Below are 288,358 nucleotides of genomic sequence, written 5' to 3'. Positions count from 1 at the left end.
TTTAGCAAGGTCAGGCTCTTGGGAAATACTTGGACAGGGAACTGAATGGGAATAAACTTTAGGGATAGTATTGCAGGCTGGTTAAGAACAGGAGTTTGCAGTCAGGTGGCATGCGTTTGAATCCAGACTCTGCTACTGCTAGTTATGTGACTTTGGCCAAATTAATTAACCTTCCCTAGCTTCTTCATCTGTGAAGTGGGAATAGTAGCATCTAACTTAAAGTTGTTGTAAAGATTAAATGGACCAATATACGTAAAGTGTTTGGCACGTCAAAAGAACTGTATAAATATCAGTTACTATTGTGTATAAGACCCACATAAATTTCTGGGTTTGTTTTTATTTATTTAAAAATTAACCTTAGACCACTTATATGTAACATTAAACTCAAGCCACCTATCCTGAATTAATTCAGTGCATAAAAGGGATACTTAATTATATGTTCCTAAGCATTTATTTGTTTAATTAAGCAATGTTATACATATTTTAATTGCATGACCTGGTACACAGAACCATTGGAGTCTCTATGCCTTTCAAGTTTTGCCAATTTCTACCATAATATCATGCCAGAGGAATGACAATGTTCCATGACAAAGATCCAGGGAAAGGTGAGAATTTTTAAAATTAGTTTAAACATAAATAGAGCAATCATAAGCGGTAACTGACTCCATGAAGTCTGGGTAAAGTTTACATTCAACAAGGCTGTCTTAAAAGGAGGAGTTATCTCCTGAAATTGCCAAAAAATCTGTGCTGACTATGATATCAATGTGGGATCAGAAAAAAGAAAATGTGAGACAATAAGTTCATGAACTTTTAATAAGGAAAGTGGACTAAAAATTTGCTGAGTAAGAAAACTCTAGACATTTTAGACAATGTCACAAGTCTAATTCAATATAATCATGTCATTAAATTTAAAAGTATGAGTATAATTTAGAGTCTATCCTTGGTCTATGTAAGAAAACTCATTCTACTCCATCTTTTAGTTTTTAATAAACCAGACATAGTGACTTTTTTCAGCTTCAATTGAAACAAATGAAAATGAAAATATAATTTCATTTACATATAAATTAAATTATATCCAGTTATTGCCACTTGAAATTAGGGAAAAATAAGACATCTGAAAGGCTTTGGAAAAGACAATTTTGAAGAGATCCTACTTGGAATTAAAGGTCGGATGACCACTGCTAACCGCATTTACAGCCTAGTCTGATGCCGGCATGATTGAGGCAGCTTTTCTGCCCTTAGCCCCTTGTGCTTTGTGGGTAAGAACTTCAGTTCTTGCACAGACATTTTCAGCAGCAGTGTTTGCAAAGGACCCCTCAGCATCACGTGAGGGACGTGTTCAAGTTCTGAGGTCCCTGGAGAGATCCCTAGTGAAGATGTTTCTGAGATGGAACTAAGTTTCCTGGTGTTACTGTAAGAGCTCTCAGGGAAATAGATAGAGAAAATGGAATAGTCCTTTATCACTTGCAGAAAACCCTTCAAATGCCAAGTCTGATGCTAATCAACACAGAGACAGAGTTGCTGGGACTGAGAAACTAACCACTTTTTAAGGTGGTAAGGTTGAGATCAATACATATGAAAACATACACATCACAAAGAAGGGCTCATTGAGTGTTGCCTGTTTTCATGGCTGGTCTTTTATCCTATGCCTCATGGCAGGATTATGCAGCTCTTTATTTTCCATTAGAATTAGTGTGAATGCTTTATCTAGAGGAACCTGATTTGCTCCAACCCAGATCTTAAAAAGAAAACAACAACAGTAAAAAAAAAACCCTAACATACATAAATAAAGTTTCTTTGGAAGCTTGAGTAAGAAATTTAACCTATTTTTAGGTGCCAAGAAAGGGAATGATGAATACTTAATGAATTCCATGGGTTTTTTTGTGAATTGTGCTATTTGGAATGGACTGAAACAAGTTTTTTTGGTGTGGAAGATTGGCCCTGAGCTAACATCTGTGCCAGTCTTCCTCTATTTTGTATGTGGGTTACCACCTCAGCATGGCTGATGATGAGTAGTGTAGGTCTGCACCCAGGATCTGAACCCACGAACCTGGGCAGCCAAAGTAGAGCACACCGAACTTAACTACTACGCCACAGGGCTGGCCCCTGAAAAAAGTTGTAAGCAAGCTATTATTGCTTATAGCTGGATAGATGCAGCAACCTAATTCTTCAGTTTTATCAAGGTTCATAGAAAATAAAGATGGTTCCCTAGCGGCTGATACTCTCTTGAAAATTTAGACGAGTTCATTGTTTAATTTCTTTTCCAAGAAATTAAATTCCAAGAAATTCAGGGAAACTATGTGTACATTTGCTTGTGATCCTGGACTTAAACTCGTACTTTTGTAAGCATGTATACAAAGAAGATGACTGAAGCAAGAGGCAAATGTTGCAGACCAGACGGCTAGGAACAAGAGCACTGTGGGACAAGTAGAAGATTCAGAAGGAACTAAGGCTCATGGAGATGTTCTTAGTGAAAAGCTCCAAGAGATGGCCATCTGAACCCAGTGCGTCTCTTATAGTTTATTATAAATAGGAATGGTAGGGAGCTTCTATTTTGTTCTGTTCTCTAGAACAATGCTGTATTGTACGAGGCTAGCCAACAAATCTTTCAGTAATCATAAAATATCTGAAATACCTTGCATTTGCAATAAAATATATCAAAATGCTTGAACTATTTTAATCAATAAAAAAGGAAAGGTTAAGTGGATTTTTATTTATCTTGATTTATAAACTTATATTCCTAATAAAATTTGGATTTGCAACTCAGTATTTTTTTTTTTAACTTCTAAGCAACTTTCTTTTTGTCCCACAACTCTCCTGGGTTATGATGCTGAGTTTGAAACAGATGACATGAATTGACAGATCTGTTTAGTGTGGTTCTGTAAGGTGGGGCATTCGGGTCAGGTAAATTAAGGGTTGTGGAGTAAAAGATAATTAGGAAGAATTGTTCAGTAACTGGGAATAGAGGTGAGTGAAATATTGTATATTGTAAACTGGATTTACAGTCTATAGGGAAATTATGGCAATTCCAATCAAAGTCTCCATGGGAGGTTTTTGTTCCTATGTTTGGTGTTTATAGTGAATTTATCCTGGGTCAGGAAAAAGAAGAGAGTGAAAATAGCCAAGAAATTAAAAAAAAAATTAAATACTAGAATTTGCACTGCAATATACTAAAACAAATAATGCTTTAATAATGAATACTGTGACATTGGCCTAAGAATAGACAGAACAAGGGAATGAAATAAAAGGCTTAGAAATAGACTTAGATGTTTATAAAATGTTAGTGTATCATAAATATGAGCTTCTAAACAAGAGAAAATGGCAGATCATTAATACATGGTACTGGGATAATTAATTATCATTTGGAAAATAATACGGCTCTAAAATCTCATTTGACATATCAAAATAAAATCCGAGTGGAAAAATTATATGAAAAGAGTGAAAACACAAGTGAATGAGAAGAACAATAGCTGGATATTTTTGGTGAGGAAGTTCTCACAGAGAATAAACTCCTTCCTTGCCCCACAAATAAAGAAAAATACAAATGATCTCCGCACAAAGTTCCATAAAACAAAACTTACCAGTACGAAATTAAAAAATTACAAATTAGTAAAAATCTTGGTGACACATGAGCTTTAATAGCCTTAATACATGAAGAGATTTTATAAATTTATGAGCAAAGAACACAATTTTCCATGAAGGCAGAAACCAACATACCATCTCCCCCTTGCCCCTTGACATTCTCTCAATCCAGCCCACTGTCTGGCACATTGCTAATACTCAATAAAAATTTGTTGAATGAACAAATGAATCATTGAAAAGATAAATATCCCAATAGAAAATATAGGTAATGATTTGAAGACAGCATTACAAAAGAAGTACGATTCATAAATATATGATGAGAATCTTTAACCTCATTAGTAATCAAAGAAATGCCAATTAAAATGCTATAACATTGTCTGTCTTTTAAGTTAGTCAAAGTTGACACAGTTAATAGTGTTTAAAGAGAATAAGGAAGCAACCAGATTGCGAATAAATTTTTTTAAGCTAGAGGTTTAGTTACGTGTATCAAAAACGTTAAAACGTTTTTGTCTTTTAATTAATAAATGCATTTTAATGTAATATCAGAGATATTTAAGAAGGTTTGTGAATAAAGTTATACATTGCTTTATTATTATTTTATTAAAATTGGGTTTAGTCTACATGTTCATAATGTAGAATATTTAAGTTAATTGCAATGCAAGTGTAACATGAAATCATAAGCAGCCATTAAAATTGTGTTTTAGAAATTATTTAGTGACTTGAGGAAATGATTAGGACAGATAATGTGAAAAAAATTCTAATTCTTGAGTGCTGTTTTCATTGGTGTTTGTTATATCATAAAATTAAATTTATGAGTTAATTTAATTCTGTGCATCAGAGATCTGAAGGAGTGGGGAAGCAATTTGTGTAATCTTGCCCTAATTCTATTTAAAAAGTGTATTATATATTTCATAGAGAAAGATTGTGGGGGAAGTCATCAAAACAGTAACAGTGGTCACCTCTACGGAGTGGGAACAATGATGATTTTTATCTTTTTTTTTTTTTTTTTGGTGAGGAAGATTAGCCCTGAGCTAACATCTGTTGCCAATCCTCCTCTTTTTGCTGAGGAAGATTGGCCCTGGGCTAATATCTGTGCCCATCTTCCTCCACTTTATATGTGAGACGCTGCCACATCATGGCTTGATAAGCGGTGCGTAGGTCAGCGCCTGGGATCTGAACCTGCAAACCCCGGGCCACTGAAGCAGAGAGCAGGAACTTAACCACTACGCCACCAGGCTGACCCCGGACTTTTATCTTTTTAATACTTTGATGTGTGTTTTTTGAAAATCATCTTGTAATGAAGTCACATTACCTTTATAGAGGAAAAAAAAAAGTGTATTTTAAATAAAAAGTTGAGTTCCTCTCGGTTGCCCGAGGGCTGAGTGGAAGGTTGCAGGGTCTTCCAGGGAGAAGAAGGGAACCTAAGAGACAGAGGCCTGTCTCCCAGAGAAGGTGGGAGATAGAGTGGAGCCAGCCCGCCTGAGTATTCCACTGGGAGAAAGCCTGGTTGATGTGGAGCAGGGTGAGAAAGACAGCCAGCAGGGTGGGGGTGCTATGTTCTGCATCAATCTAGCCCCAGGCTCCCTATACCTCCTGTAAGGACCAAGGGAATAGGGCAGCTGCAGGATAAGGGAGATTTGGGAGCCATGGGAATACAAATTCTTCTCATAGCAGCCTAATCCAGGCAGAGGAACCAGACCCTGTGAAAGGGACTGAATAGTGTTCACCCTACCAAAAAAAATTCATGACCACCTGGAACCTCAGAATGCAGCCTTATTTGGAAACAGAGTTTTTGCAGATGTAGTTAGTTAGGAATCTCGATGATGCAATCATCAGACTGGCGTCTTTATAAGAGAGAGGAGAGGGAGACTTGGATACAGAGGCACGCAGGGAAGAAGACCACATAAAGATGGAAGCAGAGAATGGAGTTATCCAGCCACGAGCCAAGGAATGCCTGGAGCCACCAGAAGCTGGCACAGGCAAGGAAGGAATCTTCCCTAGAGCTTTCAGGGCCCTGCCAACCCTTTGATTTTAGACTTCTGGCCTCCAGAACTGTGAGAGAATAAGTTTCTAATGTTTACAGTCACCCAGGTTGTGATCATTTGTTTTGGCAGTCTTGGGAAACCAATAGACTCTGGTGATGAGGCCACATAAAGTCCTAGAGAGGATGGGGGACTCCTGAGCCCTTTGGTGGTGAAGTCCTTCATCACCGCAGTTGACAAACCAGACAGTGCTGTCCCCGGGACTCTTGCTCTGCCTCCCTCTCTAGAGCTCGTGGCACTTTGTTTATATTGTCTTCATAAGTCATGAGTCTTAAATTGAGCGGTGCCTTTAGTGATCTCATAGAAGAGGTTGATACATCTTTCTGAATGCTTACTTCTTGCACGAATTCGAAAGATATTCATTAGAGACATTTAAACTAGGCACCAGGTACAGAGATTGTCCTCATGGTGTTTTAGCAAAAGGAGATTGGTTTTTCTATTAATTTTGGTAAAGTGTTTCTACATAGCCTTTGGGAAGAGACAAAGGGGAAATTTCTGAGGGATTTTTGTCTTTACCAAACTGGGCTGTGAAATGAGAATTTTGAGATCTGGTGGCTTCTTCTGAAGCTGTGTGACGAGGCATGTCAGTTGGCAGGAGAAAAAACCCAACCCTCCACTGAATGTTAGAAGATAAATTTCCTCGCAATTTTTAATAATTTAGAGAGAAAAGTAACTGTAGAAATTTCTGCTTCTCTGTGGTTATTCTTTCCATTTCTCACAGGTAAATTCCCAAACAAGAACTGATGTAGACTTTGGCATGATTAACAATTCAAGCCATATGAGATTTCAGAAAATTCTGATGTCCGCATTTAGGGTTTATCACTTTAAAAAGATCTTAGTAATGAACCTTGTTTATAGTGTAACAGGGAACAATATGAACTTGTAACTTTGCAGTGGAAGTCACTGATACCAAATGGACCCTGCCACCGCTAGTTTATTTATGGCTGTGCTATAATCTTAAGCAGAATACAGAGAGGCAGCTATTGCTGATTTAGTTATTAGGTGGAAGCACAAAGGGTTAGGAGCTTCTGGGGCATTATTCATTGACAATAATCTGGAGCCTGCTATGAACAATGCTGCATGCTGTGCAAATATAGCAAGACTGCCTTCATAAATAATGCCAGAAACAGTAGCTGTGCCAAGGCAGATAGAATATATGGATGGCAAGTTAATGTGTTAGGCCCCTGGGTTTGCTTAATTGTACAGACTGGCTTACCCCAGGCAATCGAGGACAATTGCCTTAGCTCAATGCAGGTTTTGGAGCCCATCATTCTGCCACTGCCCGCGCCCCCCCTCCCCCCGCCAACTCCCAGGCTTAAGATAGATCCTTCTAATAATGATGCAATTTGCTTGACTTTCACTGGATTTTATCTTCTTACAATATACAGTGGCGTTGTCCTTCTTATTTTGGTGATAGGAACAGAATGTGTTTTCTCTTCTTGTAATTATTTTCTACCAGCAACAGAAATGGAGTTTCAGCTTATGCAGAGACATCAACATTTGCTTATTTTTAGGCTGTTTACATGCATAGGAGGGAGTAGTCTAAACTCTTTGCTCAGTTTAGGCAAAGAAGCATTATTCACACCCTCAGGCCACAGCCCTGAGATGGGAAAATGAGAGACAAGATTACTTATGGGGAATTCCTCTCCAGAATGTGATCAGGTAGCACATGTTTGAAAGATAAGAGAAGAGGTTCCTATGGGATTACCCAAGACAAGGGTGATTTGTTCCCAGAATCACACCAAATGACAATGTGGCAGGCAGAATAATGGCCCCACAAAGATGTCCACATCCTAATCCCTGGAATCTGTGAATATATTATATTACATGGCAAAAGGGACTTTGCAGATGTGATTACATTAAGAATTCTTAGATGAGGAGATAGTTTTGGATTATCCAAGTAGACTCAATAGAATCACAGGGGTGTGTATAAGTGACAGAGGATGGAGAATCAGTGTCAGAGTGATACAGCATGGTAAAGACTCAACTGGCCATTGCTGGCTTTGAAGATGGAAGGGTGCTGCGAGCCAAGGAATGCAGGTGGCCTCTACAAGATGGAAAAGGCAAGGTAATAGATTCTCCCCTAGAATTTCCAGAATGAATGCAGCCCTGCCAATACTTTGATTTTAGCCCCTTGAGACTTGAGTTAGACTTCTGACCTCCAGAACTATAACATACTAACTGTATTGTTTTAAGCCATCAAGTTTGTGGTAATTTGTTACAGCAGTGATAGGAAACTAATACAGAATACATAATAAGTAATTCATACTGACACCTTTATAAAGGAGGTGATCAAGTTCACTCATTGTTACATTAAGAAAATATTTACTAAAAATTAAATATATATATTTACTGAATGCCTACTCCACACCAGGCATTGTGCTTCGGCATTGATGGTGCATCAGTGAATTTTATACGACCATTCATTTATTCTCAAAATAGTTATTTAGCGCCTACTGTTTGCCAGGCACTGTTCCGGAGGATATGCAGGAGAAGAAGACGGGTGAGATCCCTGTCCTCACATAGCTCACTCTCGTACGGAAGAAAGCAGACAGAGAGCAAGTAAATGAATAAGATCATTGCAAGTTGTGAGAGCTGTAGAGAAAATTAAAGCAGAGCGGGCGGTAGAAATCAACTGGGGAAAAGCTCACTAGGTCAACTGGACAAGGAAAGCCTTTTTGAGAAGGGGGAGGTGACATTTGAGCTGAGACCTGAAGGACGAGAAGGTGGCAGCCTTGGTAAGCTTGGATGTGGAACGGAAGGTGTTTAAAGAAAAGGCAGAGCAAAAGCCTCAAGACAGACATGAGCTTCGCAAGTGTGAATAATTGAACCAGACGTGTGAACAGAGGGGTGTGAATGGAGGGAAGGTGGTGGGGTGACAGATCAGTCAGGGCTTTCTAGACCATGGTAAAAAATTTGCATTATATTCTAAGAGAAATGGGAAGCCAATGGAGGCATTTCGGCATTGAGTGGCATGAGCTAACGAATGTTACAGTTACCGGCTGACCTTGAAATAATTAAAGTGCTTTTGTAGTATTATTCAAATTTTGAACCTGAAGTGAATTTAGAGATCATATAGCTCGATTTCTCTCTTCTTAATGGAAACTGTGCCTACATTGGTTAATTCACTTGTCTGGGACATAAATCTGTCTCTTGTCTCTGATTTATATGCTTTTTATGTGCTACTTACCAACTGTATACAATTTTACTAATTTTTCTTCAGTATTGATCCTCTCCTTTCTCCCTCCTTTTAAGTGAAATCACTCAGGAACCAATATCTATTGTACAGATAATAAAGAAATTCTCACTACTAGTGGAACTGGACTTGGAAATTGGAAAGAAAGACTCCATGAGAAATAGACCCTCTACTGTACTCTTCTTTGTGACCTTACATTTGCAAATGGCTTATTCTAGGTTATTCATATTATTTTATGAAATAAGTTATTTCTAGTAAAAATCCACATAACCTTTTGATTTTTTTCTTTTTATTTGCCAAAGGGAGAAAAGGATAGCACTGAAAAGTGGATGGTTGGCAGTTGCTAGGCACCAAGCAGACATCCAGGAAGTGGCAATGAAACACAAGAAGATTTAAAAATAAACACCATTTTAATCTTTAACCACAATTTCAATGAAGTCGATTAAGTTATCTGACTACTAGAATTCTCCAAACAGACATTTAACAAGAGAAATAGGATACTATTTTTGAACTTGCAGTGCTCTATCAGTTGCGTCTACTTAATATAATTATTTTTCCTCCTATTATGTTTGTCAGGTTCACTAAAATTTACTTTTATAATTTTCAGGTTTATTGGGTGGAGGAGTGGACAGTTGTCTGCAAAGCAAAGCAAAATTTATGTCATTTAAATTTCAGTAGACTTGGCTTGAATATTTCCCTAAAGAGACCCTTGTAATCTGGGTAGAAGTGGAGTAAGTAAGTTATTTATTCCATGACCCCTGATGTATTTTTCTACCTTTATGTAGAGCTTCCTGCTCAGACCATCAACCTTCTGATCGTCTGAACTAGTGGATTCAAACCCTGAGATGTCACCAGCTGCGTCCTCTTTCCTCCCAGCCCTTCCCTTTGCATTCACAGATCTTCTGATAGAAAGACACCACCTCTCCCCTAAGCTCTGTGGAGCCTTAGTAATCTCTGTTGTAAATAATGTCAGCTTTGTGTACTGCATTTTGAATCTACAGTCATAAACTACAACAATAAATGAGATAGACCTAACTCTACGAGGAAGAGCAATGACCTGATAATGTGTTACTTTGTAGAATTAGTGACATAGGCCAATGACACAGGCAGTCATGTGCAGAGGTTGAACGCACAGCCTCCAAAGCCAGGCTGCTTGGTGCTCTGTCGTGTACAAGCCGTGTAATCTTAGGCAAGTCACTTATCTTCTTTGTTCCAATTTTCTCATCTTTAAGAGGGGGAAAATAATAGCAACTACCTCATCATTGTTAAGATGATTAAAAGGGACAATGTTTGTAAAGCTTTTAGGAAAATGTCTGGCATAGTAAATATTATGTAAGTTATTTATAGATAAAGTAAAATGCAGAAATGTACATGGGAATGCTCTCTCATCAGATTCTAGTATTTTGTCTACTTTTTTCTCCTGTTTTCTTAAACTATACCTAGAAAAGGGAGGTATTTAATTGTTTCCAAAAGGCAGGCCTTACGAATTAAGAAATAAACACATCATTCCTATTTATAGCAAGTCAGTCTTTGCTTTGCACGGTTTCCATATGCATGAATCTCAGTTACTACAGGTTCGTTAACAGCAGTCCTCCAACAACACAGTTCAAATTTCAGTTACCACGGCATACTAACTGAATAAGTGTGCACAGTGCAAACTTCCTGCTAACTCTTCAGTCCACAATTGCTAGTCAATAACAGATGCCCATGATGATCAGTGACCAATCATGTCACTTCTTTCAAAATTTATCAGGGATTGGTCCCTGCACATTTGTATACAGACAGCAAATCGTGTAGTTGTGTTGCTTCCTTGTCTCCCAGGGATAGACCTACATGATATTTTACACAAATGGATAATCAACAGAGCAAATTGGCCAACACAGATGAAAGTGCAATAAAGAGACAAGTGACTGTGAATTGAATGCATGTAAATGGAGCTACTGAAGGCATAGCTCACTGTGGGCTAGTTGACACTGGCCCATTTAAGAGACTGTAGTTATGAAGCCAGAGGAACTTAGTGAAAACTTTAGTGAAGGTGAACTTATCAACATAAATCAGGAAAGTGGTTGTGACAAAAAAAGGATAAAGCTGTCCTAGAGAAAGTGACTTCTTCACATTCAAAGAACGCTCAGAAATATTTCACAATATTGGAAGAACAAAGGCTAAAATGTTTGAAGCTGATCAAAACTTAGAAAGAACTCTGACAATTCCCCAAAGTGGGAAAGATGCTCTTTGTGTATCTTAAGTTATACAATGACAAGGAGAAGGCAAGCGCTGTTCAGACTACTCTTGACGGAAGTACAAAGACATAATTTTAATTCTCAGCGGTTCTAGTATTTTAAATTACAGTGTACTAAATAAATATTATTTTTACTCCTTTTTACATTTCCCTGTACATTTATAAATATAGTAAAAGAGTTCTTTAAGTCTTGACAAACATTTTTAAAGGTCATGGAACAATCGTAACATTTTGCATCAATTGTTAATATCACTTTGTATGGTCTAGCTTGCATGGCCATTTCCACAGTCCTGCACTACCTTGCAAAGTCAAGGCAGCCTGTACTATTTTGGAGGCAGGGCTAATCCAATAAGATGGATGGAAAAGATTGTCTGAGCAAAATGATTATGCTAGTTGTGCAAGAATCTTGAAAACAATAAAGGTTTTATTCAAAGGTAGTAAATTATTCTTTCCTTGGGATGTTTTTTGATCCAACATTTAATCACCATTAAATAGTGTCACAAAACTTCATTTATTTGGATTATTCAGAACTGAGGATTCTCTAAATAGACCAAAATACCTGAAGTCTGCATTTTCATTTCCTGGCCCTACATTTTTCATGGGGAAGGAGTGAAAAGAGTCTTTTCTTCTTCCTTCAGTAGTTCAAGAGAGCATGTCATTGGACATAAATTATGTGCTCAATATAGAACTTGAATTGTGAGAGATTCCGCACTCAAGGGCACTGAATGTCAGCATTCATCTGACACAACACAGAGAGCATTATAGTCATTTTATCCAACTTGAGAAAGAACATAAGACTTTAGGTTTTGTAAGTAGGCATCAATATTATTTTGATATTTACAGACTCCTAATGTTTTTAGATTGAAATTAAGCCTAAATAGTTTGGTCATCTGTTTCCCATCCATTCCTAACATTTAAATAGAAGAAACTTGTGGTTAGAAATCTCTGCACATTCTAAGGATTGCTCATATACCAGCATTCTTAAGAATATTCCTTCTTAATTCAGGATTATGTAATATTAACTCTGCCCTTATCAAACTGAGCCCCAATCAAAGAGAGACTTCCTCTACATTTCTTGGAATGGAGCCTCTCCTTCTGTATCCTCCTCTAAGAGAGAAAGAGATAATACTAGAGTCATAAGAAGATTTTCCTGATTATCACTCTTCAAGCTGAAATGGTCAAAGCAAAATTTAGAAGAATCAGAAAATTTCAATAGAGTCTGGGGCTTCCTGGCTCTGGTTATCAACTCCTGTTGTCTCACATTCTCTTTTACTGATTCTTTCCCCTGGGAAGATTCTCAAAACTAGTTCTAGCCACACTTTGGCTTCATGCTTCTTGAATTCTAAGAAGTCAGTTAAAAATTACCAGAATATTCTGCATTCTAAAACATATGAAAACACATAGGAAACACCTATTATTGCAAATATCTCACATCCATAGCATGTCCATTTCTAATCAGAGGAGGAGAAATACCATAAAATATGTTTTATCATCAATTTAATAGGCAAAATTCAAAAGGTAGACATCATGTCTTGTTAGTGGTAGTGTAAGAAAACAGTTTCCCTCAATTTTTTGCTTCTAGGGGTGCAAAGTAGTGTATACCTGTATGTATAGGAGGACCTGTATATGTAGGAGTTTAAACCTGTATAAACATCAATTTAGTATTGATGAGCTTTAGCCATTAATTTCACTTAATTACCTAACATCTTGACCATTTCTGAAATGATGCATGTACAAGAACATTCACTGCAGAATCATTTATAATACCAAACAATCGAAGATACCATGTAACAGGAAAATGAAATTTCTTCTAAGGTGCCAATAAAGTGAATTTCAAATACTAAGACAGTCCTAAGATACATCTCCTTACGTAGGATTTACAAAGAAAATGTTATGGAAATGGTTTTGTGACTCTTGAACCCATCATCCCAGGTCAAAGATTGTAAGGAAGAGTCGGAGATTGAAGAGTGGATCTATAAGGGCATTATTTCTGAGAGGGCGAAGAAGAGATATAATAGCACTCCAAGTTGGGTGCCATGGAGAGGACCACTCAGAAATGTGTTCCTTGAAGTTGAATGTTGCAGAGAACTTGGTGCCTGGTCACGCCCAAGAAAGCTCGACTGCCCCGTGGTAGTACATCAAAGTGGCTGCATTGGGATCAGGCAGCACTCTGTTTGTCAGAGCAAGCAAGGCATAGGTATTTCCTATGGACAGTTGTGGCCTACTGGATAGTGGGTATAGCAGACAGGATAATGGCATCTTAAAAATGTCTATGTCCTAATCTTTGGTACCTGTGAATATGTTTAGTTACATGGGAAGGGAATTAAAGCTGCAGATAGAATTAAGGTTGGTAACCAGTTGACCTTGAGGTGGGAGATTATCTTGGATTATCCTGGGCCCCATGTAGTGGAGAGTCTAGGTTCAGGAATATGCTGAAATATAATGAGTCTCTGTCAAAAAAGAGGGAAAGTTTGGAGTATGCCTGGGTGTGTACTGCTCAGATTAACATCATGCTCATCTACCAGGATCTGTGTTAGAACCTTGGAAATAAAAGGAAGTAACAGCATATACCCATGCAGCTTGTTGTGAGGGAAAGGCATTCCTCCCTTCCTCAGGGTGACTTGTTTGTGTCAAGGAGACAAGGCAAGGAAGCAGCAAATGACATCAGAGTAGTCAGGAGCAGGAGAAAGCATGGTGACTTGAGCAGTGCACCTATGTGTGGCAGAAGGCTTTGGGGTGGCAAGTTGGGCCTGTGACACCATGGACAGGAGCAACAGAGGAGATGGAAGGACACGAAAGCAGGAACAGCCTTGATGAAGGAGCACCACTGCCCACTCAAAATCAAGGGATTCATCCATGCAAACTTTCCGAAGCACATGTGCAAAGTCCATAGTTCCTTCCTTAATGAGTTTGGGGGAATTGGGGGCTGATGAAAGACGGGGTATGGCCTTCTGAAATTCTGCTGGAGGGGACTGAGTTAGAAAAATAATGTTTTTTGAACAACAATTTTGAGCATTCTTCAGCTCTCATTTACTGTGATTTGGGAAAATATGGGTAAAATTGCATTATAATAAAATTATATAAAATAAAAATTATAAACTTTATAAAAATTATGTAAAATAAAATTATATAAAATTACATTAGTCTACAGTCCAGACTTTAGAAATCTAACTCCTGCTTTGTTTCTATCTTGTCTATCAAGAGGAATAATTTTCACATTAGTAAGAGTAGAGTCCCTATGGTTAAGAAAAATATCAAATAACAATACAGGTGAGGAGATGATTACAGCATATTTCTCTCATGATGAAGTTGCTGATATGATTGTGGAGCTGTTATGAACTGTCTTCAAAAAATTATGGAAAGTAGAGGAGGTTTCTTAGATTTTTTTCTTTCTTTCTTTTTCCTTTTTAAGTTTTCTAAGAGGAAAAACGTCTATTCTGGGGTTATATATGTGATTTCAATGCTTAATGCACTTTCAAAAAGGGTTATGAGAATGATTTCTGGATCACAAAGAGCTCATATGGATTCACTAAGAATATGTAATGTGATATGATACTCTTGAGTAGAGCGTATTTGTTAAAGTCTCTAAATTTCTTCACAAATGAGATGGTGAAATATGTCTTTAATCATAGTAATATAGCAGCTGCCCTCAACCTGAGTATTTGGCCCTGGGCTTTTCAACTTTTTTATCCATAACTTGAATGAAGACAAAGACAGCCAATTTATCCAATGTTTGAATGATACAAACATAGGATTCTGAAAGATGAACATTCTCAATAGGGTAAAGTGATGAATCAAAAATTAATGAGAAGCAATGCAACAGAAATGAACATAAATTACCATATCTATGTTTAAAACAGTAAATGCAACGAACAGATTTTGGAAACTTTCATATAATGAAAAGTGATGTAAGGTTTTAGTTGTTCAGTACAAACTGAGTGGATGAAGATGATGAAAAGGCTTACGAAATTTTGTTTCGCATAAATGAAAATTTAGTGCCCAGAACGAGGAAAGTAAAAGTTCACTGTTCTCTGAAGGGAGTAGACCGGACCAAAATACTGGATTCGGTTTTATCAGATTTTACCAAGACATGAACACATTAGGGCATAATTATTGAACTATGGCCAGAATCAGGGAAATTAACCTGGCAAATAGAAAACTTTGGTAATATACAATAGCTGCACTTAAATGTGGAAGAGATGGTCTTGAGTAGATTTGTTCTCTAGATTTTTAATTGCAAAAATTGCAACATGGTGGTGAGTTGATTGCTAGGACCTGAGGTGGTGAGAGATGAGGCTGGAGGGTAGAAAGAGCCCAAGGCATGAGGGGTAAGCCATGCTAAGGAGAGTGGATCATGAGAGAACACAGAGGACAGTAAGCAGTAGAGAAACAGGAACAAGTTTGTATTTTTGGAGAATCTCTTAGGCTGCACTGGGAAAGCAGAGGCTGCCATCCAAACAGGATCTCGAGAAGAGGTTGCTCCCAGTGAGCGGGGTAACCTCTAAGATGTGCGGATTTTAACTACAAATGTCCATCTTTGGAGAAAATCGAAACACTGCTTAATTACATTTCCAGAATTATCTGTGGTCACAGCTGCTCTTATAATAAACAGAAAGGCCAGGTTTATATTTTTTTGAGAAAATTTCAAAAGTCTAATCTAGAAATAGCTTACACAAAAAATACAGTGAATGAGAAAAAGGAACACTGTAATAAATTACAAACTGGACTCTAATAAGCAGGGGAAACTAATCAAAAAACAATTCAGAATTGGCTTGCTTGAGACAGGCTTTAGTTTCTGAAGCTCTAGAAAATAAGCTTACTCATATATAGAAAAAATTTGGAATTTATGTTTTGTCACCACCACCATCATTATCAACAACATCATCATCAACAACAAGAACATATACCCCAAAACCTCCATGAGCACTACCAATATGGTATATATATTTTTCCTTTCAAGTAGATAACAGAAAAAATTGAGGGAATGGTAGACTCAGAATACCCAAGTCATGTCTTGGCAAAGGATGGCTCTGTTTATTACCTGCTGTGGGGAAGACTAAATAGCAGAGACTAAAATACTAAATTGTTAAGTAGGGTCGACACTTCCTTTCTCAAGTGGAGTCACATCACTTGATGTGCCTCATCACTTGAACTAGCCTCATTTTCTTTATTAGATTTACTAGCAATATCAGTGAATGCCTACATGTGCGTGATTTTTCCAAGCCTTTCATTTTATAGCAAGAACCTGGGCCAGCCAATACTTTTATGCCTTATTGAGCTAGCAAATAGAGATAGGATGGCATAGTAGAAAGAGAACTAGATCAACAGAAGGTCCTGTTGAATGGAGTCATGGTTAAGCATGGGTACTCTGCAATCAGTCTGAATATGGTCAAATCTCTGTTTACAAAACTATGTGACATGACATGAATTACTCAATCTTTTCTGTGTGACTTCCTTTTTCTATCAAATGAGCTATTAACTACCTGGTAGGATTGTTAAAAGGTTAAAAAAGTTGAAATAAGTAAAGTCTTATAGCTATGCCTGGTACATAGTAGATATTCAAATGATGTTAGCTATTTTTCTTAGTCTTGGCTCTGGCTCAACTAGTTATTATACAGATTAAGATCGTTAACCTCCTTGGGATTCAGTTTTTTCATCTCTAAAATGAAGACATTGGACTAGATTCTGGCAAATGATCCTTCCAGATCTCCTTAGTTAATGTAGTCATTATTTCTTTTTAACATCTTCATTTATCAGGTATATATTGACTTCCTGCTATGTACAAGGAATTACGCCTTGGAATAATGGGTTATATGGACATTTTATTGGCCTTCAAGAGTTTACAAAATATAAAGGAGATAAGACACAGAGATGTAACCCCAATGCAAGTTCCACGGGGCAACTTTCACGCACTCCATACCATGTATAAGGTTCAGAGAGAGAAAGAGAGTGGGAAATAAGGGAGAGGAGCATTTAGGCAGAGGTAACACAGATAGCAAAAGCATGAGGTGGGGGAGGACAAAAAGTATTTAGGAATGGAGCATCCACAAATTTAATGTGGAGGTGAGTTCCTGTAGTAAGAGGAGGAGACCAGGTTGGAAAGGGAAGTTGTGCCAGATTGTAGAGCATATTGAATGCCTGCCTAAGCATGGACCATTCTGTAAGCAAAAAGAAGTTATCGAAGATTTCAGAGCAGAATCATGGTCCTGGTAAGAGAAGAGAGAGGAGAATGCTGGAAAAGAGGCATAAGAATTGAGAAGACTGGCTGAATGCATCTTTGCTGCTGCAGTTATCCATCCCTCTGATGATGTGTATGAGGGAACCCTCACGTCTACAAGACTTGTGCTTTATCCAGCCACCTACAATTGTGCTTAGGTGCTAATACAAGTAAATTCAGACTTTTTCCTACCTGGGAATTTTCCTTTGAAACCTTCTCTGCTCTTCTGCCCTGGAGAACTCAGTTGGGCAAAGTAGAAACCTCAAGATCTTTTCTCCTTTCCCTGAAAGCCTTATGCATAGCCAAGTCCTAGGTAGCCCTCTTTTCTTTGTCCTCCCTGGTCCTCTGTCCTATCATCCCAGTGATAGGTGACCACTGATTCATTTGTTAATAGAGACTCAGCAGTGGCTCCCAGGAGAGCAAGGAAGATGAAGATCTTCATGGTTGCTCACTGGATCTGGACTGGTATGTAGGATCAAGGGTTTTCATCCACAGCAATTTATACCTCCAGCTTTGTCATTGACACCCATGGCCACAGGTGCTAGAAAAGTAATTTCACTAGAAACTCACAAATATAACTTTAGAATTCAATTCTCTATCAGGTCTCCAGAGCTGAAAGCATGTAGCAATAAAAAGAACACCTTGCTCCAAATCTTACCAAGACTAAGAGAATGCAGGAGGAGGAAGGGAGATTTGCTAATCTCTGATTCTTTCCTCGCAAGGGTTCCACTTGCTAACCCTAAGCAAGGGTTTGCTGGGCCTTGCTGAAGGAGGCTCTTTTAGGTCCTTGATGGAACTTTCCTATCTGCATTTCCTGAGGAGGTTAGAATGAAAAAGTCAGGGTGAATGGATCAAATGATACCCTATAAAGAGCACGAACTTTGGAATCAGACCTGTCTAGATTCAGATTTTAGATTTATCACTTCTAATGGCAATTATATCTCTAGACCTCTGTTTTCTCATCTGTAAATGGGCATAGCACCTGAGTGTTGTTTTGAAAACTCAGTGAAGGGATATAAGCAAAAAAACTACCACGTAATAGGAGTTTATTAAATGCTACTCTCCCCCCAATTCTCGTGACACTTGGTGCCTTGTGCTTGGTTTGTTATCAATTCAAACTTGTGGCAGAACAGAATCTGTTCTCAGTTATTTTGATAATTTCTTGAAGTATATTGTCTTTAACAGTAAAATAAAATGTTTTATTACATATTTAAAATTCTTCAAACATTTTACCCATTTGAAGTACTTTTCAATGCTTTGGAAACAAACATTGCAGTACCCACCTACTATAACCCCTTTTCTGCCTGGTTGTCAACTCTCTTTTGCCTCTGACTAAGCTTTTAGTTCCCTCATGACACCCCCTTGGCTTCCAAGGGCTCCTCTACAACAGCCCCCATACAGCTGTAACCTTCCAGAAGTTTCTCTATGCTTTTGATCATTCTACATCCATCCTCCTTAAAATGTTTCTGTCCTGTGACCCAATCCTAATAGCCAAGCTATGTAACAGCAATCAGCTAACCCAATTTAACAATTTATGCTAAAATGTTATCAGGCAATGGTTTGAAATGTACATTAGAAATGATATAGCTACTGGAGTCTGTGTCTGATGTTGGACCCGGCTAATGAGACTCTTTCCTGCTTAAATATCACTATATATTATAGCGCTAGCTCTAAAGCCAAATTGCCTCAAATTAAACCTCTGTTACTTTTTAGTTGTATCATCTTGGGCAAGTTATTTAACTTCTCCGTGCTCCTTATATAAAGTGAGTTTCTTCATATATAAAATGAGGGTAATAAGAGAAGTTACTTTCTAGGGTTGTCTTATGTTTAATTGATTTAATACACACAATGTGGTAAGAAACGTTGCTGGCATGTAATAGGCCCCATATAACTGTAAAACTTATGCTACTCCTTGTACATGAGCCCCCTGACTTTAGAGTCATAATTTGATATTGTGAGAAACCACACTTAGGAAAATATTTTCTTAAACCCACCACTCCATAACCACGAATTATTTGGGACAGAGAACTTGAAAAAGAATGTATTTACATGAATCCCATTTCCTATGACACACACACACCACACACACACACACACACACACACGTACATACATACATAGTGGGTCTTGTGTTTGAAAGAATACTGAATTAAGTCAGATGATTGCTGTATATGTCTTGATTCCACCACTTATCAGCAGTACAAACACAAAGTCTTAGAGATCCAGTTTATCTCTAGAAAAACAGAACTGCCTGTCTGCACAACTCACAGGATGTTGTGGAGACCGAATGAGTTAAAAAAAAAATCCCTTAGTCAGTTGTAAAGTGCAGTGCAAATGGGAGGTGTCCTACCGTTGGTCTGAGAGTTTTTTCAGGGAAGAGGTGACTCTTCTCACAGTGTCTGTTAGACGATAAATATTCGCTAACTTTTTGCAATGTGGCTTCTTAACGGGAGGACGTTTACACCAGGCTAGGAAAATATTTAAAATTTACAAAACTTGATATGAATAGTAAAACAGAAAGTATAAGGTTTTATGCATTCTTTTGTTTCCATGATGTTTGAAAGGAATGGTTTTCAAGAACAGGGACATGTTTTAATGGGAGCTTTTGCTTACAATATCACCTATAGTAATTTCCTGGAGTCTATGTGAGTACATGTCCTTCTTCCCTTTATGGTAGCCTCTGAATCTCACTCACTTCCAATTTGTGCTGTGTCGAAGAGAGAGCAATGCTTAGCATATGCTTGCTGAATAAATGAATGAATGAGTGAGGGACTATTCTCTATATTCAGCCAAATGAATAAACTCAGAATATTCAAAATAATCCTGCATCCCTTAACTATTCATTTCTTAAAGATTTTTTGTTTGTTTGTTTTGATTTTTGTTTAGATAGACTAGCATGGAAAAAGCACGGCTTTCTTTAGACTGCTTGTCATGAAAATTCTTTTATATCAATTGTGGTGTTCACAAATTCACGATGTTAATTGCTGCTTTCTCAACTGTGGTTTATTTGCTGCTACAAAATCACAACACATTAAATTCTTGTCTGCCTTAGTATCCTGACAATGTTCACTAGAGAAACACAGAGGATTAGAAGCCACCTCAGAGATATGTGTAGATGAACCTTGGTTAATTGAGGAGAGAAAAATGCATTAGTCAAATTTCATATTGACAGCAAAAGAATAAAACAATGGATGACATCAAATATATTTGACTTAATCAGCATTGATCATTTTCAAATTCAGTAGATAAATCCACCTTCCTAAAATCAATTGAAAATCTAGTAAATGTACAATGTATACAAATCAATTGTTTCCCATTATAAATTTGCTTGAACCTAGCCTCATGTTTAAAAATTGTGGCAGAGAGTTTCATGGCTCTAAAATAATTTGTATGCACAGATACTTGGGACTAAATTTAAAAGTATCATTTCAAACCAAGAATATGGCATAAATTGAAATAATATTTATCTTCTCATACAGGTAAGGTCTTACTAGTAAAATTCCACTCCATATGAGGTTCTGTCTGAGCTTAGAACAGTCTGCACTAGCTTATATATTTTGAATTTTAATACTTAAAAATGTGATTAGGGGGCCGGCCCAGCTGCTTAGCAGTTGGGTGTGCGCACTCTGCTTCGGCAGCCCGGGGTTCTCAGGTTCGGATCCCAGGCACACACCAACGCGCTGCTTGTTAAGCCATGCTGTGGCAGTGTGCCATGTAAAGTGGAGGAGGAGGGGCACGGATGTTAGCCCAGGGCCAGTCTTCCTCAGCAAAAAGAGGAGGATTGGCATCAGAGGTTAGCTCAGAGCTAATCTTCCTCACGCACACAAAAATGTGATTAGGTTTGTGGTTCCTGCCCTTTGAATCTCCTCTAAGGCTTTCTCTGGGCACTGTGTCTTTCTTTCTGTGCCCAAAGAACCACACCAGGCCATTGCAAGAATTTTCCTGTCTTCTGTCACTAGACTCTCTTTCCTCCAGTCCAAAGAGCTTTATGAAATCAAGATTCCAAAATCTCTGTTTGGCTGTGCCACTCCCACGCTCAAAAGCTTTCATTAACTTTACAACTGCTTATGGAATAAAATCCAAACTCCCTCACTTGGAACTGAAGGTTCTCCATGGTTATGACGTCATCTATGTTTTAAGTCCAGCCCTGAAAGTCTCTGAAATGGACCTGATGACATTATCTAATTGTACTCACTGTTCCATGCACATATGCTTCCTTGCTTCATATCATTTTATGTCATTCTCTCAAATTAGAAAGACCCTTTCCCCTACTATTGAAGTCCTTTAAATATAAGTTTAACTCTCAGGTTCTCTGCAGCTCTACTCCTGATCGTAAAATCCAGAAGAGATCTCTCCTTCCTGAGAACTCCTATAAGTCCTTACTGAAACGATTCTCACTGTCTTTTAATTGTTGAGAAGTGTTCCCTATTTCTCTATTTTCCTAAAGAATGGTCGTATGATTGAGATTATTTTTTCTGTAAATATTTGATAAAATTTTGTGAAGCCATCAGGACCTAGAATTTTTGTTTTTGAAAGAAGATTTTGAATTGAAAATTCAGTTTCTTTAATAGGTATAGGGCTGTTTGGATTTCCTATTTTATTTCAGCTCTCGCAATTTATGTTTTTCAAGGAATTTGTCCATTTCTTCTCAAATATCAAATTTATTGGTATAAATCTGTTTTCTCAGTGTGTTTCCATTTGGAGTCTATTGTTCTGACTTTAAGGTCGCTGATCTTTTCTTCTGTACCATCTAATGGAACCGATGCTTTTAAACTCATCCAGTAAATTTTTAATTTCAGATATTGCATTTTTCAATTTTAGAAATTCTGTCTGTTTTTTTTTTAATAGGTTCAATTTCTCTTCTTATTTTTACATGATTTCCTTTAAATCTTTGAATATATTTATAATAGTCGTTAAAGACCTTGTCTACTGATTCCATCACCTCAGTAATTTCTGGGGCTATTTCTACTGATTGATTTTTCTTGTATTTGTGGGTCATATTTCCCTGATTCTTTGCATTCTAATAATTTTTTATTGGATGTTGGACATTTTCAACGTTTAATTGTTGACACTCTGGATTTTATTGTCTTCCTTTAAAGAGTATTGAGTTTGTTTTGGTTAGAAATCTACTTACTTGGGAATCAGTTTGGTCTTTTCAACGTTTCTTTTTAAGGTTGGTTAGGGCTTGTCTACAGCATCTTTTACTGCCCAGATAGATTAGGCCTTATCTTAAGTCAGGGCCTTTCTCTGATCTCTACTGAATATTCAGAGTATGCCTCAAGGTCTCTTCACTCTGACTGGGTTGGAACTTGAATGTAGTCCAGCTCTATGCAAGCTCCAAAAGTTGTTGAATTTATAGTTCCCTGGTGGTTATCTCAACCTCATGAAGTGTCCCTAGGCATGGCAACTTTGTATTGCACCAAAGTTTCCAGGATAGCTCTGTGTAGGTTTCCAGAGCTCTTGTTCTGTGTAGTTCCTTCTCTCCGTTACTCTGTCTTGTTATTCCAAACACCTCAACCTCTCCAAACTCTGATTAGTGAGATCTCTGCTTTGGATGGAGTCCTCTCCTGCTTCTGCCTCTGCCAGAAAGCCTGAGTTATTACAGGGCTCACCTTTTTCTTGTTTCCCTTCCCTTAGAGATACTGCCTTGTGCTGCCTATTGTCCAAATACATTATTTTATACCTTTTGTTTAGCTTTCTAGTTGTGGACAGCCGGAGAGTTAGTCCAGTATAAGTTGCTCCATGATGGCCAACAGTGGGGCTTCGTAATCCCCAAATACAATTATTTCAATCACAACTTTTTTTAGCTTGAAGGAATTTTCTTCTAGAAAATGTAATTTCTAAATCGATTTTTTATGTCGTGTATGCAAACACTTTTCATTTTTAAATGAACTTATTCTTTTGAATAAGTTATTTCTGTATAATTTTTAGAATTGATGACTGGACCCATTGATAAAATTGGTGCATATTAAATTTTACTGGTCATAGCCTCTGCAATCTACCATACTAATTTGCTCTGACAGAGTTTACCAATGACATAATTATGGGTAAAGACAATGTTATCATTCAGTCCTCATCTTATTTAATTTTGAAATTGTTTTTCCCTTCTCTTCTAAACCATGACTCTCTCCTGGTAATCCTCCTTCCTATTTAAAAATTCTCCTGTGCTAATTTTTCTTCTTCTAATGATGGCTCAAGTGTTTGTATTCTCCAGGGCTCCACTTTTGGGACTTTTCCCTCTAATTAGGCTCTCTCTGGGCAAGCACATTACTCTCTGGGTTTCAACAACCACCTGTGGTGATGACTCCCAAATCTGACAAACAAATCGTTTTATCTGTTTCAGGACTCTCCCTCCTCAGCTTGAGATTTATGTGTCTCAACTGTCTACCACTGAAATGTGTTTCATGTACTTCACAACGTGTCTGAAACTGACCTCATCATCTTCCACAAACCTACCTCTCCTTCTGCATTCCTCATTTTAGAAATTCAGCAGGCTGTTCAAGCCAAAGATCCAAGAGTCACTCTAGATTTGTGTCTTTCTTTCAACTCTGATGTTTAATCATCACCAAGTCCTGTAAGTTATATCATCTAGTCTTGATTCAGGCCTTTCTCATCTGTCACCGTGGCTATGGCAATGGTCTCCTAATACGTATTTGTCTGCAGTTTCATACACTCTCGTGATACCCTTCACACTGCTGCCATTGTGAATAGCTAAGGAAGTTCAATAATATGTGATACACACCTGCTCAAAATGTGTCAGTTTTCCCCTTTACCATGGGAAAAGGGACAAAATCCAAGTTCCTGATTATCGCATCTACATTCTGTCTCCCATCTACATCCACTCTGATTCTCTTCCTATGCCGCTGGGAAACGAAGATAATTACCATAAATGGCAGGTTGCTTCACCTCTCCATTGATTTGCTACACTCTGCCTGAAATATCCTCAACATTTCTTTAATTTTCTTCTTCTTGCCCTATTCCTGCCCCCAATACATATTTATAGTACCGACACATGGTAGGTATGTGAGGTGAATAAATAATTGAATAAACGGTATAGTAGAATTACCATGAACATTTGGAAGAGGCATTGAAAACTAAAGCTTTTAGGTTTCTTATATATGAACATAAACATCCTAACATTCTTAAATTCTGTTAGAATAATTTTAATTGTAGTTCCACTTCCCTAGTTCCAATTTGGCCCAATAAAAACATTTTGAAAATTCAAATAAACTTAGAATATTTTCACCTACTATAAAAATATTATTCTGTTACATTTAGTTGGTTTTAGACCAGAGAAAGCAATGGGACGAGAACCCTTTATATATATGCATTACCTTTTCTAATGAGCACTTTGCCATCTCTGGTTTATTTACAGTTCTTAGGATCATTCTGGAGCACTTGCCTTCCATTATTTTGGAATTAAAGAAATGCAGAATCGGCACTCATGGTAAGCATACTTGATGACTAAATTGGTATCATATAACTCCACTTTAAACAATTTGGCAGAGAATTTGATCAGAGGAAATGGAAGAACATGTAAAACATAATACCTTTCTCTTCCCCATCTTCCTTTTCTCTTTATTTATTTATAGCTATACTTTTCACTCTCTCAGAAACGCTTTTAGAATAAATACCTGGCACTCCTTGACATGAAGTTTAAGACCTTCATTTCAGAAGCTGTAACACAGACTGGAAGGAAAAGCTGGTTTAAATAATCAAATATATATATTATTTTAATGAAAGGATTCCCTTCTACTGATTCACAGATTAAGCATAAAGGAAAATCTAAATGGAGAATATATAGAGAGATGCGTAGGAGACTGATAATATCAAGGAATATTTGTATTCATTATCAGAAAGCAGCTAAATGGAAACTAACTGCAAATAAACAGGTCAACTGCTTAGTCAGTTCTTGCTAGGAACATATTGGCTATTCTAAGATCAAATGTGAAAAGAAATGTACTCTCACAGGTCAGTTTGAGCCCTCTAGAGAATCAATGATGTGCCCTCAGCACACTGATAAATTATAATTAAGGCTGGTTCTATAAATACGGAGGGAGACAGAGAATAAGGATGAGAGGGAAAGAGAAACAGGAAAATACTCATCTTTCGTTAGTTATATAAGAAAGATATTTGACTGAGCAGTTCGTTCCAGTCTGCAGTTGTGTAACGGAAAAGAAAAGAAACGAAGAGATTCTGGCATGAGGATCATTCCGTCACATCAGCTGAACTATACATTTAATATGAAATGATGATTGTTGCTAAGCTATGACACTCATTAATACTAGCTGCAGGAAGGGACTGATAAAACTGTGAGAGGGACTTTTAGGGCAAACATAGTGAATTTGGAAAGGAGGAGGGGAAAGACAGCAGAGTACCAGTTTCCTTCCTTTTAAACGGTGTTGATTTTTCAAAAGCACACACACCATAACAGCAGGGAAACTTCTCACATCAACAAAAAGACCACATTTTATGATAGATTGGCTTATCCTTTGATGAGCCATGAAATTCTATATTAAAAATGAATAAAAGTCATGATACTAAATCAGATTCTTTGCAGCAGTGTTTTGTTTCTCAGACAGGCCTTCATTTTACCAATTACCAAATTCCTCCAGGTGGGATAATATTTTCAAAACACTGACTTCAAGAAAAAGAAAATATAAAATGCAGCAATACAAAAGTGAGGCTATAACCTTGACAAGAACACATCTCCAACTGCGCATGACTCTCCCTTTGCTTTATCTTTCAAACCAGACTCACTGTGCAGATATCTCAGTGGGATATAACCTTTAGCATAAAGAATCACTGTAACACTAACTTGTCAATTGCACATCCAATAAATTTTCATAGTAATTATGGCAGTTGCAAATCCTTTGCTTTTGGAAGGGAATGAGAAAAGAAAAATAAAGAGGCGACTGCAAAAATAGCAGAATATGATACAATCCTTGAGTCATATGGACATTTGTGACTATGGTTAGTGGGGAGAACAAAGACTGTTATCACTTTGCAATAATAGAAGTCATTCTCATAAAGTGAATCTATGGACTAAGAAACTGAACTACATTCTTTGCAAACATTATACCCTTTAATCAGGTAATTGTTGTTATGCATGCTTTACAGATCAAGTAACAAGCTCAGAGAAGCAACATAGGCAAGAATCTTGGCCAACTAATTGTGTAACTGGGATTCAAGTTCAGCCCATTCCAGCCTTGAGTTCTTGAGTTTATACTCATTGCCTCTTCTCTGAATCTTGTAGATTATTTACAATGAACAAGGATATTATATTACATAAACCTAAATAGGATTATAAAATCAAAGATAAAATTTTGAGTCGAATAGCAAAACTAATACTTTATGTTAACATATCATTTTACAATTTCAGAGACATTTTCACAAACCTAGATCATTTGATCTTGCTAATATCCCAGTGGTATGGGCAAAGTCATTCTTTTCTCTACTCCACAGATGAAGTAACTGGAACTCAGAGAGATTATGCAATTTATCTGTGGTTCCCAAACTTGCACACTGAGATTTGGATATGGGCCTTCAGATTCCCAGTCCCAGGTGCCTTCCCATTCTTCTGGTGTGAAGGGTGGTACAGTGCACGTAACTGGTACAGATTGATTTACAGATGAGAGTTTTACTATGAATTCTTTAAAATAGCACCACTAAGGAATTTAGAGTCTGAACAGCCCATTTCAGTATGTCTGGTTCATGTTTTTGTTAGGGTTTAGCCAACCCAAAATACTTCAAAGCCAAATTTCAGCCTACACAATAAGATGAGTGGTAGTGACTTCCATTATTACTAATAATTATTACTAATTGCTGACATCTGGGACATGTCAGCTGAAAAGCATGAATGATTTATTTGCAATAAACATAGAGTCACTCAGGAACAAACCAACAGCTACCGTGATATTTCTGAATATCTTCAGTATCATGTCCATCTTTAGTCGGAAAGAAGTTTCTCCAACATTAGCAAATGACTATCTCAAAGAGGGGGTAAATTCTACTTTAACTGGTAAAACCCAACTACTTGGCATACTGTAGGTGCTTGGTAGTAAATATGTGTCGAGTAAATTAGTGAATAGATGATAAAGTAGCCAGATCCACTGAAATCACTCCTAGAGCATCCTTAAAAGTTTTGCTATTTTCTAATGTAAAATTTACTCTACTTTTAATCTGATCAGAAGTCAGTCCATTAGTGAAGCTGTGTGCATGTGTATGTGCAGAATATGTCAGCAAAGCAAACGAAAGACGTAAATCATTCCTATGATTGTGACAATATTGGTTACATGTAAAATTGTGTGTGAGATAAATGAACTACCAAAATATATGACAACCTAAACAACTTGAGTACAGATGATCTAGAAGTTCCTTTACTTGAAGCAGATAGGATAATGAAGCACAGAAACATTCACTCTTGTGGAAATTTACAAAGTGATGTCACAATATTGTGTTTTGTTCTGACCCAGTACTTCTAAGGAATGAGACACAGTTTACCAATAACAGTGACCAACAGAAGTGAAGTGATTTGGGGAGGGGACAGGAATGGGAGGTGTGCTTGAACAGATTGGCAAGTGATCCTGATGTGTTCCTCTTCCCCTGCCCCCTCTCACTGAGAACTACTTGTCTATATTTCACTGTACTCTGAATTATAGATGTACTAACGGAAAATTTTTCCTCATTAAGTTCTGGCCTCTGATGCTGTAATTTTATAACAAAGGTGTTAGTTAATCATCACACATTTTGAAATATTTGCTTACATGTTGTGCATGCATACTATACGTGCAGAAATTCCACTTGTATCTTTATTAGTTGGAAATTAAAACCCACCTGAAATGAATCCCCATCCTTTCCCTTATAACTGTATGATCCTGAGGAAGTAACTGAATCTCCTTGAGTCTCAGTTTCTTACAAAATGGGGGTGGTTCCACATCTCATATGGTTCTTAAGAACGTTCAATGAGAAGACAGATAGGCTTTCTGGTATGAAAACTGACATATAGTACTTGCTCAATAAAAAGTGCTTGCTCTTTCTGTCATTTCAGTCAGTTGCTCATAGTTAAATTTTAGTAACCCTTGGGGCCGGCCCCGCAGTCTAGTGGTTGAGTTTGGCGTGCTCTGCTTCTGTGGCCTGGGGTTTGTGTAGTTCACAGACCTAAACCACTCATCAACCATGCTGTGATGGCGACCCATATACAAAATAGAGGAAGATTGGGGCAGATGTTAGCTCAGGGCCAATCTTCCTCAAGCAAAAAAAGAGGAGGGTTGGCAACAGATGTTAGCTCAGGGTGAAACTTCCTTAGCAAAAAAAAAAAAAATTTTTTTAGTAACCCTTCTTTAGGGGGTAGTTTCAGTTTCTGCAGTTTATTTTCATTTTAAAAGCTGGACTGGGGCTGGCAGTTCCTGAACAGAGCTGGACCACAGCTCCAATACTCTATGGGAACAAGAGACTTCCAGGGAACAATGCATTCACTGGGGCTGGGCACAGAGGTCACAAGGTGGCCATTGTCGAGGGCAAGATCAGAGAAGTCAGTGCTCCCAGGTAAGGGCTAGGTCTGCCCTGTCCTCTCTTATTACCATGTTTTCCTAATCTATGTCTCTATTATTTCTCTTCTCACACATTCTGTCTGAAAACAAGTAGGCTCTCAACCCAAGATTTTTCTCTTCCATTAGTCATTTTTTGCATAGGAGAGACATGCTGTTTTGACCATTTCCATGTTAATCGTTTGTTGCTGCTCAGTCCCTTGGGATATAGGTACATACTCTTAAGGAATTGAATTAGCCCTTCTTTTAGTGGGAAGAATAGAGAATTTAATTCCTTCGCTAACCCAGCCATCTATTACAAGGAAACATACGTGAGGATCAACTTTTCAGAATTTGGTTCAACATCCTCGCTGTGAGTCAAATATTACTTTTTAAATGAAATTTGTGTCTTGCTTCTTCCCTGGAACTCATGTCTACTCCTCAATCTTCAAAGAACAGGTCATTGGAAAATCACTCCTACTGTGTCGACTTAGATTTCTCCTTAACCTCTGAATTCAGGTTTTGTGCTTGTTTATCCAATTTTCTGTTTCTTCTTTTCCCTTCCCAAAAAGAAGTAGCATGGTCTGATGGATGTCCAACTGAAGGTACAAGGGCAGAGAAAATCGATTCTAGTGCATTCCCTGGTTGTTGGGATGTGGAGGGGTACAGACTTGCTCTATGCCTCGTTTTCCTCGTTTGGATAATAGGGATAGGAATTGTAATATAATTTCCTCCTTTTAAGCTTCCAGCCTGGACAACTTTCACTACAGTCTAAACATAAGGACCATTCTGTCTGGGACTGTGTGGCTCTGGACCCTCATCCTGGGTGGTGTTTGGAACCCTCCAGGTTCATGGTGATCAGCCTTCAGATACTGCCTGCGGTGCCCCTTGGTGACAGCCCTGAGGACCCGAAGGGGTTGCGGCAGCTACTTTCTCCTGGCTCATCATCCAATGGGAGCCCCAGGGCTAATCTGATGACCACGATTATAAACAGTAAGGGTCTATGCTACATTGTTGGCTCTGGATCTCTTCAAGAGAGAAAGTAGAAATGTAGCTGTTTGGACAATATTAAGATTTGGCATTCCAGAGTACAGAAGAGAAACTCTCAATTCTGGTATTTTTATTATAAAATCTCAAAATCGTTCTATGCGCTGAACTGGTTAAGGAAATAACCAGTTATAAGCAGCTTATAAAAACTTAAACCTATTATAGCCAATCTTTAATTCTCTGTATCTCCAAATGACCTCTTTATCAGGACTGATTTGAATCTTACTCCTTTGTGATGAAAAAAAAAAAATTCCTCATCTTTATTCTGCTTTGTAAGGAATTTCCTCACCCTTTTCTGTGCTTATCACCATATCACTTTTAAAATCAGCTTAGCGGAGGGACTGTGACCTTTCCAATTGAAACCAAACATCTTCCTTCTCATCAACAGGAGGTTGCGGCTTTTGGCATGAAATTACCCGAGATGATCTATTTATTAATTTTAACATCTTAAAAAAGACTCACTCAGACCCACCTAACGGACAAGTTCCCAGCCAATGAAGAAAAAGCTTATTTCAGAATAGAAACAACAACTTCAAATCTGAGCTGAATTTGCTTGGAGCGTTTTGATTGGTTCCTATCAGATCACTCCCTTGACAGTAAATTTCAAGTCCGTGGTCAGAAAATATGTCTCCGTCAGACAGAAGAGAACCTTAATAGAACAGGAGCCAACAGCCCTGGCTTTCCACTCGTCAGTGCAATGAAAACACAGGCACTAATAAGCTGGTTTCGGAATTGTCTTTCTGGGAATATCTGTCTGTGGCAGAAGGCTCGTTCTTCCTGCAGAATCTTCTCTGCTTTCCTGTGAGAAGGGTATGGAGGCAGGGCTTGCTGTGAGCTTGTCCTTTCATCACTTGTGTAGCAACGGAGGGTAATATTATTTTATCATCCAGCCAGCTGATGAGGAGAGATTAAACATTATTTCAACAGCAATACATTAAAGCTCCAAATTAGTCCATGGGACGGGGTGACCTCCAATGAACCTTTGCAATATAACTCCGAAGCAAGATGCCACCAGGTTGGGGCCAAGACGGATTCTGGAAAAAGGCAAATTTTGACTTTTCTGCCTCACTGGATTCAGTATACACTGCTCACCCGGAGCTATTCGACACAAAGAGAGAAACTAGCAGAAAGTCTCTTAAAGCAGGGGTTACAAAAGGGCTCAAAGGAAATTTATTTTATATGAAAGGAATTACTGCTCATAGTGATTTAAAATCCTAATAGTCACCACAGGTCTCCCCTAAATACCAGCTCCCTTTGTTGAGCACTTACTGTGTACCATTGCAACAGAAATAGAAACCCAAGGCAAAGGGCAGCCTTGAAGTCTCTTTTGTTCTTGGTTCATATTTTTATAGTTTCAGTTCAAGTCTGCCAATTTGCATTAGCATATCATCCGCCTGATTACCAAGAAAATGTGCCTGAAGAAAAAAATCAGAGCATGTTCATGGTCATTAGGCTTGTATCAGGAGCATGAATCAGCAGTTTTGAACTGCACAGCTGGGGAAGAAACAGGCCTGGGAGCCAGCAGAGCGGGCAGGAAAACTCTCTCCTGCCTGGGCGCTAGCTTCGCCACATCCATGGTGCATTGCATCCATCCCTGGCTACCGAAGGGGATGGGGAGACCCACGATACAGAAGCTCCTCGTTCCCTCACATCTGCTTCTTCCTGACTCCTTTACCAAATGTTGCCCAACTGTAACGGCAAAAAATACATTTGACGATAGTTACGTACGAATAGTTGTATTTGAAAGAAACAGAGATTAAGGCCAAAAAAGGTGAAAATTCATCTACTCTGATTTGCTTTGGACATTTTATATCATTGGCATTTGAAAGCAATGCTAGTAGTACAGCTGATTTGTGTCATGCACCATAAATGTACAAGAGACGTAAAAGGATTTTAAATCTCCTGTAATGCTAGCAGTAATATAGGTAATTGGCAGACTGTTTTGTGCCCTGGAAAAACACCCTTTAAGTGTTCATTTATTACAGAGGGAAACTAAGACACAGGCAACTCAAGTGACTTATCCAGAGAGAGGGGAGTCATTTGTTGGTGAGCCAGGCCTTGAACCCAGATCTGGTTTTTCAGAGCTTTCTCATTCTACCACAATTAACAAGGCTATCAGTCAAAAACTCTCTCTCCTACTTGTCAGCACGTTGGGCTATGGCTTTAGGCCAAAGCGTTACATCTCATGGAGAGTCTGTGATCAGCGGCACATGGTCAGTTGACCCCCTAATCAGTCGTGAGCCCCTTAGAGAGCTTCATTGCATCAGACTGTTTTCTAATGAGTCAGAATGTTGAGAGCAGTTGCCACTAAAGGAGATGGGCAGGGCTAGAGCAGAAATGGGATGGTGTTTAGGAGGTGGGCAGGGGAGGCATATAGATGCAGGACCCCTGAGTGTTCACAAGAGGGGCAGCAGGGGAGCAAGATGGACAATGCTTAGGCCAGACCCTACTTTCTTCGCAGTGCTGCTCACGCCTCCTTCTCTCCCCAGTCTGTGTGGGGTGTCATCTTTCTGTGGCTCTCCCACTTGGTTCTATAATGCCCACAACTTCATGCCAATGGGATTATTTTGATGGGTCTCTGTAAAGTCAGAATGTTCCTATTAATGATATACTGCTTATTTTCTGAACGAATTGTATACAAACATTTTTTCTGCATTGGGGCCCCTTCAAGCAGTGGGAGTTTTTATTTATTTTCAAATCAAGTGGTCTTTTTTTAGGCCTCTCTTCAGGATGAGCACAAACCACTAATGTGCACCACGCTCTACCTGCATATTGAAAACTGCCTTCGTTACATTTCTTTTTCATTTTAGAAACGGTACTAATATTTTTTGTATACTTCTAGAGTTATTAGAATACCCCCTCGTGATAGCACAGCCCTCTTGGGAAACCAGACCTCTTAAGGGTGACGAGATAAATAAAACATAGTGAAGCTAAATACATGTATCTTATCTTGGCTCTAGCAGAAAAGCCACTTTATAAAATGTGATTATAAATTATTGAAAATTTTCTTGAAGACAAAAAAGCATAAATAAAAGTCACCCAGAGGAAAAAAACTTTTTCATGATTTGTGTACATTTCTTGAATAATTCATAAATTAGAAATTAAAACAAATATTTGTTTAGATGTTATTTGTTTGTAAGATGTTTTTGTCAAAAATAGTTTAATGGGAACTGTAACTGCTTTTACTCAAACCTAATTTAAAACTGAAAACTGGGGTACCACAATGTAGGATTCATCATCGTAAATGTTAGAGACTTGGGGACCAATCTTTATAGCACTGTGTCATTAAAACTTACTTGTAAGCACACATGTATGCTTGGCCAGATGTGCTGGGTAGGGCAAAAATGTGAAGTCAGATGGTGCTGTTGCTGCGTTTCATCCATTAGAGCTTTTCTCTCTCAGGGCATGCCAGCTGAGGAAGTATGGACACATCCACTAGTTTTAAATGGGCTGCAAATGGATCCCAAGTTAGAGAAAGGTCTCCCTGAGTGTGGAATCGTGCGACTTGAGCAATAGAAAGGTTTCTACTTGAGAATGTTTGGTGTCCTCATCTATGAAGTAGACCTATTAACAATATCAACCTCTTAGGGTTAGAGTGAGAGTAGAATGCTGGCATGTGTGTGAAAATTCTTTATAAATGTAGACGCTGTGCAAGTGTCAGCTCTTTTTTCTAACTAGAGGATAGAGAGGTCATCATGGCACTGATGGGCTCCTCCACTCTGATGGAAGTACCACATTGGTCCAAATGTGAAAGAATTCTCAACATGAAGATTCACTTAAACGTATTCAATGGGTGTGCGTGGTCTTCACATATCTATCTGTGAACTATAGCAAAATTCTTTCATTTATGTAATGGTGAATGAAAAAAAATCAGAAAATCTGGGATAGGGTCCACTTTCCTCCCCAAATTAGCTGTGTCATAGTAAGTCACTTAACCTTCCTCAGCCTTGTTTTTCTTATTTATAAAACATAAGATTCGGATTGGGACACATTACAGGTTTTAAAACCATCTAACGAAGAGAAATGTGATGAGTTCACCTTCTAAATCTCAAAAAATAGCTCATTTAGTACAGTTTAGGGCCTGATAATAATCAGAAGAAAATAGTTCGATCAGCTTTAATTTCTTGAAAATAGTGGTTTCCAAATACGGAATATGATCCCTCCAGGGGAGAGGAAAAGGCAGAAGAGGGACACAGCACCCTGCTATGCAATCCATAGGGAGGACATACGCTTCGCCTGAAGAGACGAATGTTTTATTCAAACAGCACCTTGCCCATCTGAGGAATACTTAACCTTGGTGAGGATGATGAGAACAAGGTGCTCTAGAGTTTATCTTTGAGAAACAACTTAGCACTTGGAAAGGAATGGAACTCCCAGTCGGGAAACACTGGGTAGAGTTTAAACGTTAAAAGGAAAGTGTGACTAAGTGTCAATCATGATATGGGCCTTGTTTCTCGCAATTCTGTTGGCCGAATTCAGCATTTCTCCTTGGAAGTGCGTCTTGTCTCCTGTCTCTCAGCTGTAGCTGAGCATGTGAGAAGCATCAGGGGTGGGAAGTAATAGGAACAGGCGTGTCAACCCACAGTGACACGGAGTGGTAGGAAGAACGGTTATTAACAATCCAGTTATACAGCAGACTTGGAGACAAAGTCTTCAAGACAAAGACTTACAGTTGAAAAGAGCTCTGGTAGTCCCCATCTCATACAGCTGAGGAATCCATCCACACAGAACACCACACCCAACTTTGTCTTCATTCCCCGGGTTATTGGGAGAATACAATATTTTAGTCTGTGTGGGTCAAATTTTTGTTTTTGGTTTTGATTTTTCAGTGCGGGGAAGAATAATAAAGGGTAGGAAAGAAAAGGTAGTAAACCGTTTAGAAAGAAGGTAGAGGTGCTAGAAATAGTCTTTGTGGAGATAATATCATATGATATGTTTACAAGAAGGTAAATTTTGTTACAAGGGAAATGAGGAACAAATCAACACGAGGTAAAGGAGGTGCCAAATTATAGGAAAGAGGAGAGACAGAAACATTTCTTGGACCCATCAAAACAACACATTATTGTACTCTTTGTGCCAAGGTCTTAAGAGTTAGTGCATTTATCTATATTTGCTCCTCAGACTGCTATAACTATTCAGTTTGAGCATTCACTTCTCCCGACAGACAGGTATTGCTTCATTTCTAAAATACTTATGGTACATAGTGCATAGATTATATTATAATTGGGCATACTTTCCTATAAGTAACTGACTTCAGGGTTTCTCCCACCCTGGTTAAAACATTTCTTTTTCTAGCATTGACTCATATTTTCCCAAATACTTGGCAACACCACGTGCAAAGACACAGTGTGTGGTGCACTTAATGTCAGATGTACTTGCTGCCAGAAGGATCAAGAGTTAAAAGTGAAATTGCACACAAGGGCCAACAGAGGAACAAATCTCCAACTTGCTTTACTTGAGAAGTACACTGCAGATAAGTGGATGGTATTTTTCTATACAAGTGTAAATGGGTACAGTACTTCATCATCAGACTGCCTCGTGCTTTAACAGGTCTGCATCCAAAGATAGCTCTAAATGCACATAAATGACTCAGGCTCTGTAAGCCAGAGAGAATGACAAGACAAAGAGAGATTAGTCAATATCTCAGAGAGGTGGTGCCAAGAGGATGGAAGAAAAAAGAGAGAATAATCTATAAGCAAGACTGGATTTAGAAGAACACTAATAAGGAAATAAACACTGAAAATTTAGAGTACACGTGTCCAAGAGGAAGAAATCTTGGCAGAAATGGGGTGGTAAAGGGTAAATGAGAAAAATTACTATTTATTTATTTTTTTTTTAAGATTTTATTTATTTATTTTTCCCCCCAAAGCCCCAGTAGATAGTTGTGTGTCATAGCTGCACATCCTTCTAGTTGCTGTATGTGGGACGCGGCCTCAGCATGGCCGGAGAAGCAGCGCGTCGGTGCGAGCCCAGGATCCGAACCCGGGTCGCCAGCAGTGGAGCACGCTCACTTAACCACTAAGCCACGGGGCCGGCCCGAGAAAAATTATTTTTATTGGTGTTACTACATTTTTGCAGGTTGTCCTGAAGGAGATAAACCATGTATCTTAACATCAAACAATAACCAGTTAATACTCATGTCCTCTTGTGCATAGACTGAAGTTACTTGTGCTCAGTTAACTACTCTACAAGAAACAGTATCTTCCAAATATCTTCAGTTTCCTAAAAGAACTTGCTGTAAAAAACAATGAATTTAATGCTCAGAATCACAATTTGATAAATTTCATTTCATTTCCTCTTGTTTATTGAAAGGGTTTCCAGTCCCTGGGACCTAGAACCCTCTAAAAAAATACCAAATTTTAAAAGACTTTTTGTTTTGCCAATGGATTATGCCCTACAGACCCTAGACATATAACTGTCTGAAGTCATTTATTTATTTGTTTATTACAATACACAGTCAATGCTATATTTGTAATATAAGTGTGATTGGTTTTTAGCTATAGTTTAAAGATGATCATTGAGTAACATTTTCCCTAGGGAACCTCAGCAACTGAATACCCCTTTACTATTGATGTTTTTCATCAAACTGACGCAGATATCCAATGATCCTCCAAATGACTGGGTTGATTGTTCTCTAATTGCCTGGTTACACCTAATACAGTCAGAATACACCTCACTGGCCCCAAAAGAAAGGGAACCTAGTGTCCTAATTCCAGGACTGCCTCAGACAGCAGAGCACAATCTCAATGTCTTACTGCTGTTAGCACTACCAAGTTCCATCAACTGAAGTGCTATCAGTTCTCCAGCCAGATAAGAGTGGACTCTGATTTCTTGAGGACCCATGAGTGTCCCAAAAATTACACTCTCCCTTCTCAAATGTAAACCTCAGAATTTTCCTGGGAGAGGTGAGAAACTTTAACACTTCTCTTTAGCTGGGGAATCTTCTCTTTCAGAGGTGGCATTAATACTTCCTAGTGTTTTTTCCATTCCTTTTGAGTCTGAGTCTCTGTGTGAAGGGTCAACTGTCTAGAGAGAAAAAAAGAACCCATTCTAGCTCTATTTATCAAACCAAATCATTAATCCATAATCAAACCAATATATAAGGAAATATTACTGATTTCTACCAGGAAAATAGATCTGCATCTTGAACAGAAATTCGAATACTCCATCCACTTCGTGGTACCCAAAATGTTCTATTTCACTTTCACAATCCCAAAGCCCTCCTGTTTATACTCCAAAGTATATTTTGATGGAAGGAAAGGTAAACTTAAAGAAAAAATCTTCTTTTCTCACCAGCTTTATTATCTGATTGAGGACAATGACCTCATGTTTGACTCAGTCATTTCATCTATCAATATAGGATTCCACCCATAATGGTTGTGATGAAATCTCCCAAGGTTATCAATAGAGCCTGGTTCTAGAAGATACTTCCTTGGCTTAACAAAAAGGAGGAAAGAAAATTTGTGCTTAGGTATTTCATTCTATTTTCACAGTGTATATCTTTTAAAGATTTTTAAGTGGAAATAGAGTCTTTGTAAAATAACTTAAAAAAATATTTTTTTAGCTCTTCTTGGCTATGGGAGATAAAATTTCAGGAGAAGTATGGAAAACCCAGGGGTAGAATACAAGGGGTGCAATGTGATGACACTGAAGGAGGGCATTCTTGAGTCTGCATCAGTGCCTGTATTTACCGAACCGCCTTAAATAATCACACAGTCTGAGGAAAATGTGTGGGCTTGGTATGCAAATGAAACTTCAAGACAATCCCCTCTCTCCTCTTCCAAGTATATTGCTGCCCTAAAGTCCTTACTCTGTAGAAATTCTTGTAACTTGTATCTTCCTCATCTCTTTTTCTGTGTTATTATCGAGTCATGATAAATCTTGAATTCAAGCAGTTTATAAGTGAATAATATTAAGAATGATCATGTTAACAATAACACTGGTTAAGCACTTACTTATTCACTTACTATATTCAGTGCATTGTTTTTTTGTTTTGTTTTGAGGAAGATTGGCCCTGTGCTAAGATCTGTTGCCAATCTTCCTCTTTTTCTTTTTTCTCCCCAAAGCTCCAGTACATAGTTGTATATCCTAGTTGTAGGTCCTTCTAGTTCTTCTATGTGGGACACTGCTGCAGCGTGGCCTGATGAGCGGTGTGTAGGTCCACATCCAGGATCCGAACCAGCGAACCCTGGGCCGCTGAAGCAGAAGGCGCAAATTGAACTGCTATGCCACCGGGCAGGCCTCTAAGTGCATTGTTAAGCGCTTACTATAAGCCAGACTCTGTTAAGAACTTTTTGTGAATGATCTCACTTGTTTCTCACACCAGCACTGTGTGATGTAGATACAATTATTTTTCCCATCTTAATAGTTGGGAAAATGGGATGTCAGCAAGTAGAAATAACCTGCTGAAAGTCACACCGTGAGGGGCAGAGCTGAGAGGCTAGCACAGGCTGGCCAATGGGAAAACCAGGCTTGTACCCACCATTCAATATTGCCAAAATAGTAAGGAGCTATTTGAGTTTTAAGGGTCTGTGCACCCATGTAGGTTGATGGCTGCTGGGAAATAAAATACGAAAATAGTTTGGCTTGTGCAGGGCAGAAAAATGTTTATTGTCTTTCCTAGGATGTAGGCTGGTGACAGAAAGTAGACCCTGGAGAACAGAGGCACTTGGTTTCAAATAAAATACCTGCATTAAATATTCAGCCTTCCTGCAGTTTTATGGGAGTACACTACCAGAGGAATGGGCAAGCTGGCGAAGGCTGAGGCTTGGCGTGGGCAAATCTCTTCACTGGCTCTATTGAAGGCCCAATATGTTATCAACTGGTGGGATCCAGAAGGGAGGCCAGGAGGTTAGAGCATGATGCCAATCAGACCTGGGCTCTGGGTTGGTGTGAACTGATGTGGGTTGGTTTCATACAGCTAATTCTCTGTAGCGTCAGTCAATGCAAGGAAAATGCGAGCTCTCCAGGTGAGCTGAATGCCAGCACTGGGAGTTCAACACCTTTGCTGTTGCTTGGATAGTAGATGTGTTTATTTCCCCAATGCTATCTGGGCAGGAGCCAAGGTTCAGGCCCCTGGGGAAGGAAACAGAGGGAGTCAAAGGGAAATTGCCAAAGAACTGGCTCCTGTTGATGGTTTCTGCCAGAAGACATTTGATCGTTCCAAACGTGAAGAGGAGGGGAAAGAGCCAAATTCATTTTGCAACTGGAGTTCTTTGGGTGTTCAGTCCCTTTGTAATATACTGTTAATGTGATTAAAATGGAGGCATTTAGACTTAAAGGGTTGTTGGAATAAATTAGAGACATCAAAATTGGCAGAGTTTAGGTTTTGAAGAACTGCATTCTGTCAGCTCGCTCTGAAATTTAATCACTCCAATACCAAGCTATGTTTTTCATGATGTGAAATTTGGCAGTGAGCAAAATCAACAGAGTCACAGCTTTGAAGAGAAACTGCTGTGTTTTGGCAGAGGAAGGGTGGAGATTCTAATGCCTAAGGATGCTTCTTTCAAAGGACCTAAGAGAAAGCAGCTATTAATGATTTAAATCACTGCAGAGGGGGTGAAAGAGGTGTGTGTGTGTGTTTGTGTGTGTGTGTGCAGGCATATAAGTCAATGTACCCAGAATCTGAAGCCAATTTGGTGAAACAGATTTTTTTATGCAATCTGATATCTTTAAACCATTTTCCAGTGGTCTTTCAAAAACAAGAAGCAACAAAAATTCAAATAGGAAAATCACCTTCAATGTACATACGGCACACACACGTGTACACACATCCACACACACACAGACAGAAAGCACTCAAAGAATGAGGATGTGCGAGATACATCTGTATGTCCACACACACACGTGTGCACAATGACATTTTGGTTGCCTGGGCAGCAAGCAGAAAGCAACTTAATAGAGTGGGATTAGCCACATCTTGAGGGTCTGACATGTCTCAGGCAGTCCTGAGTAGCTCAGAAGAAAATCTTTGAAGAAGACAAATTTGAATGTTTCTTTGATAGTATTTATCCCTCAGAATTTTGGTTTTTATTTTTCTTGGTTTGCCTCTATATCCTCAGATTCCTTAAATCTAGTGTGAAAGGGCTGGAAAATAGAGGATTGACTTGTTGGCCTGTGAAGTAATAAGAGTTTCTGGACCAGCTATTTCCAACACTTCTCTTCCTCCAAACACGCACACACACATAGACACACACACACACACACAAACACTCACTCAGAATTATCCACTATTCTATATATGCGTGTCGACCAGATAGGAAATGGCATTCATTTTCAGGGTGTTTTAGAGATTTCCCTGCAGGTTATCCAAACAGTAGCTTTGGAAAGAAATATATAGATGGCCACATTCAAATTGTCATTTGAATGATGCCCTCGTTAGCCATGAAAATAAGCTCTTTGCCATGTGCCTGGGGCAGTACTGAAAAAGAATCAGGCAGTGGCTTTAATGAAAATCCAGTTTGGGGACTAGGAGACATTTAATACACCATGTCTTTTCTCTGAGGTCATGACTCTATCCTCAAGAAGGTTACAGCAAAAAATTTTTAGGGGTGGACAGTGCTACATGTAAAATATCCCCTGGGAAGAGAGCTTTAACCCACATTACTCCTGCACATGTTACAGAAGAAAATGGAAACTTTAGTTCCTATGATATACCAATATCGTGGTTTTTACATGACCAGGCAAAAGGCAGAGGGGGCTACTGGTCTGGGGATCAGGTTCTTGTCATTTTAGGCCTTGATTCGGTCCAGTTTGTGACCTCAGATAAGTCACTTTCCCTATTCAGGAATCTTAACTGTAAAAATAGGATGAACATTTCAACCTCCATACCATTGTGGGTAAGAAGAACAAAGAAGATTCTTAGACGTTAAAGCATTTTGAAATTAACAAATAAATATAAGCTGTGATGTGAGGGGTTTTCACAGGGGAAAACTCATGCATGCAAGGAGAAAGTGTGGAGCTTTCTCCTAGTGAGGAAAAGGCTGTATGAGGAAGAGCCTCCTGAAAAGGCAGGGGGGGACTGGCTGCCATTATTTAAGGCGTGCGACATGAGAGAGTGCTGTAAGCGCCTTTTCTGTCTCTGTCTCCTAAGTGCCCACTTGGTTTGAATGCCTACAAAGGCAATGTGAGTTGGCTATCCAGTCTGCTATGTGTTGATGTCATTATTGTTGAGAAACTTGTATTTCCCCCACAGACTGTTTGATATGCTTTTCTGTAGAGTCTGAATCCCTGATTTTTTCCCCCTTTTAGTGCTAATATAATAAAAACAAAATTATTTCATGATGGTCCAAAGCCCTAGTTGATTCTCCTGCTGACTGTAATTGAGTCTCTAACCGGAGAGACTCTGTATGAAGTCTGTCACTGGCGGCGCATTCTAACGAGACCACAGGACTGCAGTGGATAGTGGGAGAACTTCAAGAAAGGGAGCTCTTAGCTCAGTTCATGTTAGACCTTACTAACAAAGGAAAAGAGAGTTACTCTCAGGCCTCAGATGCTAACAGGAGCAAGATGCTTCCTGGGGGAAGTGAACTTCAATGCTTTTTCTAAAAAGTTACCAGCTTTTCAAATCATTGGCCTGCTCAGTCCCCTAACAACCTCCTATAAATAGCTTATCTCATTACATTTCTGTTATTCTGCCTCTGTGGTTTTGTGCTTCATCCTTGCCTACTGTGCCTAGATTCCTAGGATCAAAGGCAGCTTTGTGCTTTTGTTCTTTGGCATAAGCAGAGCATCAGGTGGGAGGGAAGAGGATGAAGGTAATTATTCCCTCTCTACACCCACCAATAGAGCACCCTACTTACTACCTGTCCCAATGGCCCTGAGGGACCCAAATAAAGGACAATTTTGTGAAAAATGGGAGTGAACTATTAAAAGAATATGAATGATCTAGGTAAATTATAAACACACAGTATATATATGTATGTGTATATGCATACGTATGTATATGCATATATGTACATACATACTCTGTCACTATGAATACATTAGGAACTTTAAATAAAAGGTAAGGAAAACAATGGATGCCATCTCGTGGAGAAACCTACCACCACATTTTCTAAATTGTCTCTACTTCACACTTTTTTAAGGCCAAACCAATATTCCTTGGAGTAGACATTGTCTTCCTACCTTTCCAAGTTGTCGATCCAAATTATAATGTGTCCACTACACAAACAATGTAATGGCCAGTATGCTGGGGTACACCTTAGGGGATGAACTATGTTCTTGGAAATGGGTGTTGGGCAAGTCAGTAGAAAAGGCATTCACTATGACCCCAGCCCAGGCAAAAGTCTCAACAGTTGTGACGATTAATGATAATTATGATAATAGACTCTAGGACACCTGATGACACTGCCTTGTGACCCACTGATGTTGCTGCAGCCACCAGTCTCCACAATGTAATCCTCTCACATTGTCCACACGCTGTGCATGCACAAAAGCTCAGTCGATGGATCCTAAGACAAACATTTTTACTTTCTCTCGATAAACTGGCATCACAACCTGGTAGCCTATCCATATGTATCGTCCTACAAGCAGTAGTAATGCACTATTGGATAGTCACCTTAGATACGTCCACGGGCAAATGCCTGTTCACACTCTGTTGTATCTAGATACACATCAGAAGGTGAGCTTACTTATTCCTAGTGCGAACAGGACCAGGGATACTTGTTCTCCTTCTGGGGGTGCGAGAGTCTATAGAGAAACGATTTCCACTAAATGTTAGGTGAACACAATGAACTAATAGGAGCTCATCACTCAACATAGGGGAGGGAGGTATTCTCGTAGCTATCACACAAATGAGGAATGGAAAAGGGTAGCCACGTCAGTGTTTGACAGTGAGGCAGAAAAGGGCACCATTCGTCAGAGAAGCTTATGTGTATCCTTTCATTCACTCACTCAACAAATATTATGGCATGATTACGGTGTGCAATCTACACTATGGATAATGCAAGAGTTCAAATAGGCAAGAATCGACAAAACTCCCCGCCCTCAAGGGGCTTGCATTCTAGAGAGAATACAGACAATAGATAAGTAAAATATTCTGTTTGTTAGAGGAAAATTAGAGCAGAGGAGAAAAATTAAGCAGGAAAGGAGAAGAGGGAACACTGTAGGGAGACTGTTGCAATTTTACATAAGGTGGCGAGGGAAGACCTCATTGAGAACATGACATTTGAGTTGAAACTTGAAGGAGGAAAGAAAGCATGCTTTGCAGAGATGTGGGGCAGAGGAACATTGGAGCAAAGACCCTGAGGCAGGTCGCCTTATGTCAAGGAACAGAATTCAAGCCCTGCCCTGTGGCCAAGTGGTTAAAGATCTGCGCGTTCTGCTCCAGTGGTCCCGGGTTTGCGGGTTCGGATCCCAGGCGCAGACATGCTGCACTCACCAACCATGCTGTGGTGGTGTCCCACACATAAAAAAAATAGTGGAGGATTGGCATAGATGTTAGCTCAGGGAGAATCTTCCTCAGCAAACAAACAAACAAACAAAAAACTAGATTACCAGACAACTGGGTTAGGTTCTTTTTCACACTTTATCTCATTATATCCTCTCCACAAGACTGTGAGGTAGAATCTGGTATAAATATCATTTTACAGACGAGAAAGACAGCACACCAGCAGGCTGTCCGATGCACTGAAGCTGGTGATTGGTGGATTTAGGTCGGTACCCAGCCTGAACTTGATGTTTCTACACACTAAGCCCAGTAGCTGATAGAATGGGTCTCTTTTGGGGGTTAGGGAGGAAGAGTTGTGCCAGGCTCAGAAAGAAAGAGTGTTGTTAGGGCAGAGCCTGGAAACACTTAAGGATTTGTTTTTTTTTAATTTTGTAAAAAACAATTGGTACTTTCCCCACAGACGATGCTCTTTTCATAAGTCCAGATATAGAATTTCAGTGTGTGACCGCATCTGATTTTCCACATTTTCATATTTAAATTAGATGGTATAAATAAAATTGAATATAATAACAGTAAATGGACACACGGCTTCAGTTTCCAACCCAGTGATGCTCCACCTGGGGTCATGTAGAGTTCTTGAAGGGGAGGAATAATGAAAATAAAGTAACTGTGTGCCCACCATACTACAGAGGAGTTGACCCTTGTCTTGCCATATCAGGTGGCTTGGGTATTAGATTTATGTTCAACGTAGAGAAGAAACAAATGCCAGCCAACAGCACATGCTCAGAGCAGAGACATACAGAGAAGCACATTCTATTCACCCGCACCCTGGATACAGCCCTACACACAGCTCACACCACCAGCCATTTGGCATTGGGTACAGGCAGCACAGCCAGCACCAAGCACCGCCTGCAGCCTGTCCTGTGTCCTAGGAGGGATTTCTTTTGCCCAGGCCTGGGAACAATCTGAGTGAGGTGGTGGTTGGAGCAGACTATTTACCTGGTGTGGGTGCTGCCCCCTAATGACTCTGCATATGACACAACTCTTGTTGTTCAGGCCAGGCAGCGCCAAGATCAGCATTCCCATGGTGAGTGGGACAACACTGCTTAGCCACGGACGAGGTCATTTTGTCACATTGTATTCCCCATTATTCTTTAGAAAGCGCTTTACAGTCACTGGTTTTACTGCCGTAGAATAATGTTCTCATTCCCTGAGAGAGTCACCAGGCCGGTCATCAAGGGTATCTGGAAACTTGCTGCTGACAAAGTTACAAACAAAAGGTCACAGGTAAGAATCAAATCTAGGCTAAAGCCTTTCTGAGAAGATTTGATCCCCCTTTTGATACCCCTTTTCAATATCTAACAACAGCAATAGAAAGGTTTCTGGAACCTAATTAATATTCCTCTTCCTTCTTTAAAGTTTCTTTTTTCTCCTATTTTTGAAAGAATAGTTACAATTTCTAAAGTTAATTCATTCACTGCTTGAAAACCATTAAATTGTCCTAAACAATCTGGTTTTACCTCACAGTGAGGTTTAGAAATCCCATTTTTTGTTCTTTGCTTTAGAAAGTGATATAGGTTAGATATATTCTGTTCTTTCCTGGCTTCTTTCTCTCTCTTTTTTTGGTTCTTATCTCATTGGCTTCCTTCTGTCTCTTGAAGAAGAATCCTCATTATTTAAAGAATCCGGCCTATCCATAATTTTAGCATGGAAGATTCTGCCATAAGCATAACTATAGGCAAATGGTTTGTGTGGAGATTGAAGGGAAGGAGTTTTGACAGAGGAGAGTCACGGCCATAAGGGAAAATGATAGAGTAACAAGGCAGAGAAGGGGACGTGAGCTGCCTCAGCGATGGGACCTCCAAAAAGACTATTGTTGGCCCAGCCCCAAATTGAAGTAGCTTCCTTTGCCACCCCTTCTGGATAGAATGCCTTCCTGACCCACCTCCTGGGTCCTGCTGTCCTCAGGTTCTTTCTTCATTTCTCCACATTTGCAGATAAGAAATAGGACTAATGACAGCTACCATTACTTGAGCATATGTGACATTTAAACATTCCCATTGTTAGTCCTTATAAAAATCTTGCATTTAGCGTAGAAGGAAAGAAATGCAGAGAGACTAAGAGATTTGTCCAATTTACACAACTACGAAAGGGCAGAGCTGAAAATTAAACCCAAATTGGGCAGACTCTGGAGGCTGTCTTTCTTCTATACTGTGTGACTGCTCTGTGCCTGGGTGACAACCTGTTCTAGAACCATTTGCATTTTGATCGTGAACACACTCAAAAGGTGAAGGAACGGATTTCAAAGTCGAACCTCCAGACACGGGAGAGGAAACCGCACTGGATTTTAGGGTCTTCTCAGCATCTGTCCTGGATGCAGTGTATTGCCCTAGTTCATGTCAGTTCAACCAACACTTATGGAGCACATGCAACTGCCAAGCCCTGTGCTGGGCTCTGGAAATGCTAACATGATTGCTGTAAACCACACTTCCCTTCTGTCTCCCTTAATAACCTACCCTTCTTTTCTGGAAAGTTCTAGTTGTGGAGCAATGTTCTCAGGACCCAGATCTTTTTTATTAAAAATAATTCTCATCCCACCTTAGCAGACTCCTATGATATCAGTTACTAAGGATGTTTAAATTTTTCATTTCTATACTCAATATTGACTGCATTTTTGAGACCTAAATTTGATCTGTTCATCCTTTACAACCAACAGTAGCATCTGAAAGATAGTTTTTAGTATGCCTGGTATTTAGCTTATACTGAAATAAAGGACATTAAAGAGTCTAAAATTTATCACCAAATTAAACCACTAGAAGCCTGAAAAGGGTCACAAAAAAAACAGTATCTTTAATTTGGCAAAACCAGTCCCTTTTCTGTGGACACCGACTGGTTCAGTTACTGAAGGCAGTTTTCTTGTTTCTCAACTTTGTAATTATCTTTTTTTTTTTGTGAGGAAGATCAGCCCTGAGCTAACATCCATGCTAATCCTCCTCTTTTTGCTGAGGAACACCGGCTCTTAGCTAACATCTATTGCCAATCCTCCTCCTTTTTTTTCCCCAAAGCCCCAGTAGATAGTTGTATGTCCTAGTTGCACATCCTTCTAGCTGCTGTATGTGGGACGCGGCCTCAGCATGGCCGGACAAGCAGTGCGTCCGTGCGCGCCCGGGATCCGAACCCGGGCCACCAGTAGCGGAGTGCGCGCACTTAACCGCTAAGCCATGGGGCCGGCCCAACTTTGTAATTATCTTTAGTCCAAATGAAACATGCCCAATTTCTTATCTACTCCTTGTATGATTTTTAGAATTTTCACCTTTTCTGTGGTTCTCCCAGGGTATAGTTGAGTTGTACGTTATCCTTCTTAAAATGTAGTGTTCAGAGTTAAAGATGGTATCTCAGAGAGGAGCCTGCAAGACAAGAATTCATGATAATTTCATTTATCTGAAAACCACTTTTTATGCTTAGATGGTGCCCAATTGCTTAGCAATTCTCTCACCAAACTGGTGTATATTGAGCTAACCCAGCAAAGATCTTTTCCTCACAAATTCCTTTAAAAACCAGTTCTCTTCTATGCTTAAAATTAAAATCAATTAAATTTAATTTAAAAAGCATACCTTTAAAAATCGTTAAAAGGAGAATTTTCTATTTATGCTGGTGAAATTTCATCTTGTTAGTATCAATATATCTTCTAAGCCTTTGAGATGTTTTTGAATCTTGGTGGCCATAGGGAAGGAGTTGACACTGACAAAACAGAATTAGTCGTGTGATGAAAATGGTTGAATTTAAATGACAGGTACATAGGGGCTCATTCTACCATCCTGTCTATTTTTGTATATGCTTGAAATTTTCCAAAATAAAAAGTCAAAAAAAACCCAACCAAACTCATGCATTATCTTCCTGCTTATATTTAGTCTTAACCAACTTATCTAACAATACAGCAAAAAATTTGCCCAGGGTTTTGCTGAAATCAAAATACATTTTGTCAAAAACATTCTTCTTGGTTAATTGTCTGGTAAATATCAGAATTCCTCAGAAATTGGAATTAGTCATTAAAAAATTAAATGAAAAAGAAACATTAAAAATTATCAAAATCTCTGTTTGTTTTGTTTCCAATCTTGGCCATAACTTTGTTACATAAAACAGTATTCCCTTGTTATTTTAGCACCGCCATAGCATCCAAATTGAACATTTGCGTATATTTCAGGACCTTAGATATTAACCAAGCTGAGTCAAAGGGCAGACAGCCCAAGGCATCCATCTATGAGGAGAGCTAAATGTCATTGGATGCAAAGAGATCAATGGAAATATAAGAAGAAGAAATCCTATTTACCAGAATTCCTCTAGGGAAAAGGCAGTGGAAGAATTACTTTGATACGACTCTGGGGATGAAAGTAGAGACTTCCAAGACTCAGGCTCAGGTTACAGTAAGAAATCTCTAAGCTGATTCTGAGGATAGTGGGTCGGGTAAGGGTCAGGCATATGTTTGCAGAGTGAGTGTTAGGAATGTCCAGGATCAGGACTGAATTACTCAGAACAGTTCAGCACAGCCAGGAGCATCCTTCTTTCTTGGCCCCACTCCACAGATCATTTAGCCTCTCTCCTTAAAGCATGTCAAACAAATATTTTCAAACCATCATTTTGAAGGGGCAACAAGTCATTAGGTCAGCCCTGGGTCTCAGGACTTAATTTGCAAAAATTAAAATTGTAGCCAGATTATTAGAAAGTAAAGGAGCCCTTTACTGACACTTTTCTAAAGATCTAACTCTCAGCATGATTTCTCCTCATTTTGCTTCAGGAATCGTAAACTTCCATGATCAGACTCAGATTGTCTTAAGCACTCAATGTTCAAAGACTTTGGAGGAGAAAATGCACAACTGAAAAGTGAAATGCCAAGGAAAATGGACTGAGCCACAGCTCGGGAGCACCACTGGGCACCCCCAGGGCAAAGCGAGACTATGCCTCGGTGGATCTGACCAACCCAGTGCTGCCAAAGTAACTACAAGGACTGTTTCCACTGTTTTCCATGAGCACTGTAGACATAATGACAGAACATCAAAGTCAGCTAACCAACTCCAGGTTAGGAGAAGGGCAGATATAGTCATGACAATGGTTAGAAATGTTTAATGAGATTTTTTTTCTTTGTATCTTTTGGAAAGCAGACATATGAAAGACGTGGCCTTCATAGACCTCCACATCTCTCTGATCAGGCTGCGGAAAATTAGACTTTCCTCTAGTTAAATAGGAAAGGTTAGCATTTAATAGTTAATGAAGGCAAGGGAATCTGAGCAGATAAGAGCCGAGTCTGCACAGGCTGCACTAGGAAAATCCCAATCCTTTTATCTCTTCTCAGAAAGTCTTCTGTTTGTGAGATATTGTTTTAAGCACCATCTACAAGGAGAACTGCTATGTTTTTGAAAGAAGGCTAAGCAGAATATACGAAGAGGTGCTGCTTTGCAATATTATGGGGTGCTACAAAACATACTATATTATTTTCCTCTGGATTCAAAACACTAACTCCTGGTTGCTAGACTTTAAAATATTCACAGCATTATGGGCATATTGTAAGATCCCTACCTTTTCTCCCTGCTTGCACTGCTCTGTGATCTACATTGCTTTACACCCAAGTGGCTCATAGGACTTATATGAGGAGATGTGCAGAGCTGAGTGAACCCCAGGAGAGAATGGAGATGGGTTAAGCTTTCTTTCATGGAGGCATTCAGTTAACACGCCTTTGGGTTCAGGGTTTTTTCAGGCCAGACAGTGAAAAAAAAAGGTATCTTGCTCCAATTCAACTTTTTCCCTCCCTTTTGTTTCTGTTCTCTTGGGACAAATCTAGCCCAACCTTCTCAGTCCCATAGAAAGTGCCATCAACACAGGTCATGATTAATTCCTTCCGTGGAAGCTTTATCCATCCCTCCCTGACAATATCCCCTGGGGACTGATGGAACGAATGCCTCCTGCCCCTGTTACTTTGGTGACTGTCCAAAATGTAAGCTCCTCTTCCTCTGTCGGGCCCATCTTTTCATTCCTAAATACCGTGCTTTTCCTCTTAATATCCAACTGTTCCCTTCTCCCCTCCATCCCCAGCTTTTCTTCTGTGCCCTTTCTTGTCCTATATCCACAACTCCTATGCCCTCAGCTTCTTCACTGAGCATTCCCTCCACATCCTTGCCTTAGCTGATCCTTGACTCGCCCTGAGGACATTGTTTCCCTCAAATGTAGGTGGCTGACTCCCCAACTCCAGTAACTTGGGGAGCGTCCTTCTCATCCTCAAAGCTACTTCCAGGCCATGAGTCTTCCACTCTTACATAAAAACCCTTGCTCTTTTGAGACATGGGATATCCAACTAAATCCTCATCTCTCCTCATCTTCCTCCTTTAGCAAATTCCTAGGTCTGCCCCTAATTCTTTGGAAGCACCTGGCTCACAGCCTTGGTCTCCTCCCCAAGCCTCATCTCCATCATGGGTTACTTTCCTGTTCACACGGATCACCACGTGACATCTTGACCTCTTGAAGTTTGGATCTTCTCAGATCCAATAACCTTCACCTCTCCCCACTTCTGCTCCTTATTCTCATGATCCCACACTCACCAAGACCCCTGTATGATCACGGTGTCCTACACTTTCAGCCTTCTCAACCCTTGAGGCTCGCAGCTTCTGTTCTTCAGCCTCATCAAGAGATTCAGTCCCTCCATTATTCCTCTGTCTTTCTATCCATCAACATTCTCCCACCTTTATTGCTTTCTCATCCAATGTAGACGCCATTGTACATCACTTCAGTCACTTTCTGTCAGTGTTCTTGCCTGCCTGTCCTCCTATTTCACCTGCCCAGCTAAATCCCAACCTTGGATCAATCTAGCTATAGGTCTTCTCAGTTCCTTCTTCTCACTACTGACGATTCTGGTGAATATTACACAGCCAAATGTATTCATGACGCTCAAATTTTATGGTCTCCATCCCCACTCTTGTCTTTTCCGTATTTGCTCTTAATGCTGATCCCTCTTGCTCTGATTCCATGATTAGTCACCCCGCTTCTAATGAGCCATTTTTTAGGTCTGATACGAGTTCATATCAGGTTGCTGTCTAGTCTCGAGGGCCTGGAATCACCCTAGAGCTTTTAGATGACTTTGATACCTCTGCTATGATTCATTATGTTTTATACAATAGAAGATGGTTTTATACAATAGATTTATGGTTTTATATAATACAGGGTGATCACATATTTCTCATTTTCAAGTTCGCAATGAGTACTTTTCTGTGGTTCTCATCGCTACGTATTCCACCATGTGCCAGGAGTATGCTGTATCAGAACTTACTAATTAGTATTGACATTCATATTCTTACATATCAGTGAATAACTCTAAAATCCCGTCTTGGTTACTTCAATAGGCTTTGACTTCCTGCAGAATTCTCTTCTCTTTTCCCATGTCTGATATGAATTTCCTCAAAATCCCTGCTCCATCCTCATGAATCTCTATGGTCCAATCAGCCCCAGCTCCATCCTAAGGAAAGAGAGATTCAGTTTCTTTGTTTAAGATTTTATTTTATTTTTTAGAGCAGTTTAGGTTTATAATAAAATTGGGAGGAAGGGACAGAAATTTTTCATATATCTCTTGCCCCCACACATGCATAGCATCCCCCATTATCAGCATGATTCACAAGAATAGCACATTATTTTACAAGGATTAACCTACATTGACACATCATAATCACCCAAAGTCCATAGTTTACCTAGGGTTCACTCTTGGTATTGTACATTCTACAGGTTTGGGCAAATGCATAATGACATACATCCATTATTATAATATCATACAGAGTATTTTCACTGCCCTAAAAATTCTCCGTGTTCTGCCTATAGTCTCTCCTCCAAACTTGAGACTCAGTTTTAATTCTCGTGTGAGATTCTACTCATGTGATATGTGAATTTAAGCAACTTCCTTCTCTTTTTGATGCTCTAACATCTTCAGTGTGAAATGCAATAATTGTCACTGCAGCCAAAGTGTTGGTTAAAGTACTCTGATTCTAGGGTAAAATTTAACTTGAGGGAAATTTTAAAATTTTATTTCTAGAGCCAAGTTATGCTTCTTATTCATTTTATAGGAATAAGCCCTAAAGTCTACTTTTTGCATAATTTGATGTATTATATTCTCTATATTTAAAACAAAAACATAAAATTTAAAGTTAATGTATATTGCTATTTAAGAAGAATTCTTGTACACCAACTCCATAACTAGAGAGTTAAAGTCTTTCTCCCTTATATTTACTGAACAACATACCCCCATTCTCCTTTTAAATACCTAGAATAAAATACACATCACTGAATTATAGCTAATGTGCATCTTCTGCATTGTTAACTAATCTAGTGATCAAGACTGATACTTTTTCTCAAACTTCAATTTGCTTGCAACAATTCAAAAATGATAATAACAGTTCCTGTGCTCACCATCATATCTTGCTCCAACTCTAAGGATTATCCCCATTTTGAGTAAGAATAGACTGAGAGAAAATGAGAAACCAAAAGATCACACAATAAGTAGTTTGGCTGGGGCTAAACATTACGGCTTACGAGAAGTCGGGTTAAAAAAATCCAAATGCAATTTCCAGCATGTTTTGAACATCTATGTTCCCTCCTTTATGCCTATCAGGCACTACCCATCCTTCAGGTTCCACTGAATTGACTGATTCTGCCAGGTCACCTAGATATTTCCCAGCTGAAGAATGACTTTTGGGGGTTGGGGTGGGTCAGTTAGCAAAGAAGAGGCGAGGTCACGTTTGATCTGCCTGTGGTTCGTGGGATGAGCTGCCTGGAAAGGCATGTATACCGTAGGGGAATTCTGAGGGGACCCATTTCATGAAGGGTGACGGGAACTGACAAATATGCCGGATGGACTGATAAGCAGGGAAGGTTAGGTCATCTTCCCAGAAAAGAGGAAGTTGGGATGATGCAGAAGCACAAGACCACTGACTTGAAAGCATATTATTGCTTAACAAGAAAGTCTGGGAAGAGAAACACTATCCTATTTAATTTGATTTGTTTTGAAACACAAAAAAGCATTCAAATAAGCATTTATTAATTTAATCAAATGACCTAGACTTATGTAACAATACATGGTATACATCAGAATGCAATCAGACTGGCAGCATTTCTCATTTAAACACAACAATCTTTATTTTAACACTGCACTTTTTAAACAACATCAGGGATCTTAAATTAGAACTCAGAGTCCCTCATAGAAGGGCTATAACACGTCATGACCTACCTCTAAACTCCTGTATGTCAAATCCTTCACCTTTCTGGTAGAGTTATTTTTTTAAAACACAGGTCAGTTTAAGTAACTTTCCTCCTCAAAAGCCTACAATGGCTTCCCACTGCCTGGGGAGTCGATTTCTAGCGCGGTGTTCCAAATTCTCTGTAATATCGCATCTTTCTGCCTCTCCTGGTTCATCACCCAGCGCTTCTCTGAATTAATCATCTACCTCCCTCCAAAGCTTTGCTCGGGCTGTTCCTGCACCTGGTTTTGTCCTCCCCACTCCTCTGCATCTAAGATCCTCTGGTCCTTCCTCTCCTACACCCGCTGCATGAATCCTCTGTTAATACTCCATCCTGGAGTGCCCCGTCCCTCCACGGAGCTCCCAAGCTCCATCACATCGTAGAGCTGCTGCACACTGCCTCGTGTGGTTGCTATTTGAACTCTTCTCTGATTTCCAACCAGCTGCACTTCAATCAGCTTGTAACACTTTCTTGAATCTCCTACGGCAGTGGTTCCCAAACTTTAGCAAAGGTCAGAATTATTTGGAGGGTTGGGTAAAACATAGATTGTGGGGCCCCACTCCAGAGTTTTTGATTTAGTACCTCTTGGGTGAAACCCAAGAATTTACATTTCTAATAACTTTCTAGTTGATGCTGCTGCTGAAGATCAGGAAACCCCTGTGCTATGTAAGATCTAGCATAATGCCTTAAACATAGTAGGCTCAACAAGTACTTACCGGACAATTGGGTAGGTGATATGGTCATACTGACTGACTGAAAATTAAGAAGGTGTTTTATTAAGACATTTACAGAGTGTCTAAGAAAATAAATATAATAGTTTTCATTTAAAAATATGTAGGAGAGTGGAGTTTATATAATCTCTAAAGGCTGACAAATTTATGTTTAAGTGTTATTCAAGCAGTTCTGATATGTATTGGGACCTTTGCAAGTGGGTGACAGAGCACACGATGAATGAAGATCTATCTGCAGTGAACTGGAGGGAAAGGAAACTAAAAATTTTCCTCAAAGACTCAAGGAAATCTAGGTAGTTCCCACGATACTAGGAAATGGAAGCCCAGAGAGGTCAGATAGCAAGGATGCAGCAGACCCAGAGCTTCATCTGTCTTTAGTCTCCCATGCTCATCTGCTGCACTTCTGCTCCTCCTCAGAAGCAGTAGCATCTTCTGTGGAACTAAACAACAGATGCGAAGAAAATATTAAGTTCAAGCCCAAGACAACAACCAAAAAAATTCCAATTTATTTTAAGTGAGCTGTAATGAGTAGGTGGCAAATTCATGACACCATGCATGTGCTACCTGTCTGTTGGTGGTCCCCAGACGCTGCTCATTTCATGCCTCCTAAGCCGTGACATCAAATGTTGGCCTTCTGCCTTTGCTGGCCAAGACCCAAGGCTCAGTGGCGTTAACCTTTTTTTTTTTCCTCTTTGAGGAAATGGGAAAGATTACAGCTGCTGCCACCCGGAGGTCAGAATGAGTCAATGAAACTGATGAGTTAACCAGAGAATTAATCTATACCGGGATGTAGGGAGCAAGATTTTAGAGAGAATTATGAATTTCTAAACATCATTTATCTGCCCTCAGAGATTAAAAACAAAATAGATCTACAAGCCTCCTCTATGACAGTCACATGGGTTATTCCTGGGCCCAGACAACCTTCTAGTGCAGAGGCAGTGTAGGCTGGGTGCAGTGCAGGGTAGACTGTTGTCCCTGGACCAAGAGCATCAGCATCATCTAGGAACATGTTTGAAATGCAAGTTCTCAGGCTCCACCTTGACAATGTGCTGAGCCAGACATCTGGGTGTTGTGCCAGAAATCTGTATTTTAACAACCTCTCTAGGTGATTATGAGGCAGGCTAAAGTTTAAGACTCACTGCTAGTGTTTAATAATCACTAAATTAAGCAATCCCCCAAACTTCAATTCTCTTTTCAATGACTGTCATCAAATCATAAGCAAGTAGTTCTTTGGGCCAAATTCTGTAGATATTCCCAAGTGGTTTTTGACATCAGAGTGCCTTGATTTTTGGAAAGGTTTTAGAAGAATGCAAAAGCTTGGGGTTTTTCCTTGTGTTTTCATTGTACTTAAAAATTTTGTTTTGCATTGAATATATATTTGAGAACAAACATTTAAATCATAGTATGGAAAAAGGTTTTGCTATAGGAGTTGAGAGTTGAAAGTCACTTGAAATATCATCAGACCTAATCCTTATTCTAGAGTTGAGAGAAGAGGCTTAGAAGGTCTACATGACTCTCTGGGATCCCAGACCACTGTTAACTCTGTTGCTTATCCTCTGTCTTCCATGAGGAACCCACTTTCACTGGGTTTCTGCATAAGAAAGGGAAGGATAAATAATCATAATCATAATCATAAGAAGAAGTAAATAGTGTCTTTCATTTATCTTGGTCATCATTTACCATACCCTATAAAACAATACCTAGGTATAATATCCTCACACGTAATTCAGAATGTCTGTCTTTGAATCTCTTTAAGTGTATAATTTTTCATTCAATTTTATAAATGCTTTGAGGTCATGAACTCTCCTTTGAGACTCTGATAACATTTAAGAATCCTATTCTTGAAATATTCTCCTCACCCAATAACACACCACATACACACATGTTCCATGATTCTGTATCCAATCGCAGAATTGTCCCATGAAGCCTCAGGGGTTCCTTAGAGCCCAAGTAAGAATTTCTGCTTTAAGAAGCCTCATTTAACACCAGGGATGAGGAAACATCCTTCCCAAATTGTGCTCTTCAGCTAAAGACTTTCTTTAGGAAACTTTTTTGCTCCTCCATGAATCCCATGTAGATAATTGCCACCTTGTTTTCCTCACCTTCACCTCTGATGCTCCAAACCCAGCCCTGCATTTGCAAATAGCCAGCGGCAGTGTCCCAGAGGCAGATCCTCCAGTTTGCCCTCTGTAGACATTCCATCTCCTTCTCTGCAAGGACTCCAGCCCTGCCACACTGCACAGGCACTGTCAATACTACTGGAGGGTGGGGGTAAGTCCTAGAGGCAGTTTTAATATGCCTCATTGTACCAGAGATAAGCAGAACATACAACGCCCCGCCACGTCCTGGACCTACAGAGGCAGTAGAAATTGTATGCACATTTGGAAAGCTTGTTTATTTTAGGATTTTGTTCAGAAATGAGTCACTTGAGCTTCTCTTTCTCACTGGCTTTCTCCTTTGTGGCTCTGTCTCTCAGAATATAAAATTCCCAGCTAGCAGCCACAGAGAGCAGATTAGTTTCAAATTTGTTCTCGGAAAGAAGCTCGTCAAGCAAAAGCGCCAAGGGACATGTCACAACAGATTTACAGTTTGCACAATAAATAAAGAGCTGAAGAAGCCCGAAGGGAGGGTTTGAGGTGAGTGCAGAGGATGCCCTGGAGTGGTGAGAAGGAGGGGGCCCCAGAGTTAGCAGATACCAAGAGGATGGTCGCAGTGCCCACAATCTCCATTATGTACACAAACACTGGAGGACAGGCATCACGCTGTTAGCAGGTCCCGGGAAAAATGTGAAGATGTTACTTAGGTGAAGTGACTCTAGAATCCCTTAGCGTAGATTGATTGATTGATCACGTAAACCACAAAGCAAAGTTAAAATGATTCATCATGGATCCAGATATTTGAATTGGGGTGAGATAAGCAGTTAAATGGAGAGGCAAGCAGACTCTGGGACTTTGCTGGGAGAAGCACATCAGGTGGGTCATGCTGGTGGATAGTGTAAATGGCCATCACAGAAGGACATAGGAGGTCCAATGAGTGGGTAGGACTCCCATAAATCAGACCAATTAATTTTTTTCTCATTATGTAGAAAGGGCCATTACTAGCTACGTTGGAAAAAACATCTGGTCCTATTTGAAGTCCTTTTGTAGAATGCTCAGAATGACCTGGCAGACAATGAGTGACTACAGAAAACGGGATCCTAAATAAACAGTTAACTGTTTGAAATATGAAAATTATTTTAAAATCTTATTTAATGCTAATAGATCATTTTTCAAAAGGGCCTCCTTTTAAGTTGAACCATCATCTAGAAAAATGTCACAGATTTCATAGTCGATAAGCTTTAATACATATGTTTGGAGTAATGACGAACAGCTAATGGGTTCATTATTGATCACAATTGTGCACGCACCATTTTCATCTTTGTTATCCTCTACAGACATTAGCTAATTTATCTGCAGTGGGGTTTCTGAGCAGTGCAGTGTTATTTCTGTTATTGGGCAGGCAGAGGAATTAATGCAAAAGTGAAAGGCCTGGATCCTCCAACATTCTATTTCTGAACACTGACCCAGCTGAAATATCAAAGACAAACTATCGACTGTGAGCCAACACAAAGGTAAAATGTTTGCCAGTTTGATTGGAAAGCGTTGCTGGTGTTTACTAACCTAGAAGTCTGAAATGAAGCTGGGATCTGGAAACCATGGAGAGCCCCATACGCATTTCCATCTTACTGCTCCAAGTATAATGCCAGACTCTTTGCCACCTGTGGATAACACCAGGGAGCTCTCCATATCTTTTCCTCTAGGGAGACAGAGGCAGCTTTGCTTTTCTTAGAGCTCCCTCTTCTCCTTCTACCTCAGTCACAAGGGGACCTCCTCAAAGTGAGCATTTTCACCATCAGGCCGGTTTGCAATGCTCTCTCTCCAGCAAACAGTCTTTAGTCATTCTTCCCCCCGACCCTGCATGTGAATCTCTTTCGGTCAAGTGCATTTATGACTCTGAAAGAATAGCTGGGTAGCTTCCTAGCAACCTAGAACCAGTACTACTTCATCACGTTTTCTTGGTGATGTCTTTTTGGACACTTTTATTTGGTTTGCCTAAAAGTGGTACCAATGAAATTAACCAGAAGTTGATTGGGAAGGATCTGGTAGAGCCATAGATAGGATATTAAGATCATGTGATTCTTGATCCCCATGGACCCAAACCTTTCTTTTGGAGTTTTCCTGTATTGGCTAATTCAGCTTCAGAGTTAGAGTCTTGAGTAGGCTATGGAGGCTTACATGGTTCCACCATTTACTAATTACATAAATTTGGAAACTTGGGTCATCTATAAAGTGGAAGTAATCCAAATGAAGTACTTAATAATGCCTAGCTCATACCAAACGTTAAAAAATTGTGAACTACTATTTATTGTTTCATAACAATCATAATTTGATCGTTAAATGTATCAAAGGAAATTGCATCTTTTTATCAGGGTAACAGACTCCTTTGAAACTTTTTGAAAAATGTTCATAATTTGTTTTATTTTCTACTCCTAGAAAGAAAATACACCCTTCCTTAAGACCAAAAAATAGTTTGACTGTGATTTCCTATTTGAATTTTGTGACCAACAGCAAACCAGTTTTACGCTACCTCTGCTTATTCTTACTTCCTTTTCTGAAATTTCCCTTCAAAAACCAATGACACTTCCTTACATTGTCCCCCCAGTCTTTCAAGTCATCCTTCTAGCTGACCCTGGACTTGGTCACCACACCCTTTCTGCCGTTTCCTTATAGTCCACATAATTTCTGGAAGCTCGATGTAGATAAAAATGGGGCAGGTCTGTCCACAAGAGACTATACCAATGATTTGAAGTGGGTGGGGGAGGGCACCAAGGGGAGAAATAGTTCATCTTGACCCCGGCAGAGGGGAGATGGTCTTCAAAAGATGAGTGCCTTACATTTAGCTTAATTCTCCCTGGCTTTTCTTCTTAGGAACAATTCTCATCTGAGTTTTTTCTCTTGAGACGGTGTCAGCAGAGGGGCACAGAGGTTGGGAAAACCTTAACTCTGGCGCAGAGCTGTCCACGGGGCAGAAAACTTTTTCGAAGCTGGGAAGCAGAGTCAGTGGTGGGAAAAACAGAGATGTGAGAGCCGGGAGGAGAGGGGAGGGGGCAGGGGTGTCGACAGGCTGCAGGAAGCAAAGCGGAGGCCTCTCAAAGTGCTGTCTTTCAGGGCAGTGCAGACAGAACCAGGGACCTTGCCCTCTTCCCGTGTTGTGTTTGCTCTCCTGTGACAAGCTGATGCAGTAGCCTGTGAGAAAGTCTTTTGTATTCTCTTCCATTCCAAAACAGAACATAGAAATTGACACTGCTGTTCTCAATTACAAGGTAGAGGGTCATATGTGAAACGAACTGGATGCCCCATTGGCTGATGCCTCAAAGTTGGACTGTATGAAAGACAAGGCTGGAGTAAGTGGCTGCTTTGGGAAAGTTGGTTTTTGGGAACAGGTCCTATTGGGAGGAACCTTTTGGCAATATCATTTGAATAAAATACATTAATATTTAACACTCATAAAAGTTTCTTTAGATGTGTGCACAAATTTTTAAGCATGCATCGAAATTGCCTAAAGTTCTGATTTTTTTTTCTGTATTGTAGTCTCTGTGATAAAAAAAAAATGCTTGAAAAATGACTAACCTCATAAAGCATTCTAAAAATATTTACAAAATTAAGGCAACTATTGCAAATTTTCCTGTTATCTTGAATGGCTTTCTTTTCTCTTATGTTAAATCAGGCCATGGTTGAAGTGTTGGTCTGGCTTGGGGACGTTTGGTGTCTCTCTCTTTTTACAAGATCTTGTCTTGATTCTTTCAAAGGCAGAAAATAATTCACTTATTTTGATTCTGCTTCCCAAGTATCTATATTTATTCTTTAATATCTCTATAAAAACTTCCCTTTCTCTTATTCTCTTTATACATGTAAGGGTCACTTTCCTCTGTGGGTGGGAATAACTCCATGCGTAGCCCCAACCGGTCACCATAAATCTGAAACCCAACACTCAACATCATTTCTACTGAGACTGTCAACCTTTTACCGTGCCACCTGTTGACTCTTTCCAGTTAATTTTATCCTCACGGAAACTCAAAAGTAGATGAGCCCAGCCCTGACTTTATTTAGGGCCTTAGGCTAATTGGCAGATTTTCCTGGGCCTGATCTAAGATACTGTGTAACAAGAACTCCACTCCTTCTACACTCAGTCTTCCTCAGAATGACTGGGAAAGAAATGAAAGCTAAAAGCTTAATCCAGCCTTGACCAGGTGTAATTTAAATCTTTGGCTGAGTCTGGATACACGTAGAGAGGCAGGCACAGCTGGGTTTAATGTAAGGATTGGAGAGTGCTGAATTGTTTTCCATAAAAATATACGAGGAAGTTAATCATTTTGTTCATAAGAGGAAGAATACAGAGAAGCTGGGGTGGGCGAGGCTGGGAACATGAGAGCAAGACAAATGACTTTTAAGAATAGAAATGCCTAATATTCAATTCTAGATTTTTGGTGAAGATGCAAAGCAAACCTTTTCCTTTCCTTTAACATTGCTACGAAACTAGTAAAGGTTGCTACCCACACAGAGGCTCTTTTATGTATGGAAATCAAAGAAAGAACCTGAGGTCAGCATGTGAGTTGGTATGGAATAGGAAACATCAATTCATGTGTGCCAGGAAGCTGGAACCAGGAGAGTCCATGAGAATGTAAGTCCCAGAGCAAGTCACAAGAGTCTTAAGAAAGGCAATGGATTTTCTCCAGGTTGAGACCAACCTTATAAATTTTAATCCAGATGGCAGCCAGTTATGAGCCCGAGGCCCTGACTAGAATTGAAGCCTGGCTCAGCCACTCTCTAGCTAGTTAATATGAGGAAGGTACAATTTGGTTTCCTCATCGGTAAAACAGGAATAATGTTTTTATAATAATTGATTCAGAGTCACCAAGAGATGCTAAAATAGGAGAAACATTGTTGAAGAAAGGGATATTCTCAAAGTAGCATCCCACGTGTTACTTTTGAATTTTAAGGGAAAACCTGTCTTTCCAATTGAGAAATTATAAGTGATCCTGTCATTGAGACACATCCAAGAGATCAAACTGAAGGTCACCAATAATGAGAGTGATAATGGCACAGAGATTCTCTGGAAGAGCACCTTTGTTTTGAGGAGATGCATGCTGAAGTGTTTAGAGGTTGAGGGTCATGATGTCTACAACTTACTTTAACATGCACCATATAGGGGCCGGCCCGGTGGCATAGCGGTTAAGGTTGCGCTCTGCTTTGGGGGTCTGGGGTTCACCGGGTCGGATCCTGGGTGTGGACCAACACACTGCTTGTCAAGCCATGCTGTGGCAAGTGTCCCACATATAAAGTAGAGGAAGATGGGCACGGATGTTAGCCCAGAGCCAATCTTCCTCAGCAAAAAGAGGAGGATTGGCAACAGGTGTTAGCTCAGGGCTAACCTTCCTTAGGAAAAGAAAAAAAAAAACAGATAAAAGCACTATATATGATATATATATATACATATATACACACTCATCTACATACATTATATATGTGTGTGTATATATATACTTATGTATACTCCTTCTCTATATGTATACATATATACTTTCTATATATATACTCTATATATACTCTCTCTCTCTCTGTGTATATATATATATATACTCTCTATATATATACTCATAAATATATATGTCTCTCTCACTCTTTCTCTGTCTACGTATATATTTATTGTGTATATTATATAGATATAGATATTTACAGAGAAGTGTAAAAATGGGGCAAAATGTCAACAATCAGTGAATATAAATGAAGAGCATATAAGTGTTTATTGTACTATTCTTTCAAATTTTTCAAAATAAAATGTTTACTGTGTCAATAATTTAAAGTAACACACCCAGCACCACGGCAGGCACCACGTCTATGCTGGTTTTGCGTTGATGACCTTTTGTTCTTTCTCCCTTCTTCCTCTACCGGGCTTGTTCACTTTTCCCAATCACAATAAACCCTCATTATGGTTATTTAAATATACCTTGGGTCTAGTTACATTGCCCTAAAAACAAAAAAAAAAAGGTAGTATCTGAAAAGGCATAAAGCACTAAAAGGGCAGAGCATGGTAAAAATGCCAGGAATAGTGATAATTGGCTGCTCTGCAAGGTTGTTCTCTTCTCCAAAAGGGACATCCCAGGGTGTTGCATGTTAAATATTTTACAGAATTAAGAGGAAGAAATCAGTAGTTTAGAAAAAAAATAATACCCAGAATATTAACATTTTTCAATCGATACCAAAATAGAGCAAACACTCTGAGTGCTGATTTAGTAATGCAAAACCAAGATTATCTTTTCTTAGTGCTTTTCTCCCCAAGGTATTAGGCTTTAGTGCCTGTGGAAATGATGAACATTTATTTGGAAGTTTCCTCAGGGGCCTAAATTATGTGCACAGTTAATTATACACCACTGAAAGATATTTCTGCCAAACCAGTTGGTCAACTTAACTAGTATCCAGTGTGTGTCTTGATTTTTAAGATGAAGACCCCAGAGTTCTGGGGTATGTTTTATTTTGCTGGGCCTACTTCACATCCTTAAAACTGGAATGGATGTGAGAAGAAGAAAGGAGGAATATGCTCTGTATTGGTCCCCTTTGGGCATGATTTTCTTGAATTCCACTATTTCTCTTGGTGACTTTGTAATGAGTCCTTTTCATAATTCTATTAATCCTCAAAGCTCTCCTGGTAAAGAGAAGGGAGTGGCAAATTATTTATCATCCCACCTTGTAAAGCAAGAAAACAGGAGGACTTATGGGGAAGTTATTTTCTAAAACCATGCAATAGAAACTCATCTACCTTTCTTTTACCCCATGTATATGAAGCATTATGTGAAATATAGGAAGATGTGAGGAAGAAAAGAGTTTAGGACATAGTTTCTGCTAACTAAATAATAATATTAACAACAACAACAACAACACTATAAGATAGTGTGTGTGCGCGTGTGAAATTGCTGTGCAAACTGAAAACTTCTGCCCAAATGTGAGTTGTTATTATTATTTTATTCATCCAAGTTATCATCATCATCATCATCTTCATCATCCTCTATGTTTATAACGGTGGAATTCTTAGGAATTGCGAAGGAAGAAGAAAAACCATTTACTGTTGGGAAAACTAATTATAAGCAAGTTTTGAGCAAAAACCATCATACAGAAGATTTATAAAGACATGGTTGGACCAGGGGCTGAGCAGGTGTATTTAAATGGAAAATGTAGCATGAGTGATGAGCTATGAGAAGGAGGATGACACACAAAATTCCCGGATGGCAACAGAATGGTGCAGTAATAGGAAATTTGGCAGCTGGGGTCAGAAGAAAATGTGGGAGGATGGGAGGTCCAGTAGCTGGAAGGCAATAAAGCCCATAGTCTTAGATTTTAATGGGATTCAGGAAGCAATAAAGAGCAACTGTAGGATTCTAAGAAAAGAAATATTGTGACCAAGTGACGCTTGGGAAGATGAAGTCTTTTTAAGTTTTTGAATAGATTGTGGACAATCGAAACCAGAAGAGGAAGGAGGTTTTTAAGATAGAGCAGATTCAGGGAAATAAAGACCTCACTTTGATCAGCGATGTTAAGACCGAGACAATGGGTGTTTTGAGAGCACAGCTGGGCATTCACTCAAGAAGTAAGGCTTTGATAGACATTAGGTGTGTGGGAACAAAGGAAGGCTAAAATGGATCTGAAGTCGGAAAAGACTCCCTCTGGGAGCCTGGAAAGAAAGACAGATCTATGTGAGACTCATGTGTGTCAGATGAGACGGGAAACCAGATTAGCATTAAAAACCGGTGCTTTTAAGATCTTGTCACTCCCAATCATCACCGGAAAACTGCTGATCGCTGGCTTCTGCTCTCTGGTTCTCCTTCCCCCCAGAGCTGCTGTGGAAGAACCGTCTCTCTGTCTCAGAGCTGCAGGGCTTCCAGTGACCCTCTTGTGGTCCCCCACTACGAGGGGGGACAGAGGCGGTGTCAAGGCAGTGATTGTCAGCCTGCTGAGGCATGCGTTTTAGGTATTGCTGTTGTTGTTTAGTTTCAGAGAATTTCAAATAACAAGTGATTTAAAAAATACCTCATGGATGTAACCTCTGTATTGCTAGCTCTTGCTCGCTCTTTGCAAAGAAAGAATTGAGTCCCCTGCAATGTTCTCTCTCCACTCCAATGGGCCGCCTGGCTGACCATGTGCATTTGTACACAGAGAAGACGCAACGGATGCTGTAAGTACCTAGAACTGCTGTCCCTCCATGAAGTTCCCATTCTTGACACAAGTTCTCATAGTTTTCTCTCCCTGCTGCCCCCGCCGTGTTGTGGGAAGAAAGAAATTATGGAATCCTTTTTTAAAATTTATCTTTTTAGTATATTCTGCTGGCAGGTTACCTAAACAGGATTCCTTATACCAGCATATCATATATTCATCATGAAAATGACTTAGTGTTTCTCATCAGCCCAGGGGCCTGGGCTGGGGGACAAATCTGGGCAACATGCAGTACCCACGGTCCTTATAAGGAATCTTTGGAAATAAAAAGACACTATGTTTGTTTCACAATGTGTGGTTCTTACTATGTGCCTTGCTCTGTTCTAAGTGCTTTTTAAAATTATTATAACAACCCCATGAGGTTGATATAACTATTAGCATCCTCCTCATCCTTTTCAGATGTGGAAACTGAAGCACAGAGAAACTAGGTAACTTGTCCTAGGTTATACAGCCAGTAAGTGGGGAAGCTGGATTCAATTCCAAACTCTCAGATGCCAGATTTAAGGGTGCTTAACCCCTATGCTATACTGTCTCTCTAAATGAAGATAGGATATGTGTACTTCCAGGTCATGCTATTTATGAACAGATTAAATCCTGAAATTTGTAAACTTGGAAAGAAGCCTCACATGTTGAAAGACAGCAAGGCCATTGTGCTATTTCCATCTTCCCCCCATGTTAGCCCACTTTCACATCTCTCTGGCCATGGAGGTGGGGGAACTGAGGCATTATGGATATTTCTACAAATTAGAAATGGCCCTGCTCGATAACCCTTAACCTCCCCATGTCATATAGGAACCCCTGGGATCCTTGGCTTCTTGTGTATGTAAAGAAGAGAAACTCAAGATCTAAGGGGAGTGGATGAGAAGTCATCATCCTGTGTGGTCTCCCTGCCATGTTGTCTTTGCTTCCTTTTGTTATCACATGATCAATCTTCACATTCCAAAGATAGCTGGTATAAATAATTTAGCTAAGCACTCTGACCTCTTCTGGGTAGCCGCTGTCATGCTGGGACACCATAGTGGTAATTGATTGTGTTGCTTCTGAGTCACTAGCCCAAATCCAGTTTGACCAGTGGTTGTCCATCCATGCAATTAAAAAAAAAGGGAGTGGGGGGTTGCTGGGGCTTCTACCCTTGAGCAGAAGGCTGTAGACTGGGCAGTTTTCGAAAGAAGGTGTCTCTGGGTATGGCAAGCCCAATGATCGGCATATCCAAAAGGCATCCATTCCAGCCAGTGTGTGTGCTCACTGCACACCACACCTATTTTATACCTTGTTACTGCTTTTATTCTTTGGTTTACGCCATTTCCTCTATTGGTTGTCTCTCTTCCCTCACTTCAATGGCCTAAATCCTTCCTATCCTTGAAAACTCAACTGAAATTGTCCAAGAAGTCTTCCAAGCTTATCCCAGCTGGAGGTGACTGCTACCTGATTATGCACTCTCATGATATTTTAATTGTGTACCATATATTTGGTAATTTTCATTTACTGGTTTCCATAGCCTATTCATGAGTCCATGTCTCATCTCTCCAACTACATCGTATGCTATCTGAGACTACCTAATAGGTATTTAATAAAAGCCTGTTAATTGAGAGTCACTTCGGCTATAATCCTTGGGAACTCACTGGGGTCTTGGTTATCTCTTACAGATTAATACCCTAAAGAGCTGCCCCACTCCCCTGTGGTACTAGTGCTATAGAAGTGTATCAAGGACTAACCCAAGAGTATAACTCTACAAAATAATCAAGGGGAAGAAGGACAGCCTATACAATTAAGGCAAGAAGTATTAGAGGAGGCTCTGACAAAGAGATACAATGACCTTGATTACCCAATTTTAGAGCAGCAAGGATTTTAGACTCCCAGAATCTAGCCCATTCCAAGCAAAGCCACCAAAAGACCATGGAACTAGAAGGGTGGATTATCAGAACTCTTTTCCATTTAGGTTATGCCATCCTGCAAACAAATATAAAAGAGGAGATTCATGAACTAGAACGTCAATTTAGCATCCAGGAGGAAGCCAAAGGCTATCTTAGTTTGACCTTTAGCACACAGTCTATTTCAGGCTAAATTTTATTATGAAACTACATTCCACAATAGGCTTGTAGTGAGAAATAGGATCTAATCAGAGCTGACAGCAGCCCCTAGCCTCAGCAGAGCTAACAACAGTCTGAGCGAGAACCTGGCTTGGTGGGAATCTGAAAGGAAAATATGGTGAAACTATAAGAGGACAGAGTGCGGAAGGCAATCCAAGGAGTGACTAGGCTGGCACGCTGTGGTTACATGGATTAGATTGGCAATGGTTAAAAAGTTAAATAACTCACTGCATTGGCAGCAAGAGATAAGTAAATGCTGTTTTTGAAGCCTGTCAACAAATACTCAAATGAGAACAGAAATAGCTAAAATATATGAACTCAAATCAGAGAAAACACCAGAGAAAGAAATGGTTTGAGAAAATCATTCTTCATATTAAAGGGATTACCGTTAAACTATTCTACTTTCCCTAAGGATCCTAAGGAAACAACTTTTGGACCTATAGAGCATATTTGCTAAAAAAAAAAAAAACATTTAATTCTGTGGTTTATTTTTCAACATTTACATTTGATTTGAAAACAGGATAGAAGTCTTATAATCATTGTACAAAGAGTAAGATATAAAAGTATAACAAGATAAAACGACTTCCTCACAGTTAGGCAATGAGTCAGCATGGGTATAAGTTTTAGAATATACATCTCTTGGCATCAGCTCTGGGAAAATGCTTTCAAACTCTAAAATCCTATAAAAATGGAGAGAATAATTACCAATAAAAGCCCATTGCCTTTCACATAGTAATCTCTTTGCTCATCATGTTAAATTGATTGTACACAGAGAATTATTTTTATGTTCTTTCTTTATTTCCTTCTCTCTTGAATTATTTTATTAACTATCTTTTTTTTTCCTGCTCTTGGTAATATCTGTGCATGATAGAAATTTAAAAGTTTCCCCATGTTATTCCCATATGTAACTACTTTTGTTGAGTTTCTTATGTTTCCCTTTAGAGCTGATCCATACATTGATAAGCATACATGTACAAATAGAATTATATTTTGCACATTATTCTGCACTTTGGTTTTGTAATTACACTTGTGCCATATGAACTTTTACATAGTTGCCTGCCTTATCCTTCTTAGATGCGGTATAATATTTCATTGTACATATTTATAAGTTAAAGATGTATATTTAATAGCCCTCAACTGATGCATATTTAAGTTGTTTCCCTTTTTTTTTGTTATTGCCAGCAGTGCTTCAATTATTATCTTTCTTCAAAGGCATTTTGCATGAGTGGGAGTATATCAGTAGAATCATTTCCTAAAATTGGAACTTACTGGGTAAAGCGGTAGGGTGTATCTGTAATTTTGATGAATACAGCCAAATTGTTCTCTATAGAACTTCTCCGATCTTATATTCATAACCACGAAGAAGGAGAATGCCACTTTTCTCACACTCTAGTCAATGAGCATGTTATTAAACTTTAAAAAAAAATTATTGCCAATTCAACCCATGCTAATTTTATCACGATATTTTATTTTTCATCTTTCTTACTTTCCATGAGAATGAGCATTTTATATATTTTAAAGTCACTTTTCTTTTCTTGAACAGCCAGCCTCATTTTTAAAAACTATTCTTAACTTCTATATTTCAATTTAATTATTAATTAAAAAATTTTCCTTTTTAACACCACTTAAAATGTATTCATAATTTACATCTTAGTGATAGAAATTGTCACATTTGCACTTGACCTCTCATAGTTTTGTCTGGGGGTCTTTATTTTTCTCTTCTTAAAGTGGAGGAGTGCATTATTATGAGAAAAGGGACTATTTCATCTTTTAATACATAAATAAAGTCTGCACTATCAATGAAAACGTCTTATGTGAGACCTTCTGGTGAATGATTGATGCCATCCCTCATGTCTGCTGAAAACCTCCCCGGGTTCACGCAGGCTGCATTCCTCTAATCTTATTTCCATGAAAACGCCAGTGGAGAGTGACAGCCTATATCTGGCAACCTGCCACTGTGTCACGTGACTGAGCAAGGCCCATCAGAGGTGGGCAAAGGAACCGTGCTGGTCTCTGTTGTTCATTTCATTGACAGAAAAATGAGTCATTAAAAAGGGCATCTGAAATTATAGACCTAATTTAGTTCCTGGGTATTAACCAGCAATTCAATAAAGTCTGAGAGCAGTTTTCGTGCCCCTGAAGTAGCTGAGTGTTACAGGTTCAAAAATCTGTTTAGCCTAGTCCCAAGAAAAGTCAGGATCTGCTGATTACTCTTCCTTCCTCTAAAATATATTGTCTGCAAACCTGGAAAACATTTAGCCCTCTGCCAGATGGAGGTAGCTTTTCACAACCTTCTCAACCTCTTTCTTCAGACACAATTTTGGAAGAAGAAATATCAGTCATTTGTTTCCTGATTTGGAGAGTTGATTTTATCTTTCGAAAGATTTCATTAAAATCTTTGATTTTTAATTTTCGATACCACTGTAGGAAAAGGAGTTTTGCTGACAAAAGTCATCCATTTGCCGCTAATTATTATCTCTATTGCCATCACAAACACCGCAGGTGAAATTACTATTGAATGCGGAAATAAGTAGGGGAAATTTAACAAGCAGAGAGATTTATAAAAAATCTAAATGCCTGTAAATTCTAAAGTGACTATACTGAATATTTCAGCCTTCATACCCTTTGTTTTTTAAGAATGTATCTTAGTAACATTTTTAGATCCAAAGGCTAAAATCAAATTGAGAAAATGAAGAGAATATTCTGTGATTCTGTCTTTCAATGGGATGTCTTTTATACAAATATATTTTTAAAAAATAAGGAACCACTCAGATAATGTGGAATTCTACTCTGAGTTATGCTGCATATTCCCAAGACTGTTATCAGAGGACAATATTGTCCTCCATATTAATGTCCTTACAGATGGAATATGGCAAGGCAGATGGAACGAATTTAATGGTCTGGTGGCAGTATACAAAATAAATGTGTATAGTTTTCCTTTATGCCAATAATAATCATCTAGAAAATATAATGGGGAAAAGATACCATTAAAAATAGCAACAAAAATAGAAAATCCACAGGAAGGACCTTAAAAGAAATGTCTATGTATGTGGAGAGAACTACTAAATTTCATCGAGAATCACATGGATAATTTGGATAAATGTCTTCCAAATGAAAAAACAAAATATTATGGATGTCAGTGTTCTCCAAAATGATGTTTACATGTAATGCAGTCCCCTTTGAACACCTGAATTTTTGAAAAGTTTTCTAAAGTTCATTTGGAAGGATAAACAGATGAGAATTGTCATTTTTGAAAGAAAATTGTAAGATGGAACTTGCATTGCCAAAGATCTGAACATATTATAAAGCTACAAAATGTGAAACAGTGTGGAGACAGGAACTGAGATCAATGAAACAGAGCAGAAACACCAGAAAAAGACCCAGATATAGAAGATTTTAGTATAGAATTAAGATGATATTTCAAATGAGTGGAGGAAAGAATGAATTATTCCATAACTTGGATAATTGGTTAATTATTTTTTAAAAGGTCTTGTCCTTTCTTGCCTTGTACCAGAAGTGCCAAATGGTATGCCTGGAGTGGGTTGCAGATGAGCTGGGATGTGACCCCCTTAGTGACCAGGGTGGCAGATAAACTCTGACTTTGAGCCACCTCATCTGTTGACCCCAGAGTGCCATTAAAATAATCCTCTTCTATGTGCACTATGACGCAAAACATGGTAGAATGCACTGTCTTTTACTATACACCAAAATAAATTTAAAATGGATTTGAAACCTAAATGGCAATGAAACTGTAAAAGAAATTCCAGAAATATGAACAAGTATCTTGGGTTCAGGAAGGTCTTTGGAAGAATAAAGCAGAAGATAGAAATAATAAAGGAAAACAAATGAGACTTGATGAGCTGAAATGAAGATTTCTGTACCTCAACAGCGAAAAGATTAACAGAATTAAAGGACAAACAACAAACTGGGGAATATGTGTCAGTGTTGAACAAGTGGAAAACTCCTACAAATCTATAAGGAAAGATAGATATCTCTATATTTTAAAAAGTAGAAGGCGTGAACAGGCAATTCACACAGGTTATTTTTATAAAACACCACACTTATGGGGCCAGCCCCGTGGCTTAGTGGTTAAGTGTGTGCGTTCCGATACTGGCAGCCAGGATTCGGATCCTGGGCGCGCACCGAGGCACCGCTTCTCCGGCCGTGCTGAGACCGTGTCCCACATACAGCAACTAGAAGGACGTGCAACTATGACGTACAACTATCCACTGGGGCTTTGGGTGGGGGGAGGAGGAGGATTGGCAATAGATGTTAGCTCAGAGCCAGTCTTCCTCAGCAAAAAGAGGATTAGCATGGATGTTAGCTCAGGGCTGATCTTCCTCACACACAAAAAAAACCCCACAACACTTATGAAAAAAAGGTTAAAGATCATTAATAATAAAGAAATGCAAACTGAAACAACAGCAAGATCCCTCAAGATAAAAAGATTCATAACTCCTGGGGCTGGCTAGCTTACTGCTGAGGAGTAAGTGAATTGAAATAAACTTTTAAAAGGCAATTTGAAAATGGATTTCTTAGCCCTTTAAAATGTCCACACATTTCACTAGTTTTAGGAATCTATCCTAAGTAAATAATTAATGATGGAATCAAAGTTAAATATATCCAATCAGCATAATTTATAAAAAAGACCATTTAAAGAAATGTAAATTTCTTAAAGTAGAGGATTATATAAATTCTGTTATATATTTGCTATAGAGTTCTATTTAGTCATTGAAAGTGCTACAGAAAATACTCACTGATAAAAGAAAATATTCACAATGTGGAGCCAAGTAATAAAATGCAGGATATAAGAATACGATACTATTTTTATAAAACAATACATAAATTAAAAAATAGTAAACAGTAAAATGTAAATGATTATACATCAGTGCTAGATGTAGGTAACTTTTGCTTCTTCTCTGTGATTTTTCTGTTTTTTAAGTTATCTGCACTGGACATGTATTCCTTTTGTAACTGCTTTTAAAAGACAGATGTTATTAAAATACAAAAAGTGAAACAGTTTATTCATTTTAACTATATTTATGCAAGCGTTATTTCAGTGTTGATTCAAACTTCAGCCACACACCATCATCAGAAGAATCAGTCTTCTGATTAATGATTTGCTGTAGTCGTGGAAGCTTGGCACATTTTACGAAATGGGATGATGAGATAGAATGAAAATATTCAGTGGGACTTGTGTAGTAGCCAAGACTCTTCAAATCTAGCTTTGCTGTACATCCTACCGAGATGGCATCGCCTAAATAAGAAGTACCGTGTACACAGCCAATACATATTTGATGATTTGTTTTGAAAATTCCTACTCTTATTGACTTACACTGCAGAAACCTTGCATTGTTGATTCCGACAAAAAGTATAATCAAAATTTTAAAACCATCATTTATGTGTAAAATACCTGAAAGTTTCTGTTTATTTAATACTATATTTTGATCTCATATATTAGTTGAGAAATAGATTTAACTTTCAGGACTATATATAAAGGGGAAATCCTTGATCTACCCTTTTTTGGTGGCACTCTTTGAAGTGGGGTGTGGCTTCATGTGTTCAAAGGTTTGGGGAACTCACAAAATTTAATGACCTATTGAGATTTATTTATTTTTATCAGATGCAGAATATTGAAATCTAACACTTTCATGGATATAATTATTTTGACAATGCATATTCTTATTGGAAGTTTTGAAAAGTGGAGGCAAATAATTGGGTTTAAAGGAGAAGGGGAATTTAAATATTTAAATAAATATTCCGCATAGCTCAAGGTATTAAGTTGAATAAAATTGATCAAGGACTATATGCAATTTGTGGTATCTTTCTGTTCTGGGACAAGCTTGGTGACTTATAATGCCTTTTACTTCAGATAGCACCCTCGCCCTCCCAGCAAGCTCGTGGCTGAACTTGAACCTAGAATGAGCGTGTAAAAGGCCTTCCTGATGAAAGTCCAAGAGGTGTCTTAATGGATAATGTGTAGTGTTCCACAGCATGAGGGTTTCGAAGCAACATCAATTTGGCCATAATACGTTTCCATGGTTTCCACACTTATCGCTCTCCACCGTGGTAATGAGCACCAATAAAATATGAACTGACTGCATTATAGCAAGAGAAGAAACTGAAGAACACTCCTTTTATAGTTTCTTCTCTTTTATAAAACACTTGACTGACTCCTGTGAAGGCTATCCTAAATTTCACTTTACGGTGCAGTGTGAGGTCATTGGCTTTCAATATTTCAGGAGGGTTCCATGCTGCAATCAGATCAATATTGTGTGCCTTGCCTGTGTTATTAGGAGGAAGAGATATCTGCCTAGGAACCGGAGTGAGAAAAATAAAGCTAAAGAGTGGCATAAACAGGAAAATGCCCAGTGCTGCCAATGTCTATAAAATGCATGATTATGCAAAAATGTGCATCTCTTATGGATAAGTAACAGATGGAGCTATCAGGTAATAGTAAAAAAAAAAAAAAAAAAAAAAAGCCAATTGTGATATAACTGATCCTCCAGAGCTGTTTGGAGAAAAGACACACTGCTTTCAACTTTCTGCTTGTTAGAGCTGGGTGAGGTGATGGAACAAGATGGGCGCAGTTTTTCACGGTGTGATGGTTTAGAGGTCACTCAGTTACACTGAGGTCCTTTGTGGAGGATTCAACATCCAGTTATGTTTCCTGTGCTATACACGCGGCCTTTTCATTGAAGGCATTCCGAGCTGTATTTCCTTTTAGTAAAAAAATGCACCACGATTGGGAAGAAAGGGTTTTCTCCCTCTGTATTGAGCCCCACACGCCGTTCCTCCACCGCAGCCCTCTCGCATTCTCTGCTCTCCAGCCCCTGGCTAGACTAGCAGCTGCCTCTCAGGATCCCTTGTTGGGCAGGAGGCTTTACTAACAGGCCTTTTGGCACCTGTCCTGGTGGGCGAAAGTGGCATGAAGGACCTTGTACCTCAAGCACTTGAGATAGCAGTACCGGAAAGCCGGGAGCCCCTGTTGCTTCCAGGGGCAGTGCTTCCTGACAACAGGAATCCTTGCTGCTGGGGCTTTGACTGCTGCTGATGGTTGTCATGTGCAGAAAAACCCTGGAGAAAAGTCTGAAGGACCTGTTTTCCCTGAGTATTCGGAAACCCTCTCTAGCGACCACTGATGACAACTGTTGGAAACCAAGTTTCTTTTCTTTTTTTTTTGATAAAATCTGAGAGAAAGAGAGAGAGAAAAGAAATCTAAGTTCAAAGCTAACTGAACAGAGGTTGCACAGAGACCGTGAAAACTCCCATCCATTTTCATGTTCAGATATATTGGAGATCAAACTTTAAGAGTCTAGAGTAGGAAAACCATTTTGTTTTGAAATTCCTCAAATGTTTACTTGCAGTAGAGGGCTCTAGCCATGCCCAAGTCATATATTCCATCACTTGCTAGTTGTGCCACCTTGAGTAACTTACTTGCCATCTCTTTATCACAGGTTCCTCATCTGGAAAATGAAGATAAGGATTCCTACAACATAGTCATTGCGAAGCTTCAATGAGATAATGCATCTGAAGATGTGGGGTATGATAAAAATTCAATAAATGTCACTTATCAGTATCATAATTTCAGGAGAACGGAATACTATTTTTCTAATTACTACAAATTTTCTAGCTGTTCTGTGCACAGACCACTTTTATTCAGAAGAAAAAAAATAACCTTCAAGAAGTGCTTTTATTTCTCCGGGGGCTATTAAAATGTCTAGTCCTGTTATAAAGATTTTTGCTTTCAGCCCAACAGACATGCTCAGAAATGGAAAGGACTCTGGGGCAGATGGGGCCGTGGGTTTAATGACATCGGGTACCCAACGACTCCCACTTTAGGCAAGTCTGAAAATACTTTCCGCCCTGCCTAAGCCAAACGGCAAGCCAAAATCGAGCAGCCTGCACAGCCAAGAAGTGCTTTCTGGGCTCTTGGATCTGTTTTCATTAACTCTTTATCAATTATGCATTGCGTATTGTGTATTTATTGAGTTCTACATGTGAAGTGTGGTAGGCTCGGTGCTTTGAGACTGTCTAAAAATGTCTCAGGCACAGTCTGGTGACCCCCAGGAGCACAGGTACAGCAGGAAAAATATTACACACAGAAATAACCACAATAAACGTAACTGTGGAAATTACTCTCAGAGCTACGGAAACGTGGGCGCTCAGAACATTCACTTCTTTCAACAAAAAGTTTGGATTTTGTTGGATAATTGTACATTGAAGAAAAAGACACTCAAAGAGGAGGAAATGGCATAAACAAGGTGTTAGGGTGCTAAAGATGATTGCTGTAATAATGAAAGATAGCTAATTTCCATTTTCTACTATGTGCTAGGTGATATATACACACACGTATATGTGTGATATGTATATCAGATAAAATGTATGCTAGAGAATGTGTTTTCAGGTAGGCAAGGGATTAAGCTGCAAAGGTAACTGGGATAAGAATAGGATTTCTAACTCTTCGCTGATGTCAGACCTCCCTAACAGGAATAGGGGGTTCTCTGGTCTGGGGTGACATTATGGCTATGCTGCCTGGAGCGGAGGTGACTAAATGAATGTAGGTCTGATCTGGTGGGTCAGCTTCTGGGATTCAGCACCTCACAAGAATCCTATAAGGTCAGTAGTGAAGGTACTGTTATGTGCACTTTATAGGTGGTAAGAATGAGGCTCAGATTTAAGTGACTACACCAAGGGTACTTGGAGAATCGATTTCAGAGCTGGAACTAGTATCCGAATCTTGCGTGGCTGACTTCCAATGCACCTCCAATCTCAAATCCGGGTTGTGACCCAGTGGCTCTAAAACACCTCATCTTGATTTTAGAGGGAAAGGCAAAACCTTTATGTTCAGGATGACTGTAATAGTCACAATAAGTGGCAGTCAGCTGGGTGTGCTTGGGCTACTTGAACTGCACGCAAATTGCAGAAATGCTAATGGCTGTGGTTGCGCTGATATTTATTTTCGAGGAGTTACAGGCGTGGTTCTAAAGGACTGGGGAGAGTCCAAGAACCTGAGTATTCAGAATTCATAGGTCATAGAATTTCAGAAGTGGGAAAAACCTTGAGATCATCTAACATTTTTATTTTACTGATGAGGAAGCTAAGGATCAGAGAGATTAGGTGAACTGCCAAGGTCACATGGAGAATGAGGGAGGGAGGGCTAGGTCTCTTTACTCTTAATCTACTTTATTAGTCAGGGTTCTCCAGAGAAACAGAACCAGTAGGATATATAAATGGAGATTTATTAAGTATATATGGAGATTTATATTTAAAATAAATATATATACATGTATTATATATATATGTATACATATAGAAAGAGAGAGAGAGAGATTTATTATAAGCAATTGGCTCACACGATTGTGGAGGCTGAGAAGTCCCACGATCTGCCATCTGCAAGCTGGAGACCTATGAAAGCAGTGACATGATTCAGTCTGAGTCTAGCGCAAAGCCCCAAGAACCAGGGGAGCTGATGGTACAAATCCCAATCCAAAGGCTGGAGAAGATGAGATGACATGTCCCAGCTTGAACAATGAGGCAGGAGCAAAAAAAAAAAAAAAAAGGACAAATTCCTCCTTCTTCTGCCTTTTGTTCTATTCAGGCCCTTGAAAAGTTGGGTGATGCCGACCCACATTGGGGAGGGCTGTGGACTTTACTGAGTCCACCAATTCAAATGCTGATCTCATCTGGAAACTCCCTCACAGACACACCCGGAAATAATGTTTAATCTGGGCACCCCGCCAGTCAAACTGACACATAAAATTAACCATCACACCACTTCTGATGGGGAATGAAGACCTGGGTGTTTAGTTCTTTTAGAAAAAGCATTAGAAATGGCAACAGATGAGATGGGAAAAGAGTGGATTGGTCAAGGCCAAGGAACAGAACAGCATGGGCTGAGCATGGCTTTGTAGGTCCAGAGGATAAGTTAGTTCTGTGAACAAATCCTGGAACATTCGCCAGACCGGGATGCAAATGTGAACTTGTAGTGTCCTGCCTCCACTCTGAAACACTGCCTTCAATTTTACCATGTTGAATTTTACCATGTTCCTCTCCAGATGAGGAAGTAGAAAAGGCTAAATGATCTTGAATACGTCTGAATTTTCAACCTAGAGTGACTAAGAAGTCACCAAATCTTATTAGATTGAAGTGGAATTGGTTGGATAAAGGTTTCTACATAAGACAAGTTATGGGTTCAGAGTCATACACTAAAATTTAGTCTTTGAAAATAAAGTTATGGTTCAGTAACACCTGAGAATATTGGGGTAAAAGTTCATATTTGTAAGACTTTGAGTGGGAAAAAGAAAGATCCTGAGGCTGAAAAAAACTTTTAAAACTTCTGATCTATTAAACAGAGAAGTATGAAACTTCCTAGTCTATTCATTCCTACAGAGAAACTCGGTAATTTGCCCATGGTCACAAAAGGTAACAGAGACTAGAGGAAAGACATTACCTGGGGATATTTCGACCCTTCATGTTTAGAATCTGTGCAAAACAAAGGCATGCCAGGTGTTACTAGGTGTTGAGTGCGATAGAACCTTTCTGTAAGCACACCATCTTCTTCTGTGTTGAGGTACCTTGGGGCAGATAGTCTTGGTTTTGCACAGGGTGACCAAGCCCCTCTTGGTTAGGCCTATGTAGGTTGGAGAGACACTTACTGTCCTGGGGGAAGAACAGACCAGGACCTGCAGCCACTTGATGAAAGCTGCCTTCCCTGAGATCTACAGAAAAGGGGTGTTGGTTTGCATAAGAATTCCTTGGGCTGGCCATGTGGCCTAGTGGTTAAGTTCAGCGTGCTCCACTTCAGCAGCCAGGGTTTGGTTCCCAGGCGTGGACCTACACCACTTGTTGGTGGCTATGCTGTAGCAGTGACCCACATACAAAATAGAGGAAGATTAGCACAGATGTTAGCTCAGGGTGAATCTTCCTCAAAAAAAAAAAAGAATTCCTGAGGCTTCAGGGAAGCAAAGGACTGAGGACTGAACTTTTAAGTTCAATAACTTGTATCTGGATGACTTAAAAGTCTGTTGGCAAGAACAGACATCCCAAGGAGAAATTAATGCAAAGGGCTGGGCTAAATCACACTGGCTACTTTGGTACAGCAAAAAGCCTTCTAGTGTAGGCAGGGATGGCTGGTTCAGATTATGCAGATCCAGTCTCCAAGAGTAGAGCCTGGAGCCAGCATTGCTAGCGCATTGACCAGACTTTCTAGTTTTCTCTCTCTCTAACCTACCACCTGTCATTGTCATATAGAGTGAACACCTTGGAATGAGCAAGCCCATAGTGTCCTTGGATAAGTTGGTAGGAGGGAACCTGAATGAAATGATGCTGGATATTTTTCTAATGAAAAATTGTGGAGATTCAAAAATTAATTGAGGGGGAGCATAAAGTAAAAAGCGATATAATCTTATTTAAATCACAAGTTGAAAAAGTGACTCATCCTGGCTACACATGAATATCAGCTCAACTAATCTATAGATATTTTCTGTTCTGAGGTTCTCTAATTCAATCTTTTAAGGTGCTCGTCGGCTTTAAATGTATTGGTGGATGTTATGCTGAAATAGACAGGCCTGGGAAGAATGCCTTGGAACAAGTAGAAGAAGACACTTTGCGACTCTCCAGGGAGCAGCTTTGAGAGAAGAACTCTGCTAACTCCTTTCCCATACGTTATGGTAGAGGAGAGCGTTCTCAAGCAGAAATGTCAGAAGGGACCCCCTTGCAACATGAGTAGTTCTGCAGGGGAAATGGCTCTCCTTGTGACTCAGGAGATAAGAGGCGAATTTATGGCACTGCTCTCTGGACTTCCTTTTGGGTGGCCCAATCTGAGTGTTCACAGAACACTGTATGTAAGTAATACACTTCTAAAAATACCATGTTGGCTAACGGGAAGAGAAATGTGTGCAAGATAAAGTCACAGAGGAAACAACAAAAGCCCAATTTATTTTAGTAAATATGTTATATCTAAGCATGCATTTGCTTTTTAGACTCTAGGATTTAGGTCCCATTAAGATGATTTAGGAGGTATTTGGTCTCTTCCTTGGCTAGTTTCTGGGCCCAGAGAATGTACATCTACTCTGACCTCACCTACTAACTTGCTAATTGGCTTTTCCAATGCAAAAGTTCATCGCTTTGTGCACAATAGCCTTTGCAACTTGGAAATAGATGGACAAGATGGTTTTCTCCACCACCATACCGAGCCTTGCTCAGCACTTCTTAGAGGCACTGCATAAGTCAGATAATTGAACAGGTCCCTCAGAGCTTTGCTCTGTTCTTCCTTACATAATTACCTTTTTGGTGATTATATTTGCTCATAAGTTAGAACCACTCAGTGGGTTAAATGAGTGTGTGTATATGAATGAAATCCCATTCGTGGAAATCGACTTGAAATGTGGAATTGATAATGCATGTGGCTAGACAAAAACACTCTGCAAGCCAACTAAGGTTTTGAGCTTCCTATTGAATAGATCCGTGTCACTTCCGCTGCCCTTCTCATGCCAAGGGCTGTTAGCAGCATTTCTGGCACATGTCAGCAAGGCCACTTAACACAAAAGACCTAATGATCCTTCCTCTGGAGGTATTGGTGGTGGTTTCATGTTTCTGATGTCCAGACCAGAATACTCACGAAACTCCAGCCACAGTTCTTCTGTGCTGTCCATGACCTGTCCTATGTCATTGAGTGTAACTCATAAATCCATATTCAGAAAATTTAGGGACATATGCTACAGCCCCTGAGAGGGCCTGACGATTGGTACAACCTAAGTAGGTACCAAATCCTGCTGTGGGATGGCATCTGGGATTTGGAGTGAGAAGCAAGTCCAGGTTCCCTTTTTGTAACTGTGACATCCGTCCCCTATATTGACTGTGCTTTGTGCCAAGCTTGGACCTCTGAAGGTCAGCCTCATCCCCGGGTCAACCACCTCAGGACTGCATCGCTGGATAACGTAGCCAGGAAATACACTCCCAGTTCTCATACGGTTTGCTTTGTGCACTCATGCTACACCATTCCAATGGAAAATGGAAACTCATCCGCTCTTCCCAGGAGCTGAGCTTCTACAGCTATCAGGGGGGCTGCCATGCACATTTGCTGGGACATGGGAGTTCATTCCGTGCAGCACAATCAGACTCTTAGGCTCCTTCCCACAGATACGTACACTCAAATCGGGGAGAGGTGAAGGACTTTGCAGAGGTGTGGAGCCAAGCACAGAGTCACCGTTCCATTCCTTGGACCTGTGCCAGCCTCTCCGCCCCCAAGTAAATGTGAGATGATGTGTTTTATTCTTCATAGGCAAAGCAGAATATGGAAATTATTTTATGAAAAGTACCTGGGAGTTTTGCCAAGCTCATTTTTGGTTCATTATACCATCTATTATTAATCCATTATCACATAATGATCACTTGGTCTGATTTCTTTACCCCGTGCACACGGTGGTAGTTTTTTCCCCTGATTTTATGGTGTGCAGGCAGTGTAACTGAATCATGGTCAATGCTGAATTTCAAAATGTGTTCATCTGAATATTGGCAGAAAGATTCTTTCTGACAAACACAGGTCCTCTGAGCAATTCTTAAGTTTGTCATCAGGCTCACCTTTCAGAACGCAGAAAAAAGAAGAAAATTGCTATTGTGAGCTTAAGTCTGAGAAACTGGGAAGAAATGTGAGGTGAAGTGAAATGGTAAAGAATGTTCGAGAATGAACCATGTCATCTTAGAGTTCATGATAAACTAGGAGGAAAATTCAGAGAATAACACAATGCACAGATTTTTAACTTAGAGAAAAAAAAATAGGTACAATTTCATGGCTGAAAAGCTTTAAAAAGTAAAGACAGCTCAAAAGGTATAAGATTCTCAAGACATTCACATCATACACTCTTAGAAGACCTTCATAAAAAGGCAGTTTTAGAAACCAGTGTATCAGGAGACAGCTCAGTGCCTACTTTTAGAAGAATTTTGACCAGAGAAAGGAAGGATCAGCACGTAGAGAAGAATCAATTTTTACAGACCCATAAGAGGCAGTGTTTTCCAAAAAGATTAAAGCGTAGCCCTATTTTATTCATCTTCATAACTCCAGTATCTACTGTAATGTTAGGGTCACCACATTTCCTTCATTGATTCTACAGTTTGAAGAAATTTTATCCCGGGTTCTTATAATAAGTTGCTCAGGAGATACCAGCATCGCTGTGGATAATACAGGATGAAACATGGAGAATAAGAGCGGTGTCAAAAGAAGCAAAAATATGGTGGCAGAGACACCTAGTCGACCACCTCAGTAGCTAATCTCTTTTTCTTCTTTAGAAACGGAATTCTGATTTCAGTTGGGGGAAGCAATGCATCTAACAAAAAGCATGTCAATGAAGCAGGTCAATGAAGTATAAACGCAGGTGTTAGTGTGTTAATGTGAAATATAAGAGCAGGTGTTCTGGTTGGACTGAGATCACTCAGCTGGGAAGAGTGGCCCTTTTGTTTCTTTTCTCTTCCAACTCCTGTTCTTAACCATGCCATAGTCTAAAGGAGGGAAGTTATATGTTGAGTATAGTGAAGGATAAAGATTGAAGTATGGATTCTTGATGGCTCCATGGATGCAAGAACCTGAGTGAGTTTAGGCTGGAAAAGAGAGGACTCATGGAAAAGTGGGAGGTTTCATCAAATACTTATTCTATAATTGTAGAGCTTTAGCAGGTTCCAACATCATAAGTTTAATGCCTCTCAGGTATGGTGGGAATGCAAAATGGTATAAGACCTACAGAGACAATATTTTGCAATACTGCAATATTTGACAATATTGTGAGAAATTACATATGCATTTACCCTTTGATCCAGAAATTTCAATTCTAGGACATTACTGAAAAGATACATTGGTGAAAATGAAAAAAGCAACAAAGAGTACAAATTCATAAAGCTATCCACTGAACATTAATTACATATAGCATAGTTTCTTTAAGAAATAAACTCGTAAGGAAAAAATAAAAATGAGATGGACAGGGGCACCTACCTATAGGTTAAAAGAGACTTAAGTAGTATGTTACCAATTATTAATAGGCCCTTATTTGCAACCTGATTCAAACAAGAAACTGAGATATAGAGATAGAGATAGAAAGAGAGAGAGAGAGAGAGCACGTGCATGTTGGAGAAATGTGGGCACTGCTTGCATAGTTTAAGATATTTAGGAATTATTTTGAATTTGGGAGAGAATAATAACAGTATTGTAGCTGTTACAAAGTCAGAGTCCTTATATTTTAGAGAAACTGTGAATCGTTATGGATAATTTTGTACAGTATCTGGGATTTGCTTCAAAACAAATCCAGGGAGGAGGGAAAGTGGATGAGGATCAAGATGAAACAAGATTGATCACAAGTTGATATATTTACAGCGGGCATTCATTATTCTATTACCTTGACTCTTGTATATGTTTGAAATTTTCCATAATAAAAAGTAAAAGTTAAACCAAATCTCTCAATTTAAAATAAAACATTTTAATTTGCTAAAAAAAAAATTTCTATTTGAAATGTACAGACACAGATCTCTAAAAAAGTAACTCACCAAGAAGAGAAAACAATGAAATCTTTAGGAAAAGGCTGATTGAATTTAAGCACAGGTTACACATTGGTTTGCAGTCAGGCTAAGGAGCAAATTCAGGACTCTGGAAACTTCCTCCGGGGCTCTTTCTGTTTTATGGCTGACTTTCAGTCAAAGGACACTGATGTCAAAGAGAGTCCACTGTTTTCTGGGTGGCTAGAGGGGAACCAATCAACCAAAGTTATACAAAGGTACATTTTGACTCAAAATAACAAAAACTTTTCCTACAATTGAGGCTGTTGAGTAGCACAATGGGCTTTTCTCTAACTTTTAGACAGCCCAGGTCTGGATGAACACACAGGTAGAGACCTGAGGGGCCCCTGAGAGGGAGGTTGTAAAGAGAATTCCTGAGTCAGCTAAGAGATCATCCTAGGTGACCTGGAAGCTCCCTTCCTACTTGATGATATGGTAATTCTATAAAGAGATGATCCATCTTGTTTTGACACACAACTCATAACTCTTGCTGGAGGGCTGCCATGCACCACCAGCAGCATTAGTACCTGACTTGAAAGAAAAACACTTGCTTTTCAGATACAAACTGACACAGTCCTTCACAAACTGAAAACTTAAAGACTGAGATTATTAATGCTAAACAATTACAGTTTTAGTAGTTTGGGCTTTAAATCACATATTGAATTCCTAGAAAGTATAAGGTGCTAGGACAGAGACTATAGAGAGTAAAGGAAGCCAGGCCCTGGTCCAAACGCCGAGTGCCCAGAGGGGTTTGGTACCTCCAGCCTCTCCTCCCCGCTGCCGTGAGCTGCCCACAGCACACTGCCATTGAGCTGTTTTTTCTGCACGGAAACCTGCTCCTAGACAAGGTTTGATACCCACATTATAGAGCCAAGTGAGAGCTTAAAGCAACATGTTGTCATTCCCAACCATTTTTCTTTAAGCTTTATTTCTAACCAGAATAAAAAGATTCATTCTTCTTAAAAAAAGAATTCCTAGTGTCAACAAATAAATGGAGTGACAGTTGAGATGGACATTCAGAAATGACATGGTATAACCAGTCCAGCTATTCTGGTGAGTCCAGAGAGAAACTAACCAGATGGTCTATATCAGAGTGGGTCAGGGGCCCTGCTACCTCAGGCCAAAGGTGACCATCATCCAAGACCTCAGTTAGTCATGCAAGGAATGGATCGGGAAGGATATGGCGCCAGCCTTCCAAGGATCTGTAAGGGAGTCCATTCTGTCCCTGTGATGCTATTAACTTTTCTTTCTCTCTCTCTCTAGTTGTCAGTGATATGAATCTCCGCTCCATTCTACATGGAATATTTCTGAACTAATCCTCATAGTCCCTACATTTCAAGAGATGGCTATACACACCAGATGGATATTACAAGAAAATTGGATTGCTCTACAGCGAGTGAGATATGGAAAGGCCTTCCCCCATCACAGTAGTAGACAAAATTGTGACAGTAAGTTGTGTTTGAAATAGAATGGCTCATAGATCAGAGGTGGTGCTGCCTTTTGTAAAGCATGAAATTGTGTTCCTTCTGTTGGGCTGAATGAGGATCAAAAAAAAAAAAAAGGAACACGAACTGTTTGCTACCTGTTTATTATGTTATGATCTGCCTCAATTCACAAATATCTACCTATATCTGTATCTATAAATATAGCAATAAGATTCTTTAAAAGGCTACATATTTGACATGTTCTCATGCTTGGTTTAAAGCAAATCTGGTTTGTCCCTGCAGATAAATTATCCCCGGCTCTAGAGGTCTGTAGGGTTGACTTTAAATGGGCACTTGCTAGATTTCCAACGTGATAGCTGAAAGTGTTCTGCATCCATCACTCAGTTGTGTCTCCTCTTTTACGTCTCAGGCCATACATTAACGTGCCCTTGGCACTGCCTTCCACCTCACTCCTCCAGCTTCCTTCATCATTTCACCACCTGGCTCACAACTTTGCTTCTTACGTCACCTCTGCCAATATCCTCGGTGTCCCCATCAAGCTTATGATCGTTCTGGCACCTTACCATGTAGCACATAACACACCATATTGAAGTTTGCATAAATATCTTTTTATCCCGCTGTATGCTGTAAGCATACCAAACTTTCCATTCCTCATACGGAGACCATAATGGCGCGCTCAAATAATGCAGGCTTAACCAATTTTTGCTGTGACCCCATGTGTGGTGGGGACAGCTTTTACTTCAGAAGATTCTCCCTTCTCACCATCCTCACCACCTTTAATCCTAGAGTCTGGCGTCTGTCAAGGTTATGACAGTAGGAGAGGACTTTTAAAATGCAATCAGACTGAGAAGGAGATGTACTTTTATTTTAGGAAAACTCATGAAAAACTGGCAGGAAGCTAATCTCAGTGCAAAATGTCTGCTTATTCCTTTGTCTCTCCTCCACAGGCCAGATCACTATGAGGGACCCGCTCTCCTTGCCCATCTCTGAGCTTCCAAAGGCCTCTGTCCAGCAGTGGATCAAACACCTAGTAACTCACCCCAGGGGCAAAGGCAAGTGGAGGCTGCAATGATTGCTATTTATTTATTATTTTTGATTAGCAGGTGGTCATCAGAAGAGCTACAAAGGGGCCTTGGGAAAAGGCATGCAGGGCGAGGAATGAGGGTGCTCTCTGTGCAACAATGAGACTCACTAGGGCCCTATGAGGGCAGTTTGGAATAGGTAAGAGAAGTTATTTCCAAATCATCATCATCTTGTGGACTTTGAATGCTTTATTAGACATTATTAAATGTCCTCTAAGATTCCACAGAAGTATTTAGCCAGCTAACAGTTAAATCTGTACATCCCGAAGCACATGGCGAGTGTCGGGGTTATACTTCTGAACCGCACAATCTCAAGGCCTAGGTGAGGTACAACTTCAGATGAGGACGGACTGGAAAAGGAAAAGGAAATATTTCCACAAGAAGATGAAGAGCAGGGCTCTGGGCCAATTTGTTGAAAGCCAATTTACTAAAATTAACTTCATAAATGACCACTCTCCTGACTCGTTGAGGGTTTTGTTTATAAGTTTTAGTTTAGTTCCTGCCCCTCCCTCTGCCTCTTCTTGCCCCTGTCTCTGAACTCAACCCTGTCTCTCTAACAAAACAGCCTGGATGAACCTCTGAGATGGAGCAAGGGAAAGCACAAGGCAAGGAGGAAACTAAAACTTTTAAAATATCCCCAAAATTTGGCAAATTCGGTATTCGGTAAATTGTTTTTCAGTAAATTGGCGGAGTAAATCGACTTGCTTCCCCAAAGCAGAGCTATCTCCTAATTGTCTCTTTCTTTGCTAGCACAGGCTCCTGTCTCTTTCACACTCAGTTAAAATAAGGAGGGAGGACACCTGTGAAGACAGGCACACCCAACGATGCAAAAATGCACACCACAAGATGACGTGCACACCTGTGTGCACAGACCAGCTATGGAGTTTGAGTGGTGCATTGAAGAAAAGACTTCCCCAACGCTACAGTCTTGCCTTATGTTAGGCCACCTTGGGAGCAAAAATCACCAGAATTCTTGTGTTTAGTCTGTCTGACCACAACGGTTCTTTTAGTTATGCAAGTTGAGTCATTAAATTTAAGAATTATTCCAACCTGGATCCCCACGCACAGTCCCTCCCTAATCTTCTCAGCTGGGAATCTTTCTCACTAAGGGTCCTTCCCTAGTCTTTATAAAAGCATCAGTCTATGCAAGGGATATTGTTTGATCAAGCCTCAAATGTCTTAAATGCCAGTGTCTCCCATTGCATGTTCTTGTTTCTTTGGCTGCTTCAAACTCCTATCTTTTGTTGCGTACAACAGAATCTAAGCTCATTGGAAAGGTCCTTGAAGGAAATCTGAGAAATTCAAAAGAAAATGGCAGAGGAATACAAAACAGAACAACGACATACTATGTGTAACCTATAAAACTGGCAAAGGAAAGGAACTTGACTGATGTTCACTCATAATTGTTGGTGAAAATATAAATTGGCAACATGTTTCTGGAAGGGCATTTACAAACACACACTGAGTATCTCAAAATATCCGTTGATCTTCAATTTCTCCTTTAGGATTTTTTCTAAGAAAATGCAAATGTATATAAAGATTATTATCCCAATGATGTTTACCATTGTAAAAAAAGTAGGAAAAGCTTTAATGTCCATCCCCATGGGATTAACGGAATATATTATGCTACATTTATATGACATATGATAAAGAATACTATGCAGACATTAAAAATAATCACAATATGGGCCCAGCCTGGAGGTGCAAGTGGTTAGGTGCGCGGTCTGCTGTGGCGGCCTGGAGTTCGCCGGTTCGGATCCCGGGCGCGCTCCGATGCACTGCTTGTCAAGCCATGCTGTGGCGGCGTCCCATATAAAGTTGAGGAAGATGGGCACGGATGTTAGCCCAGGGCCAGTCTTCCTCAGCAGAAAAAGAGGAGGATTGGCAGATGTTAGCACAGGGCTGATCTCCTCACACACACAAAAAAATCACAATATACTAAGTGAAGAAAATAATACATTTTAACCAAATGTATAATATTATAATACTTTGTAGCATAGTATATATAAAGTTAGAAAAAAAAAGTGATCACACTAAATTAAATAACAACAACGATCTCTAAGTTAAGCGATTATGGTGAATTTTATCCTTTTTTTCCAGTGCTATATTTTCCAAATTTTTACGGTTAACATGTCTTTAAGGAAGTAAGTTTGGTTTTGACCTCTTTCTTAGTTTTCTTTTAAAAATAATTTCTTGGGGCTGGCCTGGTGGCTCAGTGGTTAAGTTCACACGCTCTGCTTCTGTAGCCTGGGGTTCCTGGGTTCAGACCCCCCGGTGGAGACGTACACACCACTCATCAAGCCATGCTGTGGCAGCCTCCCATATACAAAATAGAGGAAGATGGGCACAGATGTTAGGTCAGGGCTAATCTTCTTCACCAAAATAATAATAATAATAATAATAATAATAATAATTTCATGATTTTCCTTATGACACAATTAAGAAAGGGAAATGATCAAAAAAAGCCAGAAAGAATTCCATAATACCTTTTCTCTCCCTTTTAACCAGTATCCTTCTTTAGAATACAGTATGGAAAAAGATCACTGACACATTTGAGGGAAATGGAAAACAAAACACACACAGCACCAAGATGCCACTGATTTCAAAAGAAGAAAATCCAACAATATTCAGTTTCCTGTTCATTCTCTAAACTCAAGCTCCGTGTCTGACACCTCTAGTGAATGTGGGGACTGATTTCCTCGCTACCTGCCTCTCTCCCTTTTTACAGACAAGCTGTATCTAAATCAGCAGCAAGGTCTGCCATCAGCGCTGGTGGCACCCCTTGCTGCAGGAGAGGGGACAGAAAAAAATGGGGAGCAGGAAAAGATACCCGGTGCTTATTAAGTACCCTAGGTCAGTGAAGGCATCTAGGAGCTGCCCAGGAAAGGGTGCCTCTAATAACTATTATTATTTGGTCCAAAAATAAAAAATAAACACAGGACACTTCCTTTTGGTAAACAAATGGGTCATCTGGTTCAGCCAGTCAACCAGAACCACCGAGCCGTTTCACGGGAAGGATGCACAGTCCTGAGAGCCCGCCCTCCCCGCTGGGGACACGGGCCACACACGCCCCAGCGGCGCCCCGCTCTCAGACGCGGCCTGAGTCAGCATCCCCGGGCGGGGCGGTCACCGCGCGGCGCATGCGCCCTCGCGTTGCATAAGCATCCCGGGCTGCCTGTCGCCCGCGCGCTGGTCGTCGGCGCCCCCTGCTGGAGAAGCGGGAAAATGGAGCTTCCGCTGACATCTGCTCCTTGCCCCGGGCTGTCTCGACTTTTAGTCCAGTATTTTCTCACTGTGCCACCACCAGAAGGGAATTTTTTGCAGAGAAAGAGAAGCCATGGACCTTAACCCCGCAGCACAGAGCCTCCACTGGAGCGTGGTCGGTGGACAGTTCCCCCGGGAGGAAGGGCTCCTGCTCAGCAGTCTCCCCACGTGACCCCAACACTGGAGAGGCCAGACCTGCGCCTGACAGAGCTAAGAGGGGCCAGGCAGGATGTCATAGTGCCCCCGGGGAAGGTGAAGGAGTCTGGTTTACAGCCTTCTCTTGCCTTTCACTCCGCATCACATCGTAGAAGCGGAGAGACCCTTAGATGGCAGGGATGCCCATTTCTCCAGTCTCGACAAACTGCCTGTCACTTCTATAGGACTGCAGTGATCTCCCTTGAAGGGTAAGCCATAGCCCTCACCTGGCCTTAAGAATATCAGAGGTACTCAGTCTTGCCTCTAAATGTTCTCTTGCAAAGTTTGTCGACCCCCGAGCTTGGGTGGGCTGTGCAGGCACAAAATTTCCCATACCACCAGGCACTTTCCCTGGAGGAAGCCGGTATCAGCTGAGAAGAGTTAATGGCACTGTCACTTTCTCTTTGCTCAGCTTGTGAGAGATGGGACACATCGCTCACCTGAGTTGTGGCGAAGTGTGGTGGGGCTGAGTAGAGATGAGGGGCCAGCAGCGCTGTGCAGGGGAAGGATGGGGGCCCCCAGAGCACTCTCTCTGAATCTTTTGAGGGATCTTGCCGTTTAATTTTGGCCCAAGTTATTTATGTTCATGTTTTCTCCTGGTTCTCAATCCTAGCTGCCCTTTGGAATCGCCCAGGGAGCTTCTACAAATTACTGAGGCTCAAGCTCTGCCCCGGAATAATTACATAAGAATCTCTGGGGAGTAGAGCCAGGACACCTGTACTATTTTTAGGATTCTCAGATGACTGTAAGGATCAGCCGAGGCTTAGAACTACTGCCCTAGTCTTTATCTTCCCGACTTGTAGGACACGACCTTATACAAAATAGAAAGTCATCAATGTTTGATGAATGAACGAGTGAGTGAATGAATGAACGAATGAATGAATAAGGTCTGGGAAGGACAAAAACAAATGTAGACTCATTTATGACAAATACGCTAAAAATTTGTGATTTATGATTTAATGAATAACTAAAAGTAGACCATACAATAAAGGCAGTCCCCAAGCTAGGAGAGGAAAGCTTGTAGGATAGGCTTAAGGGGATGGGTTGGGTGGCTAATACTGATGGAAAAGGCCCCAAAGCAAGCTGTGTTTACTGTCGGTACTGGTCCAGTCAAATCCTCCTTTCCTCCTTGGAGAGTAGGGAGGGAGGACAGCAGGGTGGGAAGGAGCAGGGGAGAGGGGACCAGTGTCATAACTGATACGAAGAGAGGGTAGTGGTGCTACCAGTGTTTCAGTGGCTACCAGAAGCCCTTGCTGAGCACACAGAGCTCATGGAACTGGGGTGCCCAGGGGTGGTTGAAGTCGAGGACCAAAGTGCAAGGTATGTCTAGGGGAGGCAGGACACAAACTCATCAGAGAGACCCAGGCACAAGAATGCATGTTCAAGGAGTCTAGGCAAGACCAGTCTCCCGCCCAAACTAGACAGCGAACTCCTTGAGACCAGGAGCAATACCCTTCGCAGACCCTTTCTGGAAAGTTTGTTTCCCCACGTATGTGGGAGTGGACTGGCTTCTCAAGCAAGCTCCAGAAAGAGGAGAACTGACAGAAAAATTAAGGACAGAATTAAAATTCAGTGGGATTGCAAATGGTTAAAATTCACGCGGTCAAGGGTAGAACCAAATGGAGCCTCTCAGGGGCAGGCGTAGGTAGAAAGGAGCCAGAAAGAAAAGGAGTCTCGGGTAGGACTAGGCTGGCCCTCAGGAATTGTATCTCCAGATTTGCAGCTGACCAATTTTCATAGGTAACTAAGACTGGTTTTTTTCTCATTTTTCAATTCTCCGTATTCAAAATAGAATCAGTAAGAGAGTTTCCCTCAATGGTCAGGCAAAGCAACATGTCTCATTTGTCGCTTCAGAATGATCTGCTTCCTAATTCTAAGGAATCAGTTCTCTCCCCAGCTAACATTTCAAATACAACTGGTTTGTTTACTGCACTGGAGTTGTTGGGTAAAAATGGAAGCTTAGCTAAAAATGGAAGGAAAAGAAGTTCTTTTTCCCTCCTGGGGTAGAAGAAGGTGGTAAGATCTTGGATACTAAGAAATAGTCACTAGTTTGGCATTAAAAAGCCTTGCCCAGTCTAATAATTACATAATTCCAGTCCACTGTTATAACACAAACTCTGAACGCTCCGACAATCTGAAACTTCTTCCTTCCCCCAGCGTGGGCCTAACCCAGGCTTGGGAGACCAGAGGGGAGAGTGGGAGCAGGATTGACCTTCTCATTGCTTTCTCACTTGCTAGCTGTTTTCTTTTCTTTTTAATTCCTCTGGAATTGGGTCTGGGGGAATAGATGAATGGGGGGAGGGAGGAAGGGTTAGAGGCTGGTACAGTTGCTATCTAGTTCTATGACCTCTGGCCACACTAGATGCTGGAAGTTCTCTTGTGGGATGTTTGTTGGCGAGTCTCTGGAGGTCTTCTCTCTGGAAACCTTAACCTGCAGCTCCCTAGAAATGGGAAATGCCTGTCGCCTGTCTTCTGGTGGTTGGCTGTGCCTCCCAGCTCAGCCCCTGGGCTCATAGTGCTCTACTCTTCTCTTGGGGTCATCCTGTGGCTTCAGGTATTCCCCAACGGTGAGTCTTTTCTAGATTACCTCAAGTCCACTCCCCCCATATCTTCACACTTCTCTTCTAGAAATCTCAATCCTTTTCCTTGCTTAAGTGAGAGGAAGCTCGGTTTAAGTGAGGTTTGGCCCCTTCATTCTGCTACCTGAGGCTCATGCACAGGCCTCTCACCTTTAGACTTTTCACGTATATCTCAGAATTTAGTCCAAATGTTCCCCACATTCCAGGAAACACAGGTCGAATTCTCCTGAGAGTCTCCTTACAACCCCTCTCACTTGGGCTTAAGGTGGGGGCGACACCCATCCTTCTTCCCATGATGGGAGGATGTAGGGAACACAACAACAACTCCAGATCTGTTCTCTGGACCTTTCCAACTTAATCTCATAAAAGACGCAAGGGAGGTCTAACACCTCACTTTAGAATATACAGGAGCTTGGCACCTGCTGCCGTTTTAAAATATCTCTATAAATTCTTTTATACTCCTCCCTTTGAAAAGTGGATCCTAATTCCCTTACCCTTGGCTATGGGCTGGACTTTGTGACTTGCTTCTAGCAAATGGAGTAAAACGGAAGTGACAATTTGAAACCTCCAAGATTAGGTCATGAAAAGGCATTGTGGCTTCCTGCTTGCTTTCTTTTTCTTTCTTGGATCACTTGCTCTGGGGAAAACCAGCTGCCATATTGTGGGGACACTCACACAACCCTCTGGAGAGGCCCATGTGGCAAGAAACTAAGGTGTCCTGCCAACAGCCATTGGAGTGAGCCACATTGGCATGGATCGTCCATGCAGAGTTAAGCCTTCAGATGACTGCAGCTCCTGCCAACATCTTGACTGGAACCTCATGAGAAAACGTGAGCTAGAAGTTCCCGGCTACATTGCTCCCAAATTCCTGAACCACAGACATAGTGAGATACAGGAAGAGTCATATTTAAGATCTTGGTGTACTCTCTTGGCCCATGAAATAGGAACTTCACCTTTTGAGAGGTACCAGGTGGAGTTGCTTGTGTGTGGCAGAACCTGTCCATGTCCCACCATATCCCCACAACACTCACCGTTCCCCTCCGTACTACTGCTTCTTTTTGCAAGCAACTGAGTCTCCACGTGAGTGCTTCCTCTGGCCACAGGAGCCTGCTCTCCTGAATGGGGTACACCAGAACTCCTGGGGAGTTACTGCCTCCAGGGGTAGCTCTCCTCCGATGATGGGACGGGTTGGTGAATGAGTGCCTCAGTTGCCTCCACTAGTGGGTGGGACAACGTTAAGATGCACTCTACACAGTAACTCAGGGGTCCCAGCAGGATGGAGCCCTCCACAAGTCCACAGTACTAACTCACTCATTGATGCCCTATAGTGGCTTCCTTCCTGTCTAGGTCTCACTTTCCCACTCCACTGCTGATGTTTCCTGGAATCTTACCCCACATAAATCTTGTGTGCTCAAATTCTGTCTCAGGGTCTGCTTCTCAGAAAACCTAACACCCAACCTAGATCACCTTCCCTCTGCTCCCCCTTATACTCTCTTCCCTTGGAGAAGATGTACTGAGCTGCTTAGTGAATTTGAGAGAAAGAACGGAGAGTGGATGACTCAGCCAAGGCTGGGCTCTCTCATCAGAGATAAGTGTATCAGGGTCAGTGTGCGCTCTGTCTGCAAGATGCCCAATCATGCATCCGATGGCGTGATTACCAAGGTACACTCTGCGTTTGCGGGGGGGACCTGAGATTTGGGGTTGGCGAGCTCAATGGGGGTTAGACGTTTTAGGTAATCTGATTGTCGATATAGATCAACCATACTTGTATCAAACACTGTTAGGAGAACTCTGGTATGTGGTTCTAGAATGACGGAATTTTAGCTTCACAAAATGAATATCTCTTTGCTTAGTATGGATTTGTTTCTGGCACAGTGGGAAATCCTTAGTCATAAGCTTCCGGGAATTTTCTAGTCAAGATGGTGTTTAGCATTTACTTCTTAGTTGCATTAAGCTAAATTCCACTACACCCCCACACATCCCCACTAGCATTCCCTCCCAAGAAACAAATCATTAGAAATGACAGATAAAGTTTTTTATTTTTAATAAAAAAGACATGGCCCACTCAAAATTTAAATTCTCTTTAAAGGAATTATAGAACAGAAACACACAGTAGAAACTAGAGCTGAATCTGCAGATATATCAGCTTCCAGGAAGAGAAACAAGCTTTTGACCTCTGTAGGGTGGCGGAGACGAAACACACCCCACAGACAGGAGAGCCAGAGTCATGGTGTAAAACTGGGAGAGAGGGTTGCATTCTCCCTCCCATAAAAGGAGACTGAGGAATGAACCCACTCACTGTCAAGGGCTGTGACTTGTCTAAGCCGCTTGATGAGAAGAAGTACCTGGGCCAAGCCAGCTGCTAGCTCCATGCATGGACTCTCGATGTTTCTGATATAATTGCTGGATAGCAGCAAGACATGACAGTGTGAGACCTCGGGCCAATTGGAAGGAAACTGCAAAACTGCTCGCTGGGGAATTGTGACAGGGAAGAAAGCTTCATTCAAGTTAAGCCTGCAAACCAAAGTCAGAATGTCTGCAAGGAAGAACACTGCTAAGAAGACATCCAACAAAACCAACACAGGAGCTCAAATACCTATCTTCAATAAAATACAAGTAATATAGCACTCTGAAAACATAGTTGTGTTTAATATCCAGACATTTTTTCTAAGACCCTTACGTGTATTATATTATTTGATCAAGACAATAGCACTATGAAGTAAGTACTATTAGCCTCATTTTACAGATGAGGAAATCAAGGCACAGAGAAGTTTAGGAACTAACTCTAGGACACACATCTTCTTACTGAGACTGCAGAATTACAGATTCAACAAGAATAAGAAATTATGAACAAGAAAAACAAGTTATGAAATTTAAAAGGAGCAAGAATATGAAATTAAAATAAAGACAAAATAATAATAGGTAGATTAAAAAGAACCAATTATAATCTTGGAAATTAAAAAAAAAATGATGGTCAGGGAAATATCCTAAATAGAGGATAAACTTGAACTAGGTATAGTTATACTTTCAACTAGGTACAAGTTCATGACTTAGTGAAGTAGTACCGAGTAGTTTACCTAGAACTTGGCACTGCAAGATTAAAAAAATCTAATATATGAAGCAAGTGTTAGTAATCATAGTGAACAAAAAGAGAGATTCCAACATGTATCTCATAGGAATCCCAAAAATACAGACTTGAGAGAATTCCTGAGAAATACTATTCTGAACACTGTATAAACACTATATCTGCAGAGATATCAACTGAGAGTTTTTCAGAACCAAAAAGATATAATTCCTTAGACTGAAAGCACATACTGAATGCAGATCAGAATAAATAGAAATAAACTCACACCTATACACGTTGGAGTGAAATTGCAGAACAAGAGTAAAAATAGTATCTTAAAAGCAGCCAGAGATAAAAATATTGCATTGCATACAAAAGAATCACAATAAAACTGACATCAAACTTCTTATCAGCAAAAATGGATGCTAAAAGTCCTTAAGTAATAGCTTCAAAAAGCTACAGGAATTTAACTGTCTACCCAGAGTTCCCTTTGTGGTTAAACTCTCAGGGGTGACAAATGGACTAAGGACTTGTCACGGAGGTCTCTCCCTGAAATAATTATTGAAGAATATATTTATTATTACAAGAAAAGAGTCAGCCCAGAGGGAGTAAGTAGAATTCCAGACAATGTAGTGAGCAGGGAAAAATCGTTTAGGAAAAATGGAGCTGTGCGTATTTCTGAGTTTTGCTCGTCTGTTAAAATGTTGACGTATGAAAGACAGTCTTCAATTATACACCCCCAGATGTCGCAGAGAAAAGGAAGTCAGTTATTTTGATTAAAAGTTATAGTTAATATGAGTGGGTGAGATGATATTAGGAACAATAGTGTCGGAGAAATAGATGTGTTTGTGCTTCTGTTTTTCAAGGAAAAAGAGAGTAGGTTTGTCCTAAAGTAGTGTCGTTTTTTTCCTGAATATGAAAGACCATAATGAAGGAAAAAACTTGGAAAGCGAATTTTACTTGCCTTGGTTTATAATACCTAAGTCAGCAAAAAGCCATGAAATATTTTAAAATTTTGGAGAACAAAAATTTTGGATGAACTAAATCTATGTGTATCAGCATACATATAGCATAATCTGAATGAAAAAATCACTTTGTAGAATATATAATAATGACACCATATAAATTCAGTGTTAAAACTGCTGAACATAGGTAACACCCATGTAACCATCACTTAAGTCAAAAATGGATTAATACTATTATCTCACAATCTCTTCTCTTGTCCCCTGACAAACGCTCCCCTTCCTAAAGGTAACCACTAACCCAATTCTAACACTATAGTTTAGTTTTGTTTTTAAACTTTATATTAATGAAATTATTTAATATGAATTCTGCTATGTCTTCATTCTTTTGTCCAACATTATGTTTGTGATTATTTACTCATGTTGTTGGTTTGGGTTCAACTATTCATTTGAAAGAAAATTCTATCTGTCTATCTATCTATCTATCTATCTATCTATCTATCTATCTATCTATCTATCATCTACCTATCTATCTATCCATCTATCTATCTATCATCTATCTATCTATATCTCTCATCTATCTATCTGTCTATCTATCTATCTACCTATCTATCAATCATCTATCATGTTCATTTTGAGGTCATATTATATTATATTGTATCAATCAGGGTATGTTAAGCTTCTGTTAGTAATTTATAGATAGTAAAACACTCATAAAGTCACAGTGGGTTAACACAAAGAGTTTATTTCCTGCTCATGCAAAATCTACAGAGGGTCAGGTGAATCTCCGTGTCTGTCGTCTTCCTCACATAACTCAGAGACCCAAGCTGCTTGGATCTTATGGCTCTGACATTTCAATACATGGCCTCTACATTTGCTGCCAACAGGGAAGCAAAGGATGTGAAACACAAAGGGACTGGTTAAAGCTCCAGCGTGGAAGTGACACACACATCACATCAACTCACATCCACTTGTCACATCTCACCATAAAGCCTTTTTTACCTGCCTGAAGACTGGGAAGTATCATCTTCTGGAGGGCTAGGCAGGAGAGGAGAAACAGATATTGGTGGGCACTAATGACGTCTATCACACATACCTTAATAAAAATAATTTTCAGATAGATCTAATATAAATTATATATTGTAACCATGGTAGAAAAAATATTGGCCATTTTTTGTGATAAACTAATGGTGGATGAAATCTATTTAAGTAAGATAAAAAATTCAGCTGCCATAAAGAAAAAAATGACAAATTTAGTTACAAAATATGTTAAAATGTTTGTATATTAAGCAACATCATAAAGCAAGTCAAATCTAAACAAACTGAAATGTAAGTAACAAAATGTTAATGTCCCTAATGTGCAAATAAGCTCCAATAAATGGAAAATGAAGAAACCCGGAAAAATGGAGAAAGATACTGTGGAATATTTATTGAAGTGGCAAGGAAATTGATAATGTTGCTTATCTTGACTAGTAATTAATGAAAAGTTTCACCCATGAGAACCACAGAATTTGTTCAAATTGATAATTTCCAGTTCCAGTGAAGTAATAGGGAAATAGATATTAGCTTCACACACTATTGGAGGGAGTGTAAATTATACTAACCTTGTGGAAGTTAATCTGACGTGATGTATTCAAATTTTATATATGTCTGTCCTGTGTCTCAGTAATTCTATGTAGGGAAATCTACATGGAGAAATACTTGTACAGAGCCTGAAGGAAATAAGTTTAAGAATGCTCATTTCAACATTGTAGAAAATAAGTGTTAACCTAAATATCCATTAATAGGGGACTGGTTAAACAATTCATAGTTTCTCCACTGTATGCAATTCTACAAGCCACCAAAATTCTAGACCTACTTCACAAAATGATTGTTCAATTACTAACTTTTTACCACAATGGCTTTTGAAAATTTATACATTTTGGTTGACTGGGTTTTTTTTTGTGTGTGTGTGACAATGCTTTCACCTAAAAACATACAAGATAAATACAATCTGAAAATGATATTTTGGCTTTACTATTTTAGACAAAGTGACACTCAAAATTTACTCGACACAACAATTTCTATGCAGAGAAGATATGTGGGACAAATTTGAATTGCTGTCGGATTTGTCTGAACCCAAGGCATCTTTGTTTATGTAGGCGCACAGCACAAGAGGGATAAAGAGGCAGCAACTTCTATGACTCTTTGATTGTTTTATGCACATGCACTCCTATTTCCAAATGTTTTGACCTGATCTCGTGCTTAGTCTTTATTTTCAAGTCCACTTTGAATCAAAGTTAACTGTGAACTCCTAAATGGCTCCAAATTGACAAAGTAAATGTTGTTGCAGAAAAAAAAGTGAGAAAAACTTTAAGCATGGGGCAAAGGATGAGTGTGATAAAAGAGGATTGAAGCAGGAGAGAGAAGTAAAGATTCTGCAGTCTTTTAGGAGAATTCACTCTGCTTAACACATGAGATTGAATGCCTGGCTGAAAGTCAATTACCTAAACTTCTCCAGTCTTCCTTAGAATGCCACACTTCTCCTCCACCTCTCCATTCACTGTCTTCTCCTTAGTGAGTACACTAAACTTTCATGATGTTATTACACTTACTTCATTCATAAAAAGCTGATTTTGTTTTCCCTCAAATTGCTTCTTATAGCTTACATAAACTTGGTTTTGTCAATTAATCTACTTTTCTGTGTGAAAATCATTTTGGTATCTTAGGTTGGCTTGAAAGGAATCATAATTTTTCCCATTAAAATTGATATAAATATTTCTTTTCAATTTAATGACTTTACACTTGGTGGCACAGTTTCAGTTACAAATCAAATTTGTTAAGCGGGGCATGAGCATTATTGAAGGAATTTATGCATAATACTGTGCAAAGTTATCTGTGATTGGTGAGTGGAAAAAGCGAGTTGCTGAATATTATATGAGTTATTACCTTATTTTTGTAAAAACGAACCCCAATGATCTGGAATGATACTATTCATAGGGATTATGTCTGGGCTTATAGAATGCTAGTTATTAGTTATAAGATCCTGAGACACAATGCTAAGGATCACGTCCCAGCTCCATAACCTGTTGACTGTCAAACTTTGGCCAACATAACTATACTCTTTTGCCTCATTTTTTTGGGGGGATGGGAAGATTGGCCCTGAGCTGACATCCGTTGCCAGTCTTCCTCTTTTTCTTTTTTCTCCCCAAAGTCCCGGTACATAGTTGTATATCCTTGTTGTAGGTCCTTCTAGCTCTTCTATGCGGGATGCCGCCTCAACATGGCTTGATGAGAGGTGAGTAGGTCTGTGCCCAGGATCCAAACTAGCGAACTCCATGCCACGGAAGCGGAGCGCACGAACTTAACCACTACACCACTGGGCCAACCCGCACTTTTTTTTTTTAATCTGAACATCAGGGATCATAATTATTCTACTTCACAGGGTGGTTGTGATGATTAAATGAAGTAATCAACTGCCAGACCGAGTAGATAACCTACACATTGCAGCTATTGCTATTATTTTAGCTACATCTGTACTGTTCACATTTATTTTAAAATGAACATGTCTTAACTTTGTAAAAAAATTAAAAGAAATCTATAAGGTGTGCTGAGTTTTTGGAATAGATTTTTCTATTCCCCGTATGCCTTCTCTTTCCTGAAGAATTTGAATAGATGTGTAAATTTGAATATATTTGAATAAATGTTTACATGAACCAACCATTGATTCTGGGTCTAGTGCTGGTCCTGTTTCCACACTTCTGCTACTGCCTGATAGTGATGCTTCTCTAGTTATGGACTCGCAGATAAGGCAGATCTTCTCATTTTGAGTGTCGTAATTTTAAAAGACAAATGGAATATATTTTTTCTTCATATAAGGTATAATTACCTACCATTTATTAATTCTTGCTTCTGTCTCATATTGCTTTTTGTTTTCATTTTTTGAGGGTAGAGGAGACATGGTAATGAGAACACTTTCATGTGGAAACTCTGAGTTCATGGTTTCCCCTTATCTGCTTCCCAGGGAGACTGATAAATGGGATTGGGTAAGGAAGCTGGAAGCTCCTGGAGATGTGGTAGAAAACCTCTGTCCATGGCCACATCAGATACGGGGGCCCTTAGAGGTAAATTCATAAGGGTTAGGGGAAAGCAAAATAGCACTAAGCTTGATTTCGATTATCTACCCAGTGACAACACTCTTCCGTAGAGCGTGGTCTACATGTGAAGTACTCAATGAGCATGGAGCAAACCGGCCTTCTTTTTGTTGCAGTATAAATACATGCATGTATCCTAGCAATTGCGAGAGGAGGATGGATGGAAGGTGGAAATTAAGAGGAAGAATATGGGAGAGCTGAGGGGAGGACACTGAATCACTGCAGGCTTATAAAGATGCGGCTTTTACGTCTTGGCTGTTGTGAACAACGTTGCAATGAACATAGGGGTGCATAAGTCTCTGAATTGTTGATTTCAAGTTCTGCGGATAGTGGGAAAGCTGGATTGTATGGTATTTCTATTTTTAATTTTTTGAGGAATCTCCATACTGTTTTCCACAGTGGCTGCACCAGTTTGCATTCCCACCAGCAGTGTATGAGGGTTCCCTTTTCTCCACATCCTCTCCAACACTTGTTATTTTCTGTCTTGGAAGATAAACAAACACATTGGATAAAAAGAACAGATTAGTGGTTACCAGAGGGGAAAGGGATTGGGGGGGTGAAAGGGTAAAGGGCCACATATATATGGTGACAGATAAAAGTTAGACTACTGGTGGTGAGCACGATGCAGTCCATGCAGAAACTGATATATAATAATGTACACCTGAAATTACACATTATAAACCATTATGACCTTAATAAAATAATTGAAAAAAAAGATGTAGCTTTTATTCCCTGCTTTGTTCATGAAAAAATTTACATAATGAACTTCACTTTTGCTGGGAATTGAAGTAAATCAATTTGCAACATCGAACTATCACCCCCGTGGCCTTCCTTGGTTTTCGATCTTCAGAGATCAAGAGTTACTCTAGGTGCTCCGTAACTTGGCCTTTTATCTGAGGCTTGGGAATCATTTCACACTTCAACAGATCTTGAAACGTAGCATCAAGTTATCTGATAATTGACGTGCCTCCACTTTGTTTTAACACACACAATTCCAGCCAAATTCAAGGACAACAGATGGGGAAATTCACTTGGAAAGGAGAACTAATGAAGTAGCTTTACTTTCTTTTTGCAAGCTAGGATTAATATATTAATTTCAAATAACCGAGGATACATTTCAAATCCTTGGGTTTTGGAACATAGAGATGTGGACTGAAAATCCAAGCAGTGATTAGTGCTTCTTTTGAGCCTTTAAGGAAATCTCCCCATTTCAGGCGGCTCTTTATCATGGTCATCATGTGTCATCACCACCGCCCCAGGTACTGATCTCTGGCTTGAGCGTGGCACTGCTCACTGCTGGTGAGAGCAGCCGACACTACTGGTGTCAACCTGGTGCTTGTCAACTCCGTTCATACACAGGAACTAAGCAAGAAACACACAGCTAGTCAGGACAACCCTAAACAAACCCCAAGCCCCAAATCCTTCAAGGACATAGTTAGCCTTCTGCTATGGTATAATGTCACAGCCGGGATATCGACATTGGTACAATCTACTGATCTTATTCAGAGTTCTGTAGTTTTAATTGTACTTATCTGTGTGTGTGTACTTAGTTCTATACAATTTTATCACCTGCGTAGACTGTGTATCCACTACCACAATCAAGCTGCTGAGCACTTACACCATGAGTGTACCTTGTGTTACCCTTTTGTAACAAAACTAGGCTCCTTTCTCCTAGGCAACCACAAATTTGTCCTCCATTTCTAAAATTTTGTCATTTCAACAATGTCGTATAATTGGAATCATACAATATATAATCTTTTGGTGTTAGCTTTGTTCACTGAATATTTATCCAAGGTAAATACCCCAGAGATTTATCCAAGTTGTTGTGTATATCAATAGTACATTCTTTTTTATTGCTGAGTAGTATTCCATGGTATATGTCTACCACTGTTTGTTTAATCATTCACCTGTTGACATACATTTGGGCCGAATCCAATTCTTGGCTATTGTGAGTAAAGCTACCATGAACATTCATGTAAAAGTTTTTGGGTGAACCTAAGTTTTGATTTCCTGGGCTAAATGCCCAAGAGTTCAATTGCTGGGTCACGTGGTGGTTGCATGTTTAATTTTTTTGAGGAATTGTCAAATTGTTTGCCAGAACGGCTGTACCATTTTATATTACCACCAGCAACAGATGAGTGATCTGGTTTTTTCTTATCCTCACCAGCATTTGGTGCCGTCAATATTTTTTATTTGAACTATTCTGATAGGTATGTAATATCATCTCATTGTGGTTTAAATTTGCATTTCCCTGATGGCTGATGATGTTGAACGTCGTTTGCTGTGCTTACTTGCCATCTCTCTGTCCTCTTTGGTGATGTCTCTTCATGTCATTTTCCCATTTTCTAATTGTATTGTTTGCTTGCTATTGAATTTTGAGAGTTATTTATATATTTTTAGATACTAGTTCTTTGTCAGATATGTGGTTTGCAGATATTTTCTCCCAGTGTGTAGCTTGACTTTTTATTCTCTTCATAAGATGTTTGATTTTAATTAAATTTTGATAAGACCCAATTTATCAATTTTTTTCCCTTTATGGATTGTGATTTTGATGTCGTCTAAGAACTCTTTGCCAAAGATCTCAAAGATTTTATCCTATGCTTTTTCTAAAAGTTTTTTAGTTTTATGTTTCCAATTGAAACCTATGATCCATTTTGAATTAAATTTTGTCTGAGGTAAGAGGTTTAGGTAGAGGTTCTTATATCTTTTTTCTTTGTTTTTGCCTGTGAATGTCAAGTTTCTCTGGCACCACTTGCTGCAAGGTGCTCTTTCTTCCATTAAAGTGGTTTTGCATCTTGGTCAATAATCAGTTGAGCACACAGTATTTGTGTGGCTCTATTTCTGTGTTCTGTACTCTGTTTCATTGATCTATTGTCTATCATGCTGCCAATATCAACACTGTTTTCATTGCAATAGCTAGATTGTTAGCCTTAATACTGGGTAGAGTAATTCCTCCTTTGTCAATATCGTTTTAGCTACTCTGGTGCTAGTGCCCTAGAGAATTTTGGACCCATGGGGACAAAGAGGCTTCCTTAGCCAGGCGCCAGCTGCAGCTGGGTCCCTTCTGCCAGCTCCACTGACCTGGCTCAGTATCTCAGTGCAAAACAGGAGTCACAGGCCCAGCAGGGAAGGGTAATGCTTCCTCAAGCTGGTTATTTGTGGTAGGGCTCCCAACTGATCATCCTTGCCAGTGGTGTCAGCTCACCTGGTGTCGTCAGAAGGACTCTCATTCTAACCTGGAGCAGTGAACCTACCTTGGCTGCCTACTTGTCCTAGTTTGATGATCAGAAAACAATGGGTCTGGGTGGTCGTCCTCTGTTGTGTGGGGGGAAGAAAGATGTCCTTCTGCTGTGCTATTCCTCCAGTCGTGGGATCCAAAACCAGCTCGCCTTCTTACCACTTTCCAGAGTCCTCCTTTGGTTGCCAGTGGCATCATTTCCAGAGTTTTCCGTTATGCTCAGTGGGGAGGAGCAAGGACAAGACTAGAAGTCGAGGTCTGTCCAATAGATATTTTTAAAAACAAATAGATAAGCAACTGCTTATTTAAATCAAAAGGATGCTAGTATATCCAGAGCAGCACTGGACCCTTTATGCAGCATTGAACAGAAATTTCAGAGCCTGGAAAATGTGTGCCAAATCCCCAATTAACCAAAGTTCTTAGGCTTTATTAAAATGCTTGAATGTTTTTTCTTTCTTTTTCTTCTTTTGACAAAAATAGGGTCTGGGATAAATTCCAATTTGAATAAGTATACTGATCTTCCAAATTCCCTTGGCAGTGTAAACCACAGGCAGTTTTCTTCACGTTCTGTCTTTAACTAGTGGAACAGGACGGCTGTGCACACTGAGATAGATGCCAGGTTCTACTGGGAGCTGCCTGGACATGAAACACCTTTCAATTAATTATCTCACCAGATTTACAAAACGCCAAAGCCCGCAAAGCTGTGTATGTGAATCAACACTCTGTTTTTCTCCCCGATTAAAACTCCCTTATTTTGCTGGCCATTGTTTTTGAATCTGTTTAGCACTTGTATGAAAATAAACAGATCTGTTTACTGAAGAAAAAATCATGTGACATTTTCAAATGCAACATTTGGATGAGGGTCCTGGCTCCTGCCAATGAATGCATGCATACCTTCTCATGATGGTTCTACTGCAGACAGAGTCTCCACCTTCTCTTCCTAATTGAACACCTTCCAGTTAAATCTCTTTGCTCTCATTTCCTTAATAACTGCTGGCCCCGAGCTCTGACACCATGCAGTATTTTGTAGGTAGGTGCCATTCTATTTTTTTCTCAAAAGACAAAAACTTAAAAACATAGAATTGGAAAGGATCCAAAATTCACAAGATGTCCAACTCAATCTTTTTATGGAGGACAAATTTACACCAAACAATTTACGTTATGTTTAAGAACCTCTGGAGAAATAAATTCCATGATATCATTTGCAGATACATCCTAATATTGGATGGCTTTATTTCCAAGTAAATTTCTCCGAGTTGATTAGGTATTAATCCATTCTTCAAAGAAAGAAACAATTTGAACCAGAAGAAAATATCTTACTATCCTTTATGCTAATTGAAACTAGAAATAAATTTCTAGAGCAGTAGTTGTTAGAATTTTGTGGGTTACAGACTCCTTTAATAATCTGATGAAAGCTATAGATTTCACCAAAATAAAATATATATAATTGCAGAAGGCTTAGGGGTCTTCTAAGGCCCACCTGGAACCCGCAGGTTAAGAACTCTTGCTCTGGAGTGTAAGTAATTTTCTCTGAGAACTTCTAAAGTGTATCTTCTAAATTTCAGAATCTCAAAATAGGAGCTAATTCAGGGAGCAGAATCCAAAATAAGGTGTGATTTTATCAATTATGATTCTTTGATTATGTATAACAGAAACAAATGCTGGTTAACTTGAGAAAAAAAAGTCATTGGAGATATATTTGAGTAACTCATAGGTTTGAAGAAGAACCCAAACCAGAAGGACGGCAAGTGCGGTAGCAGATACTGATGTATGGGACAAGTCTTTTCGAGATGCTCGTAATAACTAAGCCTCAGCTCTTTTGTTGCTGCCACCAAAAAAACAGTAGAAGGGATTTGGGGCAGGCAGAAATAAGAAATGTTACAATATCCACAGATATTTGGATGGGTAAGAATGGTAACTATTGCTATCCCTTATTTTAACTGTCTTTGATACTTTTATTCTGGCCACAATTATTCTCTTTCTTCTTATTAATATATGCCTATATGCAACATATCTATATGAATTTTGAGGAATCAGGATAGAAACACTGGTCAGCCTCCAAAACAACCAGTTCGGATGTGGCCAAAGAGTATAACAGACAAGAAGAAATCCTCAGAAGGTGGAACCAGGGACCATGGAGATCAATTGAACAGAGAAGTCTTCCTACAGTACAAAATCAGACCTGACCAAGGATCCTCCCAACTTCTCAGTGGAGGACTTTGCAATGTCTACCCTGAGAGATTTCAGAATTGCTATGAGGCAGCAATGGGTGTGTCTCTCATTCTTCCCCTTTCTGAATGAGAATGTTTATTGTTTATTCTCTGATCCACAATTGTGTATTGGATTAGCGTTGGAGAAACAGGAAAAAAACAAACAAAGGGATGCCCTTCTGGTCAAACACATCAGTAAAAATATATACTGACATAAGTTTGGAACATTCTCACTTTAACTGTGTGAACATGAGCTCCCTGGTTGCTTTAGTGGTGTACAAATTAAGATCCCATTTGGAAAATGAAGCTTTGTGACTAGGCTATGAGATATGTCTTCTGTGAACATTGCAACATACCGTTGTTGACAATCCGACATCTGGGGTTATCACAGTCTTTGAAAGGTGTGAGTCTTTTTTTTAAGCTCTGCAAACTATATTTTTCAATATTTTCAATAGAAGGCCAATCTGATACATTTTTGAAAATGATCATAAGCATTGATATAGACCCATTTTAACATCAGGCTAATAACCTAAATAATGCAAGTAGTGTAGTTTATTCAACTCTAATTTACTCTGTGAGCTTTTGTGCTGTGGTCTGTGGGTAATTAAAATGCATAATATATGACAATTATGATGTAGTCCTTGCACTAAGAGAGAATCTAACCCGTTTATGAGAGGGAAAAGTATTATAATGGTCTTAATGTGATAAACTGGTTAAACATTGATGGCACAAGTGAAGAAATAAAACATATCAGCCAAATTTGAAGCATCCAGGGTACTGAAGGCCAAGAGTTACTGAAATCTATAAATGATTTGTGAGCATCTCACGAGGCATTTTAACTTGCCTTCAGGAAATTTTTTCATAACTACAAACCACACATGAAACTCTTTGGATTTTCCCCTGCTTTCTTCCTCTTTGTCTTTCTGGAGCCAGAGATGACTTAAATGTTGATGAATGAAAAAAGGAGAGTAAATATAAGGCGGCTGTGTGAATCACAAATTGGAAAGCAGTTTTCAAATTCAGGTTGACTATTCTAAAAACTATTTTCACGGAGTCTTATTTTAATAGTTTAATGACTTCAGATGGTTCGCTATGGAAATGATGGTCTTTAGAAAAACTTTAGTATTATTTGCCAAAGGTTGTTTTCCACACATTGTATTGTAAAATATGCAGACCTTGGGCACATGCTACTCGATAAGCAACTGAGTTAAAAATTGGCTAAGTTCATGGAGAAATACATAAAAACTCCAAAGGTCCTTGAGAAAAAAATACTTAACAATAATTTTGTATTATATTATTAATCCATGAAATGAATGGTCACTGGTGAGGTTGTGTCTAATATGATTTTGGCCATTTACACAAGTTTAAAGTAATCTTCCTGGTGAAAATAGTACGTAAATTTTATTTTCAAACCCATAAAAACTGAAGGGGAGGAAGACTATCCTCTACCCACTCTGGGTCCTTTCTGGCTGGGCTACAAATTAAATTGACATGAGACTGAATAGCAGGAAAATATCAAACAAAGCTTTATAACATGTATACATGGGAGAAACTAGGGAAACTGAGTTTTTCGACAAATGGCAGAGGATTTCACCTTAAACAGCATATTCAGGTAGACAAAGGAGGATGTTGAGGGTGGGGGAGTCAGCCGTGGGAGACCACCAGAAGGCAGAGCAATCAAGAGTATGCAGATTTAAGTCCTCACCTTCCGCAGTGATAAGAGTTTCTAAAGATGAGGTCATCCCCCTTTCTTCCTGGTACAGAGAGGGAGATACCTTTACAAATGGAGATTTCCCTTATAAATGTAAACATTTGGTCTTAGGAAGGACCTTCCCAGTCTATCAATAAAATATCCAAGGTAAAAAAGACATGTTTAGAGGTGGCCAATTTTGATCTCCCACAAATCTTATAGAGATGTTAACCAACTTAGCCCAATGAGCCATAATCATAATTTATATTATTTATCCATTTAACTACTAACTGATAAGTCTTTACTGTGTAACATATTAATTTTGAGATCTTTTCCACAAAGGCAAACATCATTTTTTATGAGTTTTCTTTGTATCTGTCTAAATATATCACCCATCTACAGCGGAATTGTTACTGGATACATACCCAGGTTCTTTACCCGCCACACAAGAAGGGCCAAATAAAACTGGAACACCAGGTTTATGGCAAGGAAAGAGTTTTTATTTCAGTTGACATCAGCTGGGAGACAAGAGCTCTCAAATTTGTCCCATCTGCCTGAAAGATGGGAGGCAAGGGGTTTTAAAAGTTGCGAGGGAGAGCATGTGCTGGGGTTTTAGGTAAGGGAGGCGGAGTATGTGGCTGTGCCGGTTGGCATCTCCCCATCAGCCTGTGTTTGGCCTTGAAGACTGAATTTCTTTCCCTTAATTGTCTGGACTTCTCTGGTTAGTTTTCATCTTCAGCCTGTGTTTGGCCTTGCCAGGCTGAATCTTGATGTCTGGACCTTGACTTCCTGGGAGAGACAGCTCACTCATATACTAAGGAGGGAGGGAAAGACCCGCTTAGTTTTGAACAACAGTTGATTATGTTGAATATGCACAGCTGCAGTTAGCAAAGCTTATCTCAAAGTTTTTGCTCTCATCTTCTAGCCCAGGGAAGATTTCTTAACCTCTTCATGCACGGTTTCAGGATGGAAGAATGCTATCTGAATTGGTGATTCTGAAATCAACAATTTGATAAACACTGAAAATAAGTAGTGTCATTGTATTATATACTAGACGGCAAAGGGATTTACAGATTAGATAATTGAATTTTTATAATTAGCAACATGTATTAAATGTATTAAAAATGTGTACATGGTAGAGTGATTTGCTATATAGGTTCACTTAAAAAATAAATCATACGTGTGGTCACGCTGCCATCTGGGCCCAAACGAAAAACAAGGATGTTTAGCCTAAAGGTCTGAGCACAATACATAACAAAGCTATTCCACTCATGGTTGGAAACTATTTTATCTAAATTGAGATCCATAAAATCTGTTTTGCAATTGATTAGACAAAAAATGTTATAACAACAGCTTGAAACAAAGTTCCTTCATAATGTTAATTTCAGAGATGTGCTGTGAAGGTCATTGAAAACTTTCTTTAATCTGGTATAAATAATCCCACCCGGGATACAGCCCAAGGCAGAGGATGGGGGTGGTAGGGCACAGTTTCCTCTGAGGCAAATTCCATTACTACATGACCCTTCCTGCCACTTCTCCTGCTATTTTCCTATTTTCCATGAGGCAGTGGATGCAAGGGTTTCTTTTGAGCGAGACGGAGACACAAGGTAAACATCAGTTAACATATCAGAACATTATGCAACGTTTTCTTATGTGTGCAAATCGTCTGTGTATAGGAGGGGCTCTGAGACTAGAAGTCAGTGTTTTCTGTTTTTGAAAACTTGATTCTAAAAGCCAGTTAAAATTTTATCCAAGTTGTCAGCAATTTTCTGATTCATTTACATGAAGACTGCCCTTTGTTACATTTCACAAAACACTTTAGTGAATACTTTGACTTTGCAAAAGGCAAAGCGGCAATTCTGTTCTTCAGCGGAGGTGTTGGAGTCACTGAGGAGTAAAATTGCTCTTATAACCATCTTTCACTATCACCAGAGTTGCACCCTGGGGATTGTTACTATTGACTCAGATGCAGGCCTGTGACTGCAGAAGAGGAAAACTGTTTTCTCTTTTATAAGAGCCCTGAGATGGAGGGATTGACCTTGAAGTTCTTGGGGGGATGTAAAGAGGTAGATGGTAGGAGGCTAAGGAGAAACAGGCTGAATGGTGGGCCATATGCTTTGTCAAAGATGGTGGTCTAGAGATTGTAGGAACTATGCCATGCTTTATAGACATACCCTGGTTAACTCAGTGAACACAATGGAGGGTATTTATATGGCTATGTATTTTAATAGAGTTATTTATTAACTATGGTTCACAGACATTACTATCTTCAGCTTCTCAGCAATCTTGACTCTTCTTCTACATGAGGATGACCTCAGTGGGCACAGTGCCACCTCTAGAGAATATTTAGGAAATATGTGGGCACATTTTGGGTTGTCCAAAATGGGACAGAAGTACTGCTCTTTAGGGGTTGAAGGCAAGGATGTTAGACATTCCTCAATTTTTGAAAGAGTCACATGCAACAAAGAATTATCTTACCTTCTCTATGATTTTAATGGCCCATCATTCATGTAGTCTAAAAGCAGGTTAAGACCTGCAGGTTAAGACCCAAGAACCTACTCTGTAAACTATATAAACCCAAAGTATTTTTTGCACTGTTTCAAAGATCACTGAATATTTCAGGAATGCAACCATTGTGTACAATAAGGGCAGACTAAATATTGTTATCTTTGGAATTTTACCAGGGGTTGTTCACTATTTTGGAAATGTATCACCAATGGCGACCCCATTCCAAATATTTCAGTCACGATTGCAAACCTGTAAATCAGTCTGCGTTTGCACCTATTGCATTCCCAGTGACCCCAGGTATAGGCATGAACATCATACCTGGTGTTCTATGTACCAGGTATTTCTAGTGTAGTCACTCCAAACATTTATACAACAGTATTCATAGTATCTCGTTACAAAATATTGATTTTATTTTTACCTTATTTTAAAGGTTGGGAGCCATATTTATTTTTTATTTATTAGAAAATACTTTGTTAAATCTACCATCTTGTTATCTCTTTTATGTTTTTACCAGTTTTTGTTTGTTATTTCCCCCTTCTCTCTAAACTACTCTTGGATTAATTGAAGTATTTTTAGTATTTCATTTCACTAATGACTTATTATTTTTGTTTATTTTTTACTAAAGGTTTAAGATTAACAATATACCCTGTGTAGTTGTCGGAACCTTCATTCAAATAATGTTCTCACACTTTACGTATTATTTAAGAACACTACATTGGTGTAGTGTTTTCATCTCCCCCTCCTGTCCTTTGGGTGATTGTTATCTACATTTTACTTCTCTGTAAGCTATAAACCCAAGAATGCACTGTAATTTGTTTTTTTAGTTATCATTATAACTATTTTTTACTAGCTTTATTAAGGTATAATTGACAAATAAAAATTATATATATTTAGAATGTACATTGTGATTTAATATATGTATGTATACATTGTGAAATAATGACCACAATCAAGCTAATTAATGCATCCATCACCTCACATAGTTACCATGTGTTTTCTTGGTGTGTGGTGGAAACATTTAAGGTTTACTCTTTTAGCATATTTCAAGTACACAATACTACATTACTAACTCTAGTCACCATGCTGTACATTAGATTCCCCAGAACATATTCATCTTATAACTGAAAGTTTGTATTCTTTGACCAACGTCTCCTCATTTCCCCCAGCTCCCAGTACCTGATAACCACAATTCTATTCTCTGCTTCTATGAGTTTGACTATTTTAGATTCTACGTATAAGTAAGATCATGCTGTATTTGTCTTACTGTGTCTGGCTTATTTCACTAAGCATAGTGTCCTTTAGGTTCATGTTTTTACAAATGGGAGGATTTCTTTCTTTTTATAGCTGAATAGTATTCCACATATATATATATATATATATATATATATATATATATATATATCACATTTTCTTCATCCATCTATTGATGGACACTTAGGTTGTTTCCATATGTTGGCTATCGTGAATAATGCGGCAATGACCATGGGGATGTAGATATCTCTTCGAGATAGTGATTTCATTTCCTTTGGATGTATACCCAGAAGTGGAATTTCTGGATCATATGGCAGTCCTATTTTTAATTTCTTGAGGAACCTCCATATTGTTTTCCATAGTGACTGCACCAATTTACAGTCCCTCCAACAGTGCACAAGAGAGGGTGATCTGGAGTACTGTAGCAGCAAAATAAAATATCTAAAGATGAGAGTTCTGCCTTGAAAACCAAGGTTTATAGAAATCCAGGAAACAGAGGTGTGGAGACAAAACTAAACCAAATCAAAACAAAAGCCTTTATATACCAGGCTTAGCGGTGAGAGACAAAGAAATGGTTAGACAGAAAGGCCATACTTGATGATTACAACAGAGGAGGAGTCCTCCATCCGTAAAGCTGGGAAAGATATTCATACCATCTGTCCTCCTAATGGGTCATAAAAACAAATCTTTTTAAAATATTGGGTAAAATTTGTCTAACTCCATGCCAGTTATTAAAGGTAATGAGATGAAAATGAAGTAAATCACGTTCAGATGGAAAATGAGAATATACCAGAGAAGTGTGCATTAATCAGAAGAAAAACGTAGTATAATAATTCAAAATAAGCTACCATAAGTTAACAAAAGGATCAGAGCATTGGAAAAATCAGAAGTGAAAAACTCAGAAAGATTAAAAAGTATAGCAATAAAAGAAGAGGAAAGAAAATGAAAAAAAATCAAATAATGATGGCAATGAAAAAGATTTGACAGAAGTAATTGATGATTAAAGATTTATGATTTAATTATAAGGACAAGATATGTTTGTAGCTGGATTTTATCTAACTCGAGAATAAATAATACCAATGTTACTACTTGGATATTCTGACATACACACACACGTGTATTTTCAAGCAGGCAGCTTGTATGGCAAATATTTAGAAACAAAGTAACTAATCACCAATAAAGAATTAGCTGAATAAATTATGATATATCTGCACTGGACTATCACACAGCAATTAAAAAGAATGCATTACTTTTGACCCGAAGAGATTTTGTATTGTTTGGTGAGAAAAATCAAGATACAGTCAAGTATGTATACTAAAATGTCATTTTGTAAAACAAGCCATGATATAATATGAAATATTGATGTATGATTAGATGAGATCAGTGAAAAATATGGAAACATTCATACTAGGTTGTTACCATGTATTACTTTGGGAGGCTGGGAGATCACAGGGTTGTGAAGGAAAGTGGAAAGGAAAGGAAAAAATGCATGTGTTTACATATTTAAGTAAAATTACATACACATAAAGAATTAAATTTTTTGTGTGTGTGTGTGAGGAAGATTAGCCCTGAGCTAACATCTGTGGCCAATTCTCCTCTTTTTGCTGAGGAAGACTGGCCCTGGGCTAACATCCGTGCCCATCTTCCTCTACTTTATATGGGACACCTGCCACAGCATGGCTTGACAAGCGGTGTGTAGGTCCACGCCGGGGATCTGAACCTGCGAACCCTGGGCTGCTGAAGCAGAGTGTGCAAACTTAACCACGATGCCACCGGGTCAGCCCCAAGAATTAAATTTTTTAGTAATAAAGATTTAAGTAAATGAAAAAAAGGAAAATCACCTATCAAAGTAAAACAGCTTTGACTGGTTGAAACATACTATAGGAGTTTTCATCTGAGAAAGTCATGAATTGGGAGCGGGTTTTTGGGAGAAGTCAATTTCCTACTATGTGCCTCAATTAATCCACTCATTGTGTTTTTCTAAAACTAGCATACAAGAACATATTCTCTGTCTTACAAAAAATACGATGCTGGCACACATGACAAGGGATGTGTTTGTGATCACACACTCTATGCCTGGGTCACTGTGACTTGTTAGGACCCACAATAGTCTTTGCCCATTGAGTAAAGTTTATTGAAGTTCAGCTTTTAAAAAAACACAAGTCTGGGGCCGGCCCCGTGGCTTAGCGGTTAAGTGCGCGCGCTCCGCTACTGACGGCCAGGTTCAGATCCCGGGGGCGCACCGACGCACCACTTCTCCAGCCATGCTGAGGCCGTGTCCTGCATACAGCAACTAGAAGGATGTGCAACTATGACATACAGCTATCTACTGGGGCTTTGGGGCAAAGAAAAGGAGGAGGATTGGCAATAGATGTTAGCTCAGAGCCGGTCTTCCTCAGCAAAAAGAGGAGGATTAGCACGGATGTTAGCTCAGGACTGATCTTCCTCGCACACAAAAAAACACAAGTCTGAAGTGTATTTTTTAACACTTTACAGTCTTTAAAGTTAGAGGCAAAATTTTCTCCAAGAACAATAGCTATTTTCCTCATTGTTGAATTTTTGAAAGGCAATCCTGTTGGTTCGTTTACAATCTTGTCTTAGCACTAAGTAAAAATGCAGCAATTCAGAGACAGACACATAAATTTTATTCCAGCTAAATATTTGGAAGCAATGTTTATTGAAATTACAAAAATTTAAACTCTAATGGCTTCAAATAATAGCTTTCTGAGAAAAACTAACACTAACACCAAAATACAGAAACTATTTCTAAGGTAAGAAAACTTCTATTTTCAATTGGCCTAATACCTTATCAACAAGCAAAGTTATAGATCATTAAAAACTGGTTTTTCTTCTTCAGAAGAAAAAGGGTAGTATTGGGCATCTCCTCGTTACTTTTTCTTTCCTTTCTTTTTTTTCTGTGCGTCAGGGGCTAAGGTCTTCTTTTCGGACTCCGCCTTTAAGGCTGCTTCCTCCTCAGCCAGCGCCTCCAGCCTCAGGCACTCTGCTTGCAGCAACTTGTTTCTGTACTCTTCCCGGATATTGAAGATCTTCTGCCGGGCTTCATCTAAGGAGTCCTATTCCAAAACAAAACCCCAAGCAAATGAGGTCCCCTAATAAAGACTTACGGTTCCAGGAAAAAAATAAAAGAAGAAGAAAGCAATCCCTTTATCCTTTTCTCATGCCAATAGATTCCCGTGGGAAATTATTGAAGAAAGATGAAAATTGGGTTATGATCTCAAATGTTCATCAATGCATAAAACATGAGCTAGCAACCAAGTGTACATGAGATTTGAACAGAATGGTAAATAAAAGCATCAGTAGGAGGAAAACAAAGGGGAAGAAAGAAATAGGCAGAGATTTTGGCAAAGCAACAATCTGCTTTAAATGAGTTTAAATATAGTCTATAGGAAACATGCAGCCCAGTGTGTCTCTCACAGTGACTGTGCTCAATAAATTACTGGTTCCCCACACATATTCTAGCCCAGACAAAATGCATCTGACTTGTATGTAAAGAACTGCCAAATAATATCACCTAATCCACTGGATATCTTTGTTATTGTCAGTTTGGCTTTTGTTCTCACTGCTTCAAAAAATCTATATTCATCAAGGACACCATTGACCTCATAGGTAGCTAAATCCAAGATCATTTTTTGGTCTTATTTTTATTTACCTGTACTCTCTCCTCCTGGATCAACCAACTTAACTCGGTGTCCTGGGCACCACACCCTCTTGATTTTTCTCCTACTTCACTGTCTGCTCCTTATCAGTTGCCTTAACTGATTTCTCCTTCATCTCTTAATTTGCAAGTGACCACGTCTCAGATCTTAGGCCTCTTCCCGTCGTGATCTCATCTTTGGCTTTAAATACCATTTATACACTGATGGGTCCCCTAATTTTTTATCTCCAGCCCAGATCTCTCTCTCAAATTCCAGAATCACATATGGAACTTCTATTCAACATCTTCACATGACCGTCTACTAGATATGTAAAGATGTCCATTTTGATACAATAACTATATCAAAACATGTCCCAAACTGAAATCCTTATCTTCCCTTCCAAACCATCAGATTTGATGGCAGCTCAATCATTTCAGTTGTTTAGGCAAAAAACTTAGAGTATTTCATGACTCTTCTCTGTCTCATATAATAAACCAACAACCCATCAGGAAATCCAGTTGATTCTACTTCGAAAATACATCCGGAATTCAACTGCTTCTCACCACCTCCACCCTATCACTTTGGTGTGAACCACCATCACCACTGCATGCTCAATGCAATGGTCTCGTCACAGAACTCTCGTCCTTTCTATGTGCCTCCTTCTACACTTATCTGTTCTCCACACAATATCCAGAGCAATCCCTTTAAGACGTTAAGTCAGATCACGTTGCTCCTCTGCTCATTAGAACCTTGTCATGGTTCCATATTTCCCTCAGAATAAAGCTAAAGTCCTTTCGGTGGCCTTCACGGTCCTAATGATTACCTTCCCCATCCCCTCCCCCCACTTCCTCTCCGGCCTCCTCGCACTCACCTACCCCTTGCTCACTCTGCTCCGTGGCACAGGTCTCCTTAGTGTCCTTCCTCGGATACATGAATTTTGCTCTTGCCTTAGGGCCTTTGCTCTAGCTGATATCTCCTCTGAATCACTGTGTTCTGATTCTGTTCTACTTTTCCTTTTTCCTCAACATTTATCCCTTTTTCTCATATTATACAATGCATTTCTGTATTGTGCTTGTATTTGAGCATCTATTTCCTCACTAGAATGTAAGCTTCACGAAGGCAAGGGTTTATCTCTTTTGTTCATGCTTAGGACAGTCTCTGGTACAAAAATGCACAGAAATATATGTTGAGTGAATAAACTGTGGAAATGTGAAGTGTCAGAGATTATACACAGGTAAATATAGTTTATATTTTCAAAAAGAAGAATAATTTTCAATTTTCAAAAGTATAGACGAGAACACTTAATGTCAGTTCCAGGCAACATTCTAGAAATGGATTATGAAATGGCTTCCCTAAAAGTGTTTACAAATGAGGCAGTGATTACCAAGTGCTGATGCAGTTTTACTAAGAGGCCTGCAAATGCAAATCATTGCAATTCTGATACTATGGCCACAATTATGGTTCAATTTGTAGAGTGTTTACTGTTTCAAAAATGGTATAATGAAAAAATAAGAATTAATGAAGTGATGCTGGAAGAGAAGCTTCAGGAAATGACTGTGTCGTCTTCATCACTGAATTCTTCAAGAAATTTTCCATGGTTTTGCAACTTGCATGACTTTGGGTTGAGATGATGGAACAGCTGAATGTCAGAATCAGACTTACCAAAGCTTTTGACAAAAGAAGACTGTATCTACCACAACAAAACTGCTTTCACTAAATCAACTGCACAAATACAAGATGACAGTAGGGACATAGTAAAAAAAGAAAGAGAGAGCCATCTTAAGGGTTTAGTGAAAAGTAGTTTAATATATGTCAGTAATCCCTTATCCCTCATGTAATTTAATGTATGTCAGTAATCCCTTATGTTTTCTCCCATTTGATAAGAAATATAATACTGATCGTGTTTCTCTTAAGGTAGCTTCAATCAAAATTTTCTCTTGGGGCCGCCCGTGGCTTAGCGGTTAAGTGCACGCGCTCCGCTACTGGCGGCCCCGGGGTTCAGTTCCAGGCACACACCGATGCACCGCTTCTCCGGCCATGCTGAGGCCGCGTCCCACATACAGCAACTAGAAGGATGTGCAGCTATGACATACAACTATCTACTGGGGCTTTGGGAAAAAAAAAAAAGGAGGAGGATTGGCAATAGATGTTAGCTCAGAGCTGGTCTTCCTCAGCCAAAAGAGGAGGATTAGCATGGATGTTAGCTCAGGGCTGATCTTCCTCACAAAAAACAAAAACAAAAACAAAAAACTTTCTCTTAACGTGCTTATCTGTACCTCACACTTAAAGAATGGGATCTGAATTCAAAACTATCCAAGTTAATATTTCTTCCCTATCTCCTCCCCATCTGCTGCATTTGTTCTTGTCTATTAAACACGGAAAACATGACCGGCAATCCTGAAATTCCCTTTTGTCTTATAATATTTTAATTTAAACTATTTTCTACATGATGAATTGAATCTATATAATTTTAATATTCATCTATTGATTCACTTATGAAACAAATTTCTGTGAGATAGAATCCCTTCTAGGCTCTGGGGATACAACAGTGAATCAAAACAAAGTTCCTGTTCACATAGAGTCTATATTCTAGTGGAGATAGATTAAAAATGTATGCATATTTAATAAGCAATATACATACATTTCCATGTTAAACCAATAAATGAATATATATACAGGATAAGTGCTTTAAAGAAAATAATAAAGCCAGGCTTGAGTATACAAATTTTGAAGGGTTCTAATTTGGAAAGAATAGCTAGAGACGATCTCTCTAATGAAGTGACAATAGATGAGAGAGCTCATAAAGTGAAGCTGTAAACCATTTGGCTCTGTGCAGGAAGGACGTTCCAGGAAGAGCACGGTCCACGGCCCACAGGTGGGGACATGCCTGGCTGTTAGTGGAAGGGCAAAGTCAATTTCCAAAAAAAAAAAAAAGGAGAAGAGAGTGTAGGATGGTAGAGAAAAAGATGGGAGAGGAAAGTGGGCACTAGATTACGTAGCACTCTAGACATCATAATAAAGACTCTGGCTTTTTTCTTAGTGAAATGTGAAGCCATCAGAGGAGTGAAATGACCCCACCCTCCATTTTAAGGATGTACTTTGATAACCCTTAGTGCAATTCCTAAAATACTTGGGGTTCTCCTCCGGGCACCTGGTAGCATTGCACTCTGTATTGGTCTGCCAGGGCTGCCATAACCAAGGACCACAAACCGAGAGGCTTAAATAACAGAAATTTATCGTCTCACAGTTCTTGGTGCTAGGAGTTTGAAATCCAGGCGTCAGCAAGGTTGATTCCTTCAGTGAAGTTGTATGTGATTATGTGACTCGCTTTGGCTAATGAAATGTGACTATGCAAAGTAAATGTGATGAGAATGACCCTCTACTGAAGTCACTGGCCATGTAGCTAGAAGGAGCAACACTCTCTTACTGGTTTAATCTAGGGTCTGGTACACTAAGGCCTGTGGAACAAATCTGGCTCACTGCCTGTTTCTCTAAATACAGTTTTATTGGAACACATTTAGTGTTATCTTTGACTGATTTGTGTTAACAATGGCAGAGTTGAGTAGGTGCAACATATGGCCAGAAATATTTACTATCTGGCCCTTTACAGAAAACCAGTTTGCCAACCCCTGACATTGGGACTATTTGTAACCACAGGACACAATAGTCTGTCCTGACTCACACAATCACTTTGGCTGCAGGGCAGAGTCCACCTTGTAGGAGGGCAAGAAGGAAGCAGTGAGATGAGTCAGGAGGCTTTAGCGATACTCTGAATGGAAAATAATAGCCGTTTGGACTCGATGGTGGGGATACAGAGAGTGAAAAGTGGTTGAATTTTGGATCTATTTTCAAGGTAATGCTGACAAGTTTTGTTAATGGATGAGAGGTAACTAGTGAGAGAAGTCAAGGATGTTTCCAAGGTTTCTCCTTGAGCAACTGGAAGATTGCAACTGCCCTTTAACTGGGATGGAGAATATTGGTGGAGGGTTATGTCTGTGCTGACGTGAGAGGGAGAGCAGGAATTTCAGAATATGGATTTGGAGAGGTTCAGTTTGATGTACCTATAGGAAAACAAGAAGAGACATCAAAAAGGCATATTCCTCACACTGGCCAATACTGGAAATGACATGGAGAACCCAATATCACTGTGGCTAAAATGTTTAGAAAGTCTTGTAGCCTTCGGTGTCTTTGGAGCATGTGTGAATGTGTGTGTGTGTTGTAGGAGAAAAGGAGAAAAAAAATAAATCTTCATCTTCCATAGTGGAAGTCCTTCATATATATTTATCAAATTTCCCCATTTCTAGTACAATACTTCCATTTTTAATTAAGCTTGATCTTTCACACTACAGAAATCCTTCTTTTTTGGACCCTGTCTAAATAAAGCACCTCTAGTCTTCTGCTGGGGTGGAGAAGGGACAGTCACCTGTCTACAAAAGGTTGAGGTGGTGATCAGCAGTTCTAACTGCTTCTTAAATAGTTTTAAACCAAACAAACCCAATGATTTTATCTTCCTCCCCCTGGACCTTCACTTCCTAACCTGGTGGGCGTCACCAATTTCAGAGCCCTTTGGGGATTCTGGGGAGCAAACTGAGTTGATTCTTAAGAATTTTTCTACAGCCAGCTTAGGATTTGGCTGCCTCAGGTCTGTTAATGCAATCTTCATCCAGCTTTTTTCCAGCTGCACAAATATTTTGTTGTTATCTTCTCTCCCATTCTTCCCATTTTGTGGATAGATTCCCAATACTGCATTTTAGAGGGACTTTAGAGAGCAAGTAAAATTAGATGTGTATTGTCAATTTGCCATCTTTTCTGAGAAGCTGGGAACTAAATGTTTTCAAGACTTCTTTTTACCCGGTTACTATATGCTTCTATGATATCTTTTTAAAAGGAATTGGTCAACTTGATCCAGGTATGCACCTGAGACTCACCCGCATTTCCCCATACATCTCCAGGACCCGATCCTTCAACTTAAGTCGTTCCTCTTGGTCAATGTCTCTAATGCTAAGGACTCTGGTCCTGTACTGTCGAAACTGATGGACCTCCTCTGCTTTTTGCATTGCCTGCTGCTTGTTCAGTTCCTCTGTTTGCAGCAGGGGCTCAGTTTTTGTTTTCCTTGACATAAAAATATCAAAAGACATACATTAAGTCATTTGGGAACTCTGAAATGGACTTGACTTTAGAACTCAAATAATTTAAAATCATATCAACAGTGTGGTGCTCTGAATGAAATCAAATATTAGGAATAGAAGGAATAAACCATTTTATTTATTTATTTATTTTTAAAGTATTTTTTTTTTTTTGTGGAAGATCAGCCCTGAGCTAACATCCATGCTAATCCTCCTCTTATTGCTGAGGAAGACCGGCTCTGAGCTAACATCTATTGCTAATCCTCCTCCTTTTTTTTCCCCCCTTTTTCCCCCAAAGCCCCAGTAGATAGTTGTATGTCATAGTTGCACATCCTTCTAGTTGCTGTATGTGGGACGCGGCCACAGCATGGCGGGAGAAGCAGTGTGTTGGTGCGTGCCGGATGGAACCCAGGCTGCCAGTAGCAGAGCGCACGCACTTAACCACTAAACCAAGGGGCCGGCCCTAAACCATTATTTTTAGATGGGCTTTGCTCTATCGAATCATGATATTTTAGGAAATTATTTTATGAAAGTATCAGTAAAATTAGATATACCATTTGATGAGGTGTTTGTGGAATGGGTGTTCGAAACTATGGAATATTTTGTAGGTTTTCCTTTTTAATTTATGAAGCTAAACAATTTTGAAAATGTTTTCAAACTTGTAAATATGCTTGAGTAACTATCTCTCTCTATTAATCCTATTGTCTAGCTCTTAAGGAAATTGAATCTAGTTAAATAATAGCAGAAAGTATGGTGGGAATTTTCTGTAGCTCAACTCACCTTAATGAGCTTACAAATTAAATCTTTGCAGAACGCATTTAAATGCTTTTATGATTGACTTCATAAAACATTTGCCAAATTTGAGATGTAAAATCATGTACTTCTAAAAATTTAGATACACTAAAAATATATTAAGCATTTAATTTCAAATTTCAGTTGTTTATCTACTGCCTATTGGCAATATACCCAAAATTCTGTGAACACCAATTGTCTGTGTTAATTATGTTTATTAAAACTTACCGTACATATTGAGTTAAGTCTACACATTCTAGCTCTTTTCGAATAAGTCGTGGAGATATTTCCAAAAGTGTTGGGGATCGTGAATGAGGCCCTGTTAAAAAAAAAGTCCCAGGCTTTCAAGAAAGAATCAACAATGACTAAATGACTGTTATATCTCATTTGAATTGAAAATAATATTTTCTGTTAAAAAACAACCATTGATAGGACTTGCCTTATTTGATATGATTTTAATGTGATTTAATACAACTTTATTAAAATACAATATTATTTCATATTTATCCTCTAGCTGGTGTTACTATACCGACAGTTAAATGAAGGAGATGAGAAAATGAAAATAAACAAAATGAATATACTGTATAAGAAAAGTAATAAAATGTTATTCTAATTATAGTTAAATGAAGACAGAGACAAAAAAGGTTATACTTTAAGTTACAAAATTTCATTATAGGGCCGGCCAGGTGGCATAGTGGTTAGGTTCACGCACTCTGCTTCGGTGGCCTGGGGTTCACAGGTTCGGATCCCAGGCGCGGACCTGTGCACCGCTCATCAGGCCATGTTGTGGCAGTGTCCCATGCATTAAATAGAGGAAAGATGGGCACAGATGTTAGCTCAGGGAAAATCTTCCTCAGCAAAAAGAGGAAGATTGGCAATGGATATTAGCTCTTGGCCAATCTCCCTCACAAAAAAAAAAAAAAAAATTTGCGATAAACAAGTTAAATGACCCAGTATCTAAAGTGCTTGCTCTAATGTGAAAAGCTATACTAAGCACTATGGGGGTGGAATATAAAAATGTTTAACATACAGTACCCTACCTTCAAGAAACTTTTAGTCCAGTGGAGTAGGCAATATATAATAAGGAAACACTGAAAATCAAATTACCAGGAACTTTTTGCTCCATAGACCCCTATGAACCCACAAGAAACAGATATAAGAAAGAAACTTTAAAGTCTAAGACATTAACCATTCAGCCTTTCCAGACCACTTAATTTCTTTTTTGAAAAAAATTATTGAAGTATAATTTGCATAGCATAAAATACACCCATTTTAAAAGTATAATTAATACTTAAACTTACAGAGTTGTGCAACCAGCATCAAAAATCCAGTTTCAGAACATTTCCACTATCCACATCAAATTTCTTATGTCCTTTTACAGTCACTGTTCATTCCCAGCACAAGCCCCAGGCCACCATTAATCTACTTCGTGTCTCTACAGATTTGCTTCTCCTGGACACTTCATGCGAGTGGGAATGGTAAAATTATGTTTAACTTTTTAAGAAATTGTCAAATCATAGTGTTTTGATTGTTGTTAGCTTCATTACAAATCTAGAAATCATGAAGTAAAAATCCTCTCCCTTGGTTCATTATCAAAACTATTTTGTTCATTCTGGGTCTTTTGCACTTCCATATAAGTTTTGAGGTTGGCTTGTCAAATTTTGTAAGACGTCCACTAGAATTCTGATAGGGATTACATTGCATTTACAAACCAATTTGGGGAGAATTACTATCTTACTATATTGAGTCTTCCAGTCCAAAGCATGGACTACCTCTCCATTTAGATCTTTTAAAGTTTCCTTCAATGCTGTTTTATACTTTTCAAAATACACATCTTGCACTTTTGTTAAATTTATTTCCATACATTTACTATTGATGCTGTTGGGAATGAAACTGTCTTTTTGATTTTTTGATTTATTATTGATAATATGTAGAAATAGAAGTAATTTTTGTATATTAATCTTGTACCACGTGACCTCACCAAACTCACTTATTAGTTCTAGATGAGATTCTTGGTTCTTTCTCCCTGATTCCTTAGGATTTTCAGGATATAGAATCAATTTGTCTGCCAATACAGTTTTACTTCTTCCCTTCTGATATAGATGTGTTTTATTTGTTTTTTTTGATAGAAGTGGCTAGAACCTCCATAAGTGGTTAGGGTGGATAACTTGCCTTGTTCTTGATCTTAGGTTGAAATCACTATGGCTGTTTTGTTACCCAGATCTCCTTGTTCAATTTTTGGCTGATATGTTGCTCACTCTGACCAGTGTCACAGTCCCAGGCAGCTGTGATGTTGGCCATTCCCAGTTTGCCACCAAGTTCACTATTACTTGCAACAACGCCCATGGGCATGGAACTTTTCCCTGGAGCCTCAAGTCAGGTCAACCTTTACTAGCATTGGCACCAAGGCTGCCGGTCCCCGTGGCTACCATGCTGCAGAGCTTGGGGTTGATGAGAAAACCTCACATTAAACCATAGATCCTTGCTGTCCCTAACAATTGTTGTAGACAGCCTAATGCACCTCTGAAGTGTCTTATAACTTAATCTCTGAAACCTATAAATATGTTACCTTACAAGGACTTTGAAGATGCAGTTAAGTTAAGCATGTTGATATGAGAAGATGATTCTGGATTATTCAGCTGGGCTCAATGTGATCACAAGAACACATAAGGGAAAAAAGAGGCAGGTGGAAGACAAAGAATCCAAGAAGGGGATGAGGAGATGGACACAGAAGAAATACAGATGGAGGGAGGGAAAGAGAGACAAAGAGACAGAGATATTTGAAGATGCTGTGCTGCTGGCCCTGAATACGAGGAAGGAGCCACGGCCAAGAAGTCAGATGGCCCTCGAAGCTGAAAACGGAAACAGAGTCTCCCCTAGAGCCTCCAGGAGGAATGCAGCCCTGCCAACACCTTAATTTCCAAATTTCTGCCCTCCAGAACTGTAAGAAATTTGTGTTGTTTTAAGTCACTAAGTGTGTGGTTATTTGATACAGCAGCAATAGGAAACAAGTAGGATTAAGTTCATTTGTTTTTGTTGTTCTTATTTTTAATAATTATTTTTCATTTAGTTTGCTTTCAGAGTTTTGAAATTTTGTTTTTTTTGTGTGAGGAAGATCGGCCCTGAGCTAACATCTGCCAATCCTCCTCTTTTTGCTGAGGAAGACTGGCCCTGGGCTAACATCCGTGCCCATCTTCCTGCACTTTATATGGGACGCCACCACAGCATGGCTTGACAAGTGGTGTGTCTGTGCGCGCCTGGGACCCGAACCGGCGAACCCCGGGCCACCGCAGCGGTCTGTGCGCACTTAACCACTTGCTCCACCAGGCCGGCCCCAGAGTTTTGAAATTTTTTTAATCTTTTTTTTCCAGTTTATCATTGCTTTTTGGGAAGAAGATATGTCAAGTTCTCACTCTGCAATGCAACAGGTCCCACTCTGCACTGTATTTAATCCTGCTTTTCACATGTGGTTGTAATAGTCTCAGCAATATTGTAAAGCGCTTAATTTATAACAACTGGCTAAAAGTGATCATTCATTTGGAAATATAATCTAATGTAAACCTTTAAAAAAACTTAAAAAACAATAACATCCAAATTAATTTTTCATTTTTTCAAAAATACATCGTCACAATACATGTGAGAAAAACGAATATAATAATACAAATTCCAACTCTGTTCCATCATTAAAACACGAATTCATTTTATAACATTCAATAAAACATTCCTGAAGTATGGACATTTTATAACATGACTCTTCTAGAAACCAGTGGCCAATAAGTTTTCTTTTTTCATCATGGTTACTATGGGATCTCAGATTTCTAAAGTCCATTTGCTTTTCTTACAAACACATCTACTTCTGTTGGGTATATTTTTGGCATTTCAAACTTGAATTGTTTTTATAAGACACCAGCTCTGCTGACTCTGGCTGGAAAGAAAATGTTTTCCGATTAATTAGATGTTTGTGTTTTCTTATATCTTGCCAAATAATATATATTTAAAGAGAGAGAGTGGGAAAGGGGCAGAGAAGGTTAATCTTCACGTTCACCTACAAAACTTTGTCATATCAGAAGAGGGTGTGAGTATAGCATGACAGTCTTAGAACTCTAGAACGGTGCAGCTCAAAGTGTATGTGTGTGTATGGACCATCCTCCATCTGCAATCTGGTCCTCTATGGGATAAGTTCTGAAAGTGAGAGTATGCATTTAGAAATATTTTTATAGCAATTGATCATCAATTTAGTCATTTTATTACATTTTACAAAAGTTTCGGTTTACAACAGACAATAGGAGAAAACTTCCTTCATCATAGAAAGTTTGAATATGAGAATCGCTGTTTAAAAGACATGGTGAAGGGGGGCCAGCCCAGTGGCATAGCAGTTAAGTGTGCGCGCTACGCTTCCGCGGCCCCGGGGTTCGCAGGTTCGGATCCCGGGCGCGCACCACTTGTCAAGCCGTGCTGTGGCGGCGTCGCATGTAAAATAAAGGGAGAAGGGCACTGATGTTAGCCCAGGACCAATCTTCCTCAGCAAAAAGAGGAGGATTGGCATTGGATGTTAGCTCAGGGCTGATGTTCCTCACGAAAAAAAAAAAGACACAGTGAAGAATACTTTGACTGATTGTGAAGCCTGGGACAAAAAATTGGAAATTAAGACAAAGATCACTCTAACTTCTGGGAAAGCCCCCCGAAATAAAAGGGAAGTTGAAAGCAATGTTTGAAATCTTGATCTTGATGATGGCGTGGTGTTGAGGAAGAATGGTTAGGAGTGAAATCCATAATGATGTTATTTCTATGTCCTCTGGCATCATGAAGGAAGTTGTTCTAAGTTACCTACTATATGAAAATAGGAAGTCGAAAGACTAAGGTAGCTTTCGGGAGTCACAAATATCCATGGGAATGTGGAGATCAGACCACGTAAAGCTCTCACAGGGTCTGTAATCTCTTACGGGTGATGCTTCTCCAGGAGGGAGGGCCAATTTGTGGTGCATCGAGAGCAGAGGTGGGAGCAGCGCCACGGAACTGCAGAGAACAGCTGGACAGCCTGACTTGTGGCTCTCAAGTGTGATTCCTTCTACGACCACAGTACTGGGGCACACGGCAGCGCCTCAGTGCTATAGGAGGTACTGAAAGCACACAACAGCACACCCCTTCTCAGAGGGAGAGGAAGTTCATTTTTCTTGATGGCGTGTAATTAAACTTATCTTTTTATATTAAATTAAAATGATAATAAAACACATTTAAGAATGTTTTTCAGTTGGTCTAAGTCCTGCATTCCTGCTCTCTCTTCCCTTTTCTCGCTGTTTCCTGCCCTCTCCTCCCCACCCAAAAGCACACTCTTTTACAGTTATGTGAACTTTAGCGCAAATGTCTGAAGACTCTGATGGCCAAAGGCATGATGAAATGAGAAACAGGAGAGTTGATCTGGAAGCACAGGCTTCACTCCCTCACAACTCTGGTCTGGGGCTCTGGGAAAAAAATGACATCTACCCCATAACAGCGGGGACACACCATCCGAGGCTGGTGTGAAGAATCATGATTACATTCAATTTTCTCAACTTGAAGATGACCTTGTTAGCATATAAACAAACAATTTGATATCAGAATTTAATTATATTTTCCTTTTTAAGATCTTTAACGAAGCGTGGGGGAAAGGTTGCGTTCGATAAGAAATCACAAAGTGTGGAACCAAAAGAACTAAAGTTTGAGCCTTGATTTTACCTGAAATGTTTCAACTTCCTGCCCTTGGGTGAGTCATTTATCAATTCCTTCATTTTTGAGGCAGAGAGGGCAGTATATGCTTTTTCTAGTTCATAGAGGCTCAAGTGAGTTAATATATGCCAAAGCACTCTACCAATAAAATATTAATACAAACTGATAGGTATTATTCTAATAAATTTTAGTGCCACTGGCATGTGTGTTGTTATCTATGAAATGAGCCCTTACTCTTAAAATACTGGTTCAGAAATGTCAGAATCTCTTGTTAGTAGAGTAAAAGAGCCCTTCGAATTTTGGGATTTTCTTCTTCACTGTGGAAATCACTAAAGGACATGTTTTAGCCATAAACCGTTTTTTTTTTTTTTCTTTTTGGTGAGAAAGACCAGCCTTGAGCTAACATCTGTGGCCAATCCTCCTTTTTTTGCTCAGGAAGATTGGCCCTGAGCTAAAATCTGTGCCCATCTTCCTCTATTTTATGTGGGATGCCACCACAGCATGGCTTAATGAGCTGTGTGCAGGTCCGCGCCCAGGATCCGAACCTGAGACCCCTGGGCCACCAAAGCGGAGCTCACGCACTTAACCACTACGCCACCAGGCCGGACCCACATAAACAGTTTTTAATTGGAAAATTCTCAGACCAGTGTAGCAATTTTGAGAAAAGAACCATTGTTGGTGTTTCTGAGGATGCTTTCTTCCAAAACATCTTTCTTTCCTGCCTGGGTTCTGCACAAGTAGAGAAATAAATAGTAAGATTTTACTATTGATGTAGGTATAATTGGAGGACATAGCTTGAAGTGAGAGAAAAATGGGCCATAATCACAGAACGCCAGAGCTGGCTGACCCCTACAGCCCCCCTCAGTCATAGGTAGTGCTTCCAATTCAGGGACCAGCAGTGGATTCAGGCTCCCCACGGGCAACACAAAATTTATTCTTTCCAAATATATCAATCAGATAAGACACTTAGCCCCCTTAGCAACAGAAAGTCCAAGAGTTGCTTAGGGAAAATACCCTTCCTCATGGAGGCAGGAATGTGGAAAGACATTTCTCTGTAATACTTCCCATTGAGGATTTAGGTTCATTTTAGTGAATAAATATGAATCCATATTATACAGAAATGAATCAAGTCAGTGTGGCTTGTACCCCAATGAAAATTGGTCTCTTCCAACATTTTAGAAACCAAATATTTAAAAATTCATTATAAAAGGTAAAAAGAAAACCTATCAGTTACCATACTATAGATAGAACAAAAGGGATCTTTGTTAAGTGAATATGTGTGATTCACTATAGTGAATATATACTAGCATATATCACATATACTGTGCGTATATATACATATACATATATACTGTGAATCACTGTATATACAATAACTGCAATTTTATTTTCAGTATTTGTAGACTCAGAAAACTATACAAAAATATATCAGATACTTTCTATTTTTTTGTGAGGAAGATTAGCCCTGAGCTAACATCTGTTGCCAATCCTCCTCTTTTTGCTGAGGAAGATTGGTCCTGGGCTAACATCCGTGCCCATCTTCCTCTACTTTATATGAGACGCTGCCACAGCAGGGATTGATAAGCTCTGCGTAGGTCTGCTCCTGGGATCTGAACCGGTGAACCCCGGGGCTGCTGAAGCAGAGCGTGGCACTTAACCGCTATGTCACCCGGGTGGCCCTGATACTCTTTTTTTTATGCCTACTTTTATCTTAAGGATAGGTATTTTATAATCAGAACCTTGAGCAGATTATCAACTCTGATGAGCAAAATGAAGACCCATGAATACAAAATACGTATTTTTCTATGTTGTAACCCTAGCCATCACATATCTAAGTTAGTATCTTCTAGAATTTTTATTTCAAAATAGGTACTTGTCTTACCAACGAGAGCAGTACTCACCGATAACGTCCTTCCGAAGGCTCTGCTCACGCTCCTCTTTCCCTGCCGGAGACACCGCTCCACTTTCACTGCTCACCGATTTTGTCAGATCCTTCAAGCCCTTGGTTAGCTGCCACTTCTTCCACAGCATACTCCCTGGTGGTGTGCTCTCTAAACTCATGGGGTTCTTTACGTCGGGCACTTTTGTGGCACTCGCAGATGTTTCTACCACAACATGACACGTGCGTTACTGAAAAAACTTGCATTCCATGAAATCACATACGAAATGTAACAGGGCTCGTGGGAGCACAGATTTGGAGCAGAAGACTCGAAACCTTTGCAACTTCTAACCACGGCGACAACAATCACTGGTACCTCAGGAGGGGATGTGGACGGCCCAGGCAGCCAGTGCGTCTGGAAGCTGCCTCAGGACGTGAAAACATCACGTAAAAATAGAGGCTTTTTGAAGGTGAGATATTACAAATGGAAATGGGGTCTCTGAACCATTGGGCTGCTGTTAGGGCGGCCCCTGGAGGAAGGGAATCTATCCCATGTGAGAACTGTGCGTGGACAGGGTTCTCCCTTCTGGGAGGGGGGCCCTCTGTGTAGGCATTTGTCTAAAATTTTCTTAAAACAGAGCTGAAAAAGGCTCTTGCTTGTAAAGTTGCAAAGCTGGAAGATTTTTTCTTAACGTTATAATTCTATTCCCACTGTTCCAGATCCTTATGCCTATGAAAAACTGCACAAAACCTACCACGACTTCCACATTATACAGACGTTTCCCTCTATTTATCAATTGCAGATGATTTAATTGGTGCTATATTCTGCTTTGAATGAAAGGCAGTGATGGGCTAATACTTAAGAGCATGGAGAAATCTTGAAATGAGAGGCAGATATTCAATAGTCAAAAGTTGGTTCTTTAAACATAGTATTAAAATTGGGGCCGGCAGGGTGGCAAAGTGGTTAAGTTTGCGTGCTCCGCTTCAGCAGCCCGGGGTTCGCGGGTTCAGATCCCGGGCGTGGACCTATGCACCACTTATCAAGCCATGCTGTGGCAGGTGTCCCACATATAAAGTAGAGGAAGATGGGCATGGATGTTAGCCCAGGGCCAATCTTCCTCAGCAAAAAGAGGAGGATTGGCAACAGATGTTAGCTCAGGGCTAATCTTCCTCATCAAAATAAATAAATAAATAAATTAATTAATAAATTAATTAATTAAATTGATGCACTCCTAGAGCAAGACTGATTGAGGAAAAAAGAGGTTAAAATGAAGTTTATTCTAGGAAGTTTAAATTACTTAAAATAGACAAGTTCCTTGTAAAACACAACTTACTAATCCCGACACAGGAAGAAATAGAACAGCTGAATAGCACGACATATAGAGTACATACTGTATGAGTCCAAAACATGAAGTTCAGGAACAGCAAAAATTAATTCCTGGTGGTAGAGGTCAGACTAGAAGTTACCTTGAGGAAGGAAATGGCTGGGAAGGTGAAGGAGGAGGACTCTCGGGATGTACTAACTGTTTCGTGCCTTGATCTAAATGGTGGCTCCGGACTGCACACAAATGTGAAAACTCCTCATGCTGTGCAATTAAGATTTATGCCTTTACTGCATATGTTGTATGAGGAGCTCAGGTTCCTCTGAGCCCTGTGCTTCACTGCACCTCATCCTTGGCTTGTAAAAGATCTCAGTTTTAGCAAAGAATCCTGCTAAACCAGTTTATCAAGAACTCCCCATCCTTGAGATCAAGGTCCTCTTCCCCTACCCCCAATATTAATCAAGGTCCTCTTCCCTGAGCCTTGATACCTAACCAAGTTCCTCTGTGTAATTTGCCATCCACTCCCTCAGCCTGCCTGTTGGCTATCAGTCCCCCCTTGTCCCTGTTGTATTCAGAGTTGAGTTCAACCCCTTTCTCCTATTGCAACAGTCTTGACTCCTGTCGCGATAGTCTTGAATCAAGTCTTCTTACCATTCTTTTTATTTTTATTTTTTAGTTGAGGAAGATCGGCCCTGGGCTAACATCCATTGCCAATCTTCCTCTTTTTACTGAGGAAGATTAGCCCTGAGCTAACATCTGTGCCCATCCTCCTCTATTTTCTATTTTGTCTTTGGGATGCCACCACAGCATGGCTTGATGAGCAGTGCGTAGGTCCACTCCTGGGATCCAAACCCGCGAACCCTGGGCCGCTGAATTGGAGCACGTGAACTTAACCACTATACCACCGGGCTGGCCCCTTCTTGCCATTCTTAACAAGTGTCTAGAGCAATAACTTTTCCTTTACATATAGAATAATATAACATTTTTAAAATTAAAAATAAAACCTGGAGCCTAAAGGATAAGAATCATATTCTATTCACCTTTGTATTGCTAACATAACATTAGACCCTATTGATTAGAGAAGTGATTACATTAGGAGTTAGGAGTATTTCAAATCCCAACTTGGTCACTTTTTAAATGTATGAATTGGGAAGAATAAGAAGGATCTCTGTGGGGCCAGCCTGGTGGCATAGTGGTTAAGCTCATGGGTCCTGCTTCAGCGGCCGGGGGTTCGCAAGTTTGGATCCTGGGCACGGAGCTACGCACTGCTCATCAAGCCATGCTGGGGCGGAGTCCCACATAGAAGAGCTACAACTCTACAAGTATGATACACAGCTATGTACTGGGGCTTTGGGGAGAAAAAAGAAAAAAAAAAAAAAAAGGAAGGCTCTCTGAGCTTTGGTCTCTTTATCTGTTAAATGAGAACAGTCATGTCTACCTCATAGTTGCTGTAGCTTAAAGTGAGATAACAAACATAAAGCCCTTTGAACAGTGCCCATCCCAGGATCACAGGATGAGGGTGATATTTGTGGTTTATCCTCTCCATAGGAAAAGTTAAGGGACATGATTTTTATAAAAGTTATTGAATTACACTCCTGAAGATGTCAAAGTGGAAAAGCACAATTTGGGATGTGAACGTCTTCAGCCTCCCTGGACAGCCTAGTGCGGTGATAGATGGAGGCAGCCACGTGGTTTTGAGAGGATGCTGGGGTGATGGAGAGCTCTGACCACATGCTAGCTCTGTCTCTGGGCATCTTGTGAGCTTAGCAAATTCCAGAGCAAATTACTCTGGGCCTGTGTCCTTATTGGTAAGTTGGAAATAATATTATATATCAGTGGGTGGATGTGAGTATTAAATGAAATAATTAGTGTTTCACAATTCCAGGCCCAAGGCAATCACTCAATAAAAGTAGTCAGCTTTATTACTATGATTCTTATTGCTATTATTCATTGTTATTGTTACTAGAAAGGCACCAGATTTATAGTAGTAGGCCTGCCTTCAAGTTCGCATACTGATATCTTCTAACTAGGATGAACTGTTATTTCTGGCTTCAATTTTTCTTAAGTGGGGAAAATCTTATCTACCCGGGGCAAAAGTAAACATCTGCTTGGTAAAAAGAACACACTTCAGAATCTATTTTCTTACGGGATTATATGTGACTTTTTACAATCCTGTAAAAAATTAGATTCTGAAATGTGCTTTTGCCAAGCATGACTTGCTGACTGTCTTTTAAGAGGTGCAAGTAACAGCTCTGTGTTTGAGGCAGCTGGGGCAGAGTCAACTGACCTTCTTTAGTTTGACTTCCACACACGGGCAAACTCTCAGCATCAGGTGTTTTCTTAAAGAGCCGGTTGAGGTAACGTAGACGAGCCTGAGAAGCCTAGAGAACAAACACTATCAACAAAACAGTAGAGGAACAACATCTTAACAGTACTCAAAAAAACACCAGGGGTGCCGGCCCCGTGGTATAGTGGTTAAGTTCAGTGCACTCCACTTGGGCAGACTGGGTTCACGGGTTCGGATCCCGGGAACAGACCTACACCACTCGTTGGCGGCCATGCTGTGGCAGTGACCCACGTACAAAATAGAGGAAGACTGGCACAGATGTTAGCTCAGGGCCAATCTTCCTTGACAAAAAAACCCGGGAAAATGTGAATGAATAGGGCAGTTAGAACCAGGCCAGCTCTTATTAATTATCAAATAAACTCAAATTCTGAACCATCCGTGATTTTGACAGTTATTTTGAGAACTAGTAAAGAAGAAGTCCTAAAACCAATGCACTGGGTGTGCTATCTTAGATCCAGTTGCTCCTGAACCTTTTTTATCTGCCTCAATAACCCTGAGTTGGGACATGAAACACATACAAGTAATAATGTTTCACCACGGCAATGGTTCTTACATAAAATATAGGGGGGAGGGAGACTTGAGGTATGTCGATTCCACAAAGAGAAGCATATGCTTTTTATCTGAGGCTCTTTAAAGTACATGAAAGCACATATTATACGTCGTTATGCTTTCTTACTTGGGAGTGTGAAGGACAGATGTGGACACAGCCCCCGCTACCAGAAAGAATGAGGTAACCCACAGTTTGAGCTGATTAGTGGCACCATTGCGTGCTTCGCTCTGAAAGTCATCGGGGTATCAGGAGGGTAACATTTCACAAGGTGTCCAAATGTGGCCTGACACTTAGTCCAGGTCTGACAAAATTCCAGGTATCGTTCCTAAAGGAAAGACTATGGGGTTTCACCAACACGGCTCTTCCTTCAGACCATGCCCAGGAAGGAAAAGCGAAAGAACAACTTTTCAAACTCACGCGACCTCGACTGCTCTCCCTGGCTCAGCCATCTCCCAGGCTATCTTCATGGCTCGGATTTCGTCTGCTCTTTCTGTGTCTTTTTTCACTTCAAAAATGTCTGCTTCGCTGTGTTCAGAGACCAGCCTCAAAATCCAGTAGGGTTTATTTGGGTCTTCTGGTTGAGAGTGAGCAGTGGACAACTGGTAAAATAAAATGAAAACCTTTGGGTCAGATGTTTTTCTCCTTTCAAATGGGTCTAGATTTTACCCTGTGATCCATAATTTCACTATTAAGTGTTTACCCAAAAGAAATGAAAATATGTATTCACAAAAAGACCCGAACAAGAATTCATTACAGCCTTATTCATAATAGCCAAAAAAAATGGAAACAATATAAATGTCTATCAGCTGATGAATGGATAAACAAATTGTAATAGGTTCATATGATTGAATACTATTTAACATTAAAAAGTAATAACATCTCACAGAGAGACATTATACTGAGAGGAAGTTGAGCACAAAAGAATACATCTTGCATGATTCATCCGTATGAAATTCCAGAACAAGCAAAACTGTTGCCTGGGGGTGAGGTATGGGGATGACAGAATCCACTGCAAAGAGGTTGGAGGGAATTTCTAAACTTGTGAAAATGGTCTAAAATCTATACCTTGATAGAAACGTGGGTTACATGTCAAAGCTCACTGATCTGTGCATTTAGATTGTTGCATTTCACTCTATGCAAATTTTACCTAAAAGCTGTAAACAAAAAAAATTCTAAATTACACTTAGGCTAACTCATAGCATCTCTTCACAAAAATGAGGGCAGGAATAGTGGATTATTTCCAAGTCTGGATATACTTGCTATATATTCATTATGAAAGTTAACGACATTTTGATGTCTCATGGGATCACTTTCATGGACCATAGGCTGGGAGCAGATTGACACAGGACTTGAAAATGTCTAGATACATGAGGCTCATTCCTGGCAATCTGGCAGGGAGAAAGGCTTGAATCTGATTTGGTGACTAGCACTCTACGTAAGGTGGACAATGTCAATTATCCATGTTAAATAACGCAGGTGAGGAGGCAGGGATTGGGGGGGGGTCACTGAATAAAGTTTTCACGTGCAGTTTTTTTTAATGTTACCAAAAAGATCTTCTAGATTTCTACGATATTCCCCTAATATTCTGATGAGAACTGAAATCTCACAATTGGAAATTCTTTCATTTCTTCCTTTTAAAAAACAGTACATAAGCTTTTCTCATCTTTCATATTGCTTGATAAATGAGTTAATCAGAAACTTCTCTGGGATCACATTTTGATCAGGGAAGGGAACACTGTGAAGGACTAAGGGAGGGCCATGTCTTATAAGAATTAATGGATTGAGTGAAGCTTATTTTAAATTTTAATAGTTTATTCTTGCTAATGATAAGAATATTTTCTAAGTGAATTCAAATAATTGATTTTATAACAGTGAATGATAAACTGAAGCTACACCTAGAAAAATTAACACACAGGATTATCTTGAAGTTTCAAGGGAAAAAAGTGGTTGATTGGAACTTCACCTATGTTTTTGAATCAATGTTGAAATAAGCAAATTTTGAGTAGAAAACTATATCTGGTTCTTTTATATTTCAAAGTAATAGTCCTTTGATAAAGAAAATTCCATTTTTCTGCATCTGTTTAGATGATATTACAATAAAAGGCAGCATTTGGATTGTAGAATGTAGTTAGTGAAAACATAGGTAATGTAAATTTAAGAAGAAATTAGCTTTTCCAAATGAAATAAAATCAATGATCAAATAAATTCAACATGATGGTGACTAAAGTGAAAATACAAAGTATATTATGATAATTTTCAGTTTCTTGTTTGGCACATATATTAATAAATTTTCGAACATCAAACTAGATAATACCAATATCCACTAAAACCAATGAGCACAATATTAAGATTCCTAAAGCTTAGTTAATTACTAATGAAATAAAAACCTAATTCCCATATGAATTCCGTAACCAAAAATACCCTTTGCGCTATTCAAGATAGTCCAAGGCCATCTTTTTCAGGATTCCCCAGAATTCATAAGTATTTCAAAGTTAACTCAACGCTGAATCCCACAATTGTATGTTAAATTTGGTGGATCTTCTAAATGGGCTTTCTTTTTTGAGAATACATGCATACATTTACCACAATTTTGAAAAGAATGGAAGGCCAGTTTTTAGTTTTATCTAATCATTAATTTTCTACAGAATTGTATTTTTCTTGACAATATTTTTTCAATACTTTTTGCAATGTCTTTCACTTTTTCTTCATTTCTGTCTATGTACTTCAAACCTTCCAACTGCAGCTGATCCAGCTTTTCATTCTGACTTTCATCATCTAGAGGTATATTTTCATGTATTGCAGGACTCAATATAAAATAAGTGCCAGGGAGTAACAGATCATCAAGTATTACATGTACGTCTATATCTGTAGCACTGTTGATAACATTAGACAGTGTGGTTTTCAAGCTTGTGTATATCACGGTCTTTCTTACATACTCAACATCCAATGCCAAGGGATACTATGCACTAATGGGACGCCTGGCCCAAGACATTTACATTCGTGCATTGCTAATACTGAAGGGTTATGCAGAAGCAAACCTCCATCTTGGTGCAGGTCATTTCCCAAATACATCCTCTGCAAAGTAGCATGAAGCAACAGATGAGGCTCTAGTGACTGGCCACATTTTATACCGACAGCCTCCCAAACAATGAGAGTTGACTTCAGGAGAGTGACCATAGATTCTGAACCCAAAGCTTTCGCCGTTATCCCTCTGTTTACCATGGTATTTACTGCAGCTACCTTAGGACACGTGGGATTTCTTGCTGTCAATCATTAGCGCATATCCCATTCTATCCTTGAGAATATTTCCGGGTCAGCCCCGTGGCTTAGCGGTTAAGTGCGCGTGCTCTGCTACCGGCGGCCCAGGTTCGGATCCCGGGCGTGCCCCGACGCACCGCTTCTCCAGCCATGCTGAGGCCGCATCCCACATACAGCAACTAGAGGGATGTGCAACTATGACGTACAACTATCTACTGGGGCTTTGGGGGGAAAAAAAGGAGGAGGATGGGCAATAGATGTTAGCTCAGGGCCCGTCTTCCTCAGCGAAAAAAGAGGAGGATTGGCATGGATGTTATCTCAGGGATGATCTTCCTCACAAAAAAAAATGAATAAAATAAATAAGAATATTTCCCCACATTTGACTCATAAAATGCACGGCTCCAGCTCATTATGACCGTTCCAACAATAACATTTTGCGAAAACACATGTGATTCTAATTTTCAGTCAAGTTCCTCTCATTCACCGAGGGGCGTATGAAACAATCCCAACATGAAGCTGATATGGCACCTGTGCTTACACCACAAATGCAATCAAAGAGCTGACAAAATGGCTTCTGCCTGAGTTGAACTGGTTCCTGCAGTATCTGGAGAGCAACCACATCCCTTGCTCATCCACCATCGATTGTGAGAATTCGGATGCCTCTTTCTTGCACTGGAGCCACATAGCCAATTAAGGCCAAAATTTCTCTAACTGCAACTTGAAGAGTGCCATCCTTAATTTGTCCCAGTCGTAATAAATACGGAATAATTCTTCCCTCGGAAGCCACTCCTTTTCCCTCAGGAAGTTCTGGAAGATGAAGAGTCAGTTTTTCAACCCTATAAGTGCAGAGCTTTGGGTCAGTTGTTCTTAATGCTTGAACTAATGTTCGAGTTCAGTCCCCAATACACTAGTCCCCCCTTATCCGCGATTTCGCTTTCTGTGGTTTCAGTTACCCGCGGTCATCCATTGGGAGCTTGGAACACATCCCCCGCAGATAATGGGGGACTACTGTACTCACTCTTGTGGTCAAATGCTTTTGTTCCTCTGCTTTGTTGTTTTTGCTGACAGTCTTCTCAGCTTTAATCGCCTCTTCTTGTTCTGACTGAGCCTTCCGACTGAATCATACTTTAATTTGGAGACAAGTCCACCAATATAACCGCCTACTAAAGCCTGTACACCTTCAGCAGGACAAGAAAGTAAGTTAGCAGTACTTTGTTTAGTAGAAACTGGAAAAACCTCAGATGTCCCACTGAGACTTGCAGGCTTATCCACAGTATAAAAAGAAGATTCTGAGCATAGATTCTTATCAGTCAGGATGTCAGGATATGGATAACTCATTTTTTTGTTTGTTTTTTTTTGGTGAGGAAGATTAGCCCTGAGCTAACATCTGTTGCCAATCCTCATCTTTGTGCTGAGGAAGACTGGCCCTGGGCTAACATCTGTGCCCATCTTCCTCTACTTTATTTGGGACACCACCACTGCATGGCTTGACAAGCGGTGTGTAGGTCCGTACCCAGGATCAGAAGCCATGAACCCCAGGTCGCCAAAGTGGAGCATGCGAACTCAACTGCTATGCCACCAGGCTGGCCCCCGATTACTCATTTTTTATTCTTCAAAGGTTTTATCTTCAGTTTCTGAATTGTCCTGGAAACATTTATTTTCCTTTTTTTGAGACATTTTCCCCTTACATTTGAAGTAGGAATTAATATGATTTGATAAAAAGTAGAATGATTCTCCAAATTTTGTGGTCATACCATTCGTGTATGAAAAAGGCTTTGCTTACCTCTACCTTCGTCTCTACCTATGCCATGACTTTTCTTTTCTGGAAAACTCTTTTCTGCTGATTTAGTACTAGATTTTTTCAGAAATTTTATGGTTTGTTTAATGTTTTTCTGTTTTAACCAGCCACTAACTGATATTTTTAAAATATTCGAGAACTTGGCTTAGGTTAAGCTAACCGTGAAATCATTTCATTCTGATTACCAAAAACAGCCTTTGAAACAAAGTTCAATGTACTTTTAAGATGGGACATATGAACACTCACTCTTGCAAGACCCTTGGGAGCAAAAGTGCTAAGTTTCAAAATTCCAGTGTGTAAACCATGGTTGCTTGGAGAGTAACAGTGCTTACTGCAAGCATCTACTTCACCTTGGGTCCATTTACATTTTATTTTGCTGGTATGAAAACCTCTTTGTAGACTGATGTGACTTATCCTCCAACAATATTTGGGTGAGCACAAGAAATGCAGTTGCTTGCTCCTCTGCTTCCCACAAAGACTTCTTGCATTATGAGATGGCAGGTTGCTACTGCTAATGCAGCAGTGGCAACTTGCTCTTCCCAGCACTGATGTTGACCAGGGCCGGCCTGCGTCAGCTGAGTTTCCAACACAAACAGAAGAGCAGTAGCTCAGGGACCAGCCTGTCAGTTCCATCCCACCCCCAGCGAAAGTCAGCTTAAGCTTCTTTACTTCACAATGTTTCCAAGGGTAGATTCCAACTAGGAAATCAAATCTTGGAAATGCAAGTGGACAGGTTTTTCCATTACTGAAGTCTGGGATAACTGATCATCATCTCTTCTCCTAATTTGTTAATTTTCCTTTATTGTCTTTTACTAGTCGTACCAACATCCTGTTCAGTTAATCCATCTGCAAACCTGGGAGATATCCTTTGTTCCTTCTTGTTCCTGACCACCTACTCCAGATTGATAACTACATACCTCGTTTGTCTCCTAGATAATTCTTTGTCTTCTTCCTTTCTTTTGAATTATACTTGGTACACTATGCACTCTCCTGCCTGGACTACTGCTGTACTTTCTTGAATGGTTTCCCCATCTCTAGCCTTTCTCCTTTAAATTCATACCCTTATAAGCCACCAGGGTGTCTGAAATGTAAATCTGATCATGTCAATACACTTCTTAAATCCTCTACCACCCAACCCTGATTAGCCTAAGCAGTGATCGCAAATGATGGGAAGATTTTGTCCTCAGAGGTATTTTGTTTTGACTTTAGTGTTTTTAAATAACTTGAATTTGAGTATCTCTAGGCCTGTGCTTGAATTCCTCAAATTTGCCACCCACATTCTCTTCCTGATCTCTAATCATTGTAATCACCTAACTGACCCTGAAGGAATTTGGAATCATGACCTCTGGGCTATAGATCAAATCCCAGCCTTCCAATGAAGCTTAAAGGCCTTCCCCTATCTGACATTTACTTACCCCTCCAGCCTCATCTCTCATATTTTAATGCTTCAAAAAACAGATTGCGTTGGCTTTTGCCTTAGAACGTCTTTGCTCATTGACTCAGTTCAAGATTTGACTCCTCTAGGAAGAGCCTGGAATAGGTACCTATTCTTTCTATCACTACACATACTATATCCAACATTAAAACTCTCAGTTAGCCTTCAGTTTCCTCCACTAGATTGTGAGTTCTTTGAAGGTGCAGACTGTATAATATAAATATTAGAAACCCAAACAGTGTCTTACCTACTTAAAGTTCAACTAATGCTTTTTGATACTAAACTAGGGAAGGCAGCTTGCAGAAAGTGTCCAAGAAATGTCCTTAAGGTGTTTAGATGGTTGCTGGAATCAGAGACATGGATATTTTTACTTTTGTTCTCAGGGGAAATGGGATCCAATGAACCTATATTTATTAAGCGACTTCAATAAGAAAAAGTACCACACGCACCTGAGGCTCAGAGCGAGGTGCTTGTTTTTCTTTGGCTGTCTTTTCTTTCTCGGAAGCCTTTTCTTTGCCTTTTCTTGTTGTTTTGGAAGTTCCTGAAGATTTCTGACCCTCACTGATAGTGTGGGAATCTGGGCTTCCCAAGGTAACTGATGATTCCTCAAGTTTCTCTCCATGACCTAGAAAGACATAAAAATGGAAACCAGTGAGTCATAATATAACAATAAAATCATGTCATATAGGAACAAAGGAAACAAATCATGAAAAAGTGGTTAGTCTAAGGGGTTTGGATTTCTTTTCATTTTTTAAACAGACAGACAAATCTTCTATAAAGATTTGTGTGACTCTCTTTTATGAAATTGAGAAATAATTCACATACTATAAACTCACCATTGAAGTGTATAAATAATTGGGTTTTAGTATACTCATAAAGTTATTCAAACATCACCATTATGTAATTCATTTCCAATCTGGATGCTTTCAGTTCATTTTCGTGCCTAATTGCCTTCGCTAGTATCTCCAGTACAATATTGAATTCATTTATCTCTGCTTCAATATTTATTATTCCCTTCCTTCTACTTGCTTTGGGCTTAGTTTGGTCTTCCTTTTCTAGTCTAGTTTTTTAAGATGGAAGGTTAAGTTATTGAGATCTTTCTTCTGTTTAAGTGTAAGCATTTATAGCTATAAATTTCCCTCTTAGCACTACTTTCCCTGATTCCCATAAGTTTTGGTACATTGTGTTTTCTTTTTTATTCATCTCTAAATATTTCTTAGTTTCTCTTATGATTTGTTCTTTGATCCATTGGTTAAGAGTGTGTTGTTTAATTTCCATATGTTTGTGCATTTCCCAAATTTATTTGTTACTGATTTCCTTCCATTGTGATCAGAAAACATACTTTGTATGAGTTCCATCCTTTTACATTTACTGAGACTTGTTTTATTGCTTTACATATCATCTCTACTGCAGAATGTTCCAAGTGCACTTGAGAAAAATGTGTATTCTTCTGTTGCTGAATGGAGTGTTCTATAGATATCTGTCAGGTCAGGTTGGCTTATAGTGTTGTTCAAGTTTTCTATTTCCTAACTGATTTTCTGCTTAGTTTTCTACTTATTATTAAAATTGGGGTATTGAATTTCCAACTATTAATATCAAATTGTTTATTTCTACCTTAAATTCTGTCAATTTTTGTTTTATGTATCTTGAACTCTGTTTTTAGGTTCATATATGTTTATAATTGTTATATTTCTTGATGGATTGACTCTTTTACTATTGTGAAATATCCTTGTCTCTAGTAAATTTTTTTTTGTCTTAAAGTCTATTTTGTCTGCTGTTAGTATAGCCACTCCAGGTCTCTTTGGTTACTGTTTGTATGGTATTGCTTTTTCCATCCTTTGAGTTTCAAACTATCTGTATCTTTGAAACTAAAGTGTCTCTCTTGTAGACAACATGTAGTTAGATCATGTTTTTGTTATCCCTTCAGCCAATCTATTTCTTTTAACTAGAAAGTTTATTCAAATTAAATTTAATGTAATTACTGGCATGGTAGGATTTATGTCTGCTTTTTCACTATTTCTTTTCTTATATGTCTTATCTTTTTTTTCTTATATTCTTCCATTACTGTCTTCTTTTGTGGTAAATAAATATTTACTCCTATACTATTTTAAGTCTTGTTGTGTTTTGTTTGTTTGCTATATATTTTTGAGTTATTTTCTTAGTGGTTGCCTGATGATTACAATTAACATCTTAATTTATAACTGTCTAGTTTGGAATAATACAATTTCTATAGTATACAAAATCTTTGTTCTTATATAGTTCTGTCTCCCCTTTATGCTGTTATTATCACAAATTTAGTCTTTATACATGTTGTGTGCATTTATACAGATTTATAATTATTGCTCTATGCTGCTGTCTTTTAATATTGATAGGAGGGAAATCAGAGTTACAAACAAAAAATACATTTGTGTTGACTTCTATATTTACCTATGTAGTTACCTTTACTGGTGAACTTAATTTCTTCATGTGGATTCAAGTTACTGCCTACTGTCCTTTTATTTCAGCCTGAAGGACTTCCTTTAGTATTCCTTGTAGGGCAGGTTTGTTAGTGACAAATTTTCTCAGTTTTTGTTTTCCTGAGAATGTCTTAATTTCTCCCTTATTTTTGAAGGATAGTTTTTCTGGATATAGAATTCTTGGTTAATCTTTTTTTCCAACTCTTTGAAAATGTCATCCCATGGCTCTGGTCTCTTTAGTTTTTGATAAAGAATCTGCTGTTAGTCTTATTGAGGATTACTTGTATGTGATGAATCACTTCTTTATTGCTGCTTTCAAGATTCTTTGTCTTTGTCTTTAGACAGTTTGATTATGATGTGTCTAGCTGTGGATCTCTTTGAGTTCATCCTATTTGGAGTGTGTTTAGTGAGTTGAATGTGCCAATTGATATTTTTCATCAAATTTGGGACAATTTCGGTCATTATTTCTTCAAATAGCCTTTCTATGATTTTCTCTCCTTTACTTCTAGGGTTCCCATTATGTATATGTTGGTATACATGATTGTGTTCCACAAGTCTCTGAGGACCTGTTCCTGTTCCTTTTTCTTTATTCCTTCATTTTTTTCTTAATGTTCCTCAGATGAATAATCTCAATTGAACTATCTCCCATCTTGGGGAGAAGGCTTTTCACTGAGCTGATTTTGAGTCAGCCCTGCAGTTGGTGTCTTCCAGGATATCAACAGACAAGTCAAATAATAATGAGTCTTTGGGAATGAGACTTTAAAAGAGATCCAGTTTCATTTTACTCTCTCTGGTGTCTGCCTACCTGCACCAGGAGGAATATAGGCTGTTATTTTTCAAGGCTACTGCTGAGCTGGAGATCAGGGGATGAGACTAGGACAAGTTAAAATGCCATACAGCTCACTGTTTTTAAAGAGATTGGGCTGTTTTTCTTTAACACAACCTTTGCTAATTTCCAGAGTTCTGAAAAAGTTGATTCTGATCATTTCTGCCAGTTTTTTTCATTGTTTTTATGGAGGAGCTAGTTTTCAGAGTCCTTACTCTGTCATTTCCACTGATGTCCTGCTGGACTTGTTTTCTTATCTGAACCTCCTGAGTTATCATCTCTGCATACTGTTTGTCTGGGGAAGAGTCCTGAGAGAATGGAGAATTCACATAGGCTGGATCTCTCATAGTTGCCTGGAGACCTTGTCATTACAGCATGGAATTACAAAAATCTCTGTGGAGGAAGGTGAGATTCCATTCCAAGCAGGTCAGCTCTTGAGTGTGACAAGTAGGACAAGTCAAAAATGGACTGATTTAACTTGTGAGTGGAAAAGTGAGAAAAATGAGACCACAGAAAGAGAATAAGGTTATTTCAATGAGACGAAGGACATGGCATAAGGGTAGAGATGATGAGCCACAGAAACTGGATCAAGAAGAAAGAAGAAATGAAGACAAGGATTTTCATGGGAAGCCATACAGTAAAATCACCTTTTATCAAAAGCTCAGGATAGAAAGTAAGAAAGGCTGCAGAGAACATATTTTCTCCTTGGTTTTTTGGCATCCTTTGCCAGCCAAAAACTTTGAGGTTGAAGAAACGTTGCTTGCACAGAAATGGAAGCCCACGTATTTCTTTTTTTTTTATAATTTTATTTATTTATTTTTCCCCCAAAGCCCCAGTAGATAGTTATATGTCATAGTTGCACATCCTAGCCCACGTATTTCTGCTACTTCCTTCCAGAGTCCCCTCATGCTGCCCTGCTTCACAGAGATGGGGCAGCACCAGTCTTCATCTTAAGCCCATCTTATGAGGTAACTGGGCTTCAACCAGTTTCAGTGGCCACCACCACTACCTCAGCTTCTTGCCCCAGTCAACCCAGGTCCCAGAGACCTTACTGCCAACAGAGTAAGGAGCTAACTGTATTTTAGAGCTCCACCTGCGGGCAGCACTAGATAAAAGAACCTCATAAAAACTAGGGTAGAAGAATTCGTTCTTTTCACCTTGTACTACCAGACAACTTTGTTTCCAGTACTGTGGTGCTTACTGTAATGCAGAAAGTCACAATCCTGGTGAATGTATAAATCACCCAGGGAGCCTGTAGGATGTAGATCTCGAAGCCCAAACCCCAGAGATCCCAACTCCTTAGTCTGATAGGGGAGCCAGGAATTTACATTTTTAAAAACTACCTCAAGTGGTTCTAATTCAAGTGGCCTGTGGATCATACTTTGAGAAATACTGCTTTAAGAAATGTATACAGTTTCCCTTTTGTTTGAAGCAAGTGTTGCAAAGGGATGGGCTGAAGGGAACAATATCAATGATTTAGAATTCGATGAGGCTGAGGGTTCCTCACAAGAGTGGTTCTCAAACTTTAGCCTGCATCAGCATCACCTGAAGGGCCTTGTTAAAAAATAGATTTCTGGGCACCACTCCTAAAGTTTCTGATTTATTATGTCTTGGGTGGAACCCCCAAATTTGCATTCAAGTTCCCAGGTGGTACTGAGGCTGCTACTCCAAGGACTGCATTTAGGAGGCTGTAATTACCTTTCCCCAACATGAAGAGATTTGCCTTATGTTCTATTAATTATTTCTAATGACTAAATACCCAATGGCAGGGGAACTAATAATATTTGTTCAATCCCTAGTACGTTTCTTTCTCTTTGAATTCTCAAAGCATCCCGCAGGGCAGATTCAGAGAGGTTATGTAATTCACTCAGGTGCTCTCAACTGGTAAGAGTTGAACCAGCATTCAAATATAAGTCCAAAGGACATGTCAGACCCTTTTCAGTCAGACTCAAAATTGGAGTCTTGTAAGTCACTCTTTTAGCAAAGTAAAATAGTAATTGTAAAGAATCCAGATCTTATCAGTTGCTTGCTGCCCATTATTAGCTACTTTCAAATTGGAGGCAGATCATCCTGCATGACTGCAAGGGGCCTCTAAGCACCGCAATTTTACAAGGAGACAAATTGCCTTTCTGCCAACAATGCCAGCTGCTGAGAAGTGTTGTGCTAGGGAAAATCCTTTGGTCAAATAATCAAATGACTTGCAAGTGAATCCTGGACCAGCCACTGGATAGGTTAACTTTGGCAGGTTTATTACATTCTTTGATTTTGTTTCCTCCTCTGTATAATGGAGATACTAACACCATGCCCAGAGGGCTTAAAATAATCCATATGGAGCATTGAAAATAGGATCATATCCAGTATCACACAGCTGGGTTTTTAAGATGTTAACACATGTCAGCTGAAATGGAATTTCAAGCTGCCCATTGTTTCTGGGGCTCCCTTTTTCTTACTACCCACAGATCTTAGTGTTTGAGTCATACATTTGGGTGCATTCGATTTCATTCTAATAAACATATTCTAGTATTCAAGTTTACATATGTGAGCACCTACTCAAGTGTCAGGCACACAGCAGGTGTGCACTGTCCCCTCCTCTTACATTAGTAATATATACAATAAAATAATTTGCATATTCTTTAATGGCATAAAATATGGTAATCTTTTTCTCCCATAAATTACAAATTCTTCGAAGGCCAGAATATCATTATATACCTGATTTTAAGTTCCTAATTTCACCTAGTATAATGCCGAACTCATAGTATGTATTCATTATCAGATTGTTTAACTTTAGTATGTAAAGCTTTATAGGGAATCTGTATGGGCTGGAAGGACATATATCAGTAAGATGCAAGAATAAATATCTTACTGACTCAAAAATTATGAAAAATGTAACTCTTACACTGTATATTCATGTAATTGGAAGAGTGGTAGAAGAAATGACCATTGGAATAAACTAATATACCTCTTGCAGAGAGGAAATGCTCAGGGAGTATCTGTTGATAAAATGAACTTGAAAGCATCAGGCCTTTAGATTTCCTCTTATATTATCTTACACATATCCAGATTACAGTAGACAGAAATCTTCAGTGGATAATACAACTTATGAAAATTACAGAAACAAAATTTTAATTTTATGATTAAAATTCAGTGCTTAGATTTATAAATCCAGGAACTAAAAACTGGTTGGGATTTGAACATTAACATAATTTCTAAACTAGAACACTTGTTTAGGACAAAGTATACATTTACCAACTACAATCACACTTGGTAAATATAAACGGGAATATATAAACATCTATATACATACATATCTAATAATGTTTTATTATTAGACCTTGAATTGAGAATGATAAAGTTTACACGTGCTTTTGCAAATAGATTAGAACTTCAAAGGTGCAGGCGAGTAACATAAACGTAGTATATTGGCAAAAGGACTTTAAAACTACATCACTAACCATATATAAAGGCACATGATATCACTATGTACTACCTGGTCAAGATCCTCGAATTTCTACTTCCTTAAGTCAGTCACCTGTCTCAGTAAGCAATTTTTAATAAAACTTAGGTATTGAAATATAACTAAAGGTGGCACTGTTGCCTTATGTTAACCAGAGGCCAAGCTTCCTAAAAATTCATAACACAAATATCTTAAATTGTACGTAGCTGTATTTCAGGCCTTACTTTTTATAATGAGTTATACAGATGTGAATTTTTTGAAAAATTATATATTTTATTTTTCATAGAAATTAAATGTTGAGCGTAAATGAATAAATGAGGCAACATTTCCATTGACTTCAGGATGTACATAAAATTTTAAATTAGGTCACCAACATACTAATGAAAAAAATCACTTGACCAATTTATTCTTGATATAGTATTTATAATTGAAAAGTAAGCTAAGTTATAATTTGAAAACATTAGTCAATGAATTTTTCTAAAATATATCATACTCTCAAAATTAAAGTTTGTAGGTTCTGTAAATATAATTGGCTCACAGAAGTTGACATACTGATATGTTTTAATTTAAACAAATTGGCTACCTAAAAATCCACATTTATAAACATGATAATAGAGACTGATTATTGTGAATTCAAAAGCTGCTTAACTTTCAAAAAGATTGGACAACGTATTCTTTCAAATAGAAAATTTTCCTGGTTTATTTTAAATACAATTCAATTCTGAATTTCTTTGTTTGCTGCTTACAGCAACGAATGTATTACAGAATGCAGGTGTAATTTAATTTTAGCAGCTGCTCATTCACACATAAAATTGTCAAATGTGATGTCAAAAAGGAAGACATATAATTACTCCCGAAGACTTATTTTCTACATGATAATGACAACACCATTTTTTGAGTGCTACTAGGTTCTAGAAATTTCATATATATTATCCTGAACGTTCACAACAACCTTGAAAGATAAAGTTACTATTCTAATTTTATGGGTGATAAATAACCCAGCCTCAGGCAGACAAACTTAGGGTGGTTTATCTATGTTGTATTTCTCCACTTAATATTTCCTTTTAATAACTTAATTCATATTATTAATTTTGTACCATTACCCAACTCTATGTTTTCACACTATTCTCTTTCATTAATTATACTACCGTGTTCCTCTGAGATCTTAATATTTTTCTTTGGTTTTCCTCTAGGATTTTAACATTTATTCATTAATATATTGAATATGATAGTTTGTTATAGTGGTTTGTTTACTGGAACTCTGTCTGCATTGAACAACTTAAATTTAGAAACATAAAAGATCTTAAGGAAAAACATAAAAGCTTTCATACAAATTTTTATGTTCACTGAAGAAATACAGACAGCTCCCTAAATAAATACATTTATCAAGGACAAAATAAAGATCCGAAATTGGTACTACCATATATATATTTTTTTTTTTCCTGTTCAAAAGCCCTTGCCAGATAATTAATTCCCATTCAAGATCCTAGCTATGGCAGTAACTAGCTGTGTGACCATAGGCAAGTTACATAAATAGTCTGTGCCTCAGTTTTCTAGTGTGTAAAATGATAATGGTAATATCATCTGCCTCTTAGTTTTATTGTGAGGATTAATTGGGTCAATATAGATACAGCCTGAGGGGGCCTGGCCGGTGGTGTAGTGGTTAAGGTCGCGCACTCTGCTTCGGCAGCCTGGGGTTTGTGGGTTTGGATCCCAGGTGCAGACCTACACACTGCTCATCAAGCCATGCTGTGGCAGTGTCCCACATACAAAATAGAGGATGACTGGCATAGATGTTAGCCCAGGGCCAATCTTCCTCACCAAAAAAAAAAAAAAAAAAAGCCCTAAGAAAGCATCTGGCATAAACGTTAGCAGCTACTACAGGACCACCATCACAACTATGGCAACACTACTGGCTAGAAAGTCTCTAAGAGCTTACATGGTACAGTGGAAAGATTCTGGGCTTTGGAGTAAATCAGATTTAGGTTAAAACCTTCACTTTGCTCCTTCTTAGCTGTTTAAACTTAGGCAAATTATTTACTGCGTCCAAGCCTTATTTCTTCATGTTTAAAACTGGACTGGTAATAACCACCTCTCAGAGAATTGAGAATAATGCGTGAAAAGTACCTAGTAGAGTAAGAGGTGCATAATAGCACTAAAAGAAATCATAATCATAATAATTAAACTTCTAAGTCTTTGCAGAGTTTTCTTTTTGTTTACAAAATAAAAGTATATTCTTTGCATTTTTTGATTAAAATAGTATGTGCTCATTTAAAACTTCTGATTTATACATTTTTAATTTTAAATTTAATTTTGTTTTTAGATACTGAAAAATATAAATAAGAAAGTAAAATTACTAATAATTCCAGTACCTAGAAATAATCACTTTAACATTTTTGGTAAATACTCTTCGTATTTTTTCTGTGTGTATCCCTTTTTTGTCTCCCACCCACTCATATATTTTTGAAGAGTGGTGGCAATTTAGGGTTGCCAATGTCTAATGGTATACAAAATCTTAATATTAACAATAACGCATTTCTGTGAACTAAGCGTGGGAAAACATTTCTGAATCTTTCTTCCTCATCATTTCCAACCTAGAAGGAGAAGGGGAACGGCCTCGAATATCCAGACATGTGCATAGTTTTCCTTGTTCCTTTCTTCCTCATGTTTGTCTGACAAGAATCAGCCTCTCTTGGGTCACACCTGATGCCTGGTGGGTAGTCCTGTGGGTCACGTGTGTCCAAAACGGGCTCCTGGGCATCTTATGAGACACATCCTCCTTCTCCCCACTTCCACTTCCCAGGCAACAGTTCATTTCCCATGCTTGGTATTCTTTAAGACGTCATTGTACAAACTATTCCCCCCGCCCTCCTTCTATTTCAGAGTGTCATTTCTTCTTTTTCTGAATGTCCCCAATTTACATAATTTTACCTACTTCACACAACTTATAAATATTGGGAACAAATTTCTAATTACTGAAGAAAATACACACGGAAATTTAAAAATATACATTTGACTAGACTTCAGGGTATTTTAAGGTATTTTACACCTTTTTAGACATTAACAGTTTACTTTGGAGAGACGAAAAGAAAGCAACTCATTCAGTATTCTAACAGCATTGTACTATACAGTGCTGTCTTTCCCTGAAAAGTTTAAATGTTTTTACAAATATTTCCTCCCTTGTCATTGCATGTTCTTGTATCTCATTGGAACATTATTTAGAAACAGGTTTTCGCTGTGAACAAGATCCCCAATTGAATTTAGTAAGATTCTTTCTGCAGTTTTATTTTCATGATTTATTCTGGGTTTATTTATTCCCTATCACGTAGGGTCTGAGTTCACATTTATAATTGCTATAAACAATAGTAGCAACGACTATTTTTAACTCATCAAGACAGGCATAACTGAATATTATAATATAGAAATCAGAAGCATCAAGAGCTACAGCCAACTCATGAAAGAGCCCACATAGATGGAAAAATGGGGTTTGAGTCTCACTCTGATCTACTAAAATCCCTGGTACTCAGGAACGTAATGTAAAATCTACTGGTACTATGAATTTTCCTGGAAAAATAAAAAAAAAAAAAATAGGAATAGCTTTGCTGAACACATAAGGTGGTTTTGGGACCAGTCCCTCAGGTGGAAGTATTAAAAGTTGGGGCTCTAGATGTTGGGTCCAAACCCTTCACTTGGGAAGTTGTAAGTTTCCTTCCAACTGAATGTCACTGTGGTGGGGCGGGGTTTATGGTGAGAGTGTATCTCAGTCTTTCCTACGTGTTTTGATGTAATGTTTTTGTTTGTTTGCCGGATGTGTAGGAATCAATCAGCTAGTTTCTGGGTTTCTTTCAGAGGAAATTGCTCCTTGTGTATTTGTGTCTGTGCGAGAAGGTGAATTCAGGAGCATCCTATGTCACCATCTTGGACCAGAACTGTCAGTTTTCAACTCTTTGGGGTAAATATTAAGAGTACGATTGCTGGATTATGTAGTAAGTGTGTTTTTCGTTTTGTGAGAAACCACAAAACTCTCTTCCAAATTGGCTGTACCATTGTTCATTCACAACATCAATGCGTAAGAGTTCCTTTTGCTCCACATCCTTGTCAGCTTTTGGTGTTTCTGTTATGCCCTTTTGTATTATATGGCTTTATTTTATTTTAAAAATCATGTACATATGTTATTTTTATGAGTAGGCAATCTGGCTTAAAATTTTAAAAGAACATAAATTGAAAATACTCCTTCAGATACAATTATTATATTGTGTAATGTGATATAAAGCTTAGGGGTAGAGGCTATTTGAGATTTCTCTTTTTCTAAAGCATCAAACTATCATTTCTGTTCAGGAATATCAAGAGTAGTTTTTTGAAAAATAAAGCTGAATCTTCTTTCACTAGGAGATTCTCTTTCTTTTAAATATTTTAAAGACTTATCTTCAGGGTTATGCATTCTCAACAACTTGGATAAATATAATTTTATAACTAGAAAAGTGTTCTGTACATTTCTTAGATAATCATCAAGTAACTTTTACTAACTGGACAAAAGGTGCTTAAACTAGGTCTAAACAATCATATATTTTTGGTTCTTATAAACCAAGCAGTAAAGATTTCAAAATATGTAGTCAATTAACAAAACAGGAAATGCCACTGGATATAAAATACAAATCACAGGCAATAACGTTTTAATAATTACATGACACATTTACTATTAAATATTTATATAAAATGCATGAATAATATTTAGGGTGACATACCTTTGCTATCACTTTTCTCTAAGTCTTTCAGTGCTTGAACAAACATCAGTTGACTTTCGGTGAGAGGCCAACTGTTATACAACACCAAACACTGTATGATATACTTGTAAACCTGTGAAATAATGCGATGTTTAAGCACAAACGATAAGAATATAAGAACGTAATATGTGCCAATTAATTTATTATTTTAGGCACATAATACTTGCATATTTCTCTGGATTATACAATCATAATTTAATTAAATACTGTCAGATGTTCTCCAAAATTCTGTAACATCACAGTCTTTAAAAGTTTATCCTCACAATCCCAACACCACCTGCCATTATGTATTCTAGGATTTACAATTTTTGCATCCATGTTTATAAATGAAATTTAGTTATTTAATTTTTGTTACTCTTATCAGTTTTGGAATCAGGATTACATTAATCTCCTAAAAAGGACTGTCAAGTTTGTATTGTTTTCCTGTTTTTTAGAACAACTTGCTCCTTGAAAGTCTGTTAGATCCATTCTGTAAAAAGAGCTGGGCCTGTGGCTTTTTGGAAAAGCAAGATTTGATGATCATTTCAGTTTTATTATTCATTATTATTATTATTTTATATTTTCTAGTGAAGTAGCTTTTCCATTCCTCCCCTTGCCCTATAAATCTAGCATTTTTTTTCTAAATTCTACATTTCCTAGTATAGACTTGTGCACAACCCTTAAAATTTTTTTAAAAACCTGTTATTTGCAGTTATACCTCCACCCTATATTTTTGTTCTGTATTTGATTTATTTATATTTTCTTTCTCTTTCTTGATTGGTCTTACAAGAAGCACGTCTACTTTATTAATCTTAAAAAAGCTGAGTTTATTGATCTTCCTAAATTTTGTTCCCCATTTCATTAATTTTCACCCTCCTTTTATTAAATTTTTTTCTTCTTTTGTCTTTGAGTTATCCTCTTGCTCTTTTTCTAACTTTTTGTTTCAATAGCTTGGCTCACTTGTTTTTGATCATTCATTCTTCTGATAAATTAACTTAAAAGTCAACACTTCATTGAATGCTACTTTAGATGTGGCCTACAAATTTTGATTTGTAGTTTTTTATGGTTATTGAATCCTTTGTATTTCATAATTCCTTTTTTCATGTTCTTTTTAACTAAAGGACTATTTAGTATATCTAATTTTGTTTCCACCTTTATGGGATTTTTGCTGCTAATTATTAATTTCTATATTATTTCATTATGTTCAGAAAACATCTATACAATATCATTTGATTTTTACTGAAGCTTCTTGTACATGCTATGAAAAAGTATATTCTCTATTTATTAGGTGAAATGTTCTATATAGATATCTAAAGGATTAAGCTTACACTTAAAATTTTTAAAGCCTAATGATAAACATATTTTGTTTTTCACCTTGATCTATCAGTTTCTGAGAGGTGTGTGTTAAAATCTTCAAGTATTAATTGTTAACATCTCTTTTTCTTTGTAGCTCTAATAATTTTTGCTTTTTTATTCATTGAGTCTGTGCAGTTAGGTACTTATATATTAGTTAAGGTCATATTTATCTGTTTCATTCCTCCTTTTATTTTTATATAATATCCCTCATGGATTCTATGTGTTGATATATTAAAATATCACAGCTCTCTCTTCACTCAACTTTAAACTTTCTGTGCCATTTTGTTTAAAATGTCACTTTTAGGCTACTTATAGTTGGATCTTATTTTTTATCTAACTTTAAAATCTTATCCTTTTAATTGATTAATAATCCATTTGTATTTATTGTAATTATTGTCATAGTATGATTTATTTCTGGCATTTTATTTTCATTTCTTTTTATTTATTTATTTATTTTTGGCTTCCAATGGATAGGTCATATTTTCTTCTACTCCTTTAAATTATACGCATTGTCCTTTATTTCTTTAACTTAAGCCACATACAAGTCAGCTTTTGTTAATATCTGACCTTTTTCAAAGTTATATAGCTTCTGTTAACTTATACATAACATAACATAATTACATCTACATTATAGGGTTACAGTACAGATAAAATTTGCCACACACATATTTAAAAATCTTGGCATAGAAAAACTGTTCAATAATGTCTAATTCATCAATTCTGGTTATATACTAGTGGCATTGCATATAGAAAGTATTATACATTGACAATTTTTAGGAAGAGAATTGCTGTAATTTATTTTAGATTTTTAGGAGCAGTACCACTGAATAATTCTTTTAAGCATAGATATACCTGCTGTGGCGTGCTAGCATTTTCATCTATGGTGGGCACACTGATAGTTTCCTCTTCCAAAATAGGCTGACCAGTGTCAACTATTGCACTTGCAAGTTTACCCTTGTAGGATTTCTGACTCCCCTGGGCAGATTTCTTCTTGTTGTACAATTCTTGCTCTTTCTTGGATGAAGCATGACTTAAAAGAATTTGCTTGCTAGCTGAATAGGAGAAATATTAACATTTAAGTTAAAATATGTGAAATGCATAGTTACTACCGACTGTATTATTTAGTTGTACCCTTTTATACAACACGCAAAGGAACAGGTCAATTTGTTTTGTTTTAATGAGTTAAAAACCAACATCATTGGCTTCTTAGAAATATTATGGTCTTAAAACTTACTATAATAGTATGTGACTTGCACAGAGCAATGCATATTCTCAGAAAACAGTGATTGCTAAAAGATTATACAGCACTTCAACAATTTCTCATTCATTCTGTGCCACTCGAATAACACTAAACTAATACTATACACTCTGACTTCTTCAGTATTTAATACTATATGTATGTATGTTGTCACACTTATAAAAGAGTTTCATTTTACTTTTTAATTTCTACATTCATTATTTTATAATTAACAGATAATATAAGTACCATTGGAAGGGATAAAAATAGAAACATGCTGAAAGTTATTAACTAATTAATCAAATGTGTATTGAGGGAACATAAGTGAATGACACAGGGAAATTCCAAACCCAGCCATGACACAATAATTAATGAGCATTGTATTTGTTCTCACACCATAAAAAATGATAAAATTGGACAAAATGTATAAAGCAACTGTTTTAAGCCATTGGACAATACATAGCCCAAGACTGTGATCCTTAAGAGAAGAAAAACATACAAGATGGGTCTCTCCACTTCCCCAGATTTCTGCCTGTGGGCACCATATCAACTGCAGCACAGGGAAGTGGAGGCCAAACAGTAAACAGTTTTGCCAGATTCAGGAAGAAACGATTGGAGTTTGGGGCTCCTGAGACAACTAAAATTTGTGAAGCAAGGTACCAGAGAGGAGGCATCTGAGCAGCAAAGGAGCCCAGAGAGAAGCATGGGGTCCACTTGAGTCTTTAGAAGAATTTGAAACTTCATTTGCACAAACACCTAACAATTGCTGGCAGACAACAACTCCTGGGAGACTGTGGGCTTAATGGAGATTCTGAAGGTTGCACAGTGTTGAGAGACATTGGAGACATTGGAGTTCTGCCAAAATGAGGGAAATTTAACAGACATACGGGGCATTCAGTTGAGACTCAAGAAAGGCTATTCTTTAAGGGTAGAGCTACCCTAATCCCGGAGCAATGGAAACTCTAGACTCGACTTAGGAAAGTTTAGAACCAAGTCTTTATAGGATTAAGCTAAACTGTCAATAAACTGCCTGCCAGAATGAAATCCAGCAATCTTTCAACGAAGAGAGCATAATCTAGACTCTTAGCAATGTAGCATGTACAATGTACAGCATATAATCTATTTGATATATGAAGAAGCAGAGAACGGGACCATAACTTGAGAAAAAGTCAATAGAAATAACCACAGAGCTGACATAATGCTGGACTTAGCAAACAAGGACCTTAAAATAATGATTAAAAATGTGTTTAAGGGGGCCGGCCCGGTGGCGCAAGCGGTTAAGTGCGCGCGCTCCGCTGCGGCGGCCTGGGGTTCGCTGGTTCGGATCCCGGGCGCGCACCGACGCACTGCTTGGCAAGCCATGCTGTGGCGGCGTCCCATATAAAGTGGAGGAAGATGGGCACAGATGTTAGCCCAGGGCCGTCTTCCTCAGCAAAAAAAAAAAAAAGAGGAGGATTGGCGGATGTTAGCACAGGGCTGATCTCCTCACAAAAAAAAAAAAAATGTGTTTAAGGATTTAAGGGAAAAGATCAACATAATGAAAGAACAAACAATGAATATCAACAGAAAAATTAAATATATAAAGAATCAAAATAAAATCCTAAGTATGACTATATCTGAAATGAGACATTCCTAGATGGACTGAAAAAACACATCGCCAAATTCAGGAGAAAATATTAGTAAACTTAAAGATATGCAACTGAAATGATCTAGATAGAAGCAGACAGTGAAGAAAAAAACTGAACAGCATCTAAGTGATCCATGGTATAATATTGTAGTGGGTAGAATAGTGACCCCCCAAAAGAGATATGTCCACCCAGAACCTCAGAATGTGATTTTATTTGACATAAGGGTATTTGCAGTCATAATTAAGGTAAGGATCCCAAGATGAGATCGACCTGGATTAGCATGGCCCAAAATCCAATGACAGGTGTCCTTAAAGACACAGAAAAGGAGAAGACATAGAGACACACAGAAAGAAGAAGGTCATGTGAATACAGAGGCAGAGATTTACAGAGTCATGCTGTCACAAGGCAAGGAATGCCAGGAGCCACCAAAAGTTGGAAGAGGCACAGAAAGATTCTCTTGTAAAGACTTCGGTGGCAGTGTGGCCCTGATAACCCCTTGATTTTGGACTTCTATCTTCCACAACTGTGAGAAAATAAATTTTTGTTGTTTTCAGCTACTCAGTTTGTGGTAATTTGTTACAGCAGCCCTAGGAAACTAACACAGATATCAAGTGATCTGAGGTATGTGTATTCTTAGTCCTAGATAGAGTTCCTATAAAAATAAAATACTTAGGTATAAATTTAATAATGTATGTGCAAAATCTGTCCATCGTAAGTATAAAACACTGGCGAGAGAAATTAAAGATTAAAATAAATTGAGAGAAATACTATGTGTTCATGGACCAGAAAAGTCAATTTTGTTAAGATGCCAATGCTCCCTAAGTTCAACACAATCCCTTCCCAAATCTAAAGCTACAATTTTCAAGAAAATGTGGTATTGGACTAAGAGTAGATATTTAGATCAATGCACACACAGTCAATTGATTTTTGACAAAAGTGTGAAAGTAATGCAGTGGAGAAAATATTGGCTTTCCAACATATAGTGCCAGAACTACTGGACATCCATATGGGAATAAAAAGAACTTTGACCATCTACTTTATATCACACACAAAAAAATAATTCAAGAGGGATCATAAAATTAAACATAGATGCTAAGTTTATGAAACTTCTAGCATAAAACATGAAATGAAATATCCATGCCCTGGGATTAGGAAAAGATTTCTTAGATAAAATACAAACTGCACTAGTGATTTTCTCTTAAATGACAACTTTGACTTCATCAAAGTTAAAAGTTTCTGCTCTTCAAAAATTATTAAGGAAGTGAAAAGGCAAATCTTACACTAAGAGATCATGTCTGCAAAGTATGTATTTGATGAAGGACTTGTATCCAGATAAAATAAAGAGCAAAGACAAACTATTAAAAGTATAAGTGTAATGTGCAAATGGACACTTCACCCACTAAGTTATACTTATGGCCAATAAGCAAACATAAAGAGCTCAACATCACTTGTTAGCAAATTTAAACTACAAAGAAATATAACTACCTACCCACCAGAATGACTAGAATCAAAAACATTGACAACAACAAACGTCAGAAAAAATAGGGGGAAACCAGATATCTCATACTTTGCTGGTGGGAGTCTAAAATGATACAGTCCCTTTGATAAACTTTTTGGCAATTAAAAAAATATATAAATATATTTACCTATGTCAAACCATGACACATTAATTCAACTCCTGAGTATTGATTCAAGAGAAATGAAAACACAAGTCTCCCCCTGCTAAAAAAAAGACTTATACAAGTATGTTCTTGGCAGCTTTAGTTACCAAAAGCTTTATTACACTAAAAGTGTAATAAACTCATATGTTCAAAAGAAGAATGGATAAACAAAGTGTGGTATATCCATATAATGGAATAACACTCAACAATATAAAAAGGAACAGAGTAGTAACAACATGGATGTCTCTTAAAAACATTATGATTAGCAAAAAATACCAGTGCAAAGAGTATTTACATGCTTCCAATTCCATGAAGTCCTATTACAGGCAGAACTATTCTATCTTGGTGGAAATGTGAACAGTGGTTGCCTCTATAGGGGTTGGGGAATTGAATGGAAATGGCCTGAGGGATCTTTCTGGGTAATAGAAATGATCTATATCTTGTTAGGAGTGTGGGTCACACTAGTGTATGCACTTATCAAAACTCATCAACTTAGATTTGTGCATATAAATTATATTTCTATAAAAAATCAAAAATGAATGACACAAAGTCTCTATCCTTGTGAAGTAATTCCTTCATTACTTCCTTCAGATATTCAGTCAGTCATTCACGACCCATTCTTTACCAAAAATATACGAAACACATACAAAAAAAGGAAAAATTTTCCTTAATACAAGAGAGTCCACAAATAATTAGAAAAAAAATCTAATTCCAATAGAAAAGTGGACAAAGCACACAAAAAAGTTTATGAAGAAGGAAATATAAAAGGAGGATATATAAAAACATGCTTAAACTTCACTAACAAGTGAAATAAAAATTAATATTTTTAGCATTCAGATTGACAAAAGTCAAGAAATATGATAATTCACTGTCATTCAGGGGAGTATGGATAAAAGAAGGGAAATTTACCAAAACTCTTGGAGAGCGATTTGACAGTATATACCAAAGTTAAAGCTGCATGTACCCATTGACCCAGTAGTTCTACTTTTAAGCATTTATCCAATACATATACATACACAAGTTCAGAAAATTATACACATAAATTTTTAAAGAAAAAACTCAGCACTGTGTACAAACAAAAGATTAGTATTATCACAAATCACTATCAGTAGGAGACTGGTTACGTTAATTATGATATATTATCAACACATTGAACATTATACAACCATATAAAATAAAATATTTTACTATTCCTAGTCCATAGTACTTCCTCAAACACTCAATTGCTTAGATTGTAAATTTTGGGAAAAATTACAAGTTTTATATTAACCCTACGGCATGAGTACTGGTATAAGATTTTATTCCTGAAAATTATATGAGATAGACAGACATTCTTTAAAATTACCGTGAGATAATACAAAACCTAAAGAGGACAGTATTTTAAGATTTTGTTGCTGGCTCGCTTCAGAGCCTTCTACATCTCTGTAATGGAGTTTATTTCTTCTTTAGTACCACAGAATGTTTGCTTACAGAATATGTACACAGTCCGCCATATCCTGTTCCACTACAAATATAACACACACACATATATTTTTTTGCATGTACTTTTGGTGGGGGTACTCCAGAAATATATATAGTAAATAATTCATAAATGGATATGTTTCCAAGAGAAGCAACAGAAAAGTGTTTAGAAAGAAAAAGGAATTTCAATGTCCGCTTATATGATTCATAAACACAAATTGACAGAATCCCCTTAAAAATAATATCCTGTCTGAAATATAAATAAAGAAAATATCTAATGCACAATAACAACTCTATCAATCTCCACGGAGAAATTTTTAAATCTTTTCTGAGAAACATAAAAGAAGTCATGAATAAATGGAAACAAACATTCTCTACTTGCATACAAATTCAATACTATAAATGTATAAGTTCTCCTTAAATTAACTAACCTATATATTCAAGGCAATGAGACGGAAAACAATGATAGATTTTTGTGTGGTTTGAGGGGAATTTGAAAAAAATGTAATAAAGTTCATCTAGAAATATAATATAAAAATAGAAATATCTTGTAAAAGAAGAACAATCAAGGATGATGGCTCTAATTTTGGATTAATTTCTGAATTCTGTTCCAATTGTCCTTCTACTCCATTTTTTCTGTCTCTTTCTATGCCAGAAATAAACTTATAAAATTGTTTCAAATGTTTATGTATAATTCTCTTGTAAATAGTAAATTTTGAAGTGTAATAACAATAAACTATATGACAAACTATAAACAGTGTTTGCCTCCACAAATTTAAATTAAAAGATTTGGAGAGGAATGTTGGTGGTAACTAACTATTTAGAGAAAAACATGAGGCCATAAATAGCATAGGAGAGTTGCACATAGGTGCCTACTGAAGTTTTAGAATTAAGGTATTCCTGCATGAAGTAAACTATGACACCCATATAGAACGCATTAGAGCAAAGAAAATAAAGCCAACTTAAAGAGAAAGAGTGGTATTCAGACTAGCAATGCTTAGTACTCTCATGGTCTTAACACATCTGAATGATAGAAAATCTATAAATGGCGTGCAGGCAGATTTGAATGAAAAACCACAAAGTAGTAATGTGAACTGAGTACTGAAAATGACTCAGGGGATACTCAGGGATGAAGGGCAAATGATGGGAGAAAGGAGGTACAATCAAAAGAACTGCTTAATTTGCAATTTTACCCAAGCTCAGCCTTACGAGTATAACATAGTGCATTTTCCACCTCCCCATGTCTAATGCGCTACATTTGCGCCCTAGTTGTGTCATCACAGTGTGGTGTCTTCTCAATTCTCTGCTCCTCCAAATTCTTATTCATATTGGAAAGGTATATCCCTAGGCTACAATGACAACTCACACATTCTTTCCAGGGTTAATAAGAGATGATAAAGAGAGCCTTACTTTGGGTGCATCCATTTTAAAAAGAAAAAAAAAAAAAAACAAGAAACATATAAATAGAACACAGGTAAAAAGACAGTTCTTTTTAGTAATTTGCTTGTACACTTAAGACAATCAGCATAAACACTATTGGGAACAATGAGTCCAGGAAGGGTCCTGGCTACCAAATAGTTACACTAAGGTCAACTAGAAGATACAATCAGTTACAAAAATAAAACATGATAGCAGAATTCAGAAAAAGCGTATTTATCAAAATAAATTTAAATGTGTTACATTACTCTATTTTACAGGCCAAAATCTTGGATTGAGTAGAAAAAAATACCCCTTTATAAGAGAAAGATTGAAAAACTAAATGGATGAACAAAGCGTACAGGCAAATGATAACGGAAGAATCAGCGTTAGTATCAGACAACCTATTAAAGTTGAAGAAAGGCTGCTTTGTATTCATTTTACAAATACAACGTTATCAAAAAATATGAAGCAAATGTGAAACTTTACACAACTAGCAACATAGCATATAAATATGTAAAACTAAAACTACTAGAGATAAATTTTTTATACATTTTACAATGAAAGTAAGAGATCTTAACATACCTTTCTCAGAAACTTACCTGCCAATAAAATAAAATATAAATGACAATCCTGAAATTTTTAAACATTACAAGTAGCAAGTAGTCTCTTTTTATTAGAAAGAGGGTGCATGTATTTAGACATCATACTATTTACCTCCAAAACAGAGCAGACATATTCTTCATAAACCTCAGTGTAACACTAAGCAAAACTGATTTGAATCAGGCCACAGGAAAAATATGAATCAAATCCTCAAAGTAGAAAATACATAAGTCACACTCTTTAGTGCCACAAAATTTAATCAGATATTAATAACAAAAGGCTAACCAAATCTATTTTATTATTTTGAAATTGTAAAAATATTATCAATGTTTAAATTTAAACAGAAAATAAGAATTATATTGTAGACCATAGCCAATGACATTACATAGAAATTTTGTAGCTTGCTATAAAATATAATGTAATATATATAGCTATACTTAGAAAAATGTATATCATTAAATATGTTGACTTAAAACCAAGACTTAAAACATGAACTAAACTTTCAACTGGTGAAGGTAGCAAAAAAAAAAAACATTAGACTAAATTTAAAAAGTAGAGAGAAAGTGTTAAAAGATAAATATGAATATTGATAAAGCAGATTACACACATAAAAAGCCAACAGGCTTGATTAATGAGTCCAAGAGTTATTCTAAGACAAAAACAGAGAAACCTTTGAAAAGTCTGATCAGGAATACATTTCTAAAAACACAAATAAATAATAATATTTAAAAATGACCATACAAACATATTCAGAAGAGATTTTAAAATTATAAAAGGAACCTATATACAAATGTATGCAGATACATTTGAAATACCAGATGAAACTGTTACTTTTAAATAAAAATATATATGGTAAAAAATGAAAGAAAGTTTGGAAATTATTACAAAGGAATTAAAAACAAAGAAAAAGTCATCCCCTGAAAACATCAGACTTAGATAGTTTTTGAGGTCCAACTTAATAAACTTAAAAAAAAAAATGATTCCTGTAGTATTTAAACGGCTTCCAAAATTAGAAAGTTTCCAAATTAATTTCAAGAATTTGTCATAATTCTAACTTGAGAACCTGAAAAGAGTAGTGTATGGTGCACACACAGAAAAACATCCATAGAGATAGACAGTTATTTATATGATCTAACAAACTAAATAAAATAGGATATTCCAAACATAGAGATGAATTAAAACATCATAGATAGGTTTTATTCCAAGAATGGTTCAAAATTAAAAATTAATTTATGAAGTTCAAAGGGGGTAAAATTTGTTGATTTCTATAAACAACAAAAAGGTAATTAATAAAGTTCCAAATCCATTTCATATTACAATTCTTAGCTATCAATAGAAAGAACTTAAATTTTATAAAGGGCAATTATTAGAAGTCAATGACAGACGTTAATACCTGGTAGTAAATGCTATAAACCTTCCTACTGAGAAAAAGGAAATGTATCACCATCACTCTTATTTAATGCAGGTTTGGAGGTCCCAACCAATGCAACAAATAAGAAAAAAGTTGTTTTAAGAAAAAAATACCAATTATCAAAAAGATAAAATCTCAGTTTTGTTTAAAATGTAAGTACGAAAAGGGAGAATGGATGCATAAGAGCTAAAATTAATTAACAGTACTTTTTTCTGGGTAGCAAGATTACAATGGATTTCATGTTCCCTTGATTACAATTTTCTACTTTTCCATATTTTCTACATTGGGCACATGTTATTTTTATACTCAGAATCAAGTTACTAAAATAACAGAAAGTATGTCTCACAGTATCACTGTTATCCATTATTTTGGAAATAATTTTATTTTAGTAATTGATAACTCTTGTAACTATTACATTGAAAGCAATAACTTTAAAGTTCCTATTAATTTTAATAAGTAGAAATTGTCTAAAAATAATGAATGGAGAATAAAAGTAAAAAATTCTTTCAAAATAATAAAAATGCTATTTCTTATCCAGAAATCTAAGAAGGTTCATGTAATAAGATAGTCTTGAAAGTACAATTATAGTAAATCTATCAATCTTCAGAGACTAATTTGACATACAAATGCAATAGTTTTTAAATATATTTTTACTATATATTTATATTATTAAAATATAAATATTTTTACTAGAATATTGTTTTACAGATTTAAATGTTTACTCGCTAGTTTATCTTAAAGAAAACATTGTTAAAATCAGTTACATAAACATAAATATCTATTTATGGATCTAAATAACCAATTTAAAAAGACACTTACACTGGGAGCTCAAAGCTTTTTCATTTCCCAAGAAGTTAATCACTGGGATTATGGCTTGGCCCTTCCCAGTGGAGCTCACAATAGTTTCTTCATTCTCTATGACCTGTATCTTGATGAATGCATCTGGTTTGGATGTGCATACGTGTATTGTAACAGGATGCGGTAATGCAACTTTAACTGAATACCTATAAAAAAAAACATTCAGCTTTATAAGCAAGTATATTGGTCTTTCCCTTAAATCAGTAAAGGAAACTGTATAATTTGCTGATATAATCTAAAAGTAAAACCACTTTGTAAACTCGACTAAAACCCTGGAATTATTAGTGCTATTATAGACTTTGGCAAAAGACCCCAATATGCCAAGGTAAAGTGAAGTAAGTGTAGTACGTTTGTTACCATCAAATCCCAAACAGGATACGCACCTTTTTGTTTAGATATGCTAAGCCCTCACTTATAAAACTTGATAAGTCTGCGAACTACTGCCACATGAAATCTTTCCATTGCACCCTCCTCTCCAGCCGGACAAAGAGCACAAGTGGTAGAGACAGTACCTTTCAAAGCTTCACTGTTAACAATGGTTTCTTTGATTCACAAAAATACAGAGAAATACAGAGAAATCAAGAGTAGTACCTATTGCCTGTACTTTCACCCTTTACCATACAGGCTGGGAACCTCTTGCAAAAAGACTGGAATCATGCAGCTTCACTCCATCCCATCTCCTCCCTTAAGGCATTCAGAGAGGTGTTTTGTTTTTTTTCCCCTATTTTAGGTGAACCCTTGCAAATGCTCAGGATGCCATTGATTTTCAATTTCTCTAGAGATTTACTTTTCTGAGTGTCCTCTCTCCCATATCTTAAACCTTCCCCTCCATTCCTTCTTGTCATTGGTTTTTGTACAAATGCAGGTCTCATCCGTCTTAGAAACAGATCAAAACAAGACAAAAAACAAACCAAAAAAATCTTGAATCAGCCTTGCAGTGCAGACACGGCTCTGTTTCGCTCTTGCCCAGCTCCCATCTAAGGGGAGTCGCCCACTTCCACCGCCGTCATTTTTCACCTCCCGCTGGCTCACAGCGCTCCACTCTGCCCCCACCCAAGGTGCTGAGTTTGCCCTTGCCATGGCTTCAAGCAGCTTGTCACCACCCTGTAGAAACTTTGGTTCTCATCTTCCTTGACCTCTCAGGAGAATCCGAAACGGTTGAATCAATCCTCATTTTCCCCCTTCTTTAAAAACATCCCCTGTGAGCATAACAACTTTTGTATCTCCTACTTGGGCGCTGCTGTTTTTCAGATTTCTCTCCCATTCACATTCCCATAAATGTCAGAGAGTCTTAATATTCTGTCCTGGATCTGATTCTCATTGTACAAACTTTCCTGGGCACTTCCATGCACAGAAACAGAATATGGATTCTCAAATCTGTGTCTCCAGCCCAACTCCCCGTGCAGCATCACTTGGACATTTCACTGGCCTACCGTATTTAGCACGGAAAAATGAATTAATCGCCTTCCTATTGCTCAGCCTGCAAATGGGATCTTCTCTCTGTAAACTCCATCTACGTAAATGATACTTACTGTCCAATAGCTCAAAAGTCAAACCCCATGAGTCCCAATCAATCAAGGCTGTTGAGTTTACTTCCCCCATGTCTTAAAATCCTTTCTTTCCTCTCTAGATCCACTGTCACTGTGGTTATGGGTTAAACTGCATCCCCCTCAAAAAGCTATGTTGAAGTCCTAACTCCCAGGACTTCCCAATGTCACTTTTTTTTGAGATAGGGTCTTTCAAAGGTAATCAAGTTAAAATGAGGTCATTAAGGTTGGCCCTAATGGAACATAACTGGTGTCCATATAAGAACGGGAACTTTGGAAACAGAGAGACACAGAGAGAACGCCACGTGAAGATGAAAACAGAGATCAGAGTGATAAATCTTCAAGACAGAGAATGCCAACGATGATTAGCAAACCACCAGAGCTAGGAGAAAGGCCTGGAACAGATTCTCCCTCACAGCCCTCGGTAGGAACCCACCCCACTGACACCTTGAGCGCCAACTTCTAGCATCCAGAACTGTGAGACAATAAATGCCTGTTGTTTAAGCCACCTACTTTGCCAGTTTGTGGGACTTTGTTATGGCAGCCCTGGGAACCTAATACTCTGACTGACTTCAGGTTGCCATTATCACACACCTGGGTTATTTTGAAGCTCCCTGTCGCCAGCTATGCTCTCCTTCATCCATTCAACACGCTGCAATCTTCTGAATGAGGTTTTTTTTTTTTTTTCATATTCTGTACCTTTTATGATTTAACATAATTTCACAAGAATATGGTTCTAACATTTTTTCTGTTCTTAGAAATTATATTTAAAGTACTTTTTCAATTTATGGTTAGCAGACAAAGTTTTAACACAAGTCTATTAATGCCATTTTTCTTAAAATCCTTCAAAGCATCTCATTGCCTCTAAGTTAAAATCTAAATCTCTTGTCTTATGAGGCCCTCAGGAAAGGGCTCTGCCAACCTCTCCTGCCTTACTGTCTGTCATACCACCGTAGAACCCCACTTTGCAAACAAAACAAATGTCTCTAGTTTCCTGAAAAGGTCATATGCTCTTTAATTTCTGAGCGTTCACATATGCTAGTCAAACACTTCCTCCTCACCTCCTCCCACTCAGCTCCCACCATCCCACCTTATCTTCTAGGACTAATTTAGGTCTCACGTTAAGTGTAACTTCTTAGTCTATTGGTGGCCCTGCTAGGTGATACAATGGTTTTTTACCATAGGAGTTAAAATATTGTATCGCAGTCGTTATTTCTATTTTTTTATTTTTAGTAACTGGTATGTTTCCTTCCTTCTTTCCTGCTTTTTCTTGCTTTCTTCCTAATGTGTGATACACAAATATATTACAAGAAGCAGGCAGATTAAAAACAGAATCTTTCACCCTATTGCCTTCAGTTTATGTGTTTTCTTTCAGTATTTTCTCTAAACTTCTACCTACATATAAAATATATAAACAAATATAAACGTAAGAAAATATACTTGGGATATACTGTATATATTGTTCTCTAATTTAATTTTATTGCTGATTTTTTTCATTACGAAAATGTATGTATGTTTTTTAAAGGGCAAAAAGTTTAAAAGTACAAATAAGTAAGAATTACAGGGAAAAATCAGCCAGAATACAATAAATTATTATTTGTTTATATACTGTCAAAAAGACTTAGAATTTTTAAATCAATTTACCAATATGTATGGAGTCTCTAAAACATATAGTTTCTTTAATATAATAAATCCCTAGGCAATAATCAGGAATTTACTTTAAAGTATACAATAAAATATGCCCACCACATCTCTAGTAATACCATTGAAAAAATAGAAATGGAAATTTGTAACAATAAGGAATAACCAATAACCAAGTAAATTGTTATATATCCATATGAATGATTACTAGGCAATCATGACAAAGAGTTCATAAAATGTCTTAATGTCATTGGGAAATGCTCACACTATAATGTTAAGTAAAAAGGACAGATTATAAAACTTTAACTGTGTTATAATTTTAATAATGTTAAGCTGTAACTAGAAAAATTACTACAAGAAATTATAGTAGAATAATAATAATGATTGTTTCTAGGTTTTTTGATTATGGGTGACTTTTATTTCCTTAATAATATATTTATATATTTTCCAAATTTTCTGTGTAGAATGATATACATTAAAAAGAGATGATAATTCTAACAATTTATTTAATAACAACAAATATTTAATGAAGGCCAATTATGTATCAGGCACTATGCTAGGTCTTATATTGCTAAGATGTGGTTCCTTCCTTTAATAAATGTTAATTCTCACAGAGGCTGATACGAGAGTAACCAGCTAAAATTTGATATGTCATATACTCAAAAAGAAGAAAGAACTATAGAAATATGACCACGACCAACTAATTATATTTAGAGGTTTAAGCACAATGGATTTGACTATTGAAAATCATCATTAAAAGTGATAGACTTTGCAGGGTGGAGAAATGGAGATAGGATATAAAAAGATGAGAGGAAAGACATTAGAAAAATAAAATCACATGGCATGTATGTCAGGAGATGGTGCCTGGTTCCATCAAAAGAGAGCACTGTGGGTCTGGTGGCTGGGCAAGAGGGCTGACTATCACGCTACGTGGTTTGTATTTTATTCTATGGGAATGGAAAGTTGCCAAAGATTTTAAATAAGGAAAATCACATTTAAATGTGTGTGTTAGAAAGGTAACTACTCTGATAGTAAAGGATGGATATGTAAATGAATAAGGAGAGAGAAAGAGAGAGTGAGAAAAGGGAATATAATGGAGTCATGGATTCAAGAAATACAACATTTCTATAGAGAAAATATAGTGAGGCCCTGAAGGACTACTGGTGGGACACTGAGAGTAGAGACGAGGGCATAGAGATGAGAGGTATGTTAGAATTGAATCAAAAGGACTGATTAATGAAAGAGAGTGGAGTCCATGATGAGGCTATTCATGGAGAGTGAACAGATAACCATGACGAGAAGGTTGAATTGGCAGACCAAGAGAAACTCACACAAGAGACCAGAGATGAAGCAGAACAAGGAGAAAATAATAAGAGGAAAGAACGTCATGAAGAATGTTTAAAGTCAAATAGGATGAACAACAGAGGAATGAATAAAGAAAATGTGGTGTATACGTACCATGGAATACTTAACAGTCTTTTAAAAGAAGGAAATCCTGTCACATGCTACAACATGGATGAACCTTGAGGACGTTATGCTAAGTGAAATAAAGCAGTCACAAAAAGACAAATACTGCATGATTCCACTAGTATGGGGTAACTAGAGTAGTCAAACCCATAGAGACAGAAAGCAGAATGGTGGTTGCAGGGGCTGGGGTGGTGGGGGAATTGGGAAGTTCTTCAATGGGTACAGAATTTTGGTTTTGTAAAATTAAAAAGTTGTAGAGATCTGTTGCACAACTGTACAGTTAAGAGTGGGTTAAGATGGTAAATTTATGTTCTGTGATTTTTACCACAACAAATAAATAAATCCCAGGAGCACTGCAAAAAAAAAAAAAAAAAAAAAGTCAAATAGGATGAAGACTAAGAAAATCTCATTACCATTACGTGCAACCACATGGGCTTGATCCTGTATAACACCTATAGAATCCCGTTACTCTCTAAATTAATTGTTTCCGAAAGCATGTAGAAATTGAAATTCAAAATTGACTCAGGAGCTTACTATGAAATTTATTATTTTTTAATGATACTAGGATTTAAAATAAAATATTTAATAAAATAAAAATATTAATGTTTTAAAAGGAATGCATTGCCTCTTCTGTCATTTACTTATACCTGAATAAAATCTTCTTATCATTGGGTACGTAGTAATTTCTGATTTCGTTTATGGTGAAGGTGTTGCATGGAGAGTCTCGAGAGAGGCAGGGGAGTGGATGATAGGGACCCATGAGGCGTAGTTTCCATCGTGAGGATGGTACTGCTGAGTTACCAGTATATGCTTCAGCCACGAATGTGTACCCTTTCTATAGGAAAGAAAAATTATGCAGAAGGAAGTTACAAATGTAGCTCTCAAATGTATAATATATGGTTTCACAGTACGAAAATGCTTTACTAACTTGATATACATAAAGATTCCAAGATCTCTTGATAGATGACAAATGACTAGCATTATGTTTTGAAATCCCTTTTAGAAACTGCCATCTTACATATTTTCAGAGAAAATGAATGACTCATGCTTTTTGTGTGTGTGGTTCCCTAGCTATAAAATAAAGTGCTTAACTGTGGTAGATGAATACTATGTTTTCCTCTAATTCTTCTAATGCTTCCTAAGGCACATCCTGGAATAGCCCAATAGCTTCCTACTTGATTTCTCTGTCTTCTCAGAGTCATCTTTCTAAATACGAGATGAGAAAAGCACAAGAGTTGATGAAAATGTAGTTCCCGTAGAATGACAATTGGCAGGTAAAGCTATCAAATTGTCCCCAGATCTGGTTCCGTGGAACCTTGATGTGAATCTGGAGGTGAGCTCTTTAGGAGGGAGAAGAGAAGCAGCTAAGGAACCTGGGAGAGTGATAACATCAGAGAGGGTAATCTCCTGGTTCTACATGATTGGACATCTGGCCAAGAAGTCAGTGAAGCAAGAGCATGATAACTTAATGAGATACAAAATTTCAAAGTAATTCTGAGTTTATAATTCCAGACACTTCTCATAAGGAAGAAAAATATAGATTTGTATTCCAGTTGCTTTCCGATGCAGAGGAAGCTCTCTGATGTGTTTGGATTTCCAGAAACAAAAATTAGAAATACACAAGACAGAATGAATTCATAACATGAAATAAATGTCTAGGAATATTAATCAGAATGCCAGTATCAATAATAAGATGAGAATTGCAACACCAATAAGGACCTGATGACATTATGTTTGGCGCAAGGAATAAAAGAAGATAAATCATGTATGCTAAAGTATTTTTACCTGCAAAGTGTAATGCACAGATTTATTGCTGTTTTCATTATTATTTGAGCTTGTAGTGCTAATGCATTAAAGAAGCAAAATAAAATTACATGACTCTGATTTTGTGTTCATCTAGGCTTAGAGAATAATTTTGAGAGGGAAAAAGAGTTATAAAATGGAAAGATAGATATTGGTAAATGAAAGTCTAAAGCCAAATCTGTGATAGGATTTTAAGAGAGGACCTGGTTGTTCCAAACAACTTCAAGACTCCTGAGTAAAAGAGCAACATAATACAGTACTGAGTACTGAGAAACTTCATAGAGGAGTATTCCGAATCACAGTCTACGGTCTTTGAAAAATTATGAAAAAATTACAGCAAACAGTTCTGAAGGAATGAATATTTAACCCTGCGTTTTAATTTTTTTAACCTTAGAACACTACTTTTTTGTTTTTACATAAAACAAATTAATATCTTGAAGGACACTAGTTCCATGGACATACACTGGAAAATGTTGACCTAAAATAGGCTATATATGTGTCAAAATGCCTTCCAAGTGACAAAATGCTAGTGCAATCATGGGCTACAAAACAATGGAGTAGTGATTCTCCTTACATTTGGGTGGGTTGGAATTCCCTTTCGAAGCTGCATTCAGTTTTGGGAACTACATTTTAGACGGGATATAGATAATTTGGAGAAACATTCAAAGAATCATGAAGAGAGGAGAACTATACCACAAAAGGGACCACTGAGGCTAGCTTTCTGTTCATAAAGCCCGACATTCTCCTCTCCATTCTCTCCGTTCTTTTCTAAAAGAACTCAAATGAGAGGGTAGAAGAGAGGAGGTATTAGAGAAAGGGTATGGCTAAGGTTATTGCAATCCTGAATTTGCAATTTATAAATAATAGTTAAACGGAGATAAAATGTTGTTCTGCATATTCACTCAAATGCATCATTTAGAGTTACTGCCCAAATTGAAACTTAGTCCAGGGAGGGAGGTCTTCACTGGAGTTAATAAATAGAAACCAAACCAAGCCGAAACAAAGTATGCTAGATGTCAATAAGTATCAGATTCTTACTTGGTTCAACCAAAAAGCCTTTAAAGGTCCCTACCAAAATTAAGCATCAATGGCTATTTTAGTATACTTATCTAGTGAAGTAAAGAGCCCACTTGCTGAATTTGATGACATCTATGACCTTGATAGAGTCTCCTTTTGAATGAAATCATCTTTTCTGTACTGACTTGTGGGAATTTTGAGTTCCTATTAAATTAAATGTTTTTTATATAATTTCTAAATAAAATTTTATACTCAAAAGGAAACCCAGGTCAAACATGACAAACAAACATTCAAAAAATAACCCATCAATTGTTTCTGGTGTGAAGACATGTTTGTTACTGAAGAATTAGCTCTCTCCTATAATGTTTGGTTTAACCCAAAATATTCTGCTGCGGAGAAGTGAAGTTTATAGACAAATTTCCCAATATTATACTTTTTAATAAATTGCTATTTACTAAGACATGGGGGAGAATAAATATAGTGCAAAAGGAAATTGTATGTAGGATCAAATTGTATTAGGGTCAAATAAAGTTCATAAATACAAGTTTGAAGTACAAAAATTGACTCATTAGCAAATAATTCTATTTTTAAGTGTAATATGAATACCCTTTCAAAAGAAATTAAACAAAAAATAATATATTGATGCACTGACTTTAAGTGAGTTTTTAAAAATTATGTTTAGGTATATAATCATTCCAAATATAGATAACTGCACACAAAAATACTGATGTTTATCAGATTTTATCATAAAATGTAAATGTGAATTAAATGTGCCAAACACAAACTAAAAATAATTTAAGCCCAAATTACAATTTGGCAATATCTTCAAATTTAGTAAAATCATATTGCAATAACAAGAAAATTTATATCTCATGAAAAATAATAGAAAAAATGATAAAGTTTTAATAAAACATATATGAGTTTTTTATTATAATGAAACAGTAAAAAATTCATTAGAAAAATGTCAAGTTTTAAAAATATTTATACACACATCTGTATATATAGCAAATGGATTAAATGACTTCATTAAGAATTTATTTGCCCTGATTCTTTAAAAGTTTCCTAAAATCCCTAAAACAGACCAACAACGAACAAGCAGAATTTGAAATTTAAAACACAAAACCATTTATGTTAGTATCCAAAAAATGGAATGTTTAGGTATAAATATAATGAAATACATACAAAATATATATTAGGAAAACTACAAAATTCCGATGAATGAAATCAAAGAACTAAATAATTGGAGAAATATTTCATGTTGGTGGATAGGAAGACTCAATATTGTCAAGATGTCAGTTCTTTCTAACTGGATCTATAGAGTTAATGCAATCTCAACCAAAATCTTAGCAACTTATTTCATGGACATCAACAAACTGATTCTAAAGTTTATATTGGGGAAGCAAAAGACCCAGCGTAGCCAACACAATAATGAAAGAGAAGAACAAAAGCTGAAGAACCGACACTACCCGACTTGAAGACTCACTGTAAAGCTGTAGTATCAAGACAGTGGTGTATCGGTAAAAGAATAGCCAAGTAGATCAATAGAATGGGATAGAGATCCCAGAAGCTGACCCACATAAACGTAGTTAACAGGTCTTTGACAAAGAAGCAAAGGCAATACAGTGGAGCAAAGATAGTGTTTTCAACAAATGGTGCTGAAACAACGTATACACACAAGCGAAAAACGAATCTAGAGGCCAGCCCGGTGGCGTAGTGGTGAAGTTCACAGGCTCTGCTTCGGCAGCCCAGGGTTCACGGGGTCAGACTCCGGGCGTGGACCTATACACCACTCATCAAGCCATGCTGTGGCGGCGTCCCACATGCAAAATAGAAGAAGATTGGCACAGATGTTAGCTCAGGACCAATCTTCCTCACCAACAAAAAAAAAGAAAGAATCTAGACACAGACCTTCCACCCTTCACAAAAATTAACTCAAAGTGGATTACAGGTCGAAATGTAAAATGAAAAACTATAAAATTCCTAGAAGACAACGGGAGAAAACCTAGATGGCCTTGGGTATAGCAACGACTTTTTGATACAACATCAAAAGCAAAATTCCTGAAGGAAAGAATTGATAAGTTGGACTTCATTAAAATTAAGAACTTCAGCTCTGTGAGAGAAAATGTCAAGAGAAGAAGACAAGCCATAGAATGGGAGAAAATATTTGCAAAAGATACAGGCAATAAAGGACTGTTATACAAAATATACAAAAACTCTTAAAACTCAACAATAAGACAACAAACGACCTGATTTAAAAATGGGCCAAAGATTTTAATAGACACCTCCCAAAAGAAGATATACAGATGGCAAATAAGCATACGAAAAGATGCTCCATATCATATGTCATCAGAAAAATTTTAAAAACGAGATACCACTACACATCTATTAGAAGGGCCAAAATTCAGAACACTGACAATACCAAATGCTGACAAGGATGTGGAGCAATGGGAATTTTCGTTCATTGATGGTGGGAATGGAAAATGGTATAGACGCTTTAGAGGACGGTTTGGTGGTTTCTTCCAAAACTAAACATATTCTTACTATACGATCCAGCAACTGTGCTCCATGGTATTCACCCGAAGGAGTTTAAAACTTACATCCACACAAACATGGATGTGGATGGATTTTATTCATAACTGCCAAAACTTGGAAGCAACAAAGATCTCCTTCAGTAGGTGAATGGATAAATAAACTGTGGGACATCCAGATGATGGAATATTCTTCAGCGCTAACGTGAAATGAGCTATTAAGCCATGAAAAGACATGAAGGAAATTTAAATGCATGTTTTAAGTGAAAGAAGCCAATCTGAAAAGGCTACATGTGTATGATTCCAACTATAAGACATTCTGGAAAAGGCAAAATTATGGAGACAGTAAAAAGATCAGTGGTTGCTGGGGGTTGGAGGAGGGGAGATGAAGAGGTGGAACACAGAGGATTTTTAGGGCAATGAAAATACTCTTTATGATACCATAATAACGGATACTTGTCATTTTACATTTGTGCAACACCACAAAATGTACAACACCAACGGTGAATCATAATGTAAACTATGGACTTTGGGTGATAATGATGTGTCAATGTAGGTTAACCAATTGTAATGGATGTACAGTCTGGTGGGGCATGTTGATAATGAGGGAGGCTATGCACGTGTAGGGGCAGAGTGTGTAGCTGGAAATCTCTGTACCTTCCTCTCAATTTTGCTGTGAACCTAAAACTGCTCTAAAAAATAAAGTCTTATTCAAAAAAAAAATCCCTAAAACAACTCAAAAGGACTATTAGGTTTTTTAACCTCGGAAGGAAGCTGTGTAGCCCAAGAAAAGACTGGAGGTGGTGGGTGGTGAGTGGCTGTGTAAGCACAGTCTTCTGAAATACACAGGAATAGAATGAAAGGCCGGTGGGAAGCTGAGACAGCCAGCAGATTTGGTTTAGGAATCAGACTAAATGAGCTCTTTGGAACCATTTCCGTGTTAAGGGTTTGGACGATTTTGTGATTGTAATAATGAAAATTCCCAATGCTTTCCTTTTGTCATGCTTTCTTTGGAGAGAAGAGAGAATAGGGCTGAGAGGTGAATGTTCCATCACCCACATTAAGTACCTCCTGCTGTCAGTTACATGGGACTTCTATGGGGAAAGACCAGGACCCTATTCCTCTGTTAAGTAGATTGAAAGCACATCGGCTCTAACTTCTCCTGCAGCCTCTACAAGGTGCTGGCTTCTCACTGCCCTTCTATCACATGGGGAGAATAAAATTGACACCTACCTTATTTTTGGTATAAAGATAGGGCACCACTTTTTGGAACACCTTCGGCACTTGTTCCATTGTGTCGTTATTAACAACGTGGACGATGCAGACTGGAAGCGTAGTATATACTTTGGGAAGCAAAATCATATCTTGAGGAACCAGAAATGTTTCTCTGTAATTACAAAACCATGAATTTTCCCTTGACACGAATTGTAAAGAAAATTTGAAATTAGGTTTGATGCTAAGAAATAAAAAAAAGTTTAAAGTTCCAAATAACTACAAGGTACACATATGGGTTTTTTTAAAAAAATTATTATTAATATACTATTTTGTCATGTAAATGCAAACCCTTTAAGAAATCCCATTTTATAAGTAATTTGTGACTTTTATCTAATTGCAATTGCTTGGAAATTAAATGATTTCTTTCTATACTGAAAGCACATCAATTTATTATATTATGTTTTTCATACTCATAAAACTTCTAATAATTAATTTCACATTCTACATATTTTATTTAAAGAAACATGGATAAAAATTTCTATAATATCTTTATGCATAGCAGATGTGGAAGTAATTTTAACTAAGTTGTAAAAGTAACCTAAAAGTTCTTACTTTTACTACTATCATAAATAAAGCTCTACACACATAAATACTGCATGCCATTTAAAGGTGACATCACTTCCCAATATATGATAGCCTCACCTGAATACTATAAACCAACTGTTTTGTGGCTGGTCAGGATATGTCACAGTATAGTCAGCAAAAACAACCTTCGTTTCTTCATCTTGATAGCATGGATAAGATTCAAAAGACTTGCACTTGCTTTTAAACATTAGTCTAGAAACATAAAAAGAATTTAAGTACTAATGGCAAAAACAAAATTTACAGTAAGTTTTATTTACAAAAAAGAAATAGGCAAAAAATAGCATAAAATACTGTAGTGCATTGTTGGCTGGATTGATGAAATTGACATAGAGAATTGATACTAGAATGGAGTTTAAAGTAACAAATAGATTTGGAAAAATAAATTTAAAAAAACCCTAAGACCACGAACAAGGCGAGAGTGCCAATTTTCCTTCTACATGATTTCTGATGCATGAGGGAGTGGTACATGCAACCGGTTCAAAGAACTATGGGCTGAGGTTTCTCTGCATTTGCCCCCTGGAAGGCTGTGGCATATTCCAGAACACGATGGAAGTGATGTGAGGGATCCTTCGGGTCCTGTCCTTCCCACTCTGCCAGGAAGTGGATCTAGCCTCAGAAGCATCAGTAATCTAGAGTCTTTTATATAATGTCTCGGGTATTAGCTGGAATGTAAGCCATTATAGCCATAGAAAATTGTTCTCTATTAGAGATCTAGACAGAGCTAGAGGTGTTCTTGGTTTCTAGAAGGCAGATGGTTTAATTGTACTGTCAGTGGGAAGCAAAGCCATGGAGATTCTCATGGAGGATAGATTCACATGCTCCCTTTGATCATTGGTCTTTTGTAGTGGGAGGAAATTGATAGGTTTATACTTGGAAGGGTTTTAAGTCTTTTAAAATAATCACAAGAACAGACTCACCATGTATCCTGGTTTGCGTGGGCAGTCCTAGTGTATGCTCATAGTCTTGGTATAATTATTAATAGTGCTCCCTCTCTCCACTTAAAAGTGCCCCAGTTTGGATAATAAATAACCTGATCACCCTAACTGGGAACTACAATGCAGTGGTCTGTCCCTGCAGAGAACCACCATCAATCACATGGGGAATGGCCTAATCTAAGCATGGGCGTTGACTGAGCCAACACAGGACCTAAGCAGGCCACATAGGGAATTCACTGTAATGGGATCCACTACCATTCTAAGATAAGGATAGGATTTAAAGGCTTTCTAGACCCTAATAGAGAACAATTTTCTACGGCTATAATGGCTTAAATTCCAGCTAATACCCAAAACATTATATAAAAGACTCTAGACTACTGGTGTTTCTGAGGCTAGATCCACTTCCTGGCAGAGTGGGAGGGACAGGACCCGGAGGATCTCTCACATCACTTCCATCGTGTTCTGGAATATGCCACAGCCTTCCAGGGGGCAAATGCAGAGAAACCTCAGCCCATAGTTCTTTGAACCGGGTGGCCCCTAGGTTATTTAATTTTTTAATATATTTTCATATACAATTTTCTATTTGTCTCTTGCTTATAAATAGAAATCCAATTGTTATTTTATATTGACCTTGTATCCAGCAAATTTTCTTAGTTGTCTCATTAATTCTAATAATTTCTCTGTAGATTTTTTTTTGGTATTTTCTACATATCATCTGTAAACAGTTGTGGAAAGTTCTCAGCTATTATCTTTTTACATTCTGGGACTAAAATTCCAAAAATACTAGACTTTCTGAGGATATTGCCCATATCCCTTCTTCTCTTTCCTTATTATCCAATCCTTTTCCCCTGTGCTTCAGTTTGAATATTTTTCAATTGACCTATCTCCCAGTTCACTAAGCTCTTCTTCTGTTCTGCCTAATCTGCTGTTAAATCCAGTAATAAGTTTTTAATTTCAGTTATTAAACATTTTATTTATGTAATTTACATTTGACTGTGCTTTAGTAATCTAAACTTTTCTTCTATGTGCTTTTTCTTTATTCTTTATTTTCTTCGGCATTTCCTTTACAGTTAATGTTAGAGATTTTGTCTGCTAACTCCAACACCACCAGAGAGTCTGCTTCTTTCATATATATATATACTTTTCTCTTAGTTTTGTTCAGATTATCCTGCCTCTTGGACATAGTTTGTGGCTAGAATGCAGTTTTCCCAAGAGTCAATCTTCTTCTGATTTGTCTCTGTTTCTAGAGTTTTGCCCTCCGGGATTTCAACTGACAACTCTGTTTACTGGAGTCCCGACCACCCTCCCCAACCTCCAGCAGGTCCTAAGTGCTAACTTTGTCTTCACTGTCCCTTAAGACTTCAAGAAACTCTGTTCTGCTTCTCAGAGGTCTTCTGCTTAGAATTTTAGATAAGTGCAATTAAGACAAACAAAAACTAGTAAACACCACAGAAATGTTTCAGACAAAATATTGTGGAAGTTCAGAAGCAATGGAGTGTTTCCAGCTGCAGTAATTACGGAAAACTCAATGAACATGGTAGCATTTGAATTGAAACTTGCAGGGTACCAAGATACCGCAATAAGAAATATCATTATGCTGTTTTACCTTAATAGAGAAATCGCATAGTGTTCTATGTTCAATTCCAATATAGCCCAAATTTTTTGAAGAGTATCTGCAACACTGGTATTTTCCTTTGTGTCTAAAAGCAACAACAAAAAATAACAATATAACAGCTGTAAGGTGCCTGAAAGATCATCTTGTTCAAAGCCCTCCTTTTACAGATGATGATGTTGAAACTCATGATTAACATGGTATCCAGAGTCACAGTCTTTATCAGCAGCAAAATCCTGTTTGAAATATAAAGCTATAAACATCTAGTTGAGAGCTCTGCTCACCACGTTATGCTCTTTCCCTTTATTGTTAGTTTAAAAATCACAAAATGTTCTTTGATGTAATTGAAGATACTCATCAAAGAGTTTACACCAGATCTTTTACCACACTAGAAATTTCTTAAGAAAACTCTTAAATCAGAAAAAATAATCCATCTAATTTTTGTAAAAAGCAATGACTAATAGGATCCCACTAAAGCTCAATCTAAAGCATAATCCACAAATGGCTTAAAAGTAGATGATTTGCCAAGAAAAATGCAAATCCGTAGTAAGTAACAAATTTGACATGTCAGAACCTGACTTTTTTTTTCTAATTATCCTATCTTAATTTCTTCATAGTATCTGAAAATTGATATCTTAACATATTTATTTGTCTATTGAATGTCTACCACCACCAGAACACAAGATTCATCAGAGCATAAACCTCCTCAGATTTCCTGATTTATATAAGGCCAGAAGCTAGAATAGTGCTGTACACACAAGAGTTAGTCAATAAATATGTGCTGAGTGAAAGAAATGCAGCACTATTAAAACAGTATTATTGTTCAAGCTTTTTCTCTATAAAGAGAAAGAAAATCGTTGCATGAATATAATTTTTACAGCATATATGGACAATAAAAAGTATATTTTACCATATATTTTATTTGACGAATTTATAATTATTTTTTCTAATAGAAAAAAATAAAAATCAGGCAATAGTAATATTTTTCTATCACAAAACATGCAACGTAGTTTGTTTGTTTTACATTTGTGTAGTTTTTACCGCTTAGATGAACATTTTGATGATTCTCATTAAATGTTTCAAATAGAGACATTTTTACAACAAAAGGTTTCAATATACTCCAAGAATTCCATTGGAAGTAAAGCGTTTCTTAAGAAAATGTCAACTTGGGGCCGGCCCCGTGGCTTGGCAGTTAAGTGCGTGCGCTCCGCTGCTGGCGGCCCGGGTTTGGATCCCGGGCAGGCACCGACGCACCGCTTCGCCAGCCATGCTGAGGCTGCGTCCCACATACAGCAACTAGAAGGATGTGCAACTATGACATACAACTACCTACTGGGGCTTTGGGGAAAAAAAAGGAGGTTTGGCAATAAATGTTAGCTCAGAGCCAGTCTTCCTCAGCAAAAAGGAGGATTAGCATGGATGTTAGCTCAGGGCTGATCTTCCTCACAAAAAAAAAAAAAGTTAACAAAAAAAGTGCAGAATGAAAATAATTGAATATAATTTTTGCCTCTGTAACGTTTTATTTTAAGCTGACAAAATAGATCTTTTCACAAAATAGTTTATTGCATATACATAAATATTATTTATTTAATAAATATAATCACACACATGAAATGCATTTTATGCCTTCTAAATGTATGTCGCTGTGGACATACATGAAAGTTTCTTCATTCAATTCATTCCTTCATTCACTCATTCATTCATTTCTTTGAAAAACGGTCAAGAAATGTAAAAATATCCACAGTTTAGCTGAAGTTGACTGCTGCAGCATTCTACTGGGCACCGGGGATGTATAGAGGAAAAGACCAGTTTCCCTGTTTTTAAAGAACTCACAATAGATTGGGAAAACATAGCAGATCATTCACTCATTCATTCGTTCATTCTTTCAGCAAGTATTTGTGGTATGCTTACTCTGTACCAGGCACTGTGCTAAATTCTGGGAACAAGAGAGTTGGTGTGCTGATATGCATCCTGATCCCAAGGAATTTCGGTACTTATAGAATTAAAAATAATTAGCCGAGCTACAAGGTAGGATGACTCTAAAATACTTTTCATTAACACAAACAAATATTCATTCTTGTATACACAAGTTCATTTTATAAATGATTGAAAAATAATACCTGGTGTTCTAGCTTTCATAAGCAATCTGATATAAGTCCCTCTCCACATGGCTTGAATTTTAGTTGCTGCTGCTACTTCCTCAGGAGAATACTCTTTATCACTTGGTGGCACAGAATATTTCACGTCTACCCATTCCGCTGGAAAGAGAAAAACAAACTTTGGACTGAAAGACATATTTGACTCCTTCCCCAATTTTCAACACCTTTAACTACTAAAGTCCTTGGACACATAATGTGCCACAATGACAGCTTTGTCATTATGTTTAATGTGGTCCTCTGTAGGTGGTCCTCTTTAGAATGTAAACATTCTGGAGAAAGGAAACACACTTAATTGACGTTGTAGTGAATTGATTGATTCTTCTATGAAGGTGGCAAGAGATTTCTTTCAAAATTGAAAGAAAATGTTACAATGGTGGGAACAGAGCATCCAGAGATGAGGAAGGGAAGGTTCTTTGGATCAGAGGATCTTCCCAGAATTCCTCCAATCTTTCTGTATAGATTAGTGACTTTCCTCCTTTTTAAGGTCAGAGACAAATAAAACAGGGGAATTCTGCGCTCCTCTGGAAGTATGTGGGGTCAGGCAGACATCACAGAACCTTGGAACCCTCTGAGCCTCCCAGGGCACAGCTTGAACTCCACAACTGTTGATGCAGATCTGTTCTGTCCACACCACAAAAGCTCTGCCTGCACTTTTCTCAAATTATTTCTTATATAAGGCTAGGAATCCCTATATCTAAATATCTAAATTAATCAGTACCTAAAGAAACGTCTTCCAAGGAGGAATCAAGAAAGTCTAAGTACAAAACCATCGCACGGAACGCAAACTTGAAGTTGGGAGGAGGTTTTGTCATTTGAGTTTTTTTCACTAAACGCCATAGAGATATATGAAAAACCTGAAAAAGATAAAATACATTAGTATATTTTTTTAAACCAAGAAAATACCATTACCTTGGTTAATACCATTACCTAGATTCTGACCTAGAGGTCAGAGAAACTCTAAAAAATCTTTCGCTACTCTAAAAAATAAAAAATATGCATATTTCTCAGATATACACACAATCTAACAGAAGACTCTTCAAAGTCGCACTCAGTAAGAGGCCAAAATTATTTATCATTTGACCATTTTTAATTTAATAAAATTTAATCAGTACAACAATGTTTGTCACGTACACGCAATCAAAATATAACATTAAACTGGTCGAGGAGATATAGCATAAGACAGAAAATATGGTCCTTGTGTTTAAGCACATTAAATACAATATTTCATTGATTCTGAGATGCTGTCCATTGTAAGATACATTATTATTTCACATGCCACAAGAAAGAAAATATGCTACTTAGAGCTTTTAATCACTTTCTCATCCTAAGTATTGACTTCTTATTGAAAAGCTCTTTTAGATTTAGTTGGACATAGCTTTTTCATGTCACGCTGAAACACACATGAAAAAATAAGTCACATAAGTTGGTTAAGTATTTCAAAACTGTTCATATTCAAACTCTTACTCTTGTAAATCACTTTTTGAAAGTGCTTAACATCTGCGTTTTCCTGTGCAGTTTTGTCCTTCATGTTGTCAAAAGCTTTGAAGATGCATCATTGCCTAAAGAGCATTTGAGTTTTCTCCCTGGGGTTTCTTTCAAGCGTCTGACCCCCATTCAGTAAGCGTTGATGCTGACTCATCCTTGATCTTACCAAAGAGAACTGACGGACGGTTTTTAGACAACAACAAGAACACATATTCTTTGCTCCAAATTTTTTCATGGTTTTTATCCTGGAATGCTGAGGATTCCATTTATCCAGTCATGCTACTGAGAGTAACAACCAAGCCACGACACATTTCTGCTGGTTTACTTTCAGTTATTTGTATGTCCACAGGGGGTAATGTTCTTGGTGGATTACGTAGGACCCTGGGGTACTATTTGAGGTGACTTTTAGCCAATCACACCTCTCCCTTTCTCTCTTTTCCTGAGCCCTGGGGGAGTCATTCTGGTGTGAGGAAAATCCTTTTCCTTTCATGTTTCTTTGAGAGGCTCTATTATGCCATTTAATTCTCTTCCATTAAGGATTAGGCTTTCATCAAACAATACATGTATTTGTTTTAAAGCAGTGACAATATGAACCCTTATGAACAAGTCCATGCCTGTGTAGAGAATTCTGGAGGCCACCTGGCTAGCAACGATTATAAGGAACTACCATTTATAAGACACACTCTAATTTCATTCTGGTGTTAAAGTGTGAAAAGAAATGTGCATGTTAGAATTGGCTAAATACATTGCCCTTCAAAGGCATGTGACTATTGTACTTCCTGCTTAGTCCATTTTTTTCTGACAACTCCTTACCCCTCCCCATACGTTTAGAAACAGGGACCTATTCCCACAGTCTATATTTGTACCTGCCCATCAGCTGGCAATAGTGGACAAGCCTTTGAGCAAGCAACTAACCCAGCCTGAGCAAATCATTGTCGCTTTGACCAACAATTGGAAATTAGGATCAAGACATTCTAAACTGGCCTCATATGGGAAAGGGATGTAAAATGCAGGAGCCATATTTTCCATGATGAGAATTTAGGAGTAGGGAAAAGTAGGAAAAAAGGGAGAAGTTCAGTTCTAAGGGCCTTCTGTTCCCTCTCTGAAGTTCTTCATTGAGTCTTTCTTATCTTTAGGTGTCAAGAAGATGTCCCTGTATCCTTATAATAAATCAACACATACAGCTCCTTGTTGTGGCTTAAATGAGTTAGATGTGTTTTCCGTGACATGCTGATAAAATGCCCTAAATATTTCAACATCTAAGATAAAAATAAGAAAAATACATAATTATGTTAATCCTCCTCTGTTACAGTTGAGTGTTCAGAGCGCTTGATCATCTTGACATTCTGCAGTGTGTGAAGGTCTACACGTGAATGTTGATGACAACAGTGAACTCAAACCTGTGGGCAGAAAGGGGCCAGTACTCTGAATTCCTGATTAAGACACATGCATGCCAGAGAGTGAGGAATAAACCCTACAGAGATCCATGGACTTACCACATCAGTGGAGATTTTAGGTGTCCAGAGGGCTGGGCATGCTGGGTAAAGGATAAGACATTGCAATTAAGAAAGAGGTCAGTACTTGATGGTCCTCTCTGGATTTTGGTAGTAGAATATTCTGCTTTGGGGAATATTATTCCAATGAATTTATTGAGTGACTCATAAAACCACCAGCTTTGAGTGGGATCCAAAGCAAGAGAGGGATCTACAGGAGATTTGGGCACCCCAGGAAAGAAAGCAAGATCACCTGGTCCAACTCTGTTATAAATATGCTAATGGAAGACCTCCCAGCAAATACACTAAAGTTATTGACTAGTGAGCGAATCCTCATCTGTGGGATACAGATAGTATGATGCACCTGATCTGTCTACAACTGATTTATGGGACATGGCTCTCTGAAAAATGTTACATGGCTGTGTAATTATCAAAGCATAATATAGAGATGTTTCATTACCATAATAGCTTCCTTTTGTGTAAATGATGCACTCACAAAGGCCCTCACTGATTAGATCTGGGCTAGCAACAATAGGTAGCAGGGATGGTGCCCATGAATGGCCCAACAGCATAGGCTCTTTTTCACACAGGCTTAGCTGTCTAATCTGTCAGCAGCAGAAACTGACTCTAATCCTTTGGTATTGTATCACCCTCTGTGGAGTCCAGTCAGCCACTTGGTGACAAGTTGATTTCAGTGGACTTCTACCCAGGAAGGGCAGCAATACCTTATTAGAATTGACATCTACCTCAGATATGAGTTTGCTTTCTTTGTCCTCAGTATTTCTGTCAGCATCATTTCCAGGGGTTATAGAAAATTTGATTTACAAATAAGGGGTCCAGCCATACATCCCCTTGGACCAAGGGTCACATTATACAGTGAAGACTTAACCACTGAGGAATGTTTAGGACCCATTGGTTCTAACATACACCACAGATAAAATTGATAAAATTCTTGGCAGATTGGAATGGCATATAAAAGGTTCAGCTCAGAAGTCAGCATGGAGATGACACCTTGCAGAACTGAGGCAGTGTCTCCCAGGATGCAGTATATACGTGCAGAACCGAAGACCAATATGTAGCACTATGTCTGTAACAATTAAAACATATCGAGATGGGATTTAGCAATTGGAAGTAGGATGGGTCTCTCGCATCATCATTTCCAATGGCCAATTTGCAATAATTAATGTTTTCTGTCCCCACACCAAGGAGTTTGCTAGATTGGAGGACCTAATTCCTGGAGGTGGATGACAGGGAATGTTTCCACAAGGGAACACAATACGATTTCCAATAAACCTTAACTATGACATATGCCTGGTTGCTTTGAGTTCCTCATCCTAGTGGATAAACAGGAAAAAAAAAAAAAAGGAACTAATATAACAGTGGAGGGGAGGAGAATAGGGTTTCTGCTACAAAATGGGAACAGGAAGAATTATGTCTGAATTTGCTGGGATAGTTCTTGGTGCTTCCACAGTGAATGATTAATTGCAGCAATCATGGCCTGATGAGAGTAAGACATTCAAGGTCTTGTATCCATCAGGATTGATGGTCTGGGTCACCTACCAGGCAAACAACTAGATCAGATGAAGCTTTGGTGGGAAGAAAGGGAAAACTAGAATGCGTGGTAGAGGAGAGAGATGTTGAATACCAATTATGACCTTGGGGCTAGCTGTAGCAGTGGACAATAGAGGTTTCTTGTCGTAGAGTGATTTAATCATTTTTAGAGCTTGGGGACCACCACCCTGAGGCACCTAGAGCCACCACATTGAAGAGCAGATGACAGAGGTCACCTAGGGAGGCCCAATCAGACTTGTTCAAGAGGAGATCATGGCAGACATTTCTTGTATATTACTCATGCCCTAGGCGAGTGGTTCTCAATTGGGAGTTATTTCCATCATCTCAGGTAGGGTTGCCAGATAAAATACAAGACACTATAAGGGCAAGTACAAATAAAAAATGAGAGGCTTAACTCTCCCCATGGAAAATAAGGGAAGAGACTCCTCCCCTCCCTTTTCTTAGAGCATTTACTTTAGAAAACTTGTCATTCTAAGTTCCTACTCTCTCTCTCTTTGAAATGTATGTAAATTTTTTTTTAAAGCTAAATATGCCTCTTGCTAGCTTTAAGATTCAGGAATATCTTTTGCAGGAACCTGGGAACCATCTCTTTGAAAAGTAATCATCAAGGGAGATGCACCTCTATCTCCCAGCTTCTGTGGAGGGAAGGAGCCTAACTTTGGTGGGCACCTGTCTCCAGATTGCAAAACTACCTTTTGTCATAAAGATATGAGAAGTTTATTTTTCATTTGAGTAAAGCAAATTGGCTAATGCAGATAACCACTCCAAATACCAAGTGAATTTAGGAATCATTATGTGTGAGGAACGGTGCTATCAAGTCCTTTTACTGGAGTACTAGTTATAGTTTATCTTGAGAACATGTATGTAATGGGTGACATTTGCTTGGTTATGCAAAAGTGTGAGATTTCTTTCTGTCTTTGTAATCTCTTTAGTGGATTGCCTGTGATGAATGTCAAATTACAGTTTAATGCTTATTCCACAATAAAATTATCTTCTTTCTCTTCTACCTTTGTGAGGAGGTTTTCTTGGTTTGGAGGAGATTTTGTTTTTAATTATTTCTATCGAACAATACCCAATACCCAGTTAAATTGGAATAACCGGTAAAATGAATTTTTTGTATAAATAATTTTTAATATAAGTATGTCCTATATATTGCACATACTATTTGTTTACATGAAATTAAAACTTAACTGGGTGAAATGACTCTAGACACAGACCTTATCCACATCACAAAAATTAACTCAAAATGGATTACAGACCAAAATGTAAAATGCAAAACTATAAAACTCCTAGAAGATAACATAGGAGGAAACCTAGATGACCTTGGGTATAGCAATGACTTTTTAGATACAACATCAAAGGCATAACCCATGAAAGAAAAAATTGATAAGCCAGACTTTATTAAAATTAAAAACTTTTCCTCTGTGAAAGAAAAAGCCAAGAGAATAAGAAGACAGGGGCCGGCCTGGTGGCGCAAGCGGTTAAGTGTGCGCGCTCCGCTGCGGCGGCCCAGGGTTCGCTGGTTCGGATCCCGGGCGCGCACCGACGCACTGCTTGGCAAGCCATGCTGTGGCGGCGTCCCATATAAAGTGGAGGAAGATGGGCACAGATGTTAGCCCAGGGCCGTCTTCCTCAGCAAAAAAAGAGGAGGATTGGCGGATGTTAGCACAGGGCTGATCTCCTCACAAAAAAAAAAAAAAAAAAAAAAAGAGAATAAGAAGACAAGCCATAGAATCGGAGAAAATATTTGCAAAAGACACATATGATAAAGGACTATTATCCAAAATATACAAAGAAATCTTAAAACTCAACAATAAGAAAACAAACAATCTGATTAAAAAATGGGCTATATATCTTAACAGACACCTCACTCAAGAAGATATACAAATCGCAAATAAGCATACAAAAACATGCCCCACATCATATATCATTAGGGAAATGCAAATTAACACAACAACGAGATAGCACTACACATCTATTATAATGGCCAAAATCTGGAACACTGACAACACCAAATGCTGGTGACAATGTAGGGCAACAGAAACTCTCATTCATTGCTGGTGGGAATGAAAATTGGTGCAGCCACTTTGGAAAACAGTTCGGTGGTTTCTTACAAAACTAACAAACACCTATTCATAGATGTTTATAGCAGCTTTATTCATAATTGCCAAAACTTGGAAGCAACGAAGATGTCCTTCAGTAGGCAAATGGATAAATAAACTACGGTACACCCAGACAATGGAATACTATTTAGTGCTAAAAAGAAATGAGCTATCAATCAAGGCGTGAAATGATATAGAGGAACATTAAATGTATATTATTAAGTTAAAGAAGCCAATATGGAAAGGATACATACCATATAATTCCAAATATATGACATTCTAGAAGAGACAAAACTAGGAAGACAGTAAAGCGATCAGTGGCTGTCAAGAGTTGGAGTGGGGGAAGGATGAATAGGTGGAACACAGAGAATTTTTAGAGCAGTGAAAATATTCTTTATGACATTATAATGATGGATACATGTCATTATGCATTTATCCAAAACCATAAAATATACAACTACAAGAATGATCCCTAATGTAAGCTATGGACTCTGGGTGGCGATGATGTGTCAATGTAGGCTCATCAGTTGTAACAATTGCCCCACCGTGGTGGGGGATGTTGATAGTGGGAGAGGCTCTGCCTGTGTGGGGAAGGTGGGATATGGGAAATCTGTACTTTCCTCTCAATTTTGCTGTGAACCAAGAACCACTCTAAAAAAAATAAAATATTTAATAAAAAAAAAAAAATCTAACCGGGTGCCTTCTATTTTTGTTTGCTAAATCTGGGAATGTTATTCCCCAAGGGACAATTGACAATGTCTAGATTAATTTTTAGCTGTCACAACAGGATGCTTGGTGTCTAGAAGGTGTGGCTAACCATGCTGCCATACATTCTACAGTGCACAGGTCAGCCCTACAACAAAAATCATCCAAGATGTCAACAGCGTCCAGGTTGAAAAATATGGACTTGGGGGTACCATAAAGTCTCTTTGTTTCACTCCCTTAAAGCTTTCTGTGAAGCCAGAATGCTACTCAGCCCCAGCAGAGCCACAAGTTTTAACTGTAAGAAAGTTAATGCTCCTGAGGGCAACCATCTATCAATGGGAAAACAGTTGGTGGGTAAGTGTCACAGTCTCCACATCCTTCAGTGGGACGTTTCTGATGTCCTACACAGTTTATCAGGATACTCTGGACCATTGAGCCCCAGTAGCCCACAGCAGTAAATATCACATTGTTTAATGAATATTTTTCTCTTTCTCATCTCATTCTTCTCTCTCCCTCATTTCTGCTTCCCAAAGTCACCTCTCAAATAAATTATCTCTATCCAAAATATTTTCTCAGGCTCTGACTTGGGGATCACCTAATATAAGGTATACTATTTCAGATAGAAAGTATCCTCCTAGGAGCATCATGTCCTGAACATGCTCACCCTGAAGTGCTGCGCAGTCAGTTCCTTGTTGTGGAGGGGTACCGGGTAGTGAGCTGCTTGTAGATCCTTCAGAGCTGCAGAAAGTTTGCCCTTATCTTTGAAACTAGCAATCACATTTCCAACAGCTTTCAAAATTGTTAGAGACTTCTCTGTGAATCGACAGCTCTCCTGTGAAGAGAAAACATAGCAGCCAGCCTCACTTTCATTTATTCAAGTGTAATTAAGTTTACAAAAATTTAATTTCTGTGAATATAGTAAATCTCTGCTCTATGGTTGATTAAATAGTTATTTCTGGAGGACTTACATGATCAAGGTACATTGTTGGGTGCTGTGGTCTCAGATATAAAGCAAGGAACCCAATTCCTGCTGTAGCGGGAACACATAGGAAGAACATCTACCCCATATTGGGGGCGAGGGGAAATCTCTCTACAGGATTAACATTCAGACTTAGTTCTAAAGAATGTCCAGGGATTAGTCTGATAAAAACTGTGGGGGATTTGAGGATTGATGGGCAGAGAAGAGTTCAGGGAGAGAGCAATAGAGATCAAAAGACAGGAGCTTGAACTAGCATGGGCTCCAGCTCCCTCCTGCTAACTCAGAGGAAACAATAAAAGCAAGGAGACAGGGATACGGAAAACACTATGGAGGTTCCTCAAAAAAATTAAAAATAGAGCTATCACACACTCCAGCAATCCCACTTCTGGCTGTATATTCAAAGGAAATGAAAACAAGATATCGAAGAGATATCTACACTCCCATGTTCGTGGCAGCATTATTCATATTAGCTAAGATATGGAAACAACTAAATGTCTGTCAATGGATGAATGGATAGAGAAGATGTGATCTATATATGTAGGAATATTATTCAGCCACAAGAAAGAAGGAAATCCTGCCAAATGTGACAATATGGATAGACCTTAAGGGCATTGTACTAAGTGAAATAAGTCAGACAGAGAAAGACAAATACTTCATGGTATCACTTATAGGTAGAATCTAAAAAAAAAAGTCAAACTTCTAGAAACAGAGAGGAGAAAAGTGATTGCCAGGGACTGAGGGGTAGGGGAAATAGAGATAGGTTGGTGAAAGTGTATAAACTTTCAATTATGAGATGAATAAGTTCTGAGGATCTAATGTATAAGAAGGTGACTATCATTGATAACACTGTATTGCATAATTGAAATTTACTAAGAGAGTAGAACTTAAATGTTCTCATCAAAAAAAAAAGATAAATATGTGAAGAGATGGATGTGTTAATTAACTGGGTGGTGGGTATCCTTTCACAATGTATGTGTATATCAAATCACCACAATGTACATTTTAAATATCTTACAATTTTATTTGTCAATTATACAACAAAAAAGCTAGGGGAAAAAAAGAAATTGCAATAAATCTGTAGTTAGAAACAAAAATCAAAAGGAGAAAACCCTGAGGAGTTTGCAGATTTTCTAGATTGGTGTGTGAGGGCTAGTTAGTGGGTGGTGGAGGAGTTGCCCGAAGCAGAGAACACTTGGAGGTAGCATGAAGAGGGTGAAGTTGGAGGAAAAACTTTGTAAAGTCTGTTTTTGCCCCTTTTCTAGTGGGAACCATGGTGGAATCAGGTGCAATCATTGCTCCATGTTTCCCTGCAGAAATTTTGAGGATGGCCCAGGAGGTATGTCTGGACAGCCCAGACTCCCCGATGGAATGAGAAGCTTATGAAAACAGATGCCACTGATTTGCCACCTTAATGCATCTCCATCGTTGATAGTGCTGTTGAGTAGATTCTGACTCCTAGCGAGCCTGTGTACAGCAGGGCGGAACCCTTCCCGGTCTTTCTGCACCATCCTCTCACCTTCCAGCAGTATATCAGACAATGCTCTGCTGCTATTCACAGGGTTTTCATGGCCAATCTTTTCGGAAGTGGGTGACAGGTCCTTCTTCCTAGTCTCTTAGTCTGGAAGCTCTGCTCTAACCTGTCCACCATGGGTGACCCTGCTGGTATTTGAAATCCCAGTGGCAGAGCTTTCATCATCACAGCAACATACAGCTGCCACAGTATGGCAACCAAAAGACGGGTGGTGTGGTTCCCTGACCAGAACACGAACATGGGCCACAGTGGTCGAATCTTATCCACTAGACCACCAGGGCTGGCTTCTCCATTACCTCCTCCCAAACTCCCGGAAGCCTAGGGAAAGACTCTTCTCAATGGTGTTTCTCCCTGAGGTGAAACCATGACCAGAAAAGTTGTCTGGTCAGTTGGCAGCGATCAAGTATGGCTCTGAGGAGCTTGAGTCTCTCTGCTCTTGGATCAGTCCATCCTCTTTTGCTTCTTCACTAGAACTGAAGACTACTGGGGCCTGGCCTTGAGCCCTAACAATGTTTATAAGATAGAGGAGTTGATAACCCCAGGGAAATATGAGTTCACAGACCAAAATAACTAAGCACCTAGAGAGTTAGATCACATAAAGAATGAAACAAACTGGATAATCCCTGCTATCTAAAGCAGAATTATTATTTATCAAAAAAAAAAAGAGAGAAAACAAGATTTTAAAATAAGCAGGCTGAACATAATTAAGGGACTAAGAGACATCTACTTATAAGGCAGGCTTACCAATCCTCCTTCTGTGTCCATTGAAGGGGAAAGAGAGGAGGGGTGAGAGATGGTGCAGCAAAAAGAAGAGGCAGCCATGGGGAATCCTGCACAGTCACTGCCTCAAGAGGCAAGAATGCAGGACTGGAGCATGTCTGGGCCGTGGAAACAGAGCACGAAGGAGTTAGTCTTCAGCTATCTTGCTGTGACCATGGCCAAGAGGTTTACCGACTGGCTGAGAGGATCCCACCTCGTTAATGTGAGAACGTGCTATGTGGAGATGGGTTGAGGGAGAGGGTAAAGCTGAATTATGCAGTAGGAAGGCCCTGTGCAAATCCTTCCCCAAAATGCACCTGCCTACACCTCTAAAGACGATGTCCTTTCCAGGACGTCTAACTCCAAGGCAGGAACTCAGGGATATCTGGCCCAATTTACCTTGTCTCTTCTTTCAGACCCTGTCAGAGCAGAGGAGCAAGAGAAACTAAGGAGAGGCCAAGAGGAGAAAGAGGAGATGAAGAAGATGTGACAGAACCTTCCCTGGATCCTCTCCCCCTGAATCCCGGAGACCCACGTGCCAAATTCCTTAGGCCGAGGAAGGGGTAAATGGAGCACATGATATCAAAATTTTAAACTGTATTACAAAGGACTATACTCAGGGCCGGCCCAGCGGCGTGGCAGTTAAGTGCGCAAGCTCTGCTTTGGCAGCCCAGAGTTCGCAGGTTCAGATCCCGGGTGCGGACCTACACACTGCTCATCAAGCCACGCTGTGGCAGTGCCCCACATACAAAATAGAGGAAGATTGGCACAAATGTTAGCTCAGGGACAATATTCCTCACCAAAAAAAAAAAGGACTGTACTGATCCTTTATACCTCCCCAAAGACCAAGAATACTGTAAGATCTACCTGAGACATTAACAGATGTGAAAGGGGATTCAACAGAACAGATGTGAAGGCAATTGTTGGAGAAAAACTAAATTATCTTATTTGTATCTCTATGGAGTTTAGATTGTTTATTATACATGTCATATTTGGGAATTTCTTGCAGAATATACTTAATAGTTTTAAAAGGTAAAAAATGGGTAAGTTGAATAAAAGACAGGAATGTGGTTTAGTTCAAGTTCTTTGAAAATAAAGCACACAAAAAAAATCACAGTTGCTAAAATATTTACCGGCTCAAAGGAAGGTAGCACAGCATCTTCATCTCCCATGACGAAAGTCACCATGCTGCAGATGTTTATGGAATGCCCAAAAGGGGAATATGCAGTGAACAGCAGCATGTGTCTCCTAAAGAGAATGGATGATATATGAGGACAAAGTATTTCATTTGTTGTGGTCCTTCCTTCTGTTAGTTTTTTGATGACACTTTGTGCTCAAAGTCAAACGTTACTAAGAGTTGAATTCTTTAACACAGATACGATCAAGACCCTTGGATTTTCACTCTCAAAGAACCCTCAGAGATCATGGCATCTCTATTTCACTAATTATGTCAGACAAAAGTTGTGACACTAGTTGACAAACTTGCACACGCTGGAGATATCTCCCATACACTGCAGTCACAAGACTCATCTTGATTTTTCCCTGACAACAGCAATAATTCACAGTGTTGTAGGGCTTTGCAGATTTTATAGTTATTTTCTCACCAATGCATAACTTAATGTGTGACAATTCTGTCTCTCCTACCAGGTGGCAGTATCATTAAGAGCAGAGACATTCACTTCCTCTCAGTTATTGAACATTTAGAGTATGCTTAAAACATATGTGTTGATAGGTTAGGTCCTGTGGGGTAAAACGATTTCTTTATTAATTCCTTGTCCTTGGTTGTCTCAATGGATGAGACACTCAGACAGAGTAATTAATGATTTCTGGGAGAGTAATTAATGATTTCTCCATGTCAGAGTTTTTAGGGCAGGTGTGAGAAATATTGAAGTTTTAAAATTTATTATTTTCTAGGAATATTGGATGCTTGCCATACATTATTTTAGCATTTGATTTTGTTGCTTAGGCTTTGCTTTTTTTTCAAGAGCCATAGCTTTTTATTCATCACATAGAATTAGCATGATTGATCTTGGGGAATCCAGCAAAAATATTTATTTCCTCTGAAATATGAGGTGATATTTTGAATTTTATTTATCAAAATCAAGAAAACTTTTTGATTATACATATTGTCTTTAAAATGGAAAATGTTACGTGTTTAGCCAACTTTATCTTAATTAGAAATAAAATCTACCAAAACAGACGACAGGTATAACTATAGATTGGTAGGAGAAAACACTATGTTTCTCAACCTGTTTTTAAATAAAATCATAGTTCTTGCTAAAGAATATAGTAAGACTTACAAGAAAACGAAAAGTATTCTTAATAAATTAATTTTAGGAAATGCTGGGTTAAATAAGTTTAAACCATATTCTTTACTAAAGAAATTACCAGACTGTTTGACAATTATGAATCTTCCAAAAGGGGATTCAATGTACAACATTTCTTTAATTTACATGTTCATGGAATTATTTTTCTCAAAAATCACAATGACAGATTTGTGCCTTATGAAATCACTTCAAGAAAAAACATCCTAGATTCTATATTGTTTAATTATTTAGTAGTCAACAGTTTACAAGTCTTCAAATAATTCTTAGTATGGGAACAATGAAGTTATTCCATACCCAACAGGCAGGCGAATGATTGCAGCCTTGGTAGCATATGTATGAATCTTCAGAACAAGATTGCGTGGCTTCAGAGATTTCCAAGAAACTGTTTCAGCTATAAGTAGTCCAGGCTCTATGGGAGGACTGTCTTTTCTTAAAGCTTGAGGAAAAGTGAAAAATATTAAAACTTGATTGTGAGAATATAGCTGGCCTTCACTGGTATTGCTTTTTATCCAGTAACAACATTAATAATAATAATAAAATCAGGAATTAGAGATATTCTAAAAATGTTGATTACTCTGGATAAATAACTATTGGAAAGAATACTCAAGTGGAACCCAGACCTTCCTCCCATGTCTTCTTTTCCTCCTCATAATCATCCCCTTGGGTGAAGAAACCAGGAACGGGAAAGTTAGCAAGAGGAGGACAGATAGGTACATCTCAATGGAGTATGCCATCACTTTTATTATCTACAGCCATAATCACACTATCCCTCTAGTTGTGATTTTAAAGGAGGAAAAACACCACATCTAGGAAAATAAGAGAAAGTGGCAAAGTAAGGTCAAAATATCCCATTATCTAACTTTTTACGTTTGATTCTTAGCTTTGACTTTGTGTGTAGAAATAGCAAATATTTAACAAAAATTTAATTTTAATATCAAGTTTTTCTCTGCAAATGAATAAAGAATATCAACTATTCTTCATTAGCAGATGAGGGCAAAATATTCTTTACCCTATTTCCACATAACACTCAAGCCGAGGCTATATGGCCACACCATAACCCGAAACACCTGTACACACAGAGAATGTTCTAGAACATGGTGTGGCTTAGGAGCTATTGGTTAGGCAGACATACTAAGCTTACACCATTAAAGTTTGGAAAGTCTATTCAACAAGTGTTAATCGCCCATCTGCTATATACTTGACACTATTCAAAACATTGGGGATATCTTGGTGAAAAATCATAGTCCTTGCTCTCAAAGTTGGCAAGACATTCAATATGAAGCATTCAGCAAATATTTATTGAACCTCTTCAGTGCCAGGTACTGTTAATTTGAGTTAGAGAAAAATGCTTTAACAACACAGGCCAAAGAATTAAGGAATGATGTTTTGTGCGTGTGTGTGCAAAGGGCTGGCCTTAGAGAGGAGCAGAGACAGTCCATCCATTAGAACAGGAGAGAAGGCTAACAAGAGCTTAGGAGAGTTCATTATGGGAAGATGAGGCAGGTCATTTCTGCTGCCTTCTATCTCTTCTGTGAAACAGCAGCAAGATCATCAGCTGAATATGAGTGAGGATGAGAGTGGGTATTAGAGATTGAGAGAGAGAGAGAGAGAGAGTGATTTGAAAATTTGAAATAGTCATGCTTGAGAATGAGACTGGGAAAAATGAATGAACTAGGGAAATGTTGGCAGTGCTTAGAGGCATTTTTGAGATCTGTTGTCCTCAATTTAAACTAAGGCTAGCTGGTATGATTTCTTTTTTTTCTCTCTAGTCACATTCAGCTGCTCTGATGCAACCACAGGTTAGGTTCAGTTGTTGGGTTTAACCAACATTAGGATTTTGCCAGGAAAGTAAGATAAGAGGGTAAACACAGCAATTGTGTTGAGGGTATATGTGAGGATACAACCACAATGGTGGACCATGGAGACTATGTTGGGAAGGAGAGAAATAAGGACGTGAGGAGAGAGATGGACGGAGGAAAAGTGGTAGGGTCAATGGTGGTCCAGTGGAGTCAAAGAATTGTGGGAGCGGGAGATGTATAGAGAGTCAACTGGAAAGTCAGGGGGTGGTGGTCAGAGAGCTTGAAACTGAGAGGATGTAGTTACTGGTATGATAAATTCTAACGTATAATCATGAAAGTAGGGGGCCAAGGTGGGAGGCGGGAAAGGATCTTTGGAATTGGAGGAGGAAGACGATCTCAGGAGGTGGTGTAAGTGTGACTCTCTTAGAGAGTCTGGAGAGGGAATAAGTTCCTTCATCCAGAGCCTAAAAATCTTCCTATGCATTTCCCCTGGACTGAAGGTGAGCTAGGCTTTAAGATTATACTTTTCTAGAGCCCTCTTACCTCCAGATTCTCCCCAGTGGACCAATGCAGAAAAGCAAACCAGTAGTTCAATAGGTTTTAGACTATCCACAAATAGATAGTAGGACACTCGTTCCCCTGTGAACTGCAAGAAATCAGGACAATCATTGTACTTAATATTAGTCTGTTAATGCTGTATTTCCCACTTCTAATAATAATACAATACCTAAAATTTATAGAGAACTTATTGTGTTCTAGACACCACAGTAAGTGCTTTACAGGTTTAATGATATGAAGAAAATCATACCTGGCAAATGTCGGCAATAGTCTATGGAAGTTGGGTCTGCAGGGCCTGTGTGAAACTGGCTGCCGTATTAGAGAGAGTCAAGCTCTTCTCCATGACTAAACAAAAGGGATATGCTTGTTCCAGAAGTGACAAATAGAGGAGGAGACTGGGCTCAGGGCTGAGCAGTGCTCAGAGAACGGGTCCCTGATAAGTAGGCAGCCCACAGAGTAACTTCGGTAGAGCATGGAAATGTCTAAAGGGGATGCTTTACGGTATTTTGCAGAGTGGTATGTGACAAAAACCTTCTATTCCTTCTTTCTACAAGATCTTCAGAAATATACCCATTGCATGTTAATGCACCAAACTGGATTTTTATTTTGGAGATGCAAGAAAGTACTGAGTAAAACCAGAACTTCCCTTAAAGGAAAGCCACATAGGGTTATGTGAACACGATCATAATTCATCCTATATGGGTACTATTATATCCGTAATTATGGGGGAAGATACTGAAACGCAGAGAGGGTAAGTGATTTGCCAAAGGTCACAGAGTTTGCAAGTAGCAAAGGTGAGACTCCAAAGTAGGTCTAACTATTTACCTGCCCCCAAGCCTGGTTTCCTCAACTATTGTGCTATTTTGCCTCTCTTATTCTCAGTACTTCAAAGGAATTTTGACTGTGGTATATGGTAAATGAGTTACATGAATTTAATTGTTGTGATACTTTAAAAGCTTTTCACATTATTTTACAACAATTTAAAATAACCGGTTAAAATGAGAAAAATCTCTAGAAATACTGTGAAAAAGGAAACACTTTTATTCAATGAAGCATGACAAGATTGCTAGAAATGCTGGATACAATGTAACGATGTTACATACGATTGCTTCCCCCAATATTTTCCTATAGTTAGCATGTGACATTTTACTTCATGCGTTTCCTTTTATCTGCAATATGTTGGTGATAGAGACGGTTATTTCAAATATTCACTATCTAAAACTATGCGGGACCCCTGAATTTGCCAGCCCAGCGTGTGTGTTTGAGGAGGAGTTTCAGCAGAGCTCACGTGCTGTCATTTTTCAGAGTTTGAGAATTTGGGGGTTGAGTGGCCCCAGAGACCACATGGAGGGGGTCTGCCCTGGTGCCGCCACAAGGCACTTTTGAGAGCCCCCTGCTCCGGCCCTACACTGAGCACCAACGGATCAGCTAAGGAATGCGCAGAGGAGACGCTTCAGGCTCCATGCCCTCAACTCAGCTTGCGGCTCCTCTGGCCACTCAAATCAAGAATGTCTGGCCTCAGACCACAGTCCTTCCTTTCAGGTCATATTAAAGGCTATTAAGCTTGGGTCTCAACAATCTGTAAGAAAAAGTTATCATTTTCTCACACCACTGATGTTAAAAAAATTTCAGGGGAGAGGGCCAGCCCGGTGGCATAGCAGTTAAGTTGATGCTCTCTGCTTCGGCGGCCAGGGGTTCGCAGGTTCGGATCCCGGGCACGGACCTATGCACCATTTATCAAGCCATGCTGTGGCAGGCGTCCCACATATAAAGTAGAGGAGGATGGGCATGCATGTTAGCCCAGGGCCAATCTTCCTCAGGCAATGGATGTTAGCTTAGGGCTAATCTTCCTCACTCACACACACACACACACACACACACACACACACACACACACACAATTTCAGGGGAAAAGAAAGTACTCATAGGGATGTCATCATTTTATTTTGCCAAGGTGGGATTTTAAAAGGAAAAAAAAAGCCTCTATTTACCATTACTTTTTAAAAATAAGATCAGAATAAGGAACACTTGGCCATTTTGCAAACACCTACACATATATATCAGGACAGTGACGTATAACAAAAACTCATATGCAAACTGCCTTTAGTAACAATGACAGCCAACATTTATTTTCACTCACTAATTAATAGGCATACATTATCTCATAATAGGCTTCTAAGCGTTTGGCATACATTATCTCATTTATTTTTCAACTCTATGATATAGGTCTTTTATTACTGCCATTTTATAGATAAGAAACTGAGGCAAAGAGAACTTAAACAAAGTGCCCAAAGTCGCACCCCAAGTGGAGCCTGGATTCAAAACCAGGCAGTCTAGCCCCAGAGCCACTCGTCTGCTTCTTCCTCAGGCATCCCAAGTGACAAAGGCACAGGCGCCAAGTCAGACAACCAGTTCTCGTGATGTTTGTGCGACTTCTTAGTTTTGTGATTCTAGACAATTCACTCAACCTTGATCTGCCTCAGTTTCCTTACTTGAAAAATGATGAGAATAATAATCCTTTCGTAGGGTTTGCTATGAGGAGTTAATGTAACAGAGAACCTAGGTCAGGGCCGGCAACAGAATAGGAACCTATAAATGACTGTCATTTTATTATTGCCAACAGCTTGAATATGTAAATATGCCTAGGTTAACTGTACACTACACATTATTCTCATACCATGCTCTGGGGTCAGTCATTCGAAATTAACAGTTTTGTTATCTTCATAAGTCCAAACATTCCTCTGGGTGCTTTTAAGACAGACTTCAGGACTAGGTCGACCATTTCTTTCCCCCATCCGCCCAGTCACTACAAGAGACCTGATTCTTACTTTCAGATCAGGTAGCCAGCTACAGAACACAGGTTGCTCAAAAAGCTTTCTCTGCCTGCATTTTCATCTAGTACAAGTGCCATGGGAAAAGTCATCTCCAAGACTCCTTACTTGCCCCAGCTCTGCACACTGCTCACGGAGATACGGGATTTTCATGGGGGGCTTGTACGGCCCCATACAGGCAACATGCAAGTTTCGGTACATGTTAGATTCCCAGGATACGTTTTATATTTTCCCCCAAATTTCACTCAATGTGAGATTTGTTAATTCATTCGTTCATCAATTTTTTTATTGAGTTCTTGCCTCATGTCAGGACCGGTATTGCAATTAAACACAAGGACAGGGTCCTTCTTCTAAAGATGCTGACACCAAGGAGTGGGGAAGTGGAGGAGCACGGAGAAGTAATCAGACAGTTAGGATGGAGGGAGGTAAGTGTCTGGGGGGGATAAATAATACTTGGTACATAGATACTTGACCCAGACTCTTTGGCCAGGGAAGCAGGTCTCACAGAGTCAAGGACCTCCATGCTCTTCTGGAGGATTCTAGGCGTTAGCCAGATGGAGGCAATAAGGATGAAGAGGAACAAACTCTGGGCAGAGGGAAGAATGTGGGCAAAAATAACAGATGTGGTAGTGAAAATGTGCTTATGTTTTAGGAATTGCACACAATTCAGTGAACACTAATTGAAATCAAACATAAATTTATTTGTGCTTCCCCTTCATTACTTCATAAATCAAAATTTTCTGAATGTGAATTTATATAATAATATATATAATGCAGCTCAGGATTGAACTACTACGATGTAACCAGATGGATCCCACTTAAGGATATGAGGTAGCGAAGTTTTGCTTACTGTCTGGGGAAGAGATTAGTAGAAGACCCTAAGAATTAATTTTTAAAATATAATTGTGTTACAAGTTTAGAAAGGCTTGACAAATTTGAAGGCGTTTTTCACTAGCAAGATTCTATCAAAAATTTAGGTATAAGAAGGGAAAGAGAAAAGATTATAATATATTTACCTTGAATTCTGATTTTTGAAAGTTAAAGCAATATGAACTTGGCTTGTGGAAAATATATATATTCCTGAAAAACATTTATAACAGGTTATTGTCATTATACACAACAGACTAGTACGACATGTTAAGTTTCTTAGAATCAAATAATGATAGGTAGAACAAGGTAAAGACACATGAAAGTTAAAAAATAATAGCAATTCAGAGAGAGAAAAGTGGTTGCCAGGGCTCGGGGGTGAGGAAAATAGGGAGAGCTCGGTAAAGGGTACAAACTCTCAGTTATAAGAGCAATAAGGTCTGAGGATCTAATGTATAACATGGTACACTGTATCATATAATTGAAATTTTCCAAGAGAGTAGAACTTAAATGTTCTCAACAACAACAACAAAAAAAGGTAAATATGTAAGTTGATGAATGTGTTAATTAACTCACTGGGAGGAATCTTTCACAATGTATACATGTATCAATTCATCACCATGTACACTCTAAATATCTTACAATTTTATTTATCAATTATACCTCAACAAAGCTGGGAAAAAAATAACAACAACTGTATTGACTTAGTTGCCCTAAAGGGACAAAAATGATCTCTCTCAGTGAATAAACTGTCCTCATCTTCATCATTAAATAAGTCTTTGAGGATAAACTGAGAAGGGACTTAGCATGGTTAGGCTATTAATGTTCTATGTGGACAATCAACTCACCCATTTTTTCTTCTAACATTTTCGTTTGATACTATATCAACACTAGACTAATATTGGCTTAACTCTTTTAAATGATAGCTAAAAATTAATAGCTTATATATCCACTATATTAAATACACACAAAAAAAATTATACTTACTCAAAGCATACAGAAAAGTCTTCAAAATCTAACCATATTTCTTTAGAAATACCAGTATTTATTGCTGTAAGTTCCTCCTGCGATTTTTCCTGTGTTTCTGTCGTCTGGCTGACCAAATCTCTTTCCAAACTAATTCTCTCAGCTTGATGGGCTCCATCATTCAATCCAAGGTCTGTTAGTTCATCTGTGCATAGCAGAAGATAAACATGTCAAATACACCTATGTGGTTAAATATGAAGTTATTAAGAAAGGGAAATTTATAGATGGAAGTTCGCATATCAAAATTTATTTTGAGAAAACATTTACTGATACAGTCATTTACGTGCAGCCCTCAAATTTGTGGAGGTCCATACAGAGACACATTTTCATACTCTTGGGAGAATTGAATCACAATTTATACGTATAGCAGAGTATTCAGAAATTTTGAAATCATTTTCATAAATTTGTGCACACATTCTTTATAGATTATAGTTATAACAGAAATTAGCTAGCTTATGTACTTAAAATCTGCTATAGACAGACATATTCATATAATAAGGGATGGCTCAAACAATAGAAGAAGACAGAAAAACTTGAAAGATTTATTGCAACAAATGTATTTCTATAAGATCTATTGCAATAAATGCATTTATTCATTATTGCAAAGATCTACTGCATTTATTGATTACTGCGAAAAATAGCACATTTATTCAATTATTTCAAAGATCTATTGCAATAAATGCATTTATTATTTCAATTAAGCCACTTAATTGCTCCCTATAGTCAGTGATTCTGTGATCTTATTTTATGTTTATCAAGTAATGCGTAAAATTCTTATAGACTTCTTGAACCAGAATTTTATATAGACACATGCCACATACTTTTTTGAATTTGAGGCTTGGCTAAGTCCCTATTTAGGAACTGAGGAATTTGTAATGGTTCATAACGTGCATGCATCAAAACACATGGACTTTACTCATGGGCCCTTAATCAGATCGTCTTTTATTTGGACTTTAAGCTTGAATTTAACAAGTGAGATTATCTGATTTTTTTAGTCCAGAGCAGACTAGACTCAACACATCAGAGGAGGCTGGAGAGAGGCGGAGAGCCAGGAGAAGGGAGAGCTAAAAGCTATCAAGAAGCAGAGACCGCTTTGTGCTTTGATGTTTGTGAAAAAAATCATGAGAAGATTATTAATTTACCTTTTCCAGGTATAACTTGTGAAGCAACATTACCCTGTGAATTGAAAGGAACACATTAAGAAACCACTTATAAATTCAACAAAATATTATAGCTGTCTAAAGCATCAAACTTTTTAAAAGAGGAAATAGTCTTTAAATATTCAAGAAACAGATTTCTGCAAATACTTACTAAAAAATACAGTAAAACAGAGAATTTATTTTTAACCTTAAAATTCAAAAGATGTGAATTTAATTAAATTGGCTGAGGGTTTAAGTTTATTGACATTTAAACAAAGAATATGTGAATTTATCATATGATTGAATCTTATAATAAAGTTAAATTAAAACAGTATCTCAAAGTAGATATGGTACTTGGTATGAGGGACTTGTCATTAATACGGATTGAGTATAATGAGATTATAATTGGCAATTAATGTATAGAACCTAGAAAGGCTGGTTTCAGATTATAAAAATTGTTCCTCAAAATTTTAACACGGAAATTAAGTTGAATTCACATGTACAGTCTGTTTTCTCTGGAATACAATTAAAATAAGGTTAAAAGATAAAATGGTATAACCTCATATAGACCGATAATGGGTGATGTCAACAATATTTTGGATGATGTAAAGTGGATGAAGGAGATAACAGAGTAGAGATAAGTGAATACTAAGGGCTAGTGAGAAGCAAGCCCATCCGTGTCTTAGGACCCCAGAAGCAATTAGCAGGCATCTGAGACGGAGAGAATGAGATATGGGCTGAAAATAGAAGATTGGGATGAATGTCTATATAAGGAACAGACAAATCCCCTCTTCTTCTCCCTAATCCCTTCTGGCTTAATATGTAGCCCTCTTCTGTCTAAACAGGCCACTAGAAGTTGCTTCAAGTGCAGAAATTAAATGAGAAATCTCTGGATCTGGGTTCACAGATACCATGGGAAGCAGGAAAGGCTACTCTACAGAGAGCAGAGGAATTAAGTGAAAGACCATAGGCTGAACCTTGGGACTCCCAGCTCCTCTGTGCTGCTTGGCCTCAGTAACACTGATGGATAAGTGCACACCAACCCCTGTGACCCCATTCAAGCCCAGCAGAGAGATTAGAGGACCCTTAACTGGAGAAACTGATCAGAACCAGGGAAAAGCCCCAGGGAATCTGACATTTGGAGCTAATCCTACCCCAAAATGAAGTTCATTCATCCCCAGTTACCTAAATTAAAGTCTCCAGTTGACAAACTGTATCCATGCTATAAAGCTGCTTCCATTAGCAGCTCTTTAATGTCGTAAATTCCTTAAACACATATGTACAACCAAGTATCACCAGACAATTGACGAAAGACTCTTACATGAAAGAAAGAAAACAATGGATGTGGGTGAGGAAATTCCCAGAAAACAAAAACAATAATATAGACAGCAATTTTTAAAATTAGCAATATCAGAAAGATAAAAGGATATCCATCTATCAAATAAGATATTCTACAAAATATAATCAAGAACAAGAGAAAGCTCTTTAAAAGTAGGAAAAGTGAAATAAATTCAACAGAAAGTTTGGACAGTAAGTTATATAAAAGACAAAGAGAATAAAACTAGAAAATTTTTAGAAGAAAATAATAGATGAAAATCCTCATGGAATTGGATTTGGCAATGATTTCTTGGACATGAGACCAAAAGCACAGACAACAAAAGTAAAAATAGATTAATTAGAATACACAAAAATTAAAAATTTCTGTGCATCAAAGAACACAATCAAGAGTGAAAATGTAACCTACAGAATGGGAAAAGTATTTGCAAATCATTCATCTGATAAAGGATTAACATAAAGAATATACAAAGAACTTCTACAAAGAGCAACAACAACAACAAAACTTGATTAAAAAATAGGCAAAAGACTTGAAAAGACATTTATCCAAAGAAGATATAGAAATGGTCAACAAGCACATGAAAAGATGCTCAACATCACTAATCATTAGGGAAGTGCAGATGAAAACTACAATGAGATATCACCTCACACCCATTAGGATGGTTACTATTAAAAAACAACAACAGGAAATAAGTGTTAGTGAGGATGTGAAGAAATTGGAACCTTTGTGCACTCTTGGTGGGAATATAAAATGGTACAGTCGCTATGGAAAACAGTGTGGCAATTCCTGGAAAAGAAAATAGAATTACCGTATTGATCCAACAATTCCACTTGTGGGTATATACCCAAAAGAACTGACAGCAGCATCTCCTAGAGATATTTGTACACTCATCTTCATAGCAGGATTATTCACCAAGTGATCATTGATGGATGAACGGATAAACCAAATACAGTGTTTACATACAATGGAATATTATTCAGCCTTAAAAAGGAAAGAAATGCTGACACATGCTACAACGTGGATGAACTGGGAAGACACTGTAGTAAGTGAAATAAGTCAGTCACAAAAATACAAATACTGCACGAGTCCACTTACCCAAGGTACCTAGAGTAGTCAAATTCACAGAGACAAAAAGCAGAATGGTAGTTTTAAGGGGCTGAGAAGAGGGGGAATGGGGAATTGTTGTTTGATGGGTATAGAGTTTTAGTTTTGTAAGACTAAATGAGTTCTGGGGACCGCCTGTACAGTAATGTGAATGTACTTAATATTATTGTACTGAGAAGAGGAAATTCTCGAGGAATAGTATAAGAAAATCCTCCAGAACTGAAAAACACGAGTTTCCAGGTACACTTTGGGAGTACCCAGACACTTCACATAAAAAGACTCATACCAAGGCCAATCATTGTGAAATTCCATTATTCCAAGAATGAAAAGAAAGTCATAAAACTTTCCGAGAGGACAGAGAGTCACATACAAACGATCAAGAATCACAATGTCATCTGTATCCTCAAGAGCAGTGCTTTGCTATACACACACATGGTAGAATGATTAACAGGATCAAGGTAATTAATACACCCATCACCTCACATGACTGACACAGTTAACGCTTCTTTTTGTGTGTGTGTGGTGATGTTCAATAAAGTCGGGAAAAAAAAAAAGAAAGAAAGGGCAATGCTTGAAGGTAGAAGACAAGGGATCAAGAAAAAGCTTCAAAAATTCTGAAAGAAATGACTTCCAAACTGGAATCCTATATTCCACCAAAACATAAATCAGGCGGGAAGGTGGAAGAGAGACATCGGCAGGCATACAAGTTCTCACAATTTTCATGTCCCCTACATCTTTTCTCAGGAATTATTGGAAGGTGTGCTCCAGCAAAATTAGGGTATATACTCAGAGGAGAACATAGTTTCCAGAAAAGAGGAAATCAGTCAGAGGAGAGAGGTGCCAGTCTCCATCAGCTTGAACTAGAGCAAGAGGGCAAAGGGTGCAAGGGGTGATGTCTCCAGGAACACAATGGGCATTTATAGAATATCTGATGTGTTTGACTGTGTGGCAAATGGTGTTTAGAGAGATTTTCTCTTTTTTTCTTTTTTTAGGGTTTGGGAAGGCCTACTAATGTGTCACAGAAAAGCAATCTAATGAAAAAATGCAGTAATTAGCTTGTACAAAAAGTTGTATAAGAAAAGACATGTCATCATGTTTGCCTCAGCAGTAATAATCGTTACATAGCTAGGTGCACATGTACACAGAGTCATGCAAGAATAGTCGTGGTACCATTGCTCGCGGTCGTGAGAAACAAGAAGCAACGAATATAGTCATTAACATCATGAAAGATGAAACAAAATGGTAGGCTAGTTATACAATAAATACCTTCGACCAGTGAAATGAACGAGCTGTGACATGCAACAAGAGAGACGAATCTCATCAATGATGTTAAGTGAAAGAAGTCCCAGAAGAATTAACACAAAAACCCATTTAAATAAAATTATATAACAATTAAACTAACCTATATATATTTTAATGAATATATACATAATTGGCAAAATTAGAAGAGTTTGGAGTTGATCAGTACCAAACTCTGAATGGCAGATAGAAAATACAACCCAGAACAGACATGGAGGGGACTTCCTTAAAAGGTGAATATTCCATTTTCTAATCTAGGTGACGGATACATAAGAAGCTTGTTTAATAGTATTCTTTATTCTGCTCAGATGCATCTTATACATTCTTTTATGTAGAATATATTTCACAATTTAACAAAAAATCTTTTATGGTTAAGAATTATAAACTTGAATAATAATAGTAACAGTTACCTGAGATACAGTTCCCGTCAATTGACTTAAGTCCTGTTGGCTAACGGCGGTAGTTTCATCATTTTCCATAAGGGAAGGTAAACCAGATCCTAGTGGCACCCCTTTCTTAATAAAAGATTGTACAAAACGACTAATGGAAAAATGAAACGAGACTTCTGTTATCTTAATCTCTTGTTGAAAGTAACTAATAAATAACTGCTGTTTTTTAATGGAGGTATAATTGACATACAACATTATATGCGATTCAGGTGTATAACATGATTCGACATTTATATATATTGCAAAATGTTCCCCACAACAAGTCTAGTTAACATTCATCCCCACTCAGCTACAATTTTCTTCCTTGTGATGAGAACTTTAAAGATTTACTCTCTTAACAACTTTCAAACATACGATGCGGTATTATTACCTATAGTCACCATGCTGTATATTCACCTCCAGGACTTATTTATCTTATAACTGGAAGTTGTACCTTTTGATCCCCTTCACCATTTGCAACCCCCCTCCCCGCCTCTTGCAACCATTAATCTATTCTCTGTATCTATGTGTTTTGTGTTTGTTTTAGATTCCACATATAAGCGAGATCATACGATATTTGTCTTTCTCTGTCTGACTTATTTCACTTAACATAATGCCCTCGAGGTCTATCCATGTTGTCAAAAATAGCAAATTTTCCATTGTATATTAAGTAACTGCAGTTTTGTCAACAAAGAGAATGTTCTGATTTTGTTCTTTTTATCATTCTCATTCTTTTACAACCATTAATATTTTTTGCTTCATGTTAAAAATGTTGAACTGCTTTCTATGCTACTGAAGAGATAGTCTCTGTTAGTCAATGCATTGGTGTAATTTCCTGGACACTACTTATTTTAAAGCTATGGTCATCATCTTTGAATGTTGATGGTCAGAACATGGGAAGTGGACAACACTTAGAATTGATTTAGCTAAGTATCAGAGTAATGTTCAGCGAAATAAGACTCAAAGCCAGAAATTTAATTACGATACTTGAGCATTTGAGTTCATAACTGTGACATTCATAGTAGCTACCCGAGCATACAGTGTTTCCTTTCAAGTAATCGCTGATGTGACCCAAGTCACCATTGCCATAGCTAGTTGCTTATAGGCACAATAAAAAGACATTTGTTATAGTATATATATTTTAAGTAAGTGTATTTCAAAGATAAAATTAAATTTCATGTATACAAGTTTCCTAAAATAATAGATTTTTTCCTTGCTAGAGTTCGGTAAAACTTCTTAATTCACCTCAAGCTAAACCTCTCTGATTTACCTGACACTGCCACTAGAGGGTAGCACAAACATATTTGTGAGGCTCTGATTCTTTCAAACAAGCCTGGGAGGCAAGAACGGGGCAAATGTGGGTGTGGGTACAAAGATGGTGCTTCAGTGAAGGGCGGTTGTAACAGCAGCCACTCTTAAGGGCTAGCCAAAGAAAGGGCTTGCTCTTATGCTGATTTGAGGACTCTGACTGTACAGCAAAGCGGGACGAGGGTCGTGTCTTTCTCACAGGATGAAATGCCATTCACATATCTTTGCTTCGGGCTCTGGCAGATAGGAGGAGTATGCTAGGGAATTCATAACAGATCCAAGCAGCGAATAGACTAGTTGAAGCCCGTCAAATGTCGAAGTCACCTGGATCTGGGTTACAGAAGTTTATCCACCTTAATCAAGTAAGAAAAGTGAAAGAGACATAAGAAAATCAAGTAAGGGAGTAACTTGGAGAGTTCAGGTTACGAGACCAACCAACTTGTGGTCCCTAATGGCACGGAGATTCTAGAAGTCTGGGTGTGGCATTTTGAATCATGAAAGAATTTGTCCTGGTGGTCTGTAGCTCTGCTTCTTACGATCCACAAAGTCTCTGATTAGCATGCAAACTCCATCTGCTGACTGATAACCAAAAATTATTTGGAATGGTGAAATCACCATCTTAGTGGGTAGCGTTAAGTATAAAATTAATTAGAAAAATTATGAAGCATTCACATTTTTATGCGAAGTTTAGGAAAATTCTGTGTATATGTGGTATTTTGCATTTTTTAACATATGAAAGAATTTAGCATGTTACATAATCCAACAAATTAGGCTCTAAAATGTATATCTTAATATTTAATTTTAGCTTTATTAGTAAGTTAAAAGGTATAAGAAAATTTTGGTTTGTAAAAACTAATAGTATGTATAGGAAAAATTAAGGTTCTCAAAATACATGAGTTTGAGTATTTGAACTTTTACGATGATTTAAATACTTGGCAAGATTTTATTTGCTATAATTTTTGGCTTTTAAAGTACTTAAAGAGAAAATAAAATATAATAATGTTGTAAATGCAATTTAAAATGTTTAAATAAATGTTGCTAATTAAATTTATTTAAAACTTTTATAGACATTAATAGATTTATGTATAAAGTAAGATTTATTAAAAGTTAAAATGAAAGTTTGAGAAAAACTAGATTTACGAATTTGTTAACAGTAACAAATTTTTAAAACCAAAGTAGCAGTAAATTGTCTTTTCTGTTACAAAGCTGTCCCTCATGGCTTGACATCGCTAACTGCCAACGTCTGTCTACTAGGGCTGCCCAGGGGTCTCTCCTCACACGCTTTTGAATGTTCAGTCATTGATGTCTAGAAATGACAAGAGCCTTAAAGGTAAAAGATTTGAAGAATATCTCTAATATTTTCAACTTTCATAGAGTTCATAAAATGTAAATTAACTGGCTATGACATAAAGAGGCTTTAAAAATAGGACAGTATAATGAACAGGCTTCTGATCTGAATTTTGACTGCTTTTCTTCATCAGCTTATACTCCTGTCATAGATTTTAATATAGCCGAGAGAAGGCTAAACCATGTCTAATGGTCATTGTATGTGTGACCTATAATATACGCCATTCAAACATTTTACTAAAGTTTTATTGAAGTTTGAAATACATTCAAAAAAGTACACAAATCCATCAATGTAAAACTTGTTGAAAAATCACAAAGTAAAAATGGCCATATCACCATTATTCAGATCAGGGGATACTGATATGACTAGGACCCCACAGCCCTGCCAGATACATCCCCCAATCACGGCCATTACTCCTCACCAAAGATAATCATTATCGTGACTTCCAACACCATATATTGCTTTTTATTTTTCATTTCTCAGTGTATAAAATAGAATAATAAAAAGCAAACAATGTACTTTTTTTTTTTTTGGTGAAGATTAGCCCTGAGCTAACATCTGTTGCCAATCCTCCTCTTTTTGCTGAGGAAGATTAGCCCTGGGCTAACATCCGTGCCCATCTTCCTCCACTTTATATTGGACGCTTTATATGCACCACAGCACAGCTTGATAAGCGGTGCATAGATCCGTGCCTAGGATCCCAACCTGGGCTGCCAAAGCAGAGTGCATGAACTTAACCATTACGCCACCGGGCCAACCCCCATGTACTTTTTATACCAGATTTCTTTGGTCCATTTTTTGTGTGTGAGATTCATCCATGTTGATTTTGGGAGCAGAATTTCTTTCTTTATATCAACATATTATTGTATTACATTTGCCTTTGGTTTTCCTATGATGTAACTATCCAGTCGCCTTCACAGCAGCCACTCCAACACTGGCCTCAGGTAAGGCCTCCGTTGAGGCTCTGAAGTGCAACTTTAAATTGAAGATGATGATGGAGGAAGAGAGGCAAGGTGAGACCTCAAACACTTCCACCAGGAAGATGACGAGGCATGACACCCAGAAGGAGAGTCACCTGTGTCACAGGCTGACGGCACATTCTTCCACCTCCTTCACCATCACTGACATCAGGACGCCTCTATTCAGGGTTCTAATTGTTTCTGCAAAATAGGTTCTTTGAGGGCTTTACAACCACAGAGCTTGTGACATGCCTTTGTCATGGCAATTATTCCATTTTATTGTAATCATTTACTTAATATCTGGCTTCCTCCAGAAGCTGGTATCTATATGGGTCAAGACAAGTGTGTTATCTTTTTATCTCCACGTGAAATCTAGTGCCTTGCTGTGTTAGTTTTCTAGGGTGGCCATAACCAAATACCACAGGCTGGGGGGCTTAAACAACAGCAGTTTTTTTCTCACAGTTCTGGAGGCTGGAAGTCCGAGATCAGAGCGCCAGCCTGGGCAGTTTCTGGTGAGGAGTCTCTTCCTGGTTGCAGCCAGCTGCCCTTTCACTGTGTCCTCACATTGTCTTGCCTCAGCACATGGAGAGAAGAAGAGAGAGTCCTCTGGGGACACTAATCTTACGACCTCATTTAGCTGTACTTACTTCCTTGGAGGCCCCATCTCCAAATACAGCCACACTGGGGTTAGGGCTTCAACAGATGAGTTTTAAGGGAACATAAACACTGAGCCCATAACACTCACCCATAAAAGCAGCCCAGAAAATGTTTGTGAGATAAGTGGATTAGCAAAATCATAAGCTATACCAGATCAAGGAACTATCCTTTAGTATGTTTCATACATATTTGGCCTTTTTGTTAAATGAATATTCTTCAAAATGCTCCCATTTAGTGTTATTTTTAGCCACACAAATCACAAAATACTTCTTTTGAGAACAAGATGCATTTGTGGGAAAGAATGCTATGGACTTACGTTTCTGTTGGAATTTTAAATGGAGACATTCTATAATTCAAAAACGGACTTGAAATCTCGAGAAACTGTTCAGGTTTCTTTATTATTGGTTCTAAAAAGAAACAGGCAGTGTGATGTACTTTTTAAAAAATCTTCCAAGATTACATGCGAAACTTAACAATTTAATGCAGTTCTCATTAGATTACTATTTTCCCAACAAATTTAAAGAGAGTTAAATAGGAATGTACTAGGACACATAAGGCTTTTTTTTTTTTTTTAATTGAAAAAGCTTGATGGATCCTGCCAGTGTTAGATTTCTTTAGTCTACTCCTCAGCTGCTTTCCAGATTTACTACGTAACACAATGAAGTCCCGATGGAGAAAGTCAGCAATGTCTTCAGGAGTTACTGCTTGGCGTTTGCTTCTGTTTCAAGTACAGGAATGACTTTCTATAAGTGTTTTACTGAAACGTGTGTTCTCTTAGTTAACCTCTATCACACTATTGCTCAGGATGTGAAGAGGAAATGTGGACTGATTCACTCAATAGCAGTGGAAGAACAGAATATGCAACAAAGTAAAGATCATGAGTAGAAAAGAAGGCAGCTAGTCAAGGAGCATGGGTGCACGCTCCTGAGGGAGTCTCAAGCTGACCTAGCAGTAAGAAATTCTCGGTGGATATGGGACACAGCCCATGCACTAACATGGTGGACACTGACATTAAACAGTGTGGAGGATTATTTTAACAAATGCTCCCGCAGTGGTGGAAAGATGCCCACTGGAGGGAAAAAAGTGAGGCTCTGACACAGTGCACATGACTTTTCTGTGCTTGTTCTGGGGTAACCTCTAAATTGATCTTCTGTTAATTTTCACTTTAAATATTAAACCCAATAGAGAGAATAAAGACAATTACGTGGTGAGACTCGAGGTGGGTCACTGCAATCATGGAATGGCACCAATCCTTAGATTTTCTTCCCCAGCTGACAAAAGCAGTCACTTACACAGAATTACACAACAAGCAGTAGTGAAATCAGGAAATAGCTGTATGTTCAACATTTTTCCTTTCATCCAGCTACTCCTTGATGCTCTTGAATGAACAGCTGTTTTAAGTGTGGCTCTATGCATTTCACTGAAATATAGAGTTTAAAAGTACAGTCATGCGTTGCTTAACGTAGGGATACGTTCTGAGAAATGTGTCGTTAGATGATGTCATTGTTGAGCGAACAATGTAGGTACATTGTTGTGTACCTACACAACCCTAGATGGTAGAGCCTACTACACACCTAGGCTATATGGTATTCATCTTATGGGACCACTGTAGTCTATGTGGTCCATCGTTGACCAAAACATCGTTATGTGGCGCGTGACTGTAAAAGATTTTCTTTCCTTTGGGGCATCATGTGACACTTTCTTAGCACCAACAGCCCACTGCAGACACTCAAGGAATGTAAAGAAATGACTGAAATAATCAAGCAGCACGGAGAGCGGGAGACACGCCTAAATGAAAAACAAACTGGCCATTTCTCCTCTCCACCCAAACCAGACATTTCTTTCATCTTTGTTCTTTTCTGGCAAGAATAAAACATGTTATGCTAGAGAAATCTTTGCTGCCAGCTGTCCTGGCTGAATCAGAAAGCAAATGTGAGGAAAATTGCATGGTTAACAGTTGTTATTTATATTTTAAAAATGTGGGAATTATGGATGGAAGTAGGAGGCAAGGAAAAGGTATGTAGTCCAATCTGTGTGGCTATTGCAGTTTAGGATCCTGAGGACCGCTGAGACTTATGTATTACACTGTGACCAAGATATGGTTCTCTCGTCACCTGCAATGAAAGATCAACAACACTTAAACTGGTATCAGGAGCCACAGCAAACACCACCAATAGGGGTACAAGCCATGGTGCAAGGGACCAAATGCTTAAAGCATATTTATAAGCCTCAGAGTGATGCCTTCAGTAAACCAGCATGAGGTATGTTCATTGTGGCTTTGCCTTCATTGTTCATTCAGGTGACAGGCGGTGAACACAGCCCCAGTGCATTAACCTCTAGAATGTGGTGTACTGTTGCTGGATGAAGCCAGAAAATAATGAGATATTAGAAAAGACAGAGGGAGAAAATGCAAAAGTAAGGAAATGAACACAAAAGAACATAACAAAATAGTTTTTGTTATTATTAAACATAATTTAAGCTTTTTAGAATGAGAAACATATATTTATATTATGTATAGATACACACACATACGTATGTATATATAATCCATAGCACTCCAATTCTCTATCATCCTTCATTAAAAACTTCGAGAACTAAATTAGCTAGGGAAAGGGTATACGTATGTTGAATAAACATAAACAAATTATGAGTTATTTTGCTAGGTTGAAATTTTTTAATTATTAGTGAGGTTTTTTTTTTTTTTAGTCCTCTCTTCTCGTGTTTGCGATTCTGCTTTCAAATGGATTTTTGATTTATGGTCTTGCTCATTTCTTCTCGTGCCATCTTGGTCTGTCTTCCATCCAGACTTGGGGCTCGTGGAAAAAGGAGTAAGAATGAAGACTTGTAGAGAAAAAGATTGAAGGAGTAAAGAATTAGACGTGGATTGTGAGGAATTTAGAAAAGAACCATGAGAATAAAAACAAGGTGGGAAAGTCCCTCAGCCCCACTCTCGGCCGGTGTGAGCCTGCTTATTTCTGAGGAAAACTGCCATGCCTGTGGCTGTGTGACAATATTGACACAGGAGCCAGTCCAGGGAAGCAGTTCAATTCTCACAGGAGTTCTAAATAGAAATCAGTTAATTCAAAGATTGCGTCCTACAGGGTACCATAGAGTGATTACCACATTAGAAATTCACTCCAGTGCCTTAACTTATGCTATTTAAGTTTCTAGAGTATTTGTTACAAACCACTTTTTTATCACAATAATAATAACAATGCTATCACCCAAAGACTGGCCTTGATATATCCGGTCAGCTTAGATGTGAACCAAACTTCTGAGATGTGGAGAACTAATCCTTTAAAGACATGAAATTTGGATATAAAGTGAAATGTGGGCTGCAGGTGTAATGTTGAGTGGTTTGCCTTGAGACTTATCTTTCATTACAAATGGAACTATTAGACCTTTGTACAGAGAAATATTAATTAGAAAGATTTTCAGACAACATGAACCATACCTTGAGCTTCATCTGTTATAACAGTTTCTTTTTTTTGACGGATGAGTTTCCAGGGAGGGACAAGAGGTGATTTCGGAGGTGCTATCAGGGGGCAAGATCTGGTTCTGGTCACCAGCACGGGATGGCTACAGATGTGGGAAAGCCCATATTCTCTCAGCTTCTCAGCAGAATCGGCCTACAAGGGGCAAGGCACATTTAAAAGGATTCTTGCAATTGCCTCATGCATTTAAAATAATACTTTTTGTCATTGTAAAAATACTCTCACCACTATAGACATATAGTGCTAATAAAGAAAAAATAACTGCCCATGTTTCCACCTCCCTTAAATAAGCAGTATTACCCTTGTATTTCTTTCCATCTTTTAATTTTTCTTTAAATTTTTTCATTTCCTTATTTAAAAAATGAGAAACTAGAAAGAGAAGCCACTTTTTAGGTAAAAGTTTAGGATTCCATGAGATTGCAAAAATCTTAGCATCAGTTTTGGTCCAAAATTAATCAACTATTATTTTTACAGGTTAAAGCTTTGATACAAGAGCTTAACGTGTAAAGCTGTTTTTTTTTTAAACCACCAGCAATCGCTACATAGTGTTCAGAAAAATCCACTGCACTAGGGTGTCAGGTCGAGGAGGAGGTACAGTTGCCTTGGGTACGGTTTATGTCCTGCCTCCCAATCAGCCGCTCCCCCAGGAAATCCCCATGACCACTCCTAACAATGCAGGCATTCACAGGAGGACGGAGGAGAGAGGCTGCGCTGTGTTCTGCCAGATCAAGTCATTTCCCAGGCAGATGCTTCCCTGTTCAGATCTCCTGAAGCCACTCGGCTTTGGAACAACTCAGAATAATATTTAAGCAGAACTTTAGTTACTGATAGACGGCTGAAATACGCCGTAAGAAATCACCTAATTCAAGAGTAGAGAAAATTGTCACAGCCCTTGTATCCCTTTCGTGAATGTTAGCAATTTACTGAAAAAATTCAGAAATCTCTGGAATTGTGCCTTATAGTGGCTTAAAAATTTTTTTCATAGATGTTCTAAAGTCTAAACCTTTTTCTACAACTTTGTCAAATTTTAGGTTTCCCAACACTTGAAAGTAATCTTTCAATGGGAATTTATGGGAGAATTTATTGATGCAGTATAGTAATAAAAAAAAAGTACATCATTGTAAAATTTTCACTTAAGATCCAAAATAGAAGTCATAGCCAAAGTAATATTTATAAGTTGAATCATTTCCAAATAGTTTACTATTCATAAAATTTGGTCTACATATCTCAATTCCTTCTTACAATCGCAACCAAAGTTGTAGTCTATTTGCTTTCTTTTTTAAGCTAGAGAGTATTAGAAAATAAAACAATTTAAAGCATTTTGTAAAGGTAAGGTATTATCTCAAATAATTAAGTATGGTATTAGCACTTATTGTATTGTTTAAATAATCAGCAAAAGTACTAAGTTGATTTAAGGTGTGTAGGCTAATTTCTCATACATTTTATTTCCAACATACTACCCAATATCTCTGAATGATACAAAGTAATGCTATTAATAATAGTTACAGTTTGATGTTGAGAAACTTTGTTAAAGGATCTCAAATTTCCTTAGATTAGAGTTATGGACGGAGAGAGGTTTAGAATAATAAAACATTCTGGTGAAATAGTGAGTAGGCGCTCAAAAAAATGTTTGAATAATTCATGTGTCAGACTTAAATTAGAAGTTTGCTTACCTAAGGCACTTTCACTGCTTTCCCCTATCCCACCTCAAACATTCTGTAAGTGGGGAGCTGGGAAGGTGGGGGGCTTTTTTTAGAACTCCCAGATCACCCATTTAAATAAAACTAAAACTATTTAGAATGTCCAACAGCAAGGGGATGGGGGACAACCTGGGGGTAATTCATGACACCATGTTTCTCCCCAAGTTTTGTTGTTTTCTCATGTTCTTCACCAATTCTTTAAATTAATGTTAGATATTGACTTTATTTTACATATTGGTCTCATTGTCTTTGGGGCTATAATTTCTAGCAATGTACTCCATTGAACAAAATTCCGTTAGAACAAAAGTTTTTTGCTGTTGATTTATCTTTAAAACATTATATCTCCGTTATATTCCGATTTTTACCAGAACTAGATCATCCTAGCAGCTAATATAAAATAATCAGTAGGCAAGTCAGGGAGTCGGTGAACTATAGTCAGTTCATTACAGCCTTGAGGCTCATTTAATTACTGTTACAGACACTCGGCTAATTCCTGGGCCCCGTAAGTCATTTTCATCCCTCACAGGGAGGATTTATAATATTCTTTATGTCGTGACTCCCTCCCACATCTCAAGCTGCCTCTAAGACTTCTCCTCTTGCAATCTATTCAACATCTAGTAGTTCCCTGAACCCAATGGGCTCTCCTTCACCTCTACACTTTCCAACATAAGCTTCCCTCCGTTTCAAGCACAAGTTTTCCTATTTACTAAGCTAACTTCTTAAAGCCATAGCTTAAACATTTCTCCCTTTGGGGAGACGTCCCTAGTCAACCACTAGACAGAAATATGTATTTCCGCTATGTGTGATATATTCATTTTTCCACTCATTAATTCATTCCTTCATTTGGTCACTCACCGAACATGCAGTATTTGAACACTACGTCTACCATATGCCAGGCATCTTGTATGCCCTCTGTTATACCAATTGTTTAACTTTATTGCTTGTCTGCCTTCCTCATTGGACTTGAACTTTGTGAGGAGGGACCATGTTAATCTTTCTCATCATGGTGTCCTCAGAGCATTGTTTAGCATGTAATAGATAATTAATAAACATCGGTTGAATTAATGAATAAGCACGTGAGTTTTTTGTCTTTTAAATCAGAACTAACTTTGTGTTTAAATGTTAGTTTTCCAGTAGGACAGCCAAAAGCTCAAATGGATTATCTTGCGCCCCTTTTTTTGGTAATGCATTCATCCCATACGTATATTTTGTAGTTTTAAAAAGTGTTTAAGTACTTCCCATACATGAGACAATGGCACTCCACAAAGCACAGCTCATGTGTTTTGTTGTCCAGTGTTAGAACGTTTAGTCTCTCTGGAATATTTAAGACAGCACCTCGGCCAGTGCCTTGTAAAGAGATTTAAAAAAAAAACTAGGGCTGAGATGGCCAGCTTGAATCTTCACAAGAGACTCAAGTTGGACAGAGGCCTTGGAAGCAGACTTGGATTTAATCATGACTAAAGTTAATTAACTTTGAATTAAAACAGAGAAACTGCCACTATCTTTACGTTCATAGTGGCACATTATGTCCTACTGCCTTGACAATATTACCCCTGTTATATGGCAGACTTCTGCAGGAAAGAATGGTTTCTATCCAAAAAGGAAGAAGGAAGAGGAAGAAGAAGAAGGGGAGAGAGGAAGAAGAAGGAAGAAGTAATGATAACATTATGCCCCTTGGTTAAATCATCTAGACGACAGAAGTAATCTACACAGCAAAGCACAACAATCATCCAATTGAGGTATTCACATTTCAACCAAACTTCCATTGAATTCTTAGACTCGCTGTTCCTAACCAACCAAATGAACATTTCAACACATAATTATATCATTGAACCATCTAGTCTTCTTATACTTTAATGTAGTGATTTCATAACATATGGAATTCTACAAATAAAGTGGTAGATGTCTAAAAGTCCCCCACAGGGTTAGCATTCAATAAACTCCAAATGCAATAGGGCATTACCATAGGTAGATTGAAGAGGAATCTGGTGGGCTGCCCGTTCGTAAGAGAAGGAGAAAAATGATTTTTATGTCCAAGAACAAAAGATAACTTAAAAAATGATGGGAAACCCATACTGTCCATGCAACTACTGAATATTATTTTGTCAAATATTTAACATCATGGACAAATGGTACTGATACAGTGTCAAGTGAAAAAGTTGGTTTCCAAACAGAACGTAAAATTTAATTCCGCTGTGTAATAAAAGTATATATATACACACACAGATATGTATATATATATATATACACACACACACAGACTATACGTTCAGAAGAAAAAAACCCAAAGAATATATGCCAAAATGTTAACAGTACCTATATCTAGGTAATTATACTATGACTATTTTAATTTCATTCCCTTTGTCTATATTTTCTAAATTTTCTGTAAGTTTTTAGATTAATAAGAAAAAAGCAATTAACATTTTTGGGGCATATTATTCTAGGATACAAGGAGGTTACAGCCATGGTTTACCAGCTCTGGATGTGAGTTCATTTAAATCATCTTAGTTAAGAAAATATGTACAATCTGTTTATGGAAAGGTGATTTATTATTATTTAGAAATGATTCTTACTGAAATATATAATTTATATGCCTTTTCTTTTGCTTGTCACGGAAGGAATTGATAAAAATATATGAGACTACATCCTTTCGTCTTTTAGACGGAACTATTGCAATCATCTAAGATAATTTTGGATGTTATAGGTCCCTACGTTCAAGCGCCTAATTTTAAGCATAATGAGACTGAAATCCAGGAGTAGCATTTTAATTAAATTCTGGTATACCTTGTACCGCAACAAATAATCAGACACACACACACACACTGTCAATGATACTGCAGTTCCTGCCCTTGAGTGCTTACCATCTTCTCTAACGAAAAGATCTTCTTTTCAAACAAATAGAGAGGTGTAAAGGTAGCATACACAACCATGTGAGGGGACTGTATTCCCGAAGAACCTGTAAAAACAAACATATATTGTGTCATGGAAATTCTAGCCAAAGTAGGTCTGTCACTGGCCCTCCCAGATTCTTCCAAGTCCTTAATGAACTTATCTTTGCTGGTGAAAAACAGGTAAATGACTCTAAATGTATTTAATAAATGTCAAATCTCAAATGTACACCTATTTTATAGAATGTCTCATTAGTTTTACTTTCATAATAGTAACATTAATTGCTCAGAAAATCACGTTACTTTACTGTAAAAATGTTATCACATAAACTTACTAGCTATCAGTCCATGTAACTTAGAATGGTCTACAAATGACTATGTTAAAATGAATGATTTTAAAATTGAGACTTTCCTTAGCTTTCATAAATAGAATCTTTATTTTGAATTCTAAAAAGTCCAGGAGTTTCTATGTTATTTCAAGGGGGAAAAAAAAAACATAAATGAGTCCTCCCATGAAAAAGGAAAAGATAAGTAACTTAGTTTGGAATGTTTAATGCTTATAGAATTTGGTTCTGAGCATCACTTAGTTATTTACGTGTTTCTTAACATCCCTGAAATTACTATATTCAATTCAGTATTCTTTTGTTCTTTAAAGATTCTGAGCAAAATAACAGAATTTATTTTCCTTTATTATCTTTATTCTTAATTAAAATTTTTCTTTTATTCCTTTACAAATTCAAGCACTTACATTTAACTATATTAGATAATATGTTTATTGAAGAATAATACCTTTAGAGCTGCAAATTATAAATTTGATATGAGCCCAGGATCTCACTAGAATGGATTAAGATATGAAATATGTCAAACTTACAAAAACATATTTTTACATTTAAAACTTAAACTTTGTATATTTTTCATGGAGCAGAGATCTGAACCCAGGCGGTTTTACTCCACAGCCCAAACTCTGAACCACATTCTATATCTTGAGATTGAACTTAACTGAGTTTGGTAGAAAGAGAGGCATTGTCACCTTTATTTTATTTTTACAAAGAAAGAAACTCAGAGAAAGGTTTAGTTTCACAAAGATGACGAATTATCAGTAACTTTGGGGATGTTATGTCATCCACTATCAAAAAAAGATTGCTTAAGGCATCAATTCAAGAAAATAATTTTTAACATAGAATTAAAAATACAATGACTAGTAACTCCTTTCTCTACCAAACCACAAGACATGTTTCTGTAAAAATAAAAAGCCATAATTATTAAAATGTCCTCACAAAAACATAATAATGTATTAAGAAAGAAAACAAAAATTAAAAAAAAAAAATCTAAAGCATAGTGCTGGAAGTAAATGGATATATTTTCAACCATGTAATGAAGGATGAGCTAAGAATTATAACTTAAATTATAAGTTATACAATGTAAGCATCAAGATAGATGACCCAAGCATCTAGATAGATGACCCAAGGTTAGGAATATAAAGCCTTAGCAAAAGATTTTATACATATATATATATATATAATTTATACAGAGGAGGACATATATACTAATATATATTTATATATAAGAATATAATTATATATTTATATTTATTTATATATTTAATATGATTATATATTAATAGGTATGTATATTACATAGAATATATAATGTATATTATATTTTATTTAGTATACATTTTATATTATAATGTATTATATATTATAATATATGTGTTTATTGGTATATGTCCTCCTTCCTGTAAATACTTCTCCATGATGGTTGTACCATAAGAGCTTGGACAGCCTTGGCTTCTGTCTCACATGTAGGACTTTGCCCCAAGATGCAGACCCATCTGAAGGAGTAGCAATTATGGGCAACCTTGAACAAGCTTATTTAGATATGTCTCAAAAGAAAATATTTTTCTATGCTCCAAGTTTTCCAACATTTTAGGAAGCAGCTAAAATAAATATTATTCGAGGAGACTGAGAGCTTACAGTCTGAAAGAGACAGAGAGTATTGCACATCTGATGAGGGTCTTGAACCGTGGAATGACAACTTGAATTTTTCCTTTTCCTTTTCTCCATCTTTACTTCTCTTCTTCCCAAGGTCTTTTGCATCTGCTTTGTCGAACATATTAAAAATACATAATAAATTTTTTAACTACAAGATCTTGTTTTATAGTTAAAATACCTATATTTTTTATTCAGTTATGTGGCAAAAAAGGCCAGGGCAATAATATTGTTTAAATGTAAAACAATAGCCACAAATTTCCCCAAACACTACTCACTTCTAATTAGAAACATTAAAATAAAGCAAGAGAAAACTTTGAAAATTGACATGTACTGTGAAAGATATGCAGCATTATTTATTATTGATTACAGATAATCTTATGGTAAATGGAGATGACATTTAAATATAATTCATTTATATAAAATTATAGTGTCAGGCTAATTTTATCATCTTAAAAACAAAGAACAGCAGAGCACGTACTTAAAGTTGAGTTCTAAATGTGAAGCCCTCTCAGATCTTCCTTATTTGGGGCCTCCATCTCAAGGAAATGCAACTTCCTATTTCCAGAATGTCTTCTGGTGGAGCCTGGATGCCAACCAAAATCCACAAACCAACATCTTATTGCTAACCTGACTTATGTAGTAAAACCTTGTACCCAGGACTATTGCACCATTTGAATTTCCATTCATATATACATTTCTATGAAACAGGTTCTCCTTCAACTTAAAGAAAAAAATCTTCCAAGGTTTTTTATTCCCTAACAACGTCTTTCCAATTCTGAAACAGAAATTTCAGATTTCTGCCATTTCATTCTTTTGTCATCCGCTAAATTTGTAATTACCATTGGTCAGATTGTTCACTTTTTTAATTTGCACAAATAAATACTATAACATTAATAACTTGTAACATTCCTTAGCTTCTAAAGTAAAGTTGTCTTGTATCTTAGCTTTTAGAGTAGATTTATCATCTATATTAGATACAAGAGTGAAGATAACTGTAACTTTAAGCACAGGATGAGACACTTAACTGGGAAACTAACATATAGAAAATAAGTTATCAGAATTTTATTTTATGGGTTTTCTATAAATATTTGACAACTCAATAAAATTAATTTTAGATAGCAATATATGATTTCACGTATGACTTTAAAATAGGACCTTAAAAGCCTTCAAACTCCTATTCAGAATTCATAACTTAGAAATAAAATAATAGTAAAAATTATAAATAGAAAAAATATACGATTTTACATAGAAATTTGGATAGTATGCAACAGTGTTTACCAAAATGTGTTTTTGCCTACACCCTAAATAAATGTGTCGCTCCTCTCTCATTTCATCCCTCCAATCCAGCAAACCTCACTCTGAATAAAATTAGCAGCTGAGTCCTACTGCAGATAACACCCCCCTAGTTCTGCAAATCTCTGCCATATCTATTTTAAATCACCATGAGAACCTTCGTCTTTCACCCCCACCTCACTCTCAGCTCATGGATAGACTGCCTATAAAGAGAGAAAATAGAAGCCTTTTGTCAGAAACCCTCAACTTCTCCCTAACGAACCCGTTCACCCACTGACATTTGCATCTATCCTCTTCCATGCCCTGGGAACACCTGGTAGAATGAAGAAGCTGTTGGTCCCCTGGGTTGGCCAATCCCTGCATCCGGGCTCTCTTCATCCCGCTCTTCCTGCCTGCTCAGGAAACTTACAATATTGCTGTCATCTCAACTGTCTTCTCTCAATCATCGCTTAAAAATACTCAGTTCTCCCTCGGTAGATTAAAAATATAAATACCCTGTCTGGGTCCACATACCCCTGTCAGCTTCCACTCGGTAGCTCTGTTGTTCTTCACAAACTTCTAACAGGGTTGTTTGTACATTGTTTCACTCTCCACTTACTTCTTAACCCTCTCCAATATGTCTTCCACTCCCACTTTTCACCATTGCCTAATGACTTCCACATCACAAAATCCAACAGAGAACTTGGTGTTCTCATCGTATTCCAACCCTCACTATTTGACATGGGCTCTCTCTCTGATCCTTGAAACAGTCTCTTCCTTGGACTTCAATAGCAACATGCTCTGCTGGTTTTCTTCTTGCATCCCTTAGCCTCCTCTGCCAGCTCATCATTTTGTACCTAGCTCTCAGATGTTTAGCTTCTTGAAGGCTCAGTCTCAAGCTCCTCATCTTCTCACTCTCTGCTGTCTTCTCGAGAATATCATCCATAGTTTAATTTCACAGGCATTTCTCAGTGATTCTCAAAGGTATATCACCAGCCTCAAACCTCTGACATGAAAAGTCCAATTGATTTTCTTAAAAGGCATTTCAAATTCAATGTGGTCAAAATCATTTTGTGATCTCTCCGCATGAAGCCATTCCTCTTTTAGTATTTTCCATCTCAATTAAAGGTACCACACTTTTCACTTTTTAAGTATCTCTCAAATCATTCTCCTTATCTGCAACTCCACCGTGACTACTCTACTACCCTACTCCGAGCTACCAACATCTCTGACATGAGCTGATGCGACAGTCTCCAAACTGTTTTTTCTATATCCACTCATGTAACTGAGCTTCCCAAGGTCCCTGACTCCACTCCCACCCCAAAGTGTTTTCTTTTCACATAACCAGAATATCCTTTTGAAAATATGAATTAGATCATGACTCTATTCTTAACTCTTCATTAGCTGTCAATTGCTCTTAGGATAAAGATCAATAATCTTAGCATGACCTAGAAGATTTGATACGATCACTCTCCTACCTACTTTACCAGGCTCTTCTCAAGTCACTTTATTCCTCACATCTTCTTCTCCAGCTAAACACATCTTCTACATTGTCATTCCTCCTGCTGCCTCATAACCTTTATATCTGCTATTTTCTCTACTTAGAATGCTCGCCCTTCCCCAGTCCTGCAACTTTCTCTAGATATTCCTCTTATCTTTGCAAATACAGTTCAAAATTCCTTAAGGAATTCTTCCCTGATGTCCCAGACTAGGTGCCCTATATGAACTCCCATAGTTTCATATATTTCCCTTCAAGGCTCATGTCTTAGTATATGGTTATGATTTTTTTTAATTAATGTTAGACTCTCTCACTAGATATAAGCTCTAGGAGGTGAGTTCCACATCTGATTTTGTTTACCAAGTTATCACTAATTCCTGGAACACTTATCTGTATTCTACTAAGCAAGTAGTATATTTGAATGGATGGATGGATGTTAATTTCTGATACATGAGAAAGGGCTTCTAGGTTCAGATTAATTTGGGATATATTGGATAAAACAAATTTGTTTAGGCTTCCTTTTTCACTTTCTTTTATAAATTAATGCACATTAGGTCATTTCAAGAAGGGCAGATATCACTCACTTGATTTTAGTGTATTTTTGAGGAACATTTACAGTAAAAATTTCTGTACAGTATACTGTGGGAAATGCTGGTAGATAAGATCTTGATAAAGAATAGTTCAGACAATATATCAATTTTTTATAAAACACAAATATTTGAAAGATCATTATAGATGCTATCAAGGTATACAAAAAAGCTTAGTATTTTCTAGCGTATTTAATTCTACTTTACTATACAAACATTATTGTTCATATGTATAGCTATATGAAATACTTTAGAAAATATAAATTAAATAATTATTCAATATATTCCCCACTTTAAGAAGAGAAATAATGCTACACTTTGTAAAATAACTTGAAATTTTTTTTTCAAATTTGGACTTCTACCTTACAATAAATGGTTAGGAAATCATAATCTAATCTGTGTCCATTTCATATTTTCTGAAACAAACAGTATAACATTTCTCCTCTGCTGTTTTGATCCATTCTACTCTACATATAACATATAAGAAAGATGTGATTGATGGAAATTGAAAACTTAATGTCTCCTTATATATTAATACTATATTAATTTAGTATCATCAAAATATATAACTGCCTTTGATTTTTAAAGGGAGTAAAATATGGAATATAATTAACATTAGTAAACACTATTATAAATTCTAAAATCTTAGAAAGGAAGGATCTCAATTATTTGCACAACACCTAATAAATGATAATGAAAAGAAAGAATCATTAAATTCAGCAATGATTGTAAAGTGTTTATATACAACATCCATATTGGATAACATTGTGATATAAAATGTCTTACCCTTTGGAACTTTGTCACTTTTTTCAGGTGCCTTTAGTGTTGTTGTTGAACTTTCAGATCTGAATTCTTTGCCATCTTTCACTTCTTTCCCTGATTCTTTTAATTTGGTATCTATCACTGTTATTTTGCTTTCAGAGCTGGATTCATCTGACAGCTTAAATTCAGGTAATATTTCTTTCAAGAGCTCCCAAACTTTGTCCATATATCCTGGGCTTAGATAAAACACAACAACATTAAGCTTCCAAATTAAGCTTTTTACTCCATATCAAGAAATTTCCTACAGAAAAAATCAACTTGCTATTTCACAAGACTAATTCCAATAGTTACTTCAAATTTTAGTTAAAAACGCCATTAGGCATTCAATCATTCAACGAGGTTTGATTGAGTGCCTGCTGTGTGCTGGGCTTTGCTGATGCAAAGAGGCTAGACACGGAGTTCTAGTTCAAGATGGCGACATGGGAAGATCCTGAACTCCCCAATTCCCTTGGACACACCAAATCTACAGCTACATACAGAACAATTTCCTCTGAGAAAAAACAAAAACTAGCTGAGCCGCTCCTATACATCTAGAGAAAAAACCCACTTAGATGGTAAGAGAGGCTAAGATACAGTGTTGCCACAAACCCCACCCCCATCATGGTGACCCGGAATTGGAGGAAACTCACAACCCTGAGCTTCTCCCTGAAGAGCAAAGGGTTTGAAGCTCACATGTGGCACCTCAACTTTTAAGACCTGCACTTAACAGATGAGCCTCCAAAATGATGCCTAGCTTTGGAAGCCCACAGAGCTTGCATCCACAAGATCCATGAGGCTATAGCAAACTCAGAAAGAGTTCTTATAAGGCTCACACAACTCACCCACTCCAGGGCCCAGTGCAGAGGCAGCATCCAAAGGTTGTGAAAGAGGTCATTTGCTTATCTTAAAACATTGGTCTGAGGGGCTGGCTACTAATTAAACACACATCTAAGGGACAACAGTAATCTCTTTAGAGGCCTTGGAGGGTGGGCACTATCTTCATGTTCTCCCTCTGCCATTCTCTGGAGGGCCAGTATCTCTTGGAGGTGAGCTTGTGTACACATCTGGTGCCCTAGGTTTTACATCTGGTGCCCTGATTTTTGCAGCTGCCACCCAGGAGATGCCTCTTGACCAAATAGCTCTAGTGGTCAGCAGGGCTTGCACTCATGGGTCCTGCAGGACAGTTATAAACAAGAGACATGGTTCTTAACCAGCTCCCCACCACTCCTGCCAGGGCATAGTGCAGAGACGGCAGACTGAAAGGTACCCTTATTCTTTCTATGAAAGAGGCCTATTAGCTTATCTTCACAGCTGTGGCCTGAGGGGCAGACTTCTAATTAAATGTACATCTAGGAGCCAACTACAATCCTCTTCGGTGGGTGCCATTTTTGTGCTCTTCCTTGTCAGTGCCTCCAAGAAAGGTGCTTGTGTAACCATCTGGTGCCCCAGCTTTTGTGTCTACAGCCCAGAGAACACATCCCTTGAAAGCATGGCTCTGATGGCCAGTGCGGTTTGAGTTCACTGGTTCAATGGGATGGGAGCAAAGAAAGACAAAGTTCTTTTTTTTTTTGTTTTCTTTGGTGAGGAAGATTAGCCCTGAGCTAACATCTGTTGCCAATCCTCCTCTTTTTGGTGAGGAAGATTGACTCTGGGCTAACATCTGTGCCCATCTTCCTCTACTTTATATATGGGAGGCCTGCCACAGCACGGCTTGATAAGCAGTGCGTAGGTCCACGCCCGGGATCCAAACCTGCAAACCCCAGGCCACTGAAGCAGAGCATGTGAACTTAACCACTACACCACTGGGCCGGCCCCAGAAAGACATAGTTCTTAAATGAATATCATCCCAGGGCTTAGCACAGAGGGAGCAGACAGAAATGCCCATCTCTTAGTCTTCCTCTGAAAGAAGTCAATTTGCACACTTTAAAAACTGTTGCCTGGAGGTCTGGCTTCCAATCAGCCTGAGTCTAGGTGCTGATTGAGCTCTTCCCCTTTGGGACACTGACAGGTCTTGGCCCACCTTCAACCACTGGGAGCCACTAAAAATATAGTAGGCTGCTTGGACCATCACACAGGTTTAAGAGACAACCAAGAGCTAGGGCAGGGTTGAACAGTAAGGTTTATCTCCTATAGGAGGCCACTTCTTCAAGAGTGGCAGAGGTGGTTGTTTTATGTAATGCATAGAAATCAATACAGAAAGTCAAGGAAAATGAAGAAACAAAGGAATATATTCCAAACAAAAGAACAAGATAAAACCTCAGAAAAATACCTTAATGATATGGAGATAAGTTATTTACCCGATAAAGAGTTCAAAATCGTGGTCATAGAGATGCACACCAAGCTTAGGAAAAGAGTCGACAAACAAAGTGAGATTTTAACAAAGAGACAGAAAATATAAGAAAGTAGCAAATAAAGTAACAGAGCTGAAGGGTGTAATTAATAAAGTGAAAAAATATAATAGAGGGGTTCAACGGCAGACTAGGTGAAGTAGAATAAAGGATCAGTGAACTTGAAGACAGGGCAGTGGAACTCACCTGATCAGAGTAGCAAAAAGAAAAAAAGAATGGAAAAGAGTGAAGATAGCTTAAGGGACTTATAAGGGACTTCACATTATAGGGGTCCCAGAAAGAGAAAAGAGAGGAAAAAAAGGGAAGAAAACTTATCTGAAGAAATAATAGCTGAAAACTTCCCTAACCTGGGGAAGAAAACAGACATTTAGATCCAGGAATCCCAGAGATTTCAAACAAGATGAACCCAAAGAGACCCATATCAAGACATATTAAGATTAAAACATCAAAAGGTAAGGCAAAAAGAGAATCTTAAAATCAATAAGAGAAAAATAACTTGTTAAGTACAAGGGAACCCTCATAAGACTAACAGCAGATCTTTCAGCAGCAACTTGCAAGCCAGAAGGGAGTGGCACGGGATAGTCAAAGTGCTGAAAGAAAAAACTGCCAACCAAAAATACTCTGCCAGACAAGCTGTCCTTCAGAATTGAAGGGGAGGTAAAGAGTTTTCCAGACAAGCAAAAGCTAAAAGAGTTCATCACCATTAGATTAACCTTAAAAGAAATGTTAAAGTAAGGGCCAGCCCAGTGGCATAGTGGTTAGGCTCACACACTTTGCTTTGGCAGCCTGGGGTTCACAGGTTTGGATCCTGGGCACGAACCTGTGGACCACGCATCAGGCCATGCTGTGGCAGTGTCCTCATATGCAAAACGGAAGAAGATGGGCATAGATGTTAGCTCAGGGCTGATCTTCCTCAACAAAAAGAGGAAGATTGGCAACAGATGTTAGCTTAGGGCCAATCTTCCTCACCAAAAAAAAAAGAAAGAAAGAAATGTTAAAGGAACTTGCTTAAGCTGAAACAAAATAGCATTAATTAGTGTCAGGAAAACATATAAAAGTATCAATCTCCCTGGTAAAAGTAAATATATAGTAAAATTTGGAATAATCTAACATTGTAAATGTGGTGAGTTAATCACTTATATAGCTAGTATGAAAGTTAAAGGACAAAAGTAGTAAAAATAACTATAACTACAATATTTGTTAATGGATACATGAGATAAAAATAAGTAAATTGTAAAATCAAAAACAAAATGTTGGGTGGAAGTAAAAATGTAGTGCTTTAGAATGAATTCAAACTTAAGTTATCAACCTTAAATAGATTGTTATAAATATAAGTTGTTTTGTATAAGCCTCAAGGTAACCACAAAGCTAAACCTATAGTAGATACACAGAAGATAAAGAGAAAGGAAGGTCAGCACACCACTATAGAAAAATAATCAAATCACAAAGGAAGCGATCAGGAGAAGAAGAAACGAACAAAAGAAGTACAAAACAGCTAGAAAACAATGAACAGGGCAGCCCCGTGGCTTAGCAGTTAAGTGCGCGCGCTCCACTACTGGCAGCCCAGGTTCGGATCCCAGGCACGCACCGATGCACCTCTTCTCTGGCCATGCTGAGGCCATGTCCCACATACAGCAACCAGAAGGATGTGCAACTATGACATACAACTATCTACTGGGGCTTTGGGGAGAAAAAGGAGAAGGATTGGCAATAGATGTTAGCTCAGAGCTGGTCTTCCTCAGCAAAAAGAGGAGGATTAGCATGAATGTTAGCTCAGGGCTGATCTTCCTCACAAAAGAAAAAGAAAACAATGAACAAAATGGCAGTAAGTACACACCTATCAATAATTAATTACCTTAAATCTAATGGACCAAATTCTCTAATCAAAAGACACAGAGTGGCTGAAAAGATTAAAAAAAAACAAAAACAAGACCCATATATATGTTGCCTAAAAGAGACTCACTTCAGATGTAGGCACAGACTGAAAGTGAAGGAATGTAAAAAGATATTTCATGCATTGGAAAGCAAAAGAAAGTTGGAGTAGTTACATCAGACAAAAGAGGCTTTAAGACAAAGACTGTAATAAGAGACAAAGAAGGTCATTATATGATGATAAAGGGGTCAATCCAACAAGAGAATATATTTGTAAATATAAATATTTATATGCCCAACATAGGAGCACCTAAATATCTAGAGCAAATATTAACAGAACTGAAGTGAGAAATAGACATCAACACAATAATAGCAGGGGACTCTAATAGCCCATTTTAACAAATGGATAGATCATCCAGACAGAAAATCAATAAGGAAACAATGGCCTTGAATGACACATTAGACCAGATGGACTTAACAGACATACAGAACATTCTATCCAAAAGCAACAGAATATACATCTGTGGAGATTAAACAACATGCTAGTGAACAAGCAATGGGTCAACAAAGAAATCAAAAGAGAAATTAAAAAATAATCTTGAAAAACGAGAATGGTAATAAAATTTACCGTAATTTGTGGGATGCAGCAAAAGCAGTTTCAAGAGGGAAGATCATAGTGAGAAATGTCTACATGAAGAAAGAAGAAAGATCTCAAACCACCTAAGTTTACACCTGAAGGACTAGAAAAGAAGAACAAAAAAAAAATTAGCAGAAAGAAGGAAATAACAAAGATAAGAGTGAAAATAAATGAAATACAGACTAACAAGACAATAGAAAAGATCAGTGAAACTGAGAATTGTTTAAACAAAATTGGCAAATCTTTAGCTAGACTTACAAAGAAAAAAAGAGAGAAGATTCAAAAAAATAAAATCTGAAATGAAAGAGATGTTAAAACTGATACCACAGAAATACAAAGGATCATAAGACAAACTACGAACAATTATACAACAAATTGGACAACCTAGAAGAAATGGATAAATTCCTAGAAACATACGATCTACCAAGACTGAATCATGAAGAAATAGAAATTCTGAACAGACTGTCTACTAGTAAAAAGATTGAATCAGTAACCAAAACACTCCCAACAAACAAAAGTCCAGGGTGAGATGGCTTCACTGGTGAATTCTACAAAACATTTAAGGAATTAATACCAATCCTTCTTAAACTGTTCCCAAAAATAGAAGAGAAGGGAATGCTTCCTAATTCATGTAAGGAGGTCAGCATTACCCTGATACCAAAACCGGACAAAGACACCAAAACAAAAGAAAATCGCTGGCCAAAATCCCTGATGAACATAGATGCAAGAATCCTCAACAAAATATTAGTAACCTGAATTCAACAATGCATTAACAGCATCATACACCATGATCAGTGAAATTTATTCTTGGAATGTGAGGATGGTTCAGCATTCACAAATCAATCAAAGTGATATACCACATTAACAAAATGAAGGATAAAAATCATATGATCATCTCGTTAGATGCAGAAAAAGCATTTGATAAAATTCAACACCCATTTATGATAAAAACTCTCAACAAAGTGGGTATAGAGAGAATGTATCTCATCATAATAAAGGTCATATATGACAAGCCCACAGCTAACATCACACTCAATGGTGGAGAGCTAAAATCTTTCCTCTAAGATCAGGAATAAGACAGGATGCCCCCTCTCACCACTTCCATTAAACATAGTATTGGAAGTCCTAGCCAGAGCAATTAGGCAAGAAAGAGAAATAAAGCGCATCCAAATTGGAAAGGAAGAAATAAAACTCTCACTATTTGCAGATAACATGATACTATATATAAAAAACCCTAATGTCACCACCAAAAAACTGTTAGAACTAAGAAACAAATTTGGTAAAATTGTAAGATAAAAAATCAATATACACAAATCAGTTGCATTTCTATACACTAATAATGATCTATCAGAAAGAGAAATGAAGAAAAGAATCCCATTTACAATTACATCAAAAAGAATAAAATACCTAGGAATAAATTTAATCAAGGAGGTGAAATATTTGTACACTTAAAACTACAGGACATTGATAAAACAAATTGAAGAGGACATAAATAAATGGAAAGATATTCCATGCTCATGGATTGGAAGAATTAATATTGTTAAAATGTCCATACTACCCAAAGCCATCTACAGATTCAATGCAATCTCTATCAAAATTCCAATGGCATTTTTCACAGAAACAGAACAAACAATCCTAAAATTTGTATGGAACTACAAAAGATCCCAAACAGCCAAAGTCATCTTGAGAAAGAACAAAGCTGGAGGCATCATGCTCCCTGATTTCAAACTATAATACAAAGCTATTGTAATCAAGAGAGTATGATATTGGCATAAAAACAGACAAGTAGATCAATGGAATGGAATATAGAGCCCAGAAATAAACCCACACATATACAGTCAATTAATTTATGACAAAGGAGCCAAGAATATACAACGTGGAATAGTCTCTTCAATAAATGGTGTTGGGAAAACTGCACAGCCACATGCAAAAGAATGATACTGGACCATTGTTTTATACCATACACAAAAATCTACAAAAAACAATAAAAGACGTGAATGTAAGACCTGATACCATAAAACTCCTAGAGAAAACATAGGTGGTAGGGTACTTAACATCAGTCTTGACAATGATTTTTTTTGGATTTGACACCAAATGTAAGGCAATAAAAGCAAAAATAAAGAAGAGAGACTATATAAAACTAAAAAGCTTCTGCACAACAAAGGAAACCATCAACACAATGAAAAAGCAACCTACTGAATGGGAGAAAATATTTGCAAATCATGTATCTGATAAGGGGTTAATATCCAAAATATATAAAGAACTGATACAATTCAATAGCAAAAAAAAAAACCCAAACAATCTGATTAATAAATGGGTAGATCTGAATAGATATTTTTCCAAAGAAGACATACAGAGGGCCAAAGGTACAAAGGGACACGCAAAGGTGCTCAACATCACTAATCATCAGGGAAATGCAAACCAAAACCACAATGAGATTTCACCTTACACTATTAGAATGGCTATCATCCGAAAGACGCGAAATAAGTTTTGGCAAGAATGTGGAGAAAAGAGAACTGTTGTACACTGTTGCAGGGATTGTAAACTGGTACAGTCACTATGGAAAACAGTGTGAAAAGTCCTCAAAAAATTAAAAATAGAAATACCATAGGATCTAGCAATTCCATTTCTGGGTATTTATTCAAAGGAAATTAAAACACTAATTTGAAAAGATGTATGCACTCCCATGTTCATTGCAGCATTATTTACAATAGCCAAGACGTGGAAACAACCTACGTGCCCATTGATGGATGAACGGACAAAGAAAATGCGGTGTATGAATATATATACAATGGAATATATATATATGTATGTATATATAATGGAATATTATTCAGCCATATAAAAGAAGTAATTTTTCCATTTCCAACAACATGGATGGACCTTGAGGGCATTATGCTAAGTAAAATGTCAGACAGAGAAAAAACAAATACCATACGATTTCACTCATATGTGGAATCTAAAAACAAACAAACAAACACAAAAAATATGAACTGATAGATGCAGAGAACAGTTGGTGGTCACCAGAGGCAAGGGTTGGGGGTGGTGGCGAGTGAAATGGGTGAACGGGGTCAAAACGTACAAACTTCTAGTTATAAAATATGTCCTGGGGATGTAATGTACAACATGGTGACTCTGGTTAATAATATTGTATTATATCTTTGAAAGTTGCTAAGAGAGTAGATCTTAAAAGTTTTCATCACAAGAAAACAACATTTGCAACCATGTGTGGTGATGGATGTTAACTAGACTTATTGTGGTGATCATTTTGCAGTATATACATATATCGAATCATTATGTTGTATACCTGAAACTCATATAACGTTATATGACAATTATATCTCATTAATAAATAAACAAACAAACAGATCAAACACATGGCCCTAATCTCAAGGATCAGTCTGGGAGGGGAGATGGCATGTTACAACCACGACAGGGAAAGAATGTGTATTTGAGAATCTCTTAAGTGTCAGGCACTTTCCCACACATTATCATTTGTGTAATAGGTCTTTATCTTACTTTGCTTCTCTGGAATTTAACGATATTGTTACTTTCTCTTTAAACTCCTTCCTGAGGCTTCCAAAACATCACCCTTTTCCAGTTTCTGTTTGTTATTATAGAAATTACTTGCAGACCCCTTTGAACACTCCCTTTCCTCTGCTCAACGTTGGCAAGTTAGGGTTGCTTCCCCAGAGCACTCCTTTTTAATGCTCTTGCCATCTTATATACCCTTTCCTCAGTGAGCAACCACAGACACCTTTTGAGTTCACCAGTACTGGGATATAACCCTCGAATTATTAGCTCCGGCTCAAAACTCTCTCCAGATACCCAGGCCCATGTATACATCGCTTAACAGACACCTGTCCAAAAACAATCAATCAAGCAATAAACAAACATCTTGCCACTACCTTTTACTTAGCAGTCAAGTTAGAAAATTGAGGATGACCAAGTCTCTCTCCTTGAGACACTCGTCAAGTAAAACTCTATGTCCCTTTGATCCTATCTCCTCTTACTGCAGTAGATTACCTTTTCTCCATTCTTATCACCACCTCCTCCTCTGTAGAAGCCCTTGCCAAACCTGTCCGCAATACCACACAAACCAGTCCTCCTGCTTCAGTCCTGCCATCTGCTCTACTGCTCCGAGTGATCTTCCAAAATCATAAGACTGTTAAGATAAGATTGTCTCCCTGTCTGAAATCCGTCAATGACATTCTATCACTGTGAGGAAGTTGTGAAAATTCCTTAACGTGGCCTAAAAGGCCTTTGTCTACGCGGCTCCTGCTTACCCCTGCACCCCACACTCGTCCCTCCTCCAGAATCCCGCAGCACACGATCTAGTCATGTAGAATCATGCATGCTTCTGCGAGTACACCCTGCTCTCTTCCCCTTCCACGCTAAGAGAATTCTTATTCTCTGAGTTGGCTTCCCTACCCCAATCAGCTGCTTTAGTTTCAACTAATCCCTTGAGGGCAGTTCAAGCATTACTTTCTGGGGGAATTAAACTATATATTCTTGCTCTAAGCTCCCAAAGAATCTTTTACACACTTCTAGAATAGTCTTTTAAAATACTTTTCAAATTACTCAATCAACAAACATTTATTGAGAACATACTGTACGCCAGCCATTCAGTGTCATCATTCTAAGGCACAGAAAGCACAACATTGAGCAAGACAAAAAAGGGCCCCTACTCTCATGCACTTTACCATCCCAGTGGATGGATACGACAGAGAGAGAGAGAGGGAGAGAGAAAGATTATAACAAGGAGTGATAACTTCCATGATGAAAATGAAATAATGGACAATGGAATATGGCATAACTTGGGGAAGGAATAACTTAGATTGGATGGTCAGGAACGCCTGTCTGAGGAGTTGATATTTAAGTTTGGTGAGACCTACATATTATGACATACCCAGCCAAATAAATATCTGATGGAAGATCATTCCAGGCATAATAAAAAAGAACCGCTTATGTAAAGACCCTAAGAGACAATGAGTTTAGTATGCTTGAGAAACAGAATGAAGATGTAGGCCGCCAGGGAGTGGTTGCCAAGACAAAGATGAGGTCAGGGATGAGGGTGGAGGTTGTGCAAGAGTCAGATGGTGCAGATCCCTAAGGCACAGCGTGAAGATTTAAAAATGTCATTCAAGTGTAATGGTTAACCCCTGAAAGGTTTCAAGCAAGGCAAGTAATATGATCTGATTTATGTACTAAAAAAATTATTCTGATTGCCACATAGAGAATTAACCAGAGGAGGGTACATGAGACACAAGAGGACCAGTCGTGAAGTTATTGCATTAGTGTCTGTGAGCAGTGATGGTGAGTTGATCTAAGATGGTAATAATAGAGATGCAGAAAAATGAAAATATTCAGAACGAGTGGAGGAGATACTACTGACAAAGATCCGTGAGGGATTGTATGTGAGAGGTGACGAAAATGAGCAATCAAAAATGACCCCTAGAAGGGCTGGCCTGATGGCGTAGTGGTTAAGTTTGGCACACTCCGCTTTGGCCTCCCAGGTTCACGGGTTTGGATCCCAGGTACGGACAATCACCACTCATCAAGCCATGCTGTGGCAGCATCCCACATACAAAATGAAGGAAGGTGGGCACAGATGTTAGCCCAGGGACCATCTTCCTCAAGTAAAAACAGGAAGTTTGACAACAGGTATTAGCTCAGAGCCCATCTTCCTCACCAGAAAAAAAAAAAAAAATGACTCCTAGAGTCAGCCCTGATGGCCTAGTGGTTAAAGTTTGGCGTTCTCACTGCTTTAGCAGGCAGGGTTCATTTCCTGGTCATGGAACCACACCACCCGTCTGTCAGTAGCCACGCTGTGGTGGTGGCTCACACAGAAGAACTAGAAGGACTTACAACTAGGATAGATAACCACGCACTGGGGCTTTGGGGAGAGAAAAAAAAAGAGGAAGATTGGCAACAGGTGCTAGCTGAGGACAAAGCCTTCCCAGCAGAAAAAAAAAAAAGAAGAGGATTACCAAAAAAAAAAAAAAAAAAGACTCCTACTTTTTTTTTTTCAGATTGAGTAACTGGGTGAACAATGGTGTAATGTACTGAGATGAGGCACTCGAAGAAAGGTACAAGTTTAGGAGGTTGAGAATCTGGAGTTTCTTTCTGGATATTTACAGTTTGAGATAAATTTTTGACACCCACACAGCTGTGTAATTTAAGCAGTGGTGTATAAATACAGTATAGACTGCAGGAAAAGATGAGCAGGCATGGCAATGTAATCTTGAAAGTCATTGTCCAATAGATTGTTATTTAAGGTCATGGGACAGGAAGGAGCCCTGTTATACACCAGCATTCAGTGGTTGTGCAGGGGTTGAGGAACCATCCAAGTAGGCTGAGAAAGAGCAGCAAATAAGAGAAGAGAAACACCTTGAGAGTGTGTTGTTGTGGAAGACAAGTGAGTTAAGTGTTGCAAAAGGAAAGAGTTGTTGGTCAAATACTGGGAAGCCAAGTAAATGGAGCAAGAAAGTCACCATTGGATTTTCAGTGTTAAGGTCTTTGTTGACCTTAAGAACAGCCATTTCACTGGTGTGGTGGAGAAGGAAGCACCGAGTCAGGCAAGCAGCTACTGGGAGGTGAGGAGATAAAAACAGTATGTATAGACCACTCACTCATTAAGATTTTCTTTGAAGAAAAAAAGCAAAGTGAACTGGTGACTTAAAAATAATAATCAGTTTCCTCGTGCATCTGTGACTTGCCTGAGTGCCTGAACAGCCTCCTATTCATCGTTGGATCTCCAGTGCCTAGCAGATAGCGAGCATTCAGTATATTTTATTTTTGCATTTAACCCCACAACAGCTCTGCAACACAGGCATTACAATTCTAATTGCGGTTTACGAGGTTGTAAATTTTATGCAGTCACACAACTAGCAAATGATCGAGTCAGGATTCAAACAGATCTTTCTGAATTCAAAACCTATTTTTGTTTTTTTTCCCACCTAGAATATAAAAAACGTTATGCTATGAAAGAAATATTCAGATATCACAGAATGACACCCTATAAGTTTTTGGATAGTTAAGCTTAAGTATGGGGTGGTGGAGTGCTATATTCACAAATGAACTATATATACCAAGATCAGAGAAGTTTGCCAAGAAAAGAGTCATCTCTTCATTTGAAATTGTCAGGCTTCTAATGTCCACGCAGACATGTCATTGACTGTATTTCTATTGTAATATGGAGAGTTAGAAGGTTTTTTTTTTCTTTCAAATGGTAAAACTGTACTAATTGTAGGCAAACATAAGAGGCAAGGTCCACGAGAGCAAACAGAGCACTCTCATTCTTTAGTTTTCCTATGGAAGAGTGGGAGGGAAGGAGTTTGCTGGAAATGCCACAAAACACTTTTCATCCCGATTTTCATATGGAAAAAAATCAGTAGTCAATGGAAGTTTGAAACTGTTAATATTCCAATTCTTCTTGACCTCTGTAAAACCGTGAATACTCTAATTCTCCTTGACCTCTGTAAAGCCGTGACCACAACTGGCCAAGCCCATCAGGGCTTTCTCTGAACACTCTAACCCTTCTTTTATTTATTTATTTATTTATTTATTTATTTATTTATTTTTCCCCCAAAGCCCCAGTAGATAGTTGTATGTCACAGTTGCACATCCTTCTAGTTGCTGTATGTGGGACGCGGCCTCAACATGGTCGGTGCGCGCCGGGGTCCGAACCAGGCTGCCAGTAGCGGAGCGCGCGCACTTAACCGCTAAGCCACGGGGCCGGCCCTCTAACCCTTCTTAGTAACAGAAACATCCCACCCCTGAACATACCATGGCTTTGATTATATTGTTCTCCTGCCTTCAACGGCCCCTCCTTCCTTTCCTTCAAATCACACCCAGCGAAGAGTAAAGGCTTAGATCAAGTCAGAACTTTCTCCACGAAGCGATGTCTGACCCCTGCCTGCACCCTTGGCAGATGGTGATTGCTCCCATATTTCAACTTAAACATTTCTGGACAATCATTTGTATATTGTTTCATGATACTCTTTTCATTTAAAATGACATATATATATACACACATGCAAGTTAACTTTGTAATTTTATAGTATAATTGTAATTTAAATTTATATGATTAATGTGGCAGAATGTTCACAAGGAAAAGTCCTATAAATCATGCCATAGACCAAAGATAGTAGCTTTTACTTTGTAGTTGTATTTAGAAGAAAATTGATAAATTTGAATGTCTGTGTCAGTCTCTCTTATTCTTCTTTAGACTTTTTCCTGTCTCCAAAGGTCCATTATTAACTACCATATATATTTCTAGATAATATTAAATAACCTAACAAAAGTCATTAGAGAGGGGAAACTTTCACTAATTATGTCTCACCTTACACTAGCTACTTTTTCTGACACTCTCACCTATTCCCTTAATCTTCAGAACAACCCAAGACTATAGATCATTTTATCCCTCTAATATATGAAGAAACTGGGGCCCAGAGAAATTACATGACTTGCAAAATTCACTCACTTTGAAATGGAAAGTATAAGAATGTAAGTATAGCTATATACTTTTGGCTCCAAAGCTCAAGCCTTTTCCCCTTACATCATTTTCTTAGGCATTTCATAAGCAAACATAAATTCATGCAAATTGGACATCTAAAATCCTTCAAAATTTTATTATTAATTATTAAAGTGGTCTACTTATAATTATGAAAGTATATGAACACCGTTTTCAACTTCTACGTATGATTCCACTGTATGATTCTAGCAAGAGACAATTCACAATTGTTAATTTACTGATTCTCGGGCTGGACCTGTGGCTTAGCGGTTACGCGTTCGCGCTCCGTTACTGGCGGCCCGGGTTCGGATCCCGGGCGCGCACCGACGCACCTCTTCTCTGGCCATGCTGAGGCCGAGTCCCACATACAGCAACTAGAAGGATGTGCAGCTATGACGTACAACTATCTACTGGGGCTTTGGGGAAAAAGAGGAGGAGGATTGGCAATAGACGTTAGCTCAGAGCCGGTCTTCCTCAGCAAAAAAAAAAAAAGAGGAGGATTAGCACGGATGTTAGCTCAGGGCTGATCTTCCTCACACACAAAAAAAATTTACTGATTTTCTAGTTGTGAATTATTGTCATCTCCTGTTTCTTTACCATTCTCTGCCAGACTTCTGATCATTTTATGTCTCTGGTATCTTTATTGACTTTTATCCCTTTATTGTGCAGGGAAAATTAAGGCAAAATTGTAAGCATTCCATCAACACTGAAGATAAAAATTTAGAAAAGTCCATACTTGTAAATCCCATTCTCTCTCTACTTCTCTCCACTAACATTGTCTCTATTATGTCAGGAAATATTCTCTTCTCTTAGATATCAGAAAAGGATTTTCCATGAGATCTACCAGGTGCCATCTGGACCTTTCCCTAAGATAAAAAGACAAGATCAGCTCTCCTTCAGGAAAGTGGTCTTTTGAAGAGGATGTCTACCCTCCCATTCTTTTCCCTCCAAATATTTTTATTTGAACCAAGCAATAGCTAGTTTATCCTGCTGAAAAGATGCTTTAGATGGTAGAATCCAAGTTAATAAGGGCTGTCTTCAATCTCCTCTAACATGCACCCTGGGGAATGATAGCTTTCCAACATCAACCAAAGATCAGAGATGATCCAAATTGATAACTGTACCATGGATTCGATCTCCTTGTAAAAATCAGCATCTGAACTGATATGTTCAGATCTATTGATACAATTCTTTTCTACGCACGCACCTTAACCAGATTAATTGCCACTGGCAATGGCAATACAATCAAATTGTATGTCTATAACTTTTACGTATGAAATAAAAGTATTTGTGAATTTTTAAGTAAGCATTACATTAAATGATCTCTCTTTTTTGGACATAGATCAGCAATCTCTATATATCTAGAATCATAGGACAGAAAGACTGTGGGCTTTGGATCCAGCGAGACTTAGATTTAAATTCTATCTCCTCCAGGTATAATGTGCACAGTTTTGGGGAATTCAACTATTCTGAGCTTCAGTTTCCTCATTTGTAATGACATATACCTAGCTGATGGGGTCATATGGATGATTAGATACAATAATCTTTTCCGGACTGTGGTTTTTAATCAGAAATAATATATTAAAGTGCCTAATGCCTAAGGGGTGTTTTATTATTATTAATTATTTCCTACTATGTGTGGCCAGTTAAAAGTTGCCTTTGTTTATCTATACTGAATAAATGTAATAGCTGTATAAGTATAAAGGGACAGCTGTAAATATTTTACCATAATAAATAATTAACATTGTTTTAATATTTATAATTCAGATATTTAAGAATTAAATTCACAGTACATATAAGGAAACAGAATTTATCCTGAAATTCTCAAGGAATTTTATATAATACTGTAAAATATTATTCTCCCAAACATTTTGTAAAATGTGACCTTTCTTGAAATTTTTTTAAAGACTAAGAACATTTTAGTTAAAGAAACCTTAGTGGAGAAGAAACAAGAAAATATAAAGCAACTTAAAGATCAAACCTACTGGAGAGAAATGACTTCTGGTAACCACCCTGTGAGTGCGTGAAGAACTGTAAACTCTCCCAGTTCTCTCCTCTCTGCTGCATGGATGCTAAAAAAGCAAAGGCACAGTAGTGCAGTTAATAAAATTTGAAAACACAGAGAGGCATATAAGGAATAGGAATCTCTAATAAAAAGCAATGCAATCACAAATGTAGGGGTCCTATTGGTTATACATTATAGTACAAGAAATACTATTCCAACAGCCAGATCACTTGTTTTGTTAAAGCACTTAGATCCAATGATGAAATTCCATGTCTATTTACAAAACATGCTTATAGCCTTTATTTAAAAAATATGTAAATTAATATTGATGTCATACATAAAACATATTCATACATATTGTATACTATAAAATATGTAAATATAGATAATATATATTTTATGTATTCAATATACTATCGCGTTGATCTTTTAAAAATAGAACAGGGTCTTTCATATTTCTGACTTCAGTAATTATTCTAAGATGGCTATGAGGCTGTGTTAGCCCTCAGCTAACATCTGTTGCCAATCCTCCTCTTTGTGCTGAGGAAGATTGGCCCTGGGTTAACATCTGTCCCCATATTCTTCTACTTTATATGGGATGCCGCCACAGCATGCTTGATGAGCGGTGCATAGGTTCACGCCCACGATCTGAACCCGCGAACCCCAGGCTGCCAAAGTGGAGCGCACGAAGATAACCACTCAGCCACGGGGCCATCCCCCTATATACTAACTTTTTTAATGTAGAAAGTTAAAGCTCATGTAAATAATCACTATATACTATAAAATCTGAGATGAATGTATGGACAATTATAAATTATACCACATAGTGCAGATTTCCACTAGAAAGCCTGAGAAATGTCTTACATTTAGTCTGATCCTTTATTTCCAAGCTGGATTTATTTATTTTTTAAAAATAAGAATAATTCTATTACTCTAGTTGCTAGAAAATTCTACCGACCTATAGCTTTAAGGAAGATAAAACGCCTCTCCAATTATCCAGGCCATGCATTTCATGCTTCACTGGACTTGCAGATCTAATTCTCAGAACTCCAAGTTAGGTGTGAGAATTAGGAATATTAGGAATCTTATTTTCTTTCAAAATCAACAAACATAGTTGTCACCAGTGTGAATACTTAGCGATATTCAGCTACCTAAAAAGATCTCGGCTGAGTTTTTTAGAAAGCACTGAAATTAAGGGCTGCAAGCTGGGTGAAGCAAATACCCACTAGAAAATTGAGGGTTGGTAGGAGAAAAGAGAGATGAAGAGGATGGCAGTGGGAGTGGTTGTTTTTGTTGTGGAGCCTCGGGAGAGAAAAAGAAAGCTGGCCAAAAGAAAATCCACAAAAAGCAGACTTGGCTTCTGACTGACACTGCTATGTTTATAAAAGGGGAGAAGGCTGAGCTGTGAACAAATGGCTAAAATGGTCTGTTAAAAAACATGTGGGTGTGTTCTGTTGGAAATGAGATGCTGTGACAGGCTGCAGGGGGAGAAGTGTATCAAAATGAAGATGGGGCGGTGTATGTGAGAATTGTCCTGCAGAGCAACGATACAAAGTTGCCATGCATTTACAATTCAAGCATCCAAGGTTTTTGCATTGCGAGGGCCTGGATGGAATGACCACAAGTCTCTGTAAGTGGAAGCTAACAGATAACCATAGCAGACATGTCTCTTATATGTTGGTGCATAGGCAAGAAGGAATATGACACAAGCAGATTTCACAAGAATATTCAAGAAATATGAATAGCTTTCATCGTGAATGTATTAAAAGGGACTATGTCAACAAAAGCATCAGAGATACATTGACATCCTTCGGAACAGTTCAGGTTTTTCAAAATTAGTAAATTATTGCTGCATATACAGAACTTAAAACTTTAAGTGGATTCCAGCATACATTATTCAGTAGGTACATGAACCAATATGTCCCCCTACAAAATAACTTCTTTCTCCTATTAAGCTGAAACACTATTTACTCTGATTGACTTTCCGTTCACAGTAAGAGAGCACTGGATATAGAACAATTTTTCAGTATTTTTTTCTTGGGAGGAATTTTAACTTATTGCTGGTAAACCCAATACTTCAAATCAGTGACTTTGGCATATTCATTTTTATATTAGAAAGTTTACATTGTTTGTAAAGACAGCTTTTTTAATTTACTTTTTAAAAAATAAAGCTGTGCAATATAGATGTATAATTGTTGTTGTTGTAGTTTGCTTTTTGTTTTTATACAAGTGAATGATAATCCCTCCTTCTACGTACTCAACATTTGCCAGCTTGATGATAGCTTTAGACAGAAGCATTGGCCAGAGTTCAAATTCATAGGTTGTAGCTGGAAGCAACAGATTGTTATCTTCATCAAAAGGCAGAAAGTCATCAATAGTTATCTTTCTCCAGCAACCCTAAAATTGAAAAGAAAGGAATATAGCATCAATGATTTGTATTATTTTCTCTCATACAGTACTGTACACTTCTGACATAACTGTTTTACAATTTTATGTTAGCTTCTTACATTGAAAGACTGATATACTGGTTTTCAAAAGTATTCTGGCTGACAATTTTAGCTTATTATTTTATTTAATGTAATTACAGCACATCCCTATCTATATCAATAGCGTCATTATTTATGAGGTCTTGTAAGCACATTCTTGAGTGCCCCATCCTGCATAATACAGTAAATTAAAATGTTTCAAATGGCAGAACCAAAACATTACACAACCATGGATGAGTTTGGGCAAAATTAAATAACTTAATATAGTCATAATGCAAATTCTCCAAATATAACTTTGGTAATTATTGTTTATCCTGATAGGTTCAGTGACCTTATACCTCCAATTATCATATTACCCCTATTCCTAATTAAAGAGCTAATTTTTTGACATGAAGTTAATTAATACTTTAATAAAATCATTATATTTACCTGTATGCTTATTACTTGATAATTAAAAGCTTGAGACAAATGATAACATTAATGATTGTGAACTCAAAGGCTTTTTTAAACTTTGGTTTTACATGTGAAATCTTATTATGAATTTATTTCTTCATTTCTTCTGCAAGAAATATTTTCAGCAGTGATGGAAGCATTGTGAACCCAAAGATCTGCCTAACTATGGCCTAAGCCACTGAACTGCTTATAGTGCAGTGAGAGAAGGCACATATATGCAAAGCATATAAAATATATGTTCAAAGTGCTCTAGGACCAGAAAGGAAAGTGTGGCTAATTTTGCTTGGGGGAAGTCTTCATAGACGGTAACATTTGAACCAAAGAACAGTATATTTTTCCCAGACAGATAGGAGGAAAAAGGTGAAAGATGTTTTCTTTGTATGACACTTGTAACTCTGAACTCACATTGCCTTATTTAGTGGTTATATGTCTTTTTCTTTCTTCCCTAATAGATGATGTAGGACAAGACAGGGTTAAAGGCACAGGTGTTAGCCACTCCCTCTTCTAATTCCAACAAAATGACCCAAAAGAATACACAGTGAAATGAGCCAGATACGAAAGGACAAATATTCTGGAATTGTAAGTGGAATCATTCTCATTTACATGAGGTACCTGGAAAAAGCAAATTTATAGAGACAAAAAAGATAATAGAGGTTACCAGAGGCTGGGAGAAGAGGGGGATGAGGAGTTATTGTTTAATGGGTACAGAGTTTCTGTTTGTGATGATGAAAAAGTCGTGGAAATACATAGTGGTGGTCATTGCACAGCATCGTGAAAATACACAATGCCTCTGAATTGCACATTTATAACAGCTAAAATGCTCAGTGTTATGTTATGCATATTAGACCACAATAACAGAATAGTAACAGGAGTCCCCTTCCTACACTGTGATCTTCAAAAAAATTTTTAAAGGGGCTGGATTCCTATGAAGGGGAAGTTTTAAGCAGCCATCAGAACTTAAGTTAGACCAGTTCAACAAATATCACCTGTTTCCAGGTGGTTAATGATAACATATTTCAATTAAGAACGCTTTGATTACTAAACACCATTGAACTGTACACTTTAAATGGGTAAACTGTATGGTATGTGAATTTTATGTCAATAAAGCTGCTACAAAATAAATACACAGGGACAAATGTTCAGTATTACATATATAAAACATCATTTGACTTATAGGATTATAGAGATTATAATTATTATAATTATAGAATTATAATTACTAGAGTTATAACAATTTTCTTGGCATTTTTTTGATTCATTGATATTAATTCATTGGTTGGTTGCCTCCTTAAAGTTATGAAAAAATAAAACAGTATATGGATATATAAGTATAAATAATTTATTTGAGACCTTATTATAGAACATTGAATTGTTTTTGCATTTATTATTTTTTATTACTGCACATAAATGATGTATATTGGATGTTTTTTACTGAGTTTACTGTGTTAGCACCACATAATTTTAAAATACCATCAAAATGTTTGTCTGTGTAGGTAGAATCATAGAGAACTTTCATTTTCTACTTTGAACATTTTAATAGTGTTTGAATTTGTTTTACTAAAAGCATAGATGATGCTAATAATGATGAAATAAGAATAAAAACATTTCCATTTTGGAAAAAAAATCAATGAATGATAGAAAAATAATTTGTCATGGTATATATCTTGAAAACACTGTTCTTCAAGTTCAAAGAACAAAAATGTCACTGGGTGGGAGAGAGTTTGTTTCAAATGCCGATGTGGGCTCTGCCCAGAGACCTCCACTCAGGGGGTCTGGGTTGGGGCACAGGAAGCACCATAGGTGGTGTTGATGCTGGTGGTTTCTGCACCCCACAGTTTAAGAAACTCTGAATTCTACAATAATATTGGGCTTAGGGGCTGGCCTGGTGGCGTAGTGGTTAAGTTCACGCACTCTGCTTCAGCGGCCAGGGGTTCGCAGGTTCGGATCCCAGGAGTGGACCAACACACTGCTTATCAAGCCATGTGGTGGCATCCCATATAAAGTAGAGGAAGATGGGCATGGATGTTAGCCCAGGGCCAGTCTTCCTCAGCAAAAAGAGAAGGATTGGCAATGGATGTTAGCTCAGAGCCAGTCTTCCTCACGAAAAAGAGAAAAAAGTCAAGGGTCAATCATAAACAAAAGCTAATACATTTTTTATATCAGTTGATTGACGGCGACTGGGGCAAATTATCGGTCCCAACGTGTGTGTGTTCTCTCTTTATTCAGAGACAAATACAGCATTGGGACACTCAGAGAAAGGCTGCCAAGAACAATCCATACTTCAAGCGGAGAGATAGTAATATCTGAATTGCTTCTTTCAAAGGAGCCAGAGGGATACTGAAATTGGCAAGTACCCAGGAGCGGCATTATCACTGCCAGGTAAAAGAAGAGGGAAAATTTCTCTATTTTATGACACTGTTCCTTATGCTATGCACTAATTTTTTTTGCCTGGCTGATGTCAAAGAACCTTGACACTATTTACTTAGAATCCAAACCAGAAATGGTGGGAAGACTTTTATGGGGAAAATGATATGCTGGTGTGAAAAGGTGAACTTTAAACGTCATGCAGAGAGGCTCTGAGAGGTTGGTTTACTTCAAAGCAGGGATTCAGGTGAAGGCTTCAAGGGACAACAGGATAGGGGGAGAAGGAAATATGTACAGCCGGGCCTCTCTATCCACAGTTTCTGCATCTGCAGATTCAACCAACCACAGACGGAAAGGCCGACGGTGGTTACCTCCAAGCTAACCATGTATAGATTGTTTTCTTGTCATTATTCCCTAAATAATACAGTACATAACAACTACTGACATAGCAATTATATTGCATTAGGTATTATGAGCAATCTAGAGATGATTTTAACGTGTAGGGGAGAATGTGCATAGGTTACATGCAAATACTACGCCATTTTATAGGAGAGGCTTGAGCATCCCGGACGTTGGTATCTGTGGGGATCCTGAAACCAATCCCCTTCGAATACTGAGGGAGGATTGTAATAAGGCAGAAAAGGAAAACCAGGGTCCAATAAGAAAAAAGTAAGAAAGCATCAAGAAATTGAAGAAGGAGGCCGGCCTGGCGGCGTGGTGGTTAAGTTTGTACGCTCTGATTCAGCAGCTCTGGTTTCGCAGGTTCGGATCCCGGGCGCGGACCTACACACTGCTCATCAAGCCATGCTGTGGCGGCGTCCCCCATGCAAAATGTGGAAGATTCGCACAGATATTAGCTCAGGGTCAATCTTCCTGACCAAAAAAAAAAAAAGAAAAAGAAAAATTGAAGAAGAAAAACAGTGGGGAGGAGACTGAAGGTGTACAAGACATGACAAAGGAAGGAAAATAAATGTAGGGCAGAAGATGTGTCTCCAGTATATCATACTGAGTCAAGTATTACAAGGTAACAAAGCATATTTTGATGAACATGGTTTGCAGTGAAAAGCAAAGGATAGTCATTTAAATACCGAGCTACAATTGGAAGAGAAAAAAATAAATTAAATTGTGTATGTTTGGAAAGGGACAAGAAAGGAAGAAAAATAACAATATAATTCGTCTTGTCAGAAAGAATTTACTTAATCCTTTACTAGACCTAATACGCACACAGGTGTTGACTTGGCCCTATCACTCGGGAACTAGGTAGAAATTTCCACCCCCAGCCCAGAGAGCACAGATTTCTACTGACACAAAAACCAGGCAGCCACCTCTCTATCACATGGATACCAAGCCTCTGAGACAGCCAAGTGCTTGTTTTCTGCCCTTTAAAAATTACATCCATCTATTTATTTATTATCACTGTTGTCATTGCTCTTCTGTACCCTTTTGAGGACTACTATTCCAATTTTGAAGAATGGACCAAAGCAGAGGAGGACTAGCAGGGGAACACAGTAATCTGGCTTGTGTATTTACCTTATGAAAAGAACGGCAGATTGGACCAGTATACGAATATAAGAAATACATATTTAAGCAAAAGCCCTGGAACAAGAAAGCATCTAGAGGGTAACAGCCTCTTATATATTTTCACATACACTCACGAATACACTAAGTGGATGGGGCTCTGGATGCTCCATTCTCAGTGCTATGGACAAAAATGAAGCATGGGCCGGCGATGGGGGCACCAGGGTTTAAGGTAGGCTGGAGAGGAAAGGCCTCAGAATGTGTGTCTGTAACACTAACACCAGAAGATACTCAGGCGTTGGCTATTGTGTTCTAAAACAAAGAGTTTATTATCCAAGTATTCCATATGTAACCACATTATCATTCATCTAGCAATCATGTAGAAAGGAAAACAGAAAAATTGTAATATTCAAAGTTTCCCAAAATATACTAGATATATATTCTAAGTGAATAAAATTCTAGAATGCATACTCCATCTGACTGAAAGATGAATCAAAATAAAATACTGAAGACAGCGAAGCCCGGGCCAGCCTGGTGGCGCAAGCAGTTAAGGGTGCGTACTCCGCTGCGGTGGCCCAGGCTTCGCCAATTCGGATCCCGGGCGCACACCGACGCATCGCTTGTCAAGCCATGCTGTGGCGGCCTCCCATATAAAGTGGAGGAAGATGGGCCGGGATGTTAGCCCAGGGCCAGTCTTCCTCAGCAAAAAGAGGAGGATTGGCAGATGTTAGCACAGGGCTGATCTCCTCAAACACACACAAAAAAAGATAGCAAAGCTGTAGTAGGAAAAAACCAATGATGAAGACTGAACCCTTTTATACACAGAATAAAGGATAAATAATTACAAATATGTGTTCAGAGATAAACACCAGTAAAAATGTTTATTCGAAAAACATATATGCCAAGAAAACACTGAAACAAAAGAGTATTAGGTGGATTTTGTCCTAAAAAAATCAAAACAAACTATAAGTTCATAATAATTAAAGCAATATGGTATTTGAATAGGATAAGAAAAATAGTGGAAGAAAATAGAGTCCAGCACCAAATACAAGATCATATTGGAATTTAATGTACCATAAAAGTGGTTTTTAAAATCAGAGGGTAAAAGGTAGCACATTCAATATATAATGCTGGGGCAACTGGCTGAGATTTTGGAAGAAAAAATAAACCACATCTTTATTTCTCACAGTAGATCAAACAAATTAAAGACCCAAACAGTAAAATTTTTTTTAAGTCTAAAAAATACTAGATAAAATTAAGGGAGAATATTTTTTATATTCTCGAGATAGTGATATCCTACTTTAAATGACAAAAATGTCCTGGATTCTGTAAAGCAAAACAATGACATAATCGACTACATAAAAATCACAAGTCTCAGTTGGCTGGAAGATGCAAAGTTAAAAGATGAATTTCAAAATCACTTCCTCTACACCCACATGTATTATTATCTACAACATATAAAAGAATACTTACAATTCCATAGCAAAACTTGAAGTAACCTGCTTTATAAGTAGGCAGTTCAAGAAGTATATAATGGATGTACAGATTTGATGGGATACTAGAGGAGTGAGAATCAAAACAAGGCAGAAACTAAATAAGTCTGGGCAAAAGAAGCAGAGCAAGGCCATTTTGCAGAAGCAGTCAGAGCATTGCCAGCCAGCACTGTAGATCCCCTCCATCCTCACATCGTCGCTCAAGAATCACTGTTGGGGGGTCGGCCCCATGGCTTAGCGGTTAAGTGCACGCGCTCCGCTACTGGTGGCCCGGGTTCAGATCCCCGGGCGCGCACTGACACACCGCTTGTCCGGCCATGCTGAGGCCGCGTCCCACATACAGCAACTAGAAGGATGTGCAACTATGACATACAATTATCTACTGGGGCTTTGGGGAGAAAAAGGGGAAAAAAAAGGAGGAGGATTGGCAATAGATGTTAGCTCAGGGCCGATCTTCTTCAGCAAAAAGAGGAGGATTATCAGGGATGTTAGCTCAGGGCTGATCTTCCTCTCACACACACACACAAAAGAACCACTGTTGGGCAAGTGAGCACCTAGTGAACTGATCATATGCTTTTCCCTCAGCTCTACCAAGGGGCAAGAAGAGGAATGATTCATCTCTTTGGCTTCCATAGTAGGAGGTAGCAGTGGGAAAGAGAGAAGGAATCAAAGAATAAAGGAAAGAAGGAAGGAAACTATTAGTGTTAAGAATCTACTGTTTGTCAGGACCTTTGCTAGGTTCTTTTACATAATTACCACATTTTATCTTCACCTATATTCGTTCCATGACATGTTACATGTCTGTTATCTTGAGGGATGTGGTCCTTTCCTTTTGTGTGCAAGGGACTCTAAAGGGCCCATGTGGTTCAACAACAGATCTGGAAATGCTGAGGGCCAGCAAAGTTTCCTCTCAGTCTCAGTGAGCAAGACTATGGCCATGTACTTCAGCAATGAGTGCCAATAAATTGCCTACCAAAATAATTCACATGGAACCAGTTGTCTCTCTGTGCTGAACAGTCTAGCAGCATCCCCAACAAGCCATTCCTCAGGTGAAATCAATGCGCAACCAGAAGAAGCCATTGGACATGAGGTTCAGTCTCTCTCACTGCCACACTCCTAGCCCTCTTCCCTCAAGAGTGGCATTATCTAAAGAGACAAGTTCAATGGTTGGATCAGACCGAGATTTCCAAATTGGACTAAAGATATAGATTTTTTTTAAATTTCTGAATCCAAGTGAGTTTGGGCTTGTGAGGAATTAGGACAGTTAAAGAGAAATAAATCACATTTTCTTTGCAAAATGGACTGTAGTGTTAATAGATGTTGACCCCTCTCCAGAAGGAAATTTGAAAAGAAGGAAAGATGACAGGAAGCAGGAAGAGAGAAGAGAGAAACTAACAGGGTTGGTTTAATCTTCTGCTGATGCCGTTTTGAAATTCCTAAGAATTTTGAACTCCCTCCCTCCTCAAGTTTAGGGAAATGTGCAGAAGTTGGGGCCAAATACCCAGGCATCTGACCCCCTCACTCTTCCCCTGATTACCTTCTTTCTATAAGCCCTCAACTCTATCGACTGTGTATCCACCTTCTTACTGCCATATCCTCTCTCTCAGTCCTCTCTGCACACTTTCAATTTCTCAAGTCTAGTCTGCCAAATCTGCCCTCTGATTGGTAAATGCAGATAAGGGAATTTAGGAATTTATTTTCTTTCCTAACAACGTTTTGACTTTCAAGTTCTCCTGTCTTGCTGTATCAAAAAAACAAAATATTGAATATCAGAGGCTAAGATTATCTTTTTTACCTTTACCTTCCTTCTGTAATGATCCTATTAATTCCTAACCATTGGCCTTTCAGCATTTCCCATCCCAGGAAGATAGATGGCTTGGGCTCATTAAAGAAAAGTCATGTTCTTAGAAATATTGAATGGAATGATTAATTTTTCCTACTTTCCCCAGCCCCTCAAATGTTCAAGAATATTCTTTCTCAGTGACCAGGATCAGCTTCATGAGTATGTGACCTGTGCAGTCACCTGGGACCTCACACTCAGAAGGACCCCATGCTTGGTTTAAAGTGCTGCTATCACTCTCTTGAAATTTGTAATAATTTTTGAACAAGAGGCTCTGCAAATCATGTAGCTGGTCCTTCCTGTGACTTTGGACCTTTAGAAAGAGTATTCCACTACTAAAAACCCAAAGGTGGGGCCAGCCCTATGGCCTAGTGGTTAAGTTCACATACTCCACTTTGGTAGCCTGGGTCCACGGTTTCAGATCCTGGGCACGGACCTACACCACTCATCAGCCATGCTGTGGCAGCAACCCACATACAAAATATAGGAAGATGGGCACAGATGTTAGTTCAGGGCTAATCTTTCTCAGCAAAAAAAATAAAAACCCAAAGGTGTTTAGTATAATCTAGCATTGCTAAATGTGGCGTGAGTCTTCTTTGTCATATTAACTAAGGGATTTTTAAATCTCTATTTGTACTTCCTACTACCCCATTTTCTTCCTTTCAGACAGAGGTAAAAACTTTGTATGTCAGAGTAAGATTTGTTAATACGAAAACAAATCTCAAGCTTAGGACAAAAAACGTATGGGATCAGGCCCCTCAGTAGCAGCAAGTGCCAGGAGAGAAGGACCAGACCACACTCAAGCTCTCCTTCCTGCCCATGACCTGATGTCACATCACAGAGGATAGAAGTAGGAAGACAGCCCTGTGCATCCACCTGCTACCCAGCCCACCTGCCTGAGAGGGCAGAGGCAGCAGACGGCTGCCCCTCCGTGCTCCAAAGAGAATCAGTTTAAAAAGCACATGGGACTGGGATCGCAGGAGAAACAAATGTGTTTCTTATTAATTCCAAACTACATAGGCAGGATATTTCCCCAGTAGCTTCATGACTGATAGCCTGTGTAAACTGAGTCATCTTCTATTAGCCTAGTTCACAGCAGGTCAGACTTGAAACATGAAAGACACATGAGTTTTAATGCGCATGTGCATGAACGAACTTACCATCCAGTAAAGTTTCACGACATACTTTCCATAGCTATTGAACAGAGGCATGTGACCCTTCACAGCCTTGCACAGAGAGTATATGTGTTCCCAGGGCTTCCAGACGAGAAGAGGAGGGTCCCCTGCAGTCCCTTTAAAATAATTGCTCAAAAGAGCCCCGTTGAAGATCTTCCACACAGCATAGATTTCACTGATAATCCATCTCATCAGCTAGAGACAAAAACCATTGGTGTTAAAATTAGTTATTCTTCAGTTGTTGGCACTGTAGTTTAGGGGAAAACCAGTCAAAAATCTATTTCCAATAGTAATATTAAATTCTACAGGTAATGTATTCTACAGTTTGATTTCTGACCTACAGAATAAAATCATAGGTCTTGGTTTTGTTTTCAGAAAATACAGTCACAATACAAGTTAAAAAGTGTAATATTAAACACACTCTTAACCTAGAGCTGCCTTCCAAAGCCAACTGTCAATGATTTGACATTGACTTCCATTTGACTTTGACCTTCATTTCAGCTCTGTGTGTGTGTGTGTGTGTGTGTGTCTGTGTGCAAGAGAGAGAGACAGACAGAGAGACTGAGTGCTTCTGAGAGAAATGATGATTTTATTTTGGAATTAACTTTTTATAAATAACTACTCTTCTAGAAATGCTGAGAAGTTTGAGAAGGAAATGATCCTTTTTATGTCAATAGGACAATTAGACAACGAATGAGTCATGAAAGAATTAAAATTACACTTAAATATACTCTAAGTCTCATATTGTATGTGTGGATCTGTGGGTGCAGAAGTGCTCCGAGGAAAACTCCCACTTGCAGTGTTTTGTTTTGTTTTTTTGAGGAAGATTAGCCCCGAGCTAACATCTGCCCACCCTCCTCTCTTTTGCTGAGGAACATTGGCACTGAGCTAACATCTGTGCCCATCTTCCTCTATTTTATATGGGACACCGCCACAGCATGGCTTGATAAGCGGTGCATAGGTCCATGCCCAGGATCCGAACCTGCAAACCCCGGGCCTCCAAAGCAGAGCGCACGCAAACTTAACCTCTATGCCACCAGGCCAGCCCAAAACTTGCAGTGTTTTTAACCGGCTCAGCTGAGCCTCAGAGCAGAAATAGAGACTAGGACTTGAATCTTCCTTCAGATCCCTGGACAAGTCACTTCAGCCCTCTAAATTGCAGTTTTTCAGCTGTTAAATGTAGATTATACTATCTATTTTTCAGCATTTTTGTGAGGAATAGAAACGATGTATAAGAAATCTCTGGGTCACAGTGGGTGTTAAGTAAAGCCATTATTACCCTCAATACTACTGGATTTTCTGAAACATTCATCTCATGTTTTACTGCTTGGCTTGTAAGGAGATTAAATACTTGAGACTGACTTCATAAGATTTACATTTTCCTTAATTTGCATTATCTAGGAAATTTCTTAAAGTTTGGTTAAGTTGAAAAAGGCAAATCAGATATCATCCTATATATCTGAAAACTTTACTACAGAATGTTTTCTACTTTTCTTCCCTTGAAAAATGGACAGCGAAACTATTATGTATGTTTAGTCTTCATAAAATAAGTATATTTTAGACTAAAATTTATCATATGAAACAATCTGGAGATAATTTTATGCTAATCAGTACAACCTGGTGGAAGAAATAAATATGCTGATTTTAATATTGGTCAAGATGGTAAAGACAAGAAAGACAAAGTATTTGAATCGATAATTGACTATGCGCCACTCCTCTGACTGGCGCTTAGGAGAAAATAATCAAAAGGTCCCTGTTTCTGATGTAACTACCTTAAAGGAGTGGAACAGGTCTGCTTTTGATGGATAAAACCCAGGGTGGAGACCTGGGGAGGTGTGTCCCCCTGGGGAGTAGGATTGCTGTGCTGAAAATCTGGCTTGTTTCAATGAGGTATTGAAATCAAACTGTCCCCCATGATTTTCCCCACATTAGCACATCAAACAATATCACAACACAGGGCAAATCTTGGACATGGGGTGAGAGGGGCAGCGACTTTATGTCAATTGCTAGGCACATGAGTCTGGGGGAGAAATGCCCAGATTGTGAGAAACCAGTTCCCCGGGGTGGAGAATAGGGGCACCAGCAGTGTGAATCCTAACCTTTTCCCGCCGTTTGCACGCTAAACCCAATTAAAGGGGCTTCTCTTGTCTGGCGGATAAAATGCTCGGTTATACCAAAATTGAGGGAGGGCCCGGGAGAACTGAACCTGATTGGGAATTGTGTAAGCAGGGCCAGAAGGCCCGCCAGAACGAGGCTTTCACTCATACTGCCTTACACACCTCACTGCAGAGCAAATGTTCATTGGCTGAGAACAAGTCAAACAGGATTTCATTTTTCACGACTACTGGAACCTGAAATAAAATTAAGAAAACAAAAATAAATATTACTCCTTAGGAAAAATAAAGAAAATGTTGCTTAATGTAATCAAGTTTCATGTGCTGTAAATAGGCCAAACCTGATTTCATTTCTCACAACCAGAGAAATTAGAAGAAATAAAAAGTAGGCACATTATTTCATAAGATAACCCTGTTAGAAAAGTAGGCGACATTAACTTAACAATGTAATGCCTATAAAATACCGTATTTTAATATACAAATAAAATGTTTTAAAATATATGTAGATAAACTTAGTATGCATACATATACAAACTGAGAGTTTAAAAAGTGATTTGAAATTTAAATTAACCACTCAAGTTAAACCTGAAGCTTAGTTAACATCTGGTAGCTGGAAAACTATCTTCATCCTGCATGAAAAATACAAGCTGTGACAGCTTTTAAAGTTTTGCCCAACTTTAAGTCCTGTTATTTTTTTAAAAATTAATTTGATGGTCATTATTTCATTGCAATATAATTGAAGTTGCTTTTATATATTTAGACCAGCAAGGACTAAACATAATAGGGGAAAACACAACTTGTAACAGTTTTAAAAAATAAGTTACAATTCATATCAAGCTTATATATTTAACATATCAAATTAACATAAAAATGGTTTTGATTAGTGAAATAGACTTTTTATGGAAACTAATGCCATCAATTATCCTCAATCATCTATACAATTAGCATCTTGAAAGTCAATAAAATATTGTTTTATGTCTGAGAAAAATCTACCTAAAACTACCTTGAAAGCTTGAATTGACTCTTATGTTCATAATTTATAAACATAGTAAGTTTTATATATACATATTCTGGTTTGACATTACTATGCAACACTTCTAAAATGCCCATACCTTTCAGCAAGCACCACTGTGCATTAAAACTGATTAATTATAGATTAATTATAATTGATTAAAACTGATCAATTAATTATAATTGATTAATTATAGATTAAATAAGTATTGGACACCTTATTTTAAAGTTTGAAGGGTTTTACCTAATAGTCACATACTGACAAATGAAAAGGAGGAACTGACAGCTTGTAAAAGACAGCAAATATTAAGGCGGAGGTCTCTACAACAGTATTTTAGCATTTCCATTCCCTATGCCTATACCTGGGGCAAGATAAATCTTCAGACATTTTACATCTGTTCAATATAATTAACACTCAAGGCCCTGGGCCAGCAATATCTGGTGATCAGAAATAAATAGATCTGATCCCTCACTCTGTGATCAGGGCTTGTTAATTCCTTGGTTGGAATGGCCCATATTGATTCTGACATCTTAAATCCAGGCTTTTAAGTTTTTTAATAACTTAGCTTCTCTCTGATTTAAGTCATGCCCTTTGACTTCATCTTTTGCTTAGAGTGTTCTGGGGTATGTTTCTAGGCTGGACTGTGCTTTTTAATCATGGGTTGCAATTATTTAGTGATTCATAAAATCATTTTAATGGAGCAGGACTATATATATGGAATATAATAGAATAGAGTAAATCTCACACAGAAAGGTCATTATTGTTTTGTAAAACTTTTATCTAAACTTTATATGTGTCCATAATTAAAGAGTCTCAATGTAAAATGTATTTATCACTGTGGACCTGGACATTAAAACTTGAAAAACGCTATTCTAAGACTTTCCTACTTAGCTAGACTTTTGACTTCTGGCAGTTCTGGTCCATACTACAGCGCGATGGATCAAGAGAAGGAGTCAGTGCAGAGGGAGAGTAGAGGTAGATGGATGGCAGCATTATAATAAATGTAGGTGGAAGTATCATCAACAACAATGAATGAATTTATTTTTAGTACAAATGTATCCGTCAGAACTAAGGTATTCTAAAAATAAAAAGAGAAATGGTTTATAAAACTTTTTACTTATTCAAATTTACAACACTCCCACTTCATGGAATTCATGTCCTTTATTTGCATGGAATGCAAACTTTGCATTTATACTGAGCAGTGCCTGAATATTATTAATAATACATTAATATTTGTTGTTAGTGCCCTTGAGCCAATTCCAAATCCTAGCGCCACTGTGTGCAGCAGAGTGGAACCCCGCCCGGTCTTTTTGCACCATCCTCTCACCTTCCAGCGCTACGTCAGACAATGCTCCATTGCTATTCATAGGATTTTCATGGCCAATTTTTTTGAAAGTGAGTTGCCAGGTCCTTCTTCCTAGTCTGTCTTAATCTAGAAGCTTCACTGAAACTTGTCCACCATGGGTGACTCTAAAGGTCTTTGAAATACCAGTGATATAGCTTTCAGCATCACAGCAACATGTAGCCGCCACAGTATGACAACCAACAGACGGGTGGTGTGGTTCCCTGATGGGAAACCAACCCAAGCCATGGTGGTGACAGCACGGAATCTTAATCACTAGACCATCAGGGCTGGCTACATTAATATTAAGTGCTTTATATTAACATCACAGAATTTATATTCTTCATGTCAATGTTACCCAACATTATAAGTAATTTAATGTTCATGTATATTTCATTTCTTTTATTTAAAATGTCTTACAAGTAGGCATTCAATAAATACTGTGATGGATAGAGATGTATCTTCTCATTTTCTCATTTTGGTAAATATTTTTGAATTTAGAATTATCTGACTTTCTCAAATAGTAACAGTAATTGGAAAATATGGTGGATAAATTGTGTTTGATAGCCATGCATATAAAGGCTAAAACTTTTAGGAATAAAAGCACTTTGTGCAGAAACAGAGATGCAGTGGATTCTATAATGCATGGAAGAACCAGCTCCATTACAACCATTTGATTAGCACTAAGTAACTAATTTAGCCTACTGGTTTTCTGAGTTAAATGAAAATAGCAGGAGAGTCAAGAAGGGAAAAAAGACATTCGTGATAATTAAATCCTTCAAAACACCAAATATATTCAAACTAACATAACTATTAGGAAGATAGACCAGTGGGTCTAAAGTTTTAGTGTACATAAGTGCTATTTAAAATGAAGGTTTCTCGGGCAATGTCCCAGTCAATATGACTCAAGTGGCTGTGCATGGGGTCCAGAAATGAAGGTGGCTCTTGGAAAATGCTTCAAGAACCCCTAGAATAGAGAGATCCAAGTGCAAATCTCTTGGGCTGGAAATTAATGCCAATAAACCCTAGAGTAAACAGACCTTCACGCCACATAAGTTCCAGCTAAGAAGCAGAAAGGGGAAAGTGTCAGAAATTAAGGAATAACTTCTCACAACATTTTAGGCTATAATTCGACATCATGGAAAGAAGAAGAAGAAGAAAACTGGAGCCTTTAAACAAAATTTCAATATTCTCTTGGAAACCAGCAGAAGAAATATTCAAATATACTGAGAAACATTTATTTCTAAGTTAAATGCCAAAAAGTAAATACATTTCCTCACTGAATACCACAGGAAAAAAATTACCTTATATCGTTTTAAAAACGAAAATTTTCATAACTAGGATATTATATCCCATAGTATTTTAACAGTAAAACTATTTCTTACCCGATTAATTAAAAAATCCTGTGGACGTTTCCAGGAATAAATTTTCAGTGATGGTGGTAATTCAATCTTTCCTTCAGGGTCTTCAAAAAAATGCTATATAAAAAAATATATTGAGTTTTTTCTCCATATGGTTTTATTAAAATAAAAACAGCTGAATCCTAATAAAAATTAATAAGTGCATAGAGCTGATCAACAAATAAGCCTCTATAGAGCAATTTGCATGTTTGTTCTCAGAACTAATTCATGGAGTACTTGAAGAATACTGAAGTTAACAATACTGTATTTAATTAATGAGACCTTGATTGTTGAGTAGCATTTTTTTTTTTTTTTTAAAGATTTTATTTATTTTATTATTCCCCCCAAAGCCCCAGTAGATAGTTGTATGTCATAGCTGCACATCCTTCTAGTTTCTGTATGTGGGACCCAGCCTCAGGATGGACGGAGAAGCGGTGCCTCGATGCGCACCCGGGATCCGAACCCGGGCAACCAGCATCGCAGCGCGCGCACTTAACCACCAAGCCACGGGGCCGGCCCTGTTGAGTAGCATTTTGATCGCAGAGCAAGTCGTCCAAACAAGCAAGAGCTGCTTTGGAATGTGAATTAGGTACGGTGGAAAAACAATTTTGGATGGGCCACATATGGCCATATTTTCCACTGAAAATATTGTTTTTTGTTACCTGAATAGAGAAGATTGAAAAATATTTACTTAATTTTCAGTTGTTAGAAGCATAAACAGGATTATACGTAAATGAAATTTGTACCTTTGATCTAACTTTCTTTTATTAATTGTTTTTTTTTTTTAATTTTTATTTTTCCCCCAAAGCCCCAGTAGATAGTCGTAGGTCATAGCTGCACATCCTTCTAGTTGCTGTATGTGGGACGCGGCCTCAGCATGGCTGGAAAAGCAGTGCATTGGTGCGCGCCCAGGATCCGAACCCGGGACGCCAGTAGCGGAGCGTGCGCACTTAACCGCTAAGCCACGGGGCCGGCCCTATTAATTGTTTTAATTAAACTTATTTCGAGATAATTATAGACTCACGCCATTGTATAATATAATATGTAGAGTTCCTGTGTTCTCTTTATCCAGTTTCTCCAATGGTAACATCTTGCAAAACTATAGTACAACATCACAATCCGGATTTTGACATTGACATAGCCAAGATACAGAACAGTTCCATCAGCTCGAGGATCCTTCCTATGCTCTTTAGCACACTCACCCTCCAACTTCCCACTCTGTACTTAATCCTTACCATCTGGCAATCACTCATCTCGTCTCTGTTTCTATCACTTTGTCATTTCAATAATGTCATATGAATGGAATAATATAGTATGTAACCTTTTGGATTGACTTTTTTTCCTCTCTGCCCAGTTCCCTGGAGATTCAATTCATTCAAGTTGCTGCAGGTATCAATAGTTTGTTCTTGTTTATTGCTGAGTAACATTTTATGATATGGAATTTGTTTGCTTACCATTTGCCTATTGAAGGAAACCTGGGCTGTTTCCAGTTTGGGGCTATTACTAATAAAGCTGTCATGAACATTTGCGTATAGATTACAGGTTTTTGTGTAAACATAAGTTTCCATTTCTCTGGGATAAATGCCCAAGAATGCAATTAATTCATTAATCTTTGAGCCACTAGTCTGAGTCAATTAGTGAGCTCTGAAGAAAGAATGATATCCAAATGTCTACTCTCAAATGCTAGCAATCCAGTAAGTTAGAGAGACTTCAGGAGGCTACTATGTAAAAGTTCTCACAGCTCATAAGCTATGGCGGTATGTGTGTGTATGCGTGGGGCGGGGGGTGGATTCTTACAAGACATAATATGAAAAGTTCTGGGAGGACACAAAATGCTCAAGGAATATAAATTACATGTATGGAAAAAAAAAAGAGTAGCTAAATTTCACCTGATGTAATGTGGACAGGGGCAAATAAATACTGTTTTGTGATTTTCATGGTAATCGTATTTTTATCCTAATGCTGGTATGGCCTGAGAAATAGGTTATATTTGAGGGCAGTCTCAGCTTTAAAAATAGTAAGTGTCAGGGGCTGGCCCCATGGCCTAGTGGTTAAGTTCAGCGTGCTCCGTTCCAGTGGCGTGGGTTAAGTTCCTGGGTGCGGACATACACCACTCGTTGGCAGCCATGCTGTCGCGGTGACCCACATACAAAACAGAGGAAGATTGGCACAGATGTTAGCTCAGGGTGAATCTTCCTCAAGCAAAAAGAGGGAGATTGGCAACAGATGTTAGCTCAGGGTGAAGCTTCCTAAGCAAAAAAAAAAAAAAAAAAAAAAATCAGTAAATGTCTGTGTGTATCTGGAGCGTATGGTTTTTTGTCACATTTAAGATACTGGAATAATTTGAATGAAGACAAAGGCAACCCCAACATCTAGTCAAAATGATCAAAGAATGGTTCTTGAAAGATAGACTGAGTTCTCCAGGAGCTGTACTAGACTTCTGGGGTTCCCTCACATTGTTTTTTCCTTGCAAATATTAAATTACTTATTTTGAAGTCCTCTATCCGACAGTACCAAAATCAGTCACCTGCAGATCTGTTTCTATTATCTGATTTTTCCCCTTGGCTTTCAGTTGCTTGGTTCTGTTTCTCTTCACGTCTTGTAAATTTTGAATGTATGATATACACTGGATATAAAAATTTATACACGTTCTAAATAATGATGTCCTCCTCCAGAGAGGAGGATTTTAATCCCTTCTGGCAGGCAGAGCACAAGATGAACTTGACCCACTCAACACTGGGTCTCAGGACGTAACAGGGCTGGTGGAATTTTGGTTTACCCTTACGCAATACAGAATGCTATAGCCACGCTGGGGCACTAACTGAAAGGCTGGAGTGTTTATCAGGGTCCCTTCACCTTTGTGTATCCTGAATTTTAATCTCTCGCCATAGCATCATGAAATCTTTTCTCAGTTATTTAGCCTCCAAGCTGCTGCACTTTACTCATTTGCTCGGCAGCAGAAGCTTCACACACACAGCTTTAAGAGTTGGGAGTCTCGAAATAAAATTCTACGCAAAATTTTCAGATCACTTCTCTGTATTTTGGTTCAAGTTCTGGCTCCTTTGGCAGCCCCAAACAATATCCTCTCTCCTTCAGCCCAGAGAAACTGACGCAAGCCCCAGGCCGCTACTTTCTGCTTGGCCTCTAATTTCCGTGTCTTGAATTAATAAATGTCCTCGAGAAAAAATAAACAAACAAGGTGAATGTGGGGTTCCTTCTGGTGTAATTCCCTTTTCTCCAGGATTTGAGCCCCATACATTAAGTTAACGGTAATCTTTCCATGTCGTTGTGCTTTAGGTATATTTCTTATATCCACCTTACGGTACTTCATCATCAACTCTTCAGCATCATATCGTTTCATTGCCATCACTTAGCTGAAGAAGTGAGACCTGACTCTGGACTTTCAAGGAAGGGTTAGCTCATCTGAGGCTGATTTCCTGATCACTAGCCTCACATTTAGAGAAGTGGCCTTCTGTGAAATTCCAAGGAAACCTGGCAGAGTTGGATGCTTAAAGCAACTAATCCTGGTAAAATATGGAAGCTGCAAATCATGGCTAAGAGCTACTGCGCCTCCACATCACGGAAATGTAATCACAAGACTTGGCGTGTCCACCACTCACTCCGGTGGAGGGGCTGTGGTTTCGTGAGCCATGAATGCTGAGGTTGTGGAACAGAACCTGGGGTGGGGAGCAAGGTTCTATCCCAGATAGTGTCACTTTGCACTGTCGTAATAACCAGGGTTCACGCTGGTGCTCTCACACAGTGTGAAAGCTGTGGTAGCAGAATAGGGTGTTGGCTAAAGTTCTGAAGTGTCACACTCCATTGGAACAGCCCCTATTCACATCAAGGGTGGGGCTGGTGCTTCCTTAATCACGCCATTTTTTACAGCTCCTTAGTCCAAGGGCGGCAGTATTTATTTTGGGGTCTGATGTTCAGACAGCAATATTCCTATATGTTGCCCCCGAATGAAATGGGCATCAGGTGACCACTATGTTTGTTTCAATGGTTTTCCTTCTGTAAATATTCTTCCAACAGACTTGCCCGTGTTTTCATAACACTGTTAGAGGAGATCATCAAGACAACACCACTGGTTGACCTTTGAACTGGACACAGGCAATCAGAGGCTCCTCACTCTTCCCCTGTCCTTGGAGTGTACGTTCTGCCCACTGTTCCTGCACTAGGAGCCACTTCAAGGATGCAACCTTGAGAGAATAATGTGTTATTGAGACCATCTGGACTGTGTGCATGACTGAACCGCGTTAAGGCCTTTGCATAAACTCTTAAGATGCTGGTGGGCAGGTGCAGAGATCTCGTCTTGTGGCCGCCCAAGACAAGCTTCATAAGTAAGTTCCCTTGCTTGTGAAACGTGCCACCCACCAATCTGGAGTGGTCTGCCTCTTTCTTCAGTCTGGCCTTGCCCTCCATCTATGGGGGCCAGGTTTGAATTTCACCCAGGGAACTCCCAAGGTTGCAGACCAACAAACACTGATAATTCCCAGGATTTGATACCTAACCTTCCAGAGATCTGCAAGGTGTTTTCATATTAGCCTTTAGCTAATAAAGGCATTCTTGCACTCTAGGGTCCCTAAAATGTTATGTTTTATATCCTATTTCCTATTTCAAATTTTTCAGGCACGTCGGCACTTCTCCCTGTTGTTCCTTTACATTTTAGCATAACTCATCTCTAGATCTTTTCCAGAGCTCAACTGCTCAATGGAGGATTTGTATAATCTGCCTTCCTAACGTAAATTCACACACAATCCCCAGAAATTTTGAATTTCTGTTAAAAATACATACAGTATGAACATTTTCATTTGAAGCCAGAGAGTTCAGAAGCCCTTGGTATCAAAAAGTTCCATAATAACTCTAGGCACGGTACAAAGAATGGATTCCCTCACACACTGCTCATTTGAAATTGTTCAAATACTGACAGCCAGCAATTAGTTAAATTTATTGAATATCTTTTGTAAACTAATTACTGATATGAATCATGCAGTTTGTGATTCTGTATTTTGTGAACAAAATACGAATTTAATAAGTAGCGTTTCAGAGTGCTCTCTGCAAATACAGGCACCAGAGTTCAACCTAGCCATTCTGGCAATTTTGTTTGTGTTTTGAAAATTGTATTGTGTTCTATAAATATTTTTGTTTAATGAATTGCAGCACCAAATAAATAGGTCATATTTTAAATGCAACCCAGACCTATATCCTCAACAAAGAAGCCTTTAGAAATAGAGTAAACATTTTTAAATAGGCAAAAGAACCTAAAATAATGTAACTGGAAAATGCTAGAGCTCCAATCTCAGGGACACATCATATTTAAATGGCCACAGGTACATGAAGAGTAACTGAGATCTTTACCCAAATATCTTGGGAGGGATATTAAGAGGGATTCAATATTTATCTCACAGTGACATCTCTTACAGGCTCGCTGGGGCCTTTTATTTTCTAAACCACTGTCTCTAAATGCCTGGTTCCCAGCTTTGCCCAAAATCACTAGCTAACCTGCTCTGTCAATTTTCCCTTTATTTAACTATGACTCTTTGGTCATCTCTCTCCTCCCATTTACTCAAATGGTATTCACCAAAGCTCAGGACCAAGGCTTGAAAAGAGAAGGTAGGATGGGGGAGGCTAGAAGGACAAAATTTCTGTTTTGGGTGGAGATTGTGGAGAAGGATGAGTACATTCACATGTAACAAATCTCATTCCATTAAAAAATTAAGAACCGGGGGCTGGCCCCGTGGCTTAGTGGTTAAGTGTGCGTGCTCTGCTACTGGCGACCCAGGTTCGGATCCCGGGTGTGTACTGACTCACCACTTGCCCTGCCATGCTGAGGCGGTGTCCCACATACAGCAACTAGAAGGATGTGCCACTATGACATACAACTGTCTACTGGGGCTTTGGGGAGAAAAGGGGAAAAGGAGGAGGAGGATTGGCAATAGATGTTAGCTCAGGGCCGGTCTTCCTCAGCAAAAAGAGGAGGATTGGCATGGATGTTAGCTCAGGGCTGATCTTCCTCACAAAAAAAAAATAAGAACCGAAATGAAATCCAGTCACATTCAAGTCTACTTACAAATATAGGGCTTTTCCCCATTTTGTCCTTTTCTTTTCCACCTTTGCCTGCGTCCCACTTTTCTGCGTTTACGTCAGCTTCATTCCATTCTGGCCAGATTGAGAATTTCCCCTTCTTCTGTTCAACAGAATCATTTTGTCCCCTGCTGCCCAAAAAATACTGACTAGAGACAGAAGGGGGAGTGGGTTAGCTTTAATTCAAATCTCTGAGGTAAAACATTGGATTAATTGCATGACATAAATTTAATTACCTTGTCAGCAGTCATGTTAAACACATTTTTCAATAAAGTCATACCTGTGGCCAGATGGCTTCCACATGCTAGGGTTCTAAAGACTGAAGAACCCAAAAGACACTATTCCATAAACAAATTTTGAGCATTAGCTCATACTTACTAATGCAGGACATTCATCATCAATACATAAGATGCCATAAGGGGGAATATTTATATACAATTCACACTTAAAATCATTTACATGTATAATAGTAAAAGCTTTCTGAAGATCAATACAAATATAATTTTGATTTTTCCCAGTATAAAAGTACTATGTAATTATTTTAAAAGAAAATTTAAAAATACAAATCAGATAAATAAGAAAGTCAAACCCACTTCATTCTAGAAGCCACTTTGTTAACAACCATCCAATCTTCTCAGACTAATATACAAGGATATACATATTTTCTTAAAAAATGACATCATTCAGTATAGTCTCTTTTATAGACTGCTTTTTTCCACTTATCAGTATATTTTTAATGGTTTCCAAGTCAAAAAGTATTTATCCAAACACAAATTTAAGGACTGCATAATATTCCATCGTATGAATATATTGCCTTTCATTTAACCAAACTTCAATATTTGGAAATTTGAGGGTTTTGATTTAAAAAATTTTTCACTATTATAAAAAAGACTGTAAATGGCTATCCCTGTTGCAAAATCTTTGAAGATATTATTAATTATTATTAATTATTTCCTTTGGATAGATTTTAACAAGGAGATTTACTTTACCAAAATATATGTGTATTTGAAGTTTGTGATATATTTTGACTAATTTTCTATAGAAAAGTTAGACTTGTTTAATACTCTCATTATTAGTATATTACAGCTTCATATCTCTAGACCTTAATTTTGACTCGTGTTTTTCATTTTTATGAATTTTAAAGTCTAAAATAGGCATCTTGTTTGATTTGTCGAATTTTAACTACCTGTGGGGCTAGAACCGCACTGTAGACCCTGAGATAAGCAGTGAATAAACCACACTAAAATTTCTACCCCCATAGAGTTCAGATTCTAGTGGGTGGCCACACAAAATAACAGCATAAATTAAGTAAAATATACAGTATATTAGAAAGTGAAAATTGCTACAGGGAAATATAAAACAGGAAAGGGGAACCAAGGAGTTAGGGTTTACAATTTTTAATACATTGGTTAAAGAAAGTGCCTATGATAGAGAAATATTTAAGTAAAGAGTGAAAGAAAATAAAGAATCAACCTATGTGGAAATCTGTAGAAAGAATGTTCCAGAAGCAGGAAACAGCAAGTAAAGAGCAGGGAAGAGTATTCCAGATGTGGAGAGCATCCTGGCTCATCTGAAGAGTAATCAGGAGGTCAGGGTAGCTGAAGCTGAGCAAGTGAAAAGGGAGGTAAAGGGAGATGATTTCAGAGAGGCAGCAGGAGATGCAAAGATTGTAAAGGTCATCTAAACAGAGAGAAGGATGTTGGTTTTTAGTCTGAATGAAATGGGAAGTCAAAGGAGGGTTTTGAGCAGGGGTCTAACATGACATGACTAAAATTTTATAACCACTCATTGCTATGTTGAGAAAAGACTAAAGGAGACAAGAGAGACCATTTAGAAAGCTTCGAAATAACAAGAAAGAGCCGATGGTGGTTTGGACCAGGTTGGTAACAACAGAGGAGGCAAGAAATAGTCCCCTTGTATATGTTTAAGGTAGAGCAAGTCGATTGAGTTGTTATTTCCTGATAGACAGGAGACTGGGGGATGGGGCAGAATTGAGGTAGGGAGTAAAGCAGCATTTCACTTTTGAATGCGTTGTGTTTTAGATGTTTATCACACATCCATGGAAATGTTGATTGATCGATGTAGGATTCTGAGGTTTGGGAGAAAGAATTAGGATAAAAGGGAAAAGTTGAGAGTCATCAGTGTTTAGATGATATTTAAAGTCTTAAGACTGGATGAAATCACCAAGAAAATGACTATCCTAAGGAAGAGGCATTCCCAGGGATGCTGTTCAAAACGCCTAACAACTGGTAAGGAATGAGCATTGACCAATCTAAGTAGACACTGGCCACGATGCTGGGTCAGTGTCTTCAAGGCCACCAGCTATGCCAGACATTTATTCACTACTTGAAGTAGTGGGGTCAGGGACGTAAGGTCCTCAGGGTGGGTCAAGGATCCAGGGCAGGAGGCAGAATGTCTTATTGATAAGGTTATTGTTAAGGCTACTCACCAATCAATATAAAAATATTTCAATACTATAATAATCAATACAGCTATATATTTGTCTTGGTACTCCATGTTAAATGTCAAGAGAGAGAGGAGAGAAAAAAAAAGAAAACTAAGAAAAGCAGTCAGTAATTGTGGTAGACAGAATAATGGTCTCTCTAATATATCCACATCCTAGTCCCCAAAACCAGTGGATGTGTTACTTTCCATGGCAAAAGAGAGTTTGTAGATATCTCTAGGTATCTTGAGATGGGGAGATTATCCTGGATTATCTGGCTGGACCCAGTATAATCCCAAGGGTCCTCAAAATTGGAAGGAGTCAGAAGAAGTCAGAGAGAGATGCGACTCCTGAAGAATGGACAGAAAATGCGACATGGCTAGTTTTTAAGACAGAAGAAGGGGGCCACAAGCCAAGGAATGTGGGCAGCTTCTAGAAGCTGGAAAAGGCCAGAAAATGGATTCCCTCCTTGAGCCTCCAAAAGGAAGGCAGCCCTGCTTACACCTTGATGTCAGCTCAGTGAGACTCGTTTTGGATTTCTGCCCTCCAGAATTACAAAATAATAAATGTGTATTCTTTTCAGCCACTAAGTGTGTGATATTTTGTTACAGCAGCAATAAGAAACAGTGAGGTAGGAAGGCAGGGTAGAGGATGATGCCTTGGAAGCTAAGTAATGCAATTTTCTCAAAAATGAGAGAATGAGCGACAGATCCAAATGCTTCTAACAAATCAAACAAGATGAAGTAGAAACAAATAAATGTTGAACTTAGCAACAAGAAGGGTAAGATCCCTCTCAAATTTCACATTCTGGGGGCAGAGGTGGGAGGGACTTTCCTGAACATCCTATCTCATATAGCAACTCTCACCTCTCTGCATCTTTTTATATTGCTTCATTTTTACAGCACTTGACTATTCTCTTACTAGTCCTTTATTTATGGGCTTACTGTGTTTTTCCACAAGTAGGGCTTGTAAGTTTCACAGTGGTGGGAATATCAGGTTTGATATTTGTTTATCCCCGCTATCTCCAGCAATTGGACAATACAGGGAATCTATTTGCCTCTCTGTCATCTATTTCCATGAAATGAAAGAATGAATGTCTTTATTTTATATTTCTATCATTTGTAATTAGAACCGTTTCAAATTTTTACATGTAGGGGGAGATTGACCAGATGCTGAGCAATCTTGTTTTCCATTTCCTACATTTCCCATACTCCTTTGCAGTTTGGCTGGTATTTTGTGATGGAGTTTTGGACAACAGCACATGGGGAGATGTGTTGTATCCCACATTTAGGCTCGTAAAACGTTCCGTGAGATAATTTTTACTCTCTTCCTGCTTGAGGCATGGTTCAGTCCTATGAGGAGATCTTAGAAAATGGCCATAGTACAAGATGGAAGGAGACAAGAACCCCTATTTAGCACACACAAAGCCACCACTAAACTCCTGCTCAGACTCTAGTATGGATGGGAAATATTCTTCGTTGTGTTAAGTCACTGAGATTTGGGGGTTGTCGGATATTTTAGCCAGTATCCATGATTTCCTACTTGCTGCTTCGATATGGTAGCTAGTGTTGATTACCAGCATTGACTAATAGGAAGGGTGTGATTCTTTTCTTAGAATTTGGATTTCTTCTTTTATATTTAATCATTATAAACACACACATGGTAAATTAGTTACAGATTATTTTTCTAGTATCTTAAATCTGTGACACTTGATTCTTTTGCTTGTAGTGACTTCTGCCTATCTTTTGCATATTCTCGTGTTTTGGGACACTGTTACTATGAGCTCATCTTTTCAGGGTTTTCTTTCCCCCCAATCTCCTTCCCCCAAGGCAATCCTGTGTTGAAAGAACGTTCTTTCAGTGTAATATTTACTTTTCTTCTTTCAGAGACCCCAAATGAATAAGCTATCCAGGAACCCATAAATATTTTAAAATCAGATCTCAAACCAAGTAAGTCTCAGTCGAATGGTTTCCATTTCTCAAAGAAGTTTTTTTTTTTTTTTTTTCCAGCCAGACCCCAGGCAGAGAAAAGCCAGCTTTCTTATGATGTCTCTCTGGCCTTGAGCGGATTTTCTCATTCACCTTTTTAAAGAAAATTAAACTCTTGGAAAGCCATGTCTTTACCTAAGGTTGGAGTACTCCCTTTCCTCATTTGGGCTCACGACCTTGTCCCATATATGTTAAAACAAAAGATTCTAATTTCTTAAGACTGATAAACCTTCCCTAGAGAAGCAGCAGATTCAGCTTAGAGCCACGACACTCTGACCTTCAGTTCCCTTCTCATTTCCGTATCTTGAAAATTTTTTTTTTTAATTTTTGTGAGGAAGATCGGCCCTGAGCTAACATCTGCCAATCCTGCTCTTTTTTTGCTGAGGAAGACTGGCCCTGGGCTAACATCTGTGCCCATCTTCCTCCACTTTATATGGGACGCTGCCACAGCATGGCTTGACAAGCGGTGTGTCGGTGCGCGCCCGGGATCTGAACCGGCGAACCCCAGGCTGCGCAGCAGAGTGCACGCACTTAACCGCTTGCGCCACAGGGCCGGCTCCTGGATCTTGAAGATTTTTATTTCTTTATGTAGGCATTTCTGAGTATTATTAGTTTTTTAATATCTTAATCCACCATCTTGCTGAAAAAGAAAGCCTGAGAATATATACATTGTAAAGGACTGTTCCTAAGCATCATGTAAGAAAATATATGAGAGAAGGATGATTAGAATAGTTTTCAGGGGAAAAGGGAATTTTTCATAATATTAATAGAAAAATCAAGGCATAACATAATACATTATAGTATCTCTGTTTTATTGAGCATTGGTACAACCCTACATATAAAAAGAAATTGGTGATTTTGTATCCATCAAAACCACGATACAGTTACCTCATCCAGGAAGCTCAAAATCTTAAAGACTATTTTTGCAAAAGGAAGATGTAATTTCTTTAAAAAAATAAGGGCTCTACTGAGATTATGTTTTGCTTTCATCTTCATTCTGTCAAGTGTAAGTAAATGTTCTGGCTCCCTCCCTTAAGCTGTTAAGCTTTATCACTAATTGGCCTACTTTCCTTATGACATGTCAAGTTTGTTTTCATCTATATTGAAGATCACTTAAAAAGACTCTCATTAGAGGTATCATATACCAGCACAACAGCTCACCTATTATATTACACACACAATATTAACAATGCTCAAATATAGCCCAATGTCAAATATACTGCAGACTTCAAATGATCATTTACAAATGTTCTTTTGAAACTCTCATCAGAGTATGCCTTTGAAGTTCACTGCCAGAATGTGTCTACCGCTCCAGCGTAGTTGGAATCCTTTAAATATTCAAAGCACGTTATTCCTGATCTCATCAATTCTGAGAACAAGATAATCTTTAAACACAAAAGTAACCCAGGAATTTTGAAGATTTAGGAAATAAATGTTGCCAAAATTTAGAAAATTCAAACATGCGAAGAAATCACACCTGCCATGCTGAAAAATCAGGGTTATATACAGAGTTATGTTATTCACATAGCAATATGCCCAAGTACTAATAAATGACTTAATTAATTAAAATTATAAGTTGTATAAAAGATTTCAAAGATACATATATTCTGTAAGTACACAGCTAAAAGCTCCTTTCCTAAACAGTAAGTCTAAATATGCTGTTGAGATAGGGGGAGTATCATTGTCCCTTTAAGGAGAGGCTAGAAAACCATATACAAAACATATTTGTGGAAATTTATTATTTTTAAAAAACTTAATAAAATTCAGTGGGGAATGTTTATAACATAAAATCTGTATATTCCAAACGCCAAATGATATTCCAAAGGAAACTGATGTTTGAAGAGCAGAAAAATTTCAGATAGCCAGGCACAAGTCTGATTTCCAGAGTAGAAATATAAAATATGGAAGTGATCCTGGGGAAAAGATAGGAAGCATAAAGGAAGTAAATCTATAACAGCAGGCCAACTCAGACAGAATAGTTGGACATGAGAATGATATGTCAAGTCAGCAACAGATGCAAAGGTGTTAAGATGATTATTATATATATTATATATGTATATTCATGATTGAAATAAATTGATCATGATTGGAAGCCACTGAAAAATGTGAGTCAGTGGTTGCCAGAGGAAGGGGTTGGGGGTGGGTGAAATGGGTGAAGATGATCAAAAGTTACAAATTTCCACTTATAAAATACATAAGTCATGGGGATGTAATAAATAGCATGATGACTATAGTTAATAACACTGTATGGTATATTTGAAAGTTGCTAAGAGAATAGATCTTAAAAGTTCTTATCATGAGAAAAAAAATTTTTTAACTATGTAGGGTGATGGATGTTAACTAGCCTTGTTGTGGTGATCATTTCGCAATATATACAAATATTGAATCATTATATTGTACATCTGAAGCTAATATAATGTTAGATGTCAATTATATCTCAGTGAAAAATAAGTGTCAATGGACTAATTACAGAAAGAACCTGCATGGTGTCTTGGAGGCTGGAATAGTGTAATCCTCAAGTGGGTACTAGGAATTGGATTTTAGCAGTGGCAGTCCAAACCTAGAAGTCTACAAGTCTATTTTGGAAAAGAAGTTGAATTTTCCCTGTAAACAGCAAGAGGCCAGAAATAGGCTTTGTGAATGAGCAAGTGGCTAGAGTTACTCATGAGCTCCTGGCTTTGAACTAAGGCTGGTATATCCCTCTATAGTTTATGGTGTAACAGACAATGTGCCACTCTCCTGTGGTTCCATGAAGAAATAGACAGGCTGGCCAAAAGAGAAAAGATGAGGTTGGGGGTGCGTTTTCCACCATGGGTGTGGTATCAGGAAAAGCACTTCCCACATGGGAGGAAAGCCTCCAACCTCCCAATGTTAAGACTCGGGTGGGAGCAGGGGTAATATAAAAATATTTTAAAAGTTTATGGCAGATGCACCCACCAATTAGAAAGGACTCTGCTCTTGTATTGGAACGGCGGGCTAGAGGCCCTCTGCTGGTCTATTAACCATTTAGTATCTGAACTGTGGATAGGCCCTGGGGTTTTCAGAGAGGGGCCAGAGTTCAAGGAGAGAGAGACATTCTTCAGGGACCTCAAAAAAGCAGCTAATTGCCAACTGATAAGGAAATATTTCAATATTGTAACAACCATCCTGTCCTTTTCGGTAGCACATCTCAACTGGATTTCAGCAATGGGTAGGGAGGGAATCATCCTGGAAAGCCATCCAAACCACATGGCACAGAACAGTATGCATGAGTTTAAAACATCTACCAAAGATGAACCAAAAAACTAACATTACAGAGCAAAAGAAGAAACTTAAAACTATGAAGGACAGTCAGTAATATATCAAAAGAAAGAAATCACACTCGAGGAACGAGAAACAATGTAGCAAACTTAAAAGGTCAATGAATATGTTTAGAATTACCAAAAAGAGAAAGGAGAGAAAGGTTCTGCTTTGCAGTGAGAACAGGAAGATACCAAACAAACAAACAAAAAATAATACCAAATGAATAAAGAGACATTGGAAAATTTTAGTAATAAAAAAATGCAGATGTTGAAAGAGTGGACTAAATAAAGTTGGAGAGAGAAGAGGACTAGGGATTTATAAGGTAGAATTTTAAAAATCAAGTGTTTGCATAGATAAAGAGATAGAAAATTTGAAATAGACAAGTGGATAGATTGACAAACTCCAACGTATGCATAATAGAAGTCCCTGGAGGATAAAATTGTCAAAATGGGGGGAGTGGGGGTTGGGAGAATTATTTGAAGATATGACTGCTGAAAACTGTTCAGAAATGATGAAAGACACGTCTTTGGATTGGAAAAAGCTCATCAAGCAATACAAAGGATGAATGGGAAGCCAGGGGAGGGAAATCTGCATCTAGATATATCAAACGTAATTGTAGATTAATGATGAAGACAAGAATCTATCTACGAAAAGAAATGACAAATTACCTGAAAATAAAAAATTGCCCATCAAATTGACAGCAATTATAGATGCCAGGAAGCAGTGAAGTAGTATCTTCAAAGCTGAGGTAAAATAACTGTCAATCGTGAAATCAAGACCCAGTTAAACTCTTATTCAAAAGCGACATAGAAACATTTATCCTAAATTAAATGAAACATTTTAGAAGTGTGAGTTTACCATAACAGATTCTTGCCAAAAAAAAAAAAAAAAAAAATGACGGAAGGAGTTATTTCAGGAAGACAGGAAATGAACCCAGAATGAAAGTGTGGGATACAAGTAGAAATGGTAAACAAACGAGTCAAGAAAACATTATGGTAAAATTCTACGAAGTATTTCCTGCAAACAAATAATGATAACAATAACTTTGTGCTTTTAGAAGTTATCAAAAATAAAAACGATTTACTTTTCCTTTTCCTTCAGAAGGGAATTCTGAAGGACACTAGTGTGCCTGTTTTTTCTTTAGGAGTAATACTGAGTAACTCTAGACTTTGTAGGAAGGTATTTAAAGATAAGTACATATTTTTAAAAATTAAGGACTGTTTTAGTCACTTTGGGCTGCTATAACAAAGTACCATGGACTGGGTGCCTTATAAACAACAGAAATTTAGTTTCTACAGTTCTGGAGGCTACAAGTCCAACATCAGGGTGCCAGCGTGGTCTGGCTCTGGTGAGGGCCCTCTTCTGGGCCGCAGATGGCCAACTTCTCATTGTGTCTCCACATAGAAAGACAGCTAGCTAGCTCTTTGGCCTCTTCTTATAAGGGCACTAATCCCAGTCATGAAGGCTTCACACTTATGACCCCACTGCCTCCCCAAAGTTCTGCCTCCAAACTCCATCACATTGGGATTAGGATTTCAACATATGAATTTATGGGGGAAACAGACATTCAGTCCACTGCGAGGATATTCTAAGAAATAAAATACAAAACTTCCAAACTGAGAGAGAACAGAAAGAATGGACCTGACATCAGGGAAAAACTCTCTGTAAACTGTGCCTTAAATAGAAGGAAATTGGGAATGCAGAATTTTTTAATTAGGACCAAATCAACCAATATGTCTGGAGACTAAAACATTTGAGAAAAACAGTTTCAGAATGAGAAGGAAATCTCACTCAACTAACAGTTCACTTATTTTTAACTAACATTTATTGAACACCTGCTCTGTGACAAGCACCATGCTAGATGATGGAGTTACAGATACACAAATATATATCTCTGCTCTTGAGTTTATTTTGGGATGCAAATAGGTAAACAGACAATTTCAATATAATGTGGTATGTGCAGAGATGGAGGTATTCACAGCTGGTGAAGAGGGGGGCATTGTGCCCATTGTGAGGCAATTAGGAGAAACTTCTACAATAAATAGCATCTGAGCTGTCTTGGAGGATAACTAAAAATTTTCCAGCTTTAAAAGAGAACAGGCATCAGTAGGAAAAGAGAACAGCATAAGATACAGTGCAGAGCCAAGAAACAGCAGCGTGGATGCAGAGAACTGTGAGCTCTTCCGGACCGCATGAGCATATAGTATAAGGCAGGGGGAAATCAGGCTGGAGAGAAACACAAAATAGGCAGGCAGCTCCCCAGCTAGGACTTTGCTGTGGAACTTGAACCTTATTTTCTAGTCAGTGTTGACTTCACCCATTACACAGAGACCCACACGTTATTCTTAAATATGTGTTGTTTAACATTTACCCATAATGGGCCACTGGTTTAAAATAGGAAGATTGAAGAACACTGAGGTTGAAATACAACTTAAAAACGAGCACAGTGAGGGGCCCAGCCCAGTGGTGTAGTGGTTAAGTGCGCGTGCTTGGCTTCTGGCAGTCCGGGGTTCGCAGGTTTGGATCCTGGGCGCGGACAAAGGCACTGCTCATCAAGCAGTGTTGTGGCAGCGACCCACATAAAGCAAAGGAAGATGGGCACAGATGTTAGCCCAGGGCCAATCTTTCTCAGCAAAAAAGAGGAGGATTGGCAACAGATGTTAGCTCAGGGCTCATCTTCCTCACCAAAAAAAAAAGGGCATAATGATAATAATTATGAAAATTTGGTTTGATGTAATCTTCGTCACATCTGGAAATTGCATTCTTTTAATTAAAATTCTTATATAACGATGTCTCTACTACATCAAAAACCAATGTTTAAAGAGATAATATATACTGGCAATTATATCCAACTCGGGGTTTCATTTTTAAGGAAAGATTTCTGTCCACGCTTACAATATATTATTTGTGGATACATATTTGTAAACAATGCTTTAAAATCTCTCATCTTAATATTTAGAAATAAAATGCAAAATTTGAGTGATAAACCTGAGAGATATCACATCCATTTCAGTTGGAATAACAGAGATTGGATTTACCCTCCCATCTGAGACAACCGAAAACCTGTGCAAAACACATAAAATCGGTGTTCAGGACACAGTCATTAAGTGATGAAGGATAGTGACTCCTGAAAGATAGGAAACAAATTAGTTGAGCCCTATAATTGCCTCAGTTTAGGGACCTAAGAGAGTTTTCAGTGCAGAGGCCACAATGCAGGGAGAGGTAACCCAGGCATATCCCAGCAGATTCCTTGAGTAGAGAAGGAAACGAGAGTCTGTGGGAGACCAAGACAAGAGTTTGCAGGTCAGAGTACTGGAGGAGAGAGCTTCGAAGAGAGAGAACTCCTGAGATCTTCAGAGGGTCACCCATTCCATATAAATTTTAGGATGGGTTTTTCCACTCCTGCAAAAAAGTCATTGAGATTTTTATAGGAATTGTATTGAATCTGTAGATTGCTGTGGGTAGTAATGATGTTAAGACATCATTAAATCTTCCAATCCGTGAACATAGGATGTGTTTCCATTTATTTGTCTTTAATTACTTCCAGCAATGTTTTGTAATTTTTATTTTACAAGTCTTTCACCTTCTTGGTTAAGTTAATTCCAAAGTATTTTATTCTTGACGTTATTGTAGCTGGAATTGTTTTTGTAATTTCCTTTCCAGATTGTTCATTGTTTGTGTACAGAAATGCAACTGAATTTTGTGTGTTGACTTTGTATCCTGCTACTTTGATGAATTCATTTATTAGTTCTAACAGTTGTTTTTTGGGTTTTTTTTGGGGGGGAAGATTAGCCCTGAGCTAACATCTGTTGCCCATCTTCCTCTTTTTGCTGAGGAAGACTGGCCCTGGGCTAACATCTGTGCCCATCTTCCTCTACTTTATATGGGATGCCACCACAGCATGGCTTGATAAGCGGTGTGTAGGTCTGCATCCAGGATCCAGACCTGCAAATCCCGGGCTGCCAAAGTGGAGCACGCACACTTAACTGCTACGCCAGTGGGCTGGCTCCAGTTCTAACAGTTTTTAACTTTCTAACTATAAGATCATATCATCTGCAAACAGATAATTTCCCTTCTTTCTTTACAATTTGGATGCCTTTTATTTCTTTTTCTTGCCTAATTGCTCTGGCTAGAACTTCCAGTACTATGTTGAATAGAAATGATGAAAGTGAGCATCTTTGCCTTGTTCCTGATCTTAGAGGAAATGCTTTCAGACTTTCATCATTGAATAGGATGTTTGCTGTGGATTTTTCATACATGGCTTTTTATGCTGAGGCAGTTTCATTCTACTCCTAGTTTGCTGAGTGTTTTTATCATGAAAGAGTGTTGAATTTTGTCAAATGCTTTTTGTGCATCAATTGAGATAATCTATCACGTGGTTTTTTCCTTTATTCTGTTGATGTGTATTACATTGAGTGATTTTTATATGTTGAACCATCCTAGTATTTCAGGAATAAATCCCATTTGGCCATGGTGTATAATTCTTTTGCAATGTTGCTGAATTCAGTTTGCTGGTATTTTGTTGATAATTTTTACAGCAATGGTCATAAGAGATATTCATCTGTACTTTTCTTTTCTTGTAACGTCCTTATCTGGCTTTGGTATCAGGGTAATGCTGGCTTCATAAAATGAGTAGGAAGTGTCTCCTCCTCTTCAATTTTTTTGGAAAAGTTTGAGAAAGATTGGTGTTAGTTCTTCTTTCAATCTTTAGTAGAATTCACCAGTATAGCCATCAAATCCAGAGACTTTCTTTGTTGAAAGATATTTGATTACTGATTCAATTTTCTTACTAGTTATAGGTCTATTCAAATTTTCTATTTCTTCATGACTTAGTCTGGTAGGTTTTGTGTTTCTAGGAATTTGTCACATCATCTAGGTTACCCAGTTTGTTCATAGCACTATTATATTCCTTTTTATTTGTGTAGAATTCGTAGTAGTGTTCCTACTTTCCTTTCTGATTGTAGTACTTTGAGTTTTCTCTCTATTCCTCTTAGTCCGTCTAGCTAAAAGTTTGCCACTTTTGGTTTCATTGATTTTTCTCTATTGTGTTTCTATTCTCTATTTCATTTATCTCTGCTCTAATTTTTATTCTTTCTTTCCTTCTGCGACAATAGGACACATTCTGGCCCTGTGTGAGTCCTTCAATCCTTTTGGGTACTTTTTTCTCTGCTCTGGGGTAGTTTCTCATGCACATGAAATTAAAAAAAAAAAAAAGATGACTGAAATACTTGAAATGAAAACTTAAATGTCTGAGAAAAAATACACAAGAAGTGTATTAATGGTAGATTAGATACTGGAGAAGAGTAATGAACTTGAAGAGAAAGGAACAAAAATGATCCAAAATAAAATATAAAAAAAAAAAGTTGAAAATAAACAGAGCATCAGTAAACTCTGGAACAACTTCAAACAATCTAAGCATTATTGGTGTCATCAAACTACAGACTGGAAATAAAAAAAAATTGAAGAAATTATGGTAAAAAATTTTAAAATTTCAATGCAAACTACAAACCTACAGATTCAACAATTTCAATGAACCCCAAACTCAAGAAACATAAATAAAATCATGCCAAGGTACAACACAAGCAAATTACTCAAAAGTAGTGGTAAAAAGAAAATCTTAAAAGCCAGAGAAAAAAGACACATTACATGCAGAGGAACAAAGAAAAGGAAAACAGCAAATTTCTCCTTAAAAACAATGCAAGTGAATGGGAAACATCTTTAAAGGACTAAAAGAAAAAATATTTGTCAAGCTAGAATTCTACATCTAGTGAAAATATCTTTTAAAAATAAAAATGATATAAACATTTTTTTCCTGACATAAAAAGCTGAAAGTATTCATCAACAGAAAATTTTCACCACAATAAAAAAAATTAAATAAGATCTTTAGGCAGAAAGAAAAATGATACCAGATGGAAACATGGATCTACATAAAGAAATAAAGAAAATCAGAAGTAGTAACTAATGGCTAAATACACAGGTTATTTTATCATTTAACTATCTTAGTAATATAATTAACTGCTCACACAAACTAATGTAGTATAGGGTTTATAACATATAAGAGTCAAATGCACGAAAACAATAGCATAAAGGTGGGAAGTGGATAAGTGTACTATTATAATGTTTTTGTATTAAACATGAACTGGTATAATATCAAAAGAAAGTAGAGTGTGATAAGTTAAAGGTGTGTACTATCAACTGTAAACTGATGACCAAAAGAACAAAACGAGATATAGCTAAAAGCCAACAAAGGAGATAAATAGAAATTTTTAAAAACCACAATTTATCCAAACTATGGCAGAAGAAAGAAAAGGAACACAGAAAAGATAGAACAACAACAACAACAAAACAAATAGCAAGATGATAGATTTAAACCTAACAATATTAGTAATCACATTAAATGTAAATTGTCTAAACACCCCAATTAAAAGGGACTGATTGCTGGATTGGACAAAAAGCAAGATCCAACTGGGGCCGGCCCCATGGCTTAGAGGTTAAGTGCATGCGCTCCATTACTGGTGGCCCGGGTTTGGATCCGGGCGCGCACAGACGCACCACTTCTCCAGCCATGCTGAGGCAGCGTCCCATATACAGCAACTAGAAGGATGTGCAACTATGATGTACAACTATCTACCGGGGGGGGGGGCTTTGGGGAAAAAAAAAAGGAGGAGGATTGGCAATAGATGTTAGCTCAGAGCCGTTCTTCCTCTGCAAAAAGAGGAGGATTAGCATGGATGTTAGCTCAGGGCTGATCTTCCTCACCAAAAAAAAAACAAAAGCAAGATCCAATTATATGCCACCTACAAGAAATCCACTTTGTGTCTTTATAAAGACACAAATAATAAAAGGATGAAAAAATATGTACCATGCTAACATTGATCAGAACAAATATTTCTTCAAAATTAGATTTCAGAACAAAGAATATTACCAGAGATTAAAAAAATGTGATTTCATAATGATAAAAAAGAAAATTCATTGAAAAGTAATGTAATAATCCTAAACATTTGTTAATACATGAAGCAAAAAGAGAACTACAAGAATCAATAGGCAAACTCATAAATATAGTAGCAGAGAGCAGTATTACTTTCAACAATTGATAGAACAAGCTGACCAAAAATCAGCAAGGCTATAGAAGATATAGAATATAGAAGACTATCCATCAAAATTGACTTAATTGACATTTATAGAACACTCCATAACAACAGAATGCACATTCTTTTCAAGAACACAATTAGGGGCCGGCCTGGTGGTGTAGCGGTTATGTTCATGCGTTCTGCTTCTGTGGCCCAAGGTTCGCCAGTTTGGATCCTGGGCATGGACCTACCCACCACTCATCAAGCCATGCTGAGGTGGCGTCCCACACAGAAGAACTAGAAGGACCTACAACTAGGATATACAACTATGTGCTGGGGCTTTGGGGAGAAAAAAAAAAAAAAAAACAGAAAAAGAGGAAGATTGGCAACAGATGTTAGCTCAGGGCCAATCTTCCTCAAAAAAAGAAAATAAAAGAACACGCATTATATTTATCAAGATAGACCGTAATCTGAGACGTAGAATAAGTCTCAATATATTTAAAGGAATTCAAGTCATACAAACTATATTCTCTGATCAATGGAATTACACTAGAAATCATTAACAAAAAAACCTGGAAAATTCCAAGATATTTGGATTCTCAATAAAACATTTATGATTAACCAATGTGTTAAAGAAGAAATGAAAAAAAAGAAGTTAGGATTTGAATTGGATAAAAATGAAAACACAACATATTGAAATTTACAGGATGCCACTAAAGCAATAAAAAGAGGAAAATTTATAGCACAAGATACCTGTATTAGAAAACAATGTACTCAGTTTCCACCTTAAGAAAGTAGAAAAAAAGAGTAAGTTATAGCCAAAGTAAAGTAAAGAGATAATAAATATTAGAGCAGATCAATAGACATAGAAAACAGAAAAATAATAGAGAAAAGTCAATGAATCCAAAATCCACTTCTTTGAGAAAATCATCAAAATTGATCAAACTCTAGGGGCCGTCCCAGTGGCGCAAGAGGTTAAGTGCGCGTGCTCCGCTGCGGCGGCCCGGGGTTCACTGGTTCAGATCCTGGGCACACACTGATGCACCACTTGTTAAGCCATGCTGTGGCGGTGTCCCATATAAAGTAGAGGAAGATGGGCATGGATGTTAGCCAAGGGTCAGTCTTCTTCAGCAAAAAAAAAGGAAGATTGGCATTGGATGGTAGCTCAGGGTTGGTCTTCCTCACACACACAAAAAAAAATTGATCAAATTCTAGTTAGATTGGTCTGGAATATAAGAGAGAAGACACAAACCACCAATATCAAAAATCAAAGAGAAGACATGCCTACTGATCCTATAGACATTAAAGGATAATAAGGAAATATTACAAACAACTCTATGTCCTTATATTCGATAACTTAGATGAAATGGATCAATTCTTTGAAGGATACAAACTAAGAATACTCACTAAAGAAGAGAGAAATTGGATTAGAGGTATTGAATATTCCTGTATATATTAAAGAAAGTGAATTTATCATTAAAAACCTTCCCACAAAGAAAACTCCAGACCCAAATGGCTTCACTGGTGAAGTCTACTAAATATTTAAGGAAACAATAATGCTAATTCTACACCACCTGCTGGCAACAACATGGATGAATATCAAAATAATTATGATGAGTGAAAGAAGACATACAGAAGGTATACATAGTTTATGATTGCACTTATATAAAACTCTACAAAATGCAAACTAATCTATAGTGACGGAAAACACTAGAACAGTGGTTGCTTGGGGACTGGGGTCAGGGAGGGATAGGAGGAAGGGATCACCAAGGGATCGAGCAGACTTTTTTGAATGGTAGATCTGATCATTATCTTGATCATGTTGACGTTTTCGTGTGTGTAGATGTGCATCAAAACCTATCAAAATGCATCCTTTAAATATGTGCAATTTACGGTATGACAAATTTACATCAACAAAACCGTTTTTAAAAAAGAAAAGAAGCCTGGCGATGTTAAAATGCAAATTAAAGAAATTCCAAACATCACTTTGTGATAGCAATAGTATCTGTTCCTAGAGTCAAAATACATAGTTGAATTAAATCTACATTCTATGATGTATTTGATTACCAAGTCATACGCAATAAAACATGTTTTGTTTACATATTTTGTCTTTCATGTATACCTATTCCTGGTAAATTAAACACCCTGTACAATTTGGAATTGGGAAAAAGTCAAAATTATCTTTAGATATAAAGAAAGTAATCCATAATTGTATTTAAATATACTTTATAATCCAATCATTTATTTATTTATTTATTTGAGGAAGTTTGGCCCTGAGCTAACATCTGTTGCCCATCTTCCTCCTTTTTTCTTTTTTTTCCCTCCTCAAAGCCCCAGTAGATAGTTTTATGTCATAGTTGTACATCCTTCTAGTTATGTATGATAGTTTTATGTACATAGTTGTACATCCTTCTAGTCAGCTATGTGGAATGCTGCCTCAGCATGGCTTGATGAGCAGTGAGTAGGTCTGCACCCAGGATTCGAACTGGCGAACCCCAGGCAGCCGAAGTGGAGTGTGTGAACTTAACCGCTGCGCCACCGGGCTGGCCCCTACAATCCAATTATTAACAAAACACTAATTAAATAACTTTCTTTTTTTTTTTTTTGCTGAGGAAGATTCACCCTGAGCTAACATCCGCTGCCAATCTTCCTCTTTTTGTATGTGACCCGCCACCACAGCATGCCCACTGACAGACAAGTGGTGTAGGTCTGCACCTGGGAACCAAACCCAGGCCACCAAAGCAGAATGCGCCAAACTTAACCACTAGGCCACCAGGGCTGGCCCTTAAATAATTTTTTAAAACTTAAAATACTCATTAATCACATACTTTGCAAAGATGACAAAATGATTTTTAAAAAATTCTTGAATCAATTAACAAGATCATATAATAAAAAAAAGTATAAGAGTTGAAAACCTTCAAAGAAAACTTTAGCTGGTATGACGTCATTAGAGACTTTTAGCCAAAAAAAAAAAAAGGAGCAGAATATGATTTACACACACACTCCTATATGTGCTTTAATTAGATTATTTTCACTGTAGGTAGAAAAACTTCAATAAAATGAGGGTGTGGAATTTTGCCATTGTTTTCTTCAAGCATGCTGTTCAGAGGAAGGACATGATTTTATTCATAGTGGGAGGCAGTTTACTTATGCACTGTGCAATCAGCATGCCTTCTTAGGCACAGTAGTGTCAGCTGAAACCCTGAAGGAATTAGGGTAGGAATAGAATCACACAATTGACTTAATTTGGATTGGGGGCATTCTGAGCCACACTCTTCAGAAACATCAAATATGTAAGGAAATAAATTGCAATCTTAAAAAAAAATTTAAATTGAAAATGGTTAAAGCCAGGTTGTTATGCTGACTTTTTGTTCTCTTGGTTTTATTAAAATTATTTAATTGGGCACTTAATTTTAACAGATCAACATTTATCTATTTTCTCCCTACATTGTGCTTGGGTGAATATACAGGCCAGTAAGACTCAGTTCCTATTTCCAAATAACTTAAGATGAGTGAGAATAAACACACACGATAACAGAAATGCACAGGCCAAAGGGAAAGGGTTACAATAAAGTGCTTTATCAGCACAGAAAAGGGGGAAATGGCTTCCAACTTCCAAATCAATGATGGCTTCAGGGAAAAGCAGGTCTTAAGATATGGATAGAAGTGGGGGTAGGGGGAAAGCAGCCATAACAGAGCAAAGAGGATGCCACGTTAGTATTTGGTTGATACAGAGACTAGGAGGGAGCTCAAGTTGGCCCTGACGGCTGGCTAGCTCACTTTCTCTCAATTTCTGTCTCTCTTGCTGCCTCCTTCCTGCTTTCTTTTTTTTTTTCCTTCAAAGCAGGAACATCCTACCAGTGGGATGGTGTGCTCAGAAAATTACTAACAGTATTACATATGAAGTGAATTGGATAAGAAAAACCCTCGACTGAAGGCAAGGAAATTAGACTGTTTTCTCAGTGGTTTTACTTAGAGTTAATAAAGGCCCAACCTAGAGGATGGCAGGGAAGAAAATGAATGCTGAGCCAGGGTAGAGAAGCGATTTGAAGGGAAAATTCAAAGAACGTGGAAACCAAGTGGATGAGATGGCAAAGGGGAGGGGAAGGTCCAAGATGACTGAAGCTTGGAGTACAGGTGTCAGGGAAGACGGTACGAAGAGTCTCTAAAATGAACAACACAGGACGGATATACATTTGGGAGAGAAAAGGATGACCTCCATTTTGGACATATTTAACTTGGAGTAGGAGACCACGTCCACGTGGGTTTGTGCACTTGTACTTGAGCTCAATTACACGATAAGGACCACAGATGCTAGTTTAGTCATCTTTAATCAGGAATGGTTGTTTTAGATGAACAAAAGGTTGAGAAGAGAGGCAGGAAGGAGAGGTACAGAAGAGCAATGCAGAATGACTTGATTTGGGAGGTAGGAGAAGAAAAACAAGGCAGGGGCAGGGCAGAGAAGAAAGAGAACTCCAGGAAAGCACAAGGGGGGTGAGATTTAGCTGGAGTGGCACATGGTCCCCTGTAGGCAGCTGAACCCTCTTGAGAGACAGGAGGAATGGAGAGAGCAGAATAAGGGGCAGTTGCTTCTGCTGGTCCCAAGACAAGGTACACAGGCCACTGGGAGCTCGAGCTTCTGTCATTTCCCAGGACCTGACACTTTCCGGTAGCAAAGCTGATATTTATAAAGAGCAAGCACAAAATATGGTCTGCAAATACATGGAGAGTGTGTATAATGACTTTAACCCTAATCCACGAGAGAAACAACAGCTCTGCAGGACCCACAGGCTAGTACATGCACACGTTCCAATTTACTTTTTTTTTTTACACACAGCTCCAACTATTTTCACCATAACCTCATTCTTTGTCTACAGTGCAAACCAGTCCTCAATTCCTCCTAGACTTTGACCCAAGGTGGAGCAAACGTGTGGCGTTGTCTCCAATTTCTAATTAATTCCTTAGAATAGTATGTGGAAAGGGCCCTGTTGGCAGTGTGTGCAGGACAGCCTTCACCTTTGACCTCGACCTTACCCGGTTACACTCTCACTGTGTTTCTGGCTCATACCTGGGGCAAAAGCAAGCAGAACAGTCCACAGTTCTTCCTGCTTCCTCTCCTTTTGCCTGTGTATCCACAAGGCTTGATGACCTGTAGCCTTTTTCATTAATTTATAACAAACCCAGATACATTTCCTCCTCTCGGATTCAATGCATAGCTCCCCTCCTAAGCAGTGCTACTCAGAAACAACAGCTGGAGAGAGTCTGAAGATGAAGAGAACTGAGACACTCTGAGTTTACCCCAGTCTCCAGTGTCGGAGAGTCTCGCTGGAGGCTGAGGATGGAAGCCACGTACTCCGGACTGAAGATTGAGAGGTGAAGAAATGGGGGCAGAAAGGGCACATTCACATTTCGAGAACTTTAACTGAAGCAATATATGTAATTCTGATGTTCGTCAGGTCAGACAGAGGGAATAAAAATAATTACAAAATATTTGGACTATGACATTCATTTTGACACCAGCAAAAAAAAAAAAAAAAACAAATATTTGTTTACTTCAGAAATCTACCATATGTTAATTCAGCCATACAAGTTAGCATGGCTATAGCCTCAGAACCTGGAATTAATTAGCCTGGATCTACTCTGGGAAGGAATGTTCATAAAATCTCAGAGCACCTACTCAGATGCTTCTTATGACAACATACGCATACCTTCTTTGTCAAGGGTGAAAGCGAAAAAGGTTAGTAATATTTCTATCCAATCTTTCACATTATACAGACTATATACACAAATCATATCAAAAGTATATATATATATATATATACACACATATTTTGGGGGGGGAGGAAGATTGGCCCTGAGCTAACATCCGATGCCAATCCTCCTCTTTTTGCTGAGGAAAACTGGCCCTGAGCTAACATCCGTGCCCATCTTCCTCTACTTTATATGGGACGCCGCCACAGCATGGCTTGACAAGCGGTGCGCCAGTGTGCACCAGGGATCCGAACCTGTGAGAACCTTGGGCCACCGAAGCGGAGCGTGTGCACTCAACTGCTTGCGCCACAGGGCTGCCCCTCAAAAGTATATTTTTAATCTGTCTTGGATACAGTTTTTACTCATTTTATCTCACATTAAGTAGCTAATCATTTCATAGATCATTTAATCCCTTAATTTAAATAATCTGTGACCTGGAAATGTTAAAGTCGTATTAAAGTCAGTTAAAATATTTTTAAATAATCACTTTTGATTGAGGCAACATGAGTTTGCTCATCTAGAAGCATTAGCAATGATGCTTTTAGTTTCGCAGTATAAATTTGTTTATGTTTTTCAGGTAACCACGAAGTACAAACTCCATGAGTTTGTGAATTTAAATCTTTTCAATCTAACTTCTCCTCCTCCTCTAATATTGCTGTAGAGTAAACTTGAAACCATTTCTCCTCCACAACTAAGCAAACTAAAAATTAATTGACAACAAAAAGGTTTCACAGCCAGAGATGATTCTTAAATCATGTCAAATTTTAATGAATTGTTAAATGCTCAGATTAAGATTATTTTAAAGGGAGAACTGATGGCAGACCCCACTAGGACTAAAAGGTACTTCTATCCACATTAAGCAGGGCTTTTGGCTGAGATTTTTATAGTTAAAAATAAGCAACAGACATTTCCATAACCCCCTAATCTGTGCAGAGCGTTGCCCTGCGTTCTGGGGACAACTGACAGGGCCTCTTCCCTCTGGGCTCTCATAGTCTCTCTCTTTGGTTCTGAGTCAGAGGGTTTTATGGCTAAGCTGCCACACCAGGTTTCCAGTTCAACTCAATTAAATTACACACACATTTATTAAACACACATTGTGCCAGGCCCTGAAGACAACGCAAAAATAAATAAGGCAAGGCATTCAGAAACTTGTCGTCAAATGTTATTTACATGGTCTTCCTTCTCCTTGTAGCCACGGTGGCTTCACCATCTGGACATCATCAGCAAATATTACCACTGCAACAGAGGATCCGAAACTTGGCTTTTGTCATCTCTGACCACAATCACAATACAGATCTACTCTGCACCCACTCACCCCACCTTAAAAATGTTCCTCACTCTCTTGGAGAGTTCCCAGAATCAGGCATATCCCCATTATCTCAGACCACCACCCACTTCTTGCTACCCTGATTCTTAATCCACTATGAATTCCATGCAGACAATTGTTGAATTATTCCTCATAATTCACCATTTTGACGTTTAAAACCATCTGTGGTTCCCCACTACATATAGTTCAAATTCCTTCATCTGTCCCTCTCATTCTGCTGCATACTCACCTTTGATGCTTTACGTGCCAGAACATCCTACACAGACCCTCTACCCCAGCCAACCTGGATGACTTTCTGTGCCCCAAACATTCCCATTGCCTGCACTAACCATCTTGCTAACCTGTGCCCTTTGGAATTGGAGAGTGGCTGTTAGAGGGAGGTGATGAAAGACCAGCTTCAACTGGCAATGATCTTCCTCTGCTCTAACTCATACTGCCCTCATTTTAGGAATATCACAATTTCTCTAATCTAACCCCAAGCCAATGCATGGTTCCTCCTATTATTATCCCACAAGTTGCCCCTGACAAATTTGGCATGACCATTTATTTCCTAGTTACTTCTGTTTGAATCTTAGTTTTTTCCCCCCAGCTTGCAAATCCCTGGGCAGAAGGTACCATGTTTCATAATTCCGTATCCTCCTAGGCCTACCAGTGACTTGGACATGAGAAGTGCTCACTAAAAAGTTCAGAAATGAACAAAAAGAATAGGCTGTCCTCTAGACAAGTTTCTGTCCCCAGACCTCACCTTTTAACTGGTGAGTGCTTATGACCTTGTTGAGGTTCACAGAGGTCGCCTGGGGAGATCGCAAAGCCCATTGTGAACCCTGGGTTGTTTTCCTTCCTGCTCTTCGTACGTGTCTTTCTAGGTGGAGCTGTTAGGACCAGACCTGGAGCTATAAGAGACAACTCCCTACTGTGTCTTGCTCTCTCTCTTTTTTTTTTCCTGATCTCTCGAGGAAGAGGAACATATTATCTGCCAATCACTATCTCATGGTTTCATTGAAGCAGCTCTCTCGGACCTCAGATAACTAAAAACTCACTTAATTTAATCCTCAGTAAGATATCCATTCTTCTATTTTATGTTTCTTTCATAGTACTGATCATAATTCGACTTTTGTAATAGTCCTGTTTTCAAATTTTTGTATAGACAAATATGTTGATTGTTTTTTGAGAATTCTATGAAATTTAGATGTGCTTTTCAGTAAGTAAAGATAGATTAACTTGAGAGTTATGAAATATATTTCATTCTGTTTTGGAAAGAGGTATAATGATATTTCATCACCATTAAGAATCTGGAAGGTTGCATAATTCTTGTTATTTTAACAACTTCTCTGTTTGTTTGATCCTGGTTTGAATACGCTATTGGAAGTGGAACAAAATCTTGTGACTATAAACACCAAATTAACTATAAACTCCCCATCTCAAACTGCCCATTAAAGTTCCAAATATTTTGGCATTTAAAGTGTAAGCATTAATACTTCTAATGACTATTAACACGTAAATTGCATGCCTTCTTTTACCTCTTTTGAGTTATCCATGATCTACACAAAGACTTATATTTAGTACTTCCAAGAAGATCAAATTTATGTCTTGGTATCACTATAAATCCTTCCAGTGGCATCTAACTAGTGAAATGACCTTTGCAGTGCCTATTCGTTTTCAAATTGATTAATTTAGGTTGGTTTATAATTTCTAATTATCATTAGGTACTGATAATGAGAGTTATACTTTGTGACAGTTATGACAATAAAAAATATTGTTCCCAAAGATAAAATTTTGAAAAGATAAATTGAATTAGAAAAATAAATTAAATCAAAGTTTTAAACATTTAACTATAACAAAACTCCCTCACTTTAATTATGGACCTAGTGGAGTTAAAAAAAGTCTTATAAAGTCATGGAAGGTTGGAGCTAGAGAAAAAAATAAATCAGAGAAGGGAGGACAGGGTGTGTTGGATTGGGAGCAATTTTAATTAGATGGCCCTTCATTTAGAGAAGAGAAAATTGCATGTGAGAATAGAAAAATATGTCCAATGTCACAAAAAATTGTGCCAGAGTGAGCCCTATAAAGGAGATTTCATTCTTCCTGATTCAGAGAAATAGAGAATCAATAAAATAGATATAGGTTAGTCACCTGGCATAATTTTTCTGGGTGACTCAAAGTCATATTTACTTATGAATTTGGTCACAGCTGGTCGTAGATGATTCTGCTTTCTCAGCTGTTAACATTTCAGTTGTTGAACTTTGCCAACAGCAGATCAGATCAGAAAGGGAGGGAGAACTGGGCATCAATCAAATTCAGAAGGAGGGAAAACCAAGCTAGGTAACTAAACCAGCAACTCATTTAATAAACAAATAGCAAATGCTCATTGTGTGCCAGCCTCCAGGCTAGGCAAAAGCCAGACATGGTCCTTGTCCCCAATCTGACACGTAATTTTAGGGAATAAAAGAGATATGCTACAGATGGCAGCTCTAGGAGGATAAGATTTTGTGAGATGGTCATTTTCAAGGCTCTGAAAACTTTTTCTTTCGTTTCCGTATCCAGAACCATGTGAGAGTTGGTTACATTTATTGGCTGTGTAACCACAAGGTGTGGTAAAATGACATATAAAAACTTACTCTAAATGTCCCCAGTGTACTTCAAATGATAATTATGCTGGAGCCTTGCTAAGACTTTGATCCCTACGCCCCATGCTGGGTGACACCTTATTTGTCTTTGACTATGACTTTGCCTGGTCACAGATAAAATTTGTTTATCGATGTTTATCTATGATTAGTTCTTCATATGATTATCTATGATTAGTTCTTCAGTAAAATTTAGAGGATAGACTTGATTCATAATGAAATTCACATCCTATCGTATAATGCTACAGCAAAATCTAATGATCTGATGTTCAACACTCGATAGTTTATAGTGAAGCCTAGATTTTGTATAACTATTTGCATCTTCTATTTTCATAAATACACACATACATTTTTATTGATAAAATTCAACTCAGATATTTTCTAGAAAAAATAAACATGTTAGAAGTAACATTATCATCTCAAAAAGAAACGGGACGTGCCAGCAAGGAAAGAGTTAGCATCTTACCAGCAGGGACCTTATCTCTATCCTGTGATACAACCATCACAAGACCAGGCCATCTACTGTGTTTTATGGTATCCGGTTTGATCACTGTCTTTACGGGAGTTAACAATCTTATCTCTTTCAGGATATAAATTCTTTAAAGTCAAAGATTTTCCCCATGCTTGAGAGTCGTGAGCCTTCAACGTGCATGAATTATAACCATCATCAACTAAGGTTTTTTGTTGTTGTTGTTGTTGTTATTCAAAAAAAATGTTTGCCACATAGGGACAGAGATTGGACTGGTGGTTACCAGAGGGGAAGGGGGGAGGGAGAAGGGCAAAAGGGGTGATTAGGCACATGTGTGTGGTGATGGATTGTAGTTAGTATTTGGGTGGTGAACATGATGTAATGTATGCAGAAATAGAAGTATAATGATGTACACCTGAAATTTATACAATGTTATAAACCAATGTTACCACACACACAAAAAAATGTTTGCAACCCTGTTATAATCTCTTATTTAATCACTGTCATTCGTTCATTAAGTAAACATTTTTGAGCGTCTGCTATATGACCGAGGAATCACTCTAGGTACTAAGAATTCAACAGTGTATGAAACAGACAGAAAAATCCCTGCCTTCATGGAACTTACAGTCTATTAGGAAGACATATTAATAAACATAAATTTTTTAAAGTGAAATATATAGTATGTTAAACAAACAAAAAATTTAATGAAGAAAAATAAAGCACCGTAAAAAAACAAAGAGTGTTTTGGTTTTGGCAGAAAAGCGGGGGCTGCAATTTTAAACCAGCTGACCAAAGACACTGACATGAGAAAGTGGCATTTAGGTAAAGACCTAAAGAAGCAGGGAGAAAACCATATGGAAATCAGGGGGAAGAGCTTTCCAGCAGAGGAAACGGCAAGTGCAAAGGCCCTGAGGTAGGAACAAGCCTGGGGTTTTCCAGGGAGCAGAGAAGAGGCTAGTATGTGAACAAAAGGGAGGTAAAGTCAGAAAAGTAATAAGGGCCTGATCCTGTAGGGCCTTGTAGCTCTTGGACCTGTAAGAATGGAAACCATTAGAAAACGTTGAAATGACCTCGCTTACATTGGTACACAGCAGAAGAGCGATCCTGTTAAAATCACTTATGTATGTAATATAGTATCTGAAATTTAAGTGAATAAAATGAATGGATTATTTGCCAGGTTGCTGGAAGCCTGCTCATGAGAGAGGACAGAACTAGGAACTAGAGATCCACAGACATAGGAATGAGTGAGGGAGAGGAGTTCACAGAGGGAAAGAGTATAAATACTAGGGGTCAGTACACAGAAGTCCAATATGAGATTCTTCAGGCAAGGAAGGACATGACGAAGTAGGCCTCCAAAATGTAAGAATCCAATTAAAAAGAATTTACTGCCCACACCCCACAGGCATAGCGAGAAGAACATGAATGATCCCACCGAGGAAGGTTTGGCAGCTGGCACTTTCTCAGAGTGGAACAAATTTTAGAAATTTTATAAGTTCAAACAATAGCCCAAAGTCTGTGCTATTATACACAATAATATAATAATAATAATACATTATACTATTTCTAGAGAAAAAAAAAAGACCAAAGAAAAAAAAAATGAGGTACATACACAGACACAACAAACAGCATCTCAGGACAGAGAGGCATTATACAGATGCCGGGAGCTAGCGTCTGTATACTTTCTCGGAGGAAACATTAGTAACATGGACTGAATATTTATATAGTTTTAACTTTTAAAAACCATTTTGTGTCTTATATCATCTGATTAAAGGTCTTTAGTTGCTGGGCTGGGGCAGATACAAACTAGGGAATCAGCTTTGAGGTGAAAGTTTCTCTCTCTCTCTCTCTCTCTCTGTTGTTTTTGGCGCCAGGAAGATGAGGCCCTAACTGGAAGTCCTTTGAGCTGCGCCTCCTTTGTAAGGAAGCTGTAATCTTTCTGAGTGCCTGGGTGGAGCGTGAAGGAGGGGAGAAGGGGAAGGGTGGGAGATTCACGGATGGGAGCCAGCTGAGGCAGGAACACCAGGGGCTCGGGGAAGGAGGTGGGTGGAGGCGAGCATAGGGGACGAATGGGGGCAAGAATCTCCCGGATCTGGGTTCCCGCGGAAGATGGAGAAGCTGCGAGGAGGCCGGCTGAACTCCTGCCCTGGCAGAGTTTGCTACAGGGGAGCGGGAAGGCCAAGGGGTTAGGCCAGGGGTGGGATGGTGGGATGGACAGACAGAGGTCCCTTACTCCTTAGATTTATCCGATCCGTGCGCCGAGTTGATACGATGCACCTCTTTCTTTTTGGTTTGTTTGGAGGTCATGGCCCAGGCAGGGGCTGAGCTGGGAGCGAGGAGCCGGCTCCGCGTCTGCGGTTGCCAGGCGACGGCGCCGCGCGTCCTGAGGAAGGGGCGGGGCGGGGCTCCCGGGGGCGGGGCTGAGGCCGGGGCGGGGCTCCCGAGGGGCGGGGCTGAGGCCGGGGCGGGGCTCCCGAGGGGCGGGGCTGAGGCCGGGGGCGGGGCTCCCGATGGGGCGGGGCTGAGGCCGGGGGCGGGGACGCGAGGGCGGGGCTCAGCTCTCCAAGTCCAGGTGGAATCCCAGAGGTTGCTGTCTGGGGAGGAATCAGGGCTTCCCGGGCCTGGACTCGACAGTAGGATTGATGGGCAGTTATGACAAATTGGAGTTCTTCTACCAGGCCTCCTCTGCCTGGCTTTGCCGTTCGGAACCACAGACACATATCGACTCTGTCGTGGATTTTCAACCATTTGAAGATGGAGTGATGCGAGGTCCCCTCTCCCCAGGTCTTCTCTCCGCGGAACAAGTTCGTTCAGTAATAACTAAGGAGACATTATGGACACACTGAATTTGCCAATGGCTTGAAAAGTGCGGGTCCAGAAATGCATACAGTGAGTTCAAGGGGATGCCTGCAGGGAAGGCAAGATGTGACACCCTTAGTCGTTTAAGGTTCGATGATGTCTGTGATTAAACAAGTCAGGTGTCTCAGTCGTTCATATGAAAGAATAAATTCAAGTCATGGAAGCGAGTGGTCCTTGATACACTCACTTGAAAAGGCAGTGGAGCCAGATGACTCATGTCCAAGCAAACCAAGACCTATTAAGGCTCCAGCCTAATGCTCAGCTAATCCGTGGTGGTGTTGATTAGTTACTTTGGCTTCAGCAAGTTCTTCCTTTTGAGCCTCAGTTTACCCATCTGTAAACAGGAGAGACTAATACCTAACTCACAATTCTGTTTTGAGGATAAATAAGATGTAAAATATTTAGCATACGATGAAAGCACAGAAGATAGGAACCTCTATTTCAGAGATGACAGCTCAAATGCCTTCAAGGAGCAGAGAGATAACATGAATGAATGAAGCTGAGAAACTCTTAGGCTGGAAAAACTTGAAAATTCATTAAAACAAAACAAAATAGTATACTGGCCCAATACAACCTCACTTCAGAGAGATTGGACCATGCACAGGCCTGAGGTTTAGTTGGCTTCTCCCATGAGCCTAGAAATAATTAACAATTGTTAAATAAAGCAATCCCCTCTGCTCTTGGGACCGGGCACTGCTCAGAGGCCCAGCTGTACAGGAGAGAAGCAGCTTTCTGCAAAGGAAATCTTGCAACTGCTTTGACAAATGAATGCCAAGCCCTCTCCACTCAGCATAGTCTTTGCTTTGTCAGACTATCCCAATCTTATTATTATTGGGTGTTACATAGATGACAGACAGAAACTTCATTGTATTTCTATATGCAAGATAACTTAAAAGTCAGTGTTAATGTTATGACTGAGGAAACACCCTACAACCATCTCTTATATATGTGAAGACAATGAAGACATCTTGAGGGCTCTGCCTCATTTATTCCAGGATTGAAATTCCCAGAGAAGTCTCCTGAATGAAAATAGAGGGCCAAACTTCAAGAAAATATTATTCAATGCCAAATCTTACCAGAATAATCCAATGCATAGCCGTAAGCATATAGAAAGACTATTGGGTAAAAATAGCACAATTTTAAGCAACCAGCCCATGGCAGGTAAGCTTCACCTTGATCCAGGGCTATCCCTGAAGCCATTGTTAATGGTTGCAAGATGGCAAGAGCATTAGAGAAGAAAAGCCTTAGAAATCAAATGATCTACGGCCCAACCATATTTTACAGATGAAGAATCCCAGATCAAGAGAGTGTCTTGCCAGAAGTTGCATGGCCACTTAGTGGTGGAATTTGGACCACACGCATTGAAGGGAGGAGCATCAGTTTAAGTCCAACATCTCACTGCTCCACTCAGAGACTGCTTTCTCATCTACTAAAGTAGGATAAAAATAAGGGGATTGACATCAGAATACAATGAGATAATAAAAAGTTTTTTGAGAAGTATAAAGTGCTTATTAATTTCTAATCCAATGTTCTTTCTCCTTTATTATGTTATGTATGCATCATGCATACATGGAACTTATCTTCTTTCTGGACTTAAACTCTTGTCAGACCATGATTCTAAGAGGCAAATGTGTTCCTCTATAAACCATAAGATGGTATTTGTATGTGCCAGT

At 38.2% G+C, this 288,358-nt stretch overlaps 1 protein-coding gene and 1 pseudogene across 1 annotated transcript; both read right to left on the bottom strand.

Annotated features, from left to right (window-relative positions):
- Positions 1–111,513: 111,513 nt before the first annotated feature.
- Positions 111,514–286,133, bottom strand: ADGB (androglobin). The gene is made up of 36 exons (XM_058534238.1): positions 286,060–286,133; positions 258,862–259,024; positions 252,774–252,866; positions 249,200–249,271; positions 246,906–247,115; positions 237,849–237,988; positions 235,572–235,658; positions 220,200–220,411; positions 216,039–216,164; positions 214,036–214,130; positions 209,435–209,609; positions 206,297–206,387; positions 201,691–201,820; positions 197,545–197,578; positions 196,364–196,547; positions 195,526–195,589; positions 191,664–191,766; positions 189,616–189,757; positions 188,128–188,242; positions 184,390–184,557; positions 177,087–177,222; positions 176,330–176,467; positions 174,204–174,297; positions 171,720–171,854; positions 171,036–171,189; positions 165,102–165,289; positions 159,761–159,945; positions 150,377–150,576; positions 148,151–148,262; positions 137,119–137,294; positions 130,601–130,777; positions 129,569–129,662; positions 125,982–126,185; positions 118,603–118,693; positions 117,385–117,568; positions 111,514–111,874 (listed from the first exon to the last, which is right to left on the bottom strand). The coding sequence occupies exons 1-36, from the start codon at positions 286,131–286,133 to the stop codon at positions 111,689–111,691; spliced, it is 4,932 nt and encodes a 1,643-aa protein (XP_058390221.1). The 3' UTR covers positions 111,514–111,688.
- On the bottom strand, positions 132,758–135,717 carry LOC131399759 (calcium-independent phospholipase A2-gamma-like; annotated as a pseudogene).
- Positions 286,134–288,358: the final 2,225 nt, after the last annotated feature.

Source organism: Diceros bicornis, chromosome 39, assembly GCF_020826845.1.
Source record: "Diceros bicornis minor isolate mBicDic1 chromosome 39, mDicBic1.mat.cur, whole genome shotgun sequence".
In the NCBI taxonomy this organism is placed as follows: Eukaryota; Metazoa; Chordata; class Mammalia; order Perissodactyla; family Rhinocerotidae; genus Diceros; species Diceros bicornis.
This window is presented reverse-complemented; position numbering and strand designations above follow the sequence as displayed.

Coding starts and splice junctions, on each gene's coding strand:
- ADGB (XM_058534238.1), bottom strand. CDS start 286,133: ATGACCTCCAAACAAACCAAAAAGAAAGAGGTGCATCGTATCAACTCG. Junction 174,298..176,329: donor TATGAAAGCTAGAACACCAG/GTATTATTTTTC, acceptor TGTTGCTTTTAG/ACACAAAGGAAAATACCAGT. Junction 159,946..165,101: donor GATAAGAAGATTTTATTCAG/GTATAAGTAAAT, acceptor TTTTTTTTATAG/GTATTCAGTTAAAGTTGCAT.